Below are 288,358 nucleotides of genomic sequence, written 5' to 3' on the forward strand. Positions count from 1 at the left end.
CTGGGAACCAGTGGGAGAATCATAATATTCCTACTGAGGTGAGTGACGTTCACCTTCAGCCCAACTGTTCTTCCCTGTTTTGATTACATAGGTCAAATAACATCCTATTTGTGTGCTTACCTTACTTCTAGGTTCCCCACAATCCATTAGCCGTCACCAGAGATCCCATTGATCTAGGGGTTCCTGCCAGAATAGCAACCTTGCTGCTCATTTGACAGTTTTTCGCTGCTTGCCTTTGATGGTCAAGTGCAGCCACTGGGTCAAATGTCACCTTCAGCACCAAGAAGTCCAATGAGACCTCTTAACTTTCTGTGCTGCCCACAAAGGGAGACTCCACTGACCCTCTCAATCCATTGCTCTCCTCACTAAACATTGTTTATGCTTTAGGAAAAGGATGTCCTGTGAGCCCTCCTAGGGAATATGACTATCTGTGGGTTCCATGTTTTATTAGTTTTTTATAATCCAGGTTTATTAGTAAACCTATTCTTGAGGGCCAGCTTGCTGTAGATTGAATGTCTGTGTCCTCCCCAACTTTATGTGTTGAAATTCTACTCCCGGTGTGGTGCAGGTGGTGGTGGGGCTTTGGAAGGAGATAGATGAGCCCATGGGGGGAGTGCTCCTAAATGGGCTTAGTGGTTTTTTGATGGGTATGGTAGAGTTTGCCTCCTATGTCTGCTCTCCTCCTATGTTGGCCTTCTCGGTCTCACAAGAGGGTTCCTATCAGAATTTAACATGCTGGCACCTAATCTGAGACTTCCAGCCTCCAGAATGGTGAGAAAGAAATTTCTGTTGTTTATAACTCCTAAATGTATGGTATTTTGTTCTAGCAGCCCAAACAGACTAAGACCACACCTCTGGGACTATTTTGATTCCTTCCACAACTTTTTCCAGATAGTTTGATAATCTTATCTCACTTTTTCAAGCTTCTAGGCCAAATGCCTATGGCACGATAGAATCAGTTTCGGGCATCCTTTCTAGTCCATTAAAGATAAGGTGTAAGGTGAGCCCACAAATGATGCCCCTTCTTTTGTCAGCTTTGCATTACTGTCCCTGTTGGACCCGTAAAACCATCCCAGCATATTCTCCCAGTCCTTGACCACATGTGTTAGCTAGGTCTGACCTTCTTTTGGTGAAAATCCTTTTCCTCCTGTAGCTGAGATAATACTTCCCTCTTGGACCTTCTGAGATCTCACACTAGCTATTTTTCTAGAAGCAATAAGGGGAGGAGAGAAAGACTTTGAGGATGAGAAACACCATCTCCTGAGACAGCTTCTCAGGTGAGACCTTTTATGAAACAAGGGAAGTTGCTCTTCCCAGGCAAGTAGTAGTGGACCATTACTCAGTCAGAGTTTGTGGAATCTGGGAGCTCAAGGTTGTCATCCACCTAGATATCTCTACTCAAGCTCCAACTGCCATTTCTTCCCTCTCTAGATGCTAACCTTAGAGCAGGAGGATTGCTGGCCCTTTGAACTCAGCCTTCTCCTTTTAACTCTGTTACGTACTTTCACAATCAAACCCTGGGCTGTTACTCCAGCCTGATCTGTGGTCTGGCTGCAAGAGATACAGGTCTCCTTAACTGTAGCCAGGGAAACTAATGGCTTCCACCTTGTGCCCCGAGGTGACAGCTAGGTAGATTGATAATTTAATTCCTTCAATGCATTGATTACATGTAATTGCAACCAAATTACTCCACTGTGCTGGGAAATGCCATTGTCTGTACAGGTCTTCAACGCCAGACACCATGTGACCCACTCAATCCCTGTCCAATTCACCACCATTGAGTTTTTAGTAGCTGTGCTGGTTAAGCATGATGGAGAGGTCACAACCTTTTCTTAATACGAGCAAAGGGGTCCTTGTTGCCATCTACAGGCTAGTGGCCCAATTCTTAAATCTCATTCTGAGGATCCACTCCCTGTAGCTTTTCCTGGCACCAACTTTCTCAGATAAATTACCTCCATAGCAGAGGTTGATATAGGGATTTTAACGCAAGTTGTTTATTTTGAAGGTGATTCCAAGAAACAAGGAATAGGAGAGTGAGAAGTGAGACAAGAGGGAAAAGGTAGTTTGGAAAGTTTGCTATGATGCACTTTGTGATTGAGGGTGATGGGAGCTTTATCCCCTGGGGAACTCTTGGATGACAGAGTAAATCTGCATCCAGAACTGTCTCATAGGAGGAGCAAGGGAGATGAAGAATGCGCACATCAATTTCCACCTGTCTTTTGTTAAAGATCAATTTGGAAGGACATTAATTCTCTAGTGCTTCAGGTTATCAGTGTGGACCCCAGAGATCATAGACAGCCCTCTGGCAACAGCAAGGTGGTGCTGGCATTCAGGAGCTGTGCCAAGGTGCCCAGAGCAGTAAGGACAGAGATATCTGGTGGACACTTGTAGATCTTAAGGCTGCAGGTGGTTGACAGTGCAAGGACCGTTCTTGGCATTACCGGTCCTATTGTCCAAAAGACTTATAAATTCAGATGTGGTGCCTCCATTTCCCGCCTAAAAACTACCCCCATGTACCCCTATAAACAACATTGGGGTGACACTTTGCCCAAATAGGATAATTAATTTTCAGGCAATAATCACTTACAATAGCTTGAAATCATTGGTGATTGGTTTACATTTTAAAAGGCTGAGTCAGATACGAAAAGTATCTGGACAGTCAATATATAATATATGTATATTTGAACACATGCAGAAAAAGTATTGACAAAATTCAGTATCTGTTCATGATAAAAATTCTCAGAAAACTATGAATAGTACAAGTAGTGGGAAACTTCTTGAAACTGTTCAAGGGCATTTAAAACACACCATACACACACACACACAATGCCAAAACCTAGAAATATTTAACATTTCTCCCTAGTATGGTGGCATAGCTAGGTCCTCCTATCCCTTCTATTAAACATTGTACTGCTATTTCTATTCATTACAATAGGTCACTTATAAAAAAAAAAACAAAACAAAGATTTGAAAGCAAGAAATGCAATTTTCCTAATTAACATATGATGTAAATGTGTACATAGAAAAATCGGAAGAAATCTTTAGGAAAGAAGAGAAAATACAGCAAACTACTACAACTAAAAAATTACTTCAGCAATGTGACAGGATACACATTCCATATACAAAATTTGATTGTATCACTATTCTGACAATGAACAATATTGAAATTAAACCATGAAACACTCAGGGATAAATTTAACAATTTCTAAAATCTGTGTTCTAATGACTACAAAATATTGCTGAGAGAAATTAAATAAAACATAACTTAATGCGAAAGCATACCATACTCATGAATGGAAGGACTTATTTTTTGTTAAGATGTCAGTTCTCCCTAAATTGATCTATGTTTTCAACCCAAACTAAATCAAAGCCTAAATTTATAGTTTTGCTAAAAAGTTTGGCAACAGATAAATGAAGCAGAATGCAGAGTTGAGAAGTATACCCACATATATATGGTCAATTATTTTTTTCATCTTTATTGAGGTATAATGGATAACTAAAGTTGTAATATATTTATAGTGTGCAACTTGATGGTTTGATACACATATAAATTGTGAAAGGATTTCTCCCATCAAGTTAATTAACAGTCTATTACTTTACCTAGTTTTTCATTTTGTTCTGTTTTGTTTTGTTTTTTGGTGATGGTCAAGTGACTTTGATAAGTATGAAAAAGGAGTTCAGTCAGGAAAGGAGTTTTTATTTTTAACAAATGTTGTTGGAACAATTGGGTCATTACCTGAAAAAAGTAAACATAATACATACTGTGCCCATACCCAAATTTATTTCGAGATAGATCATTGAGGTAAAATTAAAAGCTGAAACTATAGAGTGTCTAGATGAAAAATATAGGAGGTTTTCATGAATAAGAGTAAGCAAAAGATACACATGGGACTAAATATAAAAGAAAGTAAAAATTGGATTTCATGAAAATCAGAAAATTCTGCTTATCAAAGATCATTGATAAGGAACTGAACAAATAAGCCAGATACCGTAATAGAATTTTCATGTTTGATTTTCTCCAGACATAGGAAAATGTACGAAGCTATTCCATTCAATTTATGGAAGAAGAACTAAAAACTCTACAAAATATAAGAAGTTATTATTTAATAAAAATTATAAATTTAAAAATATTACACTATCATTAGTGTTTTTAAATATAACATAATTTAATACATTTCATTGCAGCGATACAAAAAGTTAAACATCAAATGATCTATTGTCATTCATTATATTCAAGGATTGCTATTTAATTATGCTTGACACAAAGTAAGCACTTCATAAATACTTATTGGTTGCATTGAAAGTAAAGATTAAATTCATTACCCCTTCATAATAATCCTCTGAGCAATGGAATAAAACTGATATAATTCATAACAATTAATTAACAGAAACAAACAGTAAACAGTTTATTAGATGGCATTCAATTCAAATTGTATATAAAAAAACAAAGCTGTCTACTTCTCCAGCTCATCTTGTTTCACCAGAAATATTTTAATGCATGAAATAAAAGAAAGGAGGAAAATACATAAGTATTGCATAGTATAAGTATTATTAATGCTTAGACATAAATTTTAAATCCCCCAAATCCAAGATTATCAATTATCAAATTTTTAGTATAAAAATACTGGTTTGTTCAATGCTATCATATAAACATCTATTTTTTTTTACTAAAACCAAATGAAAAATGAAATAAATAATGCACTGAAATAAACACAGTAAGAAAAAAACAAACTGGGATTAGTCTTAAGGCTCAAGGCCAGTATAGCATAAATCCATGAAACTTTAGCAAAGGATAGTAGGAAATCCCTGTATAATCAGAAACTATCATTAAATGCTGGCAAGACAAAATATTAGAGATGAAAATTATCCTCAAGTCCAGCTATGAATTTATTTTGAAATCAAACTACAAACTGAATTTTTTTTGTAAATTTGTGTTGCTGGTTTTATATAATAGTAATATGCAGACAAAAAAAAGAAAACTCTTAAAAGTAACAAGGTTTATATGACTTAGGAGATAACAAAACATATTACAAAGTGAATTATTAAGGAATTATTCTTTTGTATGTGAGAGATTAGTGAAAGAGAATATAGATCCTGTGTAAGACTCTCAGAGGTACTGGAATTTATTATATGATAAGGTTGCATTTTCAAATCATGATAAAGAATAAATTAGTCAATAGTTAGTGATTGCTAAAGGCATCAATATCTATATATGTTGAATTTACTAAGAAAAATTAATGGTGGACTTTCAAAGAACATTTATTTTTAACATATTTCTCACATAAAAATATTTGATAGTAATTTTTCTTTAATTTTATTCAGCCAAAATGCTCTCAGTTTTTCTTTGAGTACAGACACCTTGCATATTTAAAATAATTGTAAAGTTTTGCCTGCATCATGCTACTATTTAAGCACCTCCTCTTTCCACAGACAGGGAGTTTGACTGCTTTTTTCTTTTTTCTTTATTTTTTTCTTCATTTTATTTCTACTGTATGTTCTCCAAAATTCTTAATTACTAGGAAAGTACCCTTACTGAATGCAGTATTGTCTCTGTTTTGCTGCATGGATTTTAACATAACTTTTTTTTTAGTATTGCCAAGGATAATTACGTGTGGTTTTGTTCCATTTGACTTTCCATTTGAAGCTCTAGTTTATCTTTTGTGAAAATTTTAAGACATTTAGTTAGCATGATCTCTTTGAATTTTTTTTTTAAAATTCAATAAAAAGCTTTCTTTTATTTAAAGTAAGAACAGTTTTATTTAGAATAGAGACTGAGTATAGGAAAGAAAGCACTCTTTTCTCACTTTGTGTTATCTATTGATTCTTCCTCAGTGTCAGATAAACTGTGTGTAATGTTGCTTCTTAAAAAGTTTTTTGTTGTTCAGTTTTTCAAGTGTCACTTTTTCACTATAATACATAAAGCTATTTCATTTTGTAAATAAGGTGCATGATAAAAGTAAGATTTGTACATATCTATTATAAGACCAGTTTAGACCAATCTGTATACAGCAATGACATTTGTTAACTTGTTGAAAACCTTAATGCTGTTAACATACAATGAAGAAGTTGAAGTTCAAAGATACAATGTATTAATGTGATCAATTTTAACTCATCTCAAGGAAATGTGTTTTTAAGTATGAAGGACTGAGGAGTGCTGATCTAGGCTCGTTGGATGAGAAAAAAAATTTTCTTTCTTCCTTTGGTCTCCTTTTGTATTTTTATCTAATGTTTAAAACCTTCCTTATGACACTCTGGAATAAAATATCATTCAGACAGGTTCTCCAGGGATAACATAATGTTAATGTTAAGTAGTCCAAGGGTGAAAGAAAAATCCATTTATTATTGTGGAATAAGACTTCAATTGAGTTATTACTACCATAATGATAATTTGAGGGAGTAAGGACTCTGTGTGTGTGTGTGTGTGTGTGTGTGTGTGTGTGTGTGTGTGTACATGAATGCATTTGCATGTAACTCATCATTTACTTTAAAGAGAATCTGGAGAGTTCCAAAGATTTTTTAGTATTAAATAGTTTAAATTTTTAAAATTAGCTCAGAATATTCCAAGATCATGACTTTTAGTCTAATCGTTCATTATAGAAAGAGCACAAACTTTTGTGGTTTATTTACCTGAAATCTAATTCCCATTGCACGTATCTCCCTCTTGTCTCCAATTGCACATCTGTATAATAATGAAAATATGAAGTACAGCAAGGTGAATGGCATAGAGAAAAAGGCCCTTGATGAATGTGACATTGCTTCCCCTTTTACTTCCAACTTCCACCCAAAAGGAATAAGCAGGTCTTCATTGGTTTGTTAAAAAATCTTAGCTTCACTTTTTATTTTTCATTTTATGTGGATACTCAGATTCTCCCTAATATCCAGATTATTCAGGAAATGAAAAGAAACTGTCATTGAGCTTACATTATATTTTAGCTCCTTTAAGCATACAAACACTACAACTATGATCTTACTTACAAAGATGTTATTTATCATAAATTGAGCTTGTAATGCATCACTCTCAACTGTATACTATAGGATAATGGAAGGCATTATGAACTCTCTTCTTACTCTGAGAGGGAGAGAACATATGGTTTGTTCGCACTGACACAGATGATCTTGATGGATCCTGGCATGGAACCCAGTGACATTACAGTTTAGTTCCACTGTGTATCCTTGCCACGGGAGCTTCTAACACTCCTGTCCACCCTCTCTGATTTGAAGCCACCACAGCTGTGGTACGAACTAGTTCAACATAAGCTTTGTCTTATCAACAAATATTAGAAACTTTGCAAAAGAAAGGTAAGAATAAAATAATCTCTGAATTTGCACGTAAAGGTCTGGAGCTGTACTAAAGTTAAATGATTTGCTCAAGATCACATGGCAAAATCAGGTGGAAAACTCCTGCACTATAATTACTGCCCTTTTTCTGCCATATCACACATATCTTTTTTGTGCTCTTATGACTGTGCACTGGGACAAATATCAGCACTAATGACTTCTCAGAGCATGGAAAAATTGAACTGTCTTAACTTTAATATATGGCTTAACTATATCATTTGAAATCATCAGGGGTACTAGAATTCTCTCTTAACCCTTAAAATACATTATACATGATACATATACATTTTATACAACAACACAAAAGAAATGCTCAATAAAAATGGATTGTGACTCAATTTAGAAGTGAACTGTGGCTCATATTCTTATATAATAACCAAATCCTTCCAAAAACTCCCCAAATATTTCCATGTCCAGGAAGTTAGTTGTATTGACCACAGCTCATACCAAAAGGGCCATTGGCAAGAATTTGGAAATCACTGATATATAGGGAGTGTTTTAATATTTGTTGTGATGGTATTTACACACAGCAATACGCTTGTAGAATATTACTAGCTTTAAGCTTCTCTAAGCCTGAACAAGCTCAATTCCCAAACTCCCAGGGCAATTTTTAAGCAGGAAGGAAGAAGGCAGACCAGGAGCCAACTGTAGTAGTGATCACATACTAGGTGGAAATCAGAATAGAATATGGTAGGGGTCAAAAATAATTTAAGAGTTGTAGTGCAATATGCTGAACGCTATTGCTTTGACATGCCGGGGTTCAGGGCAAGCAAGACCATAACAGGAAAAAGGCACTGTTGTTATGATGTTTTCCAGACTGAGGTAGAAAGTTATGTCATGGCATTCTTAATAATAAAAACTCACAATGTTTATTAATCACTTACTATGTGTCTTTTATTAAGATAAATGTTTTACATTCATATTTTATTTAATCTTTGGAATAAGTCTGTTAGCTAATTTAATATTATTAATTTCTCCATTCATGCTCAAAATGATAGTTAATGAATAGACTTGGGACTGAAATACAATTATTGATAACTTCATAGTTCCTAACTAATATGACGCAGTGTTTTTCATGTAAAGTCATTTATTGGTGATCTAAATACAAGAGTGAGAAATATATATATATATAAACAATAAAAACCATAGAGAATATACATATTATTAGCAACTTGAGATTTGTCTGCATTTCTAGACTCTTAAGTAATACAATCTGTCATAATTGGAACTATTTTCTTTCACCTTGGGGTGGATCTTAGAAAACTCATTAACACATTTGTTTTATGGAAATATTCTGAGTGTAAGAAAAATGTTTAGTTTATTATTGTGTATTATATAATCTAGCAGGAGTATTTAAAATAATTTTAATTATCCAGATTTTTTCTGTGTTTTCTGGTTTTGTTAATGTGGTTTTATTGCATTTTCATAAGCTTATAAATGGTACAATTAAAGTAACAGAAATTAAGTTGAATTTTTAACTTCTGGAAACATAATCCTTTAGGGAAACAGTTGCTCGTTCCATTGAGGCTTTAGAGGTCCTGGTAGGATCTCAGTCACATAGTCCTTATGTTTTTGCTTTTAGTATTTAGTTTTGATGGATTTGGGAGATTCATACAATTTGTTTCCCCCTAGGTCTTGCAGCCTTTCGCTTTTTGCTGTTCGGTGCAGCACACACTCTTTTCACATAGAGGGCAGCTTTGTTCCTCTGAACTGCAGATTCACTTGTGCAGCCCCTCCCCAGACAGACAAAACTGAGCGGAGTCCAAAACATTATAATAACATTTGTCTCCAATGTTGATGAAGGCCAACTCATATTAATTTGTCATTTGCTGCATATTTATCAACCAGATTGCAGACTATTTCCAGACTGAGGCAGTTAAAAGCTTTCATTAAAAATGATGCTTTTGAAATCTAATTTATTTCAGCAGGCATATATTTTTATTTAATATTTTGTTTATGTCTTGCAAGCTAACAATGTTTCAGAAGTGTCAAATAGGATGTGAGGCTTTATAAATCAATTTTTAAAATTAATTTGGGTACAGTGTTATTTTATACCTTGATTTTGCTGTTTCAGCCCTGAATATTTTAAAGAAAACTACCAGTGGTACTGGTACACTGGTTGCTGGTAGTTACCATGACAATCATTATTTTAAGGAATTATGCCTAAGACCTTTATAGTGGGTATTATCAGGCAAATAGAATGCACAAATGAATCAAAGTAAGTAGTCAAATAAATGTTTGAACAGAGCTTTTCATATCCCAGACAAAGAAGAAAAAGGGTAAGTGTAAAGTTTGTGTTTACTTAGGTGGCTAAGCTAATATCGAGAATAAAGTCAAGTCCTGCGTTAATAAAAAAGATGTAAAGTATTTTAATAAGGTTACATGTGAGTTGTAAAACAGTGCAGACTCAATCTATCCATGCACCTTCAAACCTGTTTGCAGGAAAATCTTTGTTAAAAAAGAAATAATATAAAAGTAAAAATCATGTGCTAAAAAATTTGGAGATATGTGTGTTTGACAAATACTTTTTATAATCAATCTAACTTAAATCATCTTTACAGTCAGTCAAACCATGTTGCCCACATACTTTTATTGTGACATAAGTAACTTCTAGCATTGGTCTTTGATTCTCTCAGTATGTTTTTATCCCCTAATGATATACCTCAAGTATAATGTTTATTGAACCAATGTCAATTTTAAGGCACTTCTTCGGATTCTAAGGGGTATACATATTTAGGAATGTAGTCTTCCCCTATTATTAGCTTAAAATATAGTGAGGAAATAATACAAAAATAGTCATGGTAATATAAACATGCAAAATGGATAGCACAAATAATAAACATTACAGAAATTCAAACAAATTTATCAAACTAAAATCCAGGTTAAAAATGCAAAAGCATAGTAAGGGAGTTTTTATGTTTGGATCTCAGAAACCAAGCTTGACCCCTAAATTTGCTACTTATTATCATTATCTTATATATGAATTTCTTTTTTCTCCCTTTAATTTATTCACCTGGAGAGGAACTATATTAATTTGCCAGGGCTGCCAAAACAAAATGCCACAAATCATCAAACAATATGTCTTATTTCTGGAGGCTAAAAGCTCAAGATCAAGGTATTGGAAGGGTTGGTTTTCTTTGAGACTTCTCTCCTTCTTATGAAGATGACCATCTTCTCCCTGTGTCTTCACATGTGTCTGTGTGTGTGTTTGTGTCCAAATTTCTTCTTATAAGGACACCAGTCAGATTGGATAAGAGCTTTCCCTAATTATTTTATCTTAACTTAGTTACCTACTTAAAGAGCCTGTCTCTAATACAGTCATATTCTTATGTACTGAGAGTTAGGGCCTCAACATATGAATTAGGGAGGACAAAATTCAGCCCAAAAGAGTAACTAATAATACCCATGTCATGTGACTTTTATAATGTTAAGTTATGGTATAGTCTGTGAAAGTATGTTATAAATCGAAAATGAATAACACAGGTTAAGTGGTGCCTCAGACAGGTTATATATTGTCAACTGCTACAACAAATAAATCTCAGGGGCTTAAGACAATGAAAATGTACTGCAAACTCATGAAAAACCCAATGTGGATGTTTGCAGTCAGGATTTGGTGAATTGAGAACATAGTCTCATTGTACCATTTTCCAGGGGCTTGGGGCCCTTCACTGGAATCTGTGCTTCTGCCAAGAAATGAAGGAAGAGAGAGTGGGAAATGCCTAGTAAAGAAATTTCTGAGACCACGCTAATGTGGTGGCATGTACCACTTCCACCTACTTTCCATTGGTGAGGTCCAGGCAGATGTCAGGGTGAGAAGTCTGGAAATCCGGGGCCATGAGTTTATATCCTGCCTCTCTCATAATTTAGCTGTGAAGTGATTCCTGTTATCTAATCTCTAAACCTCAATTCCTTCCATAGTGAATCATCCATGATAGTACCTTATAGGTACTATTGTATAATACCTTATACATATCTTTTGTGAAAATTTAATTCAAATAGAAAATATGGGTTGAATAATCTGCACTTTGTTGCATTATAAGCACCTAATTAACATTCAGTGTTATTGAGGAACTTAAAATAGCATCAATGGTCATAGATCCACTGCCCAAACTAATGTTTGTTTTTGTGCCCTCCTATTTCCTGATTTGACCCAATTTAATGTACAAATACACCAAAGAGTTGTCACAAAGACTATGAAGATGAAGGTGGGGCAAATAGCTTGGCAGATTTTGTTAGCTACTCAGAAGACTGGCAGTGTTTTGGCAGTAGGACTTAATTAGGTTTTCTGTTTTCAGTAGCTTTGGCGGTTTACAGTTGAGAAGTGCAAGGGCAGTTTTCAGTGTAGGTTGTGCAAAATGGTTTCCCAACAAATGTATGGTCATCTGAAACTGTCTTTGCCACACTTTCCTGCCTTATCTCACTCAGACCACACCTCAACACTCACAAGGAGTTTTGGTTCAGCTGTTGCCAACCTGGGGATCCAGTGGAATCCCTGACAAATCTTAGGCTCAAAATCAGTCTCTTTGCCTAAGAAAATTTTAGAATTTAACTATAATCACCCTTCTTTGGCATTAGAGATAACTGTTATAGACTGTATCTTCCACCAAATGACCAGATAGAAAGTAACTTCAAAAATAATGTTGTAGAACATCATTTGCCTGAGCTCTTACCAGAGAAGCGTTTGGGACTTTGACACAATTTTAAGCCAGATTGTCAACACAGTGAATGGTGTTCAGGAATGGAAAGAGTGGCTCTGGAGCCCAGCTGGTACATGCTTCCCAAATCCCAGGGCGTCAAGTAGGGGCACTGTCGCTGCACATCCGCTGGGGCTCCCGGTGTCACTCAACATTAATATCCCAGAGCAGATTGTTATGATTAGTTCTCATTCACTTAAGGTCCAAACTTCAGAAAAACTACATAAGCAAGTGGTGGTGTGTCTAGAGGTCATGTAATTCACTAAAACACCATTTATTATATACAGAAATATTTTTAAATGGAACTATATAAACTTCCCAGACTTTGTATTGTAGTGTGAGATATTGTAATTTAGATAATTTTTACTTACTAAGTTGAAAGCACCTGAACTGATAACTAAGTTTGATGACTTTTGTGGGTCTTAAATGTTTAACTGTGAATTTTAATAGTGTGATTCCTGTTTTAGTCTGCCTGTACTAACAGTGCTAGTGAACAGTCAAATCAACTAAACAAAGTTGAAAATTAAGAAGATAATAATAGTCTTGATTCCTTTCTCCTGGATAGAAAGTGTCAACTTAATTTTACTCTCAAATATATGTTTAAAAGGTACATATAAATTTAGTAGTGTTTACATTGTAAGAAATAATAAAAGACAAAAAACATGCTTCAAGCACATTGAACAGTATCAAATGAAGTTTTTTCTTTTGCCTTCATCTAGCAGAACAGTCAAAACATATATTTTTAAAGTCCATATTTGTCTTGTCTTGTCTTGTGGAAATAGTAGAAAATACATCATGAAGTTGAAGCTTATTGAGCAAAACCTAGTAAAATTGGCAGATGGACACTTTATCCTGAATGCTAAGATAGCTTCCTTTTCTGGCTCAGGGAAACCTATTTTTAGCCCAAATTAGTGCATGTGCTTTTAATTCACTTGTTTAGGAAATACTTATTGAGTGGCTAGTACATGCCTGACCTTTGTCAAGACATTAGGAAAATAACAATAAACCAAAATCCTTCAGAGAACTTACTTTCTGGTTGGTGTGGAACAGAAAAAGTATTTATATTCATAATATGTCAGGTCTTAGTAAGCAAGCTTCCACCAAACTTGGTTCTTTTCTTTCAAATGTACCTGGGATGCGGTGCCTTTTTAGTCATAATTTCTCACCAATGCAGGGTGAACAGAAGTTTTGTGGGGCCACGTCTGCTCACGGCTTGCGAGGAGGCTCTCCCCTCTCTCCTCACCTCAAATGCTGCTGCATGCAGCCATGACACGGCCTTAAAAGATAAGGCCGACTGCAAAGCAAATGGGCCTCTAATTCTGAGTCCCCATGAAAAGAACGGCCAGCCAGGGACCAGAGACACCCTTTCTGGGCTAATATATGAAAATGAAATGAACATAATATGCTGGAGCCATTGCACGTCAGTGGTCTGTTTTCACTGCTGTTTAACTCATGTTCACTATGACACGTGGAGCAATTCAGTGGCATAAGACATTGGTGAGTCTAGAGAGTTGGTGTGTGGAGGGTTTTAAATTGGTCAGGTGAGCCCTTCTCCTAAGTGACTTTGATGAGTAATAGAAAACACCCTGAGGCCACCACCTCCCGAGTATCTCTGGATGCTTCTCACCCCCCAGAACTGCGATGGTGGTTCTTGCTCACCGTCCTGGGTCAGCACCTTTTGCTGCCCCCTCACAGTCCCTTTCTCACTGGTGTGCACTCATGCTATTATTCCACTCACTGTAAAATTCCATCTGTGCCCACACCTTTTCCCTCCAGGCACCTTGTCATTCCTCTGTGTTCACAGCAAAACTGGAAAAAAACTGTCCACATTCCTTGCCCGTCTTACCATCCTTCTAAGGATGCCTCTACTCACATTTCTGCCCCAGTACATGGAAACTACCTATGTCAAGTTCACCAAAGACCACAAAACCCTATTATTGTTCCTTGATCCTGACTCCATAGGACCTACCAAAGGCACCTGGTACAGTTGTCTTCCTTGAACATTTTCCTTCATGTGCCTCTCGGGATGCCACACTCACCTGGCATCACTACTGTTTTTCTTCCTATTTCTTCTCTTCTGTTTTGCATGTTCCTCCTTATCTCCTTGTCCTTTTAAAGTTGCTTTAGTCCCCTGCTCAGTCCTGGGGAGTTTCCTCTTCCCTATCTGCCTTCACTCCCTGGCTTACATCATTCCAGACTGAGACAGTTAAAAGCCTTTATTAAAAATGATGCTTTTGAAATCTAATTTATTTCAGCAGGCATATATTTTTGTTTAATATTTTGTTTATGTCTTGCAAGCTAACAGTCTTTCAAAAGTGTCAAATAGGAATGTGAGACTTCACAAATCGATTATTTTTATTAATTTGTTTGGGTACAATGTTATTTTATGTCTTGTGGATGGATGGATATACCATCTACACGCTGATGATTCCCTAGCTGATTTGCTCTAAACCCCAGCATGGCGTACTAATTTTCTTTATGCCCAGTACTGAGTCCTGAGCTCCTTAGATCTGCTCTTCCTGCATGTCTCCTTAGTTATATGCACCCACATTCTTGAAGGTGTGAGGATCCCCAAACTCAGTGTCAGTCATGACTTCTCCGTTTTATCATCCCCAGTCTCTTACTCCGATTTGTCAGTAAATCCTGGCAGCTTCGAAGATATAGAATCAAGCACTTTTTACCCTCCCGTGTCGACAACATATATCACCAAAATGCTATAATATCTCAAAGGACTGGGCTCGTTGCTGCTGCCATGGCCCTGCAGTCTCTTTTCAAAAAAGCAGCCATTTACTAAAATGCCATTCCTGTGCTCAGATGTTCTTCCCAACTCACTCAGAGTAAAATGCCAAACCTTGTAACTACAAAGCATGCATGATGGAATGCTTTTTACCCTCTCCCATATCCGGCTCTGCTCTACCGTCTGCACAGGCCACCATGGCACGCTGGCCTCCCCGATGAGCCTCTGGTCTGAGAATCGCCAGGATTCACTTCTCACCGCAACCACACGTGTCGCCATGGCCAGTGCCCTCACATCCTGTCCATTCTATTCAAAAGTCATCTTCCCCTGTCTAAAGCTGTGACTTGTGACCTGATGGTCCATGTCCCCTGCTTCCCTGTTATTTATTCTGTAGTATTAGCACTGTCTAACATAGAAAATCCTCATGTACACACACACTTGATTATTACCTCTGCTGCTTTGTACAGGAGCACTCTGGAGGGGTAGGGCTTTGTCTCTTTTCTCACTACTGTGCCCATGCCCAGCACAGAATGTAGTACACAGAAGATGCACAATAAATACTCATACATTGACTGAAGTCATTAGACAATGCTATACACTTTACATTTAAATGAGGTGAGTGCTGGATTTATATTTTCCCAAAAATGCCCACCCTCAGCTATGCTTTCTTCTACCTCTTTCTAAGTTGTTATAGTAAAATACTTTTTTAAAATGTAAAATTATATAGTTTCAGTCCACTGACTTTAATTTAGTTTATCAAAATATCCTGAACATATAAATAACTTCCACTTTCAGTAAACTGTGTCCAGTCTAAAGACAATAATGGTAGTCAGTGCTAAGATATAAAATTGTGAACTTAAAAAAGAAAACTAAAAAAGATAAATGATTCAAAGAAAGTATCCCTTTTTACAAGTTTAACATCAAAACAGACTTTAGTAAATATTGGCTTCTATTTATCCTTACGTAAATGAGGCCAGTTCCTTATCCAACCCTATATCATACAAAAAGATTTCAGATCATCTAGGATGTGACAATTCACTTTTCTTCATCAACTATGGTTTCTAATTATGATTATCTTTCCTTTCTCCCTTTGAATGGTTCTTCATGGAAGAATCACAAAGTGACTTTTGAAATAGTGCAATTACCTTCTGGAGTTACTTATTTTTCTGAGTATTCTGCTACATATGGTATTTTACATATACGTATATTTGGAGATAAAGGCAGGTAAGTCTTTTGCTCTTTAACTCACATTATTTATATGTCTTAAAATGATAACCTACAATTAAAATGCTCCAAAGTAAATTGGTACAAAATCTAAAAGTTAAAGTAGTGCATCTATATGAGTTATTGCATAGTAGTAAGTATATGCCTGACTTTCAATGAGTTTCTATTCTGTTTTTAATTCTTTTTCATGTAGAGGTCCAAATAGAAATGAGAAAACCAACCTAAATGAATTCCACTCTAAAATCAAAATGAGTTGTGTCTGAAGTTTTGCTGTGTTTGAGACAGTTTAAATCCCTTTTAGACATCCTATACTGCTCCGGTTTTATCAAATGAGAAGCATGGCAAAAAGGTTAGAGCATTTTTCACTCAATCACACTATGGCAGTGAAATGGAGAGAGCAGAGGCCTGCGTGCTGCGAGGGGCTGTGTTTTATTGCTCGTGGGCCCTGCAGCCATTCTGTGAAGGCTGAAGGCTGGTGCTGCCGAGCAGGGGTGGCCACCAGTTTGCCTTCAGTAGCAGTGCAAGCATTTAGTTTGAAAAGGAGGCCAGGTGGCCCCTGAGGAATTATAGAAGAGAACCATGTAAAAGTTGAAATGAGAAAAATCTGGAGAATAAATACAAAAGCATGTGTTAGCAAGGACGAGAATGCCGCCTCAGCAGAAATCTGGTAACTAGGCCAGGAAGAGAGAAGTCTTTCTGGTTTAAATGATTCTTGCAAAAATCTTTCCTATCGCTTCCTTAACCTTCAATTCTGCTGTATATTCAAATGTGCAGGAAAAAAACTAAGTATAAATTTGGGAAACAGACTCAAATTCAGCAAATTTTATATGATGTATTTATAATAGAGACTTTGGCTGCAAATTCTCAACTAAGTAAATAGAAAATCCTCATGCTGATATTGACAGGAAGTTGAAGTTTTTATTTTCAGTTTGATGACTCATCTTCACTGTAACTAGACCACAATAATATAAGTGCATTAATGAGTAGTTTTAAAATAATATTTTAACTTTTCATATTCAGGATTTGCTAGCGTCACTGGTTAAATATTCTATCTTAATTTGCTTAGATTTATGGACATGATATTATGTATCAGTTGATAAAAAACAGCTCACCAAGTTTGACCTATGCTTAAAGGCCTTGTGCTAATTAATCAAGAATAGACTGCAGCTCCTCCTGCTGTGACCTCGTCAACAGTGGGCATATTTTCAAGATGGAAAAAATAAAGGGGTGCATCCTAATTATAATTTTTTCTCAGTCTGGTCTTCTCCAACTAGCTTGTTGAGACTCCAGAGACAGGCTGTTTGGGTTCACAACCTGATGAGAATAACTCACATTTATTGAACAATTGTTAATGCTGGGCGCTATATGGAACAATTCATAAGTGAATTATGTAATTAAAGTATCTCCACACTGCTAAGAGGTACTGTTACTGTCCTTACTATATAGATAAACAGACTGAATCTTAGGACAGCTATCTATTTTGTTCAAAGCGATACATCTAATAAATGGCGGAGCCAGATTCATACCCAGGCATTCTGGCTCTAGGGTCTGTGCTCTGAATCAAAAAAGTGGCACTTAGTAGGCCATTGATAAATATTAGTTTCTTTCTACTTATGCAGATTTTAAAATGCTTTTTAAATAAGGTGTTTTGCTTTTTCCTTCCAAGCTTCTTATCAATGAAATAAAATTTTACGGATACAGTCTAAGTTCTTATTGTTATCCACCTGGACCTATTTCTGTCCTTCAATACAAAAGTCACTTTATGTTAAATATGGTGCATTTCTTTCCAGGCCCATTTATTATTATTTGACTCCAGGTGTATAAGGCCATCCATTGTGCATTAGGAGATTAGCATTTTCTTCAAGTGGCTTTCTGCACTCACCATTACCTTCCCAGAGTTACCCAATTTTCTCTATATTTAATGGTGTAAATATATCAAAATTTATCCTTCCCATTATTAATATAGAATTAGATTGTTTCTATGTTTTACTATAGCAACTGATGCTGGAGTGAGTGTACTGTCACTTTAAGAACACCTGCAAGATGAATAAATTCTGGAGACCTGCTTACATCATAGAGCCTAGAATTAGCAACCCGGTATTGTGCACTTAAAGTTTGTTTAAAGGGTAAATCTCCTGGTAAGTGTTTTCACCACAAAAGGGTAGATGGGCTAGAGGAAACTTTTGGAGGGGATGAATATGGATATTACCTTGATTGTGGTGATGGTGTCACAGGTGTATTCATCAAACTGCATGCATTAAATGTGTGTAGTTCTTTTGTATATCAGTTACACTTAAAGCTATTTAAAAGAGAACCTATGCAATTTTTAAGCACAAGGTATGTGTAGGCCCTCAATATATCCCTCTTGCCAGACATTTCTCTGAAGAAGGAATGAGTCTGATGTGCCCTAGGGTACGTGTATTGTCCAGTTTACCAGCTATCTCCAGATCTCTCTCCCAAATGTTGAGAGTAAAGGGGCTTCTTTGGAATTCCTTTTCTTCACACTGCCTCAATCACTGTATATGCCTGTTTACTTTTTTTTTTAATCTGTCACTCCAAAGGTTGTGATATGGTATATAACTAATGGTTTAATCTATACCTCTTGATTACTATGAAAGTGGAGAAGGTTTCCTATTAGTTATTCATAATTCCTTTTCCATGCACTTATAGATTTATTTCTTTGAGTTAATATCTGAAGGGGGTCAAGAGGAAATGAGTGAATTTTAGTATATGAGAAGTGAATTCAAGGGTGGATTGAAATCAGATAAATTAATGTGGCCATCATCAGCATGAAAATGGTTATTTACTGCCATTTAGATGATACCACACAAAGAATGAGTAGGGAGAGAAGTGGCCCTCAGTACTTAAATATTTAGAAATCTCAGAAAAGGAGGGATAGCCACTAGGAAAACAGAAAAGAAAAACAAATAGTTGGAAAATAAGGAGGGTATGGTCTTCCGGAAGATGAGAAAGTGATTCAAAGATGAGGGAGCAGGCTTCTGGGTAAGACCCTCCTGAAAGGATAAAAATCATGGGGGGCAACAGCTGACCATTGGAGGTGGTGCTTTGCAAGTCAGTGATTGAGTACAGACGTTTGAATGAGCACAGACAAGTTTTCATTTAATCAGACACAATATATGTACATCTTTCAATTCACTTTGCCTTACCTGTTTCTTGGGCCCTTGGCAGGGTGGTCTTAGATAACCCTCGGCTGCCCCCCAACACTGTGGTCACAGCATCCTGGCTCAACCACTGGGGGACGTCTGCCAGGGTGAGCGTCACGTGCAGGAAAGGTTCGCTCCCTCCCCACGCGCAGGGAGCCAAGGTGGTGCTGACACCCGCCTTCCCTGCGGGACCCACAGTGCCCCTGACTCCTGCCAGTACTTGGGATTTGGATGAAGTTCCCTGCTTCAGGGCATATTGTCTGATTCCCCAGTAGTTTTCCAAAGGCTCCGCTGATACAACGCAAAGTGCAGAATTAACACTGCCAGAACAATCTTGGCCAGTGAGGAAGAGTAGATATAAGAAGACCCATAGATAAATTCCTGCCCCACCCTCCTGACAAATGGATTCCAGACAAGGTATTCCTGTGGCTTGCTGGAGACATTCTGTGCAGAGGAGCAATCAGCCACGTCTTCTCATTAAGCTGCTTGATAATATAAAATCTCATATTCATTTCCTCTTTCTTGACTCATTGTTTTTCCCTTCCTTCCCTGATCTGAGATTGCACCTCCCATGAAGGCATTAGTTGTTAAGCTTTGCCCTGATTTCTATTTTCTAGCAGGTTACAACCACTTTCAAAGAGGGTGGAGGGATGGAACATGGGGTCAAGGTATTTTGTGTTTTATTTGTGTGTTATGATGGTGAAGGATATTAACATATGTGTTAGCTCATGTAATGATCCAGTAGCCATTCGAGAAAATTTATGTGCAGAAACAACTTTCTTGACTAGTTGAGCATGGGGCCTTCTGCAAAAACCAAGCACTTCGTGGGGGATGGGAGCAGAGAGATTCACCCAGAGGGATGGAAATGAGTCAGAACTTGTGAAGGTGGTGTTGGAAGAGGGGTGTTGAACTTCTCTGATTTGTCCATAATCACATTTGAGATTAATCTTCCCAAGTAGAACTCTTTTACATCAGATTTCTAATACTCATATTAAGTCTGATATGAATTCCTTTTTTGAAAGAAAGTTCATGGATAGAAGTTCTAAACATTTTCCAGGTACAAGACACAAAACTGGAAAGTCCTCGTAGATAAGAATCTACCTTTTTGTTAGTTATGCAGATATTTACCTTATCAACCAGAACCTGTCACTCTTTCATTGGTAAAAATTAGGGCTTGAATATTAACATTATTGCAAAAGAATGACATGTTCTGATAATAAGTTAAAATTAAAAACATGTTCTGTTCTGTTTTTTCGAATGTGCTCTCCCTTTCCCTCCACCTCAGGAAACATAACTATTCTTAAGCAATTAGGGCTCTTTGGATTTTCGTGATTGCTCGAGTAAATAATCAGATATTTTTTCTGAGGAAGAATCATCAGTATTAGGAGTGAGTAGGTTTTTTTTTTTAGATTAGGAATCATTTATTAAAATACCAGAAATCATGATTTTTATAATGATATTTTTTCTGGCATATATATATTTCAAACGAACCTATCAGCGCCAGTGAGTAGTCTGAGGGAAGGATACAGAAGTTCAGAGGTACCAATAATTATGTTCCGCTGCTTCTGGGTATGTGGGAGTCTTCATTTCTCCATGCCAACAGCACTGACATAACCTTGCTTAATGAATGGCTACAGATACAAAGACACTGCCTTCTTGCAGCGTCAGCCCTCTGCTGACACACCTTATCGTTGCGATTTGTCTGCCCTGCCTTGTGTGTACTGTCTTCCCGAAGTTTTATCTAGTCAACCGCCATAAGCTGCTGTTCTCAAACACATTTTTCAAATCTAATGAGAAAGGTGATTTTGGAAAAGAAAGTTAATGGCCTCTGGTGCTATCAGCTTCTCTGCCTCCAACCTGCGAGCTGTAGCATCGATTGTCTTGAGGTAGATGCAGCTGATCCTGTGTTTGCTGGGGAAGCTCTGAGAGCCAGTTCAAAGGGCAGCACAGCCCTGGGGGGGAAGAGAAAAGTATAATTATCATTTGAGACTCTGGAGAGGATGAAGAACTGAATTCATAACTGCAAGTCTACTGTGACATACCTGTAGGTACGAGGTGTGGAGGGTGGTGAGCTTTAATGCCGCGGGACGGAAGGGAGAAAAAGGCAGGGAGAACTGGGTGGGAGGATGTTGCAAATCTCCTTGCTTTGAGCACAGAGCCTGCAGGGACAGACAAAAGGCCATGTCCATGCTGTCTCCGAGCCTCCCTCCCTTACTGGCAGGCAGGGATGGAGGGTGTGAAGTGGGGAATTTCCCTCCCCCTCACTGTGCCCCCTGGGAAGAGCTCTCTGAGATGAGGAGCCATCTTTAAGCAAGTGCAGAAAATCATACCCAAATCTCTTCTCTAATTAATAAAACAATTTTCACAAGACAGACATTTGGAAACTTAACCATCTCCCCTAATTTCAGAAGCAACCCCTTTATCAAGTTCTTTAAAACTCTGATGTGACTGTGATGATGTCCATTTTATCAGGTGGGGATTGGGTGCAGTGTGGTTGTTTGATTAGAATGCTCTTTTTTAAATTTTTTTCCCTGCTCATCTGATAAAACTATTTTGGCAGCACTCCACTCCTAGACCTGATACTATACGCTGTCACTTCTCACCACTCCTCGCATCCCTGACTTTCTACTTAGTGCTACCGCAGCCACCTTGGTTGGGTGATCAGCCCCAGGGAGCCCCCCGAGGGGCTACGGGCATGTGCAGGGGCCGCCGCCCGGCTGACTCCGTGCTGCCCCCTGCCTTGGGCGCTAGCTGTGGTGGCCGGGCCCGGGCCCAGGCTTGCTTCACTCTTCACACTAGAATTCCTCAGTGAGACATAATATCGGAGCCTTTTATCTCCATGCCTTTATTTTCTCTGTCACTTATCTTTAATATTCTGACTAACCTCAAAGAAAAATTAATGGCTTTATTTGGCCTTTAGAGTGTTCCCAAGGGCCATGTGAACAGTGACTGAATCCTCTCACCAGGCAGTCAAGCAGATATCGGAGTGTGGCTCATTTCTCGGAAGCATATTATTTTCTAGAGAACCCGGGATCCCCATTATTCCTGACTTGAGTGTCTGTCCACCAGGCTTGATCTCATTACTATTCTTCCTGGGACATAAACACGATCTCAGTTGTGATGACAAGGGTGGGCAATAGTTTTGTTTTGTTTTTTTAGATTAGTTAAATGATTAAATTCTTAATCATATCCCTGCATGAATCCAGTAGTACAGTTTGAGGAGGGTTTTCAGTCCTTGACAAAGGGTAATAGACTCTACAAGGCCGCCTGGCCAGTTGCTCTACAAACGGGCTACTTCCGAAAGACGGTGAGAGACATTGTCTAACGCTGGGGGTGTCATTGGTGACCGCAGTCACCGTCCCCTTCAGCTTTCTTAATACAGGACACTGGCTCAGGTCATTTAGTGAGAAGGATATCTAAAGATTACAAATACATGTTAAATACATTTTCACAAGTTATGTAGGAATGCTTAGAGTAAAAGCAGACATAATAAAATATAGACTCGAAATTTAGTTTTTGAAATGCCTGTAATTTCAAACATGGAATGTGATAAAATATAATATTTCACAGAGTGTTGTACTTCAAAATAGTATTCTTATATTTCCTTCTCTTTCTTTTTCCTCTAAAGCACACACACAAGCAGCAAAGGTGCCGTGGCTCTCTGAGGGCGACACCTACTGTCCTTTATGCTGCTGCCCAAGTTGCCCCCATGTGCTTTCAGCTCAAGCTTCTGGACTCTCTAGAAGTTGGTGAATTTGCTCCATTCCATTTATTTTCATTGAGGTGATGCATTTCATTAGTGATTCAATGGCCCTGCATAGAAGGTGTGAGAGTAATTAATCAGAAATTGCTCACGTTTTCTTGGGAAACTTCATCCTACTTTCCAAATGCTGACTATCTATTCCATTTGTGTATCAGGCAAGTGCCTCAAGCTCACTGTGTCTCCAATAAAAAGCATTTGATTTGGGGAAAAACTGTACCCAATTCCTGATGTAACGCTGTGGTCAATAATTTTCCTGACCCAGAATGCTGTGGCTTAACACTGTGGTTTCACATTAGCGTTTTGGGTCCTTTAAGTGTTGTTAGTGATACTAGTGTAGAGAACTAGTGGGGAGTTAACTGGAAGATGTTACAGGCGTAAGCGAGCCAGCCATTAAAGTCCTGTTGGCCTCTCATGCTTTACCTTACATGTGACATGTGCATTTCAGAGTTAGGGGCAGAGGTCTGGAGTGAAACGGTTCTGAGTTCAAGTGTGGCCCCAGCACTTTTTGAGGTCATGTTCCCCAGGAGGAGGTCCTATGTTCACAGCTCATGAGGGAGGGAGCAATTGAGGAATTTCTCCCAGGAAAACTAGTGAGGGGCTGAGGGGGTAGGAAGGGACAAGGAGAAGGAAGGCACCCATGGCTCGGGTAACCGCCAGCTGCACCTCACTCCCACAGAGGGCTTGGAAGCACAGCAAAGTACTCCTTAGGGTTTGTCCCATCTTGAGGTGAGGGGCACTTACAGTCCCATTTTAGTTAAGAAACCCTGGAGATCATGTCAATTCTTAGGCATCTCAGCTTTCTATATACATGGGGGCTCCTGCAGGCTGACAGCATGCACAGAAGAAAATAACATGCTAATTATCAGAAGCAAAGCCCCCAAAAACTAGGGATGGGAGGGCACCCCCAGACACACACAAATGCATGTGTTCAGTGATCTAAGGGGGGGGGTCTGGGCAGAGCATGGGTAGTGTCTGCCACAGCCTTTAGTGACTGTGTCATATTGGCCCAGTTACTAAATTAATTCACAACTCAGATGTCAAGTTGAATCAAATATAAAAGCACTTAGCGCCGTGGTTGGCTCACAGTAAATGCTCGCCTAGCATTTGTTGATGTTGATACCAAAGAGTCTCGTTTCTGTCTTTTCCTTGCCCCACCCTTGCTGTGTTCCCTCTCTCGTTTATCCCTTCAGTTCCTACCTTCATTCTGTCCACTCCTTTCTTGTAATGCCTTTGGATCCATCCATTCCCTCACGTCGCCATTCTCGCAGTCTGAGGCACATTTTTGACCTCCTGCTTTGATGGAATCAGAACCTTCCTGACTCATCTCTGTGTGTTTAGTACATGCTTTCCTATCCATCTTGCAAACAACCATGTGGCTAATCTGAACCTTGTAATCATCCACCCTGGTAATTAATTCTGCATTAATTTCCCAAGTCACAAAGTCCCTCAGAGCCCTTGGAGTGGAAAACCAGCTCTTTCCCTCTTCTGGAAGGATTAAAAGTGACCTAAATGAGTATTTCAAGATTTCAGTCCAAATTTTCCTTGATGCTAAATTTATTTTCATCATTTGACTAGACTCCAGGATTTTTTTCGTTTCCTAGACTCTCTGTTGTGTTTGGCTTACGGCTCTGGGCTCTTTTAGTCTCAGTCCTTCACTTTTAGTCTGGAGGCCCATCTTGGAACCCCTGGTCTGTGTCCGGAGGCCCTGCTACCTGCATCATAGCTCTACTGAGTCACCTCTGCAGCCGGAGCGGGAAGGCGGGCTTCACGCAAGGGAATATCCCAGTAGACGGTGGTGATTCTCAAATGTGGTGCGTGCACTGCCCACTGGATCCATCAGTGCCCTTCCTTGCTCCACTTCTCTACTTCCCTTTACCAGCTTCCCTGCTCCTCCCTCTGTGGTCTGCTTGCCTTGCTAATTTGGTCTGAGTCGTGCTTTCTCTTGACTTTCTTCCTTTAATGCAGTACATTTTCAGACTCTTCTGTCTAAAATGAATGTGTGATTGTGCAGTCTCCTGCATCTTCCTTAATGCAGGATTCTGCAGCACAGGGCCAAGAAGAGAAATGGCCACCATACTCTCTGTATCCCCAAGATCTACCATTGTCCCTGTGCTTGGAAGATACTCAGTTAATGGGCTTTGAAAACTGAAGTTCAGTGTGGTGTGGCAGAGTGAGCATAACAGTCACCTCTCACCAATCTGTGGTCCTGCTCAACTGAAGCCAATGTTTATTCCCAATTTCTAGCATGGAGTCCAGATGGCACATGCTAGGTTCTCAGTAAATGTTTGTCTTTGAATTGATCAGTTTCTCTATAGTGCATGTTCCCAGATCCTGGAGCTGTGCTTCCCAGAATGCTGGGGCATCTACCTCAGAGCTCTTTCTGGAACTCACTTGGCCTACCCACCATTGACTGGACTGCCCTGTTTTGGTTACTCCAGTACTTTCAGAATTTCAGATCTCACATGCCTGAGAGAGGCATCCTCCTTAGCTTAAATCTAAGCCAGGGTCAGCATTTAGGACTCTCAGGTCCTTATGAGCTCTTGAACTCATAAAGAGTCTCAAAACTGGCCTTTTTCAATATCTCTAGATACCCACCAGCACTCTGAGCCTAGTAGCTCCATCTTAGCTTTTGTTTTAGGTTTTCCTGCTTTATGGGTCCCTTTCATTCAAAGTCACCCTTCATTCATAGCCAGATTTGCTTAATCACAACAACCTATATTTGCCACATACTTCCAACTCCACAATTTTGGACTTTGCCCTATGTAAGCATAAAAGGTTTTCTGCTCTCTGTGTACAAAACCAGTGCTGAATTCTTTCTTCAAGGGTCATATACAGTCTTTTTCCTCTGCAACAAAGTCCCTTGCCTTGAATCATACAATGATCTTTGCTGCTTCCTACCTTGCAATGTTATCTCAGTGTTTCATAGCATTAAGTTTTACCTTGTGTATTTCTTCTTTATTAACTGATGTATTTTTGAGAACATAGACCATGCAATATTTTATTTATTCTTAAATTACTCATTCCCTTGCCTAGTGCATGCTGGTAGACCCTCTGCAAAGATCATTGTTTGAATGAATAAATTAATTAGTGATTCTCTACATAGACTACATATACAAATATGAGAAAGATATTAAATCCTTGAGATTAGAGCTAATTCTGAATTTCTTGATTAAAAGCTAACATGGTTTGGAGACAAAAACTGTAATCCAGCCCACTAGATCAGGACCCACTTTGTTTCGCTTTTGTTGCAGTTTTAAAAATGATGGTAGGATCACCAAGAATGGTGACCCTACCTGTTAAGGTATGTCAAGATATTCGGTGGCTAAGACAGCAAAGAAGATTCAGGCTACTAGGAGAGTATTGTTTTTTTTGTGTAAAAAAAACAGGCTTATATGCTTTAGCCATGGTTTCCCTACTCCTATGGTTTCGCCACTTTCCTGCTTCTTTATGGATTCAGTCTAGTTAAGATGGACTTCTCAGTATCAGTCCATGCTCTGACAAACCTAATAGCCATTTCACTTATTTACAGACAAACTTTAATGGCCAAAGTATGAGCATTAGCAACGATGCAAGTTATTGATCTCAGTATAAACGTGGGGAACTCAGACGATCTGCTGGTGGTGTTTCTGCCACACAGATGATCGGTTTGTTTGTTACGTGTTTTAAAGAAATCTAGTTTCTTGACTATTCAACAGCTCAACACACTGATTTGAGATTTTATTGGTCTAATTTTATTATTTTAAACTATTTTTTGATGATGTTTGTCTATTTTTTTTCATTTTTTGTTTTAGTGATTACATGTTCTAATTATTTGAATGTCTCTGCAAATTCCACTCTAATTCAGGTTTACCAATGTTTTCTTCAGTTATTGACTCAAATATTAGTTAGCCATTGCCACAGTAATGCTCTGTGACAACCATCACAAATCTGAGTGATTTAAGCCAGCAAATATATATCTCATGATCACAGATCTGCATGTCAGCTGTGGTTTAGAGGTTATAGACCGAGATCAGTTTAGTTGCTCTGCTGTAGGTTACAGGTGACCTGGGCTTTGCTTACAAGTTTCCTCTGGGCTCAAATATATAAAATATATATATATGTATGTGTATATCTATATATATACACATACATATATATAATTCTATTCATCTGAGGTCTCTCTTGATCCTGTAGCTCTCAAACAGACATGACATATGGCTTTACTATCTTTGATGAGCATCTTTACATGAATTAAAAAGGTAACATCAGTATGTAGCCCTTTAATACCAACTAGGTATTAAAGGGGAAAAGAACCACAACACTGTGTTTGTTCTCATTGTCAGGAGCAGGAAGCATGTCATTGTAAATTTAAATTACTAATCCTTCAACACCTGTTACCAGGTAAATTTTGACCCCACTGTGCCACTTTTGAATAACACTGTAATGCATAAGACATCATTTTAGATATAGTTTCTGAGATAAGCAGAATATTTCACACAGAGTAGGCTTGAAAGATTTGTTTTTTTAAGGATTAAAATTTATTAAATAAAGAAACACATTTTTCTTTCAGAGGCAAATCCACATGACCTTGGAAGAGTGCCATATGTCTGGGCATCCCAATGAGGTATTACCCCGAAGGTGTATCGTCCTAATGTTACTAAGTTCAACTTTCTTCTAGGCCATTTGTCCAATACAGCTGCAGCTCTCATGAAACTTGTGAAGAATCTATGCTTCTAAATCCCGGAATTCCAATACTGTAGTCAGCTGGATAGATGCCAGGTGAATTGACTCCTTAGATATTGATCCAAGGCAACAACTTCTCAGGGTATTCCCACTTTGGAAATGTCCTATAATATATAGAGTTTGGCTACATAATATTATGCTCCAGGCAATGTCAGTTTAAAACAAATATTTTAACGAAGGTTGCAGTCACTGGTCCATAGAGTAGTACTTTAAGCAAATATAGCTGGATTTATCTGTGGATCATTAGTTGCCTTGCCCACTATTTATATGGTCTACATAATATAATTCCTATTTAGCAAGAGAGCAAATGAGACAGAAGATTGCAAGTGTGCTTTTCCTGAGACCACACATCCTGAGCTAAGAAGCAGAGCTTTGCAGTCTCAGCCATCCTTCATCTACTTTAGTGTGTATAATTTCTCTTGAGAAAGTTCTTGTAACTTTAAATCTTTCACAGTCTTTCCCAAACCATGTCTCCTGTTTCAGCATTAAAACTTCACTCTGACCACCTGGGATATTTTCTCCCTGCTTTCTAGATGCTCCATTTCCTATGCCTACAGGTTTTCTTTGTCCACATCGGTACCCCCTGACCACTGCTCCTCTGACCCTCCTGGGTGAGACATCTCTCTCTGGTCCCTTCTGTTACTTTATTATATTTTGTGGTTGTGTTTTCTTGTTTTGTTTTATTAGTCTGAAGGCAAATGCTTCCTTTAGTGTAGCATGTGTGTGTGTTTATACATCATAGCATGTGACACATTTGCTAATTTTGATTATTGACCAAACTCTTCAAAAAAAACCTCTCTTTTCATCCAAATTCTAAAAGTGAAAATGACACAATTTCTGGAAAACATTTTTCTCTGGTGGGATGAAAAAATAGTATGCACAATTTTGCTTGAAATAGCCTTCTAAATATACATGGATAACCACAGTTCTATATTTATAGCAACTTTTTTCTCCTCAAATAGAAGCTCCATTGACAAATCCTTACAGCGTATTACAAGCCGTTCCTAAACATCTGCAAAAGAAGGTCCCTTGATACTTCAGCTGAAGGACCACACTCTTGAAATTTTGTCTCCCTTGCTTCAGTTGAGGAAATTTCCTTTCATCTACTTGGAAAAGTCAATTTTTTGGCCCAAGAGACTCAGGTGCCATCAGGCCTGTTTGATTTCAGTTTCTGAATACTCCTGGAATCCATTCCCTTCTCTCCTCCTCTGTTACCCTGACACTGACAAACACTCTGATCGATTTTGATACTGTTTTAACTTCAACCCAAATAATCCATCCACCCACTGTGTCCTTTAGTTCTATAATATTTCCCACTGACCATCACAATTTTTCTATAACTTAAGTCTAATTGTGTGTATCACCAGTTTTAATTTTTAAAGTTCTTATTTAGGGCAGATTTTATTTTCATAGCTCAGTAAAGCACTTTGGTGTTTGTATTGGTTTGCTAGAGCTGCCATAACAAAATTCCACAGATTGGGAGGCTTAAACAGCTCAAATAATTTTCTTGTACTTCTGGAAGCTGAAGGACGAGATCAGGATGGCAGCAGGGTTGGTTCCTTCTGAAGCCTCGCCTTGGCTTGCAGATGACCACCTTCCAGCTGTGTCTTCACATGAACCTTCTTCAGTTCCTAGGAACGCCACCTATTTAATTTCTAAGTGCTTCACATTTGCTTTTTACTCTTCCTGGAACATTCTCCCAATCACCCTTCATGTAAGAAGATATCACCTTATTTTTAAGCTCCTTTCTTCAACAGAATCTTTCCTCAAGGTCCCAATATAAAATTATATTCCGTATTGCATTGTCTTATAGCAATCACACCTTTCCTATCATCACACCTAAGGCATTTACTGTTTTCAAAAGTAGTGGTGACAGTATTTATATAAAGTTTTTTATTTTCTCCATTAGATTAGTAGATCTGGAGGAAAGCACTGTCTTCTTTAACCTGTTATCAGGTTAACCTTTCAACTGTTCTGTATCAGAGCTGTTGATATACAGGAACTCAGTATTAGAGAATGAATGAAAGTATGATATCTCTCCATTATTACTTGATGAATCAACAAATAGTCTCCCATCTCAGACCAAATGATTCCTCCATGATGCATTTTCTAATTTGTCAAGGCAAATCAGATGTTTTTGTCTTTATTCCTTGAGCCCTTACATCCAGACCCCCTTTATACACCAGTCATGTGGGAAAGGAAAGACTTCCAAAGAGACACAAGAACCACAGTCAGGCAAACCAGGCATTTAACCACCTCACTGTGTAAGAATAGATGCCCATTTGTTAGCTCTGATAACTGGTCATTTATCTTGCTCTTAATACCTGTCTCAAGGAATGAGGAGGACACAGTCTTACTGGCCTTTTGGGACCCACCAATTCTCTGCTGGTGGCCATGGTAGACAATGTCCTTGCTGTCACTCTTTCTCTTCTCAGCTCATCCCACTCCCTCTATGTATTTGGGAAGAATTCATTGGGACTGGGATTTCTGCAGATTTAATACATATGGAACCAGAAAATCATCTATTCAGAATCATTATCATCATCTTATTCTTACTACTAAGATTAAATTGCCCTGAACACACAAGTTGTAATGGACTTCCTGTGTTGCAAGTAGCATAGATGTAACACAGGTTCAGAAGCATGGTGATCTTTAGGATCATGGCAAAATGGGGCTTCCATTTCTGTTTAGTATCTGAAGGAAAATCACTAAACCCTGACTCTAAATATTGTGGAAACCCTGACTCTACTCTGCAAAAAGTTCTCTGAAAATGTTGAGAAATCTCATGTTTCCTGATCACTGTTGGCTCTGATTCCCTTCTAGTGGTGAGTTATTGATCTCTTAATAATGCATCTGCCTTTTCTCCATTGCCTCAATCTTCACAGAATGCCTTCTCAATATATCTGCTCTTATAAATCTCAATGTGCAACAGAGGGAAATTGGAAAGAGGTGTGATTGCACTGAAATGCCATGTTAAATTTCAGAGCTAGGTATCCATGTTCTGAAAAGCCCTTAATTATTTCTTTTACTAGGAACTTACCACTCGTGTGCTCCCACCACCCTCCTGAATCCCAAGAACAATTTGTAAACTATTTTACTGAGATTGCTCCAAGCATACATCTTTCTCTTTTTTCACCCCTAATGAAAATCTGGGCTTCCTGAGGTGCACTCAAATTTTATTAATATATAAATATTAATATATATTGTATATATTGTCAATATATGATGTTATATTGGTATATTGTCTCTCATTTGGTACCACAAAAGATGTATACAGAAGTCATGTAAAAATTTCTTCTCTAACATTACGGAGCTTATCAAGCCCCTTAAAGTAAAGGAGGGGGGGCTGCTGCAATGAAAATTTTGTGCCTTTGTTGGATTTAATAGGCAAATGTCCTTCATTTTCCCTACCACTGAGATTATTAGACATTTTGGGGTGAAAATTGCCTATTTCTAGGCCATATTTTTTTAGGAACAATCCTCATGTATCATTGTTTAGCTTTTATTTTGTTTTCTATTTTCTCTGATTTTTCATATGTAAAAATATTTTTAAAAATGACTACCAGTTAGTAGTGACTTTATTAAAACTATTCTGATTATTTTAGATCTTCAGAGTGCTGTAGTGGGGAGGGTGGGAGAGAGAATACATTCATCTCCATGCATATTGCTCTTCCTAAAAAATTCAGGATTAGAATAAAATATGGTCTTGTTTTTAACTTATATTCCAATTCATTGATGTTATGTTATGTGTTATATTTACATTAGGCAGAAATAGGTATGGAGACATTTTCTCAGTAAATAAACTATAAATATATCATTTTTGGTTTTCATTAGAAAGCTTGGTATATTATTATATGGTTGACATTCTCAGAAGGGTTATGAAATATAATTTTTTCTCTAATAATACTAAACTAAATTATTTGTGATTTTATTTTATCAGGCCTGAAGGAACCAGCAATATTTATTTACATAGTAAATTTTTTATAATTTTATTTTCCAGAGTTATGAAGAATATTTTACTATCTACTCTTATTTGTTTTTCAATTTGAACTGTTAAAAAAGAAAAAGAGAAACAATCCCAAAATGGAGTCATTGCCGCCACCCCCAGTCCCCACCCTCCCCACAGCAAACTAAGATTTAATTATAGTTTCAACCTATCCCAGGAATGTGATCTTTAATAGTTAATCTGAAATATCCTGATCGGCAGTCTGAGGTCATCTGGATGGTAGAAACCCTGCTGCTCCCTTCCTCTCAAAGACAAGAAGTCCTGGCCAGAAACAATCCTTTCTTTTCTCTTGCTAATCATTTCCTTGCCCTACCCTCCTGCCTATGAAACCTTCCATTTTATACAACTCCCTGAAGCATCTCTCTTATCTGCAGCAGGAATGCTACCTGATGCATGAACGGCGTAATAAAGTCAATTAGATCTTCAAATTGAATTTTGTCTTTTAACAGACTCAATGCCTTAATCTTGAAAATGTTGATAAGTATAGGTTTGGGTAAAATTCAAACACCTAAATTTGCAGTGAACCAAATGAAAGTCAACCAGATGAAATTATTTCACTCTCTAAAATTCAAATAAAACTACCTAAAAGAAAGATAAGAAAATACACTTTAAAAATAACTTTATTGAGAAGACTTCAATTTCTGCTCTGAAATGCAGAGAGCTGTTAGGTCATTACTCTTGACTTTATAATAGGGAAAAAAAACCTGACCAACTGAAAATGGACTTTCTTGGGGCCTTCGAAGAGCTGAGTTCCCAGGGCAAGTCATCACCTGATCTCTGAATAGAGGTAAATCCAGAGAGTCACAGCTGGAGTGATAAACTGGTAGGAATATTTAAGTGGTAATTGTGACACGGTGCTGGGTGCCATTCGGACTAATAGGAGACTGGGAAACTCTTTGAGGGGCACCCGTTCTTGCATGTGTTTTCCATCCAGGAATACCACTGGTTTCTTGTGGCAAAGAGCCAAGAAAGATCTCCTTCAGGATGTGGCATTGAATGGGGAAAGTAACTAGAAGATTCTCCATAACACAGGACAGTCCTTCAGGAGACACTACTTACCAGAGACTCATGCCCCAGAGAAGATACTCTATCCTGATCCTCTCCCCAGCCATATCCTTCTAGCCTTCTTGACTCTCTTAGGAGGGGAAGGAAGACCAATCCCAGAAAGAGCAAATGTGTCCATCTTATGAAGGCATGGCTCCACTGAAGGCATTAGCTTCGTGATAGTTAGACCTGGGGTTACAGTGATTATTTCCTGATGAAGCAACCACCACATTTGGCCCCAACGTCTCCAAGAGGTACAGTTATAGAGAGAATATAGACTATCTCCAACTGCTTACTAAAAATAATAGCTACTAAGCAAATTCTAATTTTTTCCCCAAAATACCATTTGTATGGCCATGTTTCTTGTCTAGGCCCCCACATTCCTGGAGATGTTCGCAGTGAATGTTTTTCTGTGGAGCAGCATAGGTCAATCTGTGGGGAAGTCATGACATTCTAATTCGAGTCCTCACGTGGGGCTTTAGTGTCCCCATAAGGTGAGCCTTTTGCACTTGCTGATGATGATGGCTCGCTGTAACTGTGGGAGGAGGGGTTCCCTGCCTGGGGCAAGTTCTCTAGAAAATCGGTAAGACCCAATAAAGGCAAGGGCAAGTGGCTGGGGATTACGGGGGGTTAGCATGTTTATTCTCAGCGGGCTTACAGACAGCTCGGTACACATGACTGGCTCCAACGGGCTCCCCGTGTGGCTGCAGGTTCTGTTCGCGGCATGAGCTTGATCCTGCAGGAGCGCTGCCCCCTTCCTGCCCTCCTGACCCTCCCCGCCGTGCCAAGTTCCCTGCTCCCACACTTGGGCTTCATTCTCTAGGAGCCCCAGAGCTCCACAGCTGTCACCCCAGTCTCCCAGCAGTGCACTGCTCCCCCTGACCCTCCTGTGGGGAGGAACTCTGTGGGTGGGTCTCTGGGGACTGGTGGATGCCTGACCAATTGCATACCAGGAACACAGGGAAAGGAGAGAATGGGTGTTTCCTCTCTACCCCTCCCCTGGGCAGGTACTCCCGTGACTAACCAGTGGCTCTGTCATTGGTAGACATCCCATAAATGTGCAAACAGGCTCTTATTATACACACAGTGGGCACTATTAAGGCCAGGTGAGAATCCTGGTCAGAAAATTCCATTTTCTCACACTTGCCATGCTAGAAACATTGGTATCAAAATGCCATGCCCCATTCTATGAGGCTGTGGAAAAGAATGCAAACATGGATTCCTATTTTTAAGGTCACAGCTTTGTTTAATTAGAGCTTGCTATGTGCTGGTCCCTGTGCTGAGTACTGAGCATTTTCCAGGCACAAGTTTGTAAAATCTTCACAAAGTACATGTGAAGCAAGTATGAGTTTTATGTTCAATTCACAGATGAGAAAACAGAGGTAACTTACACTGACTATACAGGGATTTTCAGTTATTAGGAGAAAGACACAAACCAGATCTTCTGACTCCATTAAACATACTCAAAATTTATATAAGTGAAATAAAGATAATGTAACACAGAATAGAATTTACATAAGTCTATGGGTTGATTTGGGCTTGGTGGAGATGATGTATGTGTAAAGTTGAATTTGCTTGTGGGTTAGAATTTGGAATATTAAAAATAGACATTTGAGGTCTAGGATTCTTGTCACGAATTGCTTACAATTTCTATCTTAATAACTTTGTATGCCAAGAAGAGTTTCTACTGATCAAATGAGAAGAACTAAGAGGTGCATTTTATTTTATTTTATTTTATTATTTATTTATTTTTTTGAAAGGGCATCTCTCATATTTATTGATCAAATGGTTGTTAACAATAAAATTCTGTATGAGGTGCATTTTAATTACAAAAAATGATTGTTAATATTAGGATTTTAATGGACTTGAGGACCCATGATAAAGTAATCAGAAAAGTTTGTGCTATTTTATTAATTTAACTGAATGTGTTGAGGGAAAAATGGCCCTTCCTATGTTTCAGAGGAATCAAACCATGGTGTTTTACAATTGATGTCAATGTTAGAGAAACTACAAAATTGAATAACAACATCTTTTTCAGGATAAAAATGTTGACACACATATGTATGTGTGTGTACATAAATATACCTCTGTATGCATAAGTGCATGTGTGTGTGTGTGTTTAGGTATTCCTATTCTGGTTTATTGCACTACAATAGGGGAAAGAAGATGCAGTTCTGTTCTCTTGGCAGATAAGTTAATCTACCCCAAAATATCTATTATCCATATGTTTCAACATCTTAAAAACTGACCCTAAAACATACTTCAAACTTGTGTAGTGTTTTAATTGAGTGGAATTAATAGGTCTGTGGTAATTTTATGTACTGGCTAGACCTTTAATTGCATGCATTTGTCAAAGAGAGGGACATTACCCTTAATATCATATTAGCAAAATCTGTATGCATTATTGCCTATTTTTGATGAATTCATAAATATTGCATTAAAATAAAATCTCAGTCCTACACCTAAAGACATTTTTAAACACTTTCTTTAAATACATACCATTGTCTCCCAAAAGATCCCATAAAGAAATTTTAATGAAAGTTAAAAAATCATTAAGTGAAATTGAAATGAAATTAATGAAATGAATTTAATGAAAGTTAAAAAGCAAAAATCACACAACTTATACCTTCCCATGAGTTGTTAACACTACTTCATCTCAACTTGCCAACTTCCTATACAGCATGTGGTTTAAAGTACAGGTAAATATTTATTGTAGAGGAGTAAGTGAATAATTAGTAAAATGCTATGGAAATCAATAACCATTTGCTTGACTTTTCTCTATGACTCACAACAATCCATGACATCTGTTCAATGATTTATGTCAAATCACTCTTCAGATGCAACAGAATTAATTTAGCAATTTGAATTTTATAACAAAAGATTCGGGCTAGACTTTGCTCATTGGAAAGTGGTCTTTTTTTTGTAAGTCCTTTTCCATTTTTCTGCCTCATACATGCCTCTGCCTTCAGCCAGGCTGTGCTCCCTTCCTTCAAAAGCTCCCACCCCTGCATGGACTCCGAAAGTACAGAATTGCTGGCTTTTATGTCTCTCCCTACTACCACTCTCTTTATGTTTTATGTTCTTGGAATAATTCTCTGCCATTCCCAACAAAATCAGTCAATTTGTGTTTCGCTTCTTTAATTTCCACTCTTCCAACTCCCCCAACTCCAGTTTTGCCAATCTGCACATAAGACCCTGAATAAAACTGGCAGAAACAGAATGATTGTTAATGGGGAATGAAGGGGAGAGGCTACAAAACTCATATGTTAATGTTTTCCCCGTCACACTGGATTTCATTTTTTAAACCTTTGTAACCCTGCCTCTTAAATTGCTAGGTTGGTATCTGTCTGCCTTCTGTGCCAAAATGCTGAGCCTTGCAAAGTCAGGGTCTTACATCATGCCAGAACACAGCAGGGCCTCCTGTGGGGATGAGAAAGACGCCTTCCTTTGAAAGATAAGCCGAGCTCAGACGCCTCCTGAACTCCTCTTTTGGTTTTGATCCAGGTGTGCCAGTTCAGAATGTCCCTTAGAACCTTGGAAAAGTAAAGATGTACTTGTGTCTCTGTAAATACCCAAATGTGCACATCAGGTGTTAGGAAATTCCTCTGCAGTTACTGCTCTATCACTCGAGAACTTAGAGACAGCTTGTAGAAATTGAGGAGAAAGCAAAATCACACAACTCATACCTTCTCCTGTGTTGTTATCATTACTTTGCCTCGACTTGCCAACTTCCTGTACAGCGTGTGGCTTAAAGTACAGGTAAATATTTATTGTAGAGGGATAAGTGAATAATTAGTAAAATGCTATGGGAATCAATAACCATTTGCTTGACTTTTCTCTGTGAGTCACAACAGTCCAAGACATCTGTTCGATGATTTATATCAAATCACTCTTCAGATGCAACAGAATTAATTTAGCAATTTGGATTTTATAACAAAAGGTTCAGGCTAGAGCTTGCTCATTGGAAAGTGATCTTTTTTTGTTGTTATTTCCATTAACATTGACATTTCTATAAATATGGAAAAAAATATGGTGTGAATTTCTCTTAAATTAAAGCAGATTGGGCCTAAACCTGAGGTTTCTACTCTTAATCATCCTTTTACTGTATCTGCAATCCCTTGACTATTGTGACTATGTCAGAGAGGTTTCAGGCACAGGCATATGGGTCTACTTACAAGACTTCACACTAAATTTGTTCAGTGTTTGATCTTCCATCTCTCTAATGGCACTATTTTTTTTTGTCACCAACATAATCATGGCCTACAGTCGACTGCTTTTATTGCTTTTAATTAAAGTCTGAAATAGAAGGTGTCTATTAATCAGTGTATGAAGCCAATCATGAGTAAGGGCTTTGTTAAAGTCCTTACAAGATGGATAGTGGTTACATAAATTGTCCCACCTTTGTTGTCATGGCAGAAAGACAGCCATTTACGTTAATTCTATCATGGGGAACACTTGTAATCTGGAAATTTGGAAGGCAACACCTATTTTGACAGGCCAGATACTTTTTTTTTTTTAAAGGAAATGGAGAGATATTTAAAAATTCATCATTTTACGATCATTGTATTCATTTCACAGCACAGTTGGGAAGAGAATGGGGAATGATTTGTGTGTGTGTGTTTCTTAAATCAGAATATAGTCAGCTAATCACTGGAAATGAATTGAACATTTTGACTGTTCTCTCCTCCCCCTTCTCCTAATGTATTTTAAATGACTTGACTTTTTTTTTCACATTTCCTAATTCAGATTCATAAAATATGAACTTCTGATGATAAAACACTCAGCAAGCTCTTCCCTTTGGTTTCTAAGATAGAGAGAAATGAGCCATTTCCCTGGTCTTTCTTTTTCTGTGCTGAAAGTCTTTTCAAATCCAATTTCAATGTAATACAGAGAATAGACATCGCAGTTCGTTGCAATGATGAAAGTGCCCAATCTCACCAATACATATCGTTGTGTGGACTGAAATAAAAATATTAAATTACAATTCAGTGAAAATATCTGAGGCCCTTCAGGGGTTTCACAGAGCTCAACTCATTTTCAGTTGTTGAAGGGAAGTAGTGGGCCTTGAGCAGGCTGTGGATTAGTTTTCCTAGTTGTGTACTTGCAATAATAGCATAAACAAACACATCTCAGAGAAGTGTGCATCATTCATTAGAGAAAAAACACTGTTACTTAGAAACGTGGAAAGCAAGAATGGCAGGTCACATTCTGCGGGTGGGACTGGCTGGGAAGAGGGTTGTTTGTTAGTCGGAAGAACATTGGGGTCTGAAAACCTGGCATCAAACATTGAAACGAGCACCACGAGAACTTTGTGTTTATGCCTTTCATCCTGTTTTTTTTTTTTATTTCCTCATCTTACAGATGAAAGGGTTGAAATACATTATCCCAAATTCCATTCTGTCTCTAAAATACACTAAACATTTCTGATGACTGTTTCTTACTAACTCTTCTTCTTTTCTTTTTGCTTCTCTCTCCTCCTGGACCTCATTCCAGCATCCCCAGGAAGTCAGGAGTTGCAGGAAGTGGGCACCCAGGGTGAAGGAGTGGGGAGACTGTGATGAGAAACACTGTGTAAGAGGCATGACTGAGTCTCACAATGAAGGCCTGGGCATCCGCCACTCTCGCTGCCTCTGCTCTCCTGGCAGTGCAGGCCCCTGTTCTTGCCTGGCCACCTCCAGGGCTGCCCCTGGGGCCAAATGTATCCCTGTCCATTGCCAGCCATGGTCCTACAGCTTGCTTTGGCCTGTAGAGTGTAACGAATGCCACACCTATGCAAACATTTTCCTGTGGTTTGTTGGTTTTGCTCCTGTCTTCTGTCTTACAAGTTCATGCCGGGGGTGCAGGCTTCTCTTTCAGCCGAGCTCAGTGACAGGGCAGACTCACGGGACAGGACCACAGCTGGAAGTACAGGCACAGGCCGCCTGCAGCCCACATGTAGCTGAGAGAGAGAAATGAAGGCTGCTTTCTGCACAACTCAGAGATTTGGCGGTTGTTCATTACCCCCTAAGCTGCTGTTACACGTAGGTGTTTTCCACATTAAGTCTGTCATGTGTATATTCACGTGGCCCTGAGAGTGGCCAAAGGATATCAGTGAAGCAGGATGACATTCAGGAAGGGATCTTCTCTGCCAGTTGCCCATGTCACCTAGACCTGCTCATGTATAGGGGGGTATGTAGTCCTCAGTCTCACAGGAACCTCGGGTAGCGGTGAGGCTCATAGCATACAATGGCCTAGGGTCAGGACTTGAGAGTTTAGTTCCCATTTCATGGAAATGGACCATTAGACACTGGGCACCTCTTTAGAGTGGGGCTGAATGCCTCTTTGCATTCATTTTTGTTGCACTTAATCATATAATTTGAAACATTTGAGCAGAAAGGGGTCTTAGACACTACTTAATCCAGTACCCAGACATCCATGAATCCACCTATCTGAACTCTCAACTCCTCAGTTAATAAATTAGGAAACTGGAAACCTGACAAGTTATAGTGGGCCAAGTTATACAAAGAATTAATAGCACAGGCAAGATTAAAATCATGTTTTACCATCTACTATCTAAACCAAACTTCTTTCCACTATAATCCTTGCTCTTTAAAAGTTATACATCAACATCACCTGGGAGGTTCATTAAAAAAATGCCTGAGTCTCTCATCTTATTCATTTTGTCCATACGCCTCCATTCCATGAAAGCCCCTGCAAAATGAAATGATACATTACTCAGTGAACCAGATCTTCTTGTTATTCGTCATTGACATAAACACCGAGCAAGTCCTAGATCTATGCAAAGACGGAGCCACTGGTTCCTGCATGATGCAATTTCAGGGGAAAAGAACACCATTGTGTCCCCACTTGTTGTATGTAAAATTTTCAGTGTCTGATTCACTTTTCTTTCTAGAAACATGTTAAACATCCTGCTTGAACATCTTATGTAAAACTCTATTCATCAATTAATTAATTACATTCAGTAACATTTTAATGACCTACTATATGCCTGACTCTGTTTGAGGAATTGCCTAAACATAGGTAAAGATGAATAAAGCCCAGAGCCTTCCCTCAAGAGGCAGGAAAATACATGAACACTAGTATATAAGTGGTGTTGACTCAGCTCTTCCCTAGAGGGTCTTCCCATGCAGAAGTCATGGCCGCCAGGACAGACGGGGGAAGGAGGCCTTCAGGAACATTTACCTCCTTCATATTCACTCAGCCCGTATCAGCAGGTTCAGCGGCTCACCTGAGAATCTTCCAAGCGTGTATCCTCCGGGACTGTGGGACCTTGTCAGCAAAACAAGCCCATTCTCCTTCCCTTTGTGTCAAGTTTTGCTCCTGTGTTCTCCCTAACCAGTTCTTTTTACTTTACATGGAGGATGTATCTGGACAACCAGGTGCTTCTTTGGCACTATTTACCTCATCTGTACGGCTTCTCTCCCTTCAACATCATCCTTGTGAGAACAAAAGCTCTTCTACAGGAGCACATACCTCTTCCATTTCAGCTCTATCTGCTGCTGTATTTGGGCAAATCAAGCTGTGCACGTGGTTCACATGGGTGCCTATTAGTGACAAAATTCAGATATTTTGTAGCTTCTGCTGTTCTTTATCTGATGTCTCACATCTTGATGTCTGGTATATTTGTGAATTTCCTTATTTCACATATTCCAGTTTTACTCAAACAGGGAAAGAGAGGGAGGGGGTAACATGGATGCACTTTAATTTTCCAAGGTAGTAGATTATTCTTTTAATCGTTATTACCCGCATGCTCCCAACGACATCTTTCAAAATCTTTAATAAGAAAAGCCCACTATTTGTCTGTGAAATATTATTCTGGCCCTGACCAGGGAGAAGAAGGTGAAAGCAGAAACTATATCTGATTTTAATAGATAAGGCGGGTCGCTCATGACCTGGCAAGGCTCCAGCACAGCGAAGCACAGTGGAGGCTAAGAGCTAGGGACATGACATGGTGTCAGGACCATGACAAGTTTCTGGTGGGCAGTGGGGTGATAACTATGCCTTGTCAGGTCTCCTACATGTAGGCCAGAATGAGCTAGAATGAACAGAAGTTAGTGTTAGATTTTCACAGAACACTTTTTTTTTTTTGGTCTAAATGGAGGCCCATGTAGAATTGTCAACTGTCAACTTTTTGTTATGACCTGATACAGAGATATAAAGGTGTGGGTATAGACATATGGTATTTTTCTCTCCTCTTGCTGCAGAACAGTGACAATTTGTCATGGCTAATCTATGGACTAGCATTGGGAACTGCTAATTATACACTCCTTCATAAACCAGTCAATAATACTTGACCTACTATGTGTTAGGTCCCCTGCTGTTCCAGGCACTGGGTATATTACTTGGAACAAAATCTGGCTTCTGTGTTACCAGTCTCAGCTATGACATCCTAAAAGGATCAAGATTTAAGGTCTCACTTTTCTCTGTAGCTTTGAGAGAGTATGTTTATGCATCCTAACTAAATAATTTGGCGTTTGTTAAATAATCTAATGTGTTCACCTTGGTACTAAATGCTGGAGTTGTAAGGATGAACATGTTATGCGGCTCTTTTAAATAGGGCTCATAATCTATGCATCTTTAAAATATATAATCACCATCCAGTGTGATGAGTCAACAATTTCTGTGGGTGTTCAGTCCCCAGACAGCACAGGAAGGAGGAAATACAGAGAATGTGAGAAGTCAGGTCTGTCAGGGAAGGCTTTTCAGAAATCAACTTCTAAAACTTTTATAGATTGTTCTCCTATTTCACTACTTTAATATGTAAGATAGCTTCATAGTTGCAACATCCAAAGTGAATAACAAGTAAATTCAGAAACACGTAACTTCCATCTCTGTCCTGTCACTCACCTCCGAGCATAGAACTCAAACTTGAAGTCAGATTGGAGGGCAAAATACACAGCTACCTCGGACACAGTCATGGTGCTGTTAGATATTCAGGTGCCTGGGTGCAGTGCAGACATGCTGAACTTGAATCTTTGGGTGTGGAACCTGGGCACCTGCATTTCAAACAAGTGTTCTGTTCTTAAGTACAGTGGAGTCTGAAGCTCTTGTCTTCAGATTGTGGTGATATGATTTGGGCAAAGGAGCGATGCTGCCATGCCGGAGTGTGGAGAGCTTGGCTGAGTTGGAGGCGGTTCTTAGGCTCAGGACAGAGCTTGGTATTGGACTGTAGGACAGGCTTCGGAGAGGCATCACAGGGTGATTAAGAAGAATGACGTAGACTTCCATTTTGACATTTTAGAAAGACAAATCTGGACTCCTTAGGGAATACAAATGGGAAGATTCTTTAAGTTTGGAAGAAAGGGGGCCAGGAAAGAAACACGCTCAGTAGTGCAGGGGAGGGAGATGAAGGTCTGGCCCTGGCACGGTGGGCATCTGACTTATTACTGTACCACACAAGAGTTCTTCACCCTGAAATTTGCCACTGACAAATCCAAGTTAAATAAAAATATCAGCCATCATTTACATTTTTAATATTCAGGCTATTCTTGCAAATCTCTTCATCTGTGTTTTAAAGCTTAATTCATTGTTTCAAATGGCATTTTCAACAGCTAGAGAATGAATTATTCAATCAATAAATGTAAAACAAACTTTCTCTTAGAAATAAGCAACTAACAGTTTTCTTTCACTTGATATTTCATTCCTAGTAGAGAAATATGCTGTAGTTGAAATTAGGTGCCTTGAGCATGCATTTGATAATTATAATAAATGAATGTGTATTCTATAACTTCATTTTTGAAAATATTGTTATTTGCTAGCAAGCCTTTTGGGCATAGAAGTATGTCTAATTGATATAGAACAGATCAATATCATTTTTACAGACATAAAGGTAATATATGAATAAACAGGTTAACAAAATATATAAATATTAATGGGTACTGACCAAGGTGGCCTCTCACTTCTCCTCAGTCTGACTAAACTTTAGATTTCTTCCTGACTATAGTCCCCTGATGTCCCTTTTCTCAGAGCATGTTTTTCAGAAAATTTGAAATTGTAGTTCTTTCTCTGCCACTTTGAGATGTAAATCTTCTACGACCCAGCACTGTCTCCCTCCAGGGCTGGGAGCCATGCCTTTGAAATACCATCATCCAGAAAGGCGGAGCCCCACCCCAGCCTCTGTTGGGGGAGGAGCCCAGCTTCCTGAGCACCAATCAGCAGACACAGATGCCTCAGCGCACAGGCCAGCCTCCCCCCGATGTCCTCTAGTACTTTTCCTGAGCCCACCCAGTGCTTAAACCTCCCCCACTTTTTGTTTCCGTGGTGCCGAGGCCAATCTTTCCTGCTGTTGGACTAGTCTTGAATAAATCTTCCTTCCCTGTTTAATTGGTCTGAGCAATTTTTCTGCAGTTATATGTGGACATGTAACAACATGTTCTTATATCCATATACTGTAGCTAACACACGCGCACACACACACACACACACACACACACAATGGGCACACACACCTTATTTCAAACAGGCCTTTTTGAATTACAATTCATTTGTTCATTCATGCATTCGTCATCCATTCAACAAACATTTATAAGAAATGCAGTCAAGAAGCTCAGTATGTCTGTAATAAGGAAGTTTGTTCATTTACCACATCCTCACCCTTCATCCCACCGCCCTGTCTGAGTTGGGAAAAGCAGGGTTGTTGTATTACTGTCCTTTTGCTAGTCTTATTCTAGATGGAATAGGAAGAGAGACCAATTCCTTAAAATATTTTTCTTCTCTGTGTATATACAGACATATGGAACATTCAGTTTTGATTACATGTGATTTTGTTTTGTATGATTTTAAGTCTACAAATATCATCTTTAACAGTTAAACAACAAAAGCTCCCCAATAAATTTTAATGATTTTTTTTAAATTTTGTAGTTGCGTTTATGGATTTTTTTCACCCAGGGAAGAGGTTGGGGATACACGTTTTTCTTCTAAGCAATTTAGGATCTGTTCAAAGCTGAGTACAAAATTGTGCTCAGGCACTGATACCCTCACCTTGAAGATGTTGACCCTATGGTAATCAAACCCCTGGTAAAAGTTAGAGTTTTTATTTGCTTTCTAATTCTTTAATGATTTTAAAAAAAGTCCAAGGTAGGTAGTTAGACTGTAATAACTTATAATGACTGTGACTTTTAAGAACAGTGACCCTCTGAAATGAAACTATTCAGTCATTCTTAGGTTATTTAACCTTTGGAAGCTCAAAGCCTCAATTACTTCTTGCAGAGAAGGGACTTCAGAGGACACACATGTCTGGGACTTTAGGGATAAATGGCACAGGATCATTTCACCAGCGACTTTCTGAAAGAAGAATATTTACTCAGGTGTAGAGTGAATGTTGTATCAATAAACAGTGAAAATGAGTTGTTAATTAATGAACAGTGCTGGGACTGAGCTCATTAATTTTTTACTAAAAAATTTTAAGAATGAAAATACTAAGGGAATTCATTGAAATGGCAAAACAGATCAGTCTATCAAAAGTCCTACAATTATTTACTTTAAGAAATAATATTGTCTTCTCATGTGTTCTTTACTCAATGAGAAATATCTACTCCCAGATAAATATCCAGTGAGTTTGACCTGTGAGTGTGTTGGTATAACAAAAAGATCATACTTGCACAACAAGTAATTTTAATTTGTTTGTATTTCATAGATAGGTGACTAAACTTTAGTGTTCTATGTAAGAGAATTTACATTTAAGCATTTTGTGTATGTGTGTGTGTGATTTTTCTTGGAAATGTATGACCATAGAATATAACTGAAATATACCCAGCTACTGAATATCTTCCTATTTCATTACTTTTAATTTTTCATGGGCTACGCATTATTAAGAAAAAAGGCATAAGATCTTATTATCATAAGATCATTTTTTAAATATTAAAAGTGGTTTGGTTCAAGAAAGGCAGGTGAATTACATCAAGAGAGAAACTCCCTTCTGCACTGATCATGATATAGTCGGTGTCTTAAATGGATTCCAAAGATTAGTTGACTTAATTGAAAACCTTTATGCTATCAGTGTGTAGCAGGTCCCTATACAGTGTCGATCACTGCACTTGACACGGGAGAGAGAAAGTCCTCCCACGACAAAAGCTTTTCCTTTTTCACCAGCTGCTGCCTCCTATGTGATCACGGCTATCACTGATTCATCACAAAATTGACCTGCTAACCACATTATGATGCTCCCTTCTTTGTCTCAAAATAGGTTTGATATTTATAGGTTTCTGTATCTTCATTTCCTTTTCAACTTGCATTACCATAAGCTGCTATGCTGTTCAGTCCAGGGTGGCTCTTTATGCCACTGTAGTGCTGTTTGCTGCTTTGCTAAAAGCATGCATCAGACAGCCATTGTTTTGTCTAAGCAGTGAGGTATGTGTAGGAGAAGAGCGGCACTACCAGGGTTAGTCTCTGTGTAATTTCTCAGAATGTGCTGCCTGAATTCCATTTGTCTTCCCCCACAGTGGTGATGAGAGAGACGTTTGTTCATGCCTCATGCACCTAAATCATATTGTGAGAACTGGGAATTGTATTTGCAAGTGCAATTCCGAAGTGCCTGGCAAGGCTCGCCGTAGCCCTAGAATGACAAAGATGTTTCCAGGACGCCTGGGTATGCATGTGTGCACCTGTGTTGGCGGGCGTATGGTACTGTCTTGGATGGAGGATTCGCTCCTCCTCTCTCTCTGCCTCTGTCAGGCTTTCCTGGATTGTCTGTGGAGCCCATAGAAGGCGCACTTGGCAGAAACTGGGAAAAACAGCAAACTTAATTGGAGCACTTGAGAGAGAAGAGCCAGCTAGACATACAGGCAATGAGGATGAGATGTCCAGGCTTAATTGTAAGATATAAAAGACATGATTTAGACACCTGACAATGCAGGACAATTTAAGAGAAAGCTCAGATTTAGTTGTAGAATCAAAGACACATAGGGATCTTGGTGAGTTTGTCAGAAGGGATAAGGAGACATGGGGAGAGAAGGGTAAAAACAAAGCGTGCTGGAGAAATAAACAAGGCTTCAGATATAATCAGTCATGTTGCCATAAGTCTTTCTATTAATATTGCAGTGTGTGGAGTGTGTTGGTATAATCATACGAATAGATAAATTGGGCAAAATCAGTTGATATTGCCAGGAATGTGTCAGGTGGCTCATTTATGGTGCTAGGTAAGGAGTAGCCAGTGTGTGAACTGAGGCTTTAGGCGCAACCATAGACACAAATTAGTGGGCAGAAACCTATTATGAATGAAAACAAAGTTTGCCATTGTGTATATGGATTTCCTTGATGATTAAAAGAAGCATCATTTTGAAAAGTATTCAAAATAAGCATACTTTAAATATCATAGTATTTTTTCATTTTAAATGACTTTTGAAATATACTGTATTTTTAAATCTGCAGTATGTGCTATATTTAATATGTTTGTATTACAAACAATTGAAACCAAGTTACCAAGAGATAACTTGCCTTGCTGCTTTGTCTTATTTATGTGTCATTCAGCTAGATCATCTCGAAAGAACTGGAGCTTGTATTTGCAGATATACAATCCCTGTAGAAAAGTTAAATATCCAGGTAAATACCTTAGAAAATTTGAGAGAGGGGTTTCCTTGTTGTTTAGTTAGAGATGGTGGTTGCCACTGCAATTTTGAGATGAAAAGTTGAATATTTAAAATGTGTATCTCTTGACTAGTATCCCAAGTACTGTTTGTTCTTATAAGTTCCTCCACAAACTGAGGAACAGGTGAAGCATAGCAAGTGTCATGCACAGTAATTTATTTGAATTTCCCTGAACAGGTACTGTAGGGGCCTCTGGAGAGTGGGAGCAGAGGTGGGGGGCTGGGGTGGGGGCATAGGCACAGTTTGCAGATTCGCTCCCTCGCCCCTTCGTCCCTCCCATGCTCCTCTCTTTCTTCCAAGTCTGGGTTCTGCTCCATACTTGCTGTGTAACATTGGCATGTTAAGCAGCCTCTCTGGGTGTCAGTTTCCTACTACATAAAAACAGTGTCTGCCTGGCAGGGTTGCTTCCAGGACTCACTGCGTCACCACGCCTGTAGCAGGTGCTGCTGGGTCAGGCTTCAGTGCCCTGGATCCTTGGCCGGCTGGGTGGTCTTAGCCTCTGCTTCTGGGGCTTTCACTTCACTCCCGTCTCTTCCCTTCCTGTCACTTGCCCTTGGGACCACAGAAGTCTCCTTACAAGGAGGGGTCTAGAAGTTCCCTCCGGGCACTCCAAAAGCCAAGTGCCTTGTATCAAGTCAAGACGGCTCTGAGGGGCAGAAGGTGGGGTCGGGCTGCAGGCCGACCTGGCCTTTTTGTGTAGCTGCCTCCCCCTTGTCTCCAGCCCGCCTCCCGCAGTCCTTACGGGTCTCCCCTGAGGCTTCCCTCTGCCAAGCACACTGTGGAGGCCCTGCTTCTGAAAGGGGCCCCAGCCTGAGAGTACAGGGAAAACTCTCCGACCGTTCTGGGGCATTGTAAGCACGCGGTTAAAAAGTGTTGATGTCATTATTGTTATCATTGATTCCTTCATCCAGTATGTATTGGACATGAGTATTTAACGGACTCTGCTTGGCGTCAGTCTCTTCCCCAGACCTCAGTGACAAAGCCCAGTGCATTGCTAGGAAGCTCACAGGGCTACACTGGCAGCAGGGCATGGAGATTAAGTGGAGCATATAGTCAACAGTAGCTTAGGGAAGCAGGTTGGTCCGTGTCTTTCAGGAAGATTGCTGTTCATTGAATTTTTCCTTTATTTTGTAAGACATCTGGTGATATATGAGATTATCTTTTGCAAGCTATTTTAATATTCTTAATAAATGTACTTCCTCTGGTTTGTGTGTTATTTCCTTATGGCAATAGAGGGATTGTACTTCTGTTATGCCTTATTTAAACGGCATTTTCAACTCAGCCTCTCATCACAGACTGTGGCCTTGCTAAATGTCTTTCCCAGTTAACCAGTTGGCAAGCTGAGTATTTTTGCTCCAATGGCTTTTTGGTTATGACTTTGTTGACATGTTATCTTTTCCCAAAAGTACCATAAGCTGAAAGTTTAAACATACCAATTAAATGCTTGTTACCAAAAAGAAACACTCAAGGCAACTACATGAGAATCATGCACTTTGGGGAATATAGATATTTACAGTATAGAGATTTCAAAGATATGAATGATGTCTGTTTAAACTCAGTGCACTATTATTCACTTGAATAGAGATGTGTATATAATATATAGTGTTCCTTTAAGCAGAGGGCAGGATAAAGTGCTTATGAACTGAGCTCTAAGAAAGTGCACAAAGATTTATCCAAAGGTCAATGAATATTATAAGAAATATTCATAACTAAAAGTAGTTATAATAATGAAGTGTTAAAAATTCACACCTAAAATTCAGATTTGAAAAAAAATTGTGTTTTTTTGTAATGTCTTATTACAAGATTTTCATGTCTACCAGAAGACGTCAGGTAGGGGAGGTTTTAGAATCTAAACTCACCTACTAAAGGTATCTTTCTTTGTTCTACCTTGAACTGTCCATATGCTTTCATTTGTCTTTGGAATCCAGAAAGCAAAATATACCAAGAGGTGAACTGGCTGGATTAGCATATGATTAAGTTTTAAAGAAGTGGTGAAACTATTTTTCCAAGTGTTTGTACCATTTTCACCCCCTGAATTGTGTATGAGAGTCCCAGATTCTCCACAGCCTCCTTCATATTTGGTACAGTCTGTCTTATTAATCTTAGCTATTCTAATGGGTGTGTAGTGCTACCCCATTTTGGTTTTAATTTGCATGTTCCTAATGACTAATAATATTGAACATCCTTTCATATGCTTATGTATTACCTTGTCTGTATTTTTTGGTGAAGTAGTTCAGTATTTTCCCTGTTTGTTTTTAATTGAGTTGTTTATTTTCTTACTACTGAGGTTTGAAAGTTCTTTTTGGATCCTGGACCCAAGTTCTTTATCAGATATATGCTTTGCAAGTATTTTCTTCCAGTCTGTGGTTTTCCTTCTCATTTTCTTTAACAACTTTCAAAAAGCAGACATTTTAAAATGTGATAAGGATCAATTTATTGACTTTTTATTTTATGGATAGTACTTTTGGTGTCATATCTAAAACTATCTTTGCCTAACTGAAGGATGTGAAGACATTCCTCTGTGTTTTCTTATAGATGTATAGTGCTAGGTTTTATATTTTTGCCTAAGATCCATTTTGACTGTGTTTTTTGAATATGGTTCAAGGTGTGGATTGAAGTTCAAGTTTTCTGCATCTGGATATCCAGTGGTTCCAGAAATGTTTGTGAAAAGATTATCCTTTTTCCAGTCAGTTGTCTTTGCACATTGGTTGAAAATGAAATTTCTATTGCCATGTGTATGTGGTTGTATTTCTGAGTTTTCCATTTTTTTCCACTGGTCCATTATTTGTCTTCGCACTGATTCCACACTGTCTTGATCACATTTTCTTCAGATGTTGTCTCAGGCAGCAGCCGCATAGCCCGGAGACCTACAGAATGCAGACCCTAGGCCTATAGAGTGCAGACCTTAGCCTCACCCTGTTTGCTGCTTTTGGATCCCTTTTCTGGCCCCACCTGTGCATCCCATGATTGCTGGGGAGCTTCTCACGTTGTCGCACACAGCATGCTGCAGCCACCATAGCCTGAGCAGGTTCCTGGAGGGGGGGCCTCTCTACCTCCCACTGTAGAACCCGGGCTTTCCCCACTCATGACCATCAGCCTGCTTGTGGCCTGGGCGGTTGCTGCTTGCCTGGCAACTCAGAGCCAGCATTGGCCCACGCAGCCCATCGAACGTCCATCACACTGGCTGCAACTTCAGTAAGGGCTGATCCTTCCTTTTGAGTGTGCCCTTCTGTGGATGCTATTTGATATCCCTGGTGGACTTTTTAGAGTCCTCTTTTCATGTTTTAACTTGTTGCCTGGGGTTGCTTTATATTAAAATTCTTTATATTATATACTGATATATTTTTATATGTATGATTTATTATATATAGTATCGTTTATATTAAAATCCCCTTTACCTTGGGTTTCTGTCTCCAGATTGGATACAGACTGATCTAGTCATTTCCCATCCTTTTACTTTTAACTATTTTTATCTTTGTATATAAAATACATTGCTTTTAGGCAGCATATAATCAAGTCTTGCTTTTTTTTAATACAACTTTGGGGTGTTTAGACTACTCACATTGAATATGTCTTATGATATAACTAAGTTTAAATCTGCCACCTTGCTATTTATGTAATATCAGTCCTGTTTGTTCTTTGATTCCCCTTTTCTCTTTTTTTTGCTTATTTTTTAATTGAGTATTTCAAACTATCCCACACTATCTTGTTAGTTTATTAACTATAATTATTTGTTTTATTATTTTACTTATTGCTGTAAGTTTTAAACTATATATATTTAACTCATCACAGTCTGTAATAAAGTAGAATTATAAATGATATAATTTCATGCACAGGACAAGAAGCTTGGATAGTAAACTTCCATTCCTCCCCTATCCACCTTTGTGCTATTTTTGTGATATATTTTATTGATTTTTACATATGTTATAAACCCTACTCTACGTTGTTAGTTTGTTTGCTTAAATAGTTAATAATCTTCGGAAAATTTTAAAAAGAACTGTTTTCCGTCTTCCTACATGGAGTTACCATTGCCTTCTTCATTCCTTTGCATAGATTCAGATTTCCATGTGCTATCATTTTTCTTCATCCTGAAGACCCTGCTTTTACAGCTGATAGTGCAGATCTGCTGGTGATGCAGTTTCCAGTACTTCATGTCTGAAAGTTTTTATTTTGCCTTCCCTTTGTGAAAGATTTTTCACTGGCATAGAATTCTAGAGTATTGAATTCATTGAGTATAGAATTTAAAAAGGTGGTTTCGCAATCTTCTTGTTCACTGTCTCCCTGAAAAAATTTTAAGAGAAAGAAAAGAAAGAGCCAGGAGCAAAATAAGGTTGTCTTTCTCTTTTTAAATTTTTCTTTTTTTTTTTTTTTTTTTTTTTTTTAGATAATTATTTTTTATTGAAGGGTAGTTGACACACAGTATTACATTACATTAGTTTCAGGTGTACAACACAGTGATTCAACATTTATATACATGATAATTCTAAGTACCAGCTATCACCATACCAAGTTGTTACAATATTTTGACTATATTCCTTATGCTATACATTACATCCCGGTTGCTTATTTATTTTACAATTGGAAGTGTGTACTTTTTCTTGGTTGTTGTTGTTAGGGCATCTCTCATATTTATTGATCAAATGGTTGTTAACAACAATAAAATTCTGTATAGGGGAGTCAATGCTCAATGCACAATCATTAATCCACCCCAAGCCTAATTTTTGTCAGTCTCCAATCTTCTGAAGCATAACGAACAAGTTCTTACATGGAGAACAAATTCTTACATAGTGAATAAGTTACATGGTGAACAGTACAAGGGCAGTCATCACAGAAACTTTTGGTTTTGCTCATGCATTATGAAGTATAAACAGTCAGTTCAAATATGAATACACATTTGATTTTTATACTTGATTTATATGTGGATACCACATTTCTCTCTTTATTATTTTTAATAAGATGCTGAAGTGGTAGGTAGATAAAACATAAAGGTAGAAAACATAGTTTAGTGTTCTAAGAGAGCAAATGTAGATGATCAGGTGTGTGCCTGTAGACTATGTGTTAATCCAAGCTAGACAAGGGCAATAAAACATCCACATATGCAGAAGATTTCTCTCAGAAACAGGGGGTTGAGGTTCTAAGCCTCACCTCTGTTGATCCCCAATTTCTCACCTGATGACCCCCCTGCGACTGTGCCTGTCTTAGGTTGTTCCTCCCTTGAGGAATCTTACCCGTCTCTGGCTAATCAGTCATCTTCCGGGGCCATACAGGGAAATGTTAAGTTGGTAAGTGAGAGAGAAGCCTTATTGTTTGAAATGGTTAGCTTTTTATTTCTTTGCATATTTATGCCCTGTGGCTTCTATGCCCAGCATTTGTCTTGAGGTATCTTTACCACTTGGAGGAGTTATGATACTCGGTAAATTTGATATGAGGCACGAATTCTATTTAAGAATTCATTGTAATTAGGAAGAAAGAAGAAAAGCTATAGAAGTAGCAGGCGGGAGAAAACATGGGAAGATTGATTATTTCTTTGACATATCTTCTTGTAGAGTAACTTCAGCATGTATAGATTTTAAGCTACTACTTAAATTGTGCACACACATTAACATAATAGGAGTATAGTTACATAACCAAAGCATACCTGTAATTACCAGCCATCTCCAGTGAAACCAAGAAAACCAGTTAGGCACCCTAGGCATTTGTGAAAACTTATCAATGATATGATGGTTATTATCTAACTGAATTTGAGTAGTTTGAGAAAAATCAGACAAATTAAAACAACCCATTCCTGGGCACTGTTCACATCCCATATGTTCTTTTAACAGTAAATAGTCTGTAGTTGTAAGATTTTGGAGCGCTACAATTTGCACTTCTCCTAATTCTTGGTTGAGTTCCAACAGTATAGATCCAGTCAAATTTGTTGTTTTACTGTATGCACAGGCCAGCTTAGATATCTCCTTCATTCCCATGACAAGTCCAGGAGCTGGTGGGATGAGTGCATCTACAGCTGTAGCAGTGCGTGGATCTTTGTTGGGGTTTTTTGATGATCATCTTCTGTCATGAGTCTTCCAGAGAGTGCTGATGTTGGAAGTTCTCTTTCATATCATATCTTAGTTCATTTTCGGGGTAGCCAAATTAGGCTTTGATCCTCTGTATAAACACAAACAGACACTTTGCCTACACTTTTATATGCCCTTTATATCATTGTGTAGAACTCATTAGAGGTCACCACATAGGAACTGCATTTTTTTTTTTTTATTAATCATTAATCTACACTTACATGACGAATACTTTGTTTACTAGGCTCTCCCCTATACCAGGTCCCCCCTATATACTCCTTTACAGTCACTGTCCATCAGCGTAGCAACCTGTTGTAGAATCACTACTTGTCTTCTCTGTGTTGTACAGCCCTCCCCTTTCTCCCACCCCGCTATGGATGCTAATCTTAATACCCCCCTACTTCTCCCCCCCTTATCCCTCCCTACCCACCCATCCTCCTCAGTCCCTTTCCCTTTGGTACCTGTTAGTCCATTCTTGAGTTCTGTGATTCTGCTGCTGTTTTGTTCCTTCAGTTTTTCCTTTGTTCTTATATTCCACAGATGAGTGAAATCATTTGGTATTTCTTTTTCTCTGCTTGGCTTGTTTCACTGAGCAAAATACCCTCCAGCTCCATCCATGTTGCTGCAAATGGTTGGATTTGCCCTTTTCTTATGGCTGAGTAGTATTCCATTGTGTATATGTACCACATCTTCTTTATCCATTCATCTATCGATGGACATTTAGGTTGCTTCCAATTCTTGGCTATTGTAAATAGTGCTGCGATAAACATAGGGGTGCACTGATCTTTCTCATACTTGATTGCTGCATTCTTAGGGTAAATTCCTAGGAGTGCAATTCCTGGGTCAAATGGTAAGTCTGTTTTGAGCATTTTGATGTACTTCCATACTGCTTTCCACAATGGTTGAACAAGTTTACATTCCCACCAGCAGTGTAGGAGGGTTCCCCTTTCTCCACAGCCTCGCCAACATTTGTTGTTGTTTGTCTTTTGGATGGCAGCCATCCTTACTGGTGTGAGGTGATACCTCATTGTAGTTTTAATTTGCATTTCTCTGATAATTAGCGATGTGGAGCATCTTTTCATGTGTCTGTTGGCCATCTGTATTTCTTTTTTGGAGAACCGTCTGTTCAGTTCCTTTGCCCATTTTTTAATTGGGTTATATGTTTTTTGTTTGTTGAGGCGTGTGAGCTCTTTATATATTCTGGACGTCAAGCCTTTATCGGATGTGTCATTTTCAAAGATATTCTCCCATACTGTAGGGTTTCTTTTTGTTCTATTGATGGTGTCTTTTGCTGTACAGAAGCTTTTCAGCTTAATATAGTCCCACTTGTTCATTTTTGCTGTTGTTTTCCTTGCCCGGGGAGATATGTTCAAGAAGAGGTCACTCATGTTTATGTCTAAGAGGTTTGTGCCTATGTTTTCTTCCAAGAGTTTAATGGTTTCATGACTTATATTCAGGTCTTTGATCCATTTTGAGTTTACTTTTGTATATGGGGTTAGACGATGGTCCAGTTTCATTCTCCTACATGTAGCTGTCCAGTTTTGCCAGCACCATCTGTTGAAGAGACTGTCATTTCGCCATTGTATGTCCATGGCTCCTTTATCAAATATTAATTGACCATATATGTCTGAGTTAATGTCTGGATTCTCTAGTCTGTTCCATTGGTCTGTGGCTCTGTTCTTGTGCCAGTACCAAATTGTCTTGATTACTATGGCTTTATAATAGAGCTTGAAGTTGGGGAGTGAGATCCCCCCTACTTTATTCTTCTTTCTCAGGATTGCTTTGGCTATTCGGGGTCTTTGGTGGTTCCATATGAATTTTTGAATTAGTTGATCCAGTTCATTGAAGAATGTTGCTGGTAGTTTCATAGGGATTGCATCAAATCTGTATATTGCTTTGGGCAGGATGGCCATTTTGACGATATTAATTCTTCCTAGCCATGAGCATGGGATGCGTTTCCATCTGTTAGTGTCCCCTTTAATTTCTTTTAAGAGTGACTTGTAGTTTTCAGAATATAAGTCTTTCACTTCTTTGGTTAGGTTTATTCCTAGGTATTTTATTTTTTTTGATGCAATTGTGAATGGAGTTGTTTTCCTGATTTCTCTTTCTGTTGGTTCATTGTTGGTATATAGGAAAGCCACAGATTTCTGTGTGTTGATTTTGTATCCTGCAACTTTGCTGTATTCCGATATCAGTTCTAGTAGTTCTGGGGTGGAGTCTTTAGGGTTTTTTATGTACAGTATCATGTCATCTGCAAATAGTGACAGTTTGACTTCTTCTTTGCCAATCTGGATTCCTTGTATTTTTTTGTTTTGTCTGATTGCCGTGGCTAGGACCTCTAGTACAATGTTAAATAACAGTGGGGAGAGTGGGCATCCCTGTCTAGTTCCCGATCTCAGCGGAAATGCTTTCAGCTTCTCGCTATTCAATATAATGTTGGCTGTGGGTTTTTCATAGATGGCCTTTATTATGTTGAGGTACTTGCCCTCTATTCCCATTTTGCTGAGAGTTTTTATCATGAATGGATGTTGAACTTTGTCAAATGCTTTTTCAGCATCTATGGAGATGATCATGTGGTTTTTGTCTTTCTTTTTGTTGATGTGGTGGATGATATTGATGGACTTTCGAATGTTGTGCCATCCTTGCATCCCTGGGATGAATCCCACTTGGTCATGGTGTACGATGGTTTTGATGTATTTTTGAATTTGGTTTGCTAAAATTTTGTTGAGTATTTTTGCGTCTACGTTCATCAGGGATATTGGTCTATAGTTTTCTTTTTTGGTGGTGTCTTTGCCTGGTTTTGGTATTAAGGTGATGTTAGCTTCATAGAATGAGTTTGGGAGTATCCCCTCCTCTTCTATTTCTTGGAAAACTTTAAGGAGAATGGGTATTATGTCTTCCCTGTATGTCTGATAAAATTCCTAGGTAAATCCATCTGGCCCGGGGGTTTTATTCTTTGGTAGTTTTTTGATTACCGCTTCAATTTCGTTGCTGGTAATTGGTCTGTTTAGATTTTCTGTTTCTTTTTGGGTCAGTCTTGGAAGGTTGTATTTTTCTAGGAAGTTGTCCATTTCTCCTAGGTTTCCCAGCTTGTTAGCATATAGGTTTTCATAGTAGTCTCTAATAATTCCTTGTATTTCTGCGGGATCTGTCGTGATTTTTCCTTTCTCATTTCTGATACTGTTGATTTGTGTTGACTCTCTTTTCCTCTTAATAAGTCTGGCTAGAGGCTTATCTATTTTGTTTATTTTCTCGAAGAACCAGCTCTTGGTTTCATTGATTTTTGCTATTGTTTTATTCTTCTCAATTTTATTTATTTCTTCTCTGATCTTTATTATGTCCCTCCTTCTGCTGACCTTAGGCCTCATTTGTTCTTCTTTTTCCAATTTTGATAGTTGTGACATTAGACCGTTCATTTGGGATTGCTCTTCCTTTTTTAAATATGCTTGGAGTGCTATATACTTTCCTCTTAAGACTGCTTTTGCTGCGTCCCACAGAAGTTGGGGCTTAGTGTTGTTGTTTTCATTTGTTTCCATATATTGCTGGATCTCCATTTTGATTTGGTCATTGATCCATTGATTATTTAGGAGCGTGTTGTTTAGCCTCCATGTGTTTGTGAGCCTTTTTGCTTTCTTTGAACAGTTTATTTCTACTTTAATGCCTTTGTGGTCTGAAAAGTTGGTTGGTAGGATTTCAATCTTTTGGAATTTACTGAGGCTCTTTTTGTGTCCTAGTATGTGGTCTATTCTGGAGAATGTTCCATGTGCACTTGAGAAGAACGTGTATCCTGTTGCTTTTGGATGTAGAGTTCTGTAGATGTCTATTAGGTCCATCTGTTCTAGTGTGTTGTTCAGTGCCTCTGTGTCCTTACTTATTTTCTGTCTGGTGGATCTGTCCTTTGGAGTGAGTGGTGTGTTGAAGTCTCCTAGAATGAATGCATTGCATTCTATTTCCTCCTTTAGTTCTGTTAATATTTGTTTCAGGTATGTTGTTGCTCCTGTGTTGTTTGCATATATATTTATAATGGTTATATCCTCTTGATGGACTGAGCCCTTTATCATTATGTAATGTCCTTCTTTGTCTTTTGTTACTCTCTTTATTTTGAAGTCTGTTTTGTCTGATACCAGAATTGCAACACCTGCTTTCTTCTCTCTGTTGTTTGCTTGAAATATCTTTTTCCATCCCTTGACTTTAAGTCTGTGCGTGTCTTTGAGTTTGAGGTGAGTCTCTTGTAAGCAGCATATGGATGGATCTTGTTTTTTTATCCATTCTATTACTCTGTGTGTTTTGATTGGTGCATTCAGTCCATTTACATTTAGGGTGATTATTGAAAGGTATGAATTTATTGCCATTGCAGGCTTTAAGTTTGTGGTTACCAAAGGTTTAGGGTTAGCTTCTTTACTGTCTTACTGTCTAACTTAACTCGCTTGTTGAGCTATTATAAACACAATCTGATGATTCTTTATTTCTCTCCCTTCTTATTCCTCCTCCTCCCTTCTTCATATGTTGGGTGTTTTGTTGTGTGCTCTTTTTAGGAGTGCTCCCATCTAGAGCAGTCCCTGTAGGATGCCCTGTAGAGGTGGTTTGTGGGAGGCAAATTCCCTCAACTTTTGCTTGTCTGGGAATTGTTTAATCCCTCCTTCATATTTAAATGATATTCGTGCTGGATACAGTAGTCTTGGTTCGAGGCCCTCTGTTTCATTGCATTAAGTATATCATGCCATTCTCTTCTGGCCTGTAGGGTTTCTGTTGAGAAGTCTGGTGATAGCCTGATGGGTTTTCCTTTGTAGGTAACCTTCTTTTTCTCTCTGGCTGCCTTTAATACTTTTTCCTTGTCTTTGATCTTTGCCATTTTAATTATTATGTGTCTTGGTGTTGCCCTCCTTGGATCCCTTGTCATGGGAGTTCTGTGTACCTCTGTGGTCTGAGAGGCCATTTCTTCCCCTAGTTTGGGGAAATTTTCAGCAATTATTTCTTCAAAGACATTTTCTATCCCCTTTTCTCTCTCTACTTCTTCTGGAATGCCTATGATTCTTATAGTATTTCTTTTATATTGATCACTCAGCTCTCTTAAAATTCTTTCATTCCTGGAGATCCTTTTATCTCTCTCTGCATCAGCTTCTCTGCGTTCCTGTTCTCTGTTTTCTAGTCCATTAATGGTCTCTTGCATCTCGTCCATTCTGTTTTGAAGTCCTTCCAGAGCTTGTTTTATTTCTGAATTCTCCTTCCTTAGTTCTTGCATATTTCTCTGCAAGTCCATCAGCATGGTTATGACTTTTGTTTTGAATTCTTTTTCAGGTAGACTGGCTAAATCTATCTCCCCAGATTCCTTCTCAGGGGAAGATGTAGCAGATGCCGAAGCTGTCTGGGTTAGTCTTGTCTGGATCATATTTTTTTGCCTTTTCATGTTGACAGGTGCTATTGACTGTCAGCTGGGAGGGCCAAAATTTTCAGTTACTACTGGCCTTTCTTTACTGGGGCAACTGCGACCCCTAGTGGCTTGTGTTGGGTAATTGCGTGTAGACTGGGTCTTTGTGTCTTGCCTGGCCGGAAGGGAGAAATTTCCCTTTCTGTGGGCGGAATTTGTCTCAGGCTGCTTCTCTGCTTTCGCAGCGCCCGGTGGGGTGATGGATGGGGGGGCTGCTTGACTGTTTGCCTCCGTGAGGGGTCTCAGAGCTGTTGCCCAGGGGGTTAGTGCACCCGGTTTTCCCTGTAATTTCCAGCTGCTGTACTGTGACCTGGGTTTTTTCCGTGCAGCTGTTAAGTCCCTGTCCCTTTAAGACTTTCAAAAAGCCCCCGCTTTTCTTTGTCACAGGGGCATCAGCTTCGGCACCCGCTCAGAGGTCTTACTCCCTGTTCCCCCAGTATCCAGGGCCCCCTGGGCACGTACTGTGTCTGCGCTCTGGCCCGGATGGCGGGGCTGGGTGTTCGGCAGTCCTGGGCTCCGTCTCCCTCCCGCTCTGCCTGCTCTTCTCCCGCCGGGAGCTGGGGGGAGGGGCTCTCGGGTCCCGCCGGGGCCAAGGCTTGTATCTTACCCCCTTCGCGAGGCGCTGGGTTCTCGCTGGTGTAGCTGCAGTCTGGCCACTGTCCTGTGTCTTCTGGTCTCTCTTTTAGGGCTAGTTGTGTTTGTTGTATTTTCAAAAGTATATATGTTTTTGGGAGGAGATTCCCACTGTCCTACTCACGCCGCCATGTTGGCTCCGCCTCTAAATTTTTCTTTTAATCTTTGGTTTTAATCAATTTGATTATGGAAATGTGTATATGCTCATGTTTATAGAATTTGGCTTCATTGAGCTTCTTGGATTTGTAGGTGTATAGTTTTAATGAAATTTGGAGAACTTAAGCCAGTGTTTTTTCAAATACATTTTTTCTGTCTCCTCACCATCCTTTGGGGACTCCAATCACAAGTATATTAGGCTTCTTGAAGTGGATATCACAGCTGATTAATACTGTCCATATATTTTTGTCTCCCTGTTATTCATTTTAGATAATATGTATTGTTATATCTTTAAATTGCCTGACCTGCAGTGTTTAACCTGCTGCTAATCGCATCTGATGTATTATTTATTTTAGACATTGTGGTTTTCATCTCTGGAAGTTCAATTTAGGTCTTTTTTATATCTTTCATGTCTATATTTTTTGAACATGCAGGATTCAGGTACACATAATCATCAGTGTCCTTGTCTGGTGATTCTAACAGGTGTCTGTTCTGGGTGTTTTCATTGATTTATTACTCTCCAATTTCATGTCATTTTCTATGTATCACCCATTTGATTGGATACAAAACTTTGTGAACTTTACCATGTTAGGGACAATGTGTTTGATAATTCCTCTAAATATTACTAAGCACAGATCTGAGATACAGTTTAGTTACTTGCACATAGTTTGATACTTTCATGTTTTCCTTTAAGATTTGTCCTGGGGATCAGGGCAGTGTTTAGCTTGGAGCTAATTGTTTCCCTGCTGAAGTAGCAGGACTCTCCTCGGTACTCTATGGGTGCCCAGTGGGGGAACAGGCACTATTCTCAACCATGTGTAAGCTCTTGCTCCTGTTCCTTCTACTCATTTTGATTGGTACTTTCCATGGCCTTAGGTATTTTCTTAACCTGCAAGTACTCATCAGAACTCTGCTGAATGCTTGAAGGGAAGCCTTTTGCGGATGGTCAGAGCTCTCTCTCTGCACATGTCTTTCCTTTGTCCTGTGAAATCTTTCCACCTTGGTCTCCCCTAACTCTCATTTCTGTCTACTCAAGGGAGGGAGTGCATGGGGCTCTGCCTGGTTTCCTTCTCCAAATCAGGTCCTGGTCATTCCTTCAAGACAGTAAACTGGGACAATTGTAGGGCTCATGTAGTTTGTTTTCTGTCCGTCAGTGTGTTAGCTTTCAATTGCTGCTGAAACAATTTAATGCACACTTAGAGTCTTAAACAAAACCCACTTATTTTCTAAAGTTCTGTAGCTCAGAAGTCCAGGCATAAAGTGCCTCGTCTGATTCTCTGCCTGCAGTCTCACAAGACGGAAAAAAAGGTGCCGGCCGATCTGCGTCCCTTTCTGGAGGCTCTAGGGAACAGTGTGTTCCTGGCTCGTTGAGGTCGTCGGCAGAATTCACTTCTGTGTGGCCGTAGGGCTGGGGCTCTCAGCTTCTGGAGGCCACTCATGTCTCCTGGCTGGCAGACAGCTTGGAAGTCAGCCGCCGTGCGTCAAGGCCTTCAGGCTTCTGCGCTCTGTGGCCACTTCTGTCACCTCGGCTCTTCCGTCTCCCCCTCTCGTCTCGGCTGCATTGCTCTGATGGTCACTTCCGTCTCTTCCTTCTTTGATTGCACTGGGATCTCCTGGATTAGCCAGGATGATTATACATAAAATTATTTATATTAAATAATATAAAGTCCTAAAGTCAGCTGATTGGTAACCGTAATGCTATCCGGAGTTCCTTCAGAGCAGTGCTTATGTTAGTATTTGAATGAATAACCAGAGGCTGGTAATCTTGGAGAGTCATCTTTAGAATTCTGGCTATCACCCTCAACAGCATCATGGACCACTTTTTTGATCTGATGTGCAGTACCTTGAAAATCATTGTTTTGGTGGGTGTTTTGCTTATTTCAGTTGGGATTGTGAATCTATGTCCTCCTACTCCAGTTTGGACAGAAGGTAGTAATTATCAGGTTTTTAGGATTTTCTCTTCCCTCTGTCTTTCCAAGATGGCATCTGTGTTGCCGTAAGAGGTGGAGAAGGGACTCCGGGCATGCCAGGGCATCCTTATCTTGTTTATAAGCATGTGCTTATCCCTCACGTCCGGTGACTGTCCCCTGCCTCCGGGGTGTCTATGCACATACAACAGGCCGCACTGGTTCTCTGGGCTGCCACCGTGACATCCTCTGTGGGAAACCCTGCTCCTGGCCATCAGCTCTAATGCTGAGTTACCCACACAGTTTCTTTGTCCCCAACCCTGGCTTCGTACTGGAAAATGAAGACTCAACACAGGCAGAAGCCCTTTCTCCCCTCCCGACCCCCAGCTTTCCACCTCCCCACTTGGGAAGATAAATTTCTGACTCTCATGAATACTACATGGCAGCCGTGGGTAACCAGGATTGCCACCTTAGGAAATCTATATTTTCACTTCCCTTTCATGGTGCTGTGGTTTTGCTCTTACGCTATTTGTGTGGCACATCACTTACCAGGTTTCTCCTGGATGCACACAGCCCACCCAGGCTACATTTTCGCAGACAACCACTCCTTGGGCTTGTGCTATTGTTCCCCGTCTGAGCGTGTTGGCTTCTAGGGAGTTTTGCCTTTCTCCCACCAGTCCTAAGATCTTCCCTTGCTCCTAACCGAAACACAAACTTCTTTCTACTCCATCCTGGGTAGGTTTCCTGGAGAAGTATTCTTTCTTTAGTATCTTCTAATGATAATGTGGGCTTCCTAGGCTTTCCTTTCAGTATTTAAAGAGAAACAAAAGAAAAGTACATTAATTTAAAATACATTTCATAGACTCTCACAAAATAAAAGTAAATGTATATATTTGTAAAGTCTGCATGTTGGAAGATTAATGCTTCTCTGTCTTCTCAGAAGGTATCTAAGGCATTTCTGCATGCAGGTCCAAGTTTAGTGAAGTAAATACAGACTATGAATAAAACATCAGAAAATTCACAAGGAAAAAAGGCACAGAAGATAAGCTGATCTGTTAATACTGAATCACTGAATGGGGATGACAATGGAGAGGAGAGAAAATGACAGTATAGAGATCAGAGTGGTAGACTCCAAAGTAGCCATTAAGGTTATTTAAAAGACAAATGAGTGAAAACAATTATTTTCTTTATGTCAAAAAATGTCCACTGCCGTCATATCACAAAGAACATTCACTCAGTGTTGCTGCACTTTTTAACTCTTCTCGGGAATAAAACCTTGTGCACAGATGAGGTATAACACAGAAGCAGGAACCCCAGTGTTAGTTTGTAGCTACATCTAGTAGATGGCATGAACATAGGGTTAGATAACTTCCCTTAAAAAAGACTTTACTGGAATTCATATGCATTTTTCAAATTCCATTTATTCAAAACAATTAATATGAACTTTGTAATATCTGATTCATATCTACTTTCAGGCCACATAAGGAGAGGGGAATGGACAATAATAGTGAGTTAATGGGAGAAAAAATCCTAGCACACAGCAATAGTACGGTGCTTTATTCCAACTGAATGGAGCAAGGTGAACCATCTGAACAATGGTGTCCTGACTAAATTGATCAACACCTGAAGAAAGGAGAAATTTATTAGTGCTCAGGGAGGTTGATGCTAGACCTGATATTCTTCTTATTTTTAAATAGCAAAGCTAGAGAAGTGGGATTTAGAAATAAGAAGAATTTTTTCCTCCTGTTATCACTGTTGTATTGTTGATCCCTTGACACAACAACTCTAAGTTTGAAAGAGCTTCTGTTTTTCCAACTTTTCCTGTGACAGTGGTTTCCCTGCTTCTATTAGCTGTTGGCAAAAGTGTTTAATAACATTTATCTTTTGACCTTTTATCCATTTGCCCTTTGAGTTTATTTGCACCAGCCATGTGAATCCATGTGATATAGAGCAATCTAGTGAGTATTTGCTCTGTAAATCAAACCCCTCCAAAGCAGTTTGCAACTATATAGGACTTTACTTTTTCTCCAAGCTGTCTACAGACAATAGGCAAGCACAATGGAAAAATGCAGTTCAAATTATAGGGTTAGCATATTTCCTTTGTGTTATTTCCTTTCTTCATTTATGTTTGAAGAAAGACTGCATCATATATCTGAACATAAAGAAATGAGTATCAAATCAGTAAGACATAAATATGCAGCTTACATCTATGGTCAAGAAGGTGTGAGAAATTTACTTTTTCACTTAACTAACAAGCAAATTTGATGGAGACTGTTAAGTAGAATGAATTAAGCTGTTAATACATTTCTCTTTTTCTTTTTATTATTCTGTCAAAAGGAGAGAAAACACCCAGATGTGTGTACAGAACTGGCCTATTTCCAAACTCTGTCATCAGATTAGTATTCAACTTAATGTTCAGGGGTTTAGCCATTATAATTAATCATCCTTTAAGTGCAGAAAGATACTTAATACTCTGTCCTTACTCATTATTTAGATTTTTAGTTCTGTAGTGAACGACCTCAGAATAAGATTAATTAAGTCAAACAGTTTGGAGGTTATTCTCCCATCATTGTACAAAGGATTTACATATGTAACTGGCATTAATGTTGGTAAATGTTCCTTCCACAATTCTCTAGAGTATCAGAGAAACCAATGATTAAGTGCGTTTGTCTAGAAATAATAATATATGTCAGAATTATACTAATCAGTGCTCCTGGTATTTTAATTTTATAATTTACCCTAATTTTTGTACTAAAGTAATAACCCAACAGTTTCATAACGAACACACATCTATGTTTTAGGAAAAATGAAAGCTCCTTTTAGGTTGAAAATAATTAACTCCATAACCAATTACTTCTTGGTATTTGCTGAATCTTAATTCACTCAGCTAAAAAATGATGGCTTAAAATTATAATCTCTAAGATTGCTTAGAATTAAAAAATACTGTAGTTCAATGTATAATGCATTTAGATCTAAAATGAACCTTATAACAGAAATCCAAAAGGACAAAGTCTGGAATTTGCTACTTGGAGCAAAACACAAAGTTCACCAATTTTAGTTTTACCAGTGCTAACTGTTAAGTGCTTAAAATCTGTCCTTTTACATTAAAAAAGAAATATTTTTTTCAATATTTCTTTTCCCATTTATGAAACAAGCCATTTTTTGTTGAAATGACCCACAGACTGTCATATCAAAAAGAGAAGAATCCATGCTATGAATCTGAGATCCCAATTTTTTTAGCCAAAGCAAACTTGAGAAAGAACAAAGCTGGGGATATCATATTCTTATTTCAAATATATTAGAAAGGTGCAGTCATTAAAAGTGTATGGTAATGACAAGAAGAAAAGACGTATAGACCAATGAAACAGAATAGAGAGCCCAGAAATAAACCCATATGTACTTGATCATTTGATTTTCAACTAAAATGCCAAAATACACAATGGGAAAAGGAGAGTTTCTTCTAACAAATGTGCTGGAAAAACTAGATAACCAAATGAAAAAGAATGAATTTGGATCATGATTTTATACCATACACAGAAGTTAACTCAAAATGGACTAAGACATAAACAAAAGACCTGAAACTGTAGAACTACTAGAAGAAAATGTAGGGGAAAATCTTCATAACATTGATCTTGGCAATGATTTCTTGGATATGACACACAAAAGTAGACAATTAGAAACACCTCAAACTAAATAGCTTTTGCACAGAAAAGGAAACAATCAACACAGTGAAAAGGCAATCTTTGGTAAGGGAGAAAATATTTGCAAACCATGTATCTAATAAGGGGTTAATTTCCAAAATATATAAGGAACTCTTACAACTCAATAGCAAAAATCAAAAAACTCAGTTAGAAAATGGGCAAAGGACTCAAATAGATATTTCTCTAGTGAAAAAATACACATAGCTGACAAGCATAGGAAAAGATGTTCAACATCACAAATCCTCAGGGAAATGTACATTGAGATATCATTCATACCTGTTAGGTCTTCAATTACAAAAAAACAACAAAAAAAGTTGTAGGTATTGAGGAGGATGTGGAGAGATTGGAATGTTTGTACACTTTTGGTGGGAAGGAAAAACAGTGCAGCCACCATGGAAAACAGTATGGAAGTTCCCCAAAAAACTAAAAACCGAGCTACTACATGACCCAGCAATTCCACTTCTGGCTATATACCCATAAGAACTGAAATCAGGATCTCAAAGTGATATCTGCACTCCCACGGTCATTACACCACTACTCAAATTAGCCAAGATATTGAAACTATTTAAATGTCTATTGGTTGATGAAAGAAAGAAAATGTGATATATAGACATTCTATATATATATATATATATATATATATATATATATATATGCAGACATTCAAATCCACATCGAAATGAACTGTTGACAATGTTTTATATACAAGTTAACATCTGACATGTAAAAATCCTAACATGTACGAAGAAAACCTGGAAGGCCTATCACAGTAGTGGAGTTTTGTAGTATAATACTGCAATTTTGTTTCTGTTTTTCCCAAATGACTTCAGTGCGAACTACATTTATCTTTATAACAAAAGTAATCATTTTAATAATGCAATAGATTGAGATTGTACTACATGGATCAGTTATGCATGGAAATTAATACAGATGTTCATGGTTCATTACTTGGAAAACAAAATTTACAAAAAACAGTAAGGACATCCTATGCTAAGAAAAATACTGGTTGTGATAAAAAAATGATTCACCATGCATTTAGATTTAAAATGAACCTTATAACAGAAATCTAAAAGGACAAAGTCTGGAATTTGCTACTTGATTATTTTAGCTTATCTAATTCCAATCTGTGATATCATATCACAATGATTTTAGAACTTTAATCATTTTCATCAGTTAAAACTTGCTCTGACATTCAGCACTCTTGCAACAGTGTTTGACAATATTGGTAGGTTCATGCACAGTAAAATTAGCCATGTCTTGTCACTGTAAACACAAACTACTGAGTCTTCACTTCCATAATAACTTCAGAGGTGTTTTTATTGTACAAAGAAGTTCCTATGGAATGATGAATTATTCTTGATTTATGAATTATTCGGTTGGTGCAATCAGAAGTCAAAAGTTACATCAGAAAATATTACTGCAAAATAATGTAAGCAAGAAGCTGAAATATATTTAAAATGCTCTTCTACACTATTACAATTTTCAGTGTATTAGATATGTAATAATGTGAGAAGTTTTTGTTTTCAAAATAAATATATCCACATGTGCATATTTTTGGGTTTGATATTGGTCCTATCTCTAGTCCCTCATTTCAAAATATTTGTACTGGATATTGATTGCTTGTTTGGAATTCAAATTGTTCAGATGAATGCTGGAATGAAACTTCTTGAGCCTAAGAAAAAAATTTTACTTGAATGGAAGATGGAATCTCTAAGGATTTGTTTCTCATTTTCCAAGATTTTTTCTTGAATCTATAAATATGGAAATTAACAGCTTACCTATGATCACTTGAGCTTTCAGTAACAATCCAACCTCTGTAGATTTCAGCAACAAAAGGAATTTGTTATAAGAGTAGAGGTGTCAGAATTTGCCCAGAATAGAAAGATGGGAACATTGGTGAGAATCCACCTGGTTCTTTCATTTAACCTCTTGCCTGTGTTTTTCTTCCTGTTTGTCTCATCATCTATTGCATTCTGCTTGCTCACTGACAGTCTGATTTTTCTACTTTGTTTATTGACAAACTTGGTTACCAGGAGGGACAGTATTTACATGTCCTCAGTTTCATCTACTTGGAAAGATATTATTTCAAAATCTAAGACACACATTAAGATTATCTCAGTTTATTTCATCTCTTCCTAATCAACTATGAAGTAGGTGGGTCATGACATAATGGGCTATGTCATGGACAAACATATGGATCAATGGAAGTCAGCAGTGGCCAGGTATGGTGTGTGGCAAGGGAATGGTTTGTGCAAACAAATAACAAAACAAACAATAGGTGTTAATATAAACTCATTCTTTAAAAAAAAGTCTTTAAAATTCAAAGCCAGAAGTACAAATTGAAACCATAATCACTCTTATACATACATCTATATATATATTATTATTATTATTCAGTGACAAATTAGGTTATTTTTTGTAAAACTTACTAAGCAATTTCTAGAATATCTTTTCAGATTCCTTAAAAATAATGATAGAGATATTGTCATTGGACTTTCTAACGTACTGGATAATGTTACCATTTCTGAGCATGCAAACTTTTTGTTTTGCATTTCTGTGCCAAAACCCATTTGTTAATGGTATATCCTTATTTTATGCAGAACTGAATAATTTTATTATTTTACTCAGGTTTTTGTAATTATGTGTGTAAGTGAGGTTTTTTCATTTCATCTCAAACAAGAGAGATACTTGCATCTCCTAAAGGACTTCACTGGAATATCAGATTCTCCAGGTCCAAGGTCAGATTTATTCTTCATCTTACTTAATAGTATTTGTCTGAGTTAAGCAGTCCTCCATTTTTGCCACACTTTTCTCTCTTGGCTTCCAAGGTACCATTTTCGCCTATGTTTGCTCCTGCTTAACAGGCCGGTCTACCTCCATCTCTTACACTCCAGTTACTTTAGGCAGGATTTGGTTCTTGGATTCTCATGTTCCTCTATGCCCTCCTTTGGTGAACTCTTCCAGACTTCCAGTTTCAGCCCATTTGGAGGCTGAAAAGTTCAAATTCCTATGTCCATCCCAGTCCTTTCTCATGGACGGGCTGATACATCTGAGACACCCATTAGTATATGATGACAGAATGCATATTCTGTTTTCTTTAATGCATCTGCATTTCTTTGGCGATTCATGATACTGAGTATCTTCCTCAGATATCTTTGCCATGTGTATGTCTTTGTTGAAAAGGTTCCAGTCAAGTCCGTTGCTTCTTTTTTAATCAGATTATTTGGTTATTGGTTTGAGTTGTAGGAGTTCTTACATGATTTGGATATTGACTCCTTTATTAGACATATGATTTGCAAGTGTATTTTCCCATTCCATGGGTTCATTCTGTTGATTGTTTCCTTTGCTATGTAGAAGCCTTTTGGTTTGATGCAACCCCACTTGTCAATTTTTGCTTTTGTTGCCTGTGCTTTTGGTGTCATAGTTAAAAAAGTCACTGTCCAGACCACTGTCAAGAAGCTTTTGTTCTATATTGTCTTCTGGTAGTTTTATAGTTTAATCCAAACAGGAATATTTCATATATCTGTTTCTTGTGTTGCTCAGTTGATTAGAACTTTCAGATAATAAATAATAATAAACAGTATTGGGAATATTGACTTCTTCCTAGCAGGTCACTCATGAGCAAATATATGTAAAGACAGGTGGAATATTTTTGGTGACCACACTGGCTATTTCTCATAAGGCAAGAATGCTCACTTGTTTAGCACTAAAGCCAAACTGACTATAATGTGTCCTTTGTAAGGCATCACGGACTTCAAAACTAAAAATAATTCCTTTTTCAATTTCAAAACAGAGTAAAGGAGATTTTGAAAATTAATGACAGCATTGTATGCATATTTACATAATCATTAACTTGCAAGCAAGTAGAATTACTCTCATAGTTGATTTATATGTTATACCTATTTTTTTATTTATAATCCTGTTTTAAGATAAGACAATTATCAAAGATGTACCACTTATGCAAGTAAAAGTTATATCCCTATTTCAAGTCTACTTTTGAAACTATCTTAAATTAAAAAAAATAGGTTACCATTTTGCATGGAGCAACCCTCCACATAAATGGCTTCTCTACCCCTGATGAGTCTGTTTCATGCTATGTGAGGAGGAAAATGAGCAAGCTAAGCATTTGGACCAGTGATGTTCATACACAAATATCATACCCATTGATGATTAATTCATGATTGTGATCTCATTGTCTCTTTACATGTACAATAAGACAATAAACCTATTTTAAATTTGAGACATTAAAAAATTATTAAGTCACTAAAACCTATTTTATTTTTAAGATAATATCAATTTTCCACTATGTTTTAAAGGTTTAGAGTAAGAAAATTTAGATTAAATAGTAAGTAAATTAATAGAAGTAAATAAAATTAAGCAAAAGTGCTGGCACAGTGACTGGCAAATATTAGACTTCCAATAAATTTTAATTCCTTTACTTTCCTTCTTTTGAAATTTACCGAGATTTTTAAGAGAAAACAATTTTTTAATCATAATATATCCTGCAAGGTAATAGATATTTAAGATTTTCAGCTGCATGGACATTTTTGAAGATGAAAAATTTAACTATCGATCTAAAGAATTTGGGAGGATTTAATTTTTGGAATAGTTTTAAAACTTTGATTAAGAAATCACAAATCACAGTGGATAGATATGGAATAAACTGCCCTAAACTATGGTACTTCAAATCCCTTGAGCTTGGAGTAATTACTGTTCCCAGGGACAAATTTGTCATTATTCAAGTGAAAATTGACTTGGTAAAACCTGTGTGAGCCTCTTTTTGTGTGTGTATGTAACATAGTCATATTTGAAGATTCAAGTTATGTTATACAGCTCCAGGAAAAAAAAATATTTTAACAACTGTATGAAAGTATGTAGCTCACAAATGTATAAAATGTATTACTAGAACTCTTGTGTTGAATGCTATATGAAATGACTTAGCATGTATTTTGGTAAGAAGATATGAGTAAAGAGAAGTAATAAATGAGTTTTTAACATACTATACTATACTGGAAATTATGAGTGTACAAATTACTGTAGTAGGACCAAAAGTCCTTTCCATAAAATTATAAACATTTAAAAATTGATTTTACTAGTTAGTTTAACCAAATAAGCAATTAGCTAGATAAAGAGAGATGTTTTTAATTAATCATATATTCTATTCAACTACTGTGACTACCAAATTAAGTTAAAAGTAGACAGTTAAAAATACTGTGAATATGCTGCAATTTCTTGATAATTTACTCACAAAACTATGCGGCTGTCCAGTCACATGCCATGGAGAGCCCTTGAAAGGGTCCAAACGGTTTGGCCTCAGTAGATGTTTAGTATAACTAGGTAGAAAATGTGCCAGTATTTTTTATGCTGAAATCTAAAAATTACTTCCAGGAAATAAAGACTTCCCTGACTGAGTATCTAACGTATTACTCACTGACACTCAAAGACCACTGTTTACTTCTCAGTTTATTACCAGTCAAGAAATATGGAAATGTTTTCCAAATATTTGAAGTCTAACTTTTTTAACAAAAATTTAATATTCAAACTCAAGTGAACTTCTAGTTCTCTGAAATTGCAAAACCATTCCCACCTAATCATTATAAATGCTTATTTCAGTGGACAAAGACTTTTTCTTTTTTGCAATTCTGAAAGAGGAGGGATGATTTGGAATTTTCAGTCTAAGAAAAAAAAGGGGGGGCATCATTCTACAGCAATATCAAACCCATGGAACTGCTCTGTAGCCCAGTCTAGTAATAAGGGCAGATATATTAATTTGGTAAAAATTATAAAATGGAAAACTAATTTAAGATGATTTTCTGGTACTATTGTTTGTCATTTGGGATGTTTTGTGAAAATCAAATTGATTTTCTATTGTGAGCAGTTAGTATGTGTGTTTGGGTATATGTACAGAGCTTTGTAACAGGATATGAAGGGCAAGGAGGTTCCTTCTGTGTTAGTGATATTTCAATGAAAAAGAGGCCCTGTCCTAAAAGTTTCAGAAAATAAGGCATCTACAAATATAGATGTTTATTCTATTAAACTAGAAAAACATGCACACTTTCATTTTTTAGTTTAAATTTTTTTTTTTGATTGAGGTACATGCAGTAAAATGCACAAATCTCAGTGTTAGCTTGATGAATCACCTAAATTGGGAAGCTCATAACCTGAAGGCATCCGGAGTCCACTCTCCAAGGAGCAGCTGGTCAAGTCAGTTGAAGCCTGAAAGGCTGAGGTTTGGGCTTTCCCCTTGAGCTCAGGGGATGTGCTGTGGGAAATGGCTGCTGAGGCACAGGAATCACTCCTTGCACTATAACAGCAAAACCAGGCTGCATGATGACACCCTGTATGAGAGAGAAATGATGAAGTAAGACCGAAGGGCACAGTCCCAGATAGCACAGGACCTGAGTGGCATAAGCATCTCTTCAGGAGGAAAGAGAGGGACAAGGTGGTAAGGGATGGACATAGAAGTGGAGATGCCCCAAATCCAGACGTGCATCAGGCCATGGGACATGGGCAGGACAATCTGAGAAAAACCCACTAAAACCACATGCTGTTGTTTTGTTGCTTCCATCTCTAAGTTGTGGGTAGTTAGCCTGGATCCAAGGGTTAGGATGAAGTGACAGGAGCCATCTGATGTCTATGGAACCCTCAGAATCCCCTCTGCAGCGGAGCTGCACACTGAGGAGACACAGAAAGAAATCTTGATTTATCTGATGAAAAACGATAGGGGCAAAAGCAAAAATCAGTCCTGTTTTAAACGAGCAAAGGAAGCTGCTAGGGCATTTCAAATGGAAGGCACGTAATTTAGAGAATTGCAGGAAATTATAGAGCCTTGGAGGTGTGAACTCAGCAAAACCCTTCTGACCCATCCCTTCTTGCTCAAATGCCATGAAGCTAATTTCATGTTGAGAAAGGAAAAACAGCACCACAAAAATCATCACAATTAAATTCCATACTGTTATAAGAATAAAAAAAAACCAGACAAATTGAAAAAGAATAATGACCCTGTAGAAATAAAGGCACTCCAGACAGGCAGGGCACAGAGCAGATGGAAACTACAGCCAAGCGTCTGGACACTAGCTAAACTAAATGAGGAAGATGATAGAAGGTAGGAAGTAATAGCACAAATCTAAACTAGAAAAACTCAGAAATGAGGTGATAGCACATGGAAAAGAATTTGAAATAAATGAAAAACAATATTTCAAAAATGAAGATTAATTAACCTAAAAGGAATGCAGATAATTCCATCAGATAGGCAGAATAGGCAAAGGGAGAATGTTTTTGAAATAAAATAGAAATAAAGAGAGAAAAACTCAAGAAAAAGTGACTGGTATATAACTGGCTTAAGGAATATCCACTACGTCTATAAGAGAGGACCTCAAATAAGAAACAAAGCAATGAGACAAAAATAGTGAAATTCAAAATTTCTCAAAAGCATTATATTTTGTCAACAAAATCCTGCTCAGCTACAAGTAATGTACTTCACCAACACTCTAGCCACATCTCAGGCACAGGATAAGGAGGTGTATTATCACATAACAAAGACTATTAGTTTTTTTATTTCAGTTGTTTCAAACAGTTCAGTTTGTTATACTTCATAGGTGTGACTTTTTCCTCAGGAAGAATCCTGTACAATCCTTCCTGTTTCCCAAATGCTGAACACTTAACATTAAATTCTTTGCCAAATAATGATCCTTCTCTTACTGTGAATCTGGCATCTGTGATTCAGTCACGTATCTCCTTTGATTTTTTTTTTAAGCAAACAAGCCTCTATCCTGTCAGCATGCTCCCAGTGTTTAGTTAAGCCATTCCCTCCATAAACATGTTGTGAGTGTCCCTGTGTTAGTACTACTGCAGAGTGAAAGAGTGTCCCAGCCTTTGTAAACCTCGCACCTAATACTGATGTGTTCTCATTTTTAGCTTGTTTTACAATTACTTGTGTCTTTCCAAACATCATGATTTCCTCAAATGTGTCTGAAGTGACGTACTCTAGCAGCCGAAGCTACTTAGAACATTCCACAATATGAGAAAGGGCCTGGGGTTTGGGTTTCAGAAACACTTGGGCTTAAACCTCATCTCTGGCCCATACTAAAAATATAAATTTAAGTAAGGAATTTAAGCTTTCTTAGCCTCATTTCCTCAGCTCTAAGAGGGCTTTAATGGCCTTTTACTCCATGGGTTTATTGTGGGGATTAATGGGGCAACATATGAAAGTGCTTTGTAAACCTAAAGCACCAGACAGGTCTAAGGTTACACTACGACCCAGCATTTCCACATCAAGTTCATGTGTCTAGTATGGAATTCATTTAATAGTCATTCAGAAAGCATGCACGGGATGTCTGCTAGCCACTGGGCTAAGTACTAGTGGCCGCATCTCCTCATAACCACCTCAGTATGCCTCTTATTTAAGACTCATAATTTTGTTCAAAGTGCTGTCATCTTCCCATTTATGCATTTGCAAAAACTCAGCATCACTATAAATCATTTATCCTCTCTAATTACCCATGTCTTGTTGTCTTTCTGGCTTTCTGATGTTTTCTTTTTGAAGTTTCTGAATCTCTTCCATGACTTCCTTCCTTAGACTTATATCTGTTTAAGGAAACCACAAAATGTATGACTTGAGTATTGTGCAATTATGTTTAAAAATTGTCCTATTGTGCAGTGACTGTAAAGGAGTATATAGGGGGGACCTGGTATAGGGGAGAGCCTAGTAAACAAAGTATTCGTAAGTATTCGTCATGTAAGTGTAGATTAATGATTAAAAAAAAAAAATGCAGTTCCTATGTGGTGACCTCTAATGAGTTCTACACAATAATATAAAGGACATATAAAAGTGTAGGCAAAGGGTCTGTTTGTGTTTATACAGAGGATCAAAGCCTAATTTGGCTACCCCGAAAATGAACTAAGAAACGATATGAAAGAGAACTTCCAACATCAGCACTCTCGGGAAGACTCATGCCAGAAGATGATCATCAAAAAACCCCAACAAAGATCCACGCACTGCTACAGCTGTAGATGCACTCATCCCACCAGCTCCTGGACTTGCCATGGGAATGAAGGAGATATCTAAGCTGGCCTGTGCATACAGTAAAACAACAAATTTGACTGGATCTATACTGTTGGAACTCAACCAAGAATTAGGAGAAGTGCAAATTGTAGCGCTCCAAAATCTTACAACTACAGACTATTTACTGTTAAAAGAACATATGGGATGTGAACAGTGCCCAGGAATGGGTTGTTTTAATTTGTCTGATTTTTCTCAAACTATTCAAATTCAGTTAGATAATAACCATCATATCATTGATAAGTTTTCACAAATGCCTAGGGTGCCTAACTGGTTTTCTTCGTTTCACTGGAGATGGCTGGTAATTACAGGTATGCTTTGGTTATGTAACTATACTCCTATTATGTTAATGTGTGTGCGCAATTTAAGTAGTAGCTTAAAATATATACATGCTGAAGTTACTCTACAAGAAGATATGTCAAAGAAATAATCAATCTTCCCATGTTTTCTCCTGCCTGCTACTTCTATAGCTTTTCTTCTTCCTTCCTAATTACAACGAATTCTTAAATAGAATTCGTGCCTCATATCAAATTTACCGAGTATCATAACTCCTCCAAGTGGTAAAGATACCTCAAGACAAATGCTGGGCATAGAAGCCACAGGGCATAAATAAGCAAAGAAATAAAAAGCTAACCATTTCAAACAATAAGGCTTCTCTCTCACTTACCAACTTAACATTTCCCTGTGTGGCCCCGGAAGATGACTGGTTAGCCAGAGACGGGTAAGATTCCTCAAGGGAGGAACAACCTAAGACAGGCACAGTCGCTGGGGGGTCATCAGGTGAGAAATTGGGGATCAACAGAGGTGAGGCTTAGAACCTCACCCCCCCTGTTCTGAGAGAAATCTTCTGCATATGTGGATGTTTTATTGCCCTTGTCTAGCTTGGATTAACACATAGTCTACAGGCACACACCTGATCATATACATTTGCTCTCTTACAACACTAAACTATGTTTTCTACCTTTATGTTGTATCTACCTACCACTTCAGCATCTTATTAAAAATAATAAAGAGAGAAATGTGGTATCCACATATAAATCAAGTATAAAAATCAAATGTGTATTCATATTTGAACTGACTGTTTATAGTTCATAATGCATGAGCAAAACCAAAAGTTTCTGTGATGACTGCCCTTGTACTGTTCACCATGTAACTTATTCACTATGTAAGAATTTGTTCTCCATGTAAGAACTTGTTCGTTATGCTTCAGAAGATTGGAGACTGACGAAAATTAGGCTTGGGGTGGATTAATGATTGTGCATTGAGCATTGACTCCCCTATACAGAATTTTATTGTTGTTAACAACCATTTGATCAATAAAAATGAGAGATGCCCTAACAACAACAACCAAGAAAAAGTACACACTTCCAATTGTAAAATAAATAAGCAACCGGGATGTAATGTATAGCATAAGGAATATAGTCAAAATATTGTAACAACTTGGTATGGTGATAGCTGGTACTTAGAATTATCATGTATATAAATGTTGAATCACTGTGTTGTACACCTGAAACTAATGTAATGTAATACTGTGTGTCAACTACCCTTCAATAAAAAAAAAAAAAAAAAAAAAAAAAAAAATTGTCCTATTGTGTTGAAACTTAAGCAAACATACTTTAAGTATCTATTTTCACCAAAAATATGCTAGCAGTTCTCGAGTGACTAACTTCAAAATATTTGAGGGAAACAGGCATAGCATAGAACAAGCTTAAAGAGTACTTTTAATGTCAAAAGTCCATGGCACAATTAAATAGTTAGAATGTTTATACACCATGTGTGTGTGTGTGTATGCATATAAGGCTCTGACATCATTCTAATAGGATTACCACACATTGATAATAGGCAACTTTGTATGATGAACCAAAAGCTAATCTTTTAGTTTACTCAGCAGGAGGAAACTGATTCATAGAAGATAAAAGGCAATAGATAACCCACTTTTCCTTCACTAGTGCTTGATTGATACATACAAGGCTAAATAGAATTCACTGTGGCAGAGTTTAGATGAGATTCAAAAGCTTAGAGCAGGCTTTCTTCAAAATCAGAGAGTTGTAAAACACCTCTCATTAGAACTTAGTGAAAAGAAAATCAGTCTGCTGTCTCTCACTTTCACACACACACACACACACACACACACACACACACACCACAGTTTAGAGGCAAATCTATGTCTAGACTTTGAAAGATATAAGTAGTTCTATAGATTCATTGGGGTTTTGTAGAATTAAAGCACATGCGGTCTCCACCCTGTTTTCCCTTTTACAGGAGAGGGTCCCTTAGGGATGGAGTCACTTCTGAGATGGAGTCGTATGGTTCCCAGGCATCTTCATCTGCTCTGTAGGAAACATATGGAGCTAATATGGACAGCAGGATTGAAATAATAAGAATTATTATTATAATAGTACAACTGTGGAAGGAATAATCTGATGTTTTATCTTTAACACTAGGATGCCCGACTTCCCATTAAATGAAATGTGGAAGTTAACTTGGCTCAGACTAACTTGATAAGGTCATAGTCTAGGAAAATATAAATTAAGCAGACCAAACTCTGGAAAAAATAGAGGAAATTACCAAGAAATATAGTCAGATAAGTATCAGGCCTGGTCAATTTCAAAGCATCGTCTATCAATTATAAATAAATACAATAAAATATAATTTATATACTATAGTGAATGACATATCTAGGAATTAGCAAAAAATGTGAAATATTTATAGAAAGAAACTTTAAAATACTGCTTTTCCTGTCATGGAGTATTGAAAGAGAAAAAAAAACAAAATTTCATTTAAAAAGAAAAATAAACTGATTACATTGACATCAAAAAAGACTGAAAAAGAAAATATTAGACAAAATATTGTTTTGTATATCAGTTAAAAAGATCTGAAGGAAAATATTAGGAAACAGAATCCAACTTCAATATGGCATTGATACATTATGACCAAGTAAGACATAAGGTATAATATCAGGATCCTTTGGCATTAGAATATTTAATTCATCATATTAATGAATGAAAGTTAAAAAAAATTACAATCTTCTCCTTATATATTCAATAGGTAGTTTAATGCAACATTCATGCTTTATAAAAATTTTTAATTATATGAGAATAGATAATTACTATCACAACAGATAAAATGTATTCCTATCTGTTTAATGGATAAAATAAAAATTCTTATATTAACTTTCTCTTAATGCTATGAAAGCATATGAAACCTTAGTGAAAGCATTCTCTTTAAAGAATTGTAACAAGAGTATATTCTTGTTCATATTATTAAACATTGTTCTGGATATAAGGTTAACCCAAGTCAACAAGAATAGAAATGATAGAGAAAAATCTGAATGGAGACTTCCACTTTCAGGAAGTTAGAGTAGATGTTTTCCTTATTCCTCCTGTTAAATAAAACTAAAAATCCTGTATATGTAAAATGTACGTCAGGATACTCTGAAAGTTGGAGAAAGAGAGGCAGACAGGCTAGACACACATTGACACCCAAGGAAGAACATGGTGGTGAGTTCTCTGGATTATCTTTTGCCTCATATTTCTCAGATTCAGAGTTAAAAAAAATCATCAATCTGGAAACCCAATGTGTGCAGACAAAAACAAAAAACAATAGCAACAAAATCTCTCTATCTAAAGGATCACAAAGGCAAAGTTTAATAGGAGAGACAAGTTTATACAAAAACTCTATACCCCGGCCTAATGCCGTTAACACTGTGACTCCATCTCCAACCACACGAGCAAAAACCTACTGAGAAGCCCAGAGTTCTGCCTCTGCAGGGCTGTGATCCAGTGCCTGCACCACCCCACCAGAGTGGTGTTTGAGCAGGTCAAGTAGGAGGATGGGACTTGCATCATCAAGGCCAGTAAAGATCTCTTCACAGACCATGAACCCCTCTCCTGGAGCTTGATGGGGAACCTGGACTTCAACCTCCATCCAACAGTAATGAGGATCCCTTCCCCTCCTTGCTAGGTGGTGGTAGACCAGGCCCACCTTTATGCAGCAGTAATGAGGCCCCCTTTATGATAGTGTCAGTCCAGACAACCTGGGAGGCTAGAACTCTCCTCCTGCCCAGCAGTAACCAGGATGCCATCCCACCTTAGGGCGTCAGTGGAGGCCATGTGGACCCAGGCTTCTGTCTCCACCTGCCCTTGGCGAGACAGGTCCTGCACTGCTGCAGTGCTGTCAGAGAAGGCCGCCTAACACTGAGGGTTTACATAAGATTCAGAGTCTCATACTATAATATAGAAATGTTAGGATTTTAAGGAAAAAGAAGTCATTTGATATACCAAGCGCCAAGATGATCTCAAACTAAATGAGGAAAAAAAGATAATAAATAGATATCAACACAGAAATGACAGAGATGTTAGAATTATCTGACAAGTATTTTTAAGTAGCCATGATATAAAAGCTTCAATGAGCAATTAGGAGCACATTTCATACAAATAAAAAAAATAAAAAGCTTTAGCAAAGAAACAGAAGATGTAGACAAGAACCAAATGGAAACTCTAGAACCAAAATATACAGTAACCAAAATAAAAGTTTTGTGGATTAGGTTCAACATCAGAATGGTGGGTACAGAGGAAGGAATCAGTAAACTAAAGGATGAAACAATAGAAACCCAGCTAAAAAGAGAGAGAAAATAGACAGAGCCTCGGGGACCTGTGGGACTTAAAAAAGACATAATATACAAGTTTTCACAGTCCTGATGGAAAAAAGAAAGAGATTGGAACTGAAAAAGTACTCCAGGAATAATGGCTAAAAATTTGTCAAAAGATACAAACTTACAGATTCAAGGAAATGGGCCAATCTCAAACAGAATAAGCCCAAAGAAGTCCACGTCAGTGTAGATCACAGTTAAGCTTCTGAACACTAAAGCCAAAGAAAAGAATTTTGAAAGCTGCCATATAAAAATGGTAACTTCTCTCTAAGGGCACATAATTAATATGATATTCGATCTATCATCGAAAACCATAGAGGTCAGAGGGAAGAGACGTACCATTTTCAAATGTTGAAATAAAGAACTCTTAACCTAGTTATCTGATATATACACACATTATTCTCCCCACCTAGTTTTTGACAAAGCAATTCAATGGGAGTAAAGTGACCTTTCCAATAAATGGTGCTGGAGCAATTGGACATCATTAGGCAAAACAAGTAAACCTTGACTAGAGTCTCATACCTTATACAAAAATTAATTAAAACCAGCAAGGATTACATGTAAACTTTTAAAACTAAAACATTTATTTAAAAATAGGAGAAAATCTCTATGATATGGGGCTAGGCAAACAGTTCTTCGACTCAACAGCAGGAAGAGAAACAAGTTACAGTGCAAGAAAAATGTAATTGCAAACAACTTATCCAATAAATACAAGCACTTAGAAAAAGTGTTCATTACAATTGAATATATATATGTCTATATATCTATATATCTGTATATATATCAAGAAATTTCAGGAAAAAGCATAATACATTGGGAAACAGCATATTTAAGGGGGATATCTCAACTATAAGGAAGTATAGTTTATAAGATAAATGACATAGTAATATTTGAGTCTAAATATAGATTTTAATTCCTACTCTACAATGTATATTAAAAGAAGTCCTATAGGTATTACATAACCAAATCAAAGAAAAATACCATTAAAGTGCAATAAAGTAAACAGACTACCTAACTTTATGTCACTTTTTCAGTGGTTAGATCTTCCTTAACAGCATACAAATCCCAGAAGGTATACATGAAAATGATTAATAGATTCAAGCTATCTGCATAAAAAAATATTACAATTGTTCTTAAAAGAGCATGATGATTGGAGAAAATTGACCACTTACTGTTCGTGTCAGCTGTTGTATATAACAAAGTACCCCCACATCTCAGGCTCATGTGGTAAGGATTTATGCTCACACACCCACAGTCTGAGGATGCATCTGGATAAGCTAACTCAGTCTGCAATGTTGGGGGGCTCTGCTTCCACCTGAAGCACCAGCTGGGCGTGGATGCAGACGCCGGCTGTGGTGGGGCTCAGGTCCATGCCTGTGGCCATTGCGGTGACTAGGATAAAAGGGCAATGGTAACTGCAGGGAACCTCTCCTAACTGTGGATCACAAATGCCACAATTTAAGACCAGTCTTGTAAGGAAATTAAAATTCTCCTCTCCTGTCTAGTCTATGAACTCATCCTTGCCCAAAACAAGTCAACTTGACAAGGACAGTGTCCAGGGGTGGAGAAGTGCAGTCTCACATGGCAGCAAAGGTCCCTCTTGTGTATAAGGGCACCAAAGAGAAGTGAAAACTTGGGACTAGTAACTCAGTTTATGACAGTTAAGTTGGCATTTACAATTCATATTGCATAAAAGGGAAATTTCCTTGTATATAAGGAACTTCTACAAATCCATTAGAATTAAATTGAAATGAAAAGGAAAAATTAACAAAGGATATGAATAGACAGTTTTCAGAAAATAAACAAATGTGTTCTAATCCTGTGCAAAGATATTGTACCTCATTCATAATAAGACAAATGTAAATTTAATTTGCAAAGATTAGTAAAAATGAAAGCAAAACCACAATACCTCCTGTTGGTGAGGCAATTCTTATGCATTACTGGTAGTTGTGAAAATGGCACATCTACAGAGGGTAATTTAAATATACATTTATATATGTGTATTTGAATATATATTTTGCCTATGTTTTACATGTATATGTTTAAAATGCACCCAATCTTTGATCTAGCAATTCTATTTTTTATATATGTATTTATCCTACAAATAAATAATTGTGCAAAGGTCATTCATGGCTAAGATCAAATCAGTACAATATTGAAAACATGTAAATAGCTATCCATTTTGAACTGGTTAAATAAATCATATTACATGCATCAATTCTACTCAGCCTTTAGAAAGAATTAGCTAACTTTACGCGTACTGATATGAAATGACCTCCATGACATTTTAAGAGTGAAAAGAGCAAGATGGAGAAAAGAGTTTATAATATCCTCACATTTCTGTAGAGGGAAAAAAAAACAGAAGGAATCTGTTCATGGAAAACTTGGCAACCATGCAGAATATGCCTAAAGAATAAATAAGAAATAAGAGTGCTGTCCCAGAAAAGGGAAACTTGGAAGTAATTAGCAGCTGTCATTGAGAAAAAAGCTAAAGGAAACAGCATTTCCCCCTGGCCATCTAAAGAACCCGTATGCTGTTTTTAACCATTCAGGGGAAATGTATCAGCATATTTACAAGTCAAGATGTAGCCTTAGAACTTGTGCTCATTTTGTATCCTACCTGCTGAAGCTTGATAGGTGTGATGCCTTTCTACATGTTATAACATGTATTCATCAATGAGAACACAAATTTTAGTATGCACAATCACCATCCTCTTCATTTACTTTGAAATTACCCAGAACGATGCCACTGATGATTTTGATAATGACAATCCAGATTATAATAACTTCCTTGTTATCTTTCACCTTTAGAAAATTATCTGCTCAAAAAATGTTATAATACTATAATTCCTTCATTACACATGTTATCTTCTAAAGATGTCAAATATAGCAATTGAAAGGAAATCTTAATAAGGATTTTTTTTCCTGTTAGGGAATTTCCCCTCTTCAGATCTATTGGATCCATTTCCATGAAAGAGAAGGGGTGTGATGAATTATTTTTAAACTATGGTGTTTCATTGGCATGCTAAAGTACAAAACGTATTTCACCTGAGCAATTGCTTCCTCTTAAGAAGTTATATTTTTTAAAAGAACTTTGTCATTATAATCTTATATAGGCTGAATTTGTGGGCCTTTATTTTACAAAATCTAAGTGAAGTTAAAGCAATGCATTCTGGTTACCTCTAGTCTGTTACAGAAAAATCTTAAGGAATACTCAAATCAGTTAGAAGTAATTAATGATGATTTGAGTGGTCTAAATTTGCCTGTGGATTAAACTATAAATCAACAACTTTGTGACTTTGAGAAATTCTCAAAACTTTTTATCCTTTGTCTCCTCATCTATAAAATGTGAGGGCAAAATGGAAATCATTACAACAGTGCCAGAGGAAAAAATAATTGTTAACTATATTTAGGTATTTTTATTAGACTTTTCATTAAATGTCACTAGCGACCTTAAAGAGCTGCCATGTTTGAACACTATCTCAAGAGAAAAGTTTATAAACTTTAGCATGTTCAGTCATTATAAGTAGTCACTTACTAATAATTGAATAATGTATTTTGACTTGATAACATTCAGGATGTCATAATGTGGATAGATGGATGGAAGGAGGGGTAGGTACTAGTGCACTATCATGTTTAATTTCATCTCTCCACTGGAAGTGAACAAATTGAAAAATAGATTTTTATTGTTGTGTGCCAGGAGAAGTACTAGTTTCTCCTTCACTTTCTTCAAACCCTGATTATACATTTGAATTTCAGTGAACTTGTAATTTTGAGCAACAGTCTTAGCAGCAATTTCATCAAATGGCTTTCTTGAAAGTTTTTAAAAGGCAAATTCTGGCTTCAAAAAGAGGCAAGATGTCTTAGAAAGAGCCCTGACATGGAGCAGTATTAGTAGGAATGTTAACACTGAACGAGCAGAGATTATCCACCAGTAGCCCAAATCCATGGATGAAGAGGGAGATTTTTCTGTTCCAGTAATACCATAATCCATCAACCAGTAGGAATATTTCCAAAGCAGAACAATGGTTTTCATCTTTGTAATGTGCATTCATTTTTATACATTTTATATATTTAAATCTTATTTTAAAATTTAATGGGGATTGTTATGCACATTTATAAATGGGAAACTGAATTTGGAAAAAATGGTGAATAACTACAAATAGGAAGAAAAATAGATTTGGTTTAAACTGTATTTAACACTGCCTTGGATAGTAATCATAGTATGTAATATATAAACCCAGGGGCACTATACCAAGTGGAAAAACATTATACTTGTTCCAAAGTTAACTATTAAGTGTGAAAAGTTATTATAATGTCATTTTAATCTTTATTCTATTTGGTTCACATCAGATGAAATTATGTGAATTTAATATAGAATTCATAATGAAGATGAGTGTATCTTAATGTATAAGCAATCATTAATATGATGATTTTATATTTATAATCATATGTGGAATGAATAATTTTGTCTGCCAGTTAAATATTTATTTGCTTAATTCTCAGTAAGAGAAAATTCTGTTAGTAGGTTTGAAAGGCCCCATTTTTTTCCCCTCAGGAATATTGTAGTATTAGAATCTCATTGTCACTACGTACCCAAATGGAAAGTGAGTTTATTTTACAAAGCACGCAGTGGCAGCTGCAGGATCACTTTAAGTAAGATAAATCAGAATCTTTGGATCATAGCCCACATGAAGCCCAGCACTGCTGTATCATAAAGAATTCAGAACTGACAGTTGACAGCCTGCAGATCGGAATGAACAGTTACAAAGCTGGAACCATGCATTAACAGCTCACAATAACCATGAAACTCATGTCAAAAATGAGACAACTACAGAATTAAAACAAAGCTTATTAGGATTTGTACTAAGCAGTTTCAAATTAAATAAGGAAAACAGAAGTGGAGAAAATGGTCCTATTTACAAGAAAGTTGATTAGAAACTAAATATAGAAGACAAATTAAAGTACTCACTGATATATTTAGCACTGGATTCTAAATACATGGTCTCAGAGGGAAATCAAAAAGCTATTAAATTAACTTAGGGCAAGTTTTATAGAGTAAATTATTGAATTTATATGTCATTTCCCTTGTGGTTTGTTTCACAATGTCTGGTCTAATAATGCTACAGTAATTGCCTAAAAACAATAGTTCTAATAGTAAAAAAAGGTTTTTTTTAAATCATTAAAACAAAATAGTTTACACCCCAGTCTGAAAGCCGATCTCTTTCCCAGAGTCACTGCTTCCTGTTGTTGTCAATAAGCCACTTTAATCCCTCCCTCCCATGTCTTGACTACACCTCCACCCCACCCCGGACCGCAAAACTGAGCAGTCAGATGACACTGCACATTAGGACTTGTGGTGGCATAGCATCTGTGATTTAGTGTCTCTGGTATTTTCACAAAGCAAAATCAGGACATCAACTAAAGTAGTCACCGACTTAGTCTTAAGAAGTTTATTAGTTTTCAACTTAAAAGGTGACCTTGGGGTGGAGCCAAGATGGCAGCGTGAGTAGAGCAGCAGAAATCTCCTCCCAAAACCACATATATTTATGAAAATATGACAAAGACAACCCTTCCTAGAATAAAGACCAGAGGACACAGGACAATATCCAGACCACATCCACACCTGAGAGAACCCAGTGCCTCGCGAAGGGGGTGAGATACAAGCCCCGGCCCCGCGGGAGCCGAGCGCCCCTCCCCCCAGCTCCCGGCGGGAGAAGAGCAGGCAGAGCGGGAGGGAGACGGAGCCCAGGGCTGCCGAACACCCAGCCCCCGCCATCCGGGCCAGAGTGCAGACACAGTGCATGCCCGGGGGGCCCTAGATGCTAGGGAAACAGGGCAGCAAGAAAGGTGAGAGGGTACCGGAGGCGGGAGCCGGAGGACAAAGAAAAGCGAGTGGCTTTTTTTTTTTTTTAATTTAAATTTTTTTTTTTTGCGAGTGCTTTTTGGAAGTCTTAAAGGGACAGGGACCCCAAAACTGGATGGAAGCGTCCTGGGACACTTTGGGCATTCTAACCCCATAGGCAACAGGGAGCATGGAGGCCCCTTACGGAGATAAATAGCCTCCCAGCAGCTCCTGCTCCAACGCGACTCCACCATTTTGGAGCAGCTGCCCGAGCCAGGCCACGCCCACAGCAACAGCGGAGATTAACTCCATAGCAGCCGGGCAGGAAGCAGAAGCCCTGTCTGCGCGCAGCTGCGCAGCACAAGCCACTAGAGGTCGCTGTTCTCCCAGGAGAGGAGGGCCACAAACCAACAAGAAAGGAAGTCCTTCCAGCCGTCACTCGTCCCAGTTCTGCAGACTATTCCTATCACCATGAAAAGGCAAAGCTACAGGCAGACAAAGATCACAGAGACAACACCAGAGAAGGAGACAGACCTAACCAGTCTCCCTGAAAAAGAATTCAAAATAAGAATCATAAACATGCTGACAGAGATGCAGAGAAATACGCAAGAGAAATGGGATGAAGTCCGGAGGGAGATCACAGATGCCAGAAAGGAGATCGCAGAAATGAAACAAACTCTGGAAGGGTTTATAAGCAGAATGGATAGAATGCAAGAGGCCATTGATGGAATTGAAATCAGAGAACAGGAACGCATAGAAGCTGACAGAGAGAGAGACAAAAGGATCTCCAGGAATGAAACAATATTAAGAGAACTGTGTGACCAATCCAAAAGGAACAATATCTGAATTATAGGGGTACCAGAAGAAGAAGAGAGAGGAAAAGAGATGGAAAGTATCTTAGAAGAAATAATTGCTGAAAACTTCCCCACACTGGGGGAGGAAGTAATTGAACAGACCACGGAAATACACAGAACCCCCAACAGAAAGGATCCAAGAAGGACAACACCAAGACACATAATAATTAATATGGCAAAGATCAAGGACAAGGAAAGAGTTTTAAAGGCAGCTAGAGAGAAAAAGGTCACCTATAAAGGAAAACCCATCAGGCTATCATCAGACTTCTCAACAGAAACCCTACAGGCCAGAAGAGAATGGCATGATATATTTAATACAATGAAACAGAAGGGCCTTGAACCAAGGATACTGTATCCAGCATGATTATCATTTAAATATGATGGAGGGATTAAACAATTCCCAGACAAGCCAAAGTTGAGGGAATTTGCCTCCCACAAACCACCTCTACAGGGTATTTTAGAGGGACTGTTTTAGATGGGAGCACTCCTAAAACTAAATGGATGTCACCAGAGAAAATAAAATCATAGCAAAGAAAGCAGACCAACCAAATACTAACTAAAGGCAAAAAAATAAAATCAATTACCCACTAAAAGCAGTTAAAGGAAACACGAAAGAGCACAGAATAAAACAACCAACATATAAAGAATGGAGGAGGAGGAATAAGAAGGGAGAGAAGAAAAGAATCTCCAGACAGTGTATATAACAGCTCAATAAGCGAGCTAAGTTAGGCAGTAAGATACTAAAGAGGCTAACCTTGAACCTTTGGTAGCCATGAATCTAAAGCCTGCATTGGCAATAAGTACATATCTTTCAATAGTCACCCTAAATGTAAATAGACTGAATGCACCAATCAAAAGACATAGAGTAATAGAATGGATAAAAAAGCAAGACCCATCTATATGCTGCTCACAAGAGACTCACCTTTAACCCAAAGACATGCACAGACTAAAAGTCAAGGGATGGAAAAACATATTTCAGGCAAACAACAGAGAGAAGAAAGCAGGGGTTGCAGTACTAATATCAGACAAAATAGACTTCAAAACAAAGAAAGTAACAAGAGTTAAAGAAGGACACTACATAATGATAAAGGGCTCAGTCCAACAAGAGGATGTAAGCATTCTAAATATATATGCACCCAACACAGGAGCACCAGCATATGTGAACCAAATACTAACAGAACTAAAGGGGGAAATAGACTGCAATGCATTCATTTTAGGAGACTTCAACACCCCACTCACCCCAAAGGACAGATCCACTGGGCAGAAAATAAGTAAGGACATGGAGGCACTGAACAACACAGTAGAACAGATGGACCTAATAGACATCTGTAGAACTCTACATCCAAAAGCAACAGGATATACATTCTTCTCAAGTGCACATGGAACATTCTCCAGAATAGACCACATACTAGCCCACAAAAAGAGCCTCAGTAAATTCCAAAATATTGAAATTCTACCAACCAACTTTTCAGACCACAAAAGGTGACCTTGTACCTTTAAGAGGTGACACTGCCTAAATAATGCTTTCAGCCAGAACTAAAGGGTGCCTTTACCTTTTTTCTTGGAATCCCATTTTTTTCTACTTATCCTATTTTCCAAAGGAAAACAATGACCTTCCAGTTAATGACAAACATATATCCTTTGTTTGTTTGTTTTGTTCATAGTTGTCAATGCATGAGAAATACTTTTTTTAATGATAAAATATCAGATCTTTGGCCAAGATATTAAAATTCACTTACTCATTCAGAAGTGTTCTTGAACACTTACCGGTACTTGGGAGAATGAAAATGTTGCAAAGCAGATGTAGATTCTTAAAGCGCCATATGCAGCATCATTCGGCCTGCTTCCAGGAGTATGAGGAAACTCACATGGACACTGAAGGTCCTGGGCACAGGACAGGAGGCATCAGGCCCGGGGTGGTTTCCCTGAGGGCTCCAGGATTTCATTAGCCTTGGTCAGAAGAATTAAGCAGTCAACTTCTTCTCCTTTCTTTTTTTTTCAAGACAAAGTTCTCTGTATCAAATGGCACAGGGTCCTTGAAGCAATTTTCAGTGAACCCATGTTAGCCTCTGACACATGATGAACATGATTCAATATTATTACAGGTGGACTTGCAATCTAATTCCTGTTGACAAATAGAGATGAAGGAGGTATCAGAAAGTGCCCCTGATTTTAGCTTCAGTGTCCTAAAACATTCTTTCAATTTCTGATTTGTGAATTGTTCTTGAGAAGGAAGAATTTGACTAAAATATATTTATCATAAAACCCAGTATCTTGTGGAAATGTACCTATGCAATACCCACATTTGAGGTAGATAGAGGAGGAGAAGCAAGAGGGAGAGACAGAGACGAAGAATGAAGTTTTGAACATCAATCTAGGCAACAAATATCTAAATCCCCTTTTCAATTCAGTGTTGGGAACATTTCCATTACTATCATACTTAGACACCTGTAAAATGAATTCACATTAATGTTTATCTATAATCACACCATTCGAGTAATCAATGCATATTTCCCCCTTGGAGATCATTTTATTTAAAATCCCCATTTTAACATACTACATTTGCTTTTGCTGTTTTCTGGCTTAACCAAGATTTAGCAGAAAATGTCTAATTAAGGAATTTAGCTTCTGAAATCCCATTTAATTCTGAGATAAAGATGTTAGTGTTTATGTTCTCATTTAAGCAACAGCAAATATAGGGAAATAAACATTTGTATTAGACACATGGGCTAAGCAGTGGTATAGAGTCCCCTGAATAATATTCCTTTTTTATTTTCCTTTTCTGCACTGTTTAGAAAATTGGAGCCCATATTTGATTTTGTGGTGTTGAGATCAGGAACATATTTTGAAGTAAATTACTAAATACAACTTAAAATTATCTTTAAGAACCTGAAGTAGATTATATTTATATAAACACAGTTAAATAAATATATTGATGTCTATCTGTTTTTTTCTGGCTGCAATTTTACTTAACACCTAAAAGATAAAACTCTATTTGATGTTATACTCTAATTATGTATAAGACTAATATGGCAAATTCAATTGACTGTATTTTGTCGGATATAGGTAGAGTCACTAAAAAATGTGCCAAATTACACTTCCCTTTGTGGGGGGAAAGAATTGTGCTTTGAAAAATAATTACCCATCATAGCACTGCAATGATGGGAACCAGGGAAACTTTTGAAGTTAATAATATAGAATTAGAGTTATTTATTTAATTGGTTCCAGTCTATTGCAGTGTTTAACAAGCTCAGATAAATGGACTAATCTTTCACAATTAGTCTATTTAAGTCTGGTTATTTTTAAAACTTATATCAGTTATAATCAGAGGGTTTCCTAAGGCATAAATTGTCTAGTACTTTTACACCTAGAGGACATTTAGCTTGCAACTGGGCTATTTACTCCATGAACTTTGTTTGTTTTAGCATATGGAATTCCACAACATAAGAGACATCTGAAAAACCCCAGATGGCTAGAGTTAATGAATGAGTTCATCAGTTATTTGTGACGAAAGGAGTCCCCAAGTCCTACTGAATAACCATTTCTTATTTTTAAATGTGTAAGCATAGACAGTGTAAAACACAGTGCGAGGATAACTTTTAGATCATGCTAATAATTGACATTAATATATAGTGTATTCTTGCATCAGGGTGCTGCATCACTAAATGTGTTCTAAATAGGAAATTCACATGGACTTAATCTCAAGTGTAATCATATTTTAACCTTTTATAATCTTTTAGAACTTTTTCAAATAATAAAGTACATTTATGACTCTTCATAGTTGAGAAATCTAGACCTTTCATATCACACAGTCAGTCACAATGAATTTTATAAAATAAAAGGATTGAAATAATTGGCACACTGTAACCTCAAGGTCAAAAGTAATAACTAAATATGTTTTCCAGTAAAGATGAAAAACTTGAAGCATAGATTTAATGACTTGTGATCTCCTAATTGATCCCCAGCCCTTTCTTCCATCTTCCAACTTTCTTTGACTTCTGACCAGAAAAGTTTCAAACTCGGTCCCAGGGTTCCTCCAATTTTGGTCCCTCTCCAGTCACACCCAATTGTTCTATTTTTTTCTCCTACCCATATGTGAACTCTTTTTAATATAGATGCTTGTAACTTTGTTGACTGGGTTTTAATGAAGTTTCAAATAAACCTCTCCTTACTCTGATTACCTAGCAAACAAATATTTGATTATTAAACCAATTGGTTTAAAAATTTGATCACATCAATTCTATCTGTTAAAGACTACATTGAAATTCCAACATTATAGTCCCTTGAGAGCTGAACTGTGTTAACACATAAAAGAAATATTCAAAACTGCTACTAGTTCTAATGCAGTTAAATTCAGTGATGACAATTTTAAAGTACAAATGCATTGTCCTTTAACCATCTAAGAGCAAGAATAATTCAGTTTGAGAATTTAAATTGATTTAAAGAATAATAATAACTGAAATTCTAAGGGTGCTAATAAAAATACAGAAAAAGAGAGCAGAGAACATACTAAATTTTCTATAATGAAATATTTAAAATTTTAAAACTGACATTAAAAGTTGAAATTGACATTTAAATGAGAAACTTCTCATACAAGAGAATGGATTGAATCATACTTAAAGGCAAAAATAAATAATAGTAACATTAAGTGTAATGATAAAATTGCTTGACCACACTTAAATAAAATGAAAATAATCTCCCTAGAAAAAACATATACTTACATACTGGTGTCTTTTTCAGTACCAAAAGTGGCAGGTCTAGAACTTAAACTGTGGTGTACCTGCAGGGTCTCAACCAAACAGCCCCAGTGAGGTGGGGGCTTGGAACTCGGATACCTGGGAAAGAATCATAAAAGAGTCAAGTTTCTGTTAAAGACAATGAAGAGGGTTCCTTAAGACCATTCTTTAATGCTGCTAAGTCCCCAAAATTGCCTGAATAAAATTCCTTGAAGAAAATAACAAATATTATCAAACACATGAAGAAGGTCAACTACTGGAAATATGCAAAGGAATTTCAACTCACAGAATATCAATTTATATGAATTCAAAGTAAGCGACAGGAAAGGTACCAGAAGGGAAACAACAAATAAGTGGCAGCTGGAGAGGAAAAAGAATTTGGACTGGGGTTAATGGTCAAAGGAAAACAGAAATGCTATTTGTGGTGTTCCAATATGCTACAAAAAAGAAGAGTATCCAGATTTGGGAACAGGAGTGCATGCATATAAAATGATTGGAAAGCAGTGTACCAAAATGCTAGTAGTATTTGATACTGGCTGCTGTTTCTTTGAATAATTATTCTTTATTTCTAATTAGTCACAGTAAATATGCAGTTAAAAGGAGACAGGGATTGAAAAGTCAGTGACCTCCTATTATACTTAGGGAATAAAACAAGTCATAAATCCTCTTTTATTACAATAACAGATTGAAATAAATACCCAAAGTATTTTATAATATCCAACACGTATTAAAAATTCTACTTCTGTCTTAAGAAAATGAATAGTGGATCTTTATTTTTGGCATTGCTTTCCCATAGGAGAGAGAAATTTCTATTTTTTTCCTTTAAGTTAATCCCAATGCAGGTAGCACACTTCCCATTTTGCACATATAGCAGGCACATGTTATAACTTCTGAAGACATAGAATTAGTAATGGTGATGTCTAGCGTTCTCTTTGGCAGTTAAACACTTATAAATTATAATGGCATAACCTTTAAAAGTAATTAACAGGATGACTTTCTATACTTATTTTCTCTGTGATAAATTGTTGACTTTTTCAGCTTTAAAGTTTGGATAATAACATCACATCACTGCTGCAACTGAAGTTAATTCACTTATTTGTCTGATGAAAGAAACTTGGGTAAAAGGTTAGGAGAGTGCATGTTGAACTCCCAAGCACCACCTTTCTTTCCTTGGTAAAGAAAATATTAGGCAATATCTCTTCTGCTCCAGTGGGGACTAATTCTTCCAATTTCTGATTCTTTTCCCTTTCAGGAAAGTCTGTATTAGAAATAGACTCTCTACACTGATAGTTTTCAGTATGATTTTTGTCATCATGTTAAATGCTATTATGACTATGAAAAATTACAGGGCTTTCAAATTAATAACTAGATACAATTTTTACAGAATTTCATTGTCATTATTTTATAAGGCCTATCTGTGTAGGATAAATAGGTTTCTAGTTACACAGAAGCTGAAAGATATTTATTGGTACAGTTAAGTAAACTAAGGACACATTAGTTTCAGAGTTCTTGGCCACAAAGCTAAACACTTCTAGGAAACAGAACTGGAACTGGATTCTTCTCATGTGCGTCCAAGGGGGGATACCACTGTACCACACTGCCTTACCTCTCAGAATCAGAAGAACACAGTTCTCAAAATGTCTTCCTTAGAACACTACTTGGAGGAGATGACAGTACTCATTCTGACTAACTATGGTATTGTAATACTTGTGGAAAAAATGTCAGATGATTCACCTCATATTGCACATCCCTGGAGAATCACAGTAACAATAACAGCATGAACACACACACACACACACACACACACACACACACACACACACACACACAAAATCTTTCCAACTTTATTTAGTCTAGCATTTTAAAAACTTACTTATCAGGAAAGTTGCTCTTGCTAAGCATTTTGGAATTAGATTTCAAGCTACTTTAAGAAAATCAGTCAGGACCGAATCACAAATCTTTGCAATCAAATCTATTAGTATTAATATTTATGTTATTTCAGCCAAGTATGCACAATTAAGTACAAAATTCACCCAACTATGTATCAAATTGCAAAGCATAAATTTATGCCTGTGATTTGAAATATCAATCTAATGAAATTAAGTAATAATTTGTGGCATAACATAATGATATATTGTGGCCATTACCAATAATGACTATACAGACACAGCATATTGTCTTAGAAAGTGAGTACAAAAAATATTGTAATGAGTAATTTAAAATCATAGACTTTATTCTGTGCCTCTAAAAATAACATTTGTAATAGAAATCTTATATGTAAATAAAATGTAAATATAAAAACATCGTTATTAGTTTTTTGAACTATTCCCTTGTTATCTAAACACATGCATGTACACACACACGTGCCCATGCACACATTTAAACCATTTAAACATCCATTTAGTATAATAAATAGTTTCATTCCCATTGCCTAATTAATCTTTTCATTCAGCCAGTATTTACAATGTACCCATTTAGTCCAAAGTATAGTGTTATATATAGTCCATCAAAAATTAGTATTTTCTTCAACCTTTTTTTGAAAAGTTACTTAGTGAAAATATAACAGCTATTTTGTTTTCTACTTTGCCTTTTAATATGTAAGTATTTGCTTAAGTCAAAATCTTTCCAACTTTATTTAGTCTAGCATCTTTAATAACTGTCATATTTCATCACTAGGATGGATCAGAGTTACATTCTCTGAAAATTGGACACGTTTGCAAACATTGACTATGACCAATTCAATACAATCCTTTTTCCTATTCCCTTCCATCTTCACCACTACCCTGTACAACATTTCTGGAGGTTTCTCCAGAGTGAGGACCTAATTCCTACTGCAGACCAAAGGCCAGCCATGATTAGAAACATTCACTCTTTCCCCCCTCAGGGCCTTTAAGCCAGGACTCCCTGTGCCTGGAATGACCTCCTCACGACTGAGTAATGTCTCCTTTCCCTTTCGGCCCTCAGTTTCAATGTACTGACATGCAGAGGCCACCTAAGATGGAAGGACGAGTAAACACTGAATGGGCAGCTCCAGGCCACACGCATGTCCCCACCCACCCTGGACCTCCAGCTCCTCCTGTCTGACCAGGCACAAAATGTAGGGCTCGTTTCTACTCTGTCTCCCAGAGCACAAGTCCTGGAAGGTGTACAAACAGGTTTGAGAATGACTGAATTAATAGATGGATGAATGAATGAATTCAGAAGTTTTTTTTAGAGGGAAATTGTTCTTCTACAGGTTTTAAAGATATGATGAAAATGATCTGGTCAAGGAAAAGAGCAATCACATAGTTCTGTAGTCAGAAAGTAAAAATTAATGATGAACATTTAGACAACAAGGACATTTAATGGCCTTTCTTCTTAAATTCACAGATTTTTCTTTGTATACATTTATGAGCAATGTTCAACAACATTATGAGGTCAGAATATTTATTTTCTGGAATCACTTAATGGTTACAACCAGTATTTTAAATAGAAGATACATATAAAGAAAATGTTATAGGAAAAATGTTAAAATGTTCCTGGTTATAAGACGATATGTTAAACAAAATTTAGTTTGCTGGTGATCTTTTGGTTTTATCACATTTCTATAAATCTTTCAGATGGAAATCAATAACATATCAAGTACACAGGGATACTTGATAGTTTAATTCCAGAAGAACCACAAATCAATGTTTTTACTGGCTTACAGTCTTAACTTTTTTTCAATAAAAATATTGGAAAATTATGTGGTCTCTGCACTTAAAGTATTTTCAGTGGTATCTTAGTGTTGAAACAATCTCACTGTTTTTGTTCATCACATAGAAATCTTGTCTCTGTGTTTTCCTCTGGCTCTGTGTGTGTGTGTGTGTGTGTGTGCAAGGCAGAATAATGGGGGAGAGAAACAGAATTTATGAATTGTTCTAGGGTATGATTTGGACCTAACCTGATTTCTAAAATAGCCTGACTTCGATTTTCTATATATGAAAACTGTTAAGCAATAAGCCTTTTTGTTTAATTTTTTTAATCAAACAGTATTTCTTTTACATAGTTTTTGTAGGAAAAGAAGATATGAGAATTTGCCAAAACATAATTGCCATTAATATACTTAGTGAAAACTATAAACTCAAATAGTATTATTACTACTCAACCCAAAAAGAAATTGGCTGAATTTAAAGGCCAATTTAAAATTTTAAAAATTACACCCCATGTTTGTAATGAATTTTTAGAAATATGGTTTGGGGATTGTACCAAGTTTTCCTTCTCCTAAAGTTTTGCTTCTCCTAAACATCCACTAAAACATCCATGGATAGAGAGAAGAAAGTACAACACCTCTCAGAAGAATAATGCCTACAATGACAGAAAACTTGGAATCTAAGAGTTAATTGCCCGAACCACAATTGGTTTTTGACTTTGCTTTATGACTGGATGGTCCTTCATGAAATAAAATAAAAAGTAAAAGATGGATGAAGGAGGTAGGAAGGATGGAAGGAAGGATGGGGGGAAGGATGGAGAGAAGGAAAGAGACAGGCATTAAAAGCATTTCCCACATTAACCAGGAAAGGGGCAGGGGATACAAGCTTCCCAGGGAGAATAAATGGTTTTTAGGGCTGAGGAATGGGCCCTCAGAATGGGGGGAAGTAAGACAGTTTGTGTGACAGTTTGTCTCAGACAACTTCTCGTCTCCTCTCCTATGACAAGCGTCAGTCTTCCCTGGCTGAGAAGTTCTTGGGGACGGGATGTATGACAGCTGAGTTCTTGGAGGATCTGACTTGAGGCAGACAGAAGTTCACAGAAAACTTCCCCCTGTAGTTGTTTTTCAAGTGACATATTTTGGGGTGTTTTGTCCTGAACTCCAACAGCTATACTTTGGGGTGGCATGTTCTGTTACTCTTTACATGCAAGCATAGCTACTGCCAAACTGCTTTCCATGGGGTTTAACGTAGGCAAATGCCTGCTTCAAGATGCAGTGTTATTAAACCTTTAGATTTTTTGCTAATCTACTGGTGGAAATTGTACATCAGTGTGGTTGTTGTTTTGTTATCCTTTTAAGTAAGTCTGATCATCTCTTCCAACCCTCAGGAGTTCTGTGTATTATCCGATGCCTGTCTTGAACTCAGTGCACTTACTGCTTATTCTACTGGGAACTGGTCTTTTATTAAAAATTAGTAGTAGAAGTTCACATTTCAGGGAGAGTGGCCTTCTGATGTTGATATCAGATGCAAATAGATTTTTTCCCGATTTATCATTTGTCTTGTAACTTTGCTTCTGATGACTTTTTCCTCCCCATAGAGAATTTAAAATTTTGTAAAAGGTTGTATTTACCAATCTTTATTCTCAGCTGACCCATAGTAGAAAAACTTCCTCATTCCTAATGCTTTTGATAATTCTCCCACATATTTAGTACTTTGATGATTTTATTTTTTTAATATTTATATTTTGATCCACTAACATTTGTTTTGGTTTAAGGTAAGAAGTATGGATCAAAGTTGGTGTCGTTGTTTTCCTTCAGAAGGTTATACGGCAGAATGTAGTATTTATGGAGTTCTCTGGCTCTTCCCTTTTCCAACATACTCATTTGATGTGACATTAAGTCTCTTTCTGTATTACTAATGTGTTTCATTGGTCTAGTTTTCTTTATTTATGCTAGAATCATGAAATTTTGTTTTTGGCTATGTAATGTTTCAATTTCTGCTGTTTGTAGTAACTATTCATTGTTATTTGTTTTTCTAGAGCTTTATAAGTATTTTTATTTGTTCACTTTCTTCCATATAAATTTTCAAATCAAAACATTTAGTAAAAAAGAATCCCTTCTGATATTTTTGTTGGGATAATGTTCAGATAATAAGTGAACTAATGGAGATGTTATTTCATGATGTTGAGAGTCTTCCTATCCAGCACCACAATAAGCCAGTTCTCTTGTTAATGTACCTTCTGTTCTGAGAAGTATTAAAAAATTACCTCATCTAGTTTTTGGTTATTTATTAGTTTTATTCCTATTTATGTCAATATGCATATGAGTTTGTATTTTGTGTGTATGTATGTATATTTAATTAACATATATACACATATATTTAAATGTAAAATATAGCATACACATGTAAAGTTGCATAAAACTTTAACAGACAGCTTAATACATCATTAAATAGTGGACTCCCAGAGGACCGCTACCCAAATGAAGAAACCTTAGCTATAGTGTAGAGTGTGGTGCTGGAGTTAATTTATTTTAATTGTTTTATACTACACATTTTGTGAATGTACAATTTTGTGGATGGCCATTCAAGTAGTTTTCAGTATTTGGCTATTATGAGCCTTGCACCTATGAATGTTTCTGTATGATATTCCAGTCCTCATGTGCACCAGCTTTTCGAGTGTCAATACCTAGGAATGCAACAGCTTCAAATGTACCAGATAAATCTAGACAATTTCTCCCAATTCCTATCACTATGCAAGACCTCAAATTTAAAAACTCCCTCCAGGTATTTATTTGCAAATACTACAGAGTCCGGAAACAAATGTGAATTTCCTGCAGTGCCGCCTCTCTCAGTGATCAGGACCAGTAACGGGGGAACTAATGCTGACCCCACCGTCTACTTCACTGCCTTAGTGCCCTGTGTTGATTTCCCTTCTCTACATCTCTTGAATGTGTTGGTTTCCTTCTGTATCTGAGGCCAATCCCTTGATTTAAACTCTCCCCATCTATTACCTAATCCCATCATGTGAGACCTCTGACGGTCTCTATAAAGAGTTCCTACTCTATCCTTTCTTGCCAATGCTCTTCCTTTCTCACAAGTGATCTACTAAAAAACCAAGTTTAATTGGGTCATAAACTTCACATAAAAGTATACTGCTCAGAGAATAAAAAAGAATTCTTCACACGGCTTTGAAGGACAGCATGACCTGGTCTCTGACAAGCCCTCTTGTTCACCTCGTAGAACTCTCTTCCTCAGTGTCTGTGAGGTCCCTTCAGTTTAATCTTAGTGCTTAAGAATTACGACACTTTTCCTTCCTCAAAGCCTTTCACATTCCGTTCCCTTTGCTCGAATGCATTTCCGCCTTTTATCTATTTAGCTCCCATTCATTCTTGCTGTCCCATATCATCTGTCACTTCCCCAACTAAGTTTTCCTTGGCTCCTCCCCCAAGACCAGATCTGAGTCTGCTTAATCTATACTTTGTACTTATATATTTGTACTTTGTATTTACTTTTTATTTACATCTTTAGTTGTTTGAGATTACATTATATGTCGTATAGGTAGGTTTCTAAGTAGGTGTTTTCCTTATCACATAGAATATTTAATATTTAAAGAAAGAGCTCTATTAGAATTTAAATATGGTCATGTCACACTTCTGCATACAAAAAAAAGACATTAATTGAAATAAATTTGTTTGATATTAACTTCATGTTCAGAGTCCAAGTCTTCTGAATCACTTTTGACTTAGAATTATTAACGTCGTATTTTTTCACATAATACCGTGCTATGTGCCATCAAAAGCATTGATGATGCAGCGTTTCTTAAAAGAGTACTCCGTTGTTGTCTTTTATTCAATGTCAGCAAGAAATGCCTGACAAATTGATGTTTGACACCTTAACAATAGTCCTGTTTGATGCATAAATCTGTCACACCTGCTCCACGTTGCTTTGATTTTTTTTTTTTTTTATCCATTTCTAGCTATTTGGCAATTTATCCTGACATTAAGTCCATTTCTTATGGTGCTACCTGCAATCCTAACTTGAGCAAAATGCAGTAGAGTTTCAGACTTCTGGATATCTTACTTGCTTAGGTTTCTTAAAGTCCATCATTGTTACTTTGCAAAAAATTAAGAAATTGTGATCATTCCCCAATGACAAATATGATCTTAACTGATATTAAATTTACTCCCTGCTGCTTGAGTTCCATTCTTTTCTGTGACATAAAACCTGTTTTGATTTAACACTGAGTCATGAAGTAATCTTTTAAAATACATTTTATTTGACTATTAAATCCCCATGTGTAGACCCAAAAGTACACAACTAATTTAAAAGTGAAGGCACACTAATTAGCCTTAACCTATCTTTAGCCATGTAAAGCAGTAAAAATTATGTTCTGTCTGTGGCCTAGTTGATGATAATTGTAAGACACCTTTGGAGTCTATGTATATTAAACTGTGAAAATGTATACCTCTCCTGTGTGATAAAATAAGACATTTTTCCATCTGTAAAGTTTGGCAGGTTCACATCAGTACTAGAAAATAAGTCTAAAGGACCAGGTATGCATAGGTAAGAAAAAAGCAAGCAAAGCAAAATATTAAGATGTGACATGAAAGGATTCAGCTTGGTTCTAATTCCCTTCCTTTTTATATATGGCTTATATGCAAATATCTTTTCAATGAGCACTTGTTCATTTATAATCCAGATATAAATGTCTTTATGTGGTTATAAGTAAATTTCAAAACTCCCAAATCAATGTAGAGTCTCATCTGCCTTTCTTCGTCCACTGGTGAAAGACCGGCTGGGGTGTGGTCCCTTCACCCACCAGCGCCTCCCTTGGTGAACAAGCACTGGAGGGGATGAGGAGGTTCCCTTCTCAGCTCCCCAAGACTCACGATTCCGAGCCTGGGATTGCCACATCTTAACAATAAAGTTAAGCAATTTACACAAAATACCTGCATGTTAATTCCCAAACACCCCCCTCTCACTAAAGTCAAACATTCCAGAATGAAAGAAGTCACTCTCACTATGATGGCACGTCTTACTCAGCACCAGCTATGCAGAGAGTAGTCGCCCGGCATCGTCAGGGAACTTGTCCCAGACAAGGAACGGCAGCAGGACAGCCCCCTGCTGTCCCATTAAACTTCAGTTTGGTCCTCCGATGGTGGCTCAAAATTCACGAGAAAACGAGGGTGAAGACAAGGGTGTTCACAGCAGCACTGAGAAATCGGCGCATCAGCAGGGACAGCATGTCTCCGGCCATCAGGCGAGGACACTGAGGCGCCCCTGAGAGGCAGAAGTTAACACATCTTGCAGCGGTCTCAGCTCTCTCTAAATATTTTTGCTCACCCTTTAACCACATCTATCAAAATGCTCAGGATGTCATAAGTTCAATTCCATGTTAAGTGATCTTGAAGATTGGTTGAGATAATATTTAAGACAGTTTTGAAAAGGTAAGTAACTTTGTGTCCAATCGCATATTAAAATATCTTAGACAACTAAAATATTTAAACCAACATGGAAGTTATGTAAACCTTTATAGATAGATACATAGAATATAATGAATGAAGTGAAAGAGACCCTGGCCTATATTTGAATTTGAAATTTGGAAAAGAAAAACATATGTAGTAATATGGAAGAAAGCTAAAAAAACTGGCTAAAAAAATTGGAGAAAATAATCCAGTAAGGGTTCACAGCACTAGTTATACAAAATAATTTTGCAAATATAATAATGAAATGTAAAAAGATGAAAAAGTATTGGCTCAGACAAAAGAAAATATCACATCTTGGGAATACACTTTATTTTTATAACCAGTGCAAATTTATTTAGATGGATTCCAATAAGCAACTTCACAATTGATTTTTGTAAATCCAGCTCTTTTAAGATGTGAAATACATAAAATAAAACTCATGTTTGATGGCACACAATTCAGTGGATTTTCATATATTCACAGCATTGTACAACTGTCACCACAACCTAATATTCTCATCAGTTCATTAGCAGCCACTCTCCATTTGTCAATACTCATATCCTCCTAATCGTTAATCTGCTTTCTATCTCTATGGATTTGCCTCTTTGGACATTTCACATAAATGGAATCATATAAAATGTGGCTTTTTAATATCTCCTTTCACTTAGCCTTAACTTTGCAAGATTCATCCACATTACAGCATGTACAAGTACTTCATCTCTTTTTATGGCTGAATACTGCTCCATGGTATGTACATACTACAATTTTTCATCCATTCATCAATAAATGGGCAATGGGATTGTTTCCACTTTTGCCTATTACGAGCAATGCCACAATAAACTTTCATGTACAAGTTTTTGTGTGGGCATATATTTAGAATTTTCTGTGCACATACCTAGGAGTGGAATTGCTGGGTCATACGGTAGTCTCTATTTAAATTTTTAAAGAACTGTCAAACTGTTGGACAAAGCAGGTCCTGCGCCATTTTACATTCTTCCCAACAATGTAGTGGGCTATAATTTTTTCCAAATTTTCATTAATATTTATAATTGTTCACCTTTTTGATCATACCATCCTGGTGGGGGTAGGATGATATTTTGTAGAGGTTCTCATTTGCATTTCCCTACTGACTGATGACATTGAGCATATTTTCAGGTGATTATTAACCCTTTTTATATCTTCTTAGAAGAAATGGCTACTTGAATCCTTGCCCCTTTTTTAACTGTGTTACTTGTCTTTTTTATTTTTGAGTTGTAAGAAATCTTTCTTTATGTTATTTTCTTTGTATTAGTCTCTTATAGAGATATTTTCTATTTTCTCCTGTTCTATTGGTTGTCTGTCATTTGCATAAGAATGTCCTTTGAAACACTGAATTTTCCATTGCAAGTTTAGTTGAAATGAAATAAAATAGTTTAAAACTGTATAGATCATTGATGGAAAAAATGGTAGTTTACAAAACAATATGTGCTATATGAATTACTTTGGGCAATAAAAATACATGAATGTCTGTAAGGATATAAAATGATCCACAAATGTTAAGAGAATCTCTGAGTGGTTAGAGAAAAAAATTTCATCTTTACCTCTTTATATTTTCTAACTGTCTGTCATGTTTATGTAGTTGTTTCTGTAATAAATGTTGTTTTAAGTAATGAGAAAACAAAAAAATGAAAAATACATGAATATTCATATAGATAGTTCCATTACCTTATTTTAAACAGATTTAGTTGCTGCCAATGCTATGTTAAAAATATTTTAAATGCAGGGATCTTGTTGCAAGAATTTAACAATACATTGGTAGAAGAGCCATAGAATATAAATACATTTTGGGGGAGAGGGGCGGAAGATGGCGGCATGAGTAGAGCAGAGGAAATCTCCTCCCAAAACCACATATATCTATGAAAATATAACAAAGACAACCCTTCCTAGAATAAAGACCAGAGGACACAGGACAATATCCAGACCACATCCGCACCTGAGAGAACCCAGCGCCTCGCGAAGGGGGTAAGATACAAGCCCCGGCCCCGCGGGAGCCGAGCGCCCCTCCCCCCAGCTCCCGGCGGGAGAAGAGCAGGCAGAGCGGGAGGGAGACGGAGCCCAGGGCTGCCGAGCACCCAGCCCCAGCCATCCGGGACAGAGTGCAGGGCCCTCGATACTGGGAAAACAGGGCAGCAAGAACAGTGAGCGGGCACCAGAGGCCTGGTGCCGGAGGACAAAGAAAAGCAAGTGGCATTTTTTTTTTTTATTTTGCTGTTTTCTTCTGGTGAGCGCTTTTTGGAAGTCTTAAAGGGATAGGGCCCCCAATACTAGGGAAACAGGGCAGCAAGACCGGTGAGCAGAGGCCTGAGGCTGACACCAGAGAATAAAGAAAAACAAACGGCCACTTTTTTTTTTTTTTTTAATTTAAATTTTGTTTTTTTTTTGTGGTCATTGTTTGTTTTGGCGGGTGCTTTTTGGAACTCTTAAAGGGGCAGGGTGGGACACTTAATCCAGAGGTAGGGAATCTGGGGATATCTGGGCACCCTAACCCCTGGGCTGCAGGGAGCAGGGAGGCCCCTTACGGAGATAAATAGCCTCCCAGCCGCTCCCCCTCCAACGCAACTCCACCACTTTGGAGCAGCTGCCCGAGCCAGGCCAGGCCCACAGCAAGAGCGGAGACAAACTCCATAGCAGCCAGGCAGGAAGCAGAAACCCTGTCTGCACGCAGCTGCCCAGCACAAGCCACTGGAGGTCGCTGTTCTCCCAGGAGAGGAGGGCCACAAACCAACAAGAAGGGAAGTTCTTCCAGTCATCACTCGTCCCAGCTCTGCAAACTATTCCTATCACCATGAAAAGGCAAAGCTACAGGCAGACAAAGATCACAGAGACAACACCAGAGAAGGAGACAGACCTAACCAGTCTTCCTGACAAAGAATTCAAAATAAGAATCATAAACATGCTGACAGAGACGCAGAGAAATACGCAAGAGAAATGGGATGAAGTCCGGAGGGAGATCACAGATGCCGGGAAGGAGATTGCAGAAATGAAACAAACTCTGGAAGGGTTTATAAGCAGAATGGATAGGATGCAAGAGGCCATTGATGGAATTGAAACCAGAGAACAGGAACACATAGAAGCTGACGTAGAGAGAGATAAAAGGATCTCCAGGAATGAAACAATGTTAAGAGAACTGTGTGACCAATCCAAAAGGAACAATATCTGTATTATAGGGGTTCCAGAAGAAGAAGAGAGAGGAAAAGAGATGGACAGTATCTTAGAAGAAATAATTGCTGAAAACTTCCCCAAACTGAGGGAGGAAATAATCAAACAGACCACGGAAATACACAGAACCCCAAACAGAAAGGATCCAAGGAGGACAACACCAGGACACATAATAATTAAAATGGCAAAGATCAAGGACAAAGAAAGAGTTTTAAAGGCAGCTAGAGAGAAAAAGGTCACCTATAAAAGATCCATCAGGCTAACATCAGACTTCTCAACAGAAACCCTACAGGCCAGAGGAGAATGACATGATATATTTAATACAATGAAACAGAAGGGCCTTGAACCAAGGATAATGTATCCAGCACGACTATCATTCAAATATGACGGGGGGATTAAACAATTCCCAGACAAACAAAAGCTGAGGGAATTTGCTTCCCACAAACCACCTCTACAGAACATCTTACAGGGACTGCTCTAGATGGGAGCACTCCTAGAAAGAGCACAGCACAAAACACCCAACATATGAAGAATCGAGGAGGAGGAATAAGAAGGGAGAGAAGAAAAGAATCTCCAGACAGTGTATATAACAGCTCAATAAGCGAGCTAAGTTAGGCAGAAAGATACTAAAGAGGCTAACCTTGAACCTTTGGTAACCACGAATTTAAAGCCTGCAATGGCAATAAGTCCATATCTTTCAATAGTCACCCTAAATGTTAATGGGTTGAATGCACCAATCAAAAGTCACAGAGTAATAGAATGGATAAAAAAGCAAGATCCATCTATATGCTGCTTACAAGAAACTCACCTCAAACCCAAAGACATGTACAGACTAAAAGTCAAGGGATGGAAAAACGTATTTCAAGCAAACAACAGCGAGAAGAAAGCAGGGGTTGCAGTACTAATATCAGACAAAATAGACTTCAAAACAAAGAAAGTAACAAGAGATAAAGAAGGACACTACATAATGATAAAGGGCTCAGTCCAACAAGAGGATATAACCATTCTAAATATATATGCACACAACACAGGGGCACCAGCATATGTGAAACAAATACTAACAGAACTAAAGGGGGAAATAGACTGCAATGCATTCATTCTAGGAGACTTCAACACACCACTCACCCCAAAGGATAGATCCACTGGGAAGAAAATAAGTAAGGACACGGAAACACTGAACAACACATTAGAGCAGATGGACCTAATAGACATCTGTAGAACTCTACATCCAAAAGCAACAGGATATACATTCTTCTCAAGTGCACATGGAACATTCTCCAGAATAAACCACATACTAGGACACAAAAAGAGCCTCAGAAAATTCCAAAAGACTGAAATTCTACCAACCAACTTTTCAGACCACAAAGGCATAAAACTAGAAATAAACTCTACAAATAAAGCAAAGAGGCTCACCAACTCATGGAGTGTCGCGCGCCCCGTCCTCGCCGGCAAGAACAGCACGCAACAACAGCAGGATTCTTCTGCAGAAAGCTTTACTCTTCAGCTCTTTGTGAAACAAATGTGTCAGGCAGGACGCAGACGGGAAGAAAGGGTCTGCTTATATAGGCCTCATGCTCTACGCTGATTGGTGCTGTCGCATAAGCCTTAATTAGCATGACACTTTGGCCTGATTGGTTCATATGCTCAGACTCAATTTGCATGGGTTTTTGTTGCACAAGTTGTTTTCTCCCTTATGCAGGGGCTTCCTCTTAAAGAGGGCGCCGTTTTCAGGGTGCGGCAGGCGCGGCTGCCAACAATGGAGGCTTAACAACACGCTCCTAAAGAATCAGTGGATCAATGACCAAATCAAAATGGAGATCCAGCAATATATGGAAACAAATGACAACAACAACACTAAGCCCCAACTTCTGTGGGACGCAGCAAAAGCAGTCTTAAGGGGAAAGTATATAGCAATGCAAGCATATTTAAAAAAGGGAGAACAATCCCAAATGAATGATCTAATGTCACAATTATCAAAATTGGAAAAAGAAAAACAAATGAGGCCGAAGGTCAGCAGAAGGAGGGATATAATAAAGATCAGAGAAGAAATAAATAAAATTGAGAAGAATGAAACAATAGCAAAAATCAATGAAAACAAGAGCTGGTTCTTCGAGAAAATAAATAAAATAGATAAGCCTCTAGCCAGACTTATTAAGAAGAAAAGAGAGTCAACACAAATCAACAGTATCAGAAACGAGAAAGGAAAAATCACGACGGACCCCACAGAAATACAAAGAATTATTAGAGAATACTATGAAAACCTATATGCTAACAAGCTGGGAAACCTAGGAGAAATGGACAACTTCTTAGAAAAATACAACCTTCCAAGACCGACCCAGAAAGAAACAGAAAATCTAAACAGAACAATTACCAGCAATGAAATTGAAGTGGTAATCAAAAAACTACCAAAGAACAAAACCCCCGGGCCAGATGGATTTACCTCAGAATTTTATCAGACATACAGGGAAGACATAATGCCCATTCTCCTTAGAGTTTTCCAAAAAATAGAGGAGGAGGGGATACTCCCAAACTCATTCTATGAAGCTAACATCACCCTAATACCAAAACCAGGCAAAGACCCCACCAAAAAAGAAAACTACAGACCAATATCCCTGATGAACATAGATGCAAAAATACTCAACAAAATATTAGCAAACCAAATTCAAAAATATATCAAAAGGATCATACACCATGACCAAGTGGGATTCATCCCAGGGATGCAAGGATGGTACAACTTTCGAAAGTCCATCAACATCATCCACCACATCAACAAAAAGAAAGACAAAAACCACATGATCATCTCCATAGATGCTGAAAAAGCATTTGACAAAGTTCAACATCCATTCATGATAAAAACTCTCAGCAAAATGGGAATAGAGGGCAAGTACCTCAACATAATAAAGGCCATCTATGATAAACCCACAGCCAACATTATATTGAACAGCGAGAAGCTGAAAGCATTTCCTCTGAGATCGGGAACTAGACAGGGATGCCCACTCTCTCCACTGTTATTTAACATAGTACTGGAGGTCCTAGCCACGGCAATCAGACAAAACAAAGAAATACAAGGAATCCAGATTGGTAAAGAAGAAGTTAAACTGTCACTATTTGCAGATGACATGATACTGTACATAAAAAACCCTAAAGACTCCACCCCAAAACTGCTAGAACTGATATTGAAATACAGCAAAGTTGCAGGATACAAAATCAACACACAGAAATCTGTGGCTTTCCTATACACTAACAATGAACCAACAGAAAGAGAAATCAGGAAAACAACTCCATTCACAATTGCATCAAAAAAAATAAAATACCTAGGAATAAACCTAACCAAGGAAGTGAAAGACTTATACTGTGAAAACTACAAGTCACTCTTAAGAGAAATTAAAGGGGACACTAACAGATGGAAACTCATCCCATGCTCGTGGCTAGGACAAATTAATATCATCAAAATGGCCATCCTGCCCAAAGCAATATACAGATTTGATGCAATCCCTATGAAACTACCAGCAACATTCTTCAATGAACTGGAACAAATAATTCAAAAATTAATATGGAAACACCAAAGACCCCGAATAGCCAAAGCAATCCTGAGAAAGAAGAATAAAGTAGGGGGGATCTCACTCCCCAACTGCAAGCTCTACTATAAAGCCATAGTAATCAAGAGAATTTGGTACTGGCACAAGAGCAGAGCCACAGACCAATGGAACAGACTAGAGAATCCAGACATTAACCCAGACATATATGGTCAATTAATATTTGATAAAGGAGCCATGGACATACAATGGTGAAATGACAGTCTCTTCAACAGATGGTGCTGGCAAAACTGGACAGCTACATGTAGGAGAATGAAACTGGACCATTGTCTAACCCCATATACAAAAGTAAACTCAAAATAGATCAAAGACCTGAATGTAAGTCACGAAACCATTAAACTCTTGGAAGAAAACATAGGTATAAACCTCTTAGACATAAACGTGAGAGACCTCTTCTTGAACATATCTCCCCGGGCAAGGAAAACAACAGAAAAAATGAACAAGTGGGACTATAATAAGCTGAAAAGCTTCTGTACAGCAAAAGACACCATCAATAGAACAAAAAGGAACCCTACAGTATGGGAGAATATATTTGAAAATGACACATCCGATAAAGGCTTGATGTCCAGAATATATAAAGAGCTCACACGCCTCAACAAACAAAAAACAAGTAACCCAATTAAAAAATGGGTAGAGGAACTGAACAGACAGTTCTCCAAAAAAGAAATACAGATGGCCAACAGACACATGAAAAGATGCTCCACATCGCTAATTATCAGAGAAATGCAAATTATAAATACAATGAGGTATCACCTCACACCAGTGATGGCTACCATCCAAAAGACAGAGAACAACAAATGTTGGCAAGGCTGTGGAGAAAGGGGAACCCTCCTACACTGCAGGTGGGAATGTAAGTTAGTTCAACCATTGTGGAAAGCAGTATGGAGGTACATCAAAATGCTCAAAACAGACCTACCATTTGACCCAGGAATTGCACTCCTAGGAATTTACCCTAAGAATGCAGCAATCAAGTATGAGAAAGATCAGATCACCCCTATGTTTATCGCAGCACTATTCACAATAGCCAAGAATTGGAAGCAACCTAAATGTCCATCGATAGATGAATGGATAAAGAAGATGTGGTACATATACACAATGGAATACTACTCAGCCATAAGAAAAGGGCAAGTCCAACCATTTGCAGCAACATGGATGGAGCTGGAGGGTATTATGCTCAGTGAAACAAGCCAAACGGAGAAAGAGAAATACCAAATGATTTCACTTATCTGTGGAATATAAGTACAAAGGAAAAACTGAAGGAACAAAATAGCAGCAGAATCACAGAACTCAAGAATGGACTAACAGGTACCAAAGGGAAAGGGACTGGGGAGGATGGGTGGGTAGGGAGGGATAAGGGGGGAGAAAAAGGGGGGTATTAAGATTAGTATGCATTTGGGGGTAGGAAAAAAGAGAGGGCTGTACAACACAGAGAAGGCAAGTAGGGATTCTACAACATTTTGCTATGCTGATGGACAGTGACTGTAAAGGAGTCTATAGGGGGGACCTGGTATAGGGGAGAGCCTAGTAAACATAATATTCGTCATGTAAGTGTAGATTAGTGATACCAAAAAAAAAAAAAAAGTGCAGTTCCTGTGTGGTAACCTCCAATGAGTTCTACACAAGAGTATAAAGGGCATATAAAAGTGTAGGCAAAGGATCTGTTTGTGTTTATACAGAGGATCAAAGCCTAATTGGGCTACCCCGAAAATGAACTAAGATACGATATGAAAAAGAACTTCCAACATCAGCACTCTCTGGAAGACTCATGCCAGAAGATGATCATCAAAAAACCCCAACAAAGATCCACGCACTGCTACAGCTGTAGATGCACTCATCCCACCAGTTCCTGGACTTGCCATGTGAATGAAGAAGGAGATATCTAAGCTGGCCTGTGCATACAGTAAAACAACAAATTTGACTGGATCTATACTGTTGGAACTCAACCAAGAATTAGGAGAAGTGCAAATTGTAGCGCTCCAAAATCTTACAACTACAGACTATTTACTGTTAAAAGAGTATAAGGGATGTGAATGTTCCCCAGGAATGGGTTGTTTTAATTTGTCTGATTTCTCTCAGACTGTTCAAGTTCAGTTGGACAATATCCACCATATCATAGATAAGTTTTCACAAATGCCTAAGGTGCCTAACTGGTTTTCTTGGTTTCACTGGAGATGGCTGGTAATTACAGGTATGCTTTGGTTATGTAACTATACTCCTATTATTTTAATGTGTGTGCGCAATTTAAGTAGTAGCTTAAAACCTATACATGCTGAAGTTACTCTACAAGAAGATATGTCAAAGAAATAATCAATCTTCCCATGTTTTCTTCCGCCTGCTACTTCTATAGCTTTTCTTCTTCCTTCCTAATTACAACCCTTAAATAGAATTCATGCCTCATATCAAATTTACCGAGTATCGTAATTCTTCCAAGTGGTAAAGATACCTCAAGACAAATGCTGGGCATAGAAGCTACAGGGCATAAATATGCAAAGAAGTAAAAAGCTAACCATTTCAAACAATAAGGCTTCTCTCTCACTTACCAACTTTACATTTCCCTGTATGGCCCCGGAAGATGACTGGTTAGCCAGAGAGGGGTAAGATTCCTCAAGGGAGGAACAACCTAAGACAGGCACAGTCGCAGGGGGGCCATCAGGTGAGAAATTGGGGATCAACAGAGGTGAGGCTTAGAACCTCACCCCCCCATTCTGAGAGAAATCTTCTGCATATGTGGATGTTTTATTGCCCTGGTCTAGCTTGGATTAACACATAGTCTACAGACACACACCTGATCATCTACATTTGCTCTCTTACAACCCTAAACTATGTTTTCTACCTTTATCTTGTATCTACCTACCACTTCAGCATTTTATTAAAAATAATAATAATAAAGAGAGAAATGTGGTATCCACATATAAATCAAGTATAAAAATCAAATGAGTATTCATATTTGAACTGTTTATAGTTCATAATGCATGAACAAAACCAAAGGTTTCTGTGATGGCTGCCCTTGTACTGTTCACCATGTAAGAACTTATTCACTATGTAAGAATTTGTTCTCCATGTAAGAACTTGTTTGTTATGCCTCAGAAGATTGGAGACTGATGAAAATTAGTCTTGGATTAATGATTGTGCATTGAGCATTGACTCCCCTATACAGAATTTTATTGTTGTTAACAACCATTTGATCAATAAATATGAGAGATGCCCTCACAAAACAAAAAAGTATACACTTCCAATGGTAAAATAATAAGTAACCGGGATGTAATGAATATAGTCAAGATATTGTAACAGCTTGGTATGGTGATAGCTGGTACCTAGAATTGTCATGTATATAAATGTTGAATCACTATGTTGTACACCTGAAACTAATGTAATGTAATACCATGTGTCAACTACCCTTCAATAAAAAAATAATTATCTACAAAAAAATATATGTATATATATAAATACATTTCAATTAATAAATTCTAAGACTAAGACACCAAGAAACATATAGAAACAACTACAGATAACAGTAGCATTTATTATGTAAAAGCAAAAGTTAAACATTTGATGGAATGAAAATTGAAAAATAAGTCCTAAAAACATATACTTTAATTATTGGTGTTTATCTTCAAGCTTAATATATTCCTTTGCATTAAAAAATTTGTAGAAAAAAAAGAAGAAATGAAAATATGGAGTAGTGAATTGAAGCCTAGAAGAATATTCATGGACTCTGGAAACCTGGTGTCATATGGATGAATGGGTTATAAACCAAAGCAAATGAACTGCTTGTTGTGGCCTGAAGTATGGGGATTCGTGGTGGTCTAATGTATTTTTTCCAGAACTGGTAATCTTTGTTGAGCTTATTGTTTAAAAGAGACAAGTGACAATGCTACAAGGCACTTTCCAAGTTTTCAAAATTTAAGAAATTAAGGCTCTTCACAGATTGGACTATATCACTATTATGAAAAAATAGGAATTACGTGAATGAAATATTGGTAAAGACTACATGTTCCAACAATGCCTGTGAAATCCAAAGCTGTCTAACAGAATGGGTAGATAAATGGGCCACATAAGCTTTGGTAACTTGTTCTATTATTATAAACGCTCTGCTTTCTTCCGAATATTTGCAAATTACACTTCACAGAGGTTAGAAACTATTTCTAGATAGGGCCAGATAAATATTTTCTGCTTGGGGACCATATGATCTGTTTCACAAATACTTGCCTGTCCTTATTACAACATGGAAGTCACCAACGAATGCCTAATAAATGTGTAAATGCATTTACATAATAATGTGTCACAATAACTATTTATTTATAACAACTGGCAGGCTAGATTTTGCTTGTAAGAGTAAAAATTTCCTGACCCCTCTCTTAAGATGCTTCTGTCATGTCTAGTGTGTATTTCTGAAGGCTAATTTTCCTTATCATTATGTCAATATTTCCAGTATAATTTGGAGACCATAACATTTATCCTGGTTGGAGGGAGGGAGTGAATTGGAGGGAAACACACATACATACACATACACACAATAAAACAACCTAATAATTACTATGTTTTAATAATAAAATCTACATGCTCAAAGCTCAAAATTCTTCTTTTGAAATAGTTAAATCATTGCCAAATCATTCATAATGAATGTAGACATTTTTATTTGGTATAACTGTCCACTAAAATTGTTTTGCATTCTTGAGCAATAACTAAATGTTTGAAAATAACAATGTATATTTTGAACATTTTGCAAAGCCAATTTTTAAAATAACCTGAAACACAGTTTTATAAATATACTATATGATAATTGTGATTGAAGCACTCATTCGTAAAAAAACACTTAGCTAATGATGAATTAAAGTTATATTAAACTAGTATTGGTACAAATGTGTGTACCCTACATTTACAATTTTCTATTTATTTCTCTTAAAGGAACATTTTTCATGAGTATTATGTGGTAAGACAGCAGAGATGCAGTAACCACTGAGTCTCATCTAACCACCATGTCTGGGGAATGCAGGATACACATCATCTTAGAAGTAAGTGTTGATGCCAGTGAACAATACTTGATTATTACTTATGGTTCATTGAAATATATAGTCAGAGCCCAACTTTTATGCATATTGATAAGTGTAAAAGATTTGGGTGAAAAGTTAAATATGAAAATAAAATGAAGTTTGGACATTTTCCCTGTATTTCTATTACCCATACTGCTACTATTTCCATGGAAATTCTCTAATGGGCGATACTGAAGATGCATAGAGTCGTGAAGATTTTATACATTTATTCTCTCATTTTGGATGTGTTTTTTTGAGATATTTTCCACCTAGGAAATTGTAATGGTCAAATCCTCAGTAGTCGCCACCCACTGAGAACCTACCTACCACATGCCAGCGATCGTGCTGCCACCTGTCCATAGATGCATCTGCATAGTCTCTCAGCAAATCTAAGGGGTAGTTGCTGTTATTTGGCTTCAAAAAATGAGTTTTAGTAAAATAAGTAACATCAGCAGGTTCACCGTGACAAGCCCAAGTTCAAACAAATATACAGTCTAAGCATGTAATTCTTTGCAGCACGTGTTATATCTTCATAAGCATCCTGTCGTCTTTAACGTTTGCATTTGTTATCTGTGGCTGTTTGAAATTACAGCAGATCTTTTCGATATGAACCAAAGTGGAAAGTTTCTGTTTACTGTGATGGAAAAGCCAAGTTGTCACGTTTCTTCCACTTACTATTTTAAAAATCAAATATGAACTATTTAAAAAAAAACTGACTCAAACTGAAAACCTCAGAACAAGTGTAAATGGAAATGAAATGAAAAGATGATCTCAGTATATTTCCCACAGCCCTTAGTTGCTATCAGTGGTGATGGTCCTGGTGTCCATCCTTGTTTAATGGAAGATTATTAATATAATGTTTCAGGTGCATTCAGACATTAATCCTAGAAATCTCAGGAGGAAGCTAGGTTCTGGCATTTGCTTATATCTCAGTGAATTCAGTCTTACTTTGTGTGTAGATAAAGATATTATTGGAATAAATCACTTCCAGGCGAGCTGATTTCTTGATACATTTGAGGACAATAGTTTCATACCTTAAAAAAACAATGAATGGATGTAGAAGTTTTCCCTAAACCCATCACTCTTGGAAAACCGTGGTCTTTCTGATTAGTACTTCTGGTGACCACAACAGCTTCACAACTAAAGAAAAAGAATTAGAAGACAATAACATATAAGCAAAATGAGATAGTTGGAGAAAAACTGACAGCAAGCTTCTCAGGGGCCACAGTCAAATAGGGGCTGGGGCCTGGGCTGTGGGATTGGAAAGAGAGTGATAATAAAAGAGGAAAAGAGCACAGGAGAAAACTGTGTAATCAAGTCACAGACAGGGTTCCTGTTTATGTCAACATTCTCCAGTTGTATTGCGATTATAATTATTATTATCATTATTATGTTTATAATTTGGCTCCCAGGTGCACTAAATTAGATTATTTTAATCTTTGGTTCAGTGTTATCATTATTAGTGGTCCATTTTGTTTTGATAAATCTTTGCTATATAGTGGTGTTTGGGAGTAAATGATTTCTTGAAATAAGCTGGAAGACAAAACATGGTCTGAGGAACAGTATATTGGAAAAAAAAAAACTTCAAAGACTACAAATCACAATTACAACTTTAATTAGAAGTGAGGCTTTGATTCTCCCCTAACGCCCACCGGTTACTGAGAGTTCACAGAAATATAGCTAACCCAAATGTAATTAATGAGCAACAAAGAGATATTCACTAAAGGGGCAGCATCATGGTAAAGTTAGACCCATTTATCAGTGTTAAGGAGCATTACTTACTGTCTAGCAATGCTGTTTGGCATGCCATCCACTGCTAAAAAAGGTTTGAGGAGCTTTTCCCTGACATATAGGTATGTTATTCTATTGAAGAGCATTTCTTTATTTCCTCTTTTAAAGAATTTGAGTGGTGATATAACAATGATGTTCTGATCTGTTCCCTCAGTAATTTAGTTACTGCTCCATTTCTGTGAATCACAGCCAGGTAATTAATCTTTTACCTAGGAGACAGCACAGGTGATGTTAATAAAACACAGGAACAAGAACACATTTATAGAAGAGAAAGGACAGGAAAGACCTGTTTTAGGGTATTATTAAAAGAGGATGTTTTGGCAGGCATGAAGAGAAATACAAGTCTGATATCAGTGTATGGAATATCTCATTACTGCTTAATAGCAGTGTTAGAAGGCACACAGGGAGTGGCATTTGACTCAGAAGAAAAACATTTTTTTTTTAACACAGCAAAAATAAGATGGGAAAAGCATTTATTAGTTGTATGCTCCATGTTTTGCCTTCACGTGGACAGCCTTTCAAGGGGTTGGCAGCATACTCCATGGCCTGGACAGCACCTCTTTTTCCCAAGATACACTTTATTATAATTAAGGGCTTGTGAGTAAGACGAAGTGATGTAGGCATGCTCATTTTGATTGCAATGACTGATTCAAGGGGGAGGCAATTCCAACAATCCCCGTGTTTCAGCCTAAAGTTGATTGACTTTCTGAAAGTGTTTGATTTGCATATCTTGAAATGATGAAAAAGAAATAAGCTTTTACATAATTCTTAGGCAACCTGTACCTATTTTAAAAACCTTTCATCATTTTTGAAATGACAATTTTTGATGCATATGAACTGCTATCATGGCTGGAAACAGAGGGAGCAAATGCCATATAGTTACCCTGAAGGTTATTTTTCTCCTAAAACTCAGTACCAAGACTATTGCAAGAGTAAATGGGGACATAGAGCTCATAGAAGAGATCCCAGAAACATACATTTTATTAACATACATAAGTGATGCCATACGATGCCAAAAGAGGGGATGGGGTGAAAAGTTTATCTCATGATACATTGCAAACTCAGTTTTGTTCATTCGTATATTGAGAGTCTTCACAAGGAATTACTGAAAATGCTCATCTTACCTGCTATTTTCCTCCTTTCCAAATATATTTAAATAGGCAACACTGATATGTTCCTCCTAGAAATATGTTGTCTTTTTTCCCTCAATCCATTAAAATTTACAGTGTTCAAGATCTGCTGATCCTTTAAACCGTATATGGAGGCTCCAAATGGAGCTTTTCACAGAGTTGTTCTGTAATTATTTTTCTGCATAAAGTGCCCTTAACCTTGGTCTTGAAGCTATAAGTAACGAGCTGGGTTTATATTTGTAATCCTCCTGATTCCTTGTAGTGAGTTGAGTGCTGGGCTGCACCAGCCGAGCCGGTGCTGCAGGACACTGTGAGGGTACCTAGGGAGGTCACAGAGCCTCTGGCTCTCGGTTCCTTTATCTTTAGGAAGAGACAACAATGCTAGGTGATTTTCAAGGTACCCATTAGGCCTGAAACTATGTTTATTCAATTTATTTACCTTGTAATGGTAAACAAATCTATCCAGTATATTTTTCCACACATCACTTTCATGTTTAAAGTCTTGGGATTCAAAAAAGAAATATAAACTTCAAACACTACTTTTGTAATCTAATGCTCAAAATCTCAATAGTTTATTTTTTTTTTGAAATCACTTCTATATAGCTAATGTTTGTAAGGAAAACAGGTGTTTTTGCATTGATTTTGCAATGAAACAAATCTTGTGAAAAATCATTCTTCCATGATAACTGTAAATATGTAACATGTTATCTGTCAAAATGATATCTTTGTTGTAATGGGAAATGTTAGGGAAACAATAGGGAAAACACTGAGAGATCATGTGAAAAGGTCTGTGGTCTCTAGAGGATACGGACATTTTTTACTGTGGGCCAAATGTACTAACACAAATCTTAACTGGAGCTGATGTTCAGTACAAGAAACGTGTGTCATTGATGGAAAAATGGCTACATGATATGAAGGTATTCAGACACCCCATTTTCAGAAATACTAACAATTTTCCAAACTGGCTTGTTCGTTTTCTAGTTAATTGTCCATATGCAAAGTTCACCAATTCTCCAAGCTACAATTCTTAGTCATTCTCTGTCAATTAGACCCAGATGGCAAAATTAAAGGGCCTTCATATCATGGCACAACAGTAATTTTAGTTCATCAAAGATCCTTACCCCATGCCGGTTTTTCACAATTAATATTGAAGTTCCTGTTGGGCAAGTGCTTCACGAACAATGACATGCACTCTGTAGTGAGAAGATCCATCTTCTTGTCAAAGCTGATGGAGAAAAGAAAAGTAGTCCGGGGACATGATAATTACACGGTGCCTGAAAAGGTGGAAGGTGAGACACTACAGATGGGAGGGACGATGAAGGAAGCTGTCACTGCCGGAGAATTCTGAGAACAACGGAGAGCCAAGTCCTGGCTGTGTTGCGGTCCCCATGTCAAAGCAAGGCTGAAGAGAAAATAACTGTAGGGTTCGGTTTGATTTTTAGGTGCAAAATTAATAGGAAATATAGACTACTTAGAGAATGAAAGCCATCAAAGAATCAGAATTCTTGAACAATGCAGCTTAGCTTTAAGAAGCAGCGTCTTCAGACATAGATATTTCATGTAATCATTCCGAATCAGCTACTGTTTCTGGTATGGAAGGAAAGTATCCAATTTTGAGAAACTGTATTCTCCTACTAAACTAGCCAGGGGGCATTTTTCATCAGTTTAAATTATAACAGCTACTGTATTAATTAGCACAATTACCTTGGATTTGTAGATGAGAGAACAAAGAAATTCATTCTTGCAACAAAAATAAAACGATTGGTTTTATAATTTCAGTTTCAACTGAGGAGAAAGAGTTCCAAAGAAATCCACTGACTGAAGATCCCACAGTATGTAGGAGATGAATTTGGGGGTTTAAATATATCTTCAGGCACCAAGTTCAGTGTTTTCCCCCAAACCAAAACTACTTGCCAAATCCTTAAGGAAAGACATTATTCCGTGTTCCTGCATTCAATATTTTGTCCCAGTGATGTTTAAAGGTGTTGAGAAGAAGGGATAGTATTCATTTGCAAAGCAAAGAAAATACAATATTTTATTCCATATTCCTTCCTGATTTTAATCCTACAGATAATGTGACATCAATCATAACTTACAGAAAATTCTGATGATCTTTGTTCAGGATAATTATATAAATAGGAATAAGAGAGCAATCTCCAAAGGTGAGTTACTTTCTTATAAATAAAAGATATGTAACAATCTTTCATAAATGTTTGGAGAAAAACCAAAGAGAAAAGGAAAGCAAAACAAAAAAAAAAAAAAGAAAGTTTCATGTTTTAAATGAAATTTTCATGTGAAAATACAATTTATTTGAGAAGAATTAAAATATAAAGCAACAGATTCATTTTCTATTCATTCATGACTGATTCCTTAAGGAAATAACAGATTACATTGACTTGCCTGTTATTCAAAATAGAAGTTTTTCCTGCTCAATTCATTAGTATTAACTAACATTTTCATCGTTAAAAGAGAGATGGCAGTGGTAGTGAAGCTGATGCTAATGATAAAGGGAGGGATGATAATAAAGTTAATGATAATAATCAGTGGCCTAGCATGGGCCAAGAACTGTGCATAGAAATTCACAAAAACCAGGAGGACTCACTATTATTATCCTTATTTTAATGAGCAGGCAGAAGGGTCAGAGATTGTCACTTAAGCAGAGAAATTAAGGGATTGTTCACCCCCGTTTCCCCCCCCAGTAAACCACAGGATTGAATTCAAACTCTATGTCCTCCTCTGGAGCTCCCCCTTTTCTTGTGAATCCGGTTGTATAACAACCACAAACAAACAAACAAGAATAAAAACATCATATAACCCAATATTTAAAATCGTCTAAACTGAGATAATTAAAAGAAGTTTGACTTAGCAAGAGCTTGAATTATTGGAGTTTTATCTGAATTTTCCTCTCTATTTTGTGCACAGGTCAGACATACATATTATATTAAAAGCTAACAACAGTTATTTTCAAATTATGTCATTAATTGACACTGCCACAGGTATGTAGTACATTGTACTGACAATATTCCCCTAAGAAAGTTTCAGGATAAAGCTTATTCTGTCTAGCTGGAAAAGCCTTTTCCTCTCACGGGCAAAATTCCTATCAGAATTTTTATTAATTCTTCATGACAGAGCCTAAGTTTTACTTCCCTTACATTTTGTTTTTAACCCTTCAGATGTAGTTACCTGTGCTGCATCTCATATCCTACTGTGCCTATGTAGAACACCACTGCAGCATACATTCCTTGCATTGCCTCTTCCAACTATACATGGGACTATCTCCCCCTACTAGGGTGTAAGCCAGGGGCCTCTGAGGACAGCAGCCTACTTACTTATGAGCCATTCTCAGTGATCACCACAGTATGGACTCCACAGTAGATTCCCAATTAGTGTTAGTTAATTTGCAGTTCATACCCAAACAGCTTTTCACAAAGGGCATGCTTAAAAATACATGTCAAAAGTTGAGATTTCTCTTCTCTTAATTTCATTGTATTTTTGACATCCTTTATAATATACTTTTCAAACTGAAGTGTTAATAACATTACCCATTCTCTTCGCCACATTTTCCTACATCTTAAAAACTTAAGAAACAGAAAAAATCACAAGGGGAAATAGACTTCAATCTATAATAGCTGTGAACTAGATCCATAGGAAAGTATAGTAAGACTTAATATTTACATGGACAATTCTATCAAGATGGGATAACATGGATTTTTAAATATTTTTGTTTATTGTTTGCCTCTACTCCTAGCCCTACACGCCCCCCAAAAAAATTAAGGGGTTATGCTCTAAAGAATGCAACTAATTTAATTTTGACAGTATTTGTTCCTTAATGCCTTATACCCATACTCTGAGTTCACCTCCTCTCCAGAAGTTTAGGAGAAAGACTTTGAAATGGAACAACAGTTGAGGACCAATCACAGGATGAGAAAAAAAAAATAGTAATAATACTGATTTCTTCAATTTTTAGGAAAAAGAGTCACAAGAAAAAAAAATGCATAATTGTGTAAGTCATTTTCAAATTATGTTCTCCACCTCCTGTGTCTACATCTCAACAATGAGATAAGAGAAATATGGGTTAATTGTAAATAAAGTGAAACAACATCATTATTATTATTTATTAAATAGTGTAGCCCTTATATTTTTTCATGGCATTCTTTGCATTAAGCGTTATAAAATGAAGAGCAGTGAAATAACTAAAGAAGCAATGCTACCTAGAAAGATGTGAAGAGATGTGATAGCTTGAGTTTTTCTTTTAAATCCGGTATGGGTGTGAGTTCTGGGACTCTTTAATGTGTACCTGGCAGAGCAAACACTGGGTCAGATTGAAATGGGGAATTAACTACGTAAAAAATTTTTATGTATTAAAAATGTGTATACAATTTCTGTGAAACTTTGTAAGCCCCAATACCCAGTTGATACATAAGCAGAAAAGGTTTTATATGGAAGAAGCTAAGAAAGAAAGGCTGCTCGGCTCACCTGCTTTGAGTCTTACTTCCTGGAGATTTTGTTGGCTACTGCTTGTTATTCTCCTTCGAAAGAAATGATTTCCTCACACATTAGCATTTTCTCATCCCAACCAAAGAGCAAGCAGCTGAGTTATTAGGTGTGTGACACCCTCCTCAAAAAGCTCCTTGATATTTGTAGCTTTTTATTTCCTCATGAAAAACATTGTGAAAATCCTGACCCATTTGGGAGCGATTAGACCTTGACTGCAGTGCAGGTTTCCATTTCAGTCGGATCGATGGCTTGTCCGTAGGACGGGATGGTGAGACCCTGTGGTGCTCAGCAGGCTGATGATGAAATCCGAAGTTCAAAGTTCTAGGGTGATAGATCAATCACGGTGAGAAAATACGCCTGTTCTTAAGGCAAAGTGTGGTTCACTGACAGCAAAATGGGGAAGGACTCCAATCTTTTTCACATCTCAGTCTCAATAAAATCTAAATAAAATCTAAATAAAGCGAGTATATTCACAATGCAGTAAGTACAAAAGAAAAAAGTCCCGCCCTCAAAAATTTTCTGTTAAATACTCAACATAAAATAGAGAAACTGCACTTGATGGCTCTAAGGCTCCCAGATTTAATTTGTAGAAAGAATCTAAAGGGCAAATCTTAATCTGAGCTGAAGTCTTTAGGGTCTTGAGAAGATCAGGAAAAGCATGGCTGGAGAGTGGTTTTCCCAGCAGTCTGGAATACTCCGGGCAGGCATTTCACAAAATGACATTCCTCTGGCAGAGTTAATAACGAGCTGCAAGTAAAGCACATGCCAGAAATACTAGAATGGACTGCAAATACCCCAACTGGAGTCTTCAGATGGTGCAGCACCCAGTCAGCTTACGCCCTCTGTGCTGTGATACTGCCGAGCCGTGTGCCTGTGAGGAGAAGGCACACCAGGTGGTCTCAGCCTGACCCACAGGGACAGAGGACATCAACGTCAATAAAATCATAAAAAACACTAAGAAAGAAAAGGATTAGAAAAAATGATACCTGGGTTTTATTATAATGCTTTAATTCATGTGCCTTAAATTCTGATATTCTGGAAAAATAGTGTTGTGATACATAGTGAGGTTTACTGCTGGTTATTTCTATTACTTTCTAGAAGGCCATTTCATCCACGCCTTATTTTCAGAGCCCAGTGTCCTTGCTGGCACATAGACTATATCTACATTTACACCCATATCTACATTTATGTCAATATCTCCTTCTAAAAACATATGTAGAGATATAAAAATATATATTTTCATCTTTATCTAAATAATACTATCTAGAGAGCTTTTTAGACAAATATATCTAACTATCCATAGACACATTTACATATTTCTAAGGACAAAATCTAGAAATGAAGGCATGTGGCTTTTTATGCTATTTTAAAAAAACATTCATCAATAAATTTAAAGAAACACAATTAATCAATGATAAAGCATGTGGGGGTTTAACAATTTAGTCAAGTTGGAGTGCAGGATGACCAATGCTCGTAGGTCAGTGAAAGTGGCTTTCTCACTCACTGATAAACCACATCAGAAACAACTTGGCAGGAAGCAGACACAGTGTGAGGTGGTCATGTATCCTTCTGTCCACTGATTATCTATCAGGGAGCTCATCTTAGAAAATACAATTAGAAGAAAGGCTTTGTGTGCAGAGAGGTTTATTAGGTCATTATTTATGTTGCCAAGGCTTGGAAACAATTTAAATAGTTAATCATTTTATGAGTAAAGTAATTGGTAAATTCCAGTTTATATTTCAATTACAAAAGATTGGTAAATTCCAGCATATAACTGAATGGTTTATTATATAGCCATGAAAATAATGAGTATTGAAGTTGTGATCTGAGAAGCATTTTAAATAAAGTGTTAAATAAATATAGTCAGAACAATGTATAAATAATGTGATATATAACTGTTAGTGGCAAAATAATGGGGAAACTATAAGTAAAATATGGTCATTTCTGGATAAAGGTCAGTGGATAATTTTACTTTTTTTCCTTTGTTTTTGTCCTTTTAATTGACTCTTATTCCCCAAATGTTCTCTACTGCCATGCATTGTTTTATATTAGTATCATATGATTAAAATTGTATTATTGTTTGAAGAAGGTATGTTTCCCTGACAAGTATTTATTAAGTGCTAAATGTGGTGAAGAGAAAACAGTTTGGTCCTTGCCCCCCTATATTTATAATAGAGGTGGATTGTGGTAAGTTTGGACTAGGATTCCAAGAGCAGCCCACTCTTGACTCCTGAAGGTTAGAGCCGTCCCTCTTGAGATGCGTGACTGTGTGACGGGTGGGGGGGGCGGTTACGTGACCTCGCCACCCCCCACCCACCTCACGTGTAAAATAGAGATGATACTGGTACGTTTGCTGTGAGGACAAAGTAACACAGTTCATATACAGCTAATCTCACACAATGTGGCACCTCCGAGGATTCCAATTGGCACTCCTTACAAGCTCGGTGGTGGCATGGAAATGGAGAGAAGTTAATGGATATAAACAGTTTTAGAGGATAAACCAGACTGGGATGTGAGGGGAGGAAAGTGCTCAGGAATATATAGCTCATAGGGCTGGAAAGATGATGGACACACTCCCTGAAAATGATACACAGGGTGAGGACTTGTTTGAGGGACAAGGTCATGGGCTTGATTTTCAAACATGCTGAGCATCCGGTGCCTCTGTGATGACCATGTGGAGGCCCTGGGGGAACGGTAGCAAGTAGAGTCTGGCACGGGTTCCTGCTGACATGAGCTGTCAGCGGGGCTGTGGAGTCTGGAGGAGGGCAGACCACTGGGGGCGAGACCCACAGAGGAGCAAGGTGAGAGTCCTGGGACCTGAGCAGAAAGAAATGCAGTGCATCATGTCAGATGTCGCATATGAGCCTGCAAAACGGGGACGTGGTGCCATCATGCATTGGGTTGATAACATTCCCGCTGGTTTGATAAAGGTGAAAGCCCAGTGAGAGTCCACCTCAGCCAGCCTCTGGGTCACTCACACCTGCCCAATTCAGTGAAAATAAGCGTGTTCCCTTGCTTCGTCTCTAAAACCCAGGTGCTCCCTTCTGGGCTGAGGAGTGTGAGTGACCTCACATGGTCGGCCTGTTCCTCCAGGTGTGCTGCCCGCCACCCCGAGCACTGGTGCCCAGCGAAGGCACAGCTGTTCCTGCCGCACTGGCAGCTTCTCGTGGGTGCTGCTCTGCTGCCAACGTCTACTACTCATTATAATTTACCTCCTGGTGGGACAGCGTCCCTGTTCAGCTCCTCTCCCCAGAACTGTGCTGTGACCTTTTCAGGGCTTGAGGCTACAGATGCTTCTATTTCTTTTTCTTAATATTAATGTTGAGTTAGGGAATTCAGGCAAATGAGATGACATAGTAAGTTACTCTTTATGGTGGACAAATACAATAAAAGGTACAGACTGTTGACTTTTTAAAAATCAAGATTAACATATATATTAGAAAGTAATGACATCAGAAAAAAATAAGAAAAAGACAGATCCATAATCCTTAAAAAAGATGTTCAGAATGTACACTGAGCCTCTTAACCATCTATACTGGGGAGTCACATCAAAATGAGACATGGGAAGCCAGCCAGACCCCGGGTGTGTGCAAAGACGTCAGTGTGTAAGGTCTGGTATTCAGAGGTCAGATTAGATTCAAATAATCGGGAAGCATAATGAAACACTGTGGTGTCTGGTCTAATTTGACACCATAAAATGGACAAATGTTGTGTGTGGCTCCTATGAGCAGAGAATCCCTCCAGACATGATCCAGGCTAACCACAACAGCAAATGAAAACAGGGAGCCAGAAGCTAGTCCTTGTTGGGAGGTTGCTGCACCAGTCATGCGTGTTTGTGTTTGCATGTATTTATTTATTATAGAATCTGACCTTATGAATTAGCACCTAGTGGCAATTTCAACTGGGACTATGCACAGATAGATCATTTGAGGAAGTAATTTTAAAGGTATTAATTAAGCTCTAAAGGGAGATCCTCAAAAAATGCAAATGAGCAAATTTAAAAAGTTTCTCTGCATGCATTTGGCCACCTGCCTTCTTGTTTAGCCACGTGTTTTCACAGCCCTGACATATAGCAGTGCATATATTAACATAAAACAGCATGTCTGTAACTCTGACATCATGCATATTTTTTTCTCCTGTAAAGCATCATTTTTCCTATTTGGTTCAGATGATTGTATCTATTTTTTTTTCTGAACTCAGTGTTTCTTTTTCAGTGTAAGATTTATTTTCACACTTCTGATTGCCAGAGGAAGAGGAAAGAACATCCCACATTAGACATTCAAATCCAGACATTATGCAATCACAATAACAAGGATTAATAAAGATTAATTTGGTTCCCATTTAAAAAGTCCTAGCACTTTGGCAGTACCATTGCTGGGCATGTGAGGAAAAAATAATTATCATCTGCTCTTGAAATGTGCTTTTTTTGTTGTTGTAGCACATTGCTGTCCATCCTGGCAGTCTGTCTTCATCAAAGTGTGCTCTAGCTACTGTTTTCCAAGAAGCTACACTAGGTAATAGGATTTATGAGGGAAGTTTCCCTGTATCAGTGGGAAAATATCGTTCATCAAATAGTCAATTTGTTAGGTTTCCTACATTTATTTATTTATTTTTTGGTATCATTACTTGTATTTTACAATGGAATATACAATTTATTTTAAAGAAGGCTCCATCATGCTACTTCAGACTTCGTTTTTATTAAGAATTTTATCAAATAAGTTGAATCTTCCCAGGTTTTGTTTCTGTTTTTTTTTTTTTTTTCATTTTTCAGATACTCACTTATAAGAACCATCTATCCAAAGAGCTTCTCCTTCCCTCCTGCCAGAGCGGCCATTTGTAAGACTGTCCGGCTACTTGTTTTTATTGCACAAACGCAAGGCAGTCCATCTGAGGCTCTAGCATAAAGGCAGCGCTAATAATGTACGCAAACAAGCATGAAAATGCCAACAGATACAAATTCCTTCCCCACCCCCACCTTTTTTTCTGCCTTTTCCCTTGGGGAAATAGGTCAACTCAGTATATATTGATGGAGGCTCTGTGATACTCATTTGTCCTGTGAGTGAAAGAATTGTCACACAGCATTTCAAAACAGGGAGGAAAGGATTTCCTTATTTGCAAAGGACATGTGCATCAGGTCCCTAGGGTCGCCGTAACAAAGCACTATGAACTGGGTGCCTGAAATAACAGAAACGTATTGTCTTACAGCTCTGGGTGCTCAAAGTCCAAAATCAAGATGTCAGAAGGAGCGGTTCCTTCTGAATATTATGAGGACAAATTTGTCCACGCCCCTCTTCTAGTGCCAGGTAGTCTCAGACACTCCTTGGTAGCAAGCATCCCCCCTGTTCACGTGGCCTCTCTCTGTGCATGTACGTCTTGTGTCCAGACTTGCTCTCTCAGAAAGTGAAAAGTTTTGAATTCGGGCTCACCTTAATGGCCTCACTTGAGCTTGATTACCTGTATAAAGATCCTCTTTTTAAATAATGGTATGTTCAGAAGTGCTGGGAGTTAGCATTTCAAAATATTTTTTTAGGGGGACAAAAATTCAACGCATAGGGATCCATTTCCTTTAACATTGTTATTCATGGATATTATTGATAACCTTCCCAGAATCAGCATCCTCCTTCTTTTCCTCCTTATCATGTTTCTATTAATTTTCCTGCAATCATTTAAACTTGATATAAAATATTTTCAGAGATGGACAAATATCTTCTATTTTTTAAAAGAGGATTTTTATTCCTGTGATTCTTTTCATCTTACAAGAAACAAGGAAAGAATATGCATGCCTGATTCATTTAACAAATTTTCATTGAGCGTCTTCTGTGGGAAGATACTGGGGATGTCATATGACCAAGAGGGATACACAGGATCTCCCTGTAAGTAGGCAAAGGAGAGTGGGGTCAAAAGGTGCTCTGCAGGGTCAGACTGTGAGGTTCAAAATTTGCCTCTACTAGTTGCATAATTTGGGCAGGTCATAATTTGTCTTCTTTGCTTTGGTTTTACAGCACTGTAATATTGATGCTCACAATGATGATGATAATAACTATAACAATACATAATAATGCCACCTCCTTAAAAGCATAAGTGAGTTAATCCATGGAAAACATGGAGAAGAAGTAGGATGGAAAGAAAGAAAGAGAAACTTGAACTGGGTATAGAATTTCAGGGAGACTGATTGACGAGGAACAGTACTGAGATAATTATAAGATGAGAAAGATTCAGATTGAGAAGAAAGAAAACATCAGATACATTTGCAAAGGGATATGATTTGGGTTCTCTCCAGTTCTCTCTATTTTTTTTTTTCAGGCATAAATAGAGGTTTCTGTGCTGGTTTTGTTAGTCTTGTTTGCTGGGCATTCGGTGATAGTGGGGATCACTAGTTTGTTGAAAGTTTAATATTGGTTAGAAACCTGGGATTCAATAAGATACCACAGGTGGGGGGCAGTTAGACCAGCTAAAAGGCAGTTTTAGAATAGAAACTGGATGTTCTAAAGCAAAGAAATTCTGTTTATTCAGAAACACGTCCATTGAAGGCCAGTAGATTGAAATGGGTTGGCCCAGATGAGGTCCCTTAAATATGAGCCAGTGTAAACAGCAGACTCTGGAAGCAAAAAATCATTCCGATAATTGCTGCTGAAAAAATGACTCACTTGACTTGTTTGGTAACATGAAAATTTCTAATGGGACACAGGTTTCCCTGGCTTTGAAACAGTGTATTCCTGATTTAAGGAGAAGTAGAAACCTTACAGAGTATTTTTGCTTTCTGTTACATACTATTAGAAAATAATAGTTTACTGTTACCTAAACATCATCTAGACAGAACATCTTCTTCATCTCAACTAAGATTTGTTAAGTAAAATAGGAGTTATATAGGTATTGTAAATGATATTCTATCAACTATTGAATCCTGAAGTAGTGTATTGTCACAGGTGGAGGGTTTTTTTTTAAGGGACCTTTCTTGCTATGACATTTTCATTTTAGAGCAACAAGAAAGGGTCTATCTGTTGTCAGTCAACAAATGTTCACTGAGAACCTATCATTTCCATGGTGTGTCCTGGAGCAGGGACCATCACGGTGAGCAAGCAGAGACATTGCTCACCGCATGGACCATATGTGCTGGAGGAGCTTACACTGCATGGGGCAAAATGATTCCTTTGCTAGAGTGGTTATTTATTCACACATTTTTTAGTCATATCAGATAATTGTGGTAGAGTTTTCTTAAGGAAACAACATTTGGTTTAATGAAGTGTGCGAATGACCCCTCGTTTCCATATTGGTCCACGTCTACCACACTGCAATCCCTCTTCACATCAGTCCTACTTGCTTTACAAATCCTCTCTCCATCTCCATCTTGATTTGTCTGGCTTGGGTGTCTTTGAATTTTTTTTTTCTCAGCATAGCATTAAAGGGGAATGTCTTAAAAACCTCTAATAAAATAAATTCTGTAATATTCATAGATGAATTTGTTTTTCTTTCTAAAGGCAATTACATTAAAAAAACAAAAATTACTTGTGGGGGCTAAAATCCCTCCACACTTAGGCCGGAACCCTTTAGCAGTAGCAGTTCACTTACCGTGGCCTGTCCTGGGTAACTCCTTATCAGATCACCTGTTTCTCCACATGTGTGCAGTTTGAACCCTGAAAGTTGATATATTTTCATGACTCTGTGATTGGTAGTAGTTATTTGGATTCAAGTTTTGTAGATGAATATCAATTGATTAACAAAAAGAAACACTATATTTAGAAGAATTTTTTGCTAAGTAAACAGATTCTGGTAAATCCTGGTTTTATGAATTTTTAACTCCCCATCCTTTCCAGTTTTATGGGTGACTGGATTATTATTTTTCCTATGAAGATTTGGCCATATTTCTAGCTATTATTTCCTTTTACAGAAGAAGCTACTTAATGGATTGTTATCCATTGCACTTCTCAGGACCCATACTTAGACCCTTTCACAGACATTCCTAAGACTCACTAATGCTTTCAGAGCAAAGATCAATGCTAATTGACACACCCAACATAAAAAGCATAATAATTATCCAGGATGTAAAATGCTCTATGGATATAGTGCTTATACTGGCATTTTGTTAAGAGATTAACAAAGTATGATTCACATTTTTATAAACCTTTGAAATGAACATTCCCCACAGTGAATTGCATTGTTATTGATATATTTTTCGAGTTTCAAAATCTAGTGTCTCATTGCAAACCATCCTCAAATTATTCAACATCATGTCTTCCACATGTGAACTAAGCTTTATGGAGTCTGTGAAAGGGCATAATTATAAATGATTTAAATACTCTGTATTAGGCTTTAAAGAACAAAATACAATAACACACTGTATGCAGTTACTCTAGTCCAGGCCTACCGAGTAAGTAACACAGGATGGAGCGTGTGTATATGGTCTAGATTATCCCAAGTTTTTAAACTTTTTAAAGCTCTTTTCAGTCATGGAATCAGTAATTATTTTGCAACAATTGACTTCATGTATTAATTAAATGAACCTCTAATGTATTCCAAGTGATCTTGCTGTTACTTGAGTAGAAAACTAAAATTTAGAAAACACATATTGCATAATTGCTCTTGGATATATAATCAACATAACAAATGTAAAAAAGTTCAGAAACATGTTCTTGCTTTTTCTCTTCAAGCCTGCCTGTCCTGAAGGAATTTTCTCAGTAAGGGATGCCTCCATTCAATAAGTTTCATCTTCCACCCTGCTCTTTGGCTCACTTTGCACAGCCAGAGCACCAGCAAAGACTGAACACCCTACGCCTCTCGTCAGATACACGGTCTAGCTGCTTCTTAACACCTGCTCCCCTGCCAGGCTGGGCCCGGCCACCTAAACTCTCCCTGCCAAGGTCTGCCTGGTCTGGCTGCTTCCAAGCTCTGGCTCATGGTCTCCTAGCCACACAACGGCCAGCATGAGCCTGAAGGTGCATGTCGCTCCTTAACGAGGGCTTGTTTCCCAGCCTCCCTTGGTGGTTTCCTGTCTTGCTTAGATAAATCTGCAGCCCTGACCAGAACGCCCTGAGCTTTGTGTGATCTGTCCCCTGCTCCTGACTAACCCTGCAATTTTCTAACACATTCTTGCCCCACTTGACCCTGCTGCAGACACATGGACCTCTTTGCCTTTTCACCAACAGTTCATGCTTGGTTTTGCCTCAGAATGAGTATCTTCTTGTACCTCTTTCTGGAATGTTCCCTACATATCTTGCATGACTTTTCCCATCTCTTTTGGTTTCTACTCAAACGGTTCCTTATCAGATGTGTTTCCTAGACCTCCAGATCTAGCACTGTATTTCTTTTTGGGGGCATAATGTCCTTATTGTAATGTTTTTGTCCTCCATTGCGTCAGGTTCTGACAATTTCCCCCGCTGCACTTTAAAGGCTCATGAAGCAATAAGGTGTGTCTACTCTATTCTTTGCTTTGACTCTGCCACTAGAATAGGCCTTACACTTATTAAGTGCTGAACAACTATTTGTGGAATAAGTGATAAATTAATGAAAGATATAAATGAATTTTGAATCTATCACATGAAAATATTTGATTAAGTAGAGTCAGCTACTGATATGATATGATTTGTGTAATGAGATAAACCCCATAAAAGTGGAATTTAACTAACCAAGGGACCTGTATACCCCAGTGACTAGATTAAATGAGTAAGATCAACCTTAACTCTGATAATTCTATTGGGAAATATAGTCTTAGGAAAACATTTGAGTAGTTGAAACAAAAAGACTAGATTTTTATCTTTTAAATTGACAGTACTTTATGATAGAAGTCTTTATCAGTTTCTAAAGTTTTTTCTGTATTCAGTTGTAAGTCACAAAAACTGAGCCATAGGAACCAGGCTATACATTCATTTCAATGGTATTATTTTAATTTTAATCATGTTTATGGTGTAATAGACCACATTTTATATCAGATTTTGCAGGTCCAGTACCAGGTCCATACAGTGATGTACATGTGTGCGGTATTGGTCAGGCTCCCTCTGGGCTCTGTGACTTCATCAGAATCAGGTCATAATAATGAACGACTGTGACTCCGTACTTGGTGTAGACTCCTTTCTCCAGTAGGACATAAGTCTGTCACTCTCCTGCTTCAGAGAAAGGGGAGAAGCTGGTTCAACTCCCCTCCCCATTCCTATTTCCCTAATGCCTAACCTTGGCTCCAGGCCCTTACAGGTATTAGAACTTGGGGAGGATGGAGAACAGGAGAATAGGAAGCTTGCCCTTGGTAGGTTTGCAGTGGACTTTACGGCTCCGGACCAGCATGTCGTGAGCTGGCTTCTCCTCTCCCAGGTAGGTGCCTTGCGGATTCTCTGGAGATGCTCATTGTTCTGGGCTTCTCACACACACTGTCCTTGAATAGCGTTTCCCTGCAATTCCATTATTGGTGGAGATTTGCCACCTTCCCCTGCCCTGTGCATCCACACAGATGCCCAGCTGCCGCCTGTGGTGGCTCCCCCCACTCCAGATGGCCCTGTTCACAGAACCCGAGGTGACCTCACGCCAGTGCCTGTCTTCGAGGGAACACGATGTCTCCTTCAGCCTGACAAGGTCTGAGCTTAGTCTGATTCCCACACAGCAGTAATTCTTCTGGTTCCGCCACCTGAGCTATTGTCCAGCTGTCTTAAATCAACCCTCTTAGTTGATTTGGGGGAAATTAAACCCGTTTCCAGCTACCTTGATAGCATTTAATCTCTCCAAGTAGCCTTATTAAGTGCTTTCTTCTCAGACATTGGGCTCCCAGCAAAGAGATTAAAAACATTGCATCTCTTTAAAAATATTCTCCTCTTTCCATATTGTGACCCATTTTTGTATCCTTTATTACACCGAGCAGTTTAAACATTGCAGAATTGGCTCACTGACATTTCCTTTGTGAAGTCTGCATCCAGCCCATCGTTGCTCTTCCTTTGTGACATTCATTGCTAATATTTTGCCTTTATGGAAACTTCATTTTTGAAAATTATTTCACAATTTTATTTGGTTTGTTGTTGAAAATAACTACTTACTTAAAGGGTGAATTTTTGCCTTAAATATAAGCAGACACTGTCCTAAATCTTGTGTTTTTCATGTGGACCGATGCCCCTGGAATTCAATATTTATTTATTGAGTAGCAACTTTGTGCTTAGCTACTTTGTTTTAAGTAGGACTTTGAAGGAATGAATGTTGTAATTGTTGTTATATATCAACCTATATTATAGGTATATCTATATAAACTATATAAAATCATCATATAAATTCTTGTAATAAAAACATGTCTACTTTCCTCCTACATCTGTTTTGTAGTTTATCAAACAATTTCATATTTAGAAAATATTCAAGATAAAAGCTATTTGATGCAGGTATGAAAAAAATGTCAAAGCACTCACATAATTATTTTCCTCTTGAAAATGTCATTTTAATTTTGTAGTCTAGAGAATATTGGTTGTTATGCTTTTTCTCTGAACATTTTCTTCCATCCATTTAGTTTACCCCACTCCAACAACAGTCATCAATATTTTCAGCTATTTCAGACCTTGAAGCAAGCATCGCTGCTATCTGATTCTGTCCAGCATATGTGCTTTCCTTCAGTGGAGCTCCCCATTATTCTTTAAGATTTAGAAAATAACTAGAGGAAATGTTATGTTTTCCCTAAATATCAGGTTATCTGAAGCTACCCACAATTCCTCCACTCTCAGAATTATGTTCATGTATCCCAGTTGCAAATCTTGACCCTAAATTTCAGTAAGCGTCTCTGTTAAAGCTAAGCAACTATCGAAAACTTATGACTTTCATCCCAATTTCCAGTTGTCAGGACCCTCAGGTTATTTTCTTGGATTTTTGTGACTATCTAATTGGAATCTTTATCCCATCTCTCTTTGTTCCAGTACATCTTGAATCCATATCTGTATTATTTCTAAGCTCTTCTTTGACTGTCACTGCAAATCCCATCAGACACACACAGACGCATCCTAACCCATCCGTGGGCGTTTCAGTCTCTGCGAGCTGAGATGTTCAAATTGTCCCGGGAGCTTTCAGAGGAGAGAGAAACCGAGAAGTCACGAGACCCCGATCACTACCGCTTCCAAAACGTAGCTCTAATTTCATTGGCTTCACATGCTGGGCTTCTGTGTAGGCTTTTAGATGCACCATGAAATTTCTCAACACCCGATCTCCCTAAGGAAAAATGGAAATCTGAATAATATTGATATCTTCAGTGAAATCCAAACACATAGTGCATGACTGAACTCTCTGTCCCAGCCTTCCCCTGCAAATATACAAAACAAATACTATACAAGACAAATACTACTAAAATTGTATATTTAACTCTACTACCCACCCCTCAGAAATATCTCCACATTCTTCTTTACTTGTTTTATTCTTATAATATCACTATTAAATTTGTATCCCCTTTTGTGTTAAGGGGACACGCAAGCAACTTTTAAATGGAATTCCTGCAGCTCCTAATTATTGCTATGGATTGTTTCTCATTTAATATCATTGCTATTATATATGGCATCTGTTTATCACTTGATATACTATGAAGCACCTCAAGGTAATTTCCAAGTCTCACTGCGGAGTGACACAACATTTTGTGACCCATTGTTTATCATGTTAGCTTTACCAGAGGGTAGAATGGATAGGTGTGTGTGCTTTGTGATGAGTATTTTAGAATAATGGTAAGAAAAGGGTAAAAAAAAAACCTTCAGTGAAGGTTTATTGATTTTTCAACTGGAAGTATTTTCAGAAAATGAGTTTTAATACACATGGAAGCCCCAGATAAGAACTAACTTTAATAACTTAGTAAAGGAAGGAATACACAAAACTTAGTGTATTTTAGAATTATTTGTCCATATTGCCTTAGAGAAACTTCTCTAGGGCCCCATTAAATGGCATACATTCCTATGCAGTGGGTTCCTATAGCATCCTGAATCCTTCCAAAAAGATATCATTTTGATTTAAAATTCACTTGTTTACTAGACCTTGGGCTCCTTGAGAAAGAAATCTGACTTTTTGCCTAACGGGCCCCCATCAACTACCTAATACACTTGTGGCAGAAGACATGCTGTATAAATATTTGCTAAATGAATGAATAACTATGAATTAAACCAGAGTTTGAAACTAGTAGATTTTTTGTCAACATTTACCAAATTATAAAGTATCTTTATCCCTAAGGAAATGAAAACTTAAAATAATTTACCAGAATTCAACCTTTCTAGTTTTTGTTTATATACATAATTTCCATGTTTTCTCTATACTGTGTCTTCTTATAAAATCATTGTGCTAATGTATGAAGGATTTTTAAAAAAAATTTTTTGAAGAACATTATGTTTACTAGGCTATCCCCTACCCCAAGTCCTCCCCACAAACCCCATTACAGTCACTGTCCATCAGCATAGTAACATGTTGTAGAATCACTACTTGTCTTCTCTGTGTTGCACAGCCCTCCCTTTTCCCCCACCCCCACATTATACATGCTAATCATAATACCCCCTTTCTTCTTCCCCTCCCTTATCCCTCCCTACCCTCCCATTCTCCCCAGTCTCTTTCCCTTTGGTAACTGTTAGTCCATTCTTGGGTTCTCTGATTCTGCTGCTGTTTTGTTCCTTCAGTTTTTCTTTTGTTCTTATACTCCACAGATGAGTGAAATGATTTGGTATTTGTTTTTCTCCGCTTGGCTTATTTAACTGAGCATAATACCCTCTAGCTCCATCCATGTTGTTGCAAATGGTAGGATTTGTCTTCTTATGGCTGAATAATATTCCATTGTGTATATGTACCACATCTTCTTTATCCATTCATCTTCTGATGGACACTTAGGTTGCTTCCATTTCTTGGCTATTGTAAATAGTGCTGCGATAAACATAAGGATGCATCTGTCTTTTTCAAACTTGAGTGCTGCATCCTTAGGGTAAATTCCCAGAAGTGGAATTCCTGGGTCAAATGGTAAGTCTATTTTGAGCATTTTGAGGAACCTCCATATTTATTTCCACAATGGTTGAACTAATTTACATTCCCACCAGCAGTGTAGGAGGGTTCCCCTTTCTCTGCAACCTCGCCAACATTTGTTGTTGTTTGTCCTTTGGATGGTGGCCATCCTTACTGGTGTGAGGTGATATCTCATTGTGGTTTTAATTTGCATTTCTCTGATAACTAGCGATGTGGAGCATCTTTTCAGTGTCTGTTGGCCATCTGAATTTCTTCTTTGGAGAACTGTCTGTTCAGCAACTCTGCCCATTTTTTAATTGGATTATTTGCTTTTTCTTTGATGAGGAGCATGAGCTCTTTATATATTTTGGATCTCAAGCCTTTATCAGATCTGTCATTTATGAAAATATTCTCCCATACTGTAGGGTACCTTTTTGTTCTATTGATGGTGTCCTTTGCTGTACAGAAGCTTTTCAGCTTGATATAGTCCCACTTGTTCATCTTTGCTTTTGTTTTCCTTGCCCGGGGAGATATATTCATGAAGAAGTTGCTGAAGTTCACATTCAAGAGATTTTTGCCTATGTTTTTTTCTAAGAGTTTTATGGTTTCATGACTTACATTCAGGTCTTTGATCCATTTTAAATTTACTTTTGTGTATGGGGTTAGACAGTGATCCAGTTTCATTCTCTTACATGTAGCTGTCCAGTTCTGCCAGCACCATCTGTTGAAGAGACTGTCATTTTGCCATTGTATGTCCATGGCTCCTTTACCATATATTAATTGACCATATATGTTTGGGTTAATGTCTGGAGTCTCTAATCTGTTCCACTTGTCTGTGGCTCTGTTCTTGTACCAGTACCAAATTGTCTTGATTACTATGGCTTTATAGTAGAGCTTGAAGCTGGGGAGTGAGATCCCTGCCACTTTATTCTTCTTTCTCAGGATTGCTTTGGCTATTTGGGGTCTTTGGTGTTTCCATATGAATTTTTGAACTATTTGTTCCAGTTCATTGAAGAATGTTGCTGGTAATTTGATAGGGATTGCATCAAATCTGTATATTGCTTTGGGCAGGATGGCCATTTTGACGATAATAATTCTTCCTAGCCAGGAGCATGAGATGAGTTTCCATTTGTTAGTGTCCCCTTTAATTTCTCTTAAGAGTGACTTGTAGTTTTCAGAGTATATGTCTTTCACTTCTTTGGTTAGATTTATTCCTAGGTATTTTATTCTTTTTGATGCAGTTGTGAATGGAATTGTTGCCTGATTTCTCTTTCTGTTGGTTCATTGTTAGTGTTTAGGAAAGCTACAGATTTCTGTGTGTTAATTTTGTATCCTGCAACTTTGCTGTATTCCGATATCAGTTCTAGTAGTTTTGGGGTGGAGTCTTTAGGGTTTTTTATGTACAGTATCATGTCATCTGCAAATAGTGACAGTGTAACTTCTTCTTTACCAATCTGGATTCCTTGTATTTATTTGTTTTGTCTGATTGCCGTGGCTAGGTCCTCCAGTACTATGTTAAATAGCAGTGGGGAGAGTGGGCATCTCTGTCTTGTTCCCGATCTCAGGTGGAAAGTTTTCAGCGTCTCGCTGTTAAGTATGATGTTGGCTGTGGGTTTATCGTATATGGCCTTTATTATGTTGAGGTACTTGCCCTCTATACCCATTTTGCTGAGAGTTTTTATCATGAATGGATGTTGAATTTTGTCAAATGCTTTTTCAGCATCTGTGGAGATGATCATGTGGTTTTTGTCTTTCTTTTTATTGATGTGCTGGATGATGTTGATGGATTTTCGAAAGTTGTACCATCCTTGCATCCCTGGGATGAATCCCACTTGGTCATGGTGTATGATCCTTTTGATATATTTTTGAATTCGGTTTGCTAATATTTTATTGAGTATTTTTGCATCTACGTTCATCAGGGATATTGGTCTGTAATTTTCTTTTTTGGTGGGGTCTTTGCCTGGTTTTGGTATTAGGGTGATGTTGGCTTCATAGAGTGAGTTTGGGAGTATTCCTTCCTCTTCTATTTTATGGAAAACTTTAAGGGGAATGGGTATTATGTCTTCCCTGTATGTCTGATAAAATTCCGAGGTAAATCCATCTGGCCCAGGGTTTTTTTCTTGGGTAGTTTTTTGATTACCACTTCAATTTCGTTGCTGGTAATTGGTTTGTTTAACTTTTGTGTTTCTTCCTTGGTCAGTCTTGGAAGGTTGTATTTTTCTAGGAAGTTGTCCATTTCTTCTAGGTTTTCCAGCTTCTTAGCATATAGGTTTTCATAGTAGTCTCTAATAATTCTTTGTATTTCTGTTGGGTCCGTCGTGATGTTTCCTTTCTCATTTCTGATTCTGTTGATGTGTGTTGATTCTCTTTTTCTCTTAATACGTCTGGCTAGAGGCTTATTTATTTTGTTTATTTCTCAAAGAACCAGCTCTTGGTTTCATTGATTTTTTTCTATTGTTTTATTCTTCTCAATTTTGTTTATTTCTTCTCTGATATTTAGTATGTCCCTCCTTCTGCTGACTTTAGGCCTCATTTGTTCTTCTTTTTCCAATTTTGATAACTGTGACGTTAGACTATTCATTTGGGTCTGTTCTTCCTTCTTTAAATATGCCTGGATTGCTATATACTTTCCTCTTAAGACTGCTTTCGCTATGTCCCACAGAAGTTGGGGCTTAGTGTTGTTGTCATTTATTTCCATATATGGCTGGATCTCCATTTTAATTTGGTCATTGATTCATTGACTATTTAGAAGCGTGTTGTTAAGCCTCTATGTGTTTGTGAGCCTTTTTGCTTTCTTTTTACTATTTATTTCTAGTTTTATACCTTTGTGGTCTGAAAAGTTGGTTGGTAGGATTTCAATCTTTTTGAATTTACTGAGGCTCTTTTTGTTGCCTAGTATGTGGTCTATTCTGGAGAATGTTCCATGTGCACTTGAGAAGAATGTGTATCCTGTTGCTTTTGGGTGTAGAGTTCTATAGATGTCTATTAGGTCCATCTGTTCTAGTGTGTTGTTCAGTGCCTCTGTGTCCTTACTTATTTGCTGTCTGGTGGATCTGTCCTTTGGAGTGAATGGTGTGTTGAAGTCTCCTAAAATGAATGCATTGCAGTCTATTTCCTCCTTTAGTTCTGTTAGTATTTGTTTCACATATGCTGGTGCTCCTGTGTTCGGTGCATATACATTTATAATGGTTTTTTCCTCTTGTTGGACTGAGCCCTTTATCATTATGTAATGTCCTTCTTTATCTCTTGTTACTTTCTTTGTTTTGAAGTCTATTTTGTCTGATATTAGTACTGCAACTCCTGCTTTTTTCTCCCTATTGTTTGCATGAAATATCTTTTTCCATCCCTTGACTTTTAGTCTGTGCATGTCTTTGGGTTTGAGGTGAGTCTCTTGTAAGCAGCATATAGATGGGTCTTGTTTTTTTATCCATTCAGTGACTCTATGTCTTTTGATTGGTGCATTCAGTCCATTTACATTTAGGGTGATTATCGATAGGTATGTACTTATTGCCATTTCAGGCTTTAGAATCATGGTTACCAAAGGTTCCAGGTTACTTTCCTTACTATCTAAGAGTCTAACTTAACTCACTTAGTATGCTGTTACAAACACAATCTAAAGGTTCTTTTCTATTTCTCCTCCTTTTTCTTCCTCCTTCATTCTTTATATATTAGGTATCAGATTCTATACTTTTTAATCTATCCTTTGATTGGCTTTGGGGATAGTCAATTTAATTTTGCATTTGCCTTGCAATCAACTGCTCCACCCTCCCTACCATAATTTTACTACCTTTGGTGACAGCTATCCAACTGTAGGAACACTTCCATCTATAGTAGTCCCTCCAAAGTAGACTGCAGAGATGGTTTGTGGGAGGTAAACTCTCTCAGCTTTTGCTTATCTGGAAATTGTTTAATCCCTCCTTCAAATTTAAATGATAATCTTGCAGGATAAAGTAATCTTGGTTCCAGGCCCTTCTGCTTCATGGCATTAAGTACATCATGCCACTCCCTTCTGGCCTGTAAGGTTTCTGCTGAGAAGTCTGATGTTAGCCTGATGGGCTTTCCTTTGTATGTGATCTTATTTCTGCCTCTGGCTGTTTTTAACAGTCTGTCCTTATCCTTGATCTTTCCTATTTTAATTACTATGTGTCTTGCTGTTGTCCTCTTTGGGTCCCTTGTGTAGGGGGATCTGTGGATCTCCATGGCCTGAGAGACTATCTCCTTCCCCAGATTGGGGAAGTTTTCAGCAACTACCTCCTCAAAGACACTTTCTATCCCTTTCTCTCTCTTCTTCTTCTTCTGCTATCCCTATAATGCGAACTCACTTAGTATGCTGTTACAAAAACGCCGGTGAGCTGGGGTGGGGGGCGGGGCTCGGGTTCCACTTGGATTGGTCACACAGTTCTCTCAATATTATTTCATTTTTACAGATCCTTTTTTCTCTCTGTGCCTGGACTTCTTTGTATTCCTCTTCTCTAGTTTCTATTTCATTTATTGTCTCCTCCACCATATCCAACCTGCTTTTAATACCCTCCATCGTGCTCTCCAACAATTGGATCTCTGACCTGAATTCATTCCTGAGTTATTGGATGTCTTTCCATACCTCCATTAGAATGTTGATGATTTTTATTTTGAACTCCCTTTCAGGAAGAGTCACGAGGTCCATATCATTTAAATTTTTCTTGGGAGTTGTATTAACAATTTTACTCTGGACAAGGTTCCTTTGGCGTTTCATGTTTGTATATGGCGCCCTCTAGTGTCCAGAAGCTCTAATGTGGAGCTGCTCAGCCCCTGAAGCAATGTCGGGGGTCGCAGGGTAGTGGTATTGGTGCCTGGGGGGAGGAAAGAGCTGTTCCCCTCCTCCCGGCTCCTGTGCCTGTCTCTACTGCCTGAGCTGGTTGGCCGGGCACACAGGTATACGTTTTTGTCCCAGAGCAGCTGGATATGGATCCCTGCTTTCCACAAGCAGCCGGAGTCCCAGTCTCCCCAGGAACTCTGCCTGTATTAACTTTCCAACCCGGTAGTCATGCGAGTCTCATGAAAGCACCATGACATGTAGGTTTGTGCTCCCAGCGCAGATCTCCGGAGCCGGGTATTCAGCAGTCCCAGGCTTCCACTCCCTCCCTGGTCCGTTTGTCTTCCTCCTGCCGGTGAGCTGGGGTGGGGGCGGGGCTCGGGTCCCGCGGAGCCACAGCTCTGGTACGTTACCCCGTTCGCCGAGGTCTGCTCTTTCCTCCAGGTGTGTGCAGTCTGACGGGTCCTCTTTCCTGTTGCTCTCTCAGGATTAGTTGCGCCAATTAAATTTTCTAATTGTATCCAGTTTTAGGAGGAAGCCTCTGTCTCTCCTCTCACGCCGCCATCTTTAATCCAAATGTATGAAGGATTTTTAACGATCATTTTTTTTAAGAACCAGATGTATTCATTTGCAATGGTATAATCTGATAATTTCACTTTCACTTTTATATTTCCTAGTATAACATGTTAATATTTAAAATATTAAAGATAAACCTATTTGTTGTAGGTGTTCTCCCGAACAGACTTCTAATAATGCTTTTAACACTCGCCATCATTAGACATTTAAGTGAAACCAGACTATTTTTATTACAATGCAGTGAACATCTCTATAATATATGGTAAATATGACAGACATATATTTCATTTTTTCAAAGCATAACTATTATTGAACTAAACAATGTTTTCCTCTATGCATTGTTCTTTTTTTTTCAAAAACAAGGGCACTAGTGAGCTAGAATCATGGGGAAGAGGTGGTGGGATGGCTTAGGAGATAATCCCTTCAAGAAAATATCATGTATGATGGTTATCATAGAGATATACATGCTGCCTGTCATCTTACAGATTCTTTATTTAGAATATTTGGTGAAAGATTATAAAAGTTTAACACACACTGGGATAGTTGCTTACCAAATGGTTAAACTACTTCTATTATCAATAGTGATTAAAAGTATATCATTTTAGTCAAAATTGGAGGTGTGAACTTTTATCTATTACTTATTTCTATTTAACATACATTTTTGAAACATTTCTTCAAACAGTTACTGTGAAACTGAGTGGCTTGGTGGTGGAGATAGGTCTCATTTCTCTGATAATGTTCTGCTCCTGACAAACAAGAGTTAGTGAATATTTAAAGAAGTAACCGGAACTGAATTCACCAGTTCACACCATTTCTGAAAGCAGCTGGAGGAGTCAGCAGCGGATCTTTGGACTCACACGGTTTGGGTCTTTTTGGTGTCTTATACACACTGTTCCGCTTTGTCTTGGCATGAAAATATTTGTGATCAATACTGCTGACAGTGTTCTCCTAGCACTAGATAGAGGGAATGTGTTCTTAATGGCCAAGCTGAAATTGCCAACAGCCTGTTGCAAAATATGATCAAGTGGCAGCTTTGAAATAATGTTCCCTGGAGAAAACAGGTTTCTCTTCCTTTATTTTCTATGAACAGCCTGGCTTATTTTATGCTGCTATCTCAGAAAGTGAGCACCCGTACGTCTTACTCTGAGAGCTGGCCTTGTGGGCGCACCAAGACGGCCCATAGTAATGCAATGTCCAGTCTGTTTTTGTGGGGCTTACCAAGGGCACCACGTATCACTAGGAATCAAAAGCAGAAGGAATCAGACAAATTTGCTGAAGCTCAAATTTGTTTATTACATTAAATAAACTGTAGAACTCTGAACTAAGCTGTTTTCAAGAAATACAATACAAATCTGACAAATATATCTAATAAAATCAAACAAGTATCAAATCAATTTTTATGTTCTGAAATACAACTATCTTCAGTGGACCCCTGGAATTACAGATTTTTCATTTTTCCAAAGCATGATTTTCTAACATAATATGTACTATGGATTTTGAGTTGGGGAATTGAAGAATTCTGTGTAGTTATGATTTTTGATCATATACTCCAAATTTAATTTAAAATAATACTTAGTTCTTCTTACCATTTGACTATTATTGAACTAAACAATGTTTTCCTCTATGTATTTTTCTATTTTTTTCAAAAACAAGGGCAGTAGTGAACTAGGATTATGGGGAAAAGGTGATGGGGATGGCTTTGGAGATGATCCCCTCAAGAAAATTTTCTCCATATCTTTCTTTCTAAATTTAAGGTTTTGTGTTATTGAGCTATTATAAAAATAAATTACACATGCAAATTAAGTAATAAAAGTCAATGCAACAGTTAGTCAAATCCATAGTAATGTCTGCTATTCAAACAGACCCTTCATTACACACACTGAAGATTTTTTCCCCTCTGCTGGAGAAATTGTTAAGAAGACCTTCATATAATACGTGGAGGTGAGAAATTAGAAACTACCATATGTTAAGCCACTTGTGATGGTTTTCTTTCTGCATTAGCCCATACGGTATGTACTACCTCTACTTGACAAAAGCATGAACTCAAACACTTGAAAGGATAGAGCCATAGGTACCACAGATTGGGAGAACATAAACCCAGAACTTGTTCTCAGAGTTCTAGAAGCCAGAAATCCAAGATCAAGGTGTGGGGAGGGTTGGGAAGTTCCTTCTGAAGGTCTCCCTTGTAAGGAATAATGTATTCCACGCGTCTTTCTCAGCTTCTGGTGGTGGCTGGCGATCTTTGATGTTCCTTGGCTTATAGAAGCATCACTTAGTTTCCACCTCCATCTTCTCATGGCACTCTCCCTTTGTGCATGGCTGTCTCCAGATTTCTCCTTTTGTGTGGACACCAGTCATACTGTATTAATAGTCCTGCCCTGCTCTGGTATGACCTAGCCTTAACTAATTACATCTCCAAGACCTTATTTCTCAACACAGTCACATTCTGAGGTATAAAGATTAGGACATCCACATATAACTCTGTGGGGGAATACCATTCAACCCATAATGAGGACAATTTCTTTAATTGATAGATTAGGGAGTCAAGGACAGAGGAGTTAAGGTACTCATCCAAGTTTCCAGATTTAAAGTAGGCAACTGGTTACATTAGAACCATTGGCATTTACTCTTCCCACCAAAGCATGTGGCCTCTAGAAATAAAAAAGGGCCCCGCAGCCATCTGCATTTTCACTAAAAGCAGTTTGGTGTGACAGACAAATTGAGTAAAACTAAAATTAGTTTAATTGCTAAGTTTAAGAGTAGAGAGTAATAAATGTTGGGCTAATAAAGCGACAGAATCATATTAATAAGAAACGATAATGATTCATTTATGTTACTTTAAATAAAATGCTTAGAGAGTTTTCTGAAAATAGGTGTTATTCCCTATACACTGAGGGTAGTAGGGAAGCCCTAAAAAAAATGTTGGGGTTCGTCTCTTAAATATTTTCCTGGGAGGGAATGCATTAAAGTTACTATGGTAAATATAATCTAAAACTTACGAACCTTGCTTCAAAAGTTTTCTTTCAACTATCCTAACAAAACTACTTTCTTTTTCCCTCCCTTTTTGTTCAGTTTAAAAATTTATTTATTTTTCTTTTTTTACAGATATCTCACAAAGCTCTTCTTTAACAACAGTTCTTCTTCAATCTGCTTTTATTTCTTTAATTCTGAATATTATACCAAAAATACTTAGAAAAAAGGATGGTGGAGATGTAAGGACAAGTAGAGATACAGTGAATGTCAAAATAAAGTCTAAAATGTATACTTTTGTAGAGTGATCAGATTGAAATTGTTTTGCACCCACCCCTATCTTTTGGAAGATATCTTAAGTCAATCACATGAATCAACTCTTCTGACCTACCCCTATGTAAAACCAGGAAAATATTTGTAAATCAAGCTTGGATTTTTTCCTATTATTTCTGAATAACTCAATGCTACTGTGTGATCTTATACTTGGAGCAATATAAATGATATTAATAGTTGATATTTTCAAAATTAACTGTGCCTCATAGTGTCTGCATAATGCTGGTTCACCAGATGAAAATGAATGCTTTGTGTTTAATGGAATTTTACAGGCACTTTTTAATCTAAGACATATTTGTAAACTTCCTCGGTAACAAATACATAGGACAAAATAATTAATTTTGATGGTATAATATCAAGTCCATTAATTATTATTGTCTGAAAAATAACTTTAGAGAGTCTTCTTAGAAATAATTTCAAGAAAATCTGTAAGATATAAACTAGCAATGTTTGAACATTTAAAATTTTAAGTGTAAAAATGTGTACTTGAAATTTAAAATACATATATGGGTATTGAATTTATTTTAGAAAGAATTCAGCAGCCAATAATTACTGTGGCAATTGGATAATTGTGCAGGCAATTGAGCAATTCCAGTTGCAGTTGGACACTTTCCACTTATCTCTGAGATGTAATTAACCAATTTTAGGTATAATTATTTATATCTGGGCTTTTAGGCTCCCAAGTGATTCTACGTCATGCTTCAAAAACATGTTGCAGTGTTCATCATTTCTTATGTGGACTACCACTGATTTTTCTGACTATAAGGCAATACCATTAAGACAGTTCCATTTATGTTAGTTACTTCAGACTAGAAATGGATTCCCTCAGCAGACTAAAGTTGTTAGTACATACAAAATTGCTTGAAAAGCACAGACTAAATTGAAAAATTAACTTCGTCAAACAACAAGCCATTTCAGTCAAAACAATTTGTTGACAAAATTGACTCCTTGACCAATTATTTAGCTGAATTGACAGCTTGTTTTGCTTAATTTGCCTGTCAATTTAGTGGAAACTCTTTGAGAGTGTAAGTTACTGCCAGAACCTTGCTTGTAGGAAAGCAAATTACAAATACTTAGTGCAATATTATGCCATGTAAACTGATGATATAGTACAATGTTTAAATATGGTGAAATATCTAAAATTGACATTTTGACTGATAACATTTTTCATAGTAAAAGGTTCTATAGGTACTTGATTTTCTGGGCTAAATGCCTTCATTTCCGTTACTGTGTATAGATAATTTTATCATGTTTATATGCATATGGCATGTTTAAGTTTTCTAGACAAGTATTTCATCTTTTTTACGCATATATCCCAAGTGTCTCAAGTACTTCCTTGCACATACTAGATGCTTAAAGTTTGTTGATAATCGCTCTATGAAACAGGGGCAAATAGCGCTTATTTGTCCTACCTTCAAAAATAGACTTTGTTTTCCATTGCTTGTCCGTTTTCAACCAGGACTTTGACTTTTAAAAGTAGAACATATCTGCAAATAATTAATGGAAGGGCACCAAATAATCTCAGATGCCAGATATAATAGTGTTAATCAGTCTTAAAAGCTTAAGTTCCCATTGAGGGGTAAACTGCATCTTGTAGTAGGTAACCTTTATGTGGTCCCAGGGAGGGGCTCCAGCTAGAGCTGGAGGGTCCGCTGAGGCAGAGAGGGGGTGAAGTGCACTTGTCGGCTCCCCCACCCCCGTCCTGACCCCTCGTTCAGGGCCTCCCTCTGGCTGAACGCAGCCGAAAGCTGGCTGCAAAGGGACCTTGGGAAATGAACCCTGTTGGGGCCGGAACACAGCAGCCTAAGATGAAGCAAAGGAAAGAAGAACAATTAGGAGAAGAAAGAGAAGGAGGGGGAGGGGAAGGAGGGGAAGGGAAGAGGGGGAGAGGGAGGGGAAGGGAACGAAGGAAAATAAAGAGAGGAAGAGGTGGGAGAAGGAGGAGGACGAGGGAGGGCAAGTCGAATAAGAAGCTCTGCCTAAAGAAAAGCACTCCACTTGTTCATTTCCCCCCTTGGATTCTCAGTACAAGACTTAGCTATGGATATTAGTAATTCATGCAAACCGTACTTCTTGTCGTCACTCTGTTTCATTCATTTTTAAGTGCAAAAGCATGTTTTCTAAAGGTTTGACCTTAGCTTTTCCTATATTATTTGAACAAAATCTGACTGAAAAGTATCTGAAATTTGTCCACAGAATTTTGATAAGATCAGTAAAGACTGGCACCGACTTGCATATTAATGCAATCAGAGGCTGGCCAACATGAACTTTAATATAAAACCAAGTGATTAGATTTTGAAGCAGCCATTTTGTTGGTCCAAAGTAAGATGGCACAAAAAAAATGTGGATGGCTACAGAAATACCGTAGTTCTTCTCATTACTTCTTTTGACAAACCAACATATTTGTATATAATAAACATGCAGGAAAATATTTCCAAAATGATTTTCTATGTAAAAGATAACACATTGTTGTTTTGTTTCTATAAGTCTTACTCTTCTTCCCCTCATCCTTTCGTTCTTCTTCTCTTTCTTCTATTTGTTCTTCTTTCCTCTGCTTCATCTTATACTGCTGTGTTTTGGCCCCAACAAAACTTCAGTCAGCAGACTTTTCAAAATGCTGAAAGCTGTTGGATACCACATTTTATATTTTGAGTTATTTTCCTAAAAAAGAACCTTATATCTTGTTGAATCAATTACTGTGACACACTATTGTACCACATTTTCATGAACTCTAAATCTTTTAAGATAAACACCTGACATTTAATGAAGACATGTTATTCTTTTCCTGTAAGAGTATAAGAATAATATCTTTTGTGTTGATGTACAGCTCAAAGACACATCTCTTACTGACAGGGATAAGGTCACTTGTCATAAAATTGTATTTGCTGTCTAAAAATTGATATGTAACCAGTGAAAAAGTAAAACCATTTTAAAACTTTAGATGTATGATAGAGATACTGACCTTTTCTTCCACTGTATTATATTGTCAAGTTACTTTCTATTTCCTCAAACTACGTGTACTGTTGGAAAGGTAATTTCTGTCATTAAGATTGCTGCATTGTTTTTTATTCTCTTGCTAAAAGTACATTTTAAATTTTAGTTCTTGTTTGAGATATTAAGTAAATTTCATTGAAGCGAAGTAAATCTAATCTTTAAACATTTCTGAAAAATAAATATACATTAATTATAGACAAGATATAAGTTTAGAACTTGTAATTTATATTGAAATCATGCAAAGCAAAATATCCATAATAGAGTAAAACTTGTAAAAATGTGGGTAATAATAACATAGGTAGAAAGGCAGACTAAAACACAGTCTGTACAGAATAATTATATCTTTTCAATACTAGCTTTTCAAATGCATTTCTGTCTTTTTTTAATATTTATTTACATATATTGAGATATCACACATAACACTGAGGGATATGAAAATTGGAAACAAATGATACTTACAATTATTTTCATAGTTGTGGTATTATTTGATAATTTCCTCACTTTTGCTTTAGTATGTGTGCTACAGTTTTCGTGCTAAGCAAGTGTTATGTTTAAAACTATAAAAAATAGATGTCCATATAAATGCTAAGCCAGCCTATTTAAGATAAGAAGTGTTGCTGATTTTTAATAATTTTTCAGGACTTAAACTTTAAATTGCCTTTCATTTATTTACATCTTGAGTTTTATATTGGTCAAATCTAAAATAATTGAGATGGGAATTATAAATTTCCAATTGGTATCTTAAGTCAATTTCCAATTGGTAAATTTTGGGTGGCCTCAGACACTTCTTAAATTAACACATTGAGTGAAAGCAAACACAATCTTTTTCGAAATGATCAGTGCCTCTGATTTGTTTAGTATTTTTAGAACCATTTTTTATGAATATAAGTAGTAAGGGTTTGCTGTGAAATTTTTTAATATAATTTTTAAAAGAATAAAAATATGAAGTCAGCCATGATCTCACTACTTGTAGATAACTACCTGTAATAATCCCTTGAACTTTCTTTCTTAGTGCAAATATATTCTTTAAAAATAAAGTGCGATCATGAGGGCAGCGATTTTTTTCTAGACGCATCTCCCGCACCTAGAACCTCATCCAACACTTAATTGGTGACCAGCAGAATTTGTTGAATTAATGAAATGAAGTTTCGCATATTCCTCATTTCCCTCAAGTTACATTCTAAAGGATTTCCCCATATTTTAAAATATTCTTTACAACCATTTTTTTTAAGGAAATATTCCCTTTTTCACTCCTTCAATTCTGCCTGCCAGAGAAAAATTACAATAATCTGGTGGGTTCCTCCATCGGCATGCTTTCTGATGAAAATACCAGACAACACTCCAGTGTACAAGTCCAAAGCAGAAGAGGCAATCTATTGGCCCACCTGTGTGAAGAGTCAAGTGCCATGGCCCTCCTAGGGCACGGCTTCGTCAGGCTCTTGCTCTTCTGCCTGATTCTCCCATCTCCACTCATTACCTGCCGACCTCCGGCAGACCCCTTCATTACAGCAAAAACAGAGCAGTGACTAGGCCTCACTGCCCGGGGCATCCAGAGCAAGAGACGCTCCTCCAGCCATGGGTGACACTGAGAATGGAGAGGTCCTGCCTTCATGTAGCTGAATGATCAGAATTTAGGAAGTTGCCTTTCTAGACAGTAGTTTGATCTTTGTTCCAGAAATTTCTTGCCCAAGAAGATGACTATGTAAACTGGTCACTGTTGTTATTGTTTGGTGACAGATCAAAGTACTCCCTTTTCAAGACAACGTCATATTCATTTGGGCAGGTGACCTCTTTCTCAGGACAACAGGTCACCTAACTGAGCAAACAACAGTCTTCTCAAGATATTGTTTACATCCAGCTTGTTTCAAGGTCCCCACTGCACTCTGTGCACTAATTTTAAACCAAAATTCCGTACTTTTTGATTATCCTATTCAGATCCCTATATTGAAAGACCTGATTTAAGCTACTCAAGACTCCGTCAAGGTGGTGACCTCCTTGGTATTGTAAGCGTGAACTCAGCTTTCATGATCAACAGCTCCGTTAGTGGTCTTTTTGAAAATCAGCACCTGACAGTTTTGATTAAACCATGGCCAAGGATTCAATAAAGAGATGGGTCTGTCTTTCTGTCCAGACCTAAATTTGTCACTCTGTCTAGGAGTGTGGGATTCCTCTCAACAACCACAACAGTTTTTTTCATTTTTTCATTCTCAATTACATCACAGCTATTATTTCAGTCTGATAGTTAAATCTAGGTAAAGGTTAAAAAGAAAACATCTGTGTGTTAGAAAAAATCTAGCTGAACATTTTCAGAAATTATGTATATAAAAAAAAAGGAATGTCGAACCTAAATGCATTTTACTGAAATCCTTGCTAACTCATTTTAAAAAGATTTCAGAGTGTTTAAATCAAACACTACATTGGTTGATTTATACTTGCCTATCAAAATAGTGTTTTGAAAACTTTTTCCAATAGTCTTTTCTTCAAACTGGGAACTCATATATTTGCCAAAAAATAAATTGCATTTTATCCTTGAAAGCATTGCATTTATTGACATGTAAAGTGCACTAAGTTTGAGAAGAGGCCAAACTTAGCAGTGTTTTCACTCATCCTTGCTGTTTAAGCTGGTGAACGTACGACCTGAGATATAATCCCTGGTTTTAGAATTTCTGTGAAATGTGTTATAAACCAACAAATAGACCTTAATGTTTATATATACAAATTTGATAACTTTTTAATTCATTTTCAGTCATGTAGCATTTTTTCTAAATGCCATTTCACACTTATAGGTTATTTCATATTGTATGGTTATTTATATAACCATGTAACTACTGTATTGCTATATATCAAAAGTGTAAAAATCTTTAAAAATGGCAAAACTCTGTAAATCTTCTTTGACCTACTCTTTTCTCAGGCACATCTTTAGAACATGTCTGTTTCTTCCTGTATTCATGAGGGACTGATTACATTCTTTGGGTCTCTTTGCCCTTCAAGATGCGAGACAAAATTGGCAGTTACTAAAATTGTTGGAATAACATTCAGTTTAAAAGTAGATATTTATTTAAAATATACAATCTTCTGGGAAGAATGTTGTGTCTCTGGGAGAAGACCTAGTCCCTGCCCTCAATGAACTCACACTGACCTTTGAGAGCAAAAACCCCAGCATGTTCTAATGTGAGATAAGCAATGGAGAAATGTTCAGGGTACCTTTTAAAGACATAAAAAAAAAAGATGTTTAGCCTGGAAGACAAATAAAATATTACAGTATGGGAGTAGCAACAGATCTTAGACACTCTCCAACGGACTCCTGTGCTCTTATAGTTGAATAACAAGAGACCAAAAGAGAGTGATGGTTTTACCTGCATGATGAAATCAGTTCGTAGCAGATGTGCACTAGTGGCAAAAATCCAGGTTTTGTTATTCATGGCCTATAACTTTTCTATTAAATTTCAACTCTGTATGAATATATTAAGATAAATCCTTTATAAGTCTTGGCCTTTGGGCTTCAAAATTGTCTTCTACAAACATTTAGTTTGTGAGGATGTCATGTATGTCCTTTGACTGGGATGCTGTGAAGAGAATTCAACACACCTGATTTCTAAGTAAAGTTCATTCATATCATGGCCAAAGGAACGTTGAGAGAAAAAAAATCACAAAACTTCAAAGAATATGGCCTCTCTTTCTCTATCATTAGGAGCAAAAATATCTAAAAGAGCAACCTGAAGAAATGTTCATCAAGATCAATCCTTAACATGTTTCCTAGTGTAAAATGCATTAGGTTTTTGCAATTATGTTGAAACTGTTATATACTGGCAACTCAACTACAATGAGAGGATCTGCTTAGATTTGAAATTCTGTGATATCATCAAATAAACTTTGTCTATGCAGAATAGCTGAGACTGAGAATGTATTAAATTTTAAAGTAAAATGTGACAAGAAATTTCAAAATTATGCTAAAATTGTGTACTTACAGTTTTCCCAGAACAGAATAATCAGTACCAAAAATTTATGGAATTTCCTGAAAAGTAAAATACACCAATTCTAAAAGACAAAGGTAAAGAAAGATGCAAGTTAATAAATGGTCACAAATGACACATAGCATTACAGAAAAAAAATTGTAAAATGAGAATTATAATGTGGGCATTTAATATCAATAATTTCTTTTTGACTATACATAAATACTTTAAATATTTTAATAATTGTAAAAGTATACATATATATGTGTTAACATGTTTGTGTATATATACACACAAATGTGAACATAAACACAAATGTACACAGCTTACTTAGGAGGTATATATTTTGTGCAAATGAGTACTCAGCAAATCTATAAAATATATCATATAGGCTCATTTGGTATACAAATGGAATACTGGAGTGAGAAAAACCCCCTTGACCTTCTGGGCGGAGTGAGGGGAAAAGTAACCATTTGGAAATCTACCAGAGTACTCTGTTCTTCTTAACAAGCTCTGCCATCAAGGGAAACTACTTAACCAGAGCCTCATCTGCTGGGGTATTCAACATCATACTGGAAGTCCTAGCTAATGCAATAGGACAAGAAAAAGAAACAAAGAGGGTACAGATTGACAAGGGAGAAATAGAACTCTTTGTTCATAGATGACATGGTATGATCATCTTTGTAAAGTATCCAAAAGAATTGACCAAAAACTCTCAGAACTAACAAGATTGCAAGATACAAAGTCAATATACAAAAGCCATTTGCTTTCCTATAAAACAAGTAGAATTTGAAATTAAATTCAATACCACTTATAGTAGTACTCCCCAAAATGAATGCCTAGGTATAAATCTAATAAAATATACATAAGGTCTATTTGAGGAAAACTATAAAATTCTAATGAACAATATCAAAAAAGAATTAAGTAAATGGAGACAAATGTTCATGGATAGGAAGATAGTATTTTTGTCAAGATATCAGTTATTCCTAAGTCAATCTATAGATTCAGTGCAGTCCTAATCAGAAAACTTAGAAAGTTATTTTACGAAAACTGGAAAACTGATTCTAAAGTTCACATGGAAAAGACCTGGGAAAACCAACACAACATTGAAGGTGAAAACAAAGTTGGAAGACTACCCTACTTTCAGACTTTCTGTAAAGCTGTAGGAATAAAGAAAGTGTGGTATTGGTGAAAGAATAAACAGATAGATCAATGGAACAGAATTGAAGAGTCCAGAAATAGATCCACATAAATATAATCAATTTATCTTTGACAAAGGAGCACAGGCAATAAAATGTAGTAAATAAGGTCGTTTCAACAAATGGTACTGGAACAACTAGGCATTCACATGCAAAGAAATGAATCTAGACACAGACCTTAACCGCCTTCACAAAAAATTAACTCAAAACAGATACCACTGCAAATCTATTATAATGGCTAAAATCCAGAGCACTGATGACACCAAGTGCTAACAAGGATATGGAGCAACAGTCTCAGTTTTTGCTGGTGGGAGTGCAAAATGGTATAGCTACTCTGAAAGACAATTTGGCAGTTTCTTACACAATTAAACATACTTTTTACCATATGATCCAGCAATCATTCTCCTTCATATCTACCCAAAGGAGACAAAACTTATGCCCACAAAAACCTGCACATGTATGTTTATAGCAGCTTTATGCATAATTACCAAAACTTGGACACAGCCAAGATGCCCTTCAGTCAGTGAATGGATAAACTGTTGTGTCTCCAGACAATGGAATACTATTCAATGCCAGAAAGAAACTTAAATGCATATTATTACTAAGGGAAACAAGCCAATGTGAAAAATTTACATATGGTAGAACTCCAACTAAATAATACTCTAGAAAATGCAAAATTATAGAGAAAAGAAAAAGATTAGTTATTCCCAGAGTTTGAGGGCCAGAAGAGAGATGAATAGGCACAGCACAGAGGATTTTTAGGGCAGTGAAAATACTCAGTATGACACTATAATGATGGATGGGTGCCCTTATACATATGCCCAAAAACATAGAATGTACAACATTAAATCAGACCCTAATGTAAACTATGAACTTTGTACGACAGTGATGTACCAGTGAAGATGCATCAGTTGCATCAAATACACCACTGTGGTGGGAGATACTGATAGTGAGAGAGACATTGCACATATGGAGCAGGGAAAATAGGGGAAGTCTCTGTATTTTCCTCTAAATGTTAATGCGAACCTAAAATTGCTGTAAAGAAAGTCTTTAAAAAACATTTCACCAATGTTAATTATAGAAAAGAAAAGAAACAAATAAGTAAATATGGGTATAAGAAAACATTCTTTACCAGGTCTGATTATTAGAAAATAGAGCCTCCAGGGAACCAAGTCTACAGATCTAAGTGCATTGTGGTGGCCTGTTTCTGCTCAAGTTCACTGACTCCTTGCCCACCCCCATCTTCACCTCATTTCCCCGTTCTTTCAAATTATCTCGGAAGTTCAGTTAAACAGGAAGCACCGTTAAAAAATTAGAGTAAGATCAGGAGAGAACACAGAGTTGTCTGCCTGTCTCTACGGCCCTGGGCGCCACCTCTCAGGCCCGTGGGCAGAGCCCCCGTGCCCCCGGCGTCCTGCTTCCCCTGCGGACAGTGGCGCCCGGCCTCCGGGACCGTTGCCCACTCCTTTTGCCTAGAGCTTCTTAGGGCAGTCAGTAAAGCTGGCGTTACCTACATGCCCATGACCGCTTTTTTTATTTTTGCCTTCTTGCAATACCCTGAGTAATAGAAGAGGTCAGCAAAAGGACAACCAATTGAAGGAAACCAGAAATGGGAGCGGGATCTGTACATGTTCACGGGGAAGCGCGCAAACCCCACAAGGTCTGGTTTCCCGGAAGAGCCCCCTCCGGCCTGCACGTCCCGCAGTGCTCGTCCGCGGCCCGCGCTGCGCCCCACTCCGTTCATGCCGCCCTTTCCCCAGGCCGGCTAAGATCTGTACCCTATTCTTTCTCTCCTACATGTAGCAAAGTACCTATCTATTAAGGTTCTCAATAAAAATTTGTTGAATGAATCGGTGAATTTTTAACTTCATATGACTTAAATCTTCTAATAAAATTGTTTATAGGAATAACAATTTCATAAGGCAAGTTGTTTAAATGCTCTGCGGATCTCCTTATGTGTAATCTGTATAAACCAATAGCTCTATAAATTAAATTCATATAAATCAAGATTTTTGCCTAAAAAGCTAATGGCAGGTTTACATAAAAGTATATTTCCTAGTTCTAAATTTATGTAATGTATTTCTTCAAGTTCTTAATTAAGCATTGCATTAAGACGTATGTATAGAATATGGCTCAACTGTAATGTAGTCAAGATTCTGTTTATTTAAAAAATCTCTGTTTTAGTTTGTTCTTTCTGTATGATTCTATCAATCTCTTATTTTATTGCTTTCTTTCAAATCATTTGACATTGCCGTAAAGTAGAAGATAACTGTTTTCATATTTTATTTTCTTTCCAATAGCCAGATAATAATGAAGTTGAATTCTGGATAGTTCCTTTATTTCTCAGTGTGGTTGTTTGACACACATGAGTTTATCATCCCTCTGAATAAAATTTACCTAAGCTTACTAGTGAAATCTTACATGACAGAATCTTGAATAATATCTTTTGGGTAAAAAAATGGAAGAATATTACATTTCTAGAAAGTAGTTTGTTTTTATTGTCTTTCTAGGCTTCTTCAGAATTACTGTACATGTTACCAATTGGCTAAATATTATTAATTAGTATAAAGGACTCACTACACATAATCAGAAAAGCCTTTATACAAGTATTAATGAGATATTTTGGATTAGACCTTTTTACTCATTATTTATGTTGTTTCAAATCAATGATTCAACTCATGTAGATTTATCTGTGAAATCCTGAGACATTAAATCTCAAGGTATTTCTTGTTTTCACTTTTAAATTCAATAATGTAATAAAAATATGAAAAGGATGATGGGATAGATCAGTTAGGCTTACATGGTCCTCCAAATTTGTTTCATTACTATTCTTAATAAACAGACTCTCTTAAATTAATGAGAGATATGAAAACACATGTCAGCATTTGTTTTTGCTGAGATGAGAAGTAATTCTTCTCATTTATTTTAAAATACATCCAAAGTTTCACTTGGGAAGAACTTCCAAAGTTGACATCTGTTAATCATTTCAGAGTTAAATATGACAGTGGAGGCAGAAAGGGAGATTTTTCAGGGGAAATTAATTTTGTTTGGATTCTTGGCAAGTTGATGATTACAAAGAAAAGCCTGGCTGGAACAATAATTACATGTAACATTTTTTAGTGAAGGGCTTTAGTAGGCAGTGTAAATTTTCTTGAAAATGTTTAAGCTTTAAGAAAAATTCACACATTTAAAAAATGTGATAGGAGGAAAATTTCCATAGTTCAAAATCGTATTGAAAATATGGGCACAATTTTTGGCATGAAAATTCAGACAGTTTTAGCTTCTTGACTCTTGAATACTCGACCTTTCCAAGGCAATCCATTATGTGTAACGTGTAAGCAAAATGATGAATGGTAACTATCATTACCAGGTGGTTATTTGCAATGCAAATTCTAAGCCCTAACTCATAGTTGGTCAGCTCTGACCATTGCCAAACAACTGGGTTTTGAAGCCTAAACCCATATGATAGCCAGCACTAGTTCCACAATAGTTTCCTTAAACATATTAATTTTTTCCAGTGTTATTCATCATATTATCTATAGTACCTAGTAGCCCAATGTGGTTTTAGAGATACAAAGAAATTGAATTAGAAAGTCATAGTCTTTCTTCTTTGGAAAGCAATTTTCAAAGGAAAAAATTATATCACATGCAAAATTATTTAGAATATTCATTAAATATATTTACTATTTCAAAATTTAAATTTGTCTTTATTTGTTGTACAAAGACTCCATACTTTTGGTCTGGCATTTGATCTTTTCAGTAATCCTACTGAAATTACTCATCCAGTGACCTACTGATTAAAATATATTCTTTTTCCCTGGTAGCCTTCTTGATCAATCTTCACATACTGCTATTGCCCACGCCTTCTTTCTTGAAATGTTTTCCTTCCTAGCTTCTCTAATATTTATTCTAACATCTAAAATTTTGACTGCGTATTTCCTACTGGCAATATTTTCTCCTTCACCTCTAAAATAATTTTCCCTAGAATGTTGTTTGATCCCCTTATCTAAATTACATTATCCAGCATTCCTATCCATTTCTATGGTTTTAAATGCAACCTGTGCAGGTGAATAACTAATATTTAGCTCCTGCCCTTAACCTCTCTTAAGTCTCATGGTCTATCTTTCTTCAATTGAAATTCAACTTGGATCAAAATAAAGCATATTATTTTCTCCAAACCTATCCAGTGTTTTGCAGCTTTCCCCATTTCTATCTTTGCATCAGTACTTGGCCAATTAAGCCAGGATTGTTTTTCGAGGTCCCTCACCTTTACTCATTTGTTAACTGGCCCATTTTATGTTTAAAAAGGTCCTTCTCTCAACATTCTATGCCCTGTCATTACTTCTGCATTTTCCTGGGCGATTCAGTCTGTCTCTGTAGCCTCCATCCAGTCTTGGTTTATCAGAATTCTTACCAGCCAACTTCTTCCTCAATATCTTGCCGGTGCTCTAGGAGGCTTTAATTGCTCCTTCCTTATCATGTCTATTACCTGTTTCTAACTCTGTCAAAGCCACTAAGAATTTAAGCTGTCATAGCAGTTGATGAATATGTATGCATGTACGCATGTACATGTATTATGTGTGTATATATATATATATATATATATATATATATGCATATTTCTTCTTAGTGGATCATAATTTCTTAGTGCTGAGTCCACATTGTAATACTTATATGCCCCGCACGGTATGAATGCATAGAAGAAGAAAGGTATTGGCAAGGTAAAACTTGAGTATGTCAGAGGGAAATAATTGGAATGGAAAGAAGTTGACAAAATAGGTGGAGATGTAGGAAAGCAAATGCCCAGGATTTTTATTAGCAAAGTTCTTATGAGTTTAGACACAATTGTCCTCCTGTATTATGTATTAGCCTGAGTTTAGAAATTTACACAATATAATATTTTCATCAACAGCTGGTAGTTAAGTTCAATAAGTAAATAATACAACTTAAAATAAGACCTTGACTTAGTAAGAAACAATAATGGAATTAGAAATCTGGTGCATCTTTTTTACAGAAAAACTGGGATGCTGTAACTATAGGTAATTATAGTATCATGATCATAAGCTTGGTATTTGAAGTCACTCTGAGATTAAAATTCTAACATTATCACTTCATCGTTTCGTCACTTTGGGAAAATTTTTTGGATACTTGAACTTCAATTCTCTCATATATTAAATAGGAATAATAATACCTTACTGAATCCATTTTGTTTGTTTTGAAATAAAATCATTTCACACAATGATGACATAAAGTGAATAGTAGCTGTTAACTAGATCGTCGAGAAACGAGCTTTCCACTAATACTGATTAAAACACATCATGCCCCCATTCTGCTAAACCATTCATTGCGCATCACTGGACTCACATACTTAAAATTACTTTTTCCAACGAGTCTGTGAGCTTGTAGTGACAGGAAGTGTGACTTTTTTGTTCACCCAGACATCTTTTGCACAGAGCTTGAGATACAGTTAGTGGTAGAAGCCAGAAAAAGAATTGTTGAGTATATGTTATAAACTGATAAACAATATAATAAGTCAATATTATCAATAACAAATAAAAATATGTGTGTAATATAAATGCATTATAAAAATTAAAAGTAAAGTTAAATTAATTATCAATTCACTCCATTTTCTAAATTTTTCTTATTTCTATTCTACTAGAAAACATAAAATAGACTGTTCATGGCACATGATAACTGAACTTCTCTATATTGTGTTCACAAATTGAGTGCCACAAAGTACTTAGCCAGTCAGTTAATCTACAGCGTGGTCTCAAATTCCATTTTTGTAAATAAACCACATTGCTTTTCCATAGTTTCACTTAAACGCCAATCAGCACATCATGGCCAGAGCACCATTAAGATGTTCTTAAATGCAATATGCAATTAGTACTCCAGCATTTAAATGGCTGTTACCATAGGGTAATTGATCTTTCTAGATAGATTATAAAGAGAGGAGAGGCATGAAATTGAAAGCATATTTGATGAAGTGAATTAAAGCAATGGTTAAAGTAGCCTTTAAAGCCAGTGGTGCTTGTGTGCTGTCCCCGCTCCTTGACAGCTGGTGAGGGCAAGAGTTTCTGAGCTCAGGGCACGGGAGCGCCCTTTTCAGGGGTTCCCTCACCCCCCAACTTCTTTGCAGGTGTCAGAGCAATCCTGCATTCTCCAGCATGTCTTTATTTTTGTTTTTAAAAATCACCTCATCACCAAGAGTTTAAAACTGTTTGGGTATTGTGAGTATTTGTGAAACTTCCTAGTCTTTGTCAAATATAAAATAGGAGATTTTTTATGACAAGATAATTAAATTGTAATGTGTAGATGTATTAATACCTTATAAATGTATATATCCTGTTTTGGTTTATTTGTAATGGCACCTTTGGGGGAAAAATTTAAATGTTATCAACAATTAATTAGTTTAGGGTGAGATATTAAAGGATATAATCTTAAGTAAATTCCATATAAATGTCAGTTGATCTATTATCATTGATTTGTTATCTCTTAACATTTAAAAATAGCTCTGCTTTTCTTACAAAGACCTCTGTGTATGAATATTCAATCTTTTTGTTATGTTGTCATAATTTAATTATGGTCTAAAAAGAAAATTCTACATGGACCACCCTGACTTTTTCCTTCCTTTCCTCTTCTTCCTTTTCCTTTCCTTTCACTTATATATATAAAAAAAAAACCTCGTTTACAAAGTATCGAGAAAACACAACATTATTCTGCAAAAGAGCAGGTAATATTTGTAACTGGTTGAAACTAACAAATATCACCTTTAAAATGTGCATATTGTATGAGTGGTTCCAATGAGAACGCGTGTCACCCCTCCTCAGTATTTTCTAATTACTCATTTCCTCCTGCTGAGATAAAATGCTTTCAGGTTGCTCCATCAGTTGCTTGCATTCCAAATGAGATCTAAGACATCACCGAGGCAAGGCACCTGATTTCCATAGAGAGATTTCCATGCTCTTCTCCAAGATGCCTCTTGAATGTCAGTCAGTGGGGAGCTTTGGAAAAGGAATATTTGATAAATGTATAGCAGCACTGATAAGGCTAACAAAATAGGAAGAAATAAAGAATTTCATAAATTCTGATGCAGATACATGGTATAATGTGGATATGAGCTGCAAACTTCAGCTATGTTGGTTCTTATATAAGATCTACAAAATTAATGATATTTTCCTAGTATTTCTTACAAGAGACCTAATGACCTCATTACTTTGGAATTTAAAAACCTGTTATCATGGTCTTCAGGACATACCTAAACCAGTGCTATTCTTGGATTTATTAGATAGTGTTCTTTAAAGGTAACTTTTTAAACATCAATTTTTAATGATTGTTACAGTTACATTTCAAATGAGAAAAATGAATTTATCATTTCCTCTAAACAGATCATTATAACAATACCTAACTTAATTTTTGTCTATTTCATTCTTCTTCCCCTGGCACAAGACACACACACACACACACACACACACACACACACACATCTGCACACACAAATAACCTTTAAAAAACAACTAAGACATCAGAACAAAAAAAGAGAGATTTAGGTATTCATTCTGATAAATTCATTCTAAAGTTTCTTAGCTTGCCATGGGCTTTCTTATGCAAAAAAAAAGATGACAAATTCTCAAGCCAGATGTACAGTCAAAATGATTCTCAAATGTTGACAGTTACACTTTTTTCAATGAATATAAATCTCAGCAAATAAATGTCAGCACTCTATATGCATAGGGCCTGAAATTTGTATCTTGTAGTGAAGGACTGATGTGAAATAATGATTTACACTGCTACATATGAAATTCTTTGGTGGAAAAGTCAGATGCATTCAGTGGAAAATAAAAGAGTTATTCAGATTACTGATGAGAAACCATTTATAAAAAAATCATTCTACGTGAGTCTGTTTACCTGGGCTCTGGAGGCAGTGATAACATGGCCAAGGCTACTCCGTTTGTTAGTATAGCCACTACCTAGGTCTTTCCAACTGTGTGGGCAACCTGTTTATTTGCTAAATGGAGAGTTCTGATATGAAAGTGCTATATCAGAAAAAGGAAAATGGCAGTTTATTAATTTTATGAACAGAACACATTCTTTGGTTATTTTAATTAGTATTCTGCTTTTCAAGTAATGCTTTCCTACTCCCTGTTTGTCTCCTAAGTGTAGCATGACTAATTTAATTATCTTTTTTTCACTGTATTTCAAAGAAATAGCAGAGGCAAAATTTTTATTTCATTCTGAGAGAAATCCCAAATGAATTATAATATTTCCTAGGCATACTGAATTTATGTGACTTTATAGTTTTGCTATTTTTTTCATTGAATGTCAGTTATATGTATGCACAAATATGTAGTTCATATACACAACACATACAAATGCACTCATGTGCACACACACACACTTTATATGTGTGTAGGAAGTCTTCATTATCAAACTTCACATTAAGTAATGAAGTTGAATTTTTATTTACCTAAATCAAGTTCTATTTACATCTAGATATCACTTGTATGAGATAAATTAGTTCCTCTGAGCCATACACACATCTCACATTGATTTATATGGGAACATTTAACATGTATGGAAAGGAATTTCTCACACAAGCTTGGATGTATTTAGGCAATTATCTGTCCTTCATTCATAGAGGACTTAAAGCAAGGTTTTCCTTGGACGCAAAACATAATATACTGTCTCCAAAATGTATAGAACTAACCCAGAAAGTGACTCAAGAGAGTAAGTAGATTAGATATTGCAGTGCTCTTTCATACATACTGAGCAGAGGTTCCTAGCTGCAAACTTGGCTGCAAAAGACTTCTCAAGTCAAAAGGATGTAATGGGTCTTGGTGAGAGTGCAGAACTGTTCTCACAATCAAATAGGCCTCGGGCTGCTTTTTTGGCCTCCAGGTTCTGCTGACTGACTTCGTGTGAGGAAGGCTGCCTGACATGTGAACAGGAAGGAGGGGTAGACACAATGTTTCTTTCTCTCCACTGTTCTTCAAAGTTTCTCTTTCCTGAGAACCATTTACAGGTTGAGTGTTTGATTGCCTTACCATGGCTTGTGCATATTCTAGTACTTTCCGCCCAAAGTAACATGGAGGAAGGTACTGACTGCATTGATGTGAAGCAATGCACTGTCCATGACCATTGTTTTATTGTTCGGGTATTAAAACTAACCTTCAGCTACACTCTCCATGAAGTGAGATAACTAGGCACTAAAACAACCACTTTTTCAAGTTCCACCTCCCCCTCTTTCTTTGCCATTAAGGCCACTTTATTCTGTTACCTGGCAAATCAAGTAGCTCCAAGTCCTAAGAAAGTTATTCTCAACTTAGGGAGATTCTCCCCCAGCCCTGCTGGGACAGTTGACACTCTCTGGACATGTTCGGTGTGCTGACTGGGGGATCAGCGCTCTTGGTGTCTGGCAGGTAGAAAGCAAGGATGCTGTTGAACACCCTCTAATACTCAGGACAGACTGCCCCACCACCCACAACTAGGAATTATTGTCCAAAATAACAGCGGCTCCGTAGTGCAGGTTTGGGAGACCAAGAACAGAAAATACGAAGAGATTGTCAAGGGAGGTAAATGGGAGAGAAGCAGCAATCCCCAAACATTTGCTGAAGACACGAACTGGCAGCATCTCCATAAGTCACGCTTTTGTGACTTTACATTTATAATTAAACCACAGGTGTGGGCACCATGCTAAGCACCACGGCCAATATATGAAGATTTAACATGCTTTTCTTTGGGGTTAGTAACCTCAATTTAAACTCAATTTAACTCAATCTTTTTGTTTTCTGAATCTAAACCTCTCATACAACACTTTATTCTGTGGGGTTAACAGGCAAAATTTATGAAATACTTCACAACTAAACAGAAATTGAAACACCAAGCTTGAAAATTAATCATTACCAAAAATAAAATGCATGTTAAAGAAGAATATGCTAGTTTGAAAAATACATAAAACATGGTGAAATAAAGCACAGTGTAGGATACAGGAAAAAGTGAATCAAAATAGTATCTTATACAATCGTATTTCATATTGAATTACTAAAATGTTCATTTGTGAACAAGTCATGCCTCTTTAATGTATAACTTGCTGTAAATTGATCATATTAACAGGAGACCTGGGGACTTCAGAGGGAGAGTGACTTTGGGAACTGACCCAGTAATCTAGTCCTCACGTCACTGACCCTTTCCCTCTGTCTTTTTTTTTTTATAAGAGAGAGAGACAGAAAAATACCAGGGAAAAAGAGAGAGAATGGCAGGAATGTGGCTTCATACTATCAAGTATGTTCTTATACTGATGATACAAATTTATATTTTCATTTTTACCCTATTAAATTGTCATAGTTATATATTAACATATATTATATTAATAATCTCATTAGACTATTTCTTTTCCCTCAAAAAAAGCCATTTTAATATTATGAAGAGCCATTTATCATTTACAATAAGTGAATGGAATGTCCTAGAAAAAGTGCATATCATTAGGATTTAATTATTAACAGGCAAGAATTCTTACACTTTATTTTGATACTTGAATTCAACCTAGAAGGGAATCCATTCACAGAGAGGCAAAGTCTTCAAAGGCAAGGAAAATGATACAGTCTATCCTGCCTTGAATAATAGGTTTTACTACACTTAAATACAATTGCCTTCCTGATTTGATTTACTTGTTTGGGTTATCTAAGGATCCATAATATATATGTTGACACCCTTTATAACAGCTTTCCTATAGGGACTGTATAAATCTCAGAAACCTTGGAGAATTAAAATGTGGAATATTTTTTAGGGATTCAAAATCCAGCAAGAGTACTTTTTGTAGACTAATTTTTAAGAGTGTCCAAAAATTTAAGTCTTGCCCATTAAACTGGTATGCTTTTAGAAGAATTTGAAATTGTATAACGTAATTCTTGAAGTATAAAATTTCAATTACTAATAATAACGGTGATAAACTAGGTTTAAGTAATAATACTGTTATTAACTCTGACATCTCATATTTTTTGTTTAGTAAATTTTGTCATAAATGTTAACTATGTTAAAGTTGATTTCAGTTCTCTCAAAAATGAACAGATACAGTACAAAAAGCTATACATACCACACAAGTTTGGAGATAAGTATATATACATAAAACCATTTCCACAATCAATTCCATAAACCTATACAAAAGTTTTGTGTAAACCTGTAAACCATAAATCTACACTCTGAATTTTCTCCCATCATTTTCTTGTGTGTGTATGAGTGTGTGATAAGAACACTTAAGCTCTACTCGTTAAGCAAATTTTTAAGCAAAACTAGATAAATGGGATTACTTCAAACTAAATAGCTTTTGCACAGCAAAAGAAGCAATAGTGAGGGACAACCTATGGAATAGGAGGAAATATTTGCAAGCCATATATCTAGTAAAGAGTTAATATCCAAGATACATAAGGAACTCCTACAACTCAATGGCAAACAAAACAAATACTACAAATAAAAAAATGAGCAAAGGACCTGAATAGACACTTTTCCAAAGAAGACATACACCTGGCCAACAGGTATATGAAAAGGAGCTCCATGCTATTAATCGTCAGACTCCTTTTTTTTAAACTAACAATACTGGATGACTCAGTTCAGATTTCAAAGCTCTTTCTCAAGGATTAATTTCTGGCAACTTAGGGTACAATAACTGCTCTAACAGTTGACAACATGAAACCTGTTACTGGTATTTTTGTTATGTAATTTCTCTCTATTTTTGTGATACCTTTACCCATCACAACATATGAAAAAAATGTGCACAGCATATGTGTGTGCAACAAATTTTAAACTAACATAATAAAAACTTGGTTTTGAGTTGAAAAATAATTTGATACAATAACAGCTCCTGGAGACCAGGAAAGCCACCTCAGGGTTGGAAAGCACTGCTTGATGCGTTGATCACCATTAATAGCTTATGTTCATAATTGCCAACACTTGGAAGCAACCCAGATGTCCTTCCATAGGTGAGTGGATAAAAAACTGATACATCCAGACAATGCAAGGTTATTTATTTATTTATTCAGCACGAAAAAAAAATGAGAAAAAAGCCTTATCAAGCCATGAAAAGACATGGAGGAAATGTAAATGCGTATGGCTAAGTGATAGAAGCCAGTCTGAAAGGGTGCATACTGTGTGGTTCCAGCTGAGGAATTCTGCAAGAGGCAGAACTAGGGAGACAGGAAAAGATCAGGGGCTGTTAGAAGTTAGCAGGGCAGCGAGTTAGGGATGAATAGGCAGAGCAGAGGGGAATTTTAGGCAGAGAAGTAACTCTGTATGATACAGTGACTGTGAATACATGCCATTATACATGGGTCAAAACCCATAGAAGGTACAACACAAAGAGTGAACCCTAATGTAACTATGGACTTCAGTTAGGATAGTATGTCAGTATTGGTTTACCAGTTCTAACAAATGTACCACACTATTGCAGACGGTAACAGGGGCCACATGAAGCTTGATGAGGAGATAAACAGAAGTTCTCTGCACTTCTGGCTACATTTTTGTGTAAATTTATGACTGTTCAAAAATAAAGTTTATTAATTAAAATAGCAAAGCACTAATTTATGCCACTAATACATTATCCTACAAAAGAAGTATGCTATCTTATAATACACTTATCATTCTGATGATATGCCACGGCAAATGGATCAAATACACTGCCCTTCTGATATTGGACTCTGTGTTAATGATCAAGTAATTACATACAAGTCTGTGTGTGTCCAGGAAGACATTTAAAACACTGTACACGGTTATTTAATGTAGTGCATGGTTTATGCTGCTAATGGCTGAAGAAATTTTTTTTAATGAAATGACCTAATTAACCCTTTTTTTTTTCTTCAGTTGGTTTTTATTGTTGTTGTTAATCTGCATTAAAAAATCAATGCTACACATGTAATAATATACTATCTTGTTGGTGGGGAGCTGTAGCTTGCTGGAAACACACTCATGCCTTCAAATGAAAAACCAAATTAACCTTGGAAGTTGAACACAGTGATATGCTAAGTAAAGATTTTTCTATAGAGAGATAAGATCTAAATGAATTCAACTAATTATTAAAGTAACATCTCATTTGTGGCTAATATAAATTCTGAGAATTATTTATTTTTTGATACAAAAATGGAGTCATACTCTTCTACTTTGTTTACAAGAAAATGAATTCTTTAGAATTGAGTTTAAAACATACTGAGCAATTTTCTGGATTCTGCTACCAGCTAAAAATAACAAATGTTGTTTTTAGAAGTTATATATATATAAAGTAGCAGTTACATATTCACTGGATAGTTCCATTATAATTCCCAAATACAATACAATAGAATATATGTATATATATATATATATATATATATATATATATATAGTCATATATTTCCATCTCTAAAGCAATGGCTGTGATTCTGATAATATATTACTTCCAAAATTAGTGAATTATTTATATTCAAGAAAATTAAATTGTCATTCTTGCTACATATATTGTGATTTATGAACAAGATATGTACAAATATAAATTCTGTTTAGATATAAAATAGGACTTGATATAGGCCAGTAGAAAATAGAAAATGATTTTAACATTATGTATGTAATATTTCTGTATCACTTATATTTCCATACTTAAGCATTTGTCTTTTTTGTGGTTAACGTTATGTTAATCACTAATTTTTGAAAAAAATATTTAACAGAATTTTGCCATAGTAGAACAGTTAATATCTCTGAATGATTGAATTATTTTACTTTCTCATTAATATCTCTGAATGACTGAATAAATCAGTGCAAACTGAGCCATAAAACAGAATATTACAATGGTGATGTTTGATGATTTTATCATAAAACAGTACTGTCACTCCAAACTTCATGTCAGCGCATATCCTCCTACAGTGATGCACAAACCGACCGTTAGGAATTGAAATGGGATTTCTGAAGCCCCTCCGGTGCTTGTAGTTGCAGTTACCTATTCACTGGATAGTTCCAGTATAATTTCAAAATACAACATAGGCGATCTGTAATTCTCTCTCGGATCTCCACAAACTAATTTTGGTGTAGTTAAGCAAATAAAAAGGATATGGGAGTGAGGCCAATAGATATTTTCTTTGATGCAATTATGTGACAGTTGTCTGTGTGCATATGTGTGTGTGTGTAATAACCAACTTTAAATAGAGGAAAATGACTGGTGAGAGAGGCAGCCAGATTGAAGTGCTCCCTCTCCTTCTGTCTCTCTGAGTCCCTCCCCGCCCAGCCCAGAGACTGCATAGCCATTAGAATGAGCAAACTTGTCTGCAGATTTCAGTGGGGCCCCTATTCTCCCACTTCCTGGTTCTGTGATGCCAAGCAAGTCCGTTTAATTTTTGAAGACTTAGTTTACTTTTATGTAAATCAGCCTTAGTAAGGCTTTACTTGTTTCACAGAGGCAGGAGTGAGGCTGGATGAAATACTCTGAAAATATTTACAAAACTCTGATTTACCACATAAAGGCAAGTCATTACTGTTAATCTTGACTATTAAGCAGTTATTATTTTCAATCGGACCAAATCAATTCACAGATTACTGGAAAGTTCAGACAGGTGAGGCAGGTAACCACAAGTGGGTGCTCCGGCTGTAAGGAGTATACGGAGTCAGACAGCCTTGCAGAAAACAGTAGATAGAAGCCCAAGATGCCGAGCAGTTGGGATCAGGATGTAGGGGCTGCAGGTGATGGCGCCTTTGCAATGCAAGCTGAAGTTTAGGAGAAAGTCTGAGATCTGCATAATCCTTTGAGGAAGACCAGCAAGTTGTGATATTCAGGGTAAGTGTGTGCTGGACAGGGACAAGGCAGAGAATCTCTAGACTGCAGAAAGCAACCTTCAGAATGAATTACTAGAACTCAAATATTAATACAACGATTTCCAGTTGTGAAAAACTAAATGTCTAGTTACTGTAAAAAATAATGCTCTTTATTTCAGGCTACTAAATGTTTCTTTCTATGAATCTAAAGCTGATAGGACCCTCTTAACCACCCAAAGTAAATAATAGCAATTTTTAAGTGCCAAATAAATTTTAAAGGTACTGTTCTACCATCTTTCTGCACTCTTCTGTAACAATGGCTGTTTTTTTTAAGATGCTACAGAGAGAACTGTATTAAAAAATACACAGATACTGGAGTATCTGTTGTTACTATTCTAAGGAAAAAGCAGGTTTCATTGTCACTTAAAAATATGGTTTAAATTTTAAAATACACATTATTTAAAAGTAATACTCAGGTAGAATCAGTTTATGGAACATGGTATAAATGTGTAAATTTTCTTCATTTCCAGTTAACTGACATTCACTTTACCCTCAGTGATTTATGCTTGGTGGTGATTAGAGATAGACTCATAGGAATTTACATAGTTCTCTAGAATAGAAATTATATTTTATATCATCTTTTAAAAAGAGTTACTGAATTTTTTGAACTGGAATTAAGTCAGAAAGCCAAATTATTTATTTTAGCTAAATTTAGATCCAAAACAAATTTTTTTTTCAAGGCAAATAAAATCTGGGCTCTAGTTTCAGTGTAGTGAGAAACAGTGGCCACTCCCTCTATAAAATGACTTCAAAGTGTGGATACATCTCTGGGAGAATGAGAAAGAAAGAAGAGTTTAATTCTTGAAACTCTACCAAATATGTACCTAAGGCAGAGATGGTAAGCCTCCCATAAAAATAAGAATCAAATACCTAATTAAAGTTGTTAATAAAATGATTCAAGGAAAGTTAAAAAAAAAATGATGATGATTTGAAAACCAGGTTTAGCCCACTATCAAAAATATATTGTTGAAAACTATCATTTAATTGCAAGTAAAGCAAAAAAATAAAGAAAATTATCTGGAGGGACAACTTATATTGAATTCGTACCTGAACCCTTATGGGGGAAAAACATAATTTAATGCCCATGGACACAACCGAATAAGTATATGTAAGCCCTGTACCTGGATTGCTCATAGTTGCATTTAATTTTGTTCTGTGTCTAGTACCAAAGCATATAAGCATCTTCGGGGGAACTCCTTGGATATAGTTTGGTAATAAAGCAAAATTCCAAGAGAAGAAGGAAGATTACATATTCTATTTTGTATCATATGTTGGGTTTTACGTCAGCACAGGTGCTTTCATGATTTAATTTACTTGCTTGGTTTTCTAATCTGATGCGCGTTTCAAATTAGGGTAGAAAGGAAAGTCTATACTGTTGAGCCAATTATCTCACTGGTTGGACATGTGAAATTGCCTCTCATGGGCACTGTATAGGTGTCATTCCAAAACTGATTATCTTTGAGTATTTATCTTAGTCTTTAATGAAGTTTAGACCATAGACCATAAATATAGCGAGTATAGTAGCAATCCCCCCAAAGGAGATTTTAACTTTGTTTTTGTCTTTCTATGGACTTTTTTTTACCCATTTTTACTTAGTAATTTTATAAGCAAAAGTAGGTGAGCAGAATGGGTTATTGTCGATGAAGATGATGAAATAGGATTAGTTTAATAATGGATAGATTACTGTTTACTCCAGTAAATCACCTAAGATAACAGCAGAGAGAACAGTAACATTTTTTGAAATAAAATAATGCTAGAAACTAGAGGTGCATAGAATAACCTGAAACTAATGTCTTGTTAGGACTCATGGGTAGATGACACAAAAGTCAGAACCAGTAGTGCATGCAGCTATTTCTCAGAGTTCCCTTTGCAATTTCATATAATTGAAGTGTCTTCAAGGGTGAGGATGACTGAAACCACACACACACACACACACACACACACACACACACATACCAGTTGTATAATATGTTTCCATTTCTTCTGTCTCATATTAATCCAAAAATCTAGATCCAGGGTTGCCAAACTATAGTCAGCTGCACAAATCTGACAAGCCACCTGTTTTTGCAAATAAATGTTCCTGGAACATGGCCACGGGTGTCCATATTGTCTATGTCTGGGTTTGTACTCTTCTGGAAGATTGTATGTCCTGCAAAACTGAAGATGTATAATATGCTCCTTTAGAGTAAAAGTTAGCAAACCTCTGACAAAGGTTTTAAGACACAGGTAAGAGACTCTTACCCTCCCTTCACTTGCTGGCACCTTGTACACTACACTCCCTTCCCACCGAACACACACCAGCCCCTTCTATGTATATATTTTTTCCCTTTGCCTCTAAAACCAAAGGCTTAGATTAAAGACTTAAAGATTCAAAAATGGTTGCTAAAATTTTGTCAAGGGGTAAAATGAAGTAGTTTGTGGCAGGTCAGTGTTCCCACTGAGAACAACAACAAAACTGATAATTCACAAAATCGCAAATTCTCTTGCCACTTTTTGTTATTCCTTTTGAATTTCCTTATATATTTTCTATCATAGGATTCCTAGAATATGTCCTTTATGAATGTTGATGAACCTCTTATTTTATTTGATCAAGGCTAATGGCTTTCAAAGAATGGATAAAAAAGGGCAGTGCAAGTGAATTTTTGGATTCATTGAAGATTATACTTACTATATGGATAATTACGAGCTTTGAATTGGATCAAAAGATTTAAACCTAGAAAGTTTATACTTTGAATTGTTAAAAAAAGCTTCTTTTCCCTCATAATGATTTATGTTTCATGTGAAAGATAAAATGCTCTGGATGATTTAGATGATGTTTTTCAGACCATTGCGATACGGAGATCATCAATGAGGAACTTTCCAAAGGAATGGAAGGCGGTCTGGGGGTTTATGGAGGTGGGTCAGCAGGAGAGTCGCCCACAGGTCTAAGGAGGGTCTGAGGAAAGGCGGAGCCAGTTTTAGATGAGCTACTGAGAAGGCGCAGGTGGGCCTTTGTCTCGGAATGTGCGGAGCACTGTGGCCCGCTGGGGTCGGGAGCTTCTTGGGGGCAGGGAAACACATGGGGGGATTTCTCAGCCATTGCTGCTTTCCTGGACCCCAGGACTTAAAGCTCAATCGTATGTCGCCGATAATTCTATGTAAAGAATAAAACAGTAATGGGGTATTTGATGGGGACTAGATAATAGGGGGAGTCTAGTAACCATAATGTTGCTCATGTACATTAACGATACCAAAATAGATAAAAAAAAGAATAGAACAATTACATAACGAAAACATAATTAATTAAATAAACCATGAATCTATCCACTATTTTTCACTTTTAGGTCATATTAGGTTACAAAATTTTGCCATAGTGAACCTTGATCACATCAGTTAATATGTAACTTTTGACAATGAGAATTTGATAATGAGGGTAATAGGTAACTACTGACATTCAAATGCATTCATGTATTAATGGCCACAGCCAATGCTCATGACACAAATAACTAATTAAGTATTATCTTGTTTGAAGTGCTACAGAGAAAACTCTGAATTTAAGTGTGAGTCTTTCATTTCTTAGATACATAATGTGTGTTTGAAACCCTAAGACTTTTGTGTGTGTGTATATATATATATATATTATATTTAAAAGACATAATAAATATCACTCAACATTATGAAGATTGTGGAAATGGGGCTAGTGCTTGGGACAAAAAAGGGGTGTGTTTTTCCATCAGTGTATGAGGAAATTTAGGAAGACAATGCTATTTTCAGAATGAGTACCATTGGTCCCATGCTTTCTACAATGGGGTTCTACTATTCCATGAAAGATGGAGTTGCATTTCTCTTCTTGAATATGATCCAGATAAGTAACTTGCTGTACCAACAAAATATGGCAGAAGGAATGCCACACAAATCGTAGGTCCAGGCGCTAAGAAGCTTGCAATTCTCACTCTCTGTATCTGGGAACACCACCCGAGACCACCTCTGTTGGAACCTGGGCTAGTCTCCCAGAGAAGCCATGTGGAAGAGGACCAAAGATGCCAGGCAACTGTCTATGCCAACTGCCCCATCTGTGGCAAAGGTGCATCTGTCCCCACCCAGAAACCTTGCAGCTGTGGGAGTACGGTAGCGTAGAACCACCCAGCAACTGTCTGAACTGTGAGAAGTTACCAATCACTATTTTAAGCTACTACAAATTGTAATATATTTTTATACAGCAGTGGTTAACTGAAGCATCTAAACCTAGCAGATTTACTTTAGTTAAAATTGGTCCAATTGAAAACAGTCATTCTAGATAGTTACTAAGTATCATGTACTGATATTTCAATCGGCCATAATTGGTCAGCTTGCCATAATTTTGCACTTTCTAGAATATATTTATTTGCATAGGTACCTCCTTTGGGAAAAATTATATAAATGTTATTACATATATAATTTTATGTATATTAAATGTATATATGTAAAATTCTGGACTATTATACAAGTGTATGCGGGGAAAGTGCCACTTTTGGTTTGTTTATTTTAAAGGGTACAGAAAATTGTTACACTTGAAATACTCTAAGTCTTACCTTTTGGTAAATACCAAACTTTTTGAAGTCAAGGGTTTGTTTCTGACCTGAAGCTTTGAGACCAGAGGGCATTTGTGTCGGGCTGGTCATGAAGCTCTGTGGATCAAGGGCTGCAATCAGATACATCAGATGCATCAGAGGAGTCCCTGCTGCCTGTAGCTAAGGCCGTAATTTACCACAGGCATTTTAGTAGTTTATTAAATTGGCGTTTTGACCAGCTCAGAGTCAATGAGCCAAAATGCTGGATAATTGTCAAGGCAATCTGAGAAAAATCTTTAGTTCCCCCTCCAGTCTCTTCCAGCCTGTCATCATGATGGGCACCTGAAATGACTTCATTCATGGAGCCGCAAGTGAAATGATAAGTGTGTTGAACATCTCAGATATATGTGATTATCATGTGAGATGCCCATTCAAACTTAGGACGCTTTCAGAAACCAGAGGGAAAATGCAGTTGGCATTCTTCTCACTGGTGGGCTTTGGGGAGAGCACGGCATATCACGTATGTAAAAAGTCCTAAGTCTAGAAATCTCAGTTACGTTATTTCTCTTGGGTGGCGTGGGTGCAGGTGAAAAATAGTCATCCTTGTTTGGTTTTTTTGCTTGATGATGAGTTTAAAAATGTTTGCTTTACAAGGAAGTAAATAGGACTCTTAAATTAAGTTTCTAAATAGGACACTATTCTTGATACCCTCAGTATTGCCCTGTATCTTATGAAGTTTTGGCAAGTGTCTGTATTTTTGGAACTTAAATCAACTTCAACATCGAGCTTTAACTTCCCAAATACATTTTGGTGAAATTTCTTTCCTACAGATATATGCACTTTCTTACAGTCAAATGAATTGTCTTAAGGAAAAGATTGTAACAAACTTGTCAGTGGTGAATAACTATGGAAATGTCCATGAAAAGATTGGTATGATTTTCTTTCTTCTTTCTTCTTTCCATCTGTTTAAAGATCGTATAGTTAGCACAGACCAAGATACTGATTACCAGGTCATAATTGATATTTAAGGATTCTCTGGTGGTTTGTGGGTTTTATTGAGCTTTCAGTGTAATTTCGGTCTTTATTTATAAACTCACTTTCTGTAAGTTTGTACTGTATGGCCTTTGAGATAAGGACACATTCCAAAGACTTGACCATTTGGGGAATATGATGCTCTGCTTTCCCATTCTTCTAATATGCATATTTCTACTTAAGAATGTTGATTTTGAATAGAACTAAGATGAGAAAATTTCTAGAGTGTTTTCAGTTTTGTACGTAGCAATCACAGTATATTTTACTTTCCTTAAGCAACATGTTTTATTATTGGTAGAAAAATAGAAAGAACATTTTGCCTAGAAAAAGACCACAGAACTGTGTAGAAGACAATTTCTTTTTTTTCATAATTAGATGACACCATTTTAGTTGTTGGGACCTAGCCAGACTATAAGCTTGAGTTTCTTGGGCTATAGAATTGTTTTATTTTCTAACTCTACAACAAAGTTTCAATTAAAAATTAAATTAAATTAAATTCAATCAGTTTGATTCAAAAGGTATCTACTTAATGCACCAATTTCTTTGAAGCCACCAAAATAAGTTGAGTAATGCTATAGTTCTTGCAACTCAGTGCAAATAAGAAAATGATGAAACATTACCACTTAGTTACTGGTTACATGCTCCCCAATGAATGTATCATTTATTTACTTTTAAAATATATAATATGTACCTACAATTATATCAAGCCTACTATTTAATAAACTCAGTATATAAAAAGACACATAGTATTATTGAACATTAAACATAGTTCAAAGAACATAGAGTGTGTATAAAAATATGTATCTAAGTTATAACTTTATATCTTCCTCTCGGTTTATGCCTGTATCTATATCTATAGCTTCTAACATTGTATCACAGTGCCCAATGTCACTCTCCAAAATTTTAGGAACTTTGAAAAAAGCAGAAAACAAGCTTCATTTTTTTCCATAATCTAATGCTGTACTTAAATATAATCCACTCCCTGAATCATTTCCTAAAGACTCAGTATATTCTCCTCTCTCTCTGCCCCCTGAGCATGCTTCTGACTTCATCTCACATAGCATCAGAGAGGCGTTCAGCTATGTGGAAGTCTAGCTCCTACTCTGAATTATCCTTAGCACTCTATCTGTATCTTATTAAGGCTACTAGTCCTCATCTTCCTTGCGTTGAAGTTTGGTACAGACTTAACTACCTAGCAGTGCATTACTTTAAAGACACTGATGACTAATTATTCATACCACAATACCTAGAGTGGGGGTTTAAAAACAGTGTGGTCAACATAATTTTTGCTACATACTCTGCATGTAATACCTCAATTGATCTTCACAAAGACTTTATGATGTATGTTTTACTGTTATGTACAGATTGTTTGAGAGAAATAATACACTGAGAAATGCTGTGTTTTTTGGTGTCAGGATGGAGAGGTTAGGTTTGAATACAATTCTAACTTATTATAAATCTATTAATGATTACCCTACAAGGAAGATCTATTATGATTAGTTTTCAATAGTATGTCTCAGCATTTGGCGGAAAAAACAAGCTCAATGTACAAATTCAATAAATACTTAATAAAAAGTTAATTATGTATGCCTGTAGGCAAATGCTTAGTCTCAAATCAGTAGTTTGGTGACACAAATTAGCAGAAATTTCCAAAATAATATTCCAGAACTCTCAAACTGTCAGTAACATTCAAAGCAGGTCCCAGCTGTGTCATTACAGGGTAGGAGCCCAAGCAGATGGATTCTAGGAAGCTGTAATTCTGACATTGTAATGGCAAACCATCCCTAAGAGACGACATATAGAATCAAAACAGATTTAGGATATGAATCAAGAACTTTGGGTATGTTTCCATGTACAAGGACTGAAATATAAGTCCTGTATTGTGATGGGAACTCTATTCCTATTTTACAACATATTTTTAACATGCTCTGCTTTTTTCTAACATGTCTTTTATCTGTTGGAAATAAACCTTTCCTCACTGCTGAAGTAAAAAGGGGATTTGATTCCAGTTGTTACTAAAATGATCGCTGAATCATCGCCAGTGTCTTCTACGAACCGTGTTATGCCTAAGCGTAGGTGGCCATTGACGGGATGTTGAGTCATGATGAACAGCCCACACCCACAAGCTTGTCTTTCCAAGGCGGTAGCGGGAGTGAAGGGCTTGGTGCCCACTGCATCCCGCCTTCCGGTCTCTCAGCCTTACTGTCCACCGCCAGCGGCACAGTTCCCTCGTTCCTGGTGGCAGAAGCCCCAGTCCCCAAGAACAGTGCACTGTGTGATGCAGCTGTGGATTGTGTGGACTGCTTCCTGCTTCAGGATTCCTGGTCCCTATAACTTTCTCCCTGGGATAACTTTCCAAATAAGTAACTGGTACATAAATCAGGTGCTGACAGCAGGGCTGAATCAAGTGACATCACAAAATTTCAGGGATCTCTTAGTTCACCATCATATTTTATGGGAATGGCAATAATACCTAAAAATGTTTTATGGGACTTCATAAATTTGGTTATAATTGTCAGAAATTTAATGAATAACATACCTGGAAAGCAAAGAACAAGTTCTAGAGGGAAAGGTCATGCCCCATGGTCATTTGCAGGCCCAACATTCAATTACATGGTTGCTGTAATGGTTGGTGGAACACAGCCATCTGTTACAGACAGTTCATGCTTTGGTTGGTTCCTGCCCATGCCCTCTTAAACAGTTTGAATGGCAGACCCAGGAAGGGGCAAAGTAAGACCCGTAGCAGGAGATGCCAGAGAAAGTTCCTGGACGTGTAGGATGCTATGGAGAGCTCTGGAGCCCTGAGAGGGCAAAGCAAAGGCAGCAACAGAACATATGAGCAAACAGTATAAACAATGAAGAGCTTAAAATGCCTTTCCGGGGTCAAAGCCAAAACTAATATACTAGTGGCATTTTTATCGGAGCATAATGTTATATAGTTATTAAATATTGTAAATTCAGTATTTATATATCATAATTATAAATGTATTATAAAATTATAAATGTCAGTATAAGTGAATAAATAAAATAGGGATAGAAAATAAATTATATAAAGTAAAGTAGTATATATGAATATAATAAAATTTTAAAATAAATTTGCATTTATCTTCTCATTAAAAATACCCTGCCCTCTCCAGAAAGCTTTATCAAGAAGTGAAACATATTTCCATAATCTCTTGGTGCACATTGGGGATCATGATATTAGAGCCAACTTTGTATGTGAACTCGAGACTACCTTTGGGGTTGACTGTAACACCAACATATTCCTTATAATTGATCTTCTTCAAAAGTTAATTATTATTTCACAAAGGATATGCCCAAACATGACTGGTTAGTAATTTAATGTCAATTAATGGCCACTAATTAAACAAAGCTTGCAAACAAAAAGATTCTTAAGTTCATACTAAAAAAGAGAGAAACTAGATTAATTGTGACAGCTTGAAGAGTATTGAATATTTAATTTTGAAATTCTAACATTATTATTTAGAATATTTCAAATTGTGGAGGAATCATTTATTGAAACTTCTTGTTGAAGCTTAAAAGTGGTGAAATATATAAAAGAATCCAAATGGAAATAGTTTCTTCCATAAGTTTTGTTTTGCAAATCTATTTGTTAAAGAAAGGTACCATTTTTAAATGGAGACCAAAACATATTAACTGTGAAACTATGTGGACCAAAAAACGTTTACATTTTAATAAATACAAACAAGCAAAGAAACAGCAACCAAAAAAGAAAAAGAAAATGTTTCAGAAGGGGTGCTGTTTATACTCAGTTTACTACCAAACCCCAAACACAAAGCAGGTGGGTTCTGGGTTGTAATGTTATTTCAAGGTTCTCATCACTAAGACAAGGATGGTAATTCTTCATCAGAGTAGCTCAGGGAATAGTGTCTGTTGAGCTCCAGTCCAGATGCTCTTCTGTACCAAACGGTTTTCGTTTAATGTAGTCTCGCCCAGGATTTTCATTTATTTTCCATTTGGGACTTGGTTGTGAAAGCAATTCCTATGTTTCCAACTCACATGAGTCGATGGCGAGAAATAATAATCCAGATTTGGGTGGTTCGGTATCCCTCATCTTCCTAACTGATGGACTGTAGCGTCCTCTTCCATGGTCCCCGCCCCCTTCAGTTCTCCTGGGTGCTCCCGAGTGCTCCCCCACATGTTCTCAAACGGCGCTACTGTGCTCCTTCTGCCACCCCTCACCCTCGGCACCCCCACGTTTGCTGGTGGCACCGCCTGACCACTCTGCCTTCCACACGACCCATGAGACAGCAGTGCTCGCTGTTCTGGTCCAGTCAGCCCAGATCCCATCCTCCCACCTGTGCAGAGGTCATCTGTGGTGGAAACACAGACTCCCAGACAGGTGATCAAGTCCTGTGCAAGGTGTCTGTCTCTCTCTTACTTACATACGCGTGCGTGTGTGTATGTGTGTAAATACAAATGTATAGCTTTGAGAATACAACTAGAATATAATGTGTTATTTTCAATGTTATTTTCTATGTTGTTAGGGGTTACAGTCTTAATGATTAAAAAAAAGAAATTAAAATCTAAATCTTATCCTGATTTCTCTCAAGGATTTGGCCAACATTGGTAAACCTCCAGTTACCAAAATCATCCATAATAATTTTAACCTTAAGTAAAATGCATAATAATTGAACATTATGTACAAATGCTTTGGAATATACAGCATCATAGTCTTTTAGGTTTTAATTCAATTCAAATAAGTAGATGGTTTGGGAGGCTGTCTCAGAGACTGTGGCCTCTCCCTGACGTGAAAGCTTTTGACTAATACTGTGTAGTGAATTCATTTGACTTTAAGTTGTTAGGATTGAAAGAGCAGGTGCTCTTTTGAGAGAAGCTTCTCGTTAATCAAATTTAATGTCAGTCAGGTCAGCCTCGTTTTAATTTTGTGCTACATTATACATCCCTCAGGGTCCATTGTTCCCTTTTTTATAATGCTGTATATGTTTGATTATTTAAATTAGCAGTCAAGAGTTCGCTTTCATTTCTGCGCCGATATGCAAATTATTTAAAACTTCTTTTCAAAAGCCTTTTTGGGGAATCTTAATTCTTTTTGTCTTTTCAAACATTCATAAAGGATAGCCAAAATATGTTCTCAGTTGCAGGAAAACCAGTGCCAAGTTTTTCAACTATACAAATATTTTTCTACTTCTGTTGTTTTTCCTGGCTATGCTATTAAAATATATCCTAGTCCTTAAAGCACATGCCTTATAAAGTAAGTGGACCTAATTAGCCAGTTAGAAGTCAGAATATTGAGTGGGTGACCTTGGAAGGCGTATTTTAAACAAGTCTCTTAAACCAATTTCCTTTGCTTCTACTTTTAAAATAATTTTCAATTTTAAAATGAAAAATATGATGACTTGTTTACCCTGGCGGTTTGTATGATGATGTTCATTATTCTAGTTTTCTCCCATTGTGTACTGCCCCTGTAGAAGTATATAGTATTTTTTAAATTTCTCTTTTTGGAAATATTTTTTATCCAAATATTCCATAGTCTGTACTTTTACACGTACCTATTGTATGGTTTTACAATAGTCCAGCATGAGTAAGGTGTTTAACATTTATCTAATAAGAATTTCTCAAATGGGGACCATATTACCATGTGGGAAAAGTAACATTTTTTAGGATTTGTATGTCTGCATTCGCCAAAGCCAGAAAACATAGCATGATTAGGGCAGGTAGTGCTTGATTTGGTCTTTGAGAATACAGAAGGCTTCTATATATGGGGATCAGAAAGAGGTCATTTAGAGAAAAAGGAAGCAGACATAAAATATGAGAAATTGAAGAGATATTAGTGTACAGCTTATGTTTGAGAAATAGCTAGTGAGTTAGAAGGGCAACGTGCTCACTTGCCAATTGAAAACAAGTGACTGACAAGATAGCTCTATATTGAGTTCCTAATATGTGCTAGGAGTTTCATATAAATCATCTTAATCATGGTAATAATCTTAGGCACAATCATTTTGATTTCACAGATAATAAAATTCAGATTAAGGCACGTAGATTAAGTGCCTGAAATCATGAAGCAAATAAGCAGTGGAGCCAAAATTGAATCCAAGATGTGTGGATTCTGAATCAATGCTTTTAAAGCTAGACTCCAGCCACGAGAGCATGCTACCGTACAAGATAAGGCCAGCAGGTAGCCTGGGGCCAAGGCTCGGGGCTGGCTTGGAAATCAGGAAAATCATTCTCTTCATACTTCCCACCGCTACTCATTCCTGTAGGACATCTTTGTCAGGTCCAGTTCTAAGTCAATCTATTATGTCTATTGTATTTCTTTACATCATCCAATCATCTTGTAGGTTGTAATTCCAAATCCTTACCAAACCCAAACACTTCATTTCTTGTTTTAATCCCATCCCTTCTTGACTTAAACAGAGACCTCAAATGTTTAGTCCCTTTTGAAAGTGTTCCCTCAGAGCCCCCAGGAAGAGTTAATTATAAACACCAATGAACTCTTAACAATCAGTGTATGATTTCATGTTAGAATCCTATCCCACAAAATCTGTGGTTCTCAAATCTGGCTGCACATTTGAAGCACATAGAGAACTTTCGAAATACGAAATGTTTCACAGATTTCCCTTTTAAACTGCTCTTGAGTAGGACAATGAATTGGTCATTTTAAAGCTGCTAAATTGGTTTTACCATGTAGCCAAGATTGAGAAGAGCCACAATATAGCACGTTACATTTATATCTCCATCCACCTTAGGCCTGCTCTTTCATGGGCAGGCACTGAAGATGTCCTTTAAAATATCCATGTATAACCCATATCCTGTCATTACAGCTATGATAAGAAAAAAGGATTGTGGAAGACAGGGAAAAAGTTGGGAAGCATGATTGTGTAAAGAAGCAATGGAGTGTAAGGGTCAGGAGCAGGCTGCCCCCCAAGATGTACTGCTTTAGTGTGAGATTATTCAGAGCCGAAAACAATCAAGGTCCAAAAGACTAAGGAAGAAATTGACCCCTGACTGCCTAAGAGAATTTAGATAGAGGACCTGCTCCAGGAAGGGAGCCATCACCGTAGATAAGTACCTTATAGTATGAGTGAGGGGTGGTAAACAGGGAGGAATTTAATAAAGTCTGTTCAAGTTCCTCTCTATGTTACATTGTTTCTGTGTGACCCACAAACATTTGTTTACCATTTGCTCTTCTTTGTCTTCCTGTGAATTGCTCCCCCTTCCTGTGCAGTGCCAGGCCCCCAGCCCCACCTCCTTAGTTCAGTATGACTTATATAACCCATTGTCCCTGACTGTCTTTGGAATCTCTTGTCTAGGGATTCCCTATATATATGTAATTAAATCTTATTTTTTTTCCTCCTGTTAATCTGTCATGTCAATGTGATTCTTAAACCAGCTAGAAGAAACTTGAAGGGTACAGAAAAATTTTTCCTACCCAACAGAAAAGCATAATGCCAATGTTTTGTATATTTTATGGAAATTTTATGGCAGGTGATTTCTGACAAATGGAGTTTGCATATGGTGAGTTGATGATTACTGCTAAGAGCATCATTCACAATTGGAAGGCGGGTGGAGAAGGCAGCTAGAAAGGTATTCATTTACTAAAGAATGAATGCCAGGCATGGAATTAGACAGAAGTGTTGTTGTCTCTCTGTCAGTATCTCTCTGTCTCATATATCTATGCCACGGATACATATATGTAACTGGTCCTGTGCATTAAATATTTTATCCTGATTTCCTTCTTTGGCATTTTTCCTGTAAATCTCTTCCCCATCCTGTCTGAAATATAGGCTACACACCCATAATTTTTAACTACCATTAATACACTAATGAGAATCAAATCTATAGTGCATAGCATTACAAACTTCCTAATCCATAGACCCAATTTCCCAAAGCCTATGGGCCACTCTATCTAACTCAACATTTTCTAACCCAAACTCACTCTCCTCTTCAACGCTCCAGCTGACTTACTTCCCTACAGCAGTTAAAGGCACAAGGTTCTCCTGTGCGAGTGAGCGGCTACCCTTCCCACTTCCTCTGCTCCAGTCACCGATAATTGATTGCAGCACCTCCATTAGTGGACTTCTTATTTCCGGATCCTTCTCTTAAAATCTCTAATCTGCTTTTCCAAGACCTAAGTTCCAAAAGGTTTCTTGGTTATGACATTGACCTATTAAAAAACTTGGACTGTTCTCCATTCTGTTTAGGATAACTTCCAAACTGAAATATATCGTTCAATGTCCCCACTTTTCCAGAACCTTTCTAATATTTTCTCTAATACCTAATAATTTAATTTTTAACCCCAATGACACAAGACCTTTTCTTTCATGAACATACTCTGAATGCCACTGAATCTCTACTTAACAGACTTCTTATAATAAATTTGATAAATACTTTAGCATGTATAGTACGTGGGGGGCATGGGGAGGGCTGCTCAACACAGAGAAGACAAGTAGTGATTTTACAGCATCTTACTATGCAGATGGACAGTGACTGTGAAGGGGCATGTGGAGGGGACTTGGTGAAGGGGGAAACCTAGTAAATATAATGTTCTTTCTGTAATTGTAGATTAATGATACCAAAATTTAAAAAATGCTGCTATAAAAAAATTTGATAAATACTTAATAAAACATATTACTTACCAGGTGATTTCCAAGTCCAAGGCACTGGAGTTCAGGGAGACAAATACAAAGAGAGCTAAGGGTAGTTTAAGAACTGTAACACCCCACACCACTAAGATGTGGAAAAACCTGACATTCTTTTAAATTGGATCTGTAAGTGCTCCCTATTTTGAGTGACTCAACTTACATGCTTCTATTGTAAAAAAGCAAACATATCTATTTCTCTTTACTGAGAGCAGACTTTGAAACTCTACTCAGCACTTAAAAGTGTTTCTTATATCAGAATGATTTATGCATTAGTCTCCAACCTTATATGGCAAATTTTCACAAGACAGGTTTACTAGTTGTTTATTATCTTTGTTTCTTCCTCTAGATGTTGCATATATTAAGTGTTCAATAAATGGTCCTTTAATTGCATCATTCAGTCCTCTAACTGCATAGGTCAGGGAGGGAAATCTCTAAGTACCATTGTATTTTAAATCAACTCAACAGAGTTCTGTAATTTGGGAGAGTTTCTCACTATTCATCCCTGGACAGGAAGAAACCAACGGGTTTTCATCCGGAGTAATAATCTGGGAATTTTGACACTAAGTCAGCAACTTTTTTTCTCATAGTCCAAGTATTTATTTCCATTTGTAAGTTTATATAGTTTTCATTTGTGGGTTTACAGAGTTATCCTTTGTGGGCCAGTAGCATACATTTTAGATTGTGAAGAGCGTTCATATAAAAGGAGTTGTAGCATTAGCAATACTAGTTGCAGTATTCCTTCACCTGTGAGTAAATCCACTTCATCAGGTACTCTGCTATGGAGTTCCCAAAGTCATGTGAATCTAAACCTCTAAGTTAGAAGGTTCATATGTGATCTTAATGATATTAATAAATACTGCAATAATCACTCACTGTTTTTCTATAGAACATCCCACTCCTCTAAGTTTTATGAAATATTTAGAAGTAAGACAATTGCAAGGTGAAAACATTACCAGAGTGTAAAATATAACTTAAATCTTTGAGAAAGACCTGTTGCTAACCTTTAGCAAACTGCTACTTCTTAAAAGAAAGAATACCCTTCATACTGAAAAAATAATTCTTTCAAATTAAAATCCCCATGGCTAAATTGAAGGAGGCTAGCATTAAATGCACAATTATAGTACAACCAATTTTTGAAATTATTGCAAAATGCGTTGGCAAAGGATTTTGAATTTGGCTTTATTTTATACAATTGAAGAGAGGAGACTGCCTCCTATAAATCCCAAACTCAGCTGGTTTGGTAAAAAAGTTACATTTGGGACATCTTTTGTGCTTTTGTAATGTAGGGAAAGAGAAGGATTTCATTAGTGTAGTAGGGAAGGAAAAATCATGTTTCCTCTCCCCTTGTAGGTTCTTGGCTGAGATTCCCCCATAATAAAAGACAGATTAATAGGAGAAAAACAAACAGATGTTTAATAACATGTATACCTCCTATATACATGGAAGGCATCCAGGAAAGCTGCGTAACTCTCCAAAATGGCCCAAACCACCACCTGAAATATCATCTTCAGCTAAATACACAAAAAAAAGATGCTGGGGTGAGGCAGTTAATAAGAGGTCATCAAGCGAAACAGTAAATAAAGGTAAGGTTATTGTGCAGGTCTAAGTCACTGCCTTCTCCACTGATAAGTGTCTCCAGAGATTGTCATCCTTCCCTTCCAGGTACAGAGACAACACTCTTACATGTACTCTCTTGTACATGTAAATATCTCTTACAAAAGGCTAACTTCTACTTGGTTTTCAGAGCTTCTTCCTATCTGCTGTTCCTTAAAAAGAATCAGCAAAAAAAAAAAAAATATCCACATGCCAAAGAGGCATATTTTGGGGTGACACATTCTTCTCCCCTTCAGTGCTATCAGATAAGCTAGGTGTTCAGATGGCAAACCATCTAGGAGTAGAAAATGAATCAGGCCATCTCTGCCCTAGTCATAGTAGGGAGTTTGGTGTTAGTTGTTTGCAATGAACAGAGGGCCTCCTCAACATGAAAGTTTTACATATTTACTGTTTTTATAAGTGTGATTGTTTTTGTCCCCATCCCCAAATGTTATATCAAGAATAGTCTTCCTTTTCTCATATCCAGTCCAAATTTGAAATGCAACTTTCCTTTAGATGATCATATATTAGAGTTATATATAAACAATATCCTTATAATATATTGTTTATCTTCTAAATGTCAGGGGAATGAACCTTGTCTTTGCAAAATTTAGTTATATCCTATTCTTAGAAACGTTATAAATTGTACATTTTCTTTCCAAGAAAACATTGAGACTTTTTCGAGAATGTGTGCCATGTGTTTGCTTCAAAGTGAGTTACCTGAATCCTAATAAAGCAAATGGACTCCCACTTAAAACACCAAACCCCATGACACTATTTTAAGCTCCTACAATGACACTTGCAGCTATCTTCTGTATTTTTGAACGGAAATAAAGTTGATGACAGTTCTCACAGACAATTTATTAAAATTAGGAAACTGTCAGGAGGACTCCAGCAGAGGTATGGCATTTACTTTTTAAAGTTGTCCTCAGCTTAACAATAGGTATTTGGGTAACTTCTTATTCTCTCCTTGAGCTCAGCTGGAAGAAATTTTTACCACAAAGGAAGCCTGATTTTATGCATGTTTGACTTAATTCAGAGGGATTTATGAATACCACAGTAGCCTGTTTGAATTGGCTGTGAATAATGTGAGGCAGATAGCTTTCATTTCTTTTCAAGCTGAAATATCTGATGTTTTCTTGGTAACTCTTTAGTGAAACAGACATTTTAAATACTGGGACCCAAGCATCAAGCATCCCTCTTTATTCATTTTCCATACACTTTCTGAAATATGTGGAAAATTATGACTTTTACAAATGCCAGAGCTTGAAAAATATGAAATGTGGCTGTGTCCGAAATGTGGTGCCAACTCAGACTTAATATTTTATTTTATTTCACAGAATAACTAAAAGGAAACAGTTGTGGCAGTAAACTTTATCCGAGTAAGATACACTGTCACACACACACACACACACACATGATGTTGGAATATATGATTCAATTAAACATGGCTGGTATGTGGTTTTTGAGGCAGAGATTGACTTGGATAGCTATAGGTATTTATTGGTAGTAATTTATTGGCTGAAATCATGATGACAGATATTTTAGTAACTGTAGCTTTCTTTTTTATACTTAGTACTTAAATCACTTGGTGATGATAGTGTTATTTTACATAAAAGTAATGTTAGATCTGGTTAGAAAAAAATGAACTCACTCAAAATTCATATTGCCACATGTATTTAGATTTGCAATTTTGGGGCAAGAGACAATGGAACAAGAACATCTCTTCTCTGAAACACATGCATATTAATGGACTTGAAGAAATTGATCATTTGGCAGATGGTTATGGAACACATAACTAGTTCTTTTGACCAGTTCTGCTTCAGGAGGTGTGAAGGACTGTGAGGGATAAAGAGACTTTTTTAGACACAGTCCTTCTCTGGAAGAAGCCCAAACACAAAGAATCTAAGACCATTTTTATGAGGATAGCATTTCCCAATTTCGTTGCTCTCCTCTGATTTCAGAGTGACCAGGAAAGAAATGCATGTACCTCACCTTGTAGGTAAGAAAATGTTGCCTGGGATAATTTCCAGTTCTTGAGAAATCAAAGATATGAGACAAAAGAAATGTTTCACATTTTGCTTGTATAAAATAAAAAAGAAAACTAAGAAATTATTATGCCATACAACAATACAATAATATTTGGATAGTTTAACACCCCACTTACATCATTGGATAGATTATCCAGATAGAAATTCAATATGGAAATGTTGGCTTTAAATGACACATTAGGGCAGATGGACTAAATAGACATCTACAGAACATTCCATCCAAAAGCAGCAGAATATTCATTCTTCTCAAATGCTTATGGAACATTCTCCAGGATAGATCATATGTTAGGCCACAAAACAAGTCTCAGTAAATTCAAGACTGAAATCACTTCAAACGTCTTTTCTGACCACAATATTGTGAAACTAGAAACCAATTACAAGAAGAAAACTGGAAACACCACAGAAATGTGAATATTAAACATGGTACTGAACAATCAATGTGTCAGCACAGAAATCTAAGCAGAAATCAAAGAGTACCTAGAGACAAGTGAAAACAAAAATATGGCATACCAAAATCTTTGGGATGCAACGAAAGCAGTTCTAAGAGGGAAGGAAGTTCATAGCAATACAGGCCTACTTGAAGAAACAAGAAAAAGCTCAAATAAATAATCTAACCTTAACACCCAGAAGAACTAGCAAAAGAGAACAAATGAAGCCTATAATTAGTAGAAGAAGGAAATAATAAAGATCAGGGAAGGATTAAATGACATAGACACCAAAAAGATAATAGAGAATATCAGTGAAACTAAGAGTTGATTCTTTGAAAAAATAAATAAAATTGGCAAACTCTTAGCTAGACTCAAGAAAAAAGTAGAGGACTCACATAAATAAAATCAGAAGTGAAAGAGAAGTTACAAATGAGACAACAGAAATACAAAAGATCATAAACTATTATGAACAATTTTATGCAACAAATTGGACAACCTAGTAAAATGGATAAATTCCTATAAAAACACAGCTTTCCAAGACTGAATCATAAAGAAATAAAAAATCTTAATAGACTCATTTCAGGTAAGGAGATTTGATCCATAATCAAACTACTCCCAACAACAAAATTCCAGTACCAAACAATTTGACTGATGACTTCCACCAAACGTTCAAAGAAGATTTAATAGTTATCCTTGGTAATTCTTTCAAAAAATTGAAGAGGAGGAAATGCTTCCAAACTCATCCTACAAGGCCAGCATTACCCTGATACTAAAATGAAACAAAATGAAACAAGGATACCAAGAAACACACACAAAAAACAAAAGTCCAATATTCTTGATGACCAAAGATTCAAAAATCCTCAACAAAAATATTAGCAAGCCAAATTCAACAATCCATTAAAAAGATTATACACCACAATCAAGTGGGATTTATTCCAAGGATGCAAGGATGGTTCAACATCTTCAAATCACTCAATGTGATACACCACATTAATAAAACAAAGGATAAAAATCATATGATCATCTCCAGAGATGCAGAAAAAGCATTTGACAAAATTCAACATCCATTTATGATAAAGACTCTCAACAAAGTAGATAGAGAGAGAATGAACTGCAACATGATGAAGACCAATTATAACAAACCCACAGCTAACAAAATAATGGTGAAAAACTGAGTTTTTCCTCTAAGATCAGGAACAAGACAAGTATGCACTTTTATTCAACACACAATTGGAAGTCCTAGCCAGAGAAATAAGGCAAGAAAAATAAATAAAAAGCATACAAATCAGAAAGGAAGAGGTAAAACTCAACATTTGAAGATGGCATAATAGTATATATAGGAAACCCCAAAATCTCCACTTTATAAAACTCTGAGAGCTAATAAATTCAGTAAAGCTGTACAGAATTCTATGGTGTTTCTATACACTGATAACAAACTATCACAATGATAAATTAATAAAGCAATCTCATCCATAATTGCATCAATAGAAATAAAATGCCTAGGAGTAAATTTAACAAAGTTGGTAAAAGACCTTTACTTTTCAAAGCTATAAGACACTGATAAATTGAAAAAGACACAAGTAAATAGAAAGCTTTTCCATGTTCATGGATATGAAGATCAGTATTAGGAAAATGTCCATACTACTCTAAACAACTACAGTTTCAATGCAATCCATATCAAATTCCAATGCCATTTTTCACAGAACTAGAGAAAATAATTCTAAAATGTGTCTGGAATCACAAAAGATACTGAACAGCCAATTTTGAGAAAGAACAAAGTGGGGGGTATCATGCTGTCTGGTTTCAAACTATACTAAAAAGCTATAGTAATCAAAACAGTATACCATGGCATAAAAAAATAAATAAAAATCAATGGAACAGAACTGAGAGCCAAAAGATAAACCCACACATATAGGGGCAATTGATTTATGACAGAGGAGCCAGGAACATACAATGGAGAAAGGACGGTCTCTTCAATAAATAGTGCTGTGAAAACTGGACAGCCACATGTAAAAGAATGTAACTAGACCACTATCTTACACAATACACAAAAATTAACTCAAAATGAATAAAGATTGAGTGTAAGAGAATTACATAAACCATAAACCATATAATTCCTTAAAATCCTTAAATTTCATAAAATTTACAAAGTTTATGAAACCACAAAATTCCTAGAAGAAAAAATGGACACTGAACTCCTTGACTTTGGTATTACCCTTGTGTTTTGGAACTGACTCCAAAGGCATGGGAAACAAAAGCAAAAATAAACAAATGGGATGACGTCAAACTAAAAAGCTCTGCATAGTGAAGGAAACCACTGTCAAAATGAAAAGGCAACCTACTGAATAGAAGATATTTACATATCATGTATTCAATGGGGACATATCCAAAGGGGTTAATATCCAAAATATATAAGAATTCATAAAACTCAACAACAACAAAAAACAAACAACTCAAAAGCAACTCAATTAAAAAATAAGCAGAGGATATGAATAGACCTTTTTCCTAAGAAGACATGGAGATGGCCAACAGGCACATGAAAAGATGTTCAGCATCACTAATCAGGGGAATAAAAATCAAAACCACAATGAGATCATCAGTTTACAACCATTAGTTAGAATGGCTATTATCAAAAGGACAAGAAATAACAAGCGTTGGTGAGGTGAGGATGAGGAGAAATGGAAACCCTCCCTCAGTGTTGGTGGGAATCTAAATTTGTGCAGCCTCTTAAGGAAAACAATATGGAGATTCCTGAAAAAATTAGGAATAGATCTACTATATGATCCAGCTATTCCATTTCAGAGTATTTATCCAAATAATACAAAATCACTACTTTGAAAGGATATGTGCACCCCTATGTTAATTACAGTATCATTTACAATAGCCAAGATATGGAAACAATCCAATTGTCCTTTATTAGGTGAATGGATAAAGATGACATGGTACATATACACAATGGAATAGTACTCAGCCGTAGTGGAGAATGAAATCTTGCCATTTGTGACAACATGGGTGGACCCTGAAGGTATTATCCTAATTGAAATCAGTCAAGTGGAGAGAAATGAGTACCACATGACTACACTCACATGTGAAATCTGCACATCAAAACAAGCAGACAGTACAAAGACAAACTCATAGATACAGAGAACAGACTGATGGTTGCCAGAGGTGAAGGTGGGTGAAATGAGTGAAAGGGGTCAGACTTTTGGTGGTGATCACTTTGTAGTACACACACATGTTGAATTATAATGTTGTATACCTGAAACTTACATAATGCTATATACTAATTTTACCTAAAAAATTATTATATCATGATTACCTTCATAAATAATGATACATGTACCCAGATCATTCCCTTGAAAAAAGTAACAACCAATATTAATACATAAGATATTTTGTCATGGTTTAGGTCTATTCCAAATTGTTCTACTATCCTGGGACAAAACAGTTGACTATTGCTATTACGCATCTTCAAAGCAAAGGTATTTATTATTTGCTACTTTAATCAGTTTTTTTTAAGATTTCATTTGACAAAATATGAGTTGTGATAAAACTTGTGTTTACCACTACAAATTTATCTTTTTTCTCTCCTTTACTCGGTATAAATGATTGCATTTAGTATTGGAATTAATGACTAAAATGCTAAACAGAATTTACCAAAGATGGCTACTTCTAAAGAAGAATTTATCATCTCCTATCATTTTCTTTACTTTTACTCACCTCCCTTTCAAACACTGACACTCTCTTGAGATTGTCCTTTTTAGTATTAGTGACCTCAGTCTCTTGTAAAAGAGAAAAAAACATTTAATAAAAGCATTTGCCTACATGGGTGAGAATCATAATCAAGGATTGTGGGAAAACTAGCAAAAATGACATCTGGAAGTTTTCACCACTGTAGCATATATATGAAAACCTCTTGAAGGTCTTTCTTTATGTTATGTAAGTATCAAATCAATAAAGATATCCACAAATGTCAGATAGTTGTTATTATTCCTCCCATTATGAGAAATACTCCTCTCCAGATAGTGAGTTGTGATGTTAAGAGATAATTAGGCTTTATTTTCCTGAGAGTCAGATTTAATTTCTGGTAAATGCAAACTATGTCCTTTGAAAGCAGCACTGAAGCAAGTTGTATTTTAAAATAAAATTAATTTGCTTTTTATGCACAGCATGAGCATTTACATGTGCCTTTGTTTAATACTCACTGAAGCACAGTGCTTCCTGGGATATCTCCTGAAGACTTAATAAAATGTGCAATTTTCATCTACTATTGAAAAATTAATAAAACTGGGATTCATAGTTGGTGGGGGGAAATGTCTGAAGTTAGTATCTCAACTACAGTATGTGACATTCAGAGGATGATTGTAATTTGTTATGTAGCTAGTCTAAAAATTAATTTTTGACTTCTTTATTTTTACCATTTTCTTTTTCTTGCTGTTTAGATAGGTTTTTTCTGGGTTCTCTTATTAGTGCAGAGGAAATACAGAACCTAAAAAAATCTCAAATCCTTAGTCAATGTTGCTTCTCAGTGATCTTTTAGTACCTTTTCAGATAGTTTCAGAAAGAAGGGTTTGAATACTATCTAAGCATTTGTGATTTTTCCTTATTTCAGGTTCATAATAAGCCGTTGCTTTCAAAGAAAGAGTCTTAGAGAAGAAAGATGGTTCAAATTTACTTACTTGAAAAATAGGTGAATTTCATGGTTAATTACTTCCCTTTCAATTTGAGGGAAAGGGCTGAGCATGCATCCTCCCATGGGCAGAGCAAGATGATCTGCCTGTGTGGCAGTCGTAACCTTGAACTGGAGTGACTAAATGCAGTACGGCTCCTTCTACCAGTCACTGAGTGGGCCACGGCGTGTGTGAATCCTGTGTGCTAGTACTCCTCTGAGGGTACGTCCCTCCTGTTCATGAGCCCCATTCAATTAAGCTAGAGGTAATATCTTCATTCTTTTACGCAGGTCAAAGTGGCCGTCCCTTTAGTGCAGAATTGGGTACTTATACCTCAATGTCCTCATCTTTAAACCAGGAATAAGTAATACCTATTCCACAGAATTAGAGCAAGAAATATATGGATATTGCCTAGTAGATGTCAAACATGATGTTTCTTACATGTTTTTGTTTATTTAACAAAATGCAATAGGTTATTATTGGTTAGCTTACATTCTCTTTCATCCTTATTGTGTTTGTTTCTTCATTACAACTAAATATTTTAGTGAAAATTTTTTTTAAAAAACTCAAATATTTTTATTGTACAGTTCAGAAGCAGACACATTCCAGGAGATGAAGAGTAGCTGAAAGATGCTGATGGGCAGAATTCCTGAGTTGCCAGTAACAAAGGGAATTTTCTCAATTGATGCTTGTGTATCTCCTAGCGTCCCGGTGGGCTCTGCTCCTCTCATAGTGTGTCTGTCATTATGCTCCTGATGAAGCCTCAGATGGACTGACGTTTGTTTGCTGGCTGGTGTGTTTCTTTGGTGTGGGTAGGGAGGACAGAGGAGTTGTATATTTCTCATTTGATGATTGGAAAGATTGCCTGCATTTGCACTGATAGCCTGCACAGGAAGAGAAGAAAGCTGAGGACCAATTTCACATAAGAGCAGCAATAGTAACAATAATAATGATAATAAAGACAATAATAATAGTGTATTTGAGTAGGTTGTAGGTTGTGGGAATTATATGTGTTTATATAATATATGAATATGTTATGGAATGTATTAATGTATTTTTATGTTGTAGATACAAATTATGGTAAAATATTTCTACCTTTAGTAAAGTAGTTGGAAAGATAATTTCAAGGAAGGTAATGATAGATACTCCCTTCTTCTTAAAACCACTGAAGACCTCTTATTCTATAGTGTGCCTTCCAAAGCTTATTTGGCAGCTTTACTGGCTAAACTGTCCATGCTTAGTGAAAGGAGAGCCAGTAGATACAATATAAGATCATTATGAAAGCGTTATGTACTCAGTGTCCACTGTACACTAAGCCCTGTTCTTTGAACTGGGACAACACAATAAACCAAGCAAAGATGTCCTTGATTTCGTAGAGCTTTTATTCCAGTTGGGAAGACAGAAAATGACCAGTATAAAAAAATCACTTTGGAAGGTGATAAGTGGTAGGAAGAAATGAAACCAGTGTACACTGCAAAGAGAAATAAAGTAGGTAGGCTGTTAGTAAGCTTTGCACCAAGGGGTATGAGAAGATTTGAGAGTGAGCACGACAAAGACCCTCTGGCAGGAACAGCCTTGAGGTTTTGAAGCACAAGTGGGAGTGTGGTGTGTGTAAAGAGGTGCAGTGATGAAGGGGAGCAGGAGCAGAGAAGGCTTCAGTGTGAAGCAGAACCAGTTCATGGTAGACCTGGGTAAGCCAGGGTCACGGAACCCTGGGAGAGCTTTAGCAAGGCAAGAAAACCATGCCTTTTGTGCATGAAAATGTATGTAAGGGCCATGGTTTTTGCATAACTATATACACACTCACATACCCCCAACATGATGATTAAGAATTATAGCTGTGAAAAGCAGAGGGTCAGTAAGAAGCAGTTACCTCAGCACTAGGTTAACAATTTGGGGTTTGTTTTCATTGTCATACTAAGTACAGTAATACAAAGGGATTAGTAGGGGTCTTCAGACAAATCAAGTCTAATCAAAAGATAGCAATCTAACCCTATCACCTTACTCCAAAGCTCTTGTGAAGAACCACCAAAAGGTAGTACCGAAAAAATTATTCTAGAAATATGATTCAAAGTCAGTCTACACAACTTTTAAGTCCTGCCAAAAAAATGTAATTATATTGCCTAGTCTATTTTCTATTACTATCAGCAGGAACATGGCTCTAGGATTCAGCTTATAAATCTCCCTTATGAAAGCTGAACAAAATAATTGTACCAACTCTATTTATGTGTACAAACTAACCTATGATGTAATCTTTTCTTTGCATGAAAACCCACTTCACCATGTACTTTGTCTTTAGGAAGACTATAAATGCAGAATTTTGAAAATCAATGAAATAATACCATGAAAATACTTTAAAAAGTTTCAAGAATCCAACTCTTCCAAATGCTTTTTCTAAGGCAATAAAATATATTCTATACATTTAGGATTAGAATTGATGTCATTTAACATTTAGCATTCTCATCAGCATTTTGAATTTTGATGATTATTAAGAGCATTGCCAAAAGAATATGTATATAAGATGATAGATTATAGATGAATTGGCTATTACATTATCCCAGTAATTTGTTTTCAGAGTAATGGCTAGTAAGTGCAGTCTAATATTCCCAGCATTGCTGAATTATTTGCTAATATATATTTCATGTTTATAGTTTACATGCTGTAGTAGCCTGAAACATGCTTCCCCCAGAGAAGTGCACACCCTGATCCTCAGAAACTGTGACTGTTCACCATACATGATAAAAGGGTCTTACAGATTTTATTAAATTAAGGATCTTGTGATGGAGACATTATCCTCAATAGTCTTGGAAGGACCTGATATAATCAAAGAGGGAAGCATGGAGTCTGAGATAAAAGGACAGTGTGACAAAGGAGGCAGAGATTGGAATGATGAGGCTGTAAGACAGGGACAGACGACAGCTTATAGCAACCGGAAGAGACAAGGAACATTCCCTCCTCCGGAGCCTCCAAGAGGAACCAGCCCGGCCGACACTTTGATTGTAGATGCATAAAACCCATTTCAGATTTCTGATCTCCAGAACTGTAAATGGAAACGTTTGATTGTTTTACACCACTAAGTGTGTGGCAATTTAAAAGAGGAAACTCATATACCTGCTAAACTGTATTAACATGAGAGAGAGACAAGGTGAAATTCTAAAATATTAAAAACAGTAGTAAAATATATAATCCAAATTCTTTCCTAAAGAGTTGGAAGAAAGAATTAGGCATTGCTTGCAGACTGTTTGGTACATATCTACTACATAAACAATTTTAACAGGGTTTTTGAGGAATACAGTTGGAAGCAAACAGAAGAGCTTCCTCAGAAAAATCAATCAATTAAAATTACCCTTTGAGGGTTTTAGAGGTTAATAATTTTAGAATATTGTTTGTGTTTTATCACTTTTCTCCCTCATGTATTTAGTGTTAGGAAACATGTAATTCATGAAACTTACTAACCCCAAAACATGCGTAGTCTGCGTGCACATCTGTGGTCTCCAACTGGTGCATTACAGGTGGAAGCCCTCAAATGGACTTATATAACACACTTAGCAACCATCTGATCGTGGTCAGAGCCTGTCACATTTATCCTCTGTGTCATGAAGGCGGCAGTGTGTTTATAAAGTGGTGGGCCAGCGCCTGACGCAGTGTGGTTCACCCTGGCAGGACAAGGGCATGTCCGCATTAAAGCACGGAGTTATTCCTCAGATCAAGGCTTTAAAGCCTGTAACCTGAAACAAAATAACAAGATTCCTTTTAGTGTGAGGAATATTGCTTTTTGTCATTGTAACAACTACAAGATCAAATTCAAGGAAGCTTTCTTTCTTTTCCTTTATGTAATGTCCACTTTTTGCTTTGAGTTCCAGCTGTGAGCGGAATTAACTTTCAAAATAAAGAAAAAGGCCTCTGCAGCTGGGGAAGAGAGTGTGGGGCCCACTTGAATCAGACACAGTTGGTGGGGGGAGGGGAAGATCATGAATACCCGTCCACTACCTTGTGTCCCTGTAGGAGGCCTTTGCAGAGAAAATCTAAACATTATCCTGCCTTCGCATCTTTTGACTGAATGAATGGGTTTCAGTGCTTATGAAAACCTGTTCTTGGGAAAATGTTGTCTTCGGTCACCATTTTTCTCTTTGAGAGGGGAGTAGTCTTTCACCAAACTGCAAAAACAAGATCTCACACCTAAGTCATTCTCTTGAACTCAAAGCCTGGATAATGGGATGATGTGCTAATGCATTTTCTAGTAACTCTCGTTTACTGAGCTTCAACCTGGGATATGCAATCAATGAAAAATCCTGTTTTACTGCATAAGTACCATACTCTCACTGATCAAACTGAGTGATGAAATTTAATTTTTGGTACTAGTAAGAACACAATGTTATTTATAATAGCTCCAGATGCAGTAAATGATGTTCCTGTGTGACTTAAAAAGTAAACAACTTACTCTGTTCTTAAGATACTTGAAAAGACAAAAAAGACCCATGCACGATTCATTTTTGTAGTGAATTTCTTTTTAGGTGTATTCATGTATTCATTCATCACATTTGTATTGAGTACCTGCTGTAGATCGGGCTCTGTTCTGGGCCCAGGCACCAGGGATGGAATGAAATGGTGATGTCCACGTGCTCACAGTACCCCTGTTTCTGTGGAGGAGATAGGCAGCAAACTAAGAAACCAACATGGAGATCCTCTCAGGGAGTCACAAGCCGGAGAAGGAAACTAAAGCAGGTGAGGGGATCAGAGATGCAGGCAGCGAGGACCAGAGGTCGGTGAGAGAAGTTTCTCTGCAGGGATCGACTGGCCTGTCTCACCGATCTGGAGGAGGGACCCTCCAGGCAGAGGGAACAGCAGGCACCTGTCCTACAGACTTTTGTGTTTGGAAATCTTGAGGGACAAGAGGTAAAGTGGAAAGAAGGAAGAAGGATAAGCAGCGCTGATCAAAGAGAGCCTTAGAGCATGTAGGGTTTCTGTGTTCCTCAAAGGACTTTCTCACAGGCAGGTATCCCTGGCACCACCGTCTGCTCTGGGCTCCATATTTCTAACCATCATTTTGGGTTGATTAGAATATCAGGGAATTAGGGTAATTTGCTTTCTTTTCTCCTGAAGAGTGTCTTGAGCCTGCAGCCCTCAGTGAACGTCATTGCTGATACTAGCACAGCTGTGATTTTCCATCCTGCCATAACACCAAATTTAAGAGGGACTTGGTTATTTTGCCTGAGGACGCAAAGAATAACTTCAGTGTTCTCCAAGCTACAGACAGATGCTTTAAAGCTCATTTGCCTATTTTTTTTGAAAAATATTCTTCTGGGACCAAATGAATATATTGAGCGTTATATAGCAGAGAAAAAGAGCTGAGATGTGCTTTTCATATCCACCTCTTTCTTTTTCATTCTGCCGAGTTTTTTTCCCCTTCACCTGCTACTTCTTCCAACGTATCTTCATGTTGAATTTCTGGCCCTTCACATGATGCCCCAGGGCACCAGTCCATTCACCCCATTTTGGGTTGCATATAATAAATCACAGTTGTCAGCGTGGAGTTGTACTAAATCTTGTTTGTGCTCCGTTAGAGCAATCATCCATTTTATCTCATCACTGCAGGTAAAAACAATTTTCCATATGTTATACACCCTTATCATGACTTCTAAAATGCCATCCTGGTTACATACTGTCTAGTTTACATTTAGAAAGCAGAATGTCAGCTTACTAGAAAATAATTCTAAAAATGTGTAGAGCTATTCATCAGCCAGTCTCAGCTGCTACTGAATGAATAATTCCATGATTAAGAGCTGGGGATTGCACAGGCAGTCACAGAATCTGCTGTTTTCATAGAACTTGATAAATTAATTGGCTCATTTTGTGATTATGAGACTCTGTTAGAAAGGGCAAAGTATTTCTGGGATAGCTAGGGATAAACAAGAACATACTGAATTTCCTTTTCTCCTCTTTTTAAAATTCTGTGCAGAAATTAAATATCTTAAAAGCAGATGAGGCTACTAATACTGCCTAGTAGACCTTCTAATCAGTTAAGTGGAATCTCAGGAAAGCCATCGAGTGCACAGAGTTCTGTTAAGTCTAGTGAAATGCAAATACCTCTGTAATGTTGATATTGTGCACCAAATAATACTTGAGAAGATTGAATTTTTTAATTTATAATTAATTGTAATAGTATATAGTCATAACCAGAGAGATATGAGAAAGTAGAAGAAAAATGTTTTGAAAATGGAGAAACAAACAAAAGATACATATACACATATGCACACACATACACTATATATGTATACATTTATTATATACACACACACATATATGAGAGAATGTGGCATATATCACTGTGACGTGGGTATTCATTTATAACTTACTGTATGCATGCAGTTGCACATATTTATATGGAGGATTATTTATTCAAGGAACATGATTCCCTCCCTAATAATTTTGATATAACACTCTCTAAGAAATATTAAGATTCCAATGTTTCTACCACAGTACCAGAGGAATGACATTATAACCCTCCTGATGATAACAGACTGAGTACTCTCTGAGTCTTTACTTTAGGATTCACTGCTTATGAAAAGATGGAAACATAATTTCAAAATACAGGAACACAATGTTAAGATAAACACCTTATTTCATACTGGGAGTCTTTTTTTTTTTTAATAACCAATAAATGTGACAAGGTAATTAAAAGGAAATGAAATTAGGTAGCACAGAAACATGAGAGAAATGGAAGAATTAGGACAGAATATCAAAAAGGTTATTGAAAAAATAATTCTAAACAGCAGAAATCCTCAGCAGACTCGACAGCACTTAGTGTTGGCTGACTTCCCGAGGTACAGAAACTTGGCAAATCTCTGCTTGAGACTTTTGTCTGCTTCCATTTCTACATAAGTGTCCAACTGGGCTTCCAGAGCAAATCTCAATCAAGGATTCCCATTTGATCTGCTTAGTCTACAAATCCAGTTGCATTCATAATTTCCACTAGTCTGTGAATGGCATGAGCCTCACATTCCATTTCAAAGTAGATCCTGACCTTTGGAGTTCATTGCACTGGCAGAAAGATATTTTATCAATTGACGTTAGAACTGACTCAGCACACTGGGAAGCCTGTGCTGACCAGGTGGGCACACTGTCTGAGGTTTCTGCAAATTAATGAAACGCTAATGTGGAAGGAGGATTAGAACAGCTCTGTGTAACTGTTAAGATTCAGAACCTGGGCCAAGAACAGACATGACAGGGAGGTAAGGATTCACCTGCCTGTAAGGAGGTTCTCTGCAGCCCTGAGAATACCCCAGCAGTGGGTTTGCCAGGTACGGAGAGCCTGAGCACTGGAGCAGGATTCAACCAGGGCCGCTTCCCGAGGCATCGCACAACAGATCACGGCCGTCTGCTGGGAAGTTAGGATGTTTACTCATTTGTAGGGCAATTTTCCAAACCCAAGATATTTGGTGGCATAAGCAGATTGGTTTCCCTATGATTGCTTTTTTCAAAATCTGAACATCTTTGAGTCAATAGAAAATATCGAATTAAATTTTTGATGTTATCCTTGTTGTAATAAATATTTAGTATTAAAATACACAACCAATACCATCAATTTTTAAAAATATCATTAGGCAACCAAGACTTCTAAAGGAAGAATACAAAACCCAATATGATGAAGTACGGTAGGAGTGACCTGAATGAAATATGCTTCTCTCAGTTGTGTTAACACATCTAGTAGAATTCGTTCAGTATGTAGTAAAAAGATCATGAAAAATTTCATGCTTTATAATTGCACACATATGATCAAATTCTGTCTAGCCTAGTAGTTAAAACATTGTCACTAGCTGTTTGAAGGAAGCTTGGTTTTCCATCTCTAGACCCTGGCTTGAAACATTCTTCAGTGACAGTTTTTCTCCTTATTAAATCTTATTATTGCTCACAATCCACGAAACTCCCACTTAAGTAACATTCAGGGAAGGAAATACTTGTAAACAAATTCCATGAGGTTAAAATTCATGTGATGATGTTCCTTTTCACTCCACTCTTAAACCATCATTGGTTAATCAGCATATTTTAACAAGCATCAAGCAATTTAAACCTACAGGTCACGTGCTCTCCAACACATGAGATGAAATGGAACAAAGAATTGTGGTTTATGCTTTCCAGCTCTTCCTGGTTTCATTTTAGTACATTTTGGTCAAAGAATTCTGTTTCTGCAAGGTAAAATAACATATTTTCCTTGACATATATGAATTCCTTAATGTATATCTTACACAATCCAAAGCGTTCTTTTTTTAGGATGATTGGTATATAAATGCTATCTCCATCTATTGTAGGAAGATGCTTTGTTTTTTGGATAAATTTAGACAACATTAATTAAACTAGTTGATTTCTAGCTAATCATCTAGTTAGTTACAATGTTCAATTCCATGTAGATAAAGAATATGAAGGACATGTGACCAAATATTTCACCTCTTCTTCATTCCTATGAGCGTTGGGTGGGCATATCCCTGGTTATTTATCTGTGGAACAGCCAACATTTATTGCAAAAATATTTTAAAAATCTACTTGTTGTACTAGGATACATTTTAAAATGGATATACTCAACATACAATGTCAGGGACTCGCAATCTGGGGAAAAAAGTGCCACTAGTAAGAATATATAGTTTTTATTTCTAAAATATGACAATTGAGAGTGTAAATATGATTTTGTTGGGGATATGTGAGCAGGGAATGCTGCTCAGATCCTAGTGACATTTTAATTTTTGGACATATGCTCGTGAAGAAAGCTTCTTGGTTACTCCGACTTCTTACAGAGCTTTCCTTTATGTAGATGCCAAATCAATTTTATAGCAAGCTTTTCATCTCTCACTCTGCCAAAGGAAAGTATGTAGTTTAAAACTAAGCTATCTGTTAAGGAAATGAAAAAGGCACCCAGAGGGCTTCATGGTCTTTGAAAATTAGTGCCTAAAAATTTGCAGATGTCCCATCTGATTAAAAAAAAAATCATTTACAATAAATATAAACAGAAGGATAACATTTCTCCAGTAAATACACCCTTCAAGCTCCTTTGGATCTTCAGTTTATAATCAAACATGGTATTTTTAAGAATCCAATATAGTATGTTAAATTTACCTGGCATAAATTCAGTTTTCTCTTTTTTTTCCCCAAGACAAGGAAAGGAAAATTATTTAATATTTAAGAATGGCACAGTCCAGTCCTTTGTTTTCTCCTCCACTGAATAAATATCTGTTCATTATTACAGAACACATAAATGTCTCTTAGGGAAATGAACACACGGAGCATGGCAGAGTCCCAGTACTGCTGGCTTCTTGCATGCTTCAGGTGATGAGCGACTCAGTGCCCCTCACGTGGAGCCCAGTGATTTACCCCATACCCAGCTGAACCTTCTGTTAATCACTGGCATAGTGTGTCTGAGAACCCAAGTCCTAAAGATCAAATCACTCACTCCAGCAAAAGGTAAGATGTAGATGGCACATGCTCAGTTTTCAGTTTATTCCACTGTGCTGAGCTGAGTGACTATATAAAGATACACAGGAGAGAGAAGGCTGATGTACAGTGTTTCCCAGTTGTTTTAAAGTCTAACGTATTTTAACTACCGAATCAGTTGGTTGGGGCTACCATATAAAAACGTACCACAGGCGGCGGCGCTCCAATAAGACGTTTATTTTCTCACAGTCCTTCAGACTGGAAGTCTGAGCTCAAGGTGTTGGGGCCCCTCTAGAGGGCCACAGGGGGTCTGCTCAGACCTCTCCCTTGACCATCTTCCCTCGGTGTCTTCGCATCATCTTCCTTCTGTCCATGTCTGTGCCTAGATTTCCTTTTCTTGTAAAGACGCCAGTCACACTGAGCCAGGGCTCACCAGGACAGTCTCATTGTATTTTGGTTTCACTGCCTCCCAGAAGACTCTGTGTTCAAATACAGCTGCGTTCTGAGATTCTGGGGACTATGATTTCAACATGTTAATTTTCTGGGGATACAATTCAGCCCATAATAACTGCACATGGAGCAGGGGGCTCTGTTTGTGTTCAAGGATTTAACCTAGTTCTAACATCTGTTGGATATTTTTGTGTTTGTAGTAGTAAGGAAGATCATTCATAAAGGAGGACAAAAAGACGTGTGCCATCTAAGGTACCATCTACATATTCTCCATCTTAGTATAAACTAATAATACAATCCATTTAATTTGCTTCCTTTTCCACATTGAGATTGTTCATTGGTATCTCATCATTATTTTTGCATCCTTCACCACCACTTGACCCCGAATCTCCTATCTCTAGTCTCCATCTTGTCGTTACTATTATAAATCTATGAAGTTAAAGCCTTGCTCTCACAAAAAATAGACCACATCAAATGTACCAATGGTAGAAACATGATTTCAGTGGAGAAAGTTAGAATATTTCTACTTAAGTCTATTTTGTTTTATGAGGCTTTTTGTTTAAAAATGGCATCTCCCAAACAGATTAAAGCTTCTAGAGGGTAACGTGTGTTCCTTCAATTTACTTTGGTGCTCTGTGCGGCATCAGAATAGTACAGTGCAAGGAAAGGCCCCTGGGTGAATGTTCCCTCCCCACCTTCTCTCTGCGATGCCATAACCGCACTACGGTGCTATGTGGTTTATGCAGGCTGAATTCCTTCCTCATAGTAATGTGTGTGCAACTTTGTTTTACCATATCTAAATTGATCCAGGAAGCACATTTTTCTTGATATATGCCTCGAGGGAGCTGCTATTATGGGAAGTCAAATTATTGGTCAGAGATGTAACTTGGACTATGCATATCTTACACAAACACTCTCGTATGTATTATGGATAGAGAACACATTATCTCTCATCCAGTGGAGTTACAAGTCAAGTTACTTCATGCATTTTGCTTGGGTTATCTTTTAAGCAGCCGTGTAAAATTATGCCATAGATTTCAGTGCATTGTGTGCATAATCTCTTGATGTTGACATTTTTCTTTTGGAAAGATAACAGGAATGTAGTCCTATGAGCTAAAGCAATTATATTTTAAGTGCCAAATCCTCACCAGCAGTAGAGTCACATGCTAGTAGTGAGTTGGGGACACTTGGAAAGGTGTACTAACACTTCTAAGGTCACAGAGCAAGAATTAATTTATTTTCAAATGGATAGCATTTTGACAGAGTTCCTCCATCATCCAGGTATTGAAAAAACATAACAAATATGTTGTAATCTAATCAATCCTTACCTAGTCATTTGCAAATTAAAAGACCACTGAATATTAATGAGCTGCTGAAAATTTTCAGGACACTCAGGAAATATAAATCTTAGGACAAATGTAAATATGACAAAAATTAGTTTTATTTCTGAATTTCCTGTATTTTTGTCTTATTTTAAAAGTTTGGTCACATTGTTTAACTTTTTATCATGGAAAACTGCAGACATATACAAAGTAAAGATAATAGTTTTAATGGAGCCTAATCACCTAGCTTGAAAAATTAAAAATATTTTGCAATTATATAATTTAAACAAATCAGATTGTTCACGTGGATTGAGAATTTGGTGACTGGTTGTTCTGTGGATAAAATCAGTCAATTTTATCAGTTCTATGAAATAATTATAAAAATCAGTTTAAAATGCCTTTAATCTTTTCTGAAGTCATTGAAGAAATCTAAGTAGATCTTTTATCACCTGCCCTGTTTTTGTTTTCTCTATCAGATTAGCATACCACGTGTCCAAAACTCTGGCTATAACACGACTGAAAGCAGTGGGATTTGATGCAATATTCAATCATACATTCTTGTTTATTTCACCAAATTCAACAAGTCAGGAGGAATCTTGTTGGAAAGAGCACAAGTTACTAAAATCTTACTGTTATATTTGATCTCAAAGATGAGGAAGGACTAGAATTTGCCTTTTAGCAATGAGAAAATAATACAAATCAGCCCACACTCTTAAGCCACGATAGAAATTGCAGAATTTATCTACTCATTTGTTCATTTCATGCATTCAGCCAAAAAGTACTGAAAACATTCCGGGTGTCAAGCACTGTGCTAAGCCCTGGAGTGGCAGTCAGTGATAGACAAGCCCTGACTCTAATAAATCTTCCAGAAAAGAGATACACTAGGCAAGTCTTTGCAATAAAGTGTGGAAAAGGGGATATTAGAGGAGGTAAAGGATGTAGTGGAATATTGTTAGGAGAGGATCCGACCTAGTCTGAAGTCAAGAAAGTCTTTCCTGGGTGAGTGAATGACCCTGCGGCGGAGGCTTCCAAGAGGGACAAAATTTAGTCAGAGGCAGCAGCGCAGGCCGGTGAGGGACGCAGAGACAAAGGGTGCAGAAGCGGGGCTGAAGCAGGAAGCTGAGGGCAGGCGCACTCCAGAACTAGGATCTGTCTGTCCTGGCCCAGGACAGAGGCACCCCAGCATTTTAAAGTGGGTAGTGAGACACAGTTTGTTCAAAATTCACTCATTCGGTGGCGAAAATGGACTAAAAAGGCAAAAAGCCTGCAGGCAGGAAAATGAATCAGGAGTTTGCAACTACAGAAGGGAATGGGCTGGTCGATTGTGTCAGGACCACGTGAGCGGGGTAGGGAGGCAGAGGACAGGGCTTAGCGAGTACGCAACTTTTCTCTTACGATTTCAGTAAAGATAGAATAAAACGCAATAGAAGTAACTAGCTTTCCTAAAATCAGATTACAGATTTCAGCTTTTCCCTGGATCACAGTCCAGTTCTTCTGATTATAATGTTTCCCTTTAAGAAAAGTCTAGTGGCTCTACCAAAAAAAGGAAAAAAAAATTATCCTCATCGATTTATCACCTTCCTGTGATGGAAAAATATCTTAATATTTCAGTCAATCTATGCTAATTTTATCTTTCATACACTTTTTTTCAGTATTCTCTGATCCATCTCCTTTATGCCTCCATCTTGCTTTGGGCCTCCCCATTGCTGCCCAGACATTGAGAAAGTACAACATTTTCTACATGACTTAATATATATGTATCATTTAAAAACTAAATTTTGTTGTTCTCAGCAGATTCTTTGTGTTTAAATAAAATCTCAGAGCAAATGGTGACATTGAAAAATAACTGTTTATATTTTCTCCTGAATTCCATAAAATTAGCGCAGCATTTGGGCTGATTTGGAAAAAGTTGCAGCTAAATGACAAGAAATATGTGATAAGTGCAGACAATTCCAACAACTGGTCGTTTAAGTTAAAGATAAGCCAAGCTGGATAAACCTCCACAATCAATAGACACAACAACCTTACGTGACTGACTTAAAATGTTGCTTAAGATCCTGTGCTTAGCTGAGAAACTAAGATCCTAGTGTTTAATGTAGTTTTACTTGAAGAGTTTATTTCAAGGAATAATTCAAGTTTCATTTCAAATTACTCCTATTTTTGATTTTCTCTCGAGAGACCTTTATTTACACAGAAGCCCAGGCATAGGATTTATTTGAATTTGAATGAAAATGTGGGATGCCTCCAAAGCCTATCATATTTACAGTCCTGGCAGAACCCAAGTATTGCTGGAAGGCACATATTCCTTTGTGAGCTTTGTAAGGATGTGAGGGATTTTGGTGTCTTCAAGTTCTTTTTGAGGTTATGAAAGCTTCCTGAAGGAATATATTGTAGCTTTACAAATTTGAAGTTGAGGCTTCTTTCAGTATGCCAAGTTCACCACAATTTTCTGTTGGTATTAATTCTCACATATGACACAGAGTGAAATAGGGAACAGTTTCTACCTAAAACTGTTTACTCCAGGACAGTGCAACCAGCAGTTGCCATCTTGCAAGCTAAAGTGCATCATTTAGTGTGACGCTGTAGTTTTTCTATGCAACACTTGCAAATTTAACCACAGGACTCCTGTTAACATCAGTGGTTGTCAAACAGCAAACTTCCTAAGGGTTTTATTGAACATATATCCTAAGTGTACCATGTGCTTTTTGAATAATCACATATTAAATAAATGTCTTCTGAAAAATATTTTAAAAAGGAACATGCAGATAGGTTATTTTTAAGCTGTGTTTTTATATTCTTTACAATCTTCACTCCTTTCCCTTTCAATTGCTTTAGAAGTCTATCTAACTTAAGCTTTCCCCAAGCTTTCACGTTTGGATTATGTGTTTGTCCAACACCCTGCCTTAATCTTAATCAACTATTACTTAATACTATTAAGTATTAATACTTAACACTCCCTTACATGAGGCAGAAAGCAGCTATTGTTTACTGACTAGAATGATCATATCTGATTGGATGGTGAAGCAAAAATAGAATTCAATACAGGAGAAATATTTACTGTTGCACCATCTCATGGGCTCACCCATTTTTGATATTTTTGATAAGATACTTGTAAATAGGTGTAGGCATGTTAAGGAACGACATCTGTCCATTTTCACCAGATTGTTCGAAACAGAAATCCCCAAATCATAAGAACTGCACAACAGGAGAGGTGGATGCTGTGCTCTCTTTACATGATGACCTCTTTTCCATTTGCACGGAAAACAGTGAGGCCATTGCACATGCAGGACACTGCCTTCTCTTCATCACAGGTGCTCAGATCGGCTGGGTAAAGGCAGTGTCCTTGGATTCTCCCCACTCCTGTTTGTGACTGGAACGGTATCTACTGGGATTCTCTCCATATTCATTTGTAGTGGTGTCCTGTGGCTGCTGTAACCAAGGACCACAAACAGTGGCTTAAAAATAACTCAAATTTATTCATTTACTGTTCAGAGGCCACAAGTCCAAAATCAGTGTTGCTGGGCTGACGTCCAGGTCTTGGCAAGGCTCGCTCCTCCCAAAGTGTCTAGAGGAGGTGGCTGCTCTTGTTTCCACCAGCTTCTGGAAGGTTCTGTATTCACTGGGCAAAAACCCCTTCTTCCCACCACTCTCACCTCACGATTCTGACGTTATATCTCCTTCTTCCTCCTTGGACATTGTTGCCTCCCTCTCTCAGCAACCCTTGTGATCGCACTTAAGACCGACAGTGAAAGATATCCGGAACAATCTCACTACCTCAGGACTTTTCACTTAATCATATCTGCAAAGACTTTTGCTGTGTAAGGTGATGCTCACAGGTTCCAGTGATTGGAAGGGATGTCTTTGAAGAGATGTTATTCAACCTATTACACCATTGCATTAAAAACAAAAACAAAAAACCCACCCAAACCCAACACTACTCTCCAAAAATAAGCAAACAGCATCAGCTCCACTGGAGGTTTCCTACAATAGCAAATCCTATCTGGGGAGACCAGCCCTGTCCCTTGGGGTTTTCTCAACTATTTGTCCACATTGTATGATGTAAATGAACATTAAGAGAGCGAATTAATTTCTTTGCTATAATGTGAGAAGTACAGTGTACTACCTGCAGCCAGATGACAAATTGAAAGGACACAGTGAAGACACTTTGAGAGTCACGAGTGGCTCCTGTCCCAGGCAATAGCCCGCGGCTGCCTGTGTCTCCTTCCTCTTGTGTCGGCTCGGTGCCAGTCCTGCTCAGACTGAGCCAGAGCTCCTTCTTGCAGCCCCAATGTTATGTGAAGAAGAAAGGCTCTTTTTTCTATGACCTCCAAACACCTATATGGTCTTTCCCATGAATTCATGAATTTTGATTGAAATCTTCTAGGACGATGAGCGGTTCAACTGACAGGGGTCTCCTATAGCTCTTTCTGGGCCAGGCGCTGGGTGGTGCATTTTACACCTGCCCTTTCAGCCTCACTCTCTTGGCTAAGTATCTCTCCCAAGGAGCTTCTTTCTCTTTTTTTTGGTTCTGTTGCAATTACAACACTACCATCCCCCAAACCTAGGTATCTTGAAGGCAAAACACTTTTCCTTTATTGTGTTTTTCTTCTGCAGATTATTGCTGGTCAGGGAAAGCATTATTGTTTTATTAAATATACATGAAAACTGTTTATCTACAGCAGCTTTATCCAGCCGACCATCAATTCATTCAATAATAATAGGCCTTGCTTATTGAGGGTTTTCTCTGTGAAGGGCACTGAGCTAAGCATTGCACTTACATTATCTGATTTAACAAAATCTATCAAGAAATAAATTTGTGAACATTGTGATGACAGGTCTTGTAGTGGATATAGGGAATGGTGACTTAGAAGCTAGTATAAGAACCATATTATAACACCAATTTAGATCACACTTCAACCCAGGTTTATGCATGGACAAAGAAGGGGCCAGATCACATCCGAGAGAACAGAAGTGATGTTTATAGGTAGTAGAGCCTTTGGGAAGGAAGGAAGCATTTTTTGAATACATTGGGGAATTAGGGTAACTTCAGAACAGCGTGCCTCTGGAAGAGAAAAACCACAAACTCTGCACCATGCATCTTAAACATGCTGCTTGAAAGCTGAGGGCCAGCAAGTGTGGTAAGGTGTTTGTACTAAGGCATCAGCATGACAAGGGACTACTTCGGTGTGTCTTCACATGATTGATGTGAGGGTAAATCCCCCCATCACAAGAATGGCACAAGAGGAGCAGGTGGATGGTCTCAGAACCTGGATCGCCCTGGTTCTTCAAGCATCTCCTAAAATCCCAGATACCATTCAAGGATCATTTATAATTGTGTTGAGAATTTCCCAGCTGAGTGTTTCCTGTTTAGATTCTTGATGCAAGTGCCTCACTTACGACACTTTTTGTTTTTATCGCTTATCTTTTTCTTATCTTTATAGCTCATCTACTTTTCTTATCTGCCCTACAAGAGTTCTGTAACCTCACTGAGAACACCACCTGGCTCATCACCATCTTTCCCATGTCTAGAGCCTAGCACACATCCTTGTTTATATTAGAAAAAAATGAAAAATAAATCTAAACCTGGAAATATCTCTTGTTAGAAATCAGAGAACCAGGAGGCCCTGAAGAGAAATGATTTAAGGGCAGGTTGGGCTTAGCAGGGAAGGACAAGTCCATGTCCTGGCAAAATACACTTTGATTTTGTCCCTTCTCTGCTCTGTGAAAGTACAGGCTGCACATTCCTGTCCATACTTTTGCCTGGGGGAAGCCTAGGAGCTTTGATATCCTTCGAATGCTCGGTAGGCCCCTGAACAGGGAACTGCCGTTTACAAAGAGAAAAACAAAGTGAGTTCCGTAGTAAGAGCCTTCAATACGGATGGATCGTTTTCCTGGGGCCCCAGCCCTGTAACAGCGGAGGCTGAGGGCTGAGAAATGACCATGCATCTGCCCCATTTTGTTTCCACCCCACTATTAATCAAAAGCCATCTCACCCTTGCAGTGAACCCAAGTAATGTTTGCTTTCCATATTTGCATAGTGTTTGAACTGAATCAGACCTATTTAGGGTTTGGACCAGCACTTTTGAAGAGGGGACTGCTCCTGGCCATCAGACTGCTTCTCGCAGCTTGACTGACAGCACTACCGCTGACTGTGTGGGATGGAAACATGCTTTGAAAACTGTCAAGCGCCACCCGGTTGGGGCGCTCTGCATCCTGCTGGGTCCTGACTCCATTGCTTCGCTTCCACTGCTTTGAATCCCAGCCTGGCTCTCCTTTGCTCTTACCGCAGTCCTACCCCTTCTGTACCGGGGAACCGCAGCAGACACTTACAGATACAAGGTCAGCTGGGCCCCTTCCCAGCTTGCCTCTCTGCTGAGCCATAACTTCCAGGGACCATTTGGCCCAGATCTCTCCCACCCACCCCCACTGTGCACCCCTTCCGCTGTAATGCTCCACACTTATTCTCCTTTCTGCTGCTTATCAAGTGCATGTGCCCCACCCACGGCCTTGGTGCGTCGCTCTGTCTCAGGTCTAAACTCAGACGGCACACACTGGAGTTTCTCCTCTATCGGAACGTCATTCCACCCCTAAGACCGCCGCCTCTCACATCACCCTCCCTTATTATTTACATCGCATTTATCGCAGATTGAATTGACCACTTCCTACTAGAATTTAAGTGGAATCTCACTTGCCAGATTTGTTCAATAAAGGCTGAATGCTGTTTAAGTAAATAATTCATATTTCCTTATTTCATGCTTTTGATGTTTACTTTTTTGGAACAAGGATTCTTTCTTATTTAGTATTATCCACACTGCCAAAAGCATGGAGAACTGGGATTTGACTCTCAAAATTTGGCTGCAAGTCTTCTGCCTGATGAGAAGCTGCCAGGGTGGAGTGAATAGGAGTTCCTTTTCCAGACCCCAGTGGCTTGTGATCTGAACCCAGTCTGATCATTTACTGCGTATGTGACTTTGGATGAACCCTTTCACCTGCCTGTGTCTCAGTTTCCTCTTCCACTTATTTTTTTTCCATAATTCCAACAATTATGGTTAAAAAAATAATACTACCTTTTGAGTTTTCCATGAGAATGAAATGGCATAAAATGTATAGTGACATAGAATACGATCTGGCCCATTGTAAATCTCCTGTAAATTCTAGTTATTATTAGGTATTTAACATATTTAAAGGATACACATTTAAACTGTTATCAATTATTATAAGTTTTATATAGTTGACAATTTCTCTTTTAAAATACATAATAATAAGTTGTTAAAAGTTTCATAAGATATCTTATCCCTGATTGTATATATTTTTCATTCTTTGAGTTAAGGAAATCTAGGCTTTATTAAAGTTTATGCAAAGGTTAGTGTAGAAGGTTGTTATTTAAAGCTTATGAAATCATACAGCTCTTCAGTTATAAATAGACAAATAAAATATTTGACTTGTAGCCTACCTAATGACTTCAATCTGCTTATGCATTTAACTAAAAGCACCCATGGGGAACCAGGTATGTTGATACTGGGTTTCACATGGAAGTGATGCAGAAATGCCAATTACAATCTAACAAAATCACACATTGCTTCAAATTCAGCTGGGCCACAGCTGGAATTGACACTATAAGCCATAATTAGTTCAAATATATATCCCAAACTTGTTGTCTTTCTCTTTGTAGGAAAAAGAAACATGAAAAGTATAGAGAAAACATGTCCTTCCCTGTGGGAACCCAAGTTGTACCAATCACACTAAAGAAACTAAGCTGATTTTATAGTTCGAGAAAAGGAGAATTATGTGCACAGAAATGTTGCTTAAAGTTGAAGCACAAACATGATGCACTTTACTTTTTAAGAGGTCATTTGCTCTGATTCTCTACACAGCTACTGCTATTTGGCGGTATGTATGTTTTGGAGCTGAAATGTCCTGGAGTTTTTAAAAAGAACAAGAATCCTAGCCACCAGATGACCAGGGAATCACTATGATAAAAAATTAGTGAACAATCACTTACCTTTTGCACATGTCCAAACTGAGGTTCCCTTGGAATCACTCATCAGTTATTTTTTCATTTATTCATTTCATTTATAAACAGGTGATTTCAAAAGGTGCTTGAATAATTTTATCTACTACATATTGCAGTATAATTTTTCCTTGAATTTACATAAAGCAGAAAGTGAAGAGATGGAAGACTTATCTTCCTGTATTACAGCACCTTCTGTATCCATCCTTCCAGTTGATAGGTTAGAGCTGGCAAGCTTGTGTTTAAATATGAACAAAGAGAGTGAACTTAAGCATAGAAAAATCACTGTTTGAGTCTGTTTAGCACACTTTTCTTTTAATTAAACTCCCCAGTTTGAGGAACCAGAAATGGCTTGATAAAATACATGATAATATTTGACAGTATAATCTTGATACTGTAATAAATAAAAATATACGTAGGATGAATCATTTCCTTTTTAAGCACCATGCTGCCAAGTACTTAGAAAGTCTTAGATATTGGGAGACACAATTTCTTGAATGAGTCAATGGACAATTATCCTAAGGAAGAGCCTTTGACAGTGAGTGAAACCCGACTGCTGTCAGCTACTGACTTCCGAGAAAACCACCCCAGTATCTTACGGTAGGTGAAGTCTAGCTCTAGGACCTGCTCTGCTCCGAGTAGTCTCTGACTCTACTTGTCCCAGTGCCCTTTCTTCATTTGACTCCTTGTTCTCTCAATTTACCAACCTAATATTTTGGGTGCTGATCATATTCATCTTGATATAAAATTATGAAGGGTTATCTTACGCTTGATATTATAAAAATCTTTTTCTAGACAGACTGACAAAATGGGCAGCTGGAGAAATTTCTTAAATACCATCACCTCTACACTTTGCAACTCAGCCAGCTTTCCTTTTCTGTGCCGTCAGGAGGCACCTAGCCAAACAGGTACTCTTGCACCAAACGAAAAGCACCTTATGGGCGGATGTAGGCCTTCAGCCATGAGGCCTGGTGAACAGACAGACAGTTGGGTTTCAGCCCTACTAGCTCCATAGGTCCAAAGCCCTTGAGCAGTGCACGAGCTGTGCATCCAGATGCGACAGCCCTGTGAAGCATGGTAACTTCCATGTGGGTGAATATAATCAAACTCCAGGAATTAGAACTTGAACTCATTATAAAACTGCTTTAATCAACTGAAGTAATCACTTAAGAATCACCCATTCAATGAAAGAAATGCAAAACCACCCTGCTTAAAATGGGTGCTTTAAGAAGTATTCCTATTACAGAATTTCCTTTAGGAGAGGAAACCTTTTGTACTTTTTTTCTTGCACTGGCTTTAATTTCTTTCTAGTCATTATGAATTTAAGTGAAATTGAGAATGAAGGCTTTACGAATCTCAAGGTTGTCCTATATGTACACTTCCCATTAATACCAATTTACACTTAAAATGAAAGACTAAACATACATTACAGTACTGGTTCTCCAGGTTAGCCAGATAGGTTTCAGATGTGGAATACTTGGGTTTTAATCCTGGTTCTGTGCTGTCTCAGCAAATAAACTTTCTGAGTTTCACTTTCTCCATTTGTAAAAGGAGGACAATAAAATCACCAGCTATCATTCTTTTTGTGCAAGAGAAATGAGAAGTTTCATGCAGTACACAGAGAACTGTATTAGATGCATGGCAATTACTGAATAATTTGAGATTGTATTATTAAGACTCAAGCAGTATTAGATAATGCTATCTAAATAGTGCCAATCCACTTGCATCCTCAAATAGAATGGATAGCTTGCATAATATTACAAAGCACCCACTCTTCTTGATTGAAAGATAAAAGGAAAACAGGAAAATGTGGTAATTCTCATAAAATAACTGTACTGTACATAGCCTTCTGTCCTGCTTGCTGGAGGTATTCCATAATGTCAATAGCTGCAACCTGTGGCGAACGGAAGTTGGTCTTCTCATCTTTCTAGACTAGCCCTCCTCATTATAGAGCAATTCTATCTTCATGTGAATTAATCCATATGATAGTGAGAAAAAATGCTACTCCAGTCTGAATTAGTGTGAACATTTTTCTACTTATTTTCCTCTTTTATTTCATGGTAGGAGATGATTGACTGACAAAAGATCTCTCAGTAAGATAGGAATACTGCATTGACCTGTACCACTCTCCTCTAGCACTGAATCCATACTAAGTAACTCTTACCATTAGTAAAGGAGAAAAGCAACAGAAAGGAGATGGGATCTCACTTTACCCCCGTAGTTTCTGTTTTTAAAAACGACAGCACAGGGCCTGGTGTTGCAGTAAGTGAATGCGGGTGTATGCCAGTGTTCAAGACCAGTTCACCAAGACAAACTATCTTTCTTCCCCCACTTATCTAATGTCAGGTATTAATCTCTTTCTTTTCTGCTGAAACTTTCACAAATTTTTTTCTGAGAATATAATTTTTGTGACTCTCAAGTGCTGCCTTTGTTACACACATTAAAAACAGAAAAGAGATGTGACTGAAATTTTATCTGAACCAACCTGTTTTTACATGAGAAAGTTCTAGATGGAGAATGGTTTGTTAGATAAATTTTAATATAAAATCTTGTTGTAACAGAAAATAATATAAGAAATACCGTGTAATACCTACGGCCCATTTTCCTTATGTTTGCAGTTTCTGGTATCAAAGTCCTGTGTGTTATAAGAGTCTTCAGGGCTTCTCTACTTTAAAGTCTTGAAAAAAAGACATAGTAAAATAAAATTTAACAATTCCTTGGACAGCAGTGTGATTCTACATTTATCATTTTACCAACTTAAATTAAGTATTTAAGGGGATCTGATAATTTTTACTTTTTTTCCAAATTAATAGTATTGACTTTACTTCCATATACTTTTAAGTTTCAGAAAATTTTCCCAAATGTGACTTAAATTTGATTTGATCTCACAATAACTTGGTGAGACACCCAATACAACTCTTCCTATTTCCAGTGTATATAAGAGTTTTCTCCTGTGGACTCTTCACATTTTAACCAGATTTTAATTCCTATTTGCATCATCATCTTGATTCTTCAAACCAATCTTTGCTTTTTATACACCTGCCTCACTTGTGTCAGGACTTTCAAATGAGCTCTGCTACATTTTTCCACATGTTGCTATAAATAGATACATGTGTGGTCACAGCTCCGGACAGGGACCCAGGTAAGAATCAGTTGCCTGTCTGACTTCCCTCACTGGGAGGCAGCCCAGCTTCTAGCAACCATTAGTTGGAAGGGCTGGGCTCTGTCACGCATCCACCTCTTACCTGTAAAATGTTGACATCAGAGAAAAGTAGTTATCCCATAGATACTGCCAGTTTAAAAATGCCGTGATTCCACTGTAGCATCTTACTACACTGATGGACAGTGACTGTAATGGGGAATGTGGTGGGGACTTGATAATGGGGGAAATCTAGGGACCACAATGTTGCTCATGTGATTGTATATTAATGATACCAAAATTTAAAAACAAATGCCATGATTCCATAAAAGATACATGTCGCACAGTGAATATCTGACCAAACCGAGACGAGCCCAGGTCCCTAGGTCTCTACTTACGTTCCCTCTACCCCTCTTCCTCATTATTTGACATGCAACCAGGTACATGGTAGCTTATGGAAATGGGATCCAACAATGTTGAAAAGAGTCACTTCATCCTGAAAAACTCCTGTGGCCCCAACTATGAGCTTAGCCGGAGATGGCAGAGATGGGGCAGGGTTCTGCCCTCTGTTGCCTCCTCGATGGTTTACCCACGTACAGCAGAGGTGATGCATCCTGTCTGCAGCCACAGCTGGGCCAGTCTGCTGCTCTTCTGCTTAGCCTTGCAGGCTGACTTACATATCTAGCAGTATTGTGTATTTGCTTTTGTATGAATTCATTTCTTCAGCACTCAAGTCTGCAGTGTTAACAACCCTTCCTTCCCACACACACACACATGCACACACACACACACACACAGTTAAGCACAGTGACAAAGGCTTCTCTTTGTAAACTACAGAAGAATCCTGCATATATATGAACATATATTTATATTTATATTCATGCCCTGATCAACCTTGGTGTTCAGAACTGCAAAATATCTATTAAGAAATGTGTTTCATTGTATACATAAATGCCTTTCCCATGCTTTCTAGTTTTGTTTCTGAATCCCTGACAAGTATTTTGTCTTTTAGTGGCTTCAGGTGGTAGCTAAATTTATGATGAATTCCATCAGCTCATAGCATATTTGTTAAATACAAACTTTGCACCCTGTTCAGGATGAAGGAATAAAATTTTTGCTTGTTTGTGTTGGCAAGATTTTGAGTAGACTGTACACTGTAACTTTCCTCGTATTTAAACTGCTTATCTAAGGTTGCAAAACTGCACAGAGCTGTGGAATTAAGATATCACACCATTCTTCTCATTCTCTTTTACCCTCTTGTGCTTTAAAAATAATTCTGTCAGTTGATACAGATTCCTGGCCTTAATTTTCCAAAAGATACTGGAGCCAAGCAAAAGTAAATAATTGTTCCCATCTTTTAGATTTTTCCTCAATGTGTGAGAAAGCTTGTCTTGATAAAATTCCTTTAAAATAATAAGAAAAAATAAATAAACTGACTGGCAGGAAATATGTCAACAGTTATTTGTTAAAGGGATTTCAGGGTTAAAAAAAACAAAACATGGTCTGTCTAATTTTTATAAGTAACTGATGAGCTTTTTTTGTAAGGTAAACACAGTTTGGAGTGTGCAATCAAACTAAAGTTTCCCTGAGGCATGGGAGGCGTTTCTAATTCCCTCTTTTTCATTATACCGTAACACATTTGCCTCCAGGTGTTAAAAGTATAATCATAATCCACATAAAAATTGCAATTTTAAAATGCACCCATTATTCTCAAATAGTCAAAATACGCAGTGCTGAATATCCACCCTTCACCACCCTCTAAATGGAGATGACACGTTTGTCATTGGGTACATTGACTGAGGGGAATTCGGACTGTTTGAGGTCAGAAGAGAAATCCGAGGAGTGGCCCTGGGTTGGCCGGGAGCAGCATCCTCGCACCCCGCGCTCTCCCTGGGGATCCTCCCCTCGGCTTCCCAGGGCCTGAGCCGGCGCCCAGCAGCAGAGAGAGAGGAGGTCCCGGGCGAGCAAAACCTAAGCCTAGTGCGATCGTTCAGGAGCGCGCCGTGACTCCCCGGAATTAGACAGGAACCGGCATTAAAGGTTTTGAAAAGTGAAAGTTAAGCCAGCGATGAAAATAACCCAGCGTCACCGGCACATGATTGGATGGCGGCCGAGGGGAGCGCACGGAGGGAGAGAAGGCCCCGGGGCCCAGCGGGCGTCGGGGGGCCCTACCGAGAGCGGAGGGGGGAGGCGGTCTGGGGCCGAGCCCAGCTGCGCACGCTCGGCGCGAGGGCGTTGTGACCGATGTGCTGTCACCAGACCGCAGCCGAGACACATAAGGACTGGGGGCGCCGTCCTCATGCGCAAAGGGGACACCATCAAAGATGTACGTGGAACCCAGGACGAAGGGCGTGTGTAAGGTCAGCGGAAAGGAGAACTGAGACTGCGCACTGCCAGGGTAGGAGAGGGGACAGTGGAAGCCCAAGACAACACAGCGCGCAGTTAGGGTATCCACACCGGGGCGCAATGAATGATTTTTAAGCACCAAAGTGATTTTTGTGGAAATTTAGGTGAATTAACCAGGCAACGGGGTGCAAAATTACATGGCATGCTCAGAAAATAATAATTTGTCTCCTGCTGTGTTTTAGGCTCTGTATGAAGCCCTGGAATTAATGGTGAGTTTGGCAATAGGACCCCTACGCCACAGAAAAGGATAGTCAAGGGAGGGCGAATCTAGAAGTAAGTGGTCCAGTGAGAAGTCTAACGGCTTGAAGAAAAAGGCTTGATTAAGAGAAGGTTGGTTTTTTTTTTTAGTTCTGGTCATTTGTCTTAGAAAAGTAATCTGTATTTGACAAATGATTGGAAATGATCCCGTGGGGATGGGATAAAGACTGGCTCTTGTGAAAATCCTGGGGATATGACAAAAACAAGACCAAGGGAAAGAGACACTTCCTCAAGGGGGAATAGATAACACATCTTTTATCTTAATAGCTCCTAAAACTAGAATATACTTTCACAAAGCTTCTACTCATATTTTCCCCAGGTATTTTGTATGTCGCTGACATTTTATCTATCACAATTCATCTAGAGCATGCAACTTTACAATCTTTTGTAAGTTCTTCCTAAATTACTCCAACAAGATAATGGTCCTCGGGCGGGGGAGGTGGAATAGTTGTGTGTAGATGAGGGCATCCAAGCACATATTCTCCCATTATTATGAAAAACAGAACCTACTTTTAAGCTAAACATTTATGTGAGAATAGTTGAATTTTATTTGCAATTGCAAATACGTTTATACTGGATAACTGTATTGTATTTCACACCCAAGAAGTATAAAGCAGCAAAATGATAAATCACCGTCAGTTTAAAGCCTGCCACGTGTCTAACTGCACAGTCCTGTCAAACTCTCAAACGTGTTCGAACCAGTTCCATAGACTTCTCTGGGCCTTGAAATGAGAAGGCTGGACCACACAATTTCTTAAGTACTTTTCTGTTTTATTGATGTGTCTGACTATGTATAACAAGGACTTCAGAGGAAATAACCAGTTTGCTCTATCCTGTAAAACAGAAAAATGTTTTACAGAGTCTTTCCCCACCTCACTGATCTCTTTGGAAGAAAATTCCTCTGTGCTGTGCAGAATGCGTCGCCTTAACCGACTCTGCTGGTTCTCTCGGGGCAGTTCTGCCAGGACCAGGTTAGGACCTACGGTGGGCTACGCATCCAGGAAGCAAAGGAGAGGCGGGTATGAAGTCACTGCATTCCTATGAGGTGTGGGGGGAGAGAGAAGATGGCACCATTCTCCACCCACTTAGGGTTATAGGCGTGTGGGTTTTTTTTGGAGGGGAGAGGAGGGATGACTTTTATGATCAATAAAATGATGAATTGGTTTCTGCTTTCACTTAAAATATTAAGAGTTTGTATTAGTAAGTCATTACTCATCCAGATATTAGCAATGGTTTCCTAGTCCTTTGGAACTTAGGTAAATTTAAATCAAATCACCCACTCCCCCAAATCTTGGAAAAAAGACCACAGTCCTGCCCAAGAATTCTATAACTTCCCAGAAGTTGATGACACAAGGTAACCTCTGGTTCCAAGTTTCTCTCCAGCTCTTCTCTGGTTTCTTCCCCAGCCCAGAATTGGAATATAGCCCTCTCGTTTCCATTGCCCCAAAGACAAGAGAACAAATAAATCCTTGCAAGTTTATTTTGAAATTTAATACCTAATCTGTTGTAAACTTGTTTCCACTCAGCATTCTACACAAGTCAGTGTAGCAGAGTTCACTGTTCTGAAAATCCATTTGCTATCCCTCCATGGGGACATTATTTCTGGGCACTGGACGTTGTAGATTCCAGCCTCCTGCCATCTCACCTGCCCCCTTTCCCACTTTTCTCTGTGGCACTCCCTCATTTCTGTTCTCTTTGGCTATCTGTTGTCTCTCTTAAGTGCTGAATTTTAGAATCTCCCTTTCCAAATACCGTTTGGCAATGAATTTGCCTGAACAAAGACGGACTCTTCTGAGTAGAACTTAAAGGGCAGCAATCAAAAAAATACATACACAAATGTGTGTGAGTGTCACATTCAGTCAAGTTTCAGTATAAGAGCTCTAAACTCTTTAGGAAATGTGTCATTCTAGAAACAGGCATCCATGATGGCTGTCTGTCACAATAAACAGTTTTTGTGAAGTCGCTGCCATGGCCCCTTTTTTTTGGCAATAGTGCGCTGCTGTGAGCAAAGCCAGCCTGCACTCTGACCCACTTGCCCACATTTTAAACTCGGCCCGTATTTCACATGGCATGAAGGGCGCCCTGGGGAGACCTGTGCTGGCAGCTGACCTGCTGGGAAAAAGATGTCAGTGCCTCTGCAAGACTGTTGCTTGCTTGTCTCTTTGTGTTTCTGTGAATACACAAAGATTCAAAGAATAAGAAATGGTCTTCTTGCGGGCTCTGATTCCTTATAGGCCCCTTAATCCAGTCCCGTGGTGGCCTCTTTGGATCAGGCCAATCAGCCGCGTGCAGTGTGTGACGAGGAATGCACCTGCACACGCTTTCCATCATACTCACCACGTGAAGTTTGAAGCAAGCCGTGAACGGGGGAGCAAGACCATAAGAGGACAAGGCCTCAAGCGCATCATTGGGTGCCTTTGAAATACCAGGCAGTCCAAGGAAATAGTTTTCGAAAGAACTTTTTTTTTTTCTTTTTGTAATTAAGTCCTCCCTGCAGATCACTCCCAACTTTGATGTTCATTGCCCTTTCTGTCTTCCTGATTTTCCTTTTTGGGTCTGAGTAATTTAAGAAGATGAACATTGTGTTTATAAAAACAGGAATGGGACATGGGAGCTTAAATTACTAATGATCATTAAGGGCCTGGCACAATGCATCTTAAACTACACCATGAATTAATTGAATTAAGCCATTACTTACGCAACACAGTCTTGTAACTTTTAAGGTCTAGAAGTAACACAGCAGAACATTTTGTACATCTAATAAAACCTCACTGCAGGTGCTACGCCAGGCTGACAGGTGTGACCTAAAGGGTAGGACACAGTGGTTTCAGAAATCCCAGGTTTACCCAACCCAGATCATAAAGATAGCCAACTGCATTTGGTATTGAGCTCTGATTACAAAGGACGTGAGCTCTGGGTTTCAAAATAAGTGGAATATGTGTGGGATTTCACTTTTTGGCCTAATACATAATGACCTTGCCCCTTTCTTTCAAACTATTCCTTTGAAATAGTTTCTTTAAGTCTATAGCAGCCCCTCTCACCCTGTTCTGCATGTCTGTTTGGACGGGTATATCAGAATACCTTACTCTAAGACACCAGCTAGGAGAAGAACCTAGATTCATCTCCTGTATACAACCAACGTCATTTCTCTTCTGTTACACTTGTCACGTAGACTCTCGATTTGCTAACACATTTAAATGCACACTATCCTGGTGACTGTGACAAGTTGGTCACATGTAAGATGGCTGTTGAAATAGTCTTTGTGGGATTGTGTGATGTAGAGGCAGGGCCCCACCACAAAGGGGACACTTATGTTTTCCACCATGACACGTGCTGCCAATTCACGTGGCTCAACATCATTGTCAGACTGAACAGGTGACAGTTTATCTCTGCTGTGTGCAAAGAACCCATGTTTTTTCTAAAAGCAGTTTAGAGAAGCATTAACTTTGAAAAGCTGAGCCTTCTCTGGTTAATTGTGAAACTAACAGTAAAGGCAAAAAATACTTTGTCCAAAGGTGACAGACCTGCAGGGATTTGGGTGGGAGCTTTGGGATCCCTTGGCGTTGAAAAAGCGGTGGAGCCACTTGATGCTAGTGCATGTGGAGCTCGTGCAGGCTTGTAACCACTGGCAGTCCTGGAGGCAAAGCCTCCCCCTCGGGGCTATTACCAGCTGTGACTAATGCCCGTTGCCACCTGGGAGAACATCGGCATGCTTTTGTTCCACCACAGGGTGAAAGGGCAGCCCTGGCACACGTTTGATCTGTGACTCAGAGCACGAATAAGGAGAGGGTTTCCTGTGTGTGGTGAGGTCTCCTCCACCACCAGTGGGAGCTCCTGACCTAGTTCTTTGCCAGAGTGAATCCACCCTCTGAGGAATTTCAGCCCCTGATGTGTCAGAGCCATCTCAGCTGAGCTCCCAGGGTCTGTGTGCTTGCAAGCCTTGTGCACGTGTGTCTGTGTTCTCCCTTATTGCAAAACCAGAGCAAAAATTCAGAAGGGGTCGCTAGTGTCAGCAAAAGGACCTATAATAGTGACAGTCTCCTGAAACAATCATGTTGGAAAGCTAGCTTAAAGCTATCCCAGCTCTCCCCACCACTGCCAGACCTGGGTCCTGGCGGCTGGGGCTGCAGCAGGCCCCGGGAATCTCTTCTGCAGTGTGAGGCCGCCCGAGACAGCACACACTTCCCACACCCCGTCTTCCTTCTCCCTGGTACAGGGGTCTATTTCTCCTCCAGGTTTTATCCTATTCTGGTGGAGGGGGCTTGGGAAAATCTTCACCATTCAAAACACAAAGGTACACCAGTGTTCAGAGTTGCCTGCTTTTTGATTTAGGCTAACAGGAAGGCAAGTCAAGGATTTTGGAAAGGACGGTAGAGACGAATCATATGTGGGGGTTTGCATATTTCTAAGTTATTATAGTTCACACTGTAAACAGGCTGTTGCGTGCGTTGCATTTGAGTCGAGTGGTTGTGAAGCCGACGGGCCTCACTTCGCTTTCCTGCAGTCACGCTGGGTATGTGTGCAGGGGAGCAAACATGCCAGGGAGGTTGTGTTGTTTTCCGTGGGCGTGTGCATGGGTCAGTGTCTCATTCCTCAGACCTGCCGTGTAAGCCTCACCCTTGACTACAAAGATCATTCAACCAAACACCGTGATTAATAAGCAGCTGCGCAGGGAAGCCTTCCAAGTGCGGGTAGGTGGGGCTGCAGGCCAAAAATCCAGTGCAGTGAGCCCCGTCTACCCTCCACCTAAAATGGATTCCAGTCTATGTGATAATTGCTGGGCAGGGCTCCTTCATGAAGCTGGCCTTTTCCTCCTGTTCTTATTCTTAGATTTAGCAAGAGAAAGATAAAGGCAGAGGAGTTACAGAATGTGTCCAGCTGCCGTCCTGTTTCGTGACTGCTGCGGTGCCCCTCCCCACCACTCTTTTTCAGAAATCCTGAAAAAAGTAAGAAGCATAAAATTAGAAAAGCAATGAGAAAAAAAATGCAGAGGCTTTGACCTAGCCTTTTGATTCATACTGGATTCGCAGATATTCCTGAAAACAAAAATAGAGAATGCAAAATGACGTGAGACAGTGTGCTCTCTAAACCTCGAGCTGTTCCTAGCCAGCCAGGATTTTGAGTTCCTCTTAGAGAAAAGCAGGAGCTTCTGGAGTTTGGAAGATGAGCCTAAGGAAAGTGACTGGAGCAGGAAAGACTAGAATCTAAATGTATTTTCTTACATTTTTGTTTATATACTGATACATACCGATGACAGCCTTAGTATTGGGCGACTTTTACTGATTTTTCCACATGCTGTTTATATTCCTTAAAAAAATAAAAAGCTTTGCTTCAAGATATCATGAAGATTAGCATATTTTTTCAGGATTAGAGGAGAGAGAAAATAATGCTTATTTGGCACAGAAGGTCAAAGGAAAAGGGCAGGGAAGGACAGCTAAAAAGTCAGCCAGTCAGTCAGTTTAGGAGGCCCTAAACTTGTGTGGTGACCAGATTCTAAGGAGAGACTCGTCCCAGGGTCCCGGAATCAGATACTCTTCAGGGGCCGCTGGGAAGAGAGAGCGCAGGGCGATCCAGGGGTGGGTGCCGGAGGGAGCCGGCCCCAGCAGGTGCGCGCCGCACAAGCACGCGGCTCCCCAGACATCAGAGAGATTGGAAGGGGAGGGGTTCCCCTGCTGCCTTCTCGGGAGGCTGGGGGTGGGCTCAGCCAGCAGGGAATCAGGGGTCTCGGTCCTGTAGTTCAAGGTAGGGAGCTCGGCCGGTCAGGGATGGGCTGGAGGAGGACTGGGAGCTCCAGGCGGGAGCGAGGCCCTCTGACCTTTGATTTCAGCCTCCTGAGACCTTCCTCAGAGACCTGGCCACACCGCCCTGGCCTTCTGACCTACAGAGCAGCAGGCTCCCAAGTGGGCGTAGGCTTAGCCACGTTGTGCCAACCTGTTACAGCCGAGGACCGCTCCACCGAGCAGATCAAAGAGAAGGAGGCGGGAAGGAGGGGCGGCAGCAGGCAGAGCAGGGGCCACTCCTCCCCCCACCAAGCGGGCATGACTCTGCTCCTCCTTTCCCAACACTGGGCATCCAGCCCACAGGTCCCCTAAAACCCCCAGGTCACCCCTCACAAAGGCTTGGGGTGGAGGGAGGCCACATCTCCACCTTGGCATGGTGGTGGGTGTCCCTAAGTTAAAATTTTGAACAGTTTTCCCTTTATTAGATTCCCTGTTGAGCATATTGTTAAATTTATGAAGGGAAACAAAATTCTTGTGAAAATCATCTCTGCATTTTTTAAATTACATGCTCCAAGTTCCAAATAATTGAGCTACAGAACACAAACTGCTGGTAAAATGGAAATTCCTTTAGTGTGTGTGTGTGTGTGAATTCCCAAAATGATATTTTAATTACTATCATTTCAACTTTGCCTTGAATAGTAGGAAAAACTTTAAGTGTATTAAATATCAGGGGTACCATTCTATTATTCCTTTTGTTTAACACAGAAATTAAGAAAGGAAATTTTAGATTAGTAACTGTACAGTGTCTTCCAAAGAATACTGTATCATCTCTGCCCCACCTCTATGGAGTAAATAAATATCATTATTACTGTAATGAAAACAAGTTAGGTAATTTCTCAAGAACATACAAGACAAACTTTATTTTGGTATCGTTCTGCTACATAAACAGGTCCACGTTTGCCAAGTGTAGGAAAGATATAGTGAAAATCTTTGTTATATATAATGAAAGAAAGCTGGAGACCCACAAAATACCATTTTTTTCCTTACATTTTTTTCCCAACTGGACACTGTTTCTGACCATATTTTACTTTTTTCCAGCCCCTAAGACGAGTTATTAGGAAGTAAATTAAAAAGAAATGCTCTTGTTATATTCCTTGTCAATAGTCTGTGTTGGCAGGAATTCTAAAGTTGAAACACTTATGGAAGCAGCAGGAACCTAACTTAAAAATTACATAAATAAGTGGATGAAATAAGACGTCGCTGTGTGAACTGTCTGCCTGCCGAGCACTTTAAATTTCTCTCTCTCTTTTTTTTTTATGATCTAAAAATATCCAGATCACCTAAGACTTCAAATAAAGACATAGGCAAGGGGAAAATGCAACCAGGTTTTGGAAATACTCATCTCAGAAAAGAAAAATTAAAGAACATTTGATAAACATTTTCCTGGTTATAATTTATAAAATATACACTGAATTTTTATAATGGAACTTTCTAACTCTGTTGTGTAGCTAGTTGTTATAGTAAATGAAGCATTTCAAGCCCAAATTCTCTACCTCTTTATCCTGTTATTTATTTAAAAGAAAAAGGAATTTTCCAGGGATATTTTACACGTTTTTCTGGATATACTCAAATCTATGGAAAGAGAAACTCATTAACTGGCAGTGATCTATCTGCATTACTGGGAGTTTGGACATGTATGTTTGACATCAAACAGTGGTTTGACCCCATTGTCTTTAAGCTCTAAGCTCAATAACATTTAGTTTCTGATACCAATAAAAAATGAATTCATCCTTAAAAAAGTCCTAGAAACATTATTTCTGCAGACATTGGCTGTATGATGCTCATGGGGATTGTAAGTGGTTCAGGATGTGACTGGAAGTTTACAGAGGTCTTTCAGGGTTTGGTGAGATTGACCTTGTTTTGCTGGGTTGTTTAAAGTGAGTTGCTCTTCTGTAACAGCTGGAGAATTAATAATTTAACATATAATGTAGCTTATTTAAGGCTCTGCCCCCACCTTAACATCAGATTAAATAGATCTGATTTCCCTTGCAGAATTCTAGAAAACTGTACCTATTTGATGCATATTTAAAAAAAGAAATTCATATATTTTATTATTAAATCTAAGGTGGGCGGTAGGTATTATTTCCCAAAGTGCCTAACCGACTCCCACACAGTAGCTTCTGCAATGAGAAAGTGTGACTCACTCAACCAATGGATGAACTGTTCTTTTTCATTTTATCATCCAGTTTGAATGCAGTGGTCTTCAATTTGGGTAAGGCTCAGTGTGGACAGTGGCTAAAACCATTTCTTGTTTAGAGGAGCCTTATATCATTCTTTGACCACATAAGATAAGTAGAATTTTAATTTCATTTGGTCTTTTGTAAAGCAGCTGTCATTCTCTTTATTTGGGTTTACCAGCACATCATCTACTGTAGCCTGGGCATGGAGAGAAGGGGACCACCATTTATTTAACACTGACTGTATGCCAGGTACAGCACCACAGAATTCATATATTTCATTTATCACACTTATTCTTACAAAGACAACCTGCTGTTACTATTTGGGAAGTCACAGTCAAGAATCAAGAGCTTGTATGTAAATTCAACTTGAAACCAAGCACATACACATTTCTGTTAGGAATATGCAAAATATCACCCACTTCAATATGAAGCAATCCTCCTCCTCCTCTCTGGCCTGTGCCCAGAAGTACCCACATAATCCACATGTAGGCTTTGGCCCTTCTAAACAAAATCACCATACTTACAGTCTGTTTTCTTTGGTAGCAACCCACCTTTCTGTGTTTCATTTTCCTTTGTGACAGATCTCTTCTTTGTTTTCAAAATGTAGACCAATATATTATTATCTTTTCTCTTCCAAGTCTTAGTTCTAACAAATATCTTCTAAGGGTATCTTCAGTTTCTCTAGAAAGAAGTCTCACCCCTCAAACTTAGCTCCTGCATGAGCTCATCCCAAGTGCTGCATGTCTCTGTTCTTTGGAATCTCATTTTCTGGGGTTACTTCAGCAGGAAAGAGGGCTAAATGTAATTTAGGTTTTTCATAAGCAATGACATTTCCATGTAAACTCATCATTTAACAAGTTAAAAATTAAAAAAAAAAATTAGTGGGACAAATTTACTCCCAAATAAATTGGAAGACCTGATTTTGTTTTTTTAGATAGAGTCAAAGTAATAGTGCTTAGACTATTTGATTTATAGTTAATATTTACACACAAATGTCTGCCTTACATTGGAAATTTGCCAGTAAGTTTTTGACTCAGACTTGCCAAGAGTTACTAAATAAAGACAGAGGTCTCCTTGACTAAGGGCCCAGCACTGTGCCAACTCTTCGGGCGATCTGCAGGAGCCCACGCTTAACAAATGTGGGACTCGGTTCAAGATCACTGTTCCACTGATACTGGCTTAATTTAGGGGCTCTGTTTCCCATGTCAGTGTGTCCAAGCCTGTGGTTTACTTAGCAAACAAGTAAGTAGCTCTCAGTTATGTTTCTGGGATGACAGACATTCAGGTGAATAGGTAAAAGGTGCGCAGAAACTGTTCAGTGAAAATCACATCCAAAGGCAAAGGTTGCTGGAGTCTTTTCTAATTTTAAATAAAATATAAAATATTCCAGTATTGCCTCAACTAAGTATTGAAATAAAAAAGGCATGATGAGATAGTTATTCCAAGTATTTAGTACTTCAAAAGAAAATCGTGGAAAAGGTCCGACACAAATAACTTAATTTAGACAAGCTGAGCTCTGTCCCACCTCAGCAGGACTCCACCTGCCCTGCGTCTGGAATGCTGGTTCCCCGTCTTCCCTTTCTAAGTGCTGCAGCACAGAATAGTCCACCCCTTCCACCCAGGGGGTGTTCATCATGTCCACGCCTTCCACAAGGCCATTTCTGGCCAGTGCTTTCCGCTTCACACCTCGCTCAGGGCACAGGACGTTTCCCATCACTCTTTCCCACCACTCAGGAGGGGTAAAGCGCAAGAAGCTACCCAAGGAGAACCCAGCCACCTAAAAATCCTTCCCAGCCATTGATCCTCTACCATTTATGAGCATGCCAGACATGGGCCTCTAGAAGTAACTTGCAGCGTCTTTAGGCTATACCCTAGGAAGTTAATAAAGGCTTTTCTGTGATCCAGGATCAAAGAAATTATAGCTTCATTCCCACCCCTTTTATGAGCTTGACCCTACAGTTTGAAATGTTAAGTCACGTCTCACTCATCAAACAGTGTTTGCGTTCTAACCACATAGTTTCCCATCTTACCGAAGCCATCTTCCTCTGAGTACTCGAAGCTTTGCTGTTTGTGCTCCAGAATGTTTGGCTCTCTGAAGAAAAACTCAGATCTTGTATATCCCATTGCAAAAGGCAACATAGCACTAATGACAGTCAAACCCAAAAACCCCAGTCACTTAAGATAAATAGAAAGGTATTTCTGATTGATATCAAGTGTTGTCAGGATGGGAGCAGTGAGGAGGGTCCACACCATGCAGAGAGTCAAGGACCTCAGCAGATGGAGGAGGCCCTGCCTTCTTCAACCAGTGGCTTCCATGTTTTGACCCAGGTAGAGAGGGTGGAAGATTACAGGTGTCAGTTTTATGGGCCTGGCTTCACAGTGGTTTGTGTCAGTCCCACGGCCATGCTTAAAGACAAAGGAGGCAAGAAAATATAGTCTATCTCTGCACCCAGGAGGGAAAGGGAGACAGTTAGACTGTGAAACTGATATTCTCTAATGCAAATGTATTTGTTACCTCAGGAGTATTTGTATCACTTTTGTTACTAGTTTTGGTGCCTTCTTTCAATTATTGCTACGTACAAACAAAAGAAAAAGAAGAAAAAAAACAAAGAAGAAATGGGAGATTAAACTCATTAATATAAGAAAATATTATCCCAGTGTTTATATACGCATATACAATGTTTAACTTCCTGGTGGTTTTCATTCTAACTAAGCACTTACTGGATTTCTGGATTCTTACTGTGAGCTAACACTGTGCTGAATACTGTACATAATTTATTTGATTTAATCCTCTCAATCCCTAGGAAATGAGCACACTTATTACTTCCATATTTCTCAATGACTGAAATGCCTTGTTGATAGTCTGATTATCTCCCTTTTAGTCTGGTTTCCTGAGGACCTAGTATCTAAGTTGGAATCCTTAGTATAAACATATCTTATATATAGAATGACTATATTGCTGTATTTCATAAGAAAAAAAAATATTTTACATGCTCAATGAAGCCAACTTTTTAAAGACATTCTGGGATTAAAATTTTCATAAGTCAGATTTTTGTCTTGTAAGTGTTATTTTTCTCATAAATTTAGCAAATGTTTATTTTAGAGTACCTACTTGCGATTCTGTCATAAAAATAAAAGCATTAAGTAGCATTAATTATGGCATCTACTCATGGGGTTAACCAGAACTAAGTCTGGGAGATAACAATAAATAAAATAAACCAAGTTAATAGAAGATAAAGGAAGCATGGGACATAGCCTGAATTTCTCACTCACTGTATATGCTTATTGCACTGTACGAAGATTAGGATGATGAGGTGAGGTTCTGTGAATACGGAGGGGACTGAAATAACAAGAAAGGATGAGCCAGAGCTAGGAAGTGAGGAGAGAGAAGGTCCTCGGAGAACTCAGAGTGGAGAAAATGTGGAAATCTGAACCTGAGACTGAATGCAGCTGTGGCATGTTGCACGGTTACTTTTTACCTGCGGTGAAAGATTTTATGCTGAACCTGTGGGGCTGATGAGCGCAGACAAGGGCTTTCAGGGTGCAGGCTGGGGCTTGTGTAGCACAGAGGCCCAGAGACATTTCAGCATAAAGGGACCACTTCCTGGCTCAGAACCCTTCCATTGTTTTCCATTGATTTACAGATAAAGTATATAATCTCATCCACCGACATTTCAAATCAAACATCTTCTGTCCCAGGGGACTGTTGTAAAAATGAACTGAACTGTAAAACGTGGGAATGGTTTCTAAACATTAATGCTCTTTACCAACACCAATGTCATCTCCGTTTACTCCACCAATGAACCATTCTCTCCACCAAACACATCTTGCATACCCTTGCTGATGTAACTTCCTGTTCATATTCCACAGCCATTTACAAACTAATTACAAGTTAGTGTGAGAAATAGCTGGTGCCTGAGCAAAGAGAGTTCAGATTTGGGAAATAATTTGATCAGAATCTCTGTTCACCTTTTATCAGACCGTCTGGCACTTACCTCCTACTTCTGAAATCTAACTTGCCTTTGTTCCCCAATGCCAGGCTTACCTCTCCCTCCTTTTCAGCCCCCACAGTGCTTATCTGTTCAGACTGAGTGCTAGTGTAGAAACTGTGGGGTTCTAAGCCTCTTCCATGTGCCATCCCTTAGATCTGAGTCTGATACTTGAAGATAGTTCATCCAGGTTTTAACCTATTTTGATCAGCATCATCTGCCAGCTATAGTTCCTTCGGGAAATTGTTCATTTATTTTTCTGACTTCTTCCATTGAAATGAAATCTCTCTGAATGCAAGTATCTGTTACATTTTCTGCTACTTCTCCAGTGCACATGGGTGGATCTGACACACCCTGGACACAAAAACAGAGAACAGTGGTTGAGTCAGTGCCACCCCCAAGGTGTCCTGCTCACACCCCGGGAACACATAGCCCAACTCTGATCAGTGCGGTGCCTTTAAGGTACTTGTCAAGAAAATATGGCTCGCCGAGTGAACAAGCTTTCATGTGAGCATCACCCTTCTCCCAGAATCTTTTAGCCATGCTGTGAAGGGAGAGAAAGGAAAGGTGTAAGTAATATAGGAAAGCTCTAGAAGAGCAATAAGACAAAATCAGATATTTCAGACAAAAGCTGCTGGAAGAAGACAATGAGTCCATAAAAGAAAGAAAGATGGGAATAAGGGAGAAAGATGACGGACCCAACTAAGCAAAGGCAACAAACATGGAATTCGGAGAGTCAGTTGAGGCTAGAAGGCAAATAATGAGCAACAGAAGAGGCAACGGTGACGTGGTGTGGAGCGGTGGGAAGAGGACTAAGAGGCCTCAGCAAGCGGAGGTTCCAGCCCCCCAGGCCTGCTGCCCTGAGAAAGCCACTTCCCAAGGGGAGACCAGACCTCCTCAGGTACCCAGGGGACGCAGCATCCCTCGGCCCTTGCTCACAGTGCTTGGTGGCTTATAAGGGAGTATATGCTCTGAAAATTAGGAGCTGCCTTACAACTGCACCATTTTTATTATTTTATTTATAATAATATAATCATTAGTTTTATTAACATCATCGTGTGCATTTCAAAAACTTGTTAAGAATATGAGGTTCATTTTTTCAAAATTAATCATGATTAAGGATGTGTTTTACCTTGTAATTCTTTTCCTTTTTTTTTTTGCAAAGGAGAGGGTACTACAATGTACTTGTAGTCACCTAAATATTCTTATTATCACTTATAATTAAAATTATTAAAATTTCATTAGATCTGCAAAGGATCTGTTACATTTCAAACAAAGAAAGGCATTGACAATAAGATTAGAAACAGAAATACATTTTAAAGATGGAAGCAGAACCTAGGAAAATAAGAAATAATAGTTACTGTCGTATCTTGGTACAACTCAGTAGCATTTTCTGTAACAATCTCTTCTCTACAGTAGGTCCTTCTGAGATAGAGCTCATCCTTACAAGTCCCATAGTGTAGGGGACCTTATGCCACCTTTTACAAATGAGAGCATTAGGACTCAAAAACTGCAGTTGTTCAACAACTATTTAAATGCTTACTTATATCCTAGCCCTGGGGGACAGTGTAATTGTACTCATAGGGTTTAATGGAATAAGACATATAATATGCAAGTAATATATAAATATGGTACCTACTGAAAATGGGGGAATGCATACAGATATAATAGTGAATTTGTAAATAAATGTAATAAATACACAAACAGTAACATTGCTAAGTCCTAGAGTTATGGAGAGCTTGGAGCAGTGATCTGATAGTGACAGAACAGGGGACATTTTTCAGGATGATCATCAGGGACCTCCTCTCTAACTTGGAAGCTAAGACCTCAGTGAAAAGAGCCAATGATGTGAAGATCTACGTTCCGATAAGTATCGGAAGTGGGGAAATAAAATGAAATGGCATCAAGAGAAGACGAACTATCAAGTTTGAGGGATCTGCAAATATGGTCTTACTAGCACCAAATATGAGATGGGGAGGGCGTGGGGCTAATGCAGAAACACAGGTAAGGCCTTGTGATCCATGTAAGGAAGCTGAGTTTTTACTCTCAACTCCGTGGGAAAATGTTGGTAGGTCTTCAGAAGGGCAATAATGTCATCTGATGTTCTGAAAGCTCACACTGTCTGTGGGATGGAGAAATTATTTGGGAGAGGAGAGACATAGAAGAGCTGAGAAGAGATGAGTTAGGAAGCTCTTTAGTAATCCAGGCAAACTAGGAGAGAGGTGTGGGTCAGGGTTTTAGCAGTAGGGACACGAAGAGAAGGGAATGGATTCAGAATGCAGTTTGGAGGAGGAACTAGCAGACAGATTGAAGGTGATGGAGGAGAGGAAGGGTGGAATCAGGATGGCTTTCTTCTGGCTTGCAACATGTTGGTGATGAAGCCATTTGAAGGCATACACTGGAGAGGGACTGATATTCAGCAACTTGGTAAATGATTTGCTGGACACCATTCAAAGAGTAAAGAGTAAGTCACAAAGCTGAAGCCAACCTTGGGAAATTTCAAGCAATTGATACTTTGCTGCTGCGCTTGGTATAGAATAGATGTAACATTTAAGACATGTCCAAAGTTTGGAGAGAAATCAAACTGTGAGTGTATTTTTATGTTCACAAAGAAGACGCTTTTTCAGGTTTTCCAATGAGTAGAAACTATAACACATACACAGACGACACACGACACAGTAGCAAGCCTGATACCAACTTAGTTTTTCCGATGTCATGCTGTGGGCGGGGTACCTGTGTATACATGCATTCATATATTTGTTCACATAAGGAAGTTTTCAATGGAAATGAATTATTAGCATATTCTACTTAAAGAATTTAAGGAAACCCAGTTACTGTGCGAAGCCCACATTTCAAAGATAGAATTTTTCAGTTATTAGGTATAAAGTATGTTCTGTATTACTGCACTTTTGCTGCAGTGTTTAGGACTTTTAAAACAGTTTTAGTCATATAAATTTCCTAGACAGATCGTAGTAAAGTATCAAGGGGCTAATACAAGTCCATTTTGAATAAAGGAAATTTAGTTATACAATGAAAATTATAGTAAAACTGTGAATATTGTAGAGTGACTTAAACACTAAAATATCTAAGCCAGTTGGTGGCCCAGCCCTGGACTACTAAGAAAGTTCCCATACTTAATGCTTAGTGAAAAATTAGGTTATGTGTGGTCAGAAAGAAAATTGCTTTTGGTTTAGTATTACACATTTTAGGTGAATTATGAGGCTCATTCTTCTTTAGCACTTACCAGCAGCCACCTAGACTTGATGGTGTTAGATCATCTATCCGGGTTACATGCACATTTAAATTACTTGGATTACACTGAAACTTACATGATTAGAACATGGATGTCAGGTTCTAGGTTTAAATGCTTAGTTTAAAAAATAAAGCATTTCATGAAAAATGAGGAATTTCATAATATATAAAATAAAACATTTAAAATTTAACATATATGAATATGCAGACATGTATGTGTATAAATGTTCATACATATATATGATATATATACAAATATTTTACGTTTTATATATATATATATATATATATATATATATATAACATAAAATAAAATAAAAACCTCAAGACTTACAAGGAGCATATTCGGAACAACTTCAAGACAGTGATAATCTCTAGGCAGAGGGAAAAGGAAAGTGGAAAGGGATAGAAAACAGCATTTTATCTGTTTATTATGATGTTTCACTGAAAAATATACGTACATAAGGAAAAAAGTAAAGCCAGTGAGCCATGTTGCAGAATTCTGAAAATAATACAGAAATGTTTGATGATAGAATGAAATCAATTTCTCATGGCATATATGTGTGACTTTCGCTCATTGTAGATGCCATAGGTGAGAATAAAGCTGTGAGATGAATATACCCTTATTCTTCCTTTAAATGCCATGTATCCTTGTGACCAGTATCAATCCCTGCTCCCTGAGGATTTTGTGCACCCTAAGTATCTGTGTGATATTCTAGGTAATGGGATCATCCTGAAGAAAGCATAGCAAAGAACAATTTGAACATAGAAGAATTTTTTAGCTTTGGGTGGATCTGCTTTTCTTTAAGAACTTTTTGCCTTTATCCATGCAAAGAGCTGAAAGTTACTTTTTTCCAAGTTAACATATGAAAATTGGAAGGGAAGTCCCAAGTTTTTCGTGTACAGTTTTACTCCAACTGTAAAAGGGGCTAAAAGGAATGATTCAGTGATGCCAACCTCAGCAGAGGGAGAGGGGAGGGAACAGCCATTAAGCCGTACATCCACCTTTCTGTCTGCTACACGTGGTCTATTCTGCATTTGGGTTCTTTTATTTTCTATTTTTTCTGAAGAAGGCCAGTCATAAGTAGCCAAAATTAAGCATCAGAGACTGGTGCAGGGCATTTCCAATGAAAATTTGCAGTGGTGGCTTCTGTTCCCACCTGGCAGTTTACCAGAATATAAGTGTGGAGACTAGCACGAGACCCATCAGCTCCTACCGTGTCCTGACTGTAGCCTAAATCAGGAATGCTTTCTTTGCAATAGCCAGCAGTGGTTATCAAGAAGGATGGCGGTATCTGCTGTCTGAGTTGGAAAGCTATAGATTAATGTGTTGTTTTAAAGTATGTAATGTGCCCATAGGCTGTAGCAATAGGGAAATAAATCATTTGGGAAGGAGGGGAGGAGATTCAGGAATGCTAGTATCAGGGAAACAAAGTATGCAGGTTGCCAAGGGAACAGAGTTGTGATCAGTAAGTGAAGTGTAATAACCTGTCCCACATAAATCTGCAGGGGCTCAGGAGGGAGCTTTCAAGTGGGGGACAAAGTTGATTCACTAGTTCTCCTTGACACCCAAGCTTAAGATCTAAGTTAAGTTGTTTAGGACAGTTGGTAACTTCCTTCAAACGTGGTAGTGAGATGCTTGTGCTCATAAAGCCACTAAATAAGCAGATGTTTTGAAGTTTGAATTTGGGGAACAATGAAAGAACTTACAAATGAACTTCAGATCAATTTGGGAAATGAGTTTCTATCAGGAAGTAAAAACATAATCCAATCATATTAGGTTGGAGAAACATAATGTACTTTAAATTGTCAGATTATGTTTTTAAAGTATAAACTTCAATAATGTATCAGGTTATGAATGAGAATTATATGGCAGAAAATATTGTGAGAAAGCAGAGCAAAATTATAATGTAAGTTGCAATAGACTTTGTTTCATTTGCTTGCAGTAAATATATATAATCTATTGTAATATATTATTGATGTAATGGATGTTTTCTATGAACACACAGAAGCCTGCTTAAAGAAGAAAAGAGGTCATTGAAATCTTTCAGACCGGAAAAAAAAATACACTAAGCATTTAGATGCAAAATTGGAAACAAACTACTTTTTAAAACACAGCCCAGTTATAGAAACCATCTCCGGTGACATGATGTGCATCTGTGGGTGTGTGCATCCAGTGGGGGCGACCTCCAGGCACCCCGTAAGAGGTGGCAGACAATGTTCTTTCCCCAAAGTTAATCACTTTTATGTACTTTTTCCACTGAGTGTGATTTTAGAGTTTTAGTGTTAATTGTTGACATAGTACAGCGTTTGCCTGATTTCGCTCTGTGGGAGATTGAGAGGATGGGATCTGTCTTTTATCTTCAACTAGGTTTGAACATGTCTTAGTGTAATATGACTTTTTTTAGGAATGGCTTTGTTGAAATTCCCAGAAGGAGCCTTGGGGTAAATAACCTTGCTTATTGTTACTATCCATCTAATGCTAAGGAAACGAGTCTGGATATGATGAGGACAGTTCTTTCCTTCAGATCAAACAAGAAATGAAATTATGACAGCTTCTGAAGTTACAAGTTAGGCAATATCTGTAGGAAAGAAAAAAAGAAAGAAGGAGGGAAGGAAGTGAGGGAGGGAGGAAGGAAGGAAACATAAGAGGGAGAGAGAAAGAGAGAACATAGATGGGCTCAGGGCCAGTTATGAAGCCAGATAAAGATGAGAGGTAAATGATACGCTTAGCTGTCCACATCCATGTGCCTAAAGGAGACTCAAGATTCAGATACCCAGGTACCTGCAGCCCAGGGCACCCCTCTGTCCTGGGGGATGAACTAAGGAAACAAGCTGTTGCCTGGGGCTGGGGGGATGCTCTCCGGAGCATGGATAAGGATGGCTGCATTCTGAGCTCCATGACAATACTTCGATTTTTGTTCCTTAGTCTTTTGATTGTTGTGGATATGTGGGATCGCATATGGACAGGTGCTTTGTCTGGCATTTGGGAAATAAAATTTCCTTTTGGCACCACCGTGTTGGGCTTTCTGGTAGCAGGCCTGTTCTTAAGGACCTTTCTTTGGCATCCATTTACTGTTTCAAAAGGCAAGACATAGCTGAAATTATTTTCAGTGATGTATATTAAATATCATGGATTACTGAAAGCACTTATGTCATTTTATTAGTCAATTAAGACCTCTCTAGCTTTTTTCTATCTTAAAGCAGGATTTTTTCATGGTAAGTGATCCAGGCCTTTCTATTTTATTTTTTCCTGGAACATAAATCTCTCCAAAATATCTTAGAGAGCTGTGGAATAAAATGGATTTTGCATATTACCAGATTAATTTAAAAAGGTATAAATTAATTGGAATAAGTTCATTTTAGTCCAAATTTATATTACTTGAAGTACCTTTGAGTTAAAAAAAAATAAAGAAAGTGTCTACAGGAAGAAAAGCAGAGCATAGCACTTTGTTTCTCAGTGTGTATTCTTCCACAAGATCTAAATAGTTTCTGATCAGTGCCTGGTGGTAAAAGCAAAGAAGGTGCATGCTGTTTCTAGTTTTAAAAGTCATCATAACGCAGAGCAAAATACTGGGCTCCTAGAAGATGTTTCCTCAGGGAAAAAGGTTAATTTATGTTGACTTTTGGCATCTGGTAAAACTGAAACATAAAATACATAAGGAAAATGTGAAACAAATAGTATATTACAAATACTCAGGTGCAGCTGAGCAGGACGTACCTCCCGTGACGTACCAGCATCACAGTGTTGACCTCAGCTTGAAGGCAGTTTTAATGGAACTTCATTCAAACTTGATTTAGAGGCCAACACCTTGGTAGTTAGCGGGTGCAACACACCAAATTGAGGGACTGTGCCAGGACAAAAGGATGCCTGATGTAGGATCCAGAGCGCAGTCCCGCAGGACGTGGACGTGGCTAACCCTTTGGCCTGCGCCCCCTCTGTCACAGTGTCTCCTCCGTCGCCTCCGCTTAAAATGCCCACATCCTCTGCCGACTCCCTTTCATGTCAGCTCTCGGCTTCCTCTAGGTCACCTTTCCACTAACATATTGCCAAGTTTCGCTAACTTCTGTTCTATTCTGTTATCTGCCATCCTGCCTCATTTGTCCTTATGACTTTATGCCTTTTTGATTCCTTTAGAGGCACTTTTACATTTTAGTGGAGTTTATGGACTGAGCAGAATTGGAACATGTGTTCAATCTGCCATGTTTTCTTCAAAATTCCTGATTTTTCAGTAATAAAAATAATGACTCTTTGTCATGATTGCATCATGTATGCCCTACTCAATATTTGCTTTTCTGTTTTGCTTATGATTGTGTAAAATATTTTTGGACATGATTTTTTTCCTTCTTTTTTACATTTTTTTATTTTCTTGACTATTTCAAGATGGAGCTAATAGTTATATAACTTTCCAATATTTTTTAAAGAATGAACTCATATTTAACTGCATTATATTTGGCTTACCATGTGTATTCAGGATCTAATTTGACTATATTTTTCTAAGCCTCTTTAGTTGAAGTCATTGTTTGCATAGTGTTCCATTTTCCATTGTTAGTGAAGTTTTTATTATTATATTTATTTACATATAGTGAGGTCTAATTTTTATCTATTATTGTGTTTATATATCTTTCCAGGAGACCAAATTATACTTTATAAAGAAATCCTAAATATAAATAGTTTTCTAGAAGGCTCATCTTCTTTTTGGTATATACTAGTTTCCAGAGATTTTTTTTCCTTTCCTACTTCTTTTAAAAATTTTATTGATCACTTCCTTTCTTTGAAAAAATGTGAAATTATTTTGTCAATTTCATATTAAAATTTAACTGAATCTTTCAGTTATATTTGAAAAATAAATTCAGTGAAAACATCTTTAAAGACTGAATTTCATTTCTATGCCCCCTATAGAAAATGAATTATAAATAGCTATCAAATAAGAGGCAATAAAAGAATATGCAGCCAAACAAATTGAAAAACATAGTTACTTTCTGCATGAGTCACATGATAAACTAACAAATAATTATGCTAAAATTAGCTTATTTGTGTGCTTGTGTTTTTTTATTCTTCCCAAAAGACAGAAATAGTCTCTCTTTTGCATTTAGTTGTTTTCTTTTAGATTTCTCCAGGTTTTGAAGTTTTGAGAAAGCACATCTCCTGCATTCCTTGCTGAGGTATCACCTCACAGTCATGAGAATTGTGTCAGTGTGTCTCAGCACGGGGCCACGGGGTTCACCATAAAGTTGATGAAGCTCAAACTCCAACCTTCATTTGTTTCTCAAAACCTTAAGTAAGAGCCTCTAAGAAAGTTCTTATTAATTATTATTATTTTTTAAATTCATATAGTAAGTTTTCTTTAATTCTTTTGCTAAGAAAGAGTGCCCTTGTATGGAGAAAATAAGTCAAACACTTTCGGTTTCTCAATGCGAGACTTAGATGTTCCTTTACTAGCTAATGGGGCCGGTTCCTTTTCCTCTCTGGACATGAGCTCATGCTGTAGTGAGGGTAGAATGAGGTAGACTTCTCAGAAAAATGTAGACTGGGGAGTGGAACACACTGAGAATCCCAGCAATTATTTTAAATTTTTAATAATTTACTTAATCAAATCAGAAAAAAAGAACATACATTTGTAGTGTCGCATGTAAAATGAGGCCAGTTTATAGATGGCCTTGAAAAATGGTGGCAGAAACTTTGTCAGACATTGAAGGGGCTGGGAAGGCACTTGGTTCTGTCACACATCTTCTCAAACCTGTATTTCTGCAGCAAACCATTCACTATGCTTCTCTGTATGCGGGGAAACTCTCAAATAGCCTTATGAGGTAACATCATCAGCCCCTTTTTATAAATGAAGAAACTGAGGTGTTGAAATGCTCACTGACTTGCTCAAATCTCCACAGCTTTGTAGATGTGAAACTGGCAGAGAGACCCAGGCAGCTTTCCTCAGAGCCCACAGTCCCGGCACTGTACCACCCTGCCTCCTCTCTGGAAATGCATAAGGTGAGAATAGAAGAATTATGGATAACATGCAGGAATATATTGCATTCCTCCCAGTGGGAAGAAATGGCGGTCCACGCACCTGAGTCACAGTGCAGGGTAAATGGTGTCAAGGCCTAACAATGCATTTAATTAGACTGGTGGAGCAAAGAGACACAAATAAACTCAAATACTGAGATTGCTTGACTATGAAGACAACAGAGTCATTGTCCAAGTGGTGGCCCTTGAGCTATAAGCCCATGGATGTGACTTATTCACATGTTTATGAGCATTTACAATAGGAATCCTACTTCAGAAACCTCTTTAGATTTCTGACCCCCAGTCAGTCGAAACTGACAGGGGGTCAGACCTTGAGATGAAGTCTTTGAGCCCTTAGCATAATGGTAAGTGGTCAAAAGAAAAGAGTAAAAGTTCTCTAAGTGGAGACAGTGGGAAAAAATTATTCAAAGGCTAAGAGCTGAATGTCATGGAGTGCCCCATTATAGTGGGTGAGGAGGAACCATCAAACAGGGCAGAGCAGAAGAGTCATGCCCATAGGGGCACTGGCGTGAGGGCAGTGATGACGCCAGAGGAAGCTGCCGCATCTGCTCTCTCTCCACGCCCAGGGCTGCTGATCCTGCAAAGCCCTCTTGTAAGATTGGATGGCAGACACTCTTATTTTCTGTTTCTTTCTAGCGGGAGCCTCTCCAGCTTAGTTTCCATGAGTGAATGCAATGGCTTTAGGAAATCCAACCCAAAGTCATTTTAATGACTGTCTCACACTGGAGGCCTTTGCATCAGTGTTTGTGTGTTTATTGAGTGCATAGCTATTTTAAGCATACATGTATCTATTTGAAGGGGGAACATCCTAAGTACTTAATATCTGTGTACACATTCACAGCAGGTTATTTATACTTTAGTTATGTCCTTGTCAACACATTAGATATTTTTTGAACTGCAATCTTTTAAATTTAGCAGATATTTTGAGCTCTCCATTCTCTGGGGAAAAGTACAAACGTTGCATATTTGAAGGATAATCTTCAGTGAGTGTGTGGTTATCACGACAGTTAGTGACAGGTCTTATATACTCTGTCTCCCCATTTGTAGGAGATGGTGAGTGAGCGCCCACCCCCAAATAAAGCCCTTGAGATGCTGGAGGGGACGTGGGCTACTGGCTCATCCAGTTTAGTTACCAGTCAGCAGCCAACCACCTTTGGCCAGCATAACAAAACAGTCAGGAATCAAAGTGAAAATAGAGAACTAAAAATTAAACAATTTTGTTTCTGTCAGATTGAAAAAAAAAATAGATAAAAGGCATGTGGAAATGAAGAGAATAATGAACAAAATGAAATATATTTATATAAGGGAATAGTATACAGCAATTATATGCCTTGGACTAAATTTGTGTATATCAATATGAATAGATTTCAAAAACAAAATGTTGATTTAAAGGAATAAGAATAGATTTATGTATCACACCAAGAATATAACAATATTACAGCCTAGAAATATTTTGAAATATTTACAAGCTTAAACCAGTGAAATCTGGACTGGAAGGACATATTTTAAACATTTTAGGGTGTATTTCTATGGGAGAGGGGACGATCTGATTAGAAATGCGGAGTAAAGAGGAGAAATAAGGTAAAATAAAAGACAGTATCATTTGGACTGGTGATACTAAACCGTGTGAATGGCAGAGTGTCAGCCACTCAGTATTGTTCCCTGAGGTCCTTGAGGGAACTGTCCTCTTCATTTAAAAAACATGACAGCCATATTCATTTTACAGTGCTCTTTAGTTTATAAACCATTTCACACTCTTTATGTCATGAAAATTAAGAAAAATATACTCAGATATCCAGGCTTAGTTTAGAAGAATGGGATGGCTCCCTTTAAACCATGTTTCTGAAAGACTCACTAGGCCAGTAAAATACTTCTTTGGGAAATTTATTTATAATAGGAAAAGTGGTCCCAGAAGGCAAATCCTTCAGGAGCCAGCAGCGGGCACAGAAGGGAGGAGCCAGCTGCCTTCTGCTGTCCTCTAATGGCCTTCTGTCTGCAAGCAAGCGGACACCCAGGATGGAGGACAAGCTCCTCAGGGTTTTACCTAATCTTCAGGTAGCCATTCTGTGGAGGGAGCAAGTGACGGCCTTGTGTCCTTGACTTCTGCCCTGGCCCCGCGCAGCTGCAGCCGGTAGTGAGCTTCCTGAGCAGCTGTCGACAGAGCCTTGAGAAGGCAGGGAGCTGCCTGGTGAGGTGGCCCGGTGTTCTTACCCAGCCCCCACGACTTGTTAGATGTGAATAGAAAGCTAGGGACTGTTTCAAGACCCAAAGAACACAAACCTTAACCCACAATAGGAAAAGAATTCCCTTCCTGTCCATTTTGTATTTATTGTCAGTCATTATTAAATACACTGACTCTTCACTCCAGAGGTTCCCTTGAGACATCCAGACTTAAAGTTACGGTTATTCCTTCTAGAATGTATCACGAATCACTAAGCATTACCTAAGGGTCTGTGATGGGAAATTCCATTCAGTGCTCATCTGTGGCTTCACTGGCATCGCTCTGTCCACTCACCAGTGAGTAAATGGGCTTTGTTTATCCCTGCTTTCCTGGGTTTTACCCTTCATGGCTTTACTGTAACAGTATTTCTGCCTCAAAGGTAATGTAATTATGAAGGTTTTTCTCCTAGTCTAAAGACAGCTGTCTGCAGATCGGAGGGGAGGGCGCTGCAGGAGTTTCCCATCCCAGGGGCTTGCTGCTCTCGCCCACTTCCCGTGTTCAGCCCCTCATTCCCAGGCTTGCCCTGACTGCCCGCTCTGACCTCTTCTCCTCTCCCTCTTTGTTCCACCTTCTCTTTCCCCCCTTTTCTGTCCCTGTGACCTCAACTGTGTCCATTCTCTTTCCTAAAGAATCGGTTAAGGGCCAGTCTTTTAAATTTCCCAGGTTCCAGCATGTCTCGGAGGTACTGGGCAAACTGCAAACCAGGATAAATATTTCATACTTTCTTGAAGCATATGAAACACCTGCACTGGGTGGATGGCTCCGTTCTCTTCCATTTGGCCACCAATCTCATTTGCCTGAAGAATCAATATTGCACTTATTCACATTCCTCCATCTTATTTCTTGAACTTAGAACCCGAGCGAGTTATTTGCCTTTCACCTGCTCTGGGGCATATTACAAATCTTTTCTCAATGGCCTGACAGTAAAGTTGCCAAACCTAAACCTCTTCTCCTAGTCTTCCAGCGTGTCCCTTGTTTTCTATAGGGTGTGTGATGTCATTTCTCAGCAGCTCTGTGCTGTACACCTGGATTGAGGAGGAGATACCTTTTATGCTCATTTTTCTTGCACATAGTCAACGACTTGTTTACCAAGTACTCTGAAAGCTGCAGGCTCCTTGCTATGTGTCTAAGATACAAGATGTTCTAAAGCATGTGACCCAGGTACCCAATGACTCCCTGGAACTTCCAATCCTCATTTATGATAAAGTTATATATTTTACTTACCAAAATGGAATATTATGCATGTTTACCAATGGGGAATTTGTCATAGTTTCCGTTCTATGAGAAATTGGAACATAATGTTTCTCAAGATAGCATCACACTGGCTCCCAAATGCCAATGGCACGTACCATTTAATGATCTGTAGGGAACCTGCAGAGGGAAGCCGGAAATACCAGGCACACAGATCAGGAACTGCAGTAATATCTTCTGCTTTGCCTTGTGATTTCTGTACATGAACTGAAGTTCCCATCTTGCCAACTCCAAGTGCAAATTAATTTAGATCACAATTGACATTTAGGTCTGGAGAGGGAGAGGAAAAAAATCCATGGTCTGTGAGCACTGAAACCGTAAATAGTAACAAGTGGAAATCCCAAGCCTCCAATGCTTTTGAAGCATGTTGTAAAATCCTGCAAAAACATGTGCAAAAGTATAAAGCACAAAACAATCTTGGCATGTTGGTGTATCGGCCTTAAACCCCAGGAACCGTGATGGGAATTTTTGTTATTGTAACTCTAATACTTCAAGGTAATTCCTGGCATAGATAAACAGGCATATGTTAAAGAAGGAAGAAAAATGTGCTTATTTTATTAGGCTTAATTACAGGGAAGAACAAAAAGCACTTGGAACTTTTCTTTTTTAATGTATTCATCCCATTCACCCAAACCAAGAGCCCAGATCACTTCTAGCTGAAAAATGCATTTTTCCCCTAAGATCAGGGTACCGATTTGATGAATGTCCCCAAGTTAATCACCCATATAGGACTTCTTGAATATTACTCTGACATTGAGGGCTGTCTGTGTAACTTAATGTTATAAAACCTGGAAGGCATATTTATAGCCCAATCCAGATGGACCAAAACAAAGTACAATTATTCCTTCAAATGTCGACCTTTGCATACAGATTAAAATGGATTGCTTCCAAGATTCAAACGGAGAAATGAGCTCAGCTCCCCAATTGTCGTACATTCATTATGGCCCTGTTGGGCTTGGTTTGGGGCAGTGCTAATTAGCGACATGTCTGTGTTAAAAGTTGGACTCAAAGCCTGATTTGCAAAGTGGCAGTAGAAAGAGTTGTTATGAAACTAATTACAGCTATCAGAGATGGTACTATTTTAAACAGGCTGTGAATTAAGTGGTTTCACAGAAGCAAATGAAACTGATTTTACTACTGACAGTGAGCATTCCCATGCAAAGACAGGAATATCTGTGGTGTTTGGCCATTTTTAGGTGAAAAACATGCTATTCTATTGGGCAATAAAATGGGAAATCCTTATTTGATTCCCATTAAGTGTTAGGATATAGAAAGGAATTTTATGATCTCTTTTCCTTCTTCAAAATTTTAAAATGAGCAAAGATTAGAAAAAAACAAAACCTTGATTTTAAGGGCTCTGTTGTACTTACTTTGAGATGTTACACAGAGTATATATTGTTTCCTTTTCAATATCTTTACTGAGCATTATTAGGTGTTATGAGTTCTTTACAAATGTTGAAAATGTAACTTTCAGCCTCTCCTGAGAAAGACCATATCCCAGTGTTTACAGAGTTGCTGCTGAGGCTCAGGTAGATTGAAAAATTGTCCCCTGCTTTCAGTCGATCCGGACCAGGCTGAGATGCCAAATCGGGTATTTCTGGTTTTAGAATCTTTTATTAGGCCTAAAACTCTTTTTCCTAATAAATCTGAAACATACATGGTTCCAAAGGACAGGACAGCACAATTTCTATGAAACTAATGACATTGGATGTACAATAAATATTGATCCCTTATGCAAGCCAAATCAGGTTGTAGAACATTGTTACAAGCTGACTTTTAGATGGGTATCGACTTGAGGTGGATATGCAAAATGGTTTTATTTTCCAGTGACCAATGGTCTGCTGCACTACAATCACCCTTCGTGCAAGGTAGCAGCTACTTTAATTTCTTATTGCCCAAATTCCTTAACTTTTCAGCCACTTTAAGCTGTTAGGTCAGCTTCATGTTGATGTTAAAGGTTTGCTCTGATGGTTTTAGGGACTCTCTCACTCTCCATTCCAGGCTCTCCTCCTTTCCGGGTCTAGACTAGTGTGGCAGTTAAAGCCACCTGGAGGAGGGGCTGGACACAGACAAGCTATAAAGCTCCTTTAAGGATGAGTTCCATGAAGGCGAGGGAAAGGGGCTGCAAAGAAGGGAAGCGTCCGGTGTAGCTGGAGTACTCTCATCTGCTGGCCAGGCTTGCTCTCCCGACATCCCAGCCTGCGCACTTCTTGAGTGCTGCGCTGGCTCTAACGTGTCCAGTGGAGGCGACGCTCAGGACCTCGGCATGTCTCTAGGCTTCGGCCGTCTTGTCTTCAGGGTACTTCCATGCTGATGACACCAGGGCAAATTTCTGTTTCTCTGCATGTACCAGAGGTTCACAAAATCTCTAGCTCACAGTCTCATCTACTCTGGGGCTGTATCAGGCCTACAGCCATGTACAGATTTATCTTCCAGAACTTGGAAAATCAGAAAAAAGTCTGTGGTGGGGGCAGGGGTGACAAAGTAGCGAGAGGGGAGCATGGGGAGGCAGGGAGAGAACAGATTATTAGGTGCTGAGTGGTGTGGGGTCTCAGGCGCTTCTCCACTGATGGTCCCTCAAGACTTCCTCCCATCCTTTGCCTTCTCCCCTACCCCTGGGAAGGATCCATTCATCCAGTGTCACGGTTAAGCAGACATCTGATCAGACAATGCAAGGCCATGTTTCAGTTCTGGTGTTCTCCTCTCTTCATGTGCTATTTTGATGCCCCCTCCCTTCTCACTCCTGGCTTTAGGGCAGGGCAAAAACAAAACCCTACTTCCCTGGCATAGAGGGCAGAGGCTGCCTCTTGGTAGCAGCACTTGATTAAGAGTGACTTTCTTTGCCCTCTTATCTGGGCCTGTGGGGAAACACGACATTATTGCAGTTAATGCTTCCTACATATGCCCATAAGTGGCATGCAGAGAAAATTGGCTTTTACGATCTCTGAATTACCCAGAGAGTGAATGCAGGTTAAGATTTTTAGTATTGTATTTTTAGCATTACAATTTTAAAGCATTTTAAAAATAGAAGGGAGTTACTAAAATTTAGATTTATGCATATTTCACTTAAAATTTATATCTAAATTAATTCACTAGCCTTTCTTGAATTTCATCTATATCATAGTTACTTGAAATATTCTAACTATAGGGGGGTATTTAAGACATGGCCATGTCCGCGCAAGACTCAGACGCTAAAATTTAAAATAGTGCATTCTTGTGAAAAAGCATCGGATGAGGTTTTGAGGGTGAATGCTGAAGCATTTTAAATATTGCATCACTGTGATTTAAACACAAGTAACAAGTATAACAGTGCTTCTCACACTTTAATATACATTTAAATTTTCTAGCATTGGCTAAAACACAAATCCTGAATCGGAAGGTCTGGGATTCTGTATTTCTAAGTCTTCTGCTGATCCCAGAAAGTTGCCTTGAGTAGCAAGGGCCTGGAAAATGCTATGAATCATATTTTTGAGTTATAGTGAATGGAACCTGGGAAGTTCAATCTAGGATGGCTGTTATTTCCATAACATCTGTCACCTCTCCTAAAGGAAAAGAATTCTGACAGCATGTTATTTCAAGTCTTCACATTGCTTATTAAAAAATGAAACATAATAGGCTTAAATGTACAGAGAGGTTAAGTGACATGCATATTGTCAGGGAGTAAACGGGCCAAAGTTTCAGGATTTGGCCTGACAACTGGAGTGACCTGGATATTCAATCACAAGTCTTGACTTTCACCCTTTCAGGGGTTGTTGGCTGAAGTGTGGAGAAGTGGACTGACACCCCATCTCCGTGATGAACGGCCCTGAGGGCAGCTGCCCATCCATCTGCTGCTACAATGTCAGACACATTTCCTCGTCGTCTCTAACGTAACTTGACGCGGATGATTGTAAATCATACTATTGGCATTTGGCCTCATTTATGTGAGAGAAGCTTAGAGGAGTGCCTGATTCTCTTTTATTTTAGCTCTCAATGTTCTTAATCCTGCCCCCCCACCCCCACCCCACCACCGGTCTTCTTTCTGAGAGCCAGGAGTTTGGCTTCCCCAACTGTAGCCACTCAGATGAATTCACACTCCCCCTTTCTCATATGCATGAGTCCCGGAAGGCTAATGATCCCATCCCCATGGGAGCCAGCATTACATCATTGCAGGTCTCCCCCCTGCTGTTCATTGAGTTTAAAGTCCAAATTTGTGGGTGTGTTTAGCCATTAAAGGATTTTACAATATAGAACAAAAAGGATGAAAACTCAATTGCTAGAATAATTTAAGAGCTCTTCACACCACTTGAGCTAAACACCCCCATCTTGCAGTGATAAACTCTAGGGCAGTTAATTAAGACCTTCACCTTTTCAATCTTGGGTAGTATTGAATCTCAGATGATTTCTTTCCCAAAGGAATTAATTTAAGGGCCAGGGAAAAGAAGGCAATAGAAGTCATATTATTGCCCAGTTAAAAAAAAAATCAAGTATAAATTTTTATGCCAAAAAGAAAATTTCAAAACAAATTGGTGACTTTAAGAAAAGTGCAGAGGACACTCGTTAGGTGGGGAGGGAAAAGGTTGTTATTAGTGTGAGTTTCGAATGCTTATCCTCAATCGACCTCTCAAGTTTATAGTTCCCACCAAACTTTTATCCAGAAACAACTTCTTTATTATTAGAGCTTTTTATGGGTCTGAAATGTTTTCTGTATGCTCAGTGATCCTAAGTCAAACTTCCCTGATTGCCAATTTATGTAAACTATGTGAAGTTTGAAATAACAGTAAATCAAAATCCAATCCCTTTTTATAAGTGTCCAGACACTTCCATATTTCAGCTTGGTTCAAATCAATCACCTTTCTCAACATTTTGCCTCTCTGTAATTTCTAATACATTTAGCTTTCAACCATGTCCTGGCTCTCATTGCTTAGAACTTACTGACCCTCCTACTCAGTTCTTATCTCTATTTTTCACATTTTAGACTGTTTTATAAAGTGCATAGTTTTCAAAGTCTCTTTGAAAAAAAAAAAAATACATTCCTATATGCAGGATATATTTGTTTTTAGAATACAACATTTTCCAGTTTTCTTCTGTGTTTTATTTGTTTCAAAGCACTTCTTTAACCAAGTACTATATAATATGAAATTTACATTAAAACATTCATACAGATATGTTAAGAAATATGCAGAAGTTACATATACATTAATGCAAATTTGGAATTATGCTCACAGTTCCTGAATGTATAATCTGTCACACAAAATACTAAAACCTCAAAATAACATACTAACAACAGATTCTGAAGAGTATAGTCAGTACTATCATTTGGAGGAATTGTGGGGTAAAGAAGGGAAACAAAAGGTACATTGTTTAAACTTGAGCGTGCACAATCAAGCTGAGAGGTAGTTTGGAAAGTTTTGGATAAACGCTTGAATATTTGGAATTAATTTATCAGTGCTTGCAAAGTCCGGAGCCTTATTTCAGAAAAGAGCTTGAAGGCATCTACCCACGCAATTCCCATTGTCATCGCTAAAACGGATTCCTCAGGTTCACTTCCGATCAATTCAACACACACTGCTGGTCTTGTGTACACAGCTATGGGCTCGCCTTATGACACCAGAGACATTTCACCTTTAATTACTAGAACTAATGAATTCCATAAAAATGAAATAACATACAAATAAGGAACTTATCCTATAACATTCAAATGAGAAACTTCTAAGACTAAGCACCTATCGGAATTTACTTTGATGATAAAGCGATAAAAAAGACAAAATAATTTCTTGTGTTTCTTCTCTTGTACCTAATGAAGTAGTAATAGTTGCAGACACTAAGATATTAATCTTCTGGAGGCGTGTTGACTTTCTGGTTTTTTTTTTCATCCCACGGCTGAATTTTTGAGTATATAAGACTTTCTGGTAGTTACTCTTGTTTAAGGAATTTGCTTTTCAAGATTTCATTTTTTGCTGGGCATGACAGAACGTCATCCCAAAAGTACTTAAATGACTAAATGCACCTTGATTCATGAAGCAGGTTTGCATTAGAGCTTCAGCTGGGGAAAAGATCAACTGGACGTGTTCCTCAATACCCCTGCTCTGAGAGCCATCTTCCAGCAAAACCCAGGACTGACGCACTGAGGAAGCACAGGGACGCTTACATACATATTTAAATCATCATATTAGTTCATTCGTTAATACGCCTATTTATTTATGTAGGCTGTTAGTCATTAATATGCTGTTACTTATTTTAATATTCTTAGTCATTAGTCCCTTCTGTGTTTCAAGTACTGTCAGGTACACACAGCATGAGGCAAATTCGAAGGAACTCATATTGCAAAGAACTTAGTCACATAATAGCCAATGGAGGACAGAGCTCAGAGCACAGCATCATGGGATTGTAACTGAATGTTGATTTTTAAAATTTTGAATTTTAACCAAATGCCTAGAAAGTGACAAGCAGAAACTATTCGAAGGGAATAACGTGGGATTAAATATGGGATTAAAGTGGGAGTCCCAGTTTGAGAATATGGAGAGTAGATCGTGTACGGGTTGGGACGAGCACAGCAGGACAAAGAGCTGCAAGCGGTGTCTGGTGAAACTGGAGAGGGCGGCGTGCTGGGGAGTGGTTCTTGGTATCTTCCCTTTACTTTTTTCTTCCCATTCACTTTCAATGCCTCATTTTTTCCTTCCATTCTAGATAAGTAGACAGGAGCAGGGGAGCTGTAAAAGACGAGGTTGGCTGGGAGTAGGCATCGAGACTGCTCTGAGAGTTTGGGAGGACGCTGGTGTGCGGGTTCATATCCGTCTCACACTTAGGACTTCAAAGACTTCACTAAGGAACAGCTGCAGGGAGCAGCCATGTGAACACATAGCAGTCCCATCTGGTTAGACACTTCTCTGAACCTGTCCTTTTGACTTCCAGTCCATCCAGGAAAGTTCCTGAGCACTGTTCTTGTTGTCTGAAGGATGATGATCCCAATTTCTTTCAATACAAAGTTTGTTGGGTCCAGTGGTTTCCTTTAAAACAAAGTTCCATAATTCTATGACTGTTCACTCATATTGATTTCATTCTGAATAATGCATAGAGCAACATTTCTATAAAAATTTAACCTGACATAAGCTATATAACTCACTGCTATAAGGTGTCATGAAAAACTTTTAAAGGCTTTGAAACAGGCACAGAAGATGATTGGCTGCTCTGTCTAGCACACTTTTCCAAGTCAACTTACCTTTCATTGTCTTTGAGCTTCTTAAAACTCAAACAATGCTGTGTACTATATACTGGATATTAACAGTATGTCTGCATAGAATACTGATAGTAAGGCAAACAATTCCCATCCATAAAAATGCAAATGCTTTCAGGTGGAGAGTCAGTTGATTATTGTCTATGGACACTAACCAGTTTACAAATTTGTTTCAGCATTCCTAATCGCCTATGAGTATGTGTTTTCGATATTCTCCTTTGAACTGGTTTAAACAGCTTAGAGATTCCCTCATTAATTAACTAAATAAAATATTTGGTATATCTTCATTGTATATTTGTATAACAGGATGATTTATTGTAAAAATAGTCTTAATAAAGACAAGGGACAGTGCTTCTGCTCACCCATCCTGCTGCCACAATTTACCAGGCAGAGACAATGCAATTTCCCTTATGCTCCATCCTCTCCAGCATTACAATGGAGAAAGGCCACAGGAGGATTAAAAAGAAAGGTTTATTCTGTCTTCAGCAAATCAAATGAACAACATGTGGATTGTTAATGCGCAGAACAAGCACAACCAAAGCTATTCGTTAAAAATTACAAGACACACCAGCCAACCACCTCACTCAGTGATATCATTCATCATCTTAGTCTGTATCAAATTATGGTTCAACATTTCCTTTTGCACTTTCTTAGTTTTTGAAGACAGCAACTTTTAGTAAGCAGACGTGATCTGAGCGGCACATTTTTTGCACACTTTTCAAAATAAATTAATTGACATGTTTTGTAGTTGACAGATTCCAGTCTTAAAATAAAAATGAATAAATGCTGAGAGAGAGAAAGAGAAAGGGAGGGAGAAATGGAAGGAGGGAGGGACAGAGGAGAGGGCAAGAAGGAAGGGAGGGAGAACTCACCTGGGGGCACTGAGTCTGCACTCCCCGGGGCAGCGTGCAGAGAGGTGCTAGGAGGTGTGTTGAATCCCAATTAAGAAAACACTGTTTGGGGTTCTCCCAGCCTTTACATAACTAGCACCTGCACCATTCGTGCTCTTGTCTTATTCATGAAAGAGGAACTATTTGTCATCAGGGCTTTTTATTGTCTCCCCACTGCCATACACCACTTGGCTGGCCCATCCCCAGATTTCCGTCTGAGGCTTTGAGCTTAGAGATCAAAACGTTTTATTACTGAACTGTGACCACCCTTGGCTTCTACTGCATTATTCTATAGCTAGATTAAAATAATTAAATTATAGCTGTCCTGCATTCTGTTTCAAGACGTTGGCATATTTTGAGAGTGCTCACAATAGGCATGTTTATATTTTAGCTTTCCAGAAAAGCATTTCCTTTGCCTAAATTGTGAGGCATTCTCATCCTTCTACCTCCCAAAACATCACTCCACCTTCGAAGGTTTGCACCTTTATATGCAATTACATGATATATTCTTCCTCGCAGATAAGATTTTAAAAACATATTAAACAACTGTTAGCCCCTGAAAGAAACAGTCTCAAGTGCGTTGATCCATTTGGTGAAAACAAACGGCAGATCAATAACCCCCAAACCACTGTGTTGTTCATAGGCATGAGACTGGAGCACACCAAGAAATTTAACTAATTTTTCATATTTGAATTTAAAAGCTAGAGCAAGTGAAAATCCCAGTAAGGAATTGTCTACTCTGACAAGATAAACTAAAATTAGGATTTTTCAGTGAAAAAGTCTAGTAGGTCTATGTTATATACTATGATCATTTACAAACTAAAGAAAATGTTCACAAAATCTAAAACATTATTTTATATTCTAGTTTTCAGATACTTTTATATATTTCTTCTCATTATAAAATTATTAGCAGTGCACTGCAGAAAGTCTGGAAAATAAAAAAGTTCTAAGAGAATAATATAATCACCAGCAATTCTACTCTTTGGATATAATTTCTACTAATGTTTTGACTTATGTCCCACAAGTGTGTTTTATATAAATACATACAATTTATATTTTATATATTATAAACATACATACATTTAATATTTTTGCACTTTATATACATACAAAATTTTTGTATCTTGCATACATATTTTGTATTCATACATACATTTTATATTTTATGATTTATATACATACATACATTATATTTTATACATATATACATTTATATTATTAAGAATGTCAGAACATTTTTTAATAATGTGTTAGAACATTTATTTCTTAGAAATATGTGAATTAATGAAATGTAATATTCAATGGCTGCATAGACTTTTATTATATAAGTGATTCCATTGATAATTTAATTCCCCTTTGTTGAACATGTCCTGTTCCTCAGTGATTATTAGAAATAATATGTTGCTGAACATTCGTATCTATCAATGCATATATCTGTCTTTGAATGGTTCTACATATTTTGTCATCATTCAATCCCACAAATATAATTGTTTCAACAAAAGGTATTAGCATGTTTCATTTTAAAGATTCTATGCAACTAAAAAAAAAATAGATATTCATACTTTAAGGTCTTTTGGTCCATAGTATCAAAATGCTCTCTAGAATTATTTAAGTACTTTATACACTCACTAACAGAGCAACAGGATGACAAGCATTTGAGAATAATTTCTCTGGGCTAGCAAATATTTATTAAACACCTATCAGCAAAACAATTACTCTATTTGAAATATTTGGTAAATTATTTTCTAAAAAATGTTTTTGGTTATTTTTATTAAGTAAACTTAATTATCATTTAAACTGGGTAATGTCAAACTGGATAGATTCTGAATTTTAAAATGCTTCTAAAATTCAAAATTTTTAAATGCTGAAATAATTTGGGAGGGCTAAATTTTGGACATTTCTATCTCAAGTTACACCTGACCTGGAAACTGGTAATTAGATGTTGTTTAGAAATAGGAAGAAGAGGAGAAACAGGAGGGGGTGCGGTGGAGAGCAGAGGGGAGGGAGGGGAGGAGGTAACCGAAGCCTGGATGAGTGTCCGCCTCTGAGAAGCCACGTCCTCCCCTTTTGGGTTCCTTTCTTCAATTCTTCCCACTTCTGTGAAATGGTATTGGCATACGGAAAGGGAAACTGCCCCTTTAGGGAAAAGTGCAGTTAAATATCTAGGAAATGAAGCACACACAGCGTACTTAAGGATTATCAAGGGTCATCTCAGCCATCACTGGACAACTGCAGAGTTTGTTTAACAAATCCATGTGACTCTGCCTTACAAACATGGTGAACCCACATACACTTTTGCTGATGAATCGCTGTCTGAGATCATTGCAAACATCGTGAAAACTTACTGCCCTGGGACTTGGTTTGGAATACTGCTCTTATGCTCCTGACTGTTGTGTTTATATTTTACTTTCAGGTAACATTTGGCAGTTTTGTGCTCCCAGGTGCGCCACGTGTGTGTGCCCATATATGTGCGCACATGTGATCTTTGAAGGGAATGTCACAGACAATGTCCATAGACCCTTTGAGGTCTGAGCATTTAGCTGTCAGAAGATTCTGAGCTATCTCCTTCTCAGTGAGATCTAAGTGTCACCTTTTAATCAGATAAGCAACCAGAAGTTATACCTGTTTGCACATAAACCATTGCTAAGGACACTTTAAGTTACAGTACTTGTGGGGAGAAGTGTGCGTTACTGACTACATTTCCATTGGCATTTGGAAAATACCTAAGTTTCAAAGCAAGCAACAGTCACAGACGAGCTGATGTGGCCGCAGAGCATTTCTTTCTGTTGTCCATACCGTGCTGTTGGTTGATGACTCCATGATGATTTTGGGGTGGAGGATAGGACAGAATTGTGTTTGTTACCTCCTTTTAATTAAGGTCTGAGACATTGAGGCTTCCTAACACTCTACATTTTATTTGCCATCGGAGACAAAGAGATGGCAATTTCTTTCTTGGAGATTCTAGATGTGGCCAACCCTAAACAGAAAGGGGAGTCAAATAATCCACACAGAGAATCAAAACCAAGAAAAAGAGCCATGGTTGAACTTGAAAATATGTCTCTGCTCACAAGTGATAAAAAAAGGAGTGGAAAACCCTATGACTCTGAGCAGGTGTCCTTCAGGGCTGTCAGCAATGCCTGGGACCCCTTGGGTCTCAGCACACCCAGTAGCCAGGGCAGCTACGCTAAGCACTTACTGAGTTTGCAGTTCAGGCCTTGGGTGAATAATCAGTGCCTGCATAGCCGCCTTCTGAGCAACACTTGTTACTTTAAGAACCTCGTAGTGGAACCAGACACCTTTAAAGAGAAAAAAATAAATAAATAAAAGAATAAGGTAATTTATTTCAACCTTTTCTCTGTAGCTGTATTTAGAATTGCTTTAATCCACTTCCCAAGTTTTCCCTGAACTAGCAAGAGGCACTCCGGGCACCCTGGTTTTCCAACACTTCTGTCCCCAGATTTCAAAACTGTAATGATAAACTGCAAAATAAATGCAATAGAGGCAGTGAAAAATGAATGAGAGTCAAATCTCAAGTAGTAAGTCACTCAAGGGGGCCTCCTGATGTCATAACCAGGGAAATAAAGCTTGAGTTATTTAGAAGAACTTCAAGAGTCAACTATCATGATTTATCCAATTTGTGGGTGTCAGTTGTCTTTCCTATGTCTATCCATCTTGAAAATTGGTAATCAAGGTGAAAAAAACAAGCAAACACACTATTCTTTTGACATTTCTTATCCTTTGTGACTGATAAGCAAGAACTGTTTATTGTATCCTTTTAGCTAAAATCAAAGAAATATCAATGCACTTTAAAAACAATCCAGGCAAGTGCCTAAGAAAAGGAAAACAGATTGTTTTCTGTGATCAATTTAAACACCTTGTGCTTTCTTATCAGATTGTTTTCTTGACATGATGAGAAGCTTTATGCAGTTTCCATTACTACTTCTCTAAACTGAAGAAAATGTTAAATACCATAGGAATTTTTTTCTCAGCACTTGCACAGAGCCAGCCACAACAAAGAGGAATCATTAGTTGATCCAGCTTCCTGGTTTAGCGTGGGCTGTCCATTCCTAATGGGACGCCTCCAGAATTAGCATCTGGTCTGGACCACCCCCCCAGCAGCCTCACCCTGCTCCCAGCCACGGCCAATACTCCAGTATCCGCTTGTGAGGTTTCCTGCACACTGATGTCTGTCTCCACATCAGTTACTCTCAGCCTTATTTGCGTTCTGTGTTTGGATTTGAAGACATTGTGTCTGTGCCGTTGCTCCGCCTGCCTCCTCATCCTGCGTCTCTCATAAGTACACCTGATGATCGCAGTCCACACCTGTTCTAAGAGCAGGAGCTCTGGGAATTCCCCTCTAGCAGGATCATGATTCTCTCCTACACCTACGCCTACTGACAGCAACATTTACATCAACCACCACCACCACCACCAAAATACGTCCTGTTATGAGCACAAATTCCAGTTCACTCTCTTGTTTCTTAGCCCGCATGGCATCCAAATACAAGGCTTTCCAAACACAGCGTCTAATACTTTTTTGTTGTTGTTGCCAAATAAATACAGAGACCTGCCTACTCACGTATTTGCGCAGAGAGCATTTCCTTGGCAAGCATGCAGCATGCATTGCTTTGCCTTCTCTGCGCTGCTTCTAAGTCTCTTCAGAGATTCTAGAAATGATTCAACATAAAGATAACGTTTTCCTTAGTGTAAGCAGCCGACCCTCAGTCTTGAAGTCTCTCTAGGTTCTCAATAAAAATGAAAATGTGCCTATACCCATCCAAACTCATGAATTAGGATTGCCAGCGATAGTCTCTAAGAGCATTTTGAAGAAATACTCAAAGGTCATCCTTTGAATGGTGAGTTTGTGTCTCAATGAGTACATTCAATCCATGGCTTTGTTGACTTTTTTCACAGTTCCCAATCCTGATTACTATAAAAAATAGTATAAATTTCTCTTGTGATCATTATTTGCATGTAATCATTGTTTGTATTTTTTTGGTGGGGGAACAGGAAGGAATCCATTAGATCTAGTGTTGCAAAGGCAGGTTAATCACTTATCACAATAAATGCTATAGACATTGTCCCCATCCTGCCTGTTATTCCAACTATCCCTAAGGTGTCCGAGTATCTCAAGTATGCAGGTAGTACAATATTTAAAAATATTATTAAATATTAAACACAGTAATTTAAATCAAAATAAACATAATGCAAGTAAAGCATGAGAAATGTACTGTAGACTAGAAAATTAATACATTATACATCAATAACTTAAAACTACATTATTTTGCTCTGTATTCACTAATGCTGAAGTGACAGTTTGTAAAATAAATGTGTCACTGGGAAACAATATAAACCATTACTTAGAGCCCTATATTCAAAGCAACATTGAAAATACCCTTGTTTTCGTGATTTAAGCCAGCTCCTTCTTGTAATTAAAAAAAGAATCACTGTATAAATGTTATGCCATATTATATGCAAAAGTTAAAAATCACTTATTGTTCTTAATGTTAAAAATTGCTCCCCAGTCCTTGAAGAAGTTAACTTAAATTTTCAGTAACTACACAGTTGTCATATTCATATTCCACTAAAATATTAATACCCATTAGAGGAAACACTCTAGTATCTGGGCTGGGATCATCAGAATTGTCTTAATGATCATTTCTTTTCAAATTCGGATAGGACTATAGAGAATGGAAGCGGTGTGACAAACATTATGATAATGTTGTTTCAGCTGAAAAACTGTTTAGAAAGGAGGATCATGCTTGAAGAGTCTATAGCCGGGAATGATATTCAAACCACGATGCAGGCGGCGCTGACAAAATACTGCTTCAATGAGTTGACTCAGTTCATAGACCCTTTCCAAACACCAGGTAGATTTATCACTTTTGTAGTAAATAATGTTATATTGATTTTAGTGGTAATGATGTCAACAAAGTTTATTATGCAGTCAGTGGTTTTTGCACTAGAATAATTCACTCAGGCCTTTTTTTTTTTTTTTTGCCTCTTCCATTTCTTACGGCATTTGTGTGTATTAATAATATACTGTCTGTGTCATTCCAGCTCTAAATCATCACCACCATCTGTGCATCTCTTTTGGTTAAAAAGATGCTGGATCACTGGCACTCCCAGGGCTATTTTTGATGTGTTGAATGGGTTTCCTCCATAAATTGCAATAAGACCACCAGTGAAGAGTCTTGGTCTCTTCCCGAGCCAACTGGCACACTTGCCATGTCCCATGCCAACCTCAGGAGGGCAAGGTCAGCCTCAGGAAGACTGTGACCTGAGCAGTCCCACAGTCTTGGGCTGAGGAGAAACCCACGCCTGCTTTAAGGTTCTCCTGTTGCCTTCCTAAATTCTTTGTCTTTGAACAAAGAGCCTTGCATTTCAATTTGTGCTGGGCCCCACAAATTAGGTGGTCAGACCTGGAGAAGTATGTCACAAAGATTGAACAAAGTAATGTAATGTGCAAAAATACCAAAATCCTAGAATATAATTCGTATACTGTCCTCATAAAAGCACTTAGGGAAATGCTTGAACACAAGATATAGGCCAATTATTCACCACTGAGCCTTATTTCAAGATCCAGCTAAAGAAAATCACCTCCATTTTAAGTTGTTTATGATTCTTTAGCTAAAGGCTGTTAGCATCAAGCACTTTAGTTGTGAAAAGCAGAATCATAATAGCTAATTTTATCTGAAAAGGGATTTTTTTTTCTCTCAACCCATTTTCCATATGACAATTAAGCTTTAATCTGTGAAGGCATCCACTGTAGGTGATGAACGACCTTCCCTCCTATGCATGTGGAATGGTACTATTATAGACCATCTTTGGAAGAACTGAGAAAATAATCACTCGAATCGTTTTTGCATTGTGTGGATCAGTTAAGGTAATGTTTGAAGTGTCTAAAGCAAGGAGCAATATCCTAATATGAGGCAAGTGCCTCTGCAGTCTCCCATCACTGCTGCAGGCACCAGAACTCCCATCAGAGATGCCAGCTCCAGGCGGCCCAGCTGCGTGCTCCGTGCTCCATGGCTGCTCCCCGAGCAGGGCCGCCTATCATCCTGGCTGCAAGGTGGATCCCACCTGACAGCCACTCCTGCGTGGTTCCTATGCTGGGTCTTCCTGTTGGTGCAGTCTAAGTCACATGCACGAGGCTTAGTTTCAAGACAGGTTGGAAAACCACATGAGGAAGGCAGGAGTCATAAAATAGGAAATGTTATAATTGTGACAGTTGTTTAGTAATTGCTCAGTCTGTTGGTTCTTAACTGGAAGTAGTTTTGTCCCAGAGACCATTGGGCAATACCTGAAGACATTTTAGGTCATTGCCACTTGGCAGGTAGGGGAGTGAATGAGGGTGTGGGACCACCAACTAGTGTTTGGATAACAGAGGTGCTGCTGAATCTCCTGCAATACACAGGTCAGTCCCCTCGGCAGAGAAGCATCCTGCCCACCGTCATGTTGCCGTTGAGGAGCCCTGCCTCGCTCTTTCCTCGGTGATTACTGCGGCCCCCTCCCATCAGAGCCACCAGCGCGGAAGCCAAGAGGCTGTTGGTTCTAAGTGCTTGGGGTGGTACTGACCTATATGGCTTTTGCATTCAGTGTAGAGCTCTCCGATGTAGGGCATGAGTGTGTTTTTCAATCTAGAATAATAAGGATTAAGATTTATCTGTAAATTATTTGGTTAATTTTTGTCAGTGACTAATCTGCATACCCTAGAATAATAGATTGCACAAAGTAGTTCTTAAAGGATATTTGTTTCTTGGGGAAGGAAGAATTCTGTGTAGTTATTATAAGACTAACATTGTGATAGGTGGTTTTGCACCATTATCCTACTTAAATTCTGCTCCAGACTTTACTTTTCCTATTTTGTAAAGGAGAAAAAAAGTAAAGAAACAAATCATATAACCAGGCCATGTTCGTAATGATGGACCTGGCATTTAAATCAGCTCTTACGGGACCCCAAGGATCCCCCCTGCAACCATCCCCTAGTCACTCATGTTTTCACAGATTCCAGAAGTATTTATAAATAGTGAATAAGAAAACAATTCTTACCTTCCAGTTGTTTGGGGATCTCATTGTAGAGATAGAAAAATGAATAGGACTTTTCCAATTTATTGTAGAAAGACAAGTACCACAAGGTATAAAGGGTCCTTATAGAAACTGCAACTAGCTCCAGACTAGGGTAAGGAAAGTGGTACTGGGGCAGGAGAGGCGTCGGCATGGAGAGGCAGTGTGAGAGAGCAGACGGCGAGGCGCACAGGGACACTGGGTAGTAGGTGCAAAGCAGTCATTGCGCAGGGATGGTATTTGTCAATGTAGACAGAAAATGGATCAGGCAACTTAGGAAATGGTAGAATGAAGCAATTGCCAAACTCAGGTAGAAGCTACCAATTATTAAGTGTTGATAAGCAGTAAAAAGTGACAGGATTAGGAAGCATGAGGGACTTGGAAAAGGCATAGGCGAAGATGGTGCCCAGGCCTTTAGTCCACGTGGATGGATGGTAATGCAGGAAGGGTCACCATGGCGCAGTGGAAAGAGCGGGTGATGAGTGTGGCTGCCAGGGTGTAGTGTGACTGTCTGTCAAGGGGATGCATCCCCCCTCTCAGGGCTTTCTCTTGGATTCATTTCCCTTTGAATGCTGGAGTGTACCCTCCAATCTTTATTCCAAATGTAGTCTTTGCAAGCCCAAGTCTGAGTCTCTTATGCAGAAAGATATCTTTGTTTTACTTTTCATTTCTGTATGACTTCAGTGTGGTATAAAATGCTGGGTTCCACATTCTTTTCCTTCGGTTTTTGAGACTCTCTCCATTTTGCTTACAGCGTTGCTGCTAACATGACCGATGTCAATTGGATTCCTACTTCCTGGTATACAACTGCTTTTTTTTACTCTGGAGGGTCCCAGGTTAATTTCTTTGTTTCTGATCCTTTCACACTCATTAAGAAGGGTTGAAGTGTGCTTTGTTTGCTTTGAATGTAGTCCAGAGGGCCCATTCTAGATGAGTTTTAATGGGCTCCTTAAACACTAGAAAAACTTTGCTTAGTTTATGAATATTTGTTCTTTTGAGGACTATTCTTTCTTTTACTCCTGAGGTTTCTATTACACAGATGTCTCTTTTGTCCATTACACCCCTTAGATTTCAGACCTCCTGGTTCATTATCTTCGGGAGGCTTCCTTAGCTTACGCTTCCAGGGCGTTTTTCATTGATAACTCAGCCAATTTTGTTATTTATCCCATCCATTGAGTTCTTTACTTAAAGTAGCATATCTATGATGCCCAGAATTTTCTTCATGAATATCTGTTCCCATTTTTCATGAATATTTATTTCTGTTTCATTTTTCCATATCCAATTATATTCATACAAAAATTATTATAACTAGGTTGTATTATTTAATTTGTAATGTATCTGGTCTATTAATTGTGCCTCTTCTGTTGTAGGTTGTCCAATTTTGGTTTTTATTTTATGTTGCATTTATTCCATAGATAGCTCAAAAATTTTTCTTTTAAACCCATATTCTTTTGGAGTATCTACTGCCATTTCTGGGTTTGAGTACCCAGAGGGGTTTTCAAATCTCAAGATCTGGATACAGACTCTGGCCTGATTAGGCATGTGGTGTCCTTGTGCAAGGGAGCTCCTGTGTGATAAAAAGGATGCATTATCCTGTGTCCCCAGTCTCTCCCTGCGCACAAACATACAGGCTGCCCTTGCCCCTCGGGGTACGACCATCTCATCTCCATCCTGGACATGTCTCTTCTTACAGGGATGCCTCTTGGATTTCACCAAGGTTTGTGTTATCTTTTCTCTATCCAGTTCCCATCCATACGGGTTTCCATATCAATTCATCATGACATCCTTTCCTGGCACTGGCCCTGGCCTACTGTATTCAAACCTTGGAGGCAACGTGATGGGAAAACTTCCTCTCAGGTCAATGTGGAGGGGGAGTGTGGGACGACCCCCATCACTGGGCCCTCTTGCACTCATGCGATGGCCCCCTACTTAGTATCACTCTTGCCCCCTCTCCACAACACCCACGGCTTTCACCCTTAAACTCTTGGGCCTTGTCCATGGAACGCACCCAGGCCCCTTGTCGCATCTGGATCTCTCCAGAAGGAATTTGAGCAGCAGTTGTGGATCTGCTGCCCTTTGCAGAACCGCAGTCCTCCCAGCACCCATCTGATCACCTGCTTTCCCGTGACATTGTTCTTACTTTGTGGTCTTGCTGATATTTCAAGAAACCCTCTTAAATAAGGGTATTTAAGTGTTTCTCTCTGTAAATGCTTCTCTTCTCTGGAGATGTGATAATTACATGTGATAATTACACTTGAATTTCTTTGAGGCAATTATCACAAGCCATTCTATTGTTTTACTTTAAATGACTGGAAAACTTTATACAGAAAGATTTTTTCGTAATGTTCCTTGTGAAAATACTGCAGTTGTTATGAACTTCTCAGAGAACCAGGGTTATTCACTTTCGCATGCCTAGTATCTTACCCAGGTCCTAAGATGGGAGACAATGTGTGTGCTCTCATAATGTCTATTTTATTTAAATGCTGGAAAACAAAGGGGAATAGGGCGTGGTGTCAGAGAGAACTGGGCTTAAGTCACAGCAGAAGAACTATGCCAGATGTTTGCTCTTGCTACACTTTTTTAATTCTAAGAGAAAAGGATAATATTGACTGTAAAAATAGAAAGCGTTAGTATACATCAGGTTCTTAGTAATTACAGTGCTTGACGCCCAATCCATTTTCATCATATGGTAGCTATTTCTTAATAGTAAGTATTGATTTTATTTTAATATATGTAACATTTACAAATATGACTCTCCACGTACAGCATGAACCTCTGAGCTGGCTTCCATGATTCTAGGATCATCTAATTGATCCTGATACTGCTGCCAAATCCCTCTTTCTTAAAACCACTTTGATCACTTCAGGTTCCTATTCAAAGGCTTTGATGGTGTCATTTCCTGTTATACCTGATCACCATTTCTCTACTCTGCTTTCATGACTCACCATTACTTGGCTTCATTCTACATATCAGTGCTAGTCAAAATTCTGTGGTTACAAAAAACAGAAAACCACTTGAGAAATTCCAAGTAAGGGCGGTAGAAAGAACTGTTTTCATAGTGCAGTAACTCTTGTGATGAACAGAAGATCTAAACCAGCGTGCTCAGTAAGAACACTTCTGGGGAGCCACTGGGGAATAGACCTCTTTTTGTCTCCCAGAAGAGTGACAAACCCTCTACCTTCTCTGCTTTAGAAGCCCTTCTGCCAGCAGTGGCCGTGCATGGCCACCAGCTTCAGTCAATAGGGTTCTACAGAGCTAACAGTTCCCAACAACTAGCTACATTCTCTGTATATTTTCATTTAGGCCATCTGGATTTGGACTTGGGATGTACCTCTGGTCCAGTCTGCTGGAGAAGTGGTAGAGTTGGGGAGATGGGAGGTGGGTAGAGTTGTGGCAATGTTTGCTAAGAGAACCTCCTGTCAATTATACAGGTGGTGCATAGAGTACCCAGTGTAAGTTTCCAGGACACAGTCTCTGTGTTACCCCTATAACCAGGGCCCGAACTCATTCCAACCTTCCTCACTGTGTTACTTCCTGATACCCAAGCCTTAACAAACAAGTAACATCTCCCTCTTTTCTTTTACTTCTACAGGCTTGCAAAGGTCTTCTGGAGTGGTTAATTGGGCAGATGTATACCTGATGTGGGTAGACGAGTGAATGAGTGGCACCTGCCAGGTTCATTCCACTTTGCACTGATTTTCATTTCTGTGCTTCCACAGAGTTTTCTGTCTACTCTATAAAACTTACAGACAAGGATGTGATTTATGAAAATGAGTTTCTTTAAACTATTCTGTCATGGACTCCCCATTGTTTGATGTGTATTATTTAGATCTTCTTTGGGTATTACATTATCTTAGAGCAGAAATTATGTCTTAACTTCTATTACATCTCCTTGAAATCTATTATAGCACTAATATGGTGGTTTATATACAGTAAATATCTGTTGAACCAGGTCATCATTTAGTAAAAACCAAACCAAACTAAGTTAGAAAACCTGGTTTGCTTTTACATATTACACAAGAATAATGATATGAAAGTCATTGGTGAAATCATAATTTTTCTAAGTTATTAATAGCAATCATTGTTCGCTGCTTACAAAATCATTACAATCCAGTAATGTCATTTGACTTGCTTTTATTTTAAAATTTTCTTAACAAAGTAAAATAGAAGAATATTAGCATACAGGGTAAAATAAGTAATTCAGATGATAACTTCAAAGTTAGTCAACACTAGAATGTAAAAGTAGGAACTGAGTGAGCTCCATTAAATATATCAACATCAGGAGATTCGATAATATGCTCTTTAGCCTTAACTGCATTATTTTCACAGCTGTTAATGAAGAAGGAGCTCTATTTCATGTTTTTAAATATCTTCAAAATAATTGAAGATATGATTTTGAGGCATGCATCCATAAATCTATAAAGACAGTGGCCTTGTTTATTGAGCATTTACTATTCGCCAGGCATTACATTAATTGCTTTACATAGATTATCCATTTTATCATCATAACTATGTATAGTTTTAGTAATATTTTATCCCATGAACCCAAACCTGAAGTAGTTGGAGTAATTTGCCCAAGGATACAGCCAATCAGTGGTGGATTTTGAATTCAAAGGCTTTCAGACTTCGTAATATGTGTTAGCTTCAAAGAAAGCAGAAATAGAGAATTCTTGATAAAACCAGATAGACTTTTTAGAGAACAAAGTTGAATTTAAGTACAGTTATCTTTCAGAATATAAAAGTGAAAATTATGATGTTGAATCCTTAGTAATTTTGAATATAATTTATTAAGACATTAAAGCAAAAATCATTATTTCTTTGACAAATATCAAATGTGGAAAGAAACTATTTTTAAAGGAAGTTCTCTCCCTCCATCTTCTTCCATTTTTCAAGATCTTTATTGACTTAATGGTTCATAGTACCATAGACTCTGAATCTTTAGTGTACTTAATAAGCAGTTTTTTCCTGTAGTTTTGGAGACACTTTAGTGCAAAAATATCTTTTGAATTTTAACTTCAAATAATCACAGTGTGCCATATCACAGATGACTGAGACATGGCTGAGCCCTGTGAAGTGTAGACCCCCTTGCGACACTCCTCTTGACCTCAGACTTTTGCAATCAGTATGTAGGGATTGTTCGTAGAGGGGTCATGGACTAGCTATGGCTTTCCTCTGTGGAACTCTAGTATTCTTACCTGCAAAACGACGACTCTGAGGTCTACCTTAGAGCATTGCTTCGAACCAAGTCAGGAGGGGCCCCAGAACCCTACTCAGGATGAGAGTCCTGGTCCTGGATTCTGCGCCACCACTGGCAGACAGAGGAGACAGCCTTGGGGTCTGGGGGAGACTGGTAATACCCCCTATGCTCTTTTCCTCTAGATTCTCAGGTGCTTCACCAATGTCTGCTGAGAATTTTCATCTGAATTTGTCACTCTATACTCACTATCTCAGCTTAGACCACAAAAGGTCAAGGCCATTCCTGTTTCTTTGGTCCTAATGTCCAAACAGACTTGCAGTCAGGGAGGAAACGTCCTCTGAGCATGTTATTCCCCTCTTGTCCTCCTTTTTATCCATCTCTCCCTCCAGGTCTCTCCCTCCATCTGCCTCTTTTTTCTCCCTCTCCATCATCTCCCTCTCTCTTCTCCTGCCCACCCTCTACATACATATATATGTAATTTCTTAGAAGAATGTGCTTGCCATTATAATATGGTCAGTAAAGGTGCATTCGCTTTCTCAGTTCATCCCTCATGGGGTGCTGTGGGAATTAAATAATCCATGTGATGGTAACTAGTACACAGAACACTTTCAATTTTTGTTCTCTGCTTTAACATCATGATATATGCTGACTAGTGGAGTCAATTAAAGGGTAGTCATCCAAGTTCTGTGTGGGTAATGTCCTGTTTTGGGTCACTGCTGGATGCAGGCATATGTTCTCCTGCAGTGTACCTTTGATCAAGGTTTGCTTATGTGAAATGAATTGATCCTTATGCATATATGTTTTTCTTCCAAATTGCTTTTATTTATGCAGCTGAAAAGCCTAACAACTTGCTTGAAATTTAGAAATGGTTTGTGCATACACGATTATTCTTACCTCCTTGAAGATATTTTTCATATACATGATTAAACCAACATAAGCCTGAAAAGACAGATCATTTGAGTACTACACTGTAAATTCCATAGGATTATCCAGATACTGTTACTATCGTAACTTTTCCAGGTCTTTCCAAGAATACCTCAGCCTCTCATTGTCACCCCCACTGACCAGTACCCTTGCCATTGTTTTTGCTAATGCAACAGTTTAGATATTTGTTCATTTAACAAATATTGAGTGTCTTTATGTGCTAGGCACTATTCTAGACACTAGGGACATAGTGTAAAATAGTGCCCAGGCCAGTGTGTATAAGCCTAGCCTTCTTAGCATTGCTAAACACTTTGTATAACTATGAGATATACACACAATTATTAGCAACAATAGCATCATTAAATTTTCAAGCTAAGTTCATACTTAAATTTTCAAATTATGTTGGGCAAAACTCTTTTTTTTTTCCAGAATAAATTGTCTCAAAATGATAGCATGTATGTGATTTTCTATTTTCCTTGATGGATTTTCTCCAAAAAACTGTCAAACTAAAGCAATAATCAGAAAGGTCTTGTGGTTTTCAGGAGAGATCAAAGGAGCCTTTCATAATGCATAAAGCATGTATGTTTATAATGTATCATAAACATTCAAATGGACGTGGCTATAACATATTTAGCTCCTTAATAAGACTATGTAGTAGACTTTAAGTTAAACCACTTGGTTTAGTTTTCACTTTTGATTTGAAACATTCTAACTTGGCTTTTGCCAAGCTGAACATTGTTTTAATTTAACTGGATCACTTGATTGGTTTCATCCTAATGCCCTTTCCATACTATATTTTCACCTACAGCAGGCCCTGGTGGAATGCATGAGATTCCCAGTCAGGTGACAGAATGCCATCAGCTTCATGACAATTTTTAACTCTTACGCATGAATCTCATGGCAGACCATAAATATATTTATTAGAAAGATGTAACTCACCTATTTTTTTAAAGTACAATATATGAAGAAAGTTAAAGCAGATGAGGTCTTGTAGTCAGGAAATTAATATTCTTTTGTTCCATCAAAACCACACACACAAACTTGACAGAAATTTCTAATGAATTACTAATAGGGGTTTAATCCTGACAAGGCTTTATTTGTTCAAGAGTCAGATCCTAGGTCTGGTTGCTCAAAAAGCCAATTATCAGAAAATATCCTCTTGCTGCAGTCATTAGGAGACAGACACTGATGACAGTTTAACTTGGTTTCAGAGCAGCTCTCGGGCCACAGCTGCTCACCAGGCAAGCCAAGTACCCCTGGACACTCCCGGGTGCACAGTGACCCTGTAGTAATTGAGGCTTGTGAAAAGACTCTTGTTCTGAGAACTGTCCAATGAACGCCTCTCCCAGGGGGACCCAGAGGGACCCTGGAGGAGGGCGGCCCTGCTGAAATCCTGCACTGCTCAGAATCTCAGCCCTGGGCCTGCTCAGGTCAGGACAAGAAACACATGTGAAGGATGGGACAGAAGAACGGCAGAGAGGAGCACGTTCAGCTGAATTCCTTGATTCTTTGCATTATTTTGCCCATTGCTCACTTTCATATTCACTGCACCTGAAATAAGCAAAGGAACTGAAATCTGTTAGCACTTAAACCTGCGTGTGGTGTGCGAACCTCTTGCTGGTTTTCTGCCACTTTGTTATTAAAACAGGGAGTGGCGGCTGCTTGAACAGATTTCACTGATGAACGAACTGAACCAACTGCCCAAGTCGCCAGCCTCCTACCTGCTGAGTAGGGCCCAAGATCCGGCCACCACAGCTCTCCTCTCTCCCCAGTTCCCATCCCTACACAGGGCCAGAATTAACATGGAGGTGGACATGTAAAATAAGGATAATTGGCCCAATCAAATGAATTGCACAACAGCTTTTTGGAAAAGCATTTCCCATCAAGTAGTTGTGCTATTACCCATGATTTATATAATAATTCATTTTTTAAAATTAGTAACAACCATTACTGGAAAGGTAAACTATTGATAGCTCAGTGGGCTTAAAGGCTAAGATTAAATAAACATGCTTGGCTTTAAGTATGATATAAAAGATACATAGCTAGCCTAGGGTAGTAGTCTTATTTATTTTTTACCCAAATGAAGAGTGAACAATTTGTAGTTATTATCTGACAGTTTACTGTTTTATGTTTGTTGTTAAAATGTGAATATGTGTGCACAGTAAAAAAAATATTCAGTCATTGAATATTTATGGTGCTTCTTAATTATGTTCTAGGCAGTATGATAAGGACCAGAATACAATGATCAGGGAAGATTAGAAACAGTCAGTGCCCCAGTGGGGCTGCTTACAGTCAGGTACTGCTCATTTTCTAGTGGAAGTTAAATATAGTAAAATGTTAAAGGTGGCTTTGTAGTTTTTCAAGATCTGAGAAGTTGATACCCACCCACAATAAAGAATTTGGGGAGTAACAAACTCTTTTCCAATTCCCTTTTGAAGTAGCCGGACTCTTAGTGAAGGTTAACTGCAGTACCTACGGTCAGCGGACGAATCATTTGCTGTTATTTACTATGAACTGTTTCCCTGTACAGGTTTCCCTCACTTTCTGAAAGCTTGGGTTACACCACTTTACTTTTACAAAAGGCCTACATTAGTATGTTTTTCCCCTAACCAACAGAAATCCAAGGAGGATTTTCACTTTTATGAAAAAAAGACAACAAAAAGCAAAAATAGCATTTGCAGCAAACCAGAGCCCTTACAGAGGCAGCTCACCCTGGGCAGTGAGAGTGGGCCCCAGCTCCTTTCCGGGGAGCCACCCCCAGGGTCTCAGCACCAAGCCACCCGAGCTCCGACCTGTCGGGGGGCATCTGTGCTTTATCTCAGCTTACTTTGTGCATCTGTTAGCAAGATGTGTCCTCAAGTAGCAGAAAAAGCCTCAGAGAAGTGAATTTTTGGCTCTGGGAATGCTCAGAAAACTTTCCATATAAATTAATGGTCATTGCTTCTTTGCTTTACGCTCTTCCGACTTGCAGAAAGTTTACTTTTGGAAAGCAGGGGAAACCTGTAGTGTCATTTAATCTTGATTAATATTAAAATCAAATGCCAGCGGAATAAGAGTGATTTCCAACTTAAATATCAGAACTATAGAAGATGTTGGGAGAAATGGTTTGCTTCCTGAGGGAAAAACAGAATGTGCACTCTTAGGAAATGGACAGTGCAGAAATCACGTTTAAGGCCCTCTGACTGTGGGGGTCCTCCGAGCTCACCAGGATGGTTGTTCCTGTCTTTCCTCCTCCCTGCACAGTGGTCACTGGGGGCACCATCTCACTTCGAGAGAAAACGGGTAGCTTGACTATCACAAATCTTAGATAGAGGTCCCTGAATACTTCGAACATTAAACCACCAAGAATTTCGTACTTCACAAAATGTTACATCTGAATTACACATTGAGACAGGAGTGTTGAAAATGGTAACTTGATGTTTATGTAAAATCATAATATCCATTAATATCACCGCAGATTAGTTGTAGATGTTTCTTAGATGAAATATGAAAAAATGTGAGTGAATTGAATGGAAAATTAAAAGTTTATGAGCATGGAGCTATCATCTTTATCCTGTCAGCACTGAGGTACAATAAACTGAGAATCATCGAAGCCTCCAGGTAGAGCCCTGGATTTATAATTAGAAGAAAAGTGAGTTTCTGTTTTTGTTGTTTCTCTTTTGCCTCAAAATTTCCTCAATTGCCACATGATTTTAAACCATAAACTTACTCTTGAAAATCCTTAAATGATTTTTCTTTATCTTTGAAAGCTAATGATTTTATGAGGAGGATTTGTCTCAGGGTTTGTTGATCTGAATTGTTTCCCATATGCCTTGCAGATCCTTCCAATATACAGATACAGGTCTTTTGTTTCTAGAAAGTTTTCTTAGATTATGATTTAAATATTAGTTCTGTTCCATTGTTTTGTTCTTATTTCCCACGGATACCAATTATATGAATAGTATCCCTTCTTGTCTGTCTTCTGTTTTCCCCACTTTCTCTTTAAAACTCTTATTTTTATTACATTCTTATTCTCTGGTTTCCCTACTTTTCTTCAAAGCTTGTTTAAAAATTATCTTTTCAGTATGTTCCCTCAAGTGTCTTAAAAATTAGTCATTTCTGAGAAAATTTTTTCTCATCCATTACCTTTGAGTTCAATAAAAATATGTCTATGTAATTTTATCCCCATTTCTTTTCAGTTTTTGAATTTCTATTCAAGGTGGTTTTTCACATTTCTGAATGTATTTTTGAGTATATTTTATTTGGTTTGGATTGTAGCTTGACAATTTTCCCCTACTTTGGGGGTCAGCTTGTGTCATTTGATGTACATTTACATAATCATCTGATAATTTATAATAAACCTGCATGAATTTACTGATTTTTTTTTGTTAATTTTTGTGGTTTTGGTGTGGTTTATAAGGATTCTAATTCAACAATCATCTCTTCCGTTAGCATAGCAAAATTCTGATTCTTCTTCATGTTTTTTGTTTGTTTGATTGGTTTTTGGTTTGGTTATTAGAGGTTGTATAACTTTCAATTTTGGTTCTTTTTGGCTTGAAGGACACATATTTCCCCTTTTTGCTTTTTTTCCCTTTCACCAATTAAAGGGTGGCTTGCCTTTTCCTTTTTTGCCTTTTTTCTGCCGAGATATGGATTATGAAGGCCGCCACTTTGAATCTTTTCTGTCCATTGCTTACAGACTGTGCTTGAGCTCTCAGAACACTCTGTTATTTTAGTATTTCCAGGGCTTATTCTATCACATTAATTTCACTCCAGTTGCTGGCCTTTTTCCTCATTTTTCCACAGTTTCTTCCAGGGGGAGCAGTCATCAAGGATTGCTTTACTTGGCTTCAACTTCCATGGACAATGTAGCCTTTCCTTCTTGTTTTATATATATGTGTATATATACATATATTTCATGAGCTGCCATCTTCTTCATCTACATATACCCATCATCCTTTCTTTTAACTTTTGGTTTTTCCTTATTTTTCAATTATCACATAAAAGATTTGTATTTGGAAAATAAAAAACCAAACCAAAAACCAATCAAACAAACAAAAAAACATGAAGAAGAATCAGAATTTTGCTATGCTAACGGAAGAGATGATTGTTGAATTAGAATCCTTATAAACCACACCAAAACCACAAAAATTAACAAAAAAAAATCAGTAAATTCATGCAGGTTTATTATAAATTATCAGATGATTATGTAAATGCACATCAAATGACACAAGCTGACCCCCGAAGTAGGGGAAAATTGTCAAGCTACAATCCAAACCATCTTTAACCGCCCAGAAAAATAAATTGAAGATTCTCTATTTAGGCTTTCTATATAATAAAAGAAAAAAGATAAATAAATCTTCTAATACACACACTCTTTATGATGAACTTTTTGTATTTAAAAATATTTTTTGAAACATTTGTACTTATAGCCATATCGAGTTTATAACACAGATTAGAAAATCCTAACTTTTAAAACATATTTCTTTTCTGGTTAGTTTTGTTTTTCACCCTTGCAAACAATAATGAAAAAGAACCTACCAAGAAGTAACATGCTTCATTAATCTCAGAAGACAAATTCCTTGATGTTTTATGAACACAAATAATCAATTACTCAAAGTATCTATTGTACATCATCAAACTGCCCTCTGAAAGGTCAATGTAATTTATGCTCCAACAGGTATTAGGGAAAAATGACCATTTATATATTTAAAATCCTCATGGCACTTATTATTGTGCATTTTAAATTTAATTTTTCAGTTATACTAGGCAAACATTATTTATGTGTTGAGTTTTTCATTGTTATTTCTTAAAGAATGGGATAAAATCATTTGCATCAGTTATTTATTGTGTTTTTCTTTTGTAATTTATATATTCTCATTACTAAATTCTTATTAATGTACTTTTTTTCTTGATTGTGAACAAGTTTGTTCAAATAATTTTGATTTATTCTAGTTTTTCTTCAGTTTAATATTTTTAGATGCTGATTTTGATGATTTTTGCCAAACAAGAGTCTTTAAATAGCAGGATTTATCAATATTCATGTGTTAGCCTACAGTATTGTGTTTAGATATACACTAGGTGTTTAAAACAATCTGATGCAAGAGCTAGCAATGAGAAACAAAATGCTCCTTCCCCCACTGTTTCAGTAATATAGAATGAAGCTGCCTTTATAAAATACAGTTTAGAGATAATTTTAACCAAAATTATAGAGTGCTAAGCATGAGCCAAGAATTATGTGTTTCTCCAAATAAAGAAAGAGAAAGAAGAAAAAAAAATGTGGAGCAATGATCATTGTTATTTTACAATGCCCCTATCTTCTGTTCCACTTTTGCTGTTTCAGATGCTTTATAAAGTTTTTTTTTCTAAAATAGGAAAAACAAGTATATATATATATATATATGTATGTGTGTGTGCAGATTACATATATATATATATGCACATAAACTTCTAGCATACATTTGACCCTTCAACAGTGTAGGGGTCAGGGGAACCGACTCCCCACTCAGCCAAAAATTTGTGCCTAAGTTTTGACTCACCAAAACTTAATTACTAACAGCCCACTGTTGACCGGCAGCCTTGCTGGTAACATAAACAGCTGATGAACATATTTTTTATGTTATATATATTATATACTATATTCTTATGATAAAGTAAGCTAAAGAAAATATTATTAAGAAAATCACATGGAAGAGAAAATACCCACTGACAAGTGGAACCACACAGTTCAAACCCATGTTGTACAAGGGTCAACTGTAAATGAAAGCATGAAACAGAGAGAGACAGAGAGAGAGAGAGAGAGAGAGAGAGAGAGAGAGAGAGGTCCAGAGAGAGAAGACAGTGAGATGAAGGCGAGACAGGGACAGAGAGTAATAATCCCTGACTGCTTTTTAGATCATCTTCAGAAATACTCCAAACATTTCATCTCCATTTTTGTTAAACATAGACAACAAGAAACATTTCCCTATCTTTTTTTTCCTCCTGTTTGATATCAGTTTATTTTTAAAAGGCATTACAGGAAATTATGAATGAGAAGATAAAGCAGGGGCTCTCACCCGCCTCAGGAAAGCGTGCATACTGCCAACGTTTTTGTCACCAATAATTCTCCCATAAACATGGGTCTCTCCTCTCATTATGCAGGCTGTCATGCTTTATTGAGCCACATAATTTCACCTAATTAAAATAAGCCGAATGTAGTTTCCTCCCCACTTCTTTCTTTAGCTGGACAAATGCCAGTAATTATATTTAGAGTACCCTAAGTGGACACCATATTAAATATTCATTTTGGTGCTTCTCTGCACAATCAAACGCAGCTCCTGCTGCTCTTTAAAATATTAATATTCCTTTTATTTATAAGATCTAAAAAATTATGCACTTTTAGAAAGCTAAAATGAGTTAGGTTCATGGAGATGTTTGTTACTGTAAGTAAGTTGGCTTCACTGGAGTTTGCGAAGTGATTATTAACAAAGCTCTCTTACGTAATTAGCTTCTAAATTGTGTAATTATTTAAATGAAAACGAGTTTTATTTAGGCAGCCTGTCAGATATGTAAGCATTTTTCTCTATCTTTATTTTCTTCATAAATAAAAAGGTTGGGTCTTGAACTTTATCAGTTTCTGTGCTAGATTTACATAGCAGCTACCCGACGTAGTTTTGGGAAAGAACTACTAATATAATTCAGCTGAGATGGCAGATGATACGCAGCGAAACCTGAGCTCTGGCCAGGATACAACTGCAGAAGCTACCACAAATAAAGGTAGCTTTTTTTTTGTGCTTAAAATCAGTGTGATTTTAAGAATGGACTAATAGTTACCAAAGGGAAAGGGACTGGGGAGGACGGGTGGGAAGGGAGGGATAAGTGCGGGAAGAAAAGAAAGGGGGCCTTATGATTAGCATGTATAGTGTTGGGGGGGCACGGGGAGGGCTGTGCAACACAGAGAAGACAAGTAGTGATTTTACAGCATCTTACTATGTTGATGGACAGTGACTGTGAAGGGGTATGTGGGGGGGACTTGGTGAAGGGGGGAGCCTAGTAAACATAATGTCCTTCATGTAATTGTAGATTAATGATACCAAAAAAAAAAAAAAATTTGGCTTCATCCAAATTAAAAACTTTGATGCATGAAGACACTGTCAAGAGAGTGAAAATACAACACAGGGAAAACATATTTGTAAATCACATACCTTACAAAGGTTTAATATCAATATAATAGATACTCTACAACTCAACAATAAAAAACCCAATTCAAAAATGGCAAAGGACTTGAATAGAAATTCCTCCAAACAAGATACACAAATAGCCAATAAGCACATGAAAATATGCTTAATCATTGGAGAAATATAAATCTAAACCACAACAAGATACCACTCCACAGCCACTAGGATGGCTATTACTAAAAAGAAATAAAAGAGAAAATAAATGTTGGCAAGGATGCCGCGTGTGGATTAAATGAAGGTTCCTGTGACCAGGATTCTCACCTGGCCCTGGCTGGCTAGCTCACTGCACACATGTGAGCAATGTGTTGTTATTGACTCTGTATAAAGAGCCCTGCCCAGCGGTCTGGGCGACACAGTGGCAGGGCTGCAAGGCTGCAGGAGAGCAGAGCAGAGAACAGAGGCCCAGAGGACGGCTACGTGGACAGAGAAGCCCAGAAGCAAAAACCAGCTTGCTGCCTGCAGACTTGCTCTGAGTGGACGAGATTTTAGTGATTGACCTGCCACTGTGGAAATAAAGTTGGGTATAACCCTTTCACCCCACCAAAATAAATAAATAAATAAAAAATCAGTGTGATTTTGTATGGGAGGGAAACCCCTGCACAACGCTATGTTCCTTGAGTTGAAAAGGCAACGATATGTAGCCTGACACCTAAGAATTCCATCACCTCGGCTCTGACCCAGGGTGCGTCTGGTTTGCCTAAGGCCTTAGTGGTTTCCTGACCCACAGGTAAATAGTGACAGGAGAGCATCTCTTCTGTGAATTATTGCAGCTGGAGGTTAATTTCATATGAAAACGAGATATTTGTGTGAAGCCAACTTACAATTTAACATATTTTACACCTTTTTATTCCATTTGTTCACTTCTATTAACAGTTCTTACCTTACAGCTGAATTTCCTTTTCAGACAGATTTAAAATCACACTGCATCCCATTTGCACAGATGGATAGGCAGACAGGGAAAGTGGCGGCTCATGAATGCCAAAGGCGGAACTGAGGCACAGCCATCACCCACAGGGAGAGGCGGTGGGTGACCGCGGCCCGCCAGCAGACCTCCCTCACCTGGGCGACCTCTGCCCTGCCCTTCTTTTTGGGGTGTTGGGTTCGGGTGATGGTTTATTTTAATTTTTTCTCATATAAGCTCAGTGATGATTGACATTAAATGTTACCTGGAAGGTAACATGTGCAGAGACCTGTTCACACCTTCCTCTGACCTTTGGGACTTGTTTTATAAAAGCCTTTTCAAATCAACATGACGTAGCATTCTGCCCCTTTGATTTGTTGTTCTTTCATGTCAATTCTTTCCAACTAAATGCTGCTTAGGAAGTAAATAACATTTCCCAAATCCATCTTGTTAATAGCAGGTTTACATTCTTTACATCTGTATATATTTTAATTATAACAAAAGAGAAGAAGATTCTGCATGGCAGATGCAATTGTGGAATGCCTCGGTGAATGAACTAGTACATAAAGAAGGTGTCAATTTTTACAACAGAAGATAAATCCACTCTCACCTCCCTCCCCCTTTCTGTTGCATGGAATAACATGCCTACTGTTTTCACGCTGTAATGCAAAGCAGACTCTAATGGCAGTTTTGAATCATCCCCAAAGTATTAGCTATTCAGACATTTTCTGTTGTGTCTACTTCAGAAACTGCCAATGGCATAATGCTGAGATTAATTATTTCCTGCTTCATCTGTTCCATAAAACAGCAAGAAATATGTTTTCTAACTGACAAAAGTGACTTGAATTTATGACAGGTCACTTACACTACAACTTATATTTTTTTAACAATGATAAAGTTAATGTGTTCAAGGGGAAGGAATGCTTCTTTAAACATCTGTTTGCAATTGTATTTTTTTCCATGTTAAAGCTGATTTCATGTAGTTCTAGTTACTTTTATGATTGTTTTCCTTACTGAACAGAGCAAGGATGGGAAAGAGAAAATTAGTTGGGTTCTAATCATTAGCATAAGATAAACACAAGATGCTGAAGAATAAAACATAAACTGACACTTCCAAACAAAAGTTTATTTAATAAAATCGTGCTTAATCAAGGATGCAATTTTATAACATCAAGGCTAATATGTCCATAAAAATGGATCTTCAAAGAAAGAAACAAATACAAGACAAAGACAAAGACAAGAGTTATTTGAAAATGAAGGTGATGTGTGAGAATCCTGAGTCTGGACGCAAAACAGTATCTGAGAAGAGCATTTCTTCCACGTTTGAAGGAGGTGCGCCAAAACCTCCCTGCGCAGGGAAAGGAGGTATCTTCTAGGCAGTAATGCGGAGATGGTTATACTACCTCCCAGGTTCCATCTGGCTACCTACTCTCAGGATGGTAAAGCAGAGGGCATTCCCCCTATCTTCATGAACGCATTATACAAACACACCAGATTTTGCTGCTCAGCCTGAATAATCTTGCTGATTTGTAGCACTGGAGGTAAACCTTAGTGGGCATAATTTTTCTTTTTGAGAAAGGTATAGACCCTTGGAGGAAGATACATAAATAGTCAGTGATGGAGCTAAAACACCAGCATCTCATAGAAAAGGAGAGAGGAGAGTATTAATTTCTGTTTGCTGCAGTCATAAACTCCTCCCCTTACTGTTCTGGAGGTCAGGCGTCGGCAGGTGGTTTCTCCTGGCTGAGCACGAGGGGTGGGCAGGGCTGGTTCCCTCTGGAGGCCTAGGGGAGGTCTGCTTCCTTCTCTTTCAGCCTTTCCTGGCTGCTTGCATCCTCACCCCCTGGCCCTTGTCTCTACCTTCAAAGCCAGCAATATCGGGCTTTATTCCTCCGAGTGCCCCCCTGGCTCCCAGCCCTCCAGCTCCCCAGTGGGAAGCGTGGGGGTCCCCAGCAGGGGCACTCTGGCCCTGCCGGGCAGCCATGCAGACTTTCCCAGGAAGCCCGCTCTGAGATGCTGAGGTGCAGGAGGTTTACTGGGAAGTGTGTTCAAAGGCAATCTCCATGGAGGCTAAGGGAAGCAAGGTTGAAATGAAGGTAAACGATGGAGACGGAGGATGAAGGTGCACTTGGAAGTGATTGGCCAGAGGACTCAGTGGGCTCACAGGCCCTGGAAGGCCCTTTGCAGTCGCCCCACCCGAGGCGAGGGGACAGAGCAGGAGTGGAGGTTTTTCCCGGAGAGAAAGGCCGTAGGGCTACAAGATCATAGAGTTCCGAAGTCCTCCCCAAAGGAACCGACTTTATTTGAAACAGAAGTTGGGAGGGGGAGGTTCATGTCTAATGGTGCACTTGAAAATGTTGGAAATTCTGGTGATAAGTAATTAAGAAGAGGCTGGTAATTATATCAGAACACCAAGAAAAACCCATCGGTCATCTAGTTTACCAGAGAGAATCAGGGGAAGCAGTACAGCAATCCGTCGACGATTAGTGAAGGTGCACAGCTAGGAGCGATACCAGAGAGGCCAGAAAAGGGGATGAATCTGAAAAAGACAAGTCGAAAGGAGCAACGTGTCTGTACATGTAAATACGGGCCCCAGATGCCTAGTTTTTCAGTCCTTTCTCAGATTAGATGCCACCGGTGTCCCCATTTCCCTTTCCCCTACCAGCACACGGTCTCCTACAGTTCACCTCCAAATTGAATCCTATGCTGAAACCTTCCATTATTTAGTTAATTTTTAAAATTGTGATAAAATATACAGAACATAAAATTTATAATTTTACTTACATTTAGTGTGTAGCTCAGCAGCATTAAGTATATTCACATTACTGTGATTATCCTGAAATTTTATAGCCAAACTTCATATTTAAAATAATTTGGCACAGATCACCCACAACCCCTTTTTATTTATTCAATTGAGCCTTCTTCTTTGGAATCCCATCTCCATTCTTAATTGCTTTAGGTATGTATAAAAATTATATATAAAATAATATGTGAATATGCATATGTGTATATGTAATGGAAATGCTTATGCATATGTGTATATGTAATGGAAACACATGTATACATATGTTCTTTTGAGATTCACATAGTATTTTACAGAAAGAAATTCTTAGACTATAAGCTACAAGGATACAATTTCCCATCGTACTCACTGTAGCCTCAGAATTGACTGGCTTTGAGGCCATAAGTTAATTTCTTCAGTGACTTTTATTGACAGCTTTCTCTGCTGCTGTCACTTTATATGTAATCCAGTTACAAGCTCTATAGATACACTTCCGAAGGATACTCCATTTACCAGATGAGGAACCTGAGGCACTGAAATTTAATGAAGCTGCCTAAGGTCACACAGCTATGAAGGTCACACATCTAGAAGGCCACACAGGTAAGATGTGGAATTTGAAATCAAGCTCTGTCGTTTCAGTGCCCTCTCTCACACAAGTGGTAGCTATCCTACTTACTACTGGGTTTGTTTTTTAAATTCTGTTTAAGTATAGATAACAACCAATCTTTTTCATACACATTTTATTTTAATTGTTTCTTTGATAATATTTCAAAAATTGATTGGTACCAAAAAAAGTGTTACATAACAACATGAAGGCTGTAAGAAAGGACAGGGAATGTCTGCAGGTAATAAATACTCCGATGAAGAATTACTCAATTTTTAAATATTCAAATGCTAATTTAAAATGTTAAAATTTTGCTCCCTATTTCAAACATTCAAACCTTTAGATTTTTACCTTGGACAGAAGGATAAAATTAAATTGCAGGAAATAGGAAGAGTGATTCATTTTAACACTGACTTATCTATGTTCATGTAAAACTGTACTATAATCCTTTATCCCTGGTGAGAAGAATTATTTTGTGTTTTTGCTGGGATTTTGGGGAAAGTGATTTGGGAAGAAATAGTATCTCATTTGAAAAAAACACTGGATATATATGATAATGGTAATTGATGTCACATGTTAAGTCTTAAAATATATTTGAACTCCTATATTGCTATGTGAACATTATAAGTACTTTCCAGTTTGTCCCTGAGAGCATAGCCATTTATATCATATTTTATTTTTATACATTTCTTATTTTGAAGAGCATGGAATATCATTTTTTCTGTTTACTGTGAGTTTAGGTTTCATATAATTAGTTCAGTCAATTAATCTTTCACGAATAAAGTTTTCTTGAATGGTTTCTATTATTGGAATTAATTGTCTTTATTTTTATTCTACTTTCTTCTATCTCATAAACGTAATGGTGCCCATCCACTCTAAAAATATGGAGCTTAAGATGCCAGAGCTATGGTGTGGAGATGCATGAAAAAGAGAGAAACACAATTCTTAGTAAGAAAATATAGCATCACTGAGGCAAGAGAAAGTGTCCATAGAAAGAACAGGAAAGACATTGCATCTGTTTTGAGAAGTGACTTATTTAGAAGAACTCAGTGATATCTTCAGGTATTTCTTGTGAAGTAGGGACAGTGCTCTGTTCCACTGTTATCTCCTTTAACAGGAAGCTTTGAAGAGAGTAGCCCTTGGGACCTCAGATGACAGCTGTTGTATTAATGTTCTATGTAAGGAAAATAGGCTTTTCCTCAAATGATCAAACATTGAGTTAGCAAATGACCCATGATACCATTTATAGGCACATAACCAAGACAAATGAAAATGGATGTCCACCAGAAACTTGTACATTATTCATTATAGTCAAAGGTGGAAACATCTCAAATGTCCTTCAAGAGATGAATGGATAAATCAATGTGGTATATACATACAGTGGGATATTATGCAGCCCTGAAAAGGAATAAAATATTGATACATGCTGCCACATGGACTCTATGTGAGAAAAGCCAGTTGCAAAAAACCACATACTCTGTGATTTCATTCCTATGATAGTTCAAAATAGGGAAATCTATAGAGACAGAAAGCAGATGAGCTGTTATTTACAGCTAGAGGAAGGAAGAGGGGGAAAGGAGTTTGATAGCTAAAGTATAGGGTGTTTTTTCTTAAAATGATGAAGATGTTTTAAGACTGACTATGGTGCTAGTTGTATGTATCTGTGAATGTGCTAAAAACCATTGAATTTTATACTTTAAATGGGTGAATTTCATGGTATGTGAATTATATCATAATAGAACCTTTTCATTTAAAAAATCCATTTTATAACTTATATGCACAGAAAAATTATTGACAGGTTTCAGATAAATACGTAAACATTGAATATATCTGAGCTGCAGAGTTACTGTTGATTTCTGACCCTCACTTGGTGCTTCTCAATTTGCCACAATGTATATGTATTAGTTTCTTATCAGAACCAAGAGATTATTTTTTAAATCCTATATTTATATTGTATTGGATTCCAGTAATTATAAATTTCACATCAATTGTTCATCAAGATCTGACATAAAATAAAACTAAACTTTGATGGGAAAAAAGAAAATAAGCCTTTTGAGAACATATGGTGGTGAAAAATACAGGTTACATTACTACAACTGTGTACCCCATATGTTCTCTTCGGGGTGAATTTCTGGAGAAAAAAAAATGCATCATCTGGTTATACTCACTGTGGCAGGCCCTGCTCTTTCCTTGTCTCAACACAAAGCCCACATCTACATACTGCACCCTAGCATTTGTCTGCAATCACAGATGCAAGCTGCCCATTGTGTGAAAGTACAGAGAATTACAGTGTATACATAAGTACCCTAGTGGGTTGGCTTTTGTTTACAGGTATCAACTTTTCACAGTAAACATGGCTAAACAAAGCATAACCATTAGCTGAAAACTCACTTTCCACAATCGGTAAGGTTTCTGAAAGCAATCCAAGGACTGAGTCTGGAAAAAAAAAAAGTTACTTTTTTCTGATTTTTTATGATGAAAACCTGATTATACTAAAAACAAATCTATTAATATACTGGGCTAATTATATAAAATTGCCAGTTTATATGTCAAAAACAGCAAATATTGACAATTTTATATGGCTCAAGTTAATGCATATGTGATTAATGTGTAGTTTCCCTAAGGATATATTTTGATTTTAGATACTTTCATTTAATTAATATTATTAGTAGGAACAGTATTGTTTTAATTATTCATTCATCTTTATGGACATTTTGTGTTTTTACCCTTCTTTGACAGTTATTTTTATGCATAAAATCCCATAATCAGTTTGATATTATCTTATTGTTGCACAAATTAATCCCTATGAAAACTAATAAGTTTCTTAAATACAGAAGTACCTAAAGTTAATTTTATCAAGTATTACTATATCACTGACCTCAATCCCAATGTGTAATGAAGGAAGAGATGTAATTTTCAATATGACTCCTGGCTACTCTCAAACTAATTCAATTTAAGTCAACATATAATTGTTGGATATCCACAGAGTACAGCCACCGTGAAGGATACAAAGACAATTAAAACTCCCTGCTGATCGTCAGTCCAGCAGAGAACTAGACATGGACACCCCGAAGTACAATAAAGTCCATGTACATAATATATGCATACAAATAAAGTGCATGAACACCATACAAGTATATAACAAAGTACAATACAAAGGAGCAGGAATAAGAAGTTTATTGGAGGCAATTTAATCTGTTCTCAGCACAATTAGTGAGGTCGATGATGATAAACTGAGCTACTTTTAGGGACCCTCACTTGAGCAGGGGTGCTAGTAATGAAAGTAAGCTATTTCAGTAGCAGCCGTTGAAGTCCACTGTATCTTTACAATCAGTGCTCCCCTTATCTCCTTACCCTTAATGTGGGTGATGTTAGCCAGCACAGAGGCATTAGGAGGAGCTGTCTAGGAGGAAGCTGGGCCAGAGGTACATTTGATGGCAGTTAATGGGATACAGTCACTAAGCTGGGTAGAGTCACGCTATTGGCAGCTCCTTCCATATAGAGTTCCCTGCTAGTCATTTTTGTGTAGAAATTAATTCCACCGTCACTGGGCACTCAGCCATAATTATAACACAACTGCATGATACAGGGGTTCTCCAGCAATACCAAGTGTTCGTTCCTTAAGCGTGTACCCCCAAAAGCACATGTGTAATGGTGGGAGAACGTCTTTAAGTATATAGATAGAATCTAGTCTATGGAACATTTTCTAATGGTGCCCAGCTCATACATGAAAAAATGTGGATAGAACTTCCCAAAATTTGATAATAATCCTGTAAGTTTTCATGATATTGCAATATGTTTTTAAGCTGAAGGGAATTCTAAGATAACAATATTCTGAAACATATTTTGATCAATTATCATGAAAGTAACAATAAAATTTCTACTCTCTATGCCAGAAAATAAAAAATATAATACTGTCATTATGTATGATATATAACATTATATAAATAATATAAACATACTTTAATATATGTCACATTTTACACTTATTATATAAAATATTACCATTTGTGTAGAGATCTGACAGGTAGTTCATTTATTAAAAATATGTAATTTGTGATTCTTATTGTTTTTGTCACCTTTTTAAAGTGTATAATGTGTGGCAATTTATTTTTTCACTTTAACAAATATTCACTTTCATACCAATTTTTTTACTCATAATTTTCTCTCCCTTTTCTTATTCAGCACTCCAAAAACTCTAAGAGCCTCAGACACCTCAAAAATGTTTTGAGGAAGTAGGAGAGAATATTATTTTGTTTAGTGGAATAAGGGAAATCTTCAGTAGGAAAGATTAGCAGAACATTGAATGTGAAAAAGGCAGGCAAATGCATCATTTCAGGTGAGGGGCATTTGAGGAGGGCCAGGACATGGGGAAGCGATAGCACGAAATGTGAAGCAGTAAGTGAAGGACACAGAAGAAAGCTATGACAGGCAGTGGGTTAGAGCCAGGTGTTGGGGAATACCGAATACCACTGGTCACCTCTAGCCCATCAGCCAGGGTGAGTCACTGCAGCTCTTTGAGCAGGTGAGTGACTTGATATTATCTGTATTTTATTAAGAAAAATCTGGCAGCAGTGTGGAGGATGAATATAAAAAGCAATAGATCTTATCAAAGGAAAGCATTGCAAAGCAATTGAAATAGTTCATGTAAGAGATGATAAGCATGTGACCTGGAGAGATGGTCGCAGGGATAGAGTCAGGATCGTGAGAGCCCACACGAATCTTCAGTTTTCTGGATGGTGTGAGGGGTCCCTGGTGGGGAACAGCCAAGTGACAGCCAGAACTTTAAATATAAGTTCAAGTGTATGCAAGTGGGAGACTAGGGGAGAAGTTGAGAAAAGGAATATGACAGTAAATAAACAGTCTTGGCAAAGAGTGTAGTAGAAGTACACAGGGCATTGAATTGAGTCAGAGCCTGAGGCATTTAGGGGATTTAGGGTTTCCCAAGCGTTCACACTGCTGAAAGAAAACAGGTCGGAGGTCTTAGCGAGAGTGGAGATGATTCAGAATGAAAAGAATGGGAGGTGGCAGACAAAAATTATGAAAACTCCTGCACTTAAAGAATCTAAGGGTTTGCCAGAATTTTTTTTTTTTCTTGAGAGGGCATCTCTCATATTTATTGATCAAATGGTTGTTAACAGCAATAAAATTCTGTATAGGGGACTTAATGCACAATCATTAACCCCAAGCCTAATTCTCAATAGTCTCCAATCTTCTGAAGCATAACGAAAAATTTCTTACATGGTGAACAAATTCTTACATAGTGAATAAGTTCTTACCTGGTGAACAGTGCAAGGGCAGTCATCACAGAAACTTTCAATTTTGATCATGCATCATGAACTATAAACAATCAGGTCGAATATGAATATTCGTTTGATTTTTATACTTGATTTATATGTGAATCCCACATTTCTCCCTTATTATTATTATTATTTTTAATAAAATGCTGAAGTGGTAGGTAGATGCAAGATAAAGGTAGAAAACATAGTTTAGTGCTGTAAGAAGGCAAATGTAGATGATCAGGTGTGTGCCTATAGACTAAGTATTAATCCAAGCTAGACAAGGGCAACAAAACATCCATGGATGCAGAAGATTTCTCTCAAAACAGGGAGGGTGAGGTTCTAAGCCTCACCTCTGTTGATCCCCAATTTCTCACCTGATGACACCCCTGCGACTGTGCCTGTCTTAGGTTGTTCCTCCCTTGAGGAATCTTACCCGTCTCTGGCTAACCAGTCATCTTCCAGGGCCATACAGGGAAACGTAAAGTTGGTAAGTGAGAGAGAAGCAATATTGTTTGAAACTGTTAGCTTTTTATTCTTTGCGGATTTATGCCCTGTGGCTTTTATGCCCAGCATTTGTCTTGAGGTATCTTTACCACTTGGAGGAATTAGGATACTCGGTGATTTCGTAATGAGGCATGAATTCTACTTAAGGGTTGTAATTAGGAAGGAAGAAGAAAAGCTATAGAAGTAGCAGGCGGAAGAAAACATGGGAAGATTGATTATTTCTTTGACATATCTTCTTGTAGAGTAACATAAGCATATATAGGTTTTAAACTACTAATTAAATTGCGCACACACATTAACATACTAGGAATACAGCTACATAACCAAAGCAGACCTACAATTACCAGCCATCTCCAGTGAAACCAAGAAAACCAGTTAGGCACCCTAGGCATTTGTGAAAACTTATCAATGATATGATGCATATTGTCTAACTGAATTTGAATAGTTTGAGAAAAATCAGACAAATTAAAACAACACATTCCTGGGAACTGTTCACATCCCATATGTTCTTTTAACAGTAGATAGTCTGTAGTCGCAAGATTCTGGAGCACTGCAACTTGCACTTCTCCTAATTCTTGGTTGAGTTCCTACAGTATAGATCCAGTCAAATTTGTTGTTCAACTGTATGCACAGGCCAGCTTAGATATCTCCTTCTTCATTCCCATGGCAAGTCCAGGAACCGGTGGGATGAATGCAGCTACAACTGCAACAGCGCCAGGATCTTTGTTGAAGTTTTTTGATGATCATCTTCTGGAATGACTCTTCCAGAGAATGCTGATGTTGGAAGTTCTTCTTTATATCATATCTTAGTTCATTTTCTGGGTAGCCAAATTAGGCTTTGATCCTCTGTATGAACAGAAACAAACCCTTTGCCCACACTTTGATATGCCCTTTATATCATTGTGAAGAACTTATTGGAGATCACCACACAGGAACTGCTTTTTTTTGTTTGTTTTTTAAGAGAAAGGAATATTATCAGAAAAATTTACTTCCATAGCTGATCATCTGACACCCTTTAAATGATCAAAATTAAGGATATTTAAAGCATGCATTAATCGTTGATTTACAGTTAGTTTTATCCTATCAGGGAGTAATCCCCCTTTTCTTTCTTTTTTTTTTTTGTTATCATTAATCTACAATTACATGCAGAATATTATATTTACTAGGCTCTCCCCTATACCAGGTCACCCCACAAACCCCTTTACAGTCACTGTCCATCAGCATAGCAAAATGTTGTAGAATCACTACTTGTCTTCTCTGTGTTGTACAGCCCTCCCCTTTCTCCCATCCCCCCCATTATGCATGCTAATCATAATCCCCCCTTTCTTCTTCCCCCACCTTCTCCCTCCCTACCCACCCATCCTCCCCAGACCCTTTCCCTATGGTACCTGTTAGTCCATTCTTGGGTTCTGTGATTCTGCTGCTGTTTTGTTCCTTCAGTTTTTCCTTTGTTCTTATATTCCACAGAGGAGTGAAATCATTTGGTAGTTCTCTTTCTCCGCTTGGCTTGTTTCACTGAGCATAATACCCTCCAGCTCCATCCATGTTGCTGCAAATGGTAGGATTTGTTTTCTTCTTATGGCTGAGTAGTATTCCATTGTGTATATGTACCACATCTTCGTTATCCATTAATCTACTGATGGACACTTAGGTTGCTTGCAATTCTTGGCTATTGTAAATAGTGCTGCAATAAACATAGGGGTGCATCTGTCTTTTTCAAACTTGAGTGCTGTGTTCTTAGGTTAAATTCCTAGGAGTGGAATTCCTGGGTCAAATGGTAAGTCTATTTTGAGCATTTTGAGGAACTCCATACTGCTTTCCACAATGGTTGAACTAATTTACATTCCCACCAGCAGTGTAGGAGGGTTCCCCTTTCTCCACAACTTCGCCAACATTTGTTGTTGTTTGTCTTTTGGATGGTAGCCATCCTTACTGGTGTGAGGTGATACCTCATTGTGGTTTTAATTTGCATTTCTCTGATAATTAGCGATGTGGAGCATCTTTTCATGTGTCTGTTGGCCATCTGTATTTCTTTTTTGGAGAACTGTCTGTTCAGTTCCTCTGCCCATTTTTTAATTGGATTATTTGTTTTATGTTTGTTGAGGTGGGTGAGTTCTTTATATATTTTGGACATTAAGCCTTTATCAGATCTTTCATTTACAAATATATTCTCCCATACTTTAGGGTACCTTTTTGTTCTATTGATGGTGTCTTTTGCTGCACAGAAGCTTTTCAGCTTAATATAGTCCCACTTGTTCATTTTTGCTGTTGTTTTCCTTGCCCGGGGAGATATGTTCAAGAAGAGGTCACTCATGTTTATGTCTAAGAGGTTTTTGCCTATGTTTTTTTCTAAAAGTTTTATGGTTTCATTACTTACATTCAGGTCTTTGATCCATTTTGAATTTTCTTTTGTGTATGGGGTTAGACAATGGTCCAGTTTCATTCTCCTACATGTAGCTGTCTAGTTTTGCCAGCACCGTCTGTTGAAGAGACTGTCATTTCACCATTGTATGTCCATGGCTCCTTTATCAAATATTAATTGACCATATATGTCTGAGTTAATGCATGGATTCTCTAGTCTGTTCCACTGGTCTGTGGCTCTGTTCTTGTGCCAGTACCAAGTTGTCTTGATTACTATGGCTTTGTAGTAGAGCTTGAAGTTGAGGAGTGAGATCCCCCCTACTTTATTCTTCTTTCTCAGGATTGCTTTGGCTATTTGGGGTCTTTGATGTTTCCATATGAATTTTTGAATTATTTTTTCCAGTTCTTTGAAGAATGTTGCTGGTAATTTGATAGGGATTGCATAAAATCTGTATATTGCTTTAGGCAGGATGGCCATTTTGACGATATTAATTCTTCCTAGCCACGAGCATGGGATGAGTTTCCATTTGTTAGTGTCCCCTTTAATTTCTCTTAAGAGTGACTTGTAGTTTTCTGGGTATAGGTCTCTCACTTCTTTGGTTAGGTTTATTCCTTAGGTGTTTTATTCTTTTTGATGCAATTGTGAATGGAATTGTTTTCCTGATTTCTCTTTCTATTGGTTCTTTGTTTGTATATAGGAAAGCCACAGATTTCTGTGTGTTAATTTTGTATCCTGCAACTTTACTGTAGTCCAATATCAGTTCTAGTAGTTTTGGAGTGGAGTCTTTAGGGTTTTTTATGTACAATATCATGTCATCTGCAAATAGTGACAGTTTAACTTCTTCTTTACCAATCTGGATTCCTTGTATTTCTTTGTTTGTTTTGTCTGATTGCCGTGGCTAGGTCCTCCAGTACTATGTTGAATAATAGTGGGGAGAGTGGGCATCCCTGTCTTGTTCCTGATCACAGAGGAAAAGCTTTCAGCTTCTCACTGTTCAGTATGATGTTGGCTGTGGGTTTATCATATATGGCCTTTATTATGTTGAGGTAGCCCTCTATACCCATTTTGTTGAGAGTTTTTATCATGAATGGATGTTGAATTTTGTCGAATGCTTTTTCAGCATCTATGGAGATGATCATGTGGTTTTTGTCTTTCTTTTTGTTGATGTGCTGGATGATGTTGATGGATTTTCGAATGTTGTACCATCCTTGCATCCCTGGGATGAATCCCACTTGGTCATGGTGTATGATCCTTTTGATATATTTTTGAATTCGGTTTGCTAATATTTTATTGAGTATTTTTGCATCTACATTCATCTGGGATATTGGTCTGTAATTTTCTTTTTTGGTGGGGGTCTTTGCCTGGTTTTGGTATTAGGCTGGTGCTGGCTTCAGAGAATGAGTTTGGGAGTATTCCCTCCTCTTCTATTTTTTGGAAAACTTTAAGGAGAATGGGTATTATGTCTTCTCTGTGTGTCTGATAAAATTCCGAGGTAAATCTGTCTGGCCCGGGGGTTTTGTTCTTGGGTAGTTTTTTGATTACCATTTCAATTTCTTTGCTCGTAATTGGTTTGTGTAACTTCTGTGTTTCTTCCTTGGTCAGTCTTGTAAGGTTGTATTTTTCTAGGAAGTTGTCCATTTCTTCTAGGTTTTCCAGCTTGTTGGCATATAGGTTTTCATAGTAGTCTTTAATAATTCTTTGTATTTCTATGGAGTCTGTTGTGATTTTTCCATTCTCATTTCTGATTCTGTTGATTTGTGTTGATTCTCTTTTTCTCTTAATAAGTTTGGCTAGAGGCCTATCTATTTTGTTTATTTTCTCAAAGAACCAGCTCTTGGTTTCATTGATTTTTGCTATTGTTTTATTCTTCTCAATTTTGTTTATTTCTTCTCTGATCTTTATTATGTCCCTCCTTCTGCTGACTTTAGGCCTCATTTGTTCTTCTTTTTCCAGTTTCGATAATTGTGATGTTAGACTTTTCATTTGGGATTTTTCTTCCTTCTTCAGGTGTGCCTGGATCGCAATATACTTTCCTCTTAAGACTGCTTTCGCTGCGTCCCACAGAAGTTGGGGCTTTGTGTCGTTGTTGTCATTTGTTTCCATATATTCCTTGATCTCTATTTTAATTTGTTAATTGATCCATTGATTATTTAGGAGCATGTTGTTAAGCCTCCATGTGTTTGTGAACCTTTTTGTTTTCTTTGTAGAATTTACGTCTAGTTTTATACCTTTGTGGTCTGAAAAGTTGGTTGGTAGAATTTCAATATTTTGGAATTTACTGAGGCTCTTTTTGTGAGCTAGTATGTGGTCTATTCTGGAGAATGTTCCATGTGCACTTGAGAAGAATGTGTATCCTGTTGCTTTTGGATGTAGAGTTCTGTAGATGTCTATTAGGTCCATCTGTTCTACTGTGTTATTCAGTGCTTCCATGTCCTTACTTATTTTCTGCCTGGTGGATCTATCCTTTGGGGTGAGTGGCGTGTTGATGTCTCCTAAAATGAATGCATTGCAGTCTATTTCCCCCTGTAGTTCTGTTAGTGTTTGTTTCACATATGCTGGTGCTCCTGTGTTGGGTGCATATATATTTAGAATGGTTATATCCTCTTGTTGGACTGAACCCTTTATCATTATGTAGTGTCCTTCTTTATCTCTTGTTACTTTCTTTGTTTTGAAGTCTATTTTGTCTGATATTAGTACTGCAACCCCTGCTTTCTTCTCTCTGTTGTTTGCCTGAAATATGTTTTTCCATCCCTTGACATTTAGTCTGAACATGTCTTTGGGTTTGAGGTGAGTTTCTTGTAAGCAGCATATAGATGGGTCTTGGTTTTTTATCCAATCTTTTACTCTGTGTCTTTTGATTGGTGCATTCAGTCCATTAACATTTAGGGTGACTATTGAAAGATATGTACTTATTGCCATTGCAGGCTTTAAATTCGTGGTTACCAAAGGTTCAAGGTTAGCCTCTTTGGTATCTTACTGCCTAACTTAGCTCGCTTATTGAGCTGTTATATACACTGTCTGGAGATTCTTTTCTTCTCTCCCTTCTTACTCCTCCTCCTCCATTCTTCATATGTTGGGTGTTTTGTTCTGTGCTCGTTTTAGGAGTGCTCCCATCTAGAGCAGTCCCTGTAAGATGCCCTGTAGAGGTGGTTTGTGGGAGGCAAATTCCCTCAGCTTTTGCTTGTCTGGAATTGTTTAATCCCACCATCATATTTAAATGATAATCGTGCTGGATACAGTATCCTTGGTTCAAGCCCTTCTGTTTCATTGTATTAAATATATCATGCCATTCTCTTCTGGCCTGTAAGGTTTCTGTCGAGATGTCTGATGATAGCCTGATGGGTTTTCCTTTATAGGTGACCTTTTTCTCTCTAGCTGCCTTTATAACTCTTTCCTTGTCCTTGATCTTTGCCATTTTAATTATTATGTGTCTTGTTGTTGTCCTCCCTGGGTCCTTTCTCTGTGAGTTCTGTGTATTTCCGTGGTCTGTTCAATTGTTTCCTCCCTCAGTTTGGGGAAGTTTTCAGCAATTATTTCTCAAAGACACTTTCTATCCCTTTTTCTCTCTCTTCTTCTTCTGGTACCCCTATAATACGGATATTGTTCCTTTTGGATTGGTCACACAGTTCTCTTAATATTGTTTCACTCCTGGAGATCCTTTTATCTCTCTCTATGTCAGCTTCTATGCGTTCCTGTTCTCTGATTTCAATTCCATCAATGGCCTTTTGCATTCTATCCATTCTGCTTATAAACCCTTCCAGAGTTTGTTTCATTTCTGCGATCTCCTTTCTGGCATCTGTGATCTCCCTCCGGACTTCATCCCATTTCTCTTGCGTATTTCTCTGCATCTCTGTCAGCATGTTTATGATTCTTATTTTGAATTCTTTTTAGGAAGACTGGTTAAGTCTGTCTCCTTCTCTGGTGTTGTCTCTGTGATCTTTGTCTGCCTGTAGCTTTGCCTTTTCATGATGATAGGAATAGTCTGCAGAACTGGGACGAGTGACGGCTGGAAGGACTTCCTTTCTTGTTGGTTTGTGGCCCTCCTCTCCTGGGAGAACAGCGGCCTCTAGTGGCTTGTGCTGCGCAGCTGCGCGCAGACAGGGTTTCTGCTTCCTGCCCGGCTGCTATGGAGTTAATCTCCGCTGTTGCTGTGGGCGTGGCCTGGCTCGGGCAGCTGCTCCAAAGTGGTGGAGTCGTGTTGGAGCAGGAGCTGCTGGGAGGCTATTTATCTCCGTAAGGGGCCTCCCTGCTCCCTGCAGCCCAGGGGTTAGGGTGCCCAGAGATCCCCGGATTCCCTGCCTCTGGATTAAGTGTCCCGCCCTGCCCCTTTAAGACTTCCAAAAAGCTCCCGCCAAAACAAAACAAAACAAAACATAAAAAAGCCGCTCGATTTTCTTTGTCCTTCGGCGCCGGCCTCAGGCAGCCGCTCCCCGTTCCTGCTGCCCTGTTTCCCTAGTATCCAGGACCCCCTGGGCACGCACTGTGTCTGCGCTCTGGCCCGGATGGCTGGGGCTGGGTGCTCGGCAGCCCTGGGCTCCGTCTCCCTCCCGCTCTGCCTGCTCTTCTCCCGCCGGGAGCTGGGGGGAGGGGCGCTCGGCTCCCGCGGGGCCGGGGCTTGTATCTTACCCCCTTCGCGAGGCGCTGGGTTCTCTCAGGTGCGGATGTGGTCTGGATATTGTCCTGTGTCCTCTGGTCTCTATTCTAGGAAGAGTTGTCTTTGTTATATTTTCATAAATATATGTGGTTTTGGGAGGTGATTTCCACTGCTCTACTCACGCTGCCATCTTGGCTCTGCCTCCCAGAATTGTTTTTTAAGTGAGCAAAAATTTTGAATTACATTTCTGCTTTTTACCTCCAACTGGTTAACTAAGTAATGTGTCTTAATATATAATGGACAAAATCATTAAAAGTAGTGTATTTATTTAATTTTGAATCAGCTATAGCATAGATAATTTGTATCATGAGCAAAAAAAAAAAAATAGTGCCTTAGCCTTTAATTTTAGACCAATATAGTAGCCTTAGTTTATTGAATATGCACTATATATCAGGAATTCTTTTAAAAGCTACACAAGTGTTAATCCACCCAATTCTCCTAACAATACATAACTAAGTACTATTATAATCACTCCCATTTTCAAGTGAGGAAAGAGCTACACAAAAAGGTAAAGCATCTTGTCCAAGATGACAGGGTGTAAACTGAGGAATCTGAAATTAAACACCAGCATTCTGGCTTCAGAATCCATTGTCTCAACCACAGTAGCAAACTGCCTCTTAAAATGCAAACTTAGGAAGATGTTTCTATTGATAGGAAGCAAAATAATCCACCTGCACCCACATCTTGGACCCTCGGGTCTGACACTAGTTCCCATATAATGTACTCATAATATTGGTATGACTTTGCCAATTCAGAAGACTCTTGCCCCAGTCAGTGGCCTGAGTGTTCATTATAGAAATTTCCCATCACCTTTTCAAGGGAAAAACCAATAGACAGTCTGTGTCCTAAGATGCTTTGAGTCTCTTGCCTCCAAATTCTTGCTTTGCTGTTTCCACCAATCCTCAGCATTCCTGTGGCGATCTTCACCCACTCCTGATTAGTTCCTGATGTGGAGGGCCCACCTGAAACCACACCCCAGATCTCATCGCTCCCCACCCTGCCTTGCGGCCCCAGACACCGCCACCACAGCTCCATTAGGTAGCTGCTCTCTGTTCCTGCCATGGGCAACGAACTCATCTCAGCCACTCATCAGTGGCTTGCTTAGTGACTGTGGGGAACTGGCATTTGACTGTAGTGTGTAGTATATACTTCTTGCTTCTAGTAAAATGATACAAATTCAGAAGCAATAATGCACATTCTAAAGTATGAAATTACAATTTAAACAAGGTAAGGTTCTACTGAAGTGAAAAATTATCAACAAAACCGATGAAAGATGCTCTAGACCATTGAATGAGCAAAAAATGTCAAGGAGAAGGGAAATTTTTTAGGATACATATCAACTGAGTGGGAATTAAGAGAAAAAAAATCTAGTTACAAATTTACCAGGAGAATTTTGCCTATCATGTTTAGATTAGAGCCTTTGCATTGTAATTACTATGTGCTTAGAGTTTCTAATGCTTTGCAACCTTAACTCATTTAATCTTCATAGCAACCCTGAGCAGAAGGCTCTATTATTACCTCCATTTTAAAGAGAGGCATAAAGAGGTTGTGTAGCCTCTCCAAGTGTACATAGCTTGGAGCCAGGATTTAATCAGGCAGTTAATATCCAAGGTGCAGTTTACTATGTGACTTCCCGGGAGATGTCATGACTGTCCATTGATTATTGGCTTCAATCACAAAGGGCTATTTGTATATCTCTGAAGTACTTTGGTGACTTCAAGCACCGATTTCTTTGAAATACTGTCCCCACCTTCACCTATCTGGAATATACCTGCCATCTTGCAGGACTGAATGAAACACGGTTGCTGCCTCCCCCAGGAGCTTCTCCTGGCTCCTGGTGAAGAAACGCAGAGTGGACCATCTTCTCCTTGGGCTGCACTGTGCCTCTGCAGACGTCCAGTTTAACTGCTTATTCTTCTTTCCCACACAATTACATCTTTATATTTCCTATCTCCCTAGTAACAAATAAACAACACATGAATTTCTCTAGGTGATTTTTTTACCACTATATTTGAGAACTTAGACACACACATCCGAGCGCACTGCAGTGTGATGAAGCCACAGGCATTGTCTTCTTGTGGGCAGTGCCCCCTGCCTGGGCTCTCCTATACAGTCTCCATGCCTCCCAACTCTTCTTCTCGGCCTCTGTACCTGCTCTGGCAATTTAATTCTGAGATGTATCTTAGTTGTTTTATCCACCCCACCCGAGATACTGACCTTGCTAAAGCAGGTGACCCGATCATCATAATTGCTCCCCCTGCTGGCCAGGTTGGGGCAATGCTCTTCCCCCACATGGGCTTTTATCTCAACTTTGTCAAAGTGTTGTAGCAGAAAGAGCCTGGGAACCAACCCCTGACAGCTATTAGCAGTGCACATGTAAAGGTCATATCAGACTTTCTTATGAGCGGGATAAACAAAATTATGAACTCATTAGTTAAGCCTTGTTTGTAAAACTCAAGCTTTGACATAGAAAAGCCTAAATAAATAGTAAAACTAATGTTTTCATTTTGCTTAAGGTATGTTAACAAAAAATTCTAATATTTAACTGGATTCTAAATGATTATTGTGATTAATTTAGCATTTTTCTTGGCATTTATAGCTCAGATATCTTATAGAGATAGAATAATTTTGAATGGCCCACAAGAAAATATCTAGATGCCATACTCTTTTAATTCAGAAATTTCTGGCCAAGAGATGTTAGGGAAAGGATTGTAGATTACAGTATAGAGGCACTGGTTCCGAGTTCTACCCTGCCGCTTGGAAAAGTCACCGTTTCCAGTCTCAATTGACTAATCACACACAAAAAATACATGTATATACATATGTATGTGTGTGTATGTGTATGTATGTGTATGTACACAAGTGTACAGCATCTCCTTGTCTTTGAAAATATTTTTAATAGTGGCGTATACTTGCAATATGATAGTCATCAAACAGCCCTGTGTCTGAAAATTTTCTTTGACAAGAGCACATGCCTGAAGTAATATAAACATCTCAATGCTACCACGACTATGATTAGAGTCAGAATCTGCCTCCTTGTATGGATCTTTCTCTGAAAATTAACTCTTGAATTTAATTCATTGTCACATTTTTGAATAAGATATAATCTTGTTTACTATACTTGGGGTATCTCAGTAACATTCATATTTCTTACTCAAAAAATTTTATCAAAATTAACAGTATTTGCTCAAGAAAGAGACAATAAAAGAAGTGAGCTTGTGTTAAGTAACCGATGAAGACATATTTTATAATAAAAATAAAACCTTCTAGTCTGAGAGGTCTGTTAGGCCAAAAATTCACAACCTAATGGTATTTGTGCAGATAATTAGGACATTGCAGCCCGCTGAACACACAGCGGTTTGGTTGTCAAATCTTGTCGATGTTACAGCCATGCTGACTGGAGTCCTTTTCTTTAGGGATTCTGGCCACAAGTGTGAGGAATTTTGTGTCTCAGACTATTTAGGCATTCATTTAAGATTTGTTATTTTACTACATTAACTTCTTTTCTGGTTTCTAAAAAAATGAAAATGACAGATTTTAAAATCAATTTTACTCCCCATAAAGACAGAAGCAAAAATACCAAAATCCAAAGTCTTTGAATCTACCTGTAAGTCGCAATGCAACAAGCCCATTGATGTAGTTCAGGGAAATAGGAGAGTCTATTTTTCACCACCAATGACTTTTTTTTCTTTTTTCTTTTTGTAGGAGAAATGAAAGAAGAGAGCATTACAAACATAACATTTGAGTTAAAAATGCAATTTCTGCTACTTAGCAGTTGCACTCAGGAGATGTCTAAGCCGCAGTTTTCTGCCCTGTAATAACATGCTGCTGAGCTCTAACTTACAGAATTCCCCCCAATAATTGGGGGTGTGTGAGTCTTGGAATTTAGGAGGCACTCTATTCCTGTTTGGTAGGTTTTAACGTCAGTGAGAAATACAATAACTGACGGTGTTTGGCCAGTCAGCCTACTTTGATGTAGCTAAAATTATATGCTGAAATTTTACAGCCTAATAGGCATCCTTTTCATTTTTCATAGATTATATTTTACTTACGTAACTTTCCCTCATCCAAACCCCAAGCTGGATAGACCCTGAAACATTTGTTCAGCTTCATAGTTGGGAGCATTTAAAAGGAACGATATGGAGAAAACAACTCATTTTATACATAAGTGAGAGTGGTCATGTGCATCCATCTACAGCGGAGAATATATTAATTCTCTTAGATTTCCAAAAACTTTCATTCAAAATCAAGCATCACTACTTCCTAAACTGTGTGAACTTCAACTTCATCCTGCTGTTGTACACTCGTTCCCTTAACTGTTACACTACACAAAAAACCCAACCTTGGCACATTGCTGTGATATTTAAATAAGATCACGTGTGAAATGCCTAGTATGTTGCATAGAAAATGTTAGGCAAGAAATCGATCTTAGATCCTCTTCTTCCTCCTTTTACTTTGATCTTTATTTCCGTGCTTCTCTGTGAAATGGAAGTCATAACTCGATATTTTGAATCCAAAACTTTTTCTCAACCTGCACTTTCCTAAATTCATTTTCAGTGCTTGACAGCTGCTGACCACTCATTGCAATTTAGTAGGTTTTCCTACCTGATGAAAGAAATGTTAACCTGGAAAGAATACAAAGCTTGAAGGTTGGAAGAGATGATGTTACTTAATAGCTTTTATGCATCTTAGTCTTTCAGGGTATTTATTTTTGACTTGACTAAACTAAAGCATTCTTATAAGCTGTTGAAATGGTCTCTCTTTAGGAAGACTTTATATATTGTGACAGGAAAAGAAGTGTTCCTGAACGTTCTTCATCAATTTCAGCAGTGGGTAAAACTGAAGGATGAAAGCAGCAGATGTGGCTGCCTTTTGAGGTTCTCTGCCGTCTGCAGAAGGGT

The sequence above is a fragment of the Manis pentadactyla genome, chromosome 17 (assembly GCF_030020395.1).
Source record: "Manis pentadactyla isolate mManPen7 chromosome 17, mManPen7.hap1, whole genome shotgun sequence".
Taxonomy (NCBI): domain Eukaryota; kingdom Metazoa; phylum Chordata; class Mammalia; order Pholidota; family Manidae; genus Manis; species Manis pentadactyla.